The sequence below is a fragment of the Typha angustifolia genome, chromosome 11, assembly GCF_048772165.1.
Source record: "Typha angustifolia cultivar Huaian chromosome 11, ASM4877216v1, whole genome shotgun sequence".
Taxonomy (NCBI): domain Eukaryota; kingdom Viridiplantae; phylum Streptophyta; class Magnoliopsida; order Poales; family Typhaceae; genus Typha; species Typha angustifolia.
This window is the reverse complement of record NC_133249.1, coordinates 14,377,462-14,651,790: the sequence shown is the minus strand read 5'-3', so window position 1 is coordinate 14,651,790 and position 274,329 is coordinate 14,377,462. Positions and strand designations below refer to the sequence as shown.

General features: G+C 37.7%; 40 protein-coding genes and 2 long non-coding RNA genes across 84 annotated transcripts in view; 21 read left to right on the top strand and 21 right to left on the bottom strand.

Moving 5' to 3' along the window:
- The window catches only part of LOC140770254 (5'-methylthioadenosine/S-adenosylhomocysteine nucleosidase-like), a 7,788-nt gene extending 6,834 nt beyond the window's left edge, over positions 1-954 (bottom strand). The window contains exons 1-2 of the mRNA XM_073111347.1: positions 755-954; positions 589-655 (exon numbers count right to left, since the gene is read on the bottom strand). Of these exons, the coding sequence (XP_072967448.1) occupies positions 589-655; positions 755-851 (164 nt within the window). The 5' untranslated portion in view covers positions 852-954. The remainder of the gene's footprint in view (positions 1-588; positions 656-754) is intronic.
- A 586-nt stretch (positions 955-1,540) lies between these two features.
- LOC140770844 (probable xyloglucan endotransglucosylase/hydrolase protein 30) lies at positions 1,541-3,567 on the bottom strand. The gene is made up of 4 exons (XM_073112147.1): positions 3,156-3,567; positions 2,965-3,065; positions 2,451-2,659; positions 1,541-2,214 (listed from the first exon to the last, which is right to left on the bottom strand). Exons 1-4 carry the CDS (start codon positions 3,328-3,330, stop codon positions 1,686-1,688), a joined length of 1,014 nt encoding a protein of 337 aa, XP_072968248.1. The 5' UTR covers positions 3,331-3,567; the 3' UTR covers positions 1,541-1,685.
- Positions 3,568-7,365: 3,798 nt separating this feature from the next.
- Positions 7,366-11,102, top strand: LOC140770401 (probable transcription factor KAN2). Of its 2 annotated transcripts, none has more exons than XM_073111588.1 (6): positions 7,366-8,214; positions 8,350-8,426; positions 9,148-9,193; positions 9,287-9,446; positions 10,463-10,523; positions 10,690-11,102. In XM_073111588.1, the coding sequence occupies exons 1-6, from the start codon at positions 7,641-7,643 to the stop codon at positions 10,804-10,806; spliced, it is 1,035 nt and encodes a 344-aa protein (XP_072967689.1). In that variant the 5' UTR covers positions 7,366-7,640; the 3' UTR covers positions 10,807-11,102. The 2 variants fall into 2 exon arrangements, with proteins under 2 accessions (XP_072967689.1, XP_072967691.1); XM_073111590.1 differs by having other exon boundaries at positions 7,367-8,214; positions 10,460-10,523; positions 10,690-11,101.
- Positions 11,103-18,341: 7,239 nt separating this feature from the next.
- On the top strand, positions 18,342-22,515 carry LOC140770406 (bark storage protein A-like). Its single transcript, XM_073111596.1, has 6 exons — positions 18,342-18,740; positions 19,755-19,822; positions 20,461-20,616; positions 21,231-21,425; positions 21,746-21,922; positions 22,173-22,515. Exons 1-6 carry the CDS (start codon positions 18,485-18,487, stop codon positions 22,353-22,355), a joined length of 1,035 nt encoding a protein of 344 aa, XP_072967697.1. The 5' UTR covers positions 18,342-18,484; the 3' UTR covers positions 22,356-22,515.
- Positions 22,516-22,966: 451 nt separating this feature from the next.
- LOC140771480 (pentatricopeptide repeat-containing protein At3g51320-like) lies at positions 22,967-26,284 on the bottom strand. Its single transcript, XM_073113057.1, has 2 exons — positions 24,888-26,284; positions 22,967-24,797 (listed from the first exon to the last, which is right to left on the bottom strand). The coding sequence occupies exons 1-2, from the start codon at positions 25,906-25,908 to the stop codon at positions 24,151-24,153; spliced, it is 1,668 nt and encodes a 555-aa protein (XP_072969158.1). The 5' UTR covers positions 25,909-26,284; the 3' UTR covers positions 22,967-24,150.
- An 802-nt stretch (positions 26,285-27,086) lies between these two features.
- Positions 27,087-32,688, top strand: LOC140770815 (cellulose synthase-like protein D2). Of its 2 annotated transcripts, none has more exons than XM_073112098.1 (4): positions 27,087-27,544; positions 27,905-28,852; positions 29,391-30,186; positions 30,690-32,688. In XM_073112098.1, exons 2-4 carry the CDS (start codon positions 27,942-27,944, stop codon positions 32,442-32,444), a joined length of 3,462 nt encoding a protein of 1,153 aa, XP_072968199.1. In that variant the 5' UTR covers positions 27,087-27,544; positions 27,905-27,941; the 3' UTR covers positions 32,445-32,688. The 2 variants fall into 2 exon arrangements, with proteins under 2 accessions (XP_072968199.1, XP_072968200.1); XM_073112099.1 differs by lacking the exon at positions 27,087-27,544 and adding an exon at positions 27,588-27,778.
- A 1,048-nt stretch (positions 32,689-33,736) lies between these two features.
- LOC140770726 (uncharacterized) lies at positions 33,737-34,533 on the bottom strand. The gene is made up of 2 exons (XR_012106048.1): positions 34,356-34,533; positions 33,737-34,270 (listed from the first exon to the last, which is right to left on the bottom strand). It is a non-coding gene; the product is annotated as an uncharacterized lncRNA (long non-coding RNA).
- Positions 34,534-34,723: 190 nt separating this feature from the next.
- LOC140770725 (uncharacterized) lies at positions 34,724-39,215 on the bottom strand. 2 transcript variants are annotated; one of them, XM_073111987.1, is made up of 3 exons: positions 37,318-39,215; positions 35,482-35,545; positions 34,732-34,862 (listed from the first exon to the last, which is right to left on the bottom strand). In XM_073111987.1, exon 1 carries the CDS (start codon positions 39,069-39,071, stop codon positions 37,506-37,508), a length of 1,566 nt encoding a protein of 521 aa, XP_072968088.1. In that variant the 5' UTR covers positions 39,072-39,215; the 3' UTR covers positions 34,732-34,862; positions 35,482-35,545; positions 37,318-37,505. The 2 variants fall into 2 exon arrangements, with proteins under 2 accessions (XP_072968087.1, XP_072968088.1); XM_073111986.1 differs by having other exon boundaries at positions 34,724-34,862; positions 35,482-39,215.
- A 1,714-nt stretch (positions 39,216-40,929) lies between these two features.
- LOC140770227 (dolichyl-diphosphooligosaccharide--protein glycosyltransferase subunit DAD1) lies at positions 40,930-44,287 on the bottom strand. 2 transcript variants are annotated; one of them, XM_073111297.1, is made up of 6 exons: positions 44,242-44,287; positions 43,776-43,880; positions 43,602-43,649; positions 41,486-41,573; positions 41,306-41,349; positions 40,930-41,215 (listed from the first exon to the last, which is right to left on the bottom strand). In XM_073111297.1, the coding sequence occupies exons 2-6, from the start codon at positions 43,854-43,856 to the stop codon at positions 41,132-41,134; spliced, it is 345 nt and encodes a 114-aa protein (XP_072967398.1). In that variant the 5' UTR covers positions 43,857-43,880; positions 44,242-44,287; the 3' UTR covers positions 40,930-41,131. The 2 variants fall into 2 exon arrangements, with proteins under 2 accessions (XP_072967398.1, XP_072967399.1); XM_073111298.1 differs by lacking the exon at positions 44,242-44,287 and adding an exon at positions 44,151-44,173.
- A 512-nt stretch (positions 44,288-44,799) lies between these two features.
- On the bottom strand, positions 44,800-75,590 carry LOC140770045 (putative acyl-activating enzyme 19). Of its 20 annotated transcripts, XM_073111003.1 has the most exons (19): positions 75,284-75,590; positions 73,063-73,539; positions 71,629-71,825; positions 64,288-64,488; positions 60,842-61,558; positions 59,684-60,423; positions 58,787-58,862; positions 58,632-58,718; positions 56,086-56,129; positions 55,604-55,712; positions 53,171-53,230; positions 51,788-51,872; positions 50,167-50,231; positions 49,443-49,502; positions 48,879-48,923; positions 47,995-48,101; positions 47,612-47,919; positions 47,364-47,479; positions 44,800-44,929 (listed from the first exon to the last, which is right to left on the bottom strand). In XM_073111003.1, the coding sequence occupies exons 1-17, from the start codon at positions 75,576-75,578 to the stop codon at positions 47,691-47,693; spliced, it is 3,594 nt and encodes a 1,197-aa protein (XP_072967104.1). In that variant the 5' UTR covers positions 75,579-75,590; the 3' UTR covers positions 44,800-44,929; positions 47,364-47,479; positions 47,612-47,690. The 20 variants fall into 20 exon arrangements, with proteins under 20 accessions (XP_072967104.1, XP_072967108.1, XP_072967103.1 ...); XM_073111007.1 differs by lacking the exon at positions 44,800-44,929 and having other exon boundaries at positions 46,830-47,479; positions 50,167-50,205; positions 53,166-53,230; XM_073111002.1 differs by lacking the exon at positions 44,800-44,929 and having other exon boundaries at positions 46,830-47,479.
- A 237-nt stretch (positions 75,591-75,827) lies between these two features.
- LOC140770712 (uncharacterized) lies at positions 75,828-79,318 on the top strand. 2 transcript variants are annotated; one of them, XR_012106041.1, is made up of 5 exons: positions 75,828-76,077; positions 76,331-76,536; positions 76,827-77,038; positions 77,760-77,805; positions 78,740-79,318. It is a non-coding gene; the product is annotated as an uncharacterized lncRNA (long non-coding RNA). The 2 variants fall into 2 exon arrangements; XR_012106040.1 differs by lacking the exon at positions 77,760-77,805 and having other exon boundaries at positions 78,740-79,316.
- A 712-nt stretch (positions 79,319-80,030) lies between these two features.
- Positions 80,031-83,426, bottom strand: LOC140770246 (6-phosphogluconate dehydrogenase, decarboxylating 1). Of its 2 annotated transcripts, none has more exons than XM_073111330.1 (2): positions 83,268-83,426; positions 80,031-81,905 (listed from the first exon to the last, which is right to left on the bottom strand). In XM_073111330.1, the coding sequence occupies exon 2, from the start codon at positions 81,897-81,899 to the stop codon at positions 80,442-80,444; it is 1,458 nt and encodes a 485-aa protein (XP_072967431.1). In that variant the 5' UTR covers positions 81,900-81,905; positions 83,268-83,426; the 3' UTR covers positions 80,031-80,441. The 2 variants fall into 2 exon arrangements, with proteins under 2 accessions (XP_072967431.1, XP_072967432.1); XM_073111331.1 differs by having other exon boundaries at positions 83,243-83,395.
- Positions 83,427-86,547: 3,121 nt separating this feature from the next.
- On the top strand, positions 86,548-96,651 carry LOC140769698 (extra-large guanine nucleotide-binding protein 3-like). Of its 2 annotated transcripts, XM_073110521.1 has the most exons (10): positions 86,548-86,833; positions 87,166-88,133; positions 88,240-88,377; positions 89,274-89,378; positions 89,487-89,669; positions 91,220-91,391; positions 92,181-92,425; positions 94,880-95,052; positions 95,677-95,874; positions 96,084-96,651. In XM_073110521.1, exons 2-10 carry the CDS (start codon positions 87,198-87,200, stop codon positions 96,475-96,477), a joined length of 2,544 nt encoding a protein of 847 aa, XP_072966622.1. In that variant the 5' UTR covers positions 86,548-86,833; positions 87,166-87,197; the 3' UTR covers positions 96,478-96,651. The 2 variants fall into 2 exon arrangements, with proteins under 2 accessions (XP_072966622.1, XP_072966624.1); XM_073110523.1 differs by having other exon boundaries at positions 86,548-88,133.
- A 758-nt stretch (positions 96,652-97,409) lies between these two features.
- LOC140769697 (pentatricopeptide repeat-containing protein At5g27270) lies at positions 97,410-104,524 on the top strand. Its single transcript, XM_073110520.1, has 8 exons — positions 97,410-98,060; positions 98,603-100,007; positions 100,117-100,428; positions 101,885-101,989; positions 102,080-102,167; positions 102,309-102,430; positions 102,672-102,736; positions 103,272-104,524. Exons 1-8 carry the CDS (start codon positions 97,503-97,505, stop codon positions 103,836-103,838), a joined length of 3,222 nt encoding a protein of 1,073 aa, XP_072966621.1. The 5' UTR covers positions 97,410-97,502; the 3' UTR covers positions 103,839-104,524.
- Positions 104,525-104,774: 250 nt separating this feature from the next.
- Positions 104,775-108,502, bottom strand: LOC140769699 (choline-phosphate cytidylyltransferase 2-like). The gene is made up of 8 exons (XM_073110524.1): positions 108,182-108,502; positions 107,201-107,314; positions 106,905-107,000; positions 106,395-106,437; positions 106,146-106,301; positions 105,948-106,016; positions 105,335-105,445; positions 104,775-105,132 (listed from the first exon to the last, which is right to left on the bottom strand). The coding sequence occupies exons 1-8, from the start codon at positions 108,394-108,396 to the stop codon at positions 105,034-105,036; spliced, it is 903 nt and encodes a 300-aa protein (XP_072966625.1). The 5' UTR covers positions 108,397-108,502; the 3' UTR covers positions 104,775-105,033.
- A 638-nt stretch (positions 108,503-109,140) lies between these two features.
- Positions 109,141-112,895, bottom strand: LOC140770394 (uncharacterized). Of its 2 annotated transcripts, XM_073111581.1 has the most exons (4): positions 112,466-112,895; positions 111,245-111,681; positions 109,799-109,965; positions 109,141-109,663 (listed from the first exon to the last, which is right to left on the bottom strand). In XM_073111581.1, exons 1-4 carry the CDS (start codon positions 112,631-112,633, stop codon positions 109,527-109,529), a joined length of 909 nt encoding a protein of 302 aa, XP_072967682.1. In that variant the 5' UTR covers positions 112,634-112,895; the 3' UTR covers positions 109,141-109,526. The 2 variants fall into 2 exon arrangements, with proteins under 2 accessions (XP_072967682.1, XP_072967681.1); XM_073111580.1 differs by having other exon boundaries at positions 109,164-109,965; positions 112,466-112,894.
- A 980-nt stretch (positions 112,896-113,875) lies between these two features.
- Positions 113,876-117,368, top strand: LOC140770357 (F-box/kelch-repeat protein At2g24250-like). Its single transcript, XM_073111510.1, has 2 exons — positions 113,876-115,016; positions 116,911-117,368. The coding sequence occupies exon 1, from the start codon at positions 113,881-113,883 to the stop codon at positions 115,003-115,005; it is 1,125 nt and encodes a 374-aa protein (XP_072967611.1). The 5' UTR covers positions 113,876-113,880; the 3' UTR covers positions 115,006-115,016; positions 116,911-117,368.
- Positions 117,369-117,507: 139 nt separating this feature from the next.
- LOC140770356 (uncharacterized) lies at positions 117,508-120,100 on the bottom strand. Its single transcript, XM_073111509.1, has 2 exons — positions 119,538-120,100; positions 117,508-118,973 (listed from the first exon to the last, which is right to left on the bottom strand). Exons 1-2 carry the CDS (start codon positions 119,963-119,965, stop codon positions 117,626-117,628), a joined length of 1,776 nt encoding a protein of 591 aa, XP_072967610.1. The 5' UTR covers positions 119,966-120,100; the 3' UTR covers positions 117,508-117,625.
- Positions 120,101-126,791: 6,691 nt separating this feature from the next.
- LOC140769490 (uncharacterized) lies at positions 126,792-131,306 on the top strand. Of its 4 annotated transcripts, none has more exons than XM_073110187.1 (8): positions 126,798-127,032; positions 127,331-127,492; positions 127,707-127,797; positions 128,497-128,612; positions 129,535-129,594; positions 129,707-129,772; positions 130,617-130,821; positions 130,898-131,306. In XM_073110187.1, exons 3-7 carry the CDS (start codon positions 127,713-127,715, stop codon positions 130,809-130,811), a joined length of 522 nt encoding a protein of 173 aa, XP_072966288.1. In that variant the 5' UTR covers positions 126,798-127,032; positions 127,331-127,492; positions 127,707-127,712; the 3' UTR covers positions 130,812-130,821; positions 130,898-131,306. The 4 variants fall into 4 exon arrangements, with proteins under 4 accessions (XP_072966291.1, XP_072966288.1, XP_072966287.1 ...); XM_073110189.1 differs by lacking the exon at positions 127,331-127,492 and adding an exon at positions 128,017-128,120 and having other exon boundaries at positions 126,996-127,032; XM_073110186.1 differs by lacking the exon at positions 127,331-127,492.
- A 6,414-nt stretch (positions 131,307-137,720) lies between these two features.
- On the top strand, positions 137,721-146,400 carry LOC140771364 (protein TOPLESS-RELATED PROTEIN 2-like). Its single transcript, XM_073112873.1, has 25 exons — positions 137,721-138,585; positions 138,666-138,845; positions 138,929-139,042; positions 139,132-139,290; positions 139,711-139,897; positions 139,982-140,105; positions 140,194-140,303; positions 140,416-140,554; positions 140,635-140,744; positions 140,876-140,945; positions 141,099-141,172; positions 141,240-141,335; positions 141,417-141,512; positions 141,817-141,944; positions 142,148-142,382; positions 142,463-142,630; positions 143,211-143,318; positions 143,401-143,550; positions 143,694-143,804; positions 143,896-144,075; positions 144,210-144,338; positions 144,722-144,817; positions 145,058-145,243; positions 145,497-145,669; positions 145,908-146,400. The coding sequence occupies exons 1-25, from the start codon at positions 138,506-138,508 to the stop codon at positions 146,122-146,124; spliced, it is 3,420 nt and encodes a 1,139-aa protein (XP_072968974.1). The 5' UTR covers positions 137,721-138,505; the 3' UTR covers positions 146,125-146,400.
- A 134-nt stretch (positions 146,401-146,534) lies between these two features.
- On the top strand, positions 146,535-148,462 carry LOC140771365 (pentatricopeptide repeat-containing protein At1g08070, chloroplastic-like). Of its 2 annotated transcripts, XM_073112875.1 has the most exons (2): positions 146,771-147,007; positions 147,109-148,462. In XM_073112875.1, exons 1-2 carry the CDS (start codon positions 146,918-146,920, stop codon positions 148,459-148,461), a joined length of 1,443 nt encoding a protein of 480 aa, XP_072968976.1. In that variant the 5' UTR covers positions 146,771-146,917; the 3' UTR covers position 148,462. The 2 variants fall into 2 exon arrangements, with proteins under 2 accessions (XP_072968975.1, XP_072968976.1); XM_073112874.1 differs by having other exon boundaries at positions 146,535-148,462.
- Positions 148,463-148,994: 532 nt separating this feature from the next.
- LOC140771368 (uncharacterized) lies at positions 148,995-150,145 on the bottom strand. Its single transcript, XM_073112880.1, has 2 exons — positions 149,677-150,145; positions 148,995-149,387 (listed from the first exon to the last, which is right to left on the bottom strand). Exons 1-2 carry the CDS (start codon positions 149,769-149,771, stop codon positions 148,997-148,999), a joined length of 486 nt encoding a protein of 161 aa, XP_072968981.1. The 5' UTR covers positions 149,772-150,145; the 3' UTR covers positions 148,995-148,996.
- On the top strand, positions 149,255-153,946 carry LOC140771366 (uncharacterized). 4 transcript variants are annotated; one of them, XM_073112876.1, is made up of 4 exons: positions 149,255-149,393; positions 150,968-151,198; positions 152,080-152,384; positions 152,478-153,946. In XM_073112876.1, the coding sequence occupies exons 2-4, from the start codon at positions 150,979-150,981 to the stop codon at positions 153,648-153,650; spliced, it is 1,698 nt and encodes a 565-aa protein (XP_072968977.1). In that variant the 5' UTR covers positions 149,255-149,393; positions 150,968-150,978; the 3' UTR covers positions 153,651-153,946. The 4 variants fall into 4 exon arrangements, with proteins under 4 accessions (XP_072968977.1, XP_072968978.1, XP_072968980.1 ...); XM_073112877.1 differs by lacking the exon at positions 149,255-149,393 and adding an exon at positions 150,454-150,519; XM_073112879.1 differs by lacking the exon at positions 149,255-149,393 and adding an exon at positions 150,487-150,499.
- Positions 153,947-155,179: 1,233 nt separating this feature from the next.
- Positions 155,180-160,826, bottom strand: LOC140770644 (putative disease resistance protein RGA1). Its single transcript, XM_073111897.1, has 3 exons — positions 156,531-160,826; positions 155,965-156,305; positions 155,180-155,685 (listed from the first exon to the last, which is right to left on the bottom strand). Exons 1-2 carry the CDS (start codon positions 160,269-160,271, stop codon positions 156,267-156,269), a joined length of 3,780 nt encoding a protein of 1,259 aa, XP_072967998.1. The 5' UTR covers positions 160,272-160,826; the 3' UTR covers positions 155,180-155,685; positions 155,965-156,266.
- A 230-nt stretch (positions 160,827-161,056) lies between these two features.
- On the bottom strand, positions 161,057-163,367 carry LOC140771013 (uncharacterized). Of its 4 annotated transcripts, none has more exons than XM_073112360.1 (4): positions 163,230-163,367; positions 161,997-162,096; positions 161,766-161,907; positions 161,057-161,108 (listed from the first exon to the last, which is right to left on the bottom strand). In XM_073112360.1, the coding sequence occupies exons 2-4, from the start codon at positions 162,088-162,090 to the stop codon at positions 161,072-161,074; spliced, it is 273 nt and encodes a 90-aa protein (XP_072968461.1). In that variant the 5' UTR covers positions 162,091-162,096; positions 163,230-163,367; the 3' UTR covers positions 161,057-161,071. The 4 variants fall into 4 exon arrangements, with proteins under 4 accessions (XP_072968461.1, XP_072968462.1, XP_072968464.1 ...); XM_073112361.1 differs by lacking the exon at positions 161,057-161,108 and adding an exon at positions 161,122-161,152 and having other exon boundaries at positions 163,230-163,366; XM_073112363.1 differs by lacking the exon at positions 161,057-161,108 and adding an exon at positions 161,501-161,653 and having other exon boundaries at positions 163,230-163,364.
- Positions 163,368-163,698: 331 nt separating this feature from the next.
- On the top strand, positions 163,699-166,081 carry LOC140771012 (uncharacterized). The gene is made up of 4 exons (XM_073112359.1): positions 163,699-163,744; positions 163,838-164,048; positions 164,329-164,648; positions 164,737-166,081. The coding sequence occupies exons 2-4, from the start codon at positions 163,838-163,840 to the stop codon at positions 165,910-165,912; spliced, it is 1,707 nt and encodes a 568-aa protein (XP_072968460.1). The 5' UTR covers positions 163,699-163,744; the 3' UTR covers positions 165,913-166,081.
- A 1,142-nt stretch (positions 166,082-167,223) lies between these two features.
- On the top strand, positions 167,224-184,965 carry LOC140770279 (DNA (cytosine-5)-methyltransferase CMT2-like). Of its 3 annotated transcripts, XR_012106011.1 has the most exons (22): positions 167,227-167,830; positions 168,795-168,826; positions 168,932-169,034; positions 169,623-169,730; positions 170,169-170,288; positions 170,431-170,521; positions 171,254-171,468; positions 171,581-171,646; positions 171,724-171,954; positions 175,099-175,157; positions 175,229-175,295; positions 175,420-175,749; positions 175,823-175,891; positions 176,832-176,918; positions 176,999-177,086; positions 179,779-179,897; positions 179,989-180,093; positions 180,907-180,950; positions 181,027-181,096; positions 181,180-181,283; positions 183,278-183,922; positions 184,835-184,965. XR_012106011.1 is itself a non-coding variant. In XM_073111378.1 (21 exons), exons 1-21 carry the CDS (start codon positions 167,441-167,443, stop codon positions 184,866-184,868), a joined length of 2,532 nt encoding a protein of 843 aa, XP_072967479.1. In that variant the 5' UTR covers positions 167,224-167,440; the 3' UTR covers positions 184,869-184,958. The 3 variants fall into 3 exon arrangements, 2 of the variants coding, with proteins under 2 accessions (XP_072967479.1, XP_072967478.1); XM_073111378.1 differs by lacking the exon at positions 183,278-183,922 and having other exon boundaries at positions 167,224-167,830; positions 184,835-184,958; XM_073111377.1 differs by lacking the exon at positions 184,835-184,965 and having other exon boundaries at positions 183,278-184,286.
- A 1,402-nt stretch (positions 184,966-186,367) lies between these two features.
- On the bottom strand, positions 186,368-188,566 carry LOC140770643 (putative disease resistance protein RGA4). The gene has a single exon (XM_073111896.1). It carries the CDS (start codon positions 188,564-188,566, stop codon positions 186,368-186,370), a length of 2,199 nt encoding a protein of 732 aa, XP_072967997.1.
- Positions 188,567-191,091: 2,525 nt separating this feature from the next.
- LOC140771336 (succinate dehydrogenase subunit 4, mitochondrial-like) lies at positions 191,092-193,766 on the top strand. The gene is made up of 3 exons (XM_073112829.1): positions 191,092-191,323; positions 192,847-192,963; positions 193,115-193,766. Exons 1-3 carry the CDS (start codon positions 191,153-191,155, stop codon positions 193,505-193,507), a joined length of 681 nt encoding a protein of 226 aa, XP_072968930.1. The 5' UTR covers positions 191,092-191,152; the 3' UTR covers positions 193,508-193,766.
- A 500-nt stretch (positions 193,767-194,266) lies between these two features.
- Positions 194,267-198,973, bottom strand: LOC140771387 (protein DESIGUAL 2). Its single transcript, XM_073112909.1, has 3 exons — positions 198,741-198,973; positions 197,059-197,261; positions 194,267-194,914 (listed from the first exon to the last, which is right to left on the bottom strand). Exons 1-3 carry the CDS (start codon positions 198,834-198,836, stop codon positions 194,596-194,598), a joined length of 618 nt encoding a protein of 205 aa, XP_072969010.1. The 5' UTR covers positions 198,837-198,973; the 3' UTR covers positions 194,267-194,595.
- Positions 198,974-200,408: 1,435 nt separating this feature from the next.
- On the top strand, positions 200,409-202,665 carry LOC140771473 (uncharacterized). The gene is made up of 6 exons (XM_073113048.1): positions 200,409-200,630; positions 200,718-200,936; positions 201,205-201,371; positions 201,900-201,981; positions 202,134-202,202; positions 202,404-202,665. The coding sequence occupies exons 1-6, from the start codon at positions 200,517-200,519 to the stop codon at positions 202,572-202,574; spliced, it is 822 nt and encodes a 273-aa protein (XP_072969149.1). The 5' UTR covers positions 200,409-200,516; the 3' UTR covers positions 202,575-202,665.
- A 1,681-nt stretch (positions 202,666-204,346) lies between these two features.
- Positions 204,347-207,137, bottom strand: LOC140771239 (large ribosomal subunit protein eL13z). The gene is made up of 5 exons (XM_073112694.1): positions 207,018-207,137; positions 205,943-206,061; positions 205,247-205,380; positions 204,836-204,994; positions 204,347-204,744 (listed from the first exon to the last, which is right to left on the bottom strand). Exons 2-5 carry the CDS (start codon positions 206,046-206,048, stop codon positions 204,523-204,525), a joined length of 621 nt encoding a protein of 206 aa, XP_072968795.1. The 5' UTR covers positions 206,049-206,061; positions 207,018-207,137; the 3' UTR covers positions 204,347-204,522.
- Positions 207,138-208,117: 980 nt separating this feature from the next.
- On the top strand, positions 208,118-213,763 carry LOC140769455 (protein CYCLOPS-like). Its single transcript, XM_073110137.1, has 11 exons — positions 208,118-208,853; positions 209,083-209,126; positions 209,644-209,781; positions 210,333-210,381; positions 210,482-210,534; positions 211,033-211,715; positions 212,156-212,202; positions 212,315-212,360; positions 212,643-212,691; positions 213,092-213,220; positions 213,504-213,763. Exons 1-11 carry the CDS (start codon positions 208,575-208,577, stop codon positions 213,622-213,624), a joined length of 1,638 nt encoding a protein of 545 aa, XP_072966238.1. The 5' UTR covers positions 208,118-208,574; the 3' UTR covers positions 213,625-213,763.
- Positions 213,764-214,640: 877 nt separating this feature from the next.
- On the bottom strand, positions 214,641-217,536 carry LOC140771402 (uncharacterized). Its single transcript, XM_073112928.1, has 4 exons — positions 217,382-217,536; positions 216,207-216,351; positions 215,794-216,111; positions 214,641-215,447 (listed from the first exon to the last, which is right to left on the bottom strand). Exons 2-4 carry the CDS (start codon positions 216,348-216,350, stop codon positions 214,809-214,811), a joined length of 1,101 nt encoding a protein of 366 aa, XP_072969029.1. The 5' UTR covers position 216,351; positions 217,382-217,536; the 3' UTR covers positions 214,641-214,808.
- A 572-nt stretch (positions 217,537-218,108) lies between these two features.
- LOC140771451 (growth-regulating factor 5-like) lies at positions 218,109-222,871 on the bottom strand. The gene is made up of 3 exons (XM_073113016.1): positions 222,428-222,871; positions 221,456-221,825; positions 218,109-219,000 (listed from the first exon to the last, which is right to left on the bottom strand). The coding sequence occupies exons 1-3, from the start codon at positions 222,621-222,623 to the stop codon at positions 218,499-218,501; spliced, it is 1,068 nt and encodes a 355-aa protein (XP_072969117.1). The 5' UTR covers positions 222,624-222,871; the 3' UTR covers positions 218,109-218,498.
- Positions 222,872-227,776: 4,905 nt separating this feature from the next.
- LOC140771112 (tlg2p-like protein a) lies at positions 227,777-234,568 on the bottom strand. Its single transcript, XM_073112513.1, has 8 exons — positions 234,115-234,568; positions 231,862-232,135; positions 231,449-231,538; positions 231,255-231,332; positions 230,432-230,509; positions 230,222-230,287; positions 230,060-230,140; positions 227,777-228,500 (listed from the first exon to the last, which is right to left on the bottom strand). Exons 1-8 carry the CDS (start codon positions 234,309-234,311, stop codon positions 228,393-228,395), a joined length of 972 nt encoding a protein of 323 aa, XP_072968614.1. The 5' UTR covers positions 234,312-234,568; the 3' UTR covers positions 227,777-228,392.
- Positions 234,569-236,441: 1,873 nt separating this feature from the next.
- On the top strand, positions 236,442-249,299 carry LOC140769680 (protein ENHANCED DISEASE RESISTANCE 2-like). 3 transcript variants are annotated; one of them, XM_073110490.1, is made up of 22 exons: positions 236,442-236,954; positions 237,086-237,160; positions 237,476-237,529; positions 239,390-239,455; positions 241,480-241,580; positions 241,762-241,820; positions 241,919-242,035; positions 242,750-242,790; positions 242,880-242,980; positions 243,067-243,162; positions 244,157-244,221; positions 244,309-244,380; positions 244,500-244,655; positions 245,543-245,772; positions 245,891-245,930; positions 246,023-246,177; positions 246,263-246,364; positions 247,220-247,264; positions 248,029-248,169; positions 248,290-248,385; positions 248,650-248,751; positions 249,029-249,299. In XM_073110490.1, the coding sequence occupies exons 1-22, from the start codon at positions 236,817-236,819 to the stop codon at positions 249,140-249,142; spliced, it is 2,166 nt and encodes a 721-aa protein (XP_072966591.1). In that variant the 5' UTR covers positions 236,442-236,816; the 3' UTR covers positions 249,143-249,299. The 3 variants fall into 3 exon arrangements, 2 of the variants coding, with proteins under 2 accessions (XP_072966591.1, XP_072966592.1); XR_012105946.1 differs by lacking the exon at positions 249,029-249,299 and having other exon boundaries at positions 248,252-248,385; positions 248,650-248,702; XM_073110491.1 differs by lacking the exon at positions 239,390-239,455.
- Positions 249,300-249,592: 293 nt separating this feature from the next.
- Positions 249,593-250,723, bottom strand: LOC140770642 (UDP-glycosyltransferase 73C4-like). The gene has a single exon (XM_073111895.1). The coding sequence runs from the start codon at positions 250,721-250,723 to the stop codon at positions 249,593-249,595; it is 1,131 nt and encodes a 376-aa protein (XP_072967996.1).
- Positions 250,724-252,280: 1,557 nt separating this feature from the next.
- On the top strand, positions 252,281-254,642 carry LOC140771400 (multiple organellar RNA editing factor 2, chloroplastic-like). The gene is made up of 4 exons (XM_073112926.1): positions 252,281-252,762; positions 252,913-253,010; positions 253,229-253,294; positions 254,254-254,642. Exons 1-4 carry the CDS (start codon positions 252,344-252,346, stop codon positions 254,394-254,396), a joined length of 726 nt encoding a protein of 241 aa, XP_072969027.1. The 5' UTR covers positions 252,281-252,343; the 3' UTR covers positions 254,397-254,642.
- A 731-nt stretch (positions 254,643-255,373) lies between these two features.
- On the top strand, positions 255,374-264,538 carry LOC140770468 (chaperone protein dnaJ GFA2, mitochondrial). Its single transcript, XM_073111677.1, has 18 exons — positions 255,374-255,666; positions 255,745-255,823; positions 255,981-256,040; positions 256,159-256,250; positions 256,782-256,865; positions 256,965-257,003; positions 258,921-259,037; positions 259,396-259,446; positions 259,541-259,628; positions 259,736-259,800; positions 259,891-259,965; positions 260,619-260,691; positions 262,024-262,115; positions 262,216-262,287; positions 262,833-262,889; positions 262,963-263,011; positions 264,015-264,081; positions 264,176-264,538. Exons 1-18 carry the CDS (start codon positions 255,589-255,591, stop codon positions 264,273-264,275), a joined length of 1,338 nt encoding a protein of 445 aa, XP_072967778.1. The 5' UTR covers positions 255,374-255,588; the 3' UTR covers positions 264,276-264,538.
- Positions 264,539-269,074: 4,536 nt separating this feature from the next.
- LOC140770218 (F-box/kelch-repeat protein SKIP25) lies at positions 269,075-270,492 on the top strand. The gene has a single exon (XM_073111282.1). The coding sequence runs from the start codon at positions 269,155-269,157 to the stop codon at positions 270,325-270,327; it is 1,173 nt and encodes a 390-aa protein (XP_072967383.1). The 5' UTR covers positions 269,075-269,154; the 3' UTR covers positions 270,328-270,492.
- A 3,613-nt stretch (positions 270,493-274,105) lies between these two features.
- Positions 274,106-274,329, top strand: part of LOC140770324 (trihelix transcription factor GT-3b-like) — a 1,407-nt gene continuing 1,183 nt past the window's right edge. The window contains exon 1 of one of the 2 annotated variants that reach the window (XM_073111471.1): positions 274,106-274,329. This exon is cut by the window's right edge and continues 291 nt beyond it. In XM_073111471.1, the coding sequence (XP_072967572.1) occupies positions 274,210-274,329 (120 nt within the window). In that variant the 5' untranslated portion in view covers positions 274,106-274,209. The other variant, XM_073111472.1, reaches the window with a different exon arrangement.

Sequence of the window (274,329 nt, the reverse complement as noted above, 5' to 3'; positions counted from 1 at the left end):
AAGATAAAAAATATGAAAACAATACATCATGGTCAAAAAATTCAATTTGGTACTATAGCGTCAGTGACACTTTGTGCCAGATCTTTATGTTGTGGCTCAGGATATACTTAATAGAGATTTGAAGCTCTAAGGAATTTTCCAAGCAACCACTACTAGACGGAATCTCGCAATATGAGAGAGCCATGATTGATGAAATGATATGTATGTCTACATGCAAGATAAAATACATTAACTCAGCCCCAAAGTTACTCGATTTTATCATCTTGGTTCTCATTCCTTCCCACTTAGATAGCATCTGGTTGCAACTTGCAAGAATGTATTTCTGCATGTACGATTTCATAGGAAACAGAGAACTAAAGGGGAGAATAGACTTAGAAAGGGGAGGGACACTATTATCGAACTGGGAGGAAAAGTGGATTAAGAGAATGAAGGATATTGCAAATTTGAACCAATCTTGAGACACTCACAGGGATTCATCACGCATATGAAGCATCTTAGATTCTTATAAATCCAATCGCATCAGGCATATCAAGAACCACAATTCTTGGTAAAGAGAACCCGCAAAGAAAGAAATCTTGATACACTCACAAACATGCGTCGGTGTCTTCCTCCAGCTGGAACTTGTTCACCAGGGGAAGCGCCTCCGTCTGCATCGCTGCAAACCAAAGCACCAGGGCTAAGTAATGGTGCACGCATCTCCGATCGAGAAAAAAAAAAAAGATTTACGGAAGATTAGGGTTTTAGCGCGTAATACCTATGACAATGAGGACGGTGGAGATAGGTTTTAGCGCGATCACCTCGTCGACGGCCGCCATCGCCTCCTCGTCGGAGATCTCCTCGGGAGGCGACATAGCCGTCGTCGAGCCCTAATCTCTCTCTCTCTAACCTCCTCTCGCTCTCTCTCTCTCTCTCTCTCTCTCTCTCTCTCTCTCTCTCTCCCTCTAGCTTTCCGCTCCCTTCGAAGAAATGCGGCAATGGCTTATAAAGAGATGACGAATCTTCGGACGTGACAGAGGACTAGTCCGGTACCGATCGTATGTGGTGACGAACGCAAGACTTTCTTGCATCGGCACACTTGGCAGCTCTTAACTGGCTTGATAATTTACCGTAGGTTTTTACAGTTCAAAATCTGGTCAGTTTTACATTTCACACCCTATGCATTATATCGATTTACACACCCTATCTTTTAACAACTTTAATTCCGCTCGATATTTTAGATGCATATCTAATAGCATGCTGACATGCTCTCGGATTGATATGGTTGAGTAGAATTTTTGGACCAAATATACCAAATTATAAAAGTAATAAAAATATAGGGCTTAAATTAATGTGCTGACTCATATCTAATGACTCATGCCGACTAATTTGGACACATCAGCTGTCACTAAATTGTCACTATATTTGGGCCCCAAGTAGGTAGGATGTTTCTACGGAGCCGCCGCCCATAGTACGGGGTGTAAATTGAAAAAAAATCCCTTATATATAGCTAGCATGTGTTACAATTACTGAATTACATAGGGGTGAAAAGAACATTAATCATATCTATCCACTCATATATAACTTGAGATATATAAATATATATATATATAACAACTTCTCATAACAACGATACAAAGTTACATGCAGGAACACAAACATACACTTCTCACGTAAGTCCATATATATAATTTAATTAATTCCACTCCTCACATGTCCGCCTGCTTATCCGACTTCAACCTCATCGGATCCCTAGCCCGGTCCTTTGCGCGGTGGCGGCGGTGGCGGCCACCGAACCTCAGATGCCCAGTCTCCTTGAACCGCCTCTTTTCCGACTCGATAATGTCGCACTCCGGCAGCCCGGATGGGTACCGGAGCTCGTCGTAGCAAGCTGAGTAGCTCATGTACCGCTCCCGGAACCGGTTCATTGCTTGCCGCTTCTCCGGGGTCATGACGGCTAAGCCAGTGGCGGCCAGCTCGGCGTAGGAGGAGGTGCAGTTGGCGGCGGCGGAGGGGATCATCTGGATCGGGTCGACGCGGCAGCCGAGGAGGGCGAGGTCGGCGAACTCGGAGGCGAAGGGGCCGTACTTGTAGTTAACCTTGTACCGGCCACCGGCGGTGGCCCAGGTGGAGGCGTCCCAGATGGTGGCGTAGAGAGACATCGGCTTGGATGGGTAGTCGCCGCCCATGCCGTCGCACCGGCGAACCTCCCGGATCGGAGTGTCATCAATGTAGAAGCTGAATTTGAGATGTAGAGCGACATAGGATTAGCGTTTTACCCACCCACTTTTGTCCTTAAAAAAATATTATGGCCATTAACGATAAGATATACTACTCATATACCGATAGGTATATAGATTACATGGGATGTTGACGATAATAAGTATAAAATTACCAATATAAAGAAGAATATTAAGCATGCATGAATGCATGCATGCAAAAATAATTATTAAGGTTAAGATATACATACGTACATGATATTATGAGCAGTCCAGAGGATGGAGTAGCGGTGAAAGCCGGCGGTGGGATCGAAAGGGAGGAAGTATCGCTCCTCGCGGCCGCGGCTGGTGCTGCCGTTGCCGTAGATGTTCGTCTGCACCCTCCACTCCTTCCCCCGGATGTTCCCTAAGAACTCAAAGTCGAGCTCGTCGTGTGTCTTTGCAAACACATCGTTGTTCGACGTCTGAATGAATGCAAAAAAAGAAAAAGAAAAATTTATATAATTTTATATCTATTAATCAATATATTAATCCCTTAAAATATACTATTTAAGTAGGGGATTAATGAACTTTTCGATCCAATTAATCTCGTAGAATTGGCCCCAAATTCATTGCGCAATTCACGACTCCACCAAACTACAGAGATGTAACTACGTGAGGAGGCTTCGCCGCAATTTGCGGAGTAATACAAACAAACCACCGTACGTAAATTTATAGAGTTAAAGATCTAAAAATAAATAAATAAATGTTTGGATTGAGATTAACTCACGTAGAAGGCCACAACGATGCCTGCAGTGTAATCAGATGGCAGCTTGATCGATGCACTGAAGAAGCCATGGTTGTACATATCCGAAGATATAAACCCAGACCCTAATTATTTTTTAAAATAAGTTTTTGTCCAAAGATTAGTTTCTTAAATATATATACTTTAAAGAGAAAACATTAATGATATGAATTTACCGGTGGATTGATCGAGGATGAGACGGACGTTACGATCGTCAGCCGAGTGGACGATGTTAGCGTGGCCGAAGAGCGGCTCGTAGGCATCTTTGAAGGAGAGAGTCGTCACGTTGACGGCCGTCGCATATGATATGATACTGATGATTCCGACGATGGTTAGAATCCGATGAGCCATTTCTGGCCACCTTTTCTTCTTGTTTGTTTCTTTTTCACCCTCTCCTTTCTTTTTCTTCTTCTTCTTCTTCTTCTTCTTCTTTTATTTTTTCTAGTGGAAGGGAAAGGAGAGGGGAAAGGGAAGAGATGTTCTCGTTTTCTTTTTGGGTTTATAACGGTGAAAGGGAGGAATGGGAGGTGAGGAGAGGAAGGTGAGAGGAGGTGATGACTCATGGCCATGCATCTTAATCAACATGGTCAAAGGGAGATGTATAAAAATAGCATGCGTGGAATTGAGACATAATGGATTTGTTTCCATATATACTTAGCCATCAACAAATTGTGAACTGGAAATGGACGAAAAATAATAATTTTAGGTTCTTATTCGGAGAAGAGAAAAATAGATATGTAAAAAAAAATTATTGATTTAATTGGGCATCCGATATTCCCGGTGTCAAAAAATGTTTTGATATATATTACAAATCAAATAAGTAGATACTCCTACAAATGAGATTATGAGATTAACTCCAATTTTAAATAATTATTGTAGAGAAATTATTTAGTGATTTAGTGACTTAGCTCAATATCTCGGCTTGGTTGAGAGCTCAACAATGTGATTTGCTTGAAGAAGCAGTTGGACAATACGATGACTTGAAGTAGGCCTCGGTGGCGTTCAGTTCGAAGTAATAATTCAGATACGCACACTTATACTAGCTGAAGCTTAGTGAACCCTAATTGACTTTATATCTAGAGAGAGTTGGATTGTTATTTAGCCCATATCTAACTCGAAAAAGAAAAATTGCAACCCAAAATGCAGGAATTTCTTACAGAAAGAGTGCTTGGCAGCCTATAATTGGTTGCTAAAGTAGTGCTTAACAATGAGAAGGCCCAATTATGAGGCCATTGGGCCAAAACTAAATGGGCATCTCTCTGGAGTGAACTACATGGCCCATGAGAAAAGGCCCGCTAATTCTCTATACGCACGAATCTCAATGCAACTGCTTATGATCGATTGCATTAAATCTTGTCAACTGTATTTAGATGACTAAATCAAAAAATTTAATAACAGACCAACAATATATATCACACATGTTATTATATAATCACTTAAACTGATAATTTCTTTTGGTAGTCAATTTCTTGGTAATAATATCCAAGGTTGCAAAGAGTGCATGATTAGATGTTCTATGTTTCAAGAGGGTACACTTAATGAGGGACCAAGATTCATAGCATTCCTTGGGTAAATTAACAAAATCATGGTCAAACCAAAGCAAACCCTAACTCCTCTACTTCTTCTCATCTTCCTTTTTTAATGTTTTTTTAATAAAAAAAAGAAGTAAAGTATTGCCAATGCATTAGATCAAGATTCCTTCTTGGGTCTCACCAAAGACATGGTCTAGGGAAGCATAGCACATTGAATGGCTTCCACTCCATCTAAGGCTAGTCAAATGCCACCACTCTTGTTAAACTCTGCTATACAAGCACCATACCAAATTATTAAACCCTAATTCTCCCCTCCCAATGAAAGGTTGACATTAATTGATCCCTTATTTTATTCCCCCTCCCACTCTCCCTCTTTCATGGCATGAATCTTGAGCCTATTATTTTATGTGTGTAAAAGACAAAGACATACACTTTGTCTGATCTCTTCTTGATGTCTTGAGGGCATTGCCATTAAACTATTCTAGCAAAGGAAGAGCACAAAAACACACACAAAGTCTAGACTTCCAATGTTGTGCCATTAATTCTATGGAAGACTAGAGTGTATTTTATATATATATATATATGTGTGTAGATCTATTGCCTTTCTTGCTAGCAATTAATATTTAGTGTGGTTTTCTCCATAGGGATCCACTTGCAGACCTCATGGATGTGTCATTGGTGGAATCAAGAGCCTTTGCAATTTGAAATATTAGAGATGGAAAATATTTGTAACTTTTTTTTCTTTTTTTTAATAAAACCCTAGAGAGAGAAATAGGTGTGGTGGAGATAAGGTAGGTTATAGTCTTATAGAGAATGGAGAATTAAACTTATTCCTTCCAAGCTACCCTATTTGACTATGGGTTTAATAAGGTGACTTTATGACCTCATGGAACAAGGGCCATTCATATATAGCATGTACTCAGCCAAACATCTTTTGGATGACATTTAAAGCTCTGTGTCTTCCTTTCTACATGCAAAATACTCTCACTTATTATCCCTCAAATTTATTAAAATTGAGATTCGACATAAACTGATTTCATCAATTGCCTGTTTTAGTGTTACGATTCTTTCCTATTAAATTTCGAACATAATCAAAATCTTCGAATCTAATGGCACCTCTATCCATTCGCTTACGACAAAGAACTTAATTCAAGTGACAAAAAAAAACCTCTTATTTTTCATATTGTCATTCAATGTTCTAGAAACTATGATGTCATAATAATTAGGATCCCTAAATTAAAGCTGAAATGAAGAAATAAATCAAACCGGCAATACATCATTTAAGAACAAGTAAAGAAGGAATACCTCAGCTCCCACTTCTCTCTCTCTCTCTCTCTATGTTGCTTTTCTTCTCTTTCCATTCTCATGTCTTTTCTCCTCCTCTTTTCTTGTAGTACAAGGCTTTAGTACCTTTCTCTATCTACCAATTCAATTAGGAGACTAAAAACTTATAAGGCCAGGATTCCCCCTTGGATTAGGGCTCCTCAAGAGGAGGTCCCACACATTAAATGAATCAACAGTTGCCTTGTTCATTGAGAAAATTGTACATGTAGAGATGGTAGGACAATTTTGATGTCATTCATTGCTCTTACATCATCCGGATAATACTAGAAGAAATAGAGACATTTTATTTAATTAATTTTAGGTTTTTCTTTAAAGTTAATTAAACTTTCTAAAGACCTTTTCTGATTATTTGTTCTATTATTGTACTATCTCATTCAATTCTTGCCTTCCAAATTAACTAATATGCAACAAGATCTTAGACCTTACATATATTATATTGTTGATGCTAACTATTTAAATGACACATGTGAAATGTGAAGTTTTACACTCCATTTAAGACTAACTTTAAGAACTCTTTTTCCCATTTGATGAACTAAATTTGGGCTCACTGCTTAGAAAAGTCAAGCTTCTAAATTATATGAGATGTTATCTTCATTAATGTAGGATGTCATGATTTACCTATAAAGAAAGCTCTATTATACTTATCTCTGTATGAGCTCAGCATGGCCTTGCATATTCTGTAGTTTGAAATACTACTAGTCTATAAACTATCTTGAGATTGAAACTTACTAATTTGGATGATATGTATGATTAAGTAAATGGTAATTAGAATATGGTGAAAAGAGTGAAATTTGTCCCCTTTTTTTTCTTCTTTTTTATCCTCTGGAAATTGAGAAAGAGTAACTATAAGCATAGTAAGTGAAAGGAACTGGACCTAATTAAATGATTCCATGGTTGTGGTTTAATAGGATTTAGACAATTAGTTGACCTAAAATCACAGGTTGTTAAATAATAAGCCAGTATATATACCTTTAACTTGTAATACTAAAAAATAGTGAATAAAAGTAGGCTGAAGAAATTTAAATTTAAGACGTCTAGGGAAAAGGACCATTATCATGTTAGAGAACTCAGAAACTTAATTATTAGGTAACAGACACATAAAATATATTTAAAAAATCAAAGCCAAGTGCAATTAAGAGTTCCTAACTAACACATATATGGTACCTTTAATAATGGATCATATTGCAATACTAAAAAAATATATAGTGGAAAAGAAAAGCAGACTATTGGAATTTAAATTTATGACCTTTAGAGAAACAGAATCAGATAACTCAAAACTTAAATTACTAGGTAATAAATTAATAATATATATATATATATATAATACATTTTTTAAACAAAAACCAAAGTTGAGTGCAATTAAGAGTTCCTAACTAATATAGATACCACCAACCAAAAGATTACTCTCTCTCTCTCTCTCTCTTTCTCTCTCTCTGGCCACATTGTACTCACAAAAACCAAGGGACAACCTTTTCACTCCATACAATAGTTGTTGTTGTTGTTGTTGTTGTTGTTGTTTACCATCTCTATAATTTGCCCTCCATGTTACTACTAAATACAACTCCTTTGATCCAAGGCATCTCATACATTACCCTCCCCTTGTTCCAAACTCAAGAGTCAGATTACATCTCACCTACCTCAAGAGAGCCCCCCCTCCTCACTCCTTTTACACCAAGCCAAAACTGCACTCATCTCCTCCACAGCAAAGGGACTACCAAGATCTAGAGAGCAAGCAAGGGAGAGGAAGAAGAGATTCAAAAGCAAAAAAAACAAAAGGAAAAAAATATGGAACTTTTTCCAGCACAACCAGATCTATCCCTGCAAATTAGACCCCCAAGCACTTCTCCCACATCAACTTGGAGGAAGCCAGATGAGAACATAGACTTGGGCTTTTGGAGGAGAGAGTTAGACTCCTCTTCCATGGCAAAGATTAGCAAAGACACCTCTTTTGAGCTCTCCTTAGCAAACCCAAGTGCCACAGACTGCAATCTCCATCTCCATCCTTACCACCACCACCACCACCTCCACTTTCACCACCACCCCTCTCCATTACTACCTCAAGGATACAAGAAAGACCTTGGCTTGCTGAGGCCAATTAAGGGAGTTCCTGTATACCAACATCCACCTTCTAGTCCTTTACTCCCACCTCATCATCATCATCATCATCATCGCCAGCAGCAGCAGCAACAAGTACTATTCCACTCTCCTTCCAAGTTCTCACCTTTGGAAGGCTTGTCGAGATCAAAGTTCATGTCGAGGTACCCCGCGAAGCGGAGCGCGAGAGCGCCACGGATGCGGTGGACGACGACGCTTCACGCGCGGTTCGTTCATGCGGTGGAGCTCTTGGGAGGTCATGAGAGTATGATCTTCCTTCTCAAACTTTCCATCTTAATTTTATGAACACATCTTTTCTTTTTTCTTTTTTTTTAATTCATTTGGTTTAGGGGCAATTGAGATGGTTGGAGTGATCTCACCTTAATTTATGCACTTCTAGGGGCCACTCCAAAATCAGTTCTTGAGCTCATGGATGTTAAAGACCTCACCTTGGCTCATGTGAAATCACACTTGCAGGTGAAGCACCTCCTAATTTAACTCCTTAACTACCTCAAATGTTGGCAACATTTTAGATCTCCTTTTCATTTGCTCATCTTTGCATTAGTTATAATTTACTAGTTTTCTTTTCTGATTCTTATTCTTCTGGAGTTCACAACTTTGGAATGTGGAATCTCTTCTCAAAGTACTAGAATCTATTGTTTGTATTGGTATTGTCCTAGATATTGAAGAAAAGCATTAGCTGGATTTAGATCAGAGAACTTGTTCTTTTCTTGCACTGTTTCTTTCACCACCTTCCAGCTTACTCTCTCTCTCTCTCTCTCTCTTTCTCTCTATGTGGGTTGGCAAGTATGGTAACAGCTTTTACACGAAGCAGAAAGAAATATACCAAAAGAAAAGGTAAAGATGAACACTGTGTCAGCAGACACCATTCTGACTAGCTACTTGCAATCAACTTTAAGGAAAAATTAAAAAAAAAAATCACAGAACAAGTACTGAAATACTAAGTGTGATGCTTGCCTAATTAAACATGAACTGTTTAATGAACTTACAAATGCATGTCTTATTAAAACGCTAAACATCCTACACTTCTACGGGACAAATGGACTAGATAAATGCATTATCTAGTATCAAAACTTAGTAGAAACTACTTATTTTGTCCAAATTTCTCTTGCTTTTAATGTGTTAATTCTACAGAATCTCGTGCTGAACTGATCATTAATTGCGTGTTTGGTTACAGATGTATCGGACCGTCAAAAGTACCGACAAGCCTACAGTTTCTTCAGGTATGACTGATCAAAATCATTGATCTGATCTCATTATCTTCTATTGAAGTTATCCTCTAACTTAATTGATGAGTTCTTGTACTTATTTGCTAGGGCAATCAGATGGAATCGAGAGCGCGTCGACGATTGAAGTTTCTGACGACAATCTGATCGACATTAATAACTTCCGCAGATCAGAATCATCAACTCAACATGGAAGGTTATCTACACAGCAAGGGAGCAATCACAGTGGCTTATGGAGCAACTCCTCAAGGTGTTAGAACTATTGTAGTAGTGAAATATGAGTAGTTACAGTGTCATAATCTTTCTGCAGTACAAGACCTATTCAACTAAATAGAACTCTGTTAGGTATATAGTGTTCTCTGAACTAATGTCTGCAGTTGGAGTATATATCAATGCAGTTATCAATCAAATCTGGATATAAGAGCTTGCAAGAAAATGCCTATTAAATTTCAACCAATCTAGGGATATAATGAATATCTACTTATTGATTCCTTAGGCCTGATAGTGAATAAGAGGGACAGACAAAAATAAGCTGATAAAGCCATATTAAAGACCCTCACCTACTATCATTATTTTTCTTATATTTAGCAGCACCTTGTATATATGCATTATTGAAGCTTTTGCTTTCTTAAGTAAAGCACGGAATAGGTATTAATTAAAGGGTTAATAGATTAAACTTCAGAAGGTAAATGATGATAGGTGCTTGTTTAGTGAGTTAGATCATTTGGGCCATAGAGTACATTAGATAGATCTCACAAGGTGTGTGTGCCATTCCCTAGGTCAATAACCCTGTCATATTCATGGACACTTTAAATGTACAAAGAAAAGCCTCTGTCTCCCACCTTCCCCTCTTACCATAGATATCAAGGGGCAGGGATCATAGCTTTGTTCCATTTGTCTAGGGTCAGGTGAACATTTGAATCTCCATCATGGTGCAATGATCTTTTTCAGTAGTTTAAAGCCTCTGCCAAAAGTCTCTCGTTCTCTCTCTCTCTCTCTCTCTCTCTCTCTCTCTCTCTCTCTCTCTCTCTCTCTCTCTCTCTCTCTCTCTCTTCATTCAAAAGATAAAAGATAGAGGCCCATTTGCCAAAAGGACACCCTTATATGAAAAAGCTTATGATAAGTTGATATACTTCATTAAAAATGAGATTAATCATATATATATATATATATATATATAATGAGCTACTAATAAAATATTGTCTTCTCATTTTAGTGCATGAAGTACTTATCTGAGGTAGATTGTCTCTGATGGTTATGCAGCAGGGAAAGCTGGTGTTATGGATTACCATGTGATTCCAACATTGAGAACAAGCAAAGTTTCAAGGTTACTACTTCACTTCCTCTCTCTCTCTCTCTCTCTCTCTCTCTCTCTCTCTCTCTCTCTCTCTCTCTCTCTCTCTCTCTCTCTCTCTCTCTCTCTCTCTCTCTCTCTCTCTCTCACAAGTACTGCATTATCCATAAAACTATCAAATATGCCTTTCTCTTGGCAGGCATTGCAATTGAAAAGCTTGGAGAATTCTGATATGAGCTCAACATGCCTATCTGAGACATCGAAGCCGAGCAAGCCGAACCTCGAGTTTACACTGGGAAGGCCACATCTGATCTAAACCAATCACTTATCAATCGATGATTAGATCGATGATCACGACAATCAAATTTGCTCTAAAGGTTAGTAAAAAGGGAGAAAAGAGAGAGACAAGGTAATACTTGAAAGGCAAAAGGCAAGGAAAAGTGAGTGAGGATGTGTTTGAATGTGTATGAGAGCATATCTTTCAATCTAGAGAGAAAGAGAGAGAGAAAGAGAGAGAGAGACTAAGTTTATGCTCTTGTTCAGAAATCAGAGTGCAAAAGAATGGAACGAGGGAGTTTAACTTTTACTGCCACAAAGCACCAAAGGCCAGTTGCATTTATTCTCATGCATGCATGTGCATGAGAGTTGCTTTAAAGCTTCTTTCAAAAAATAAAAAGAGCCTATATGTCTAATATCATAGGATAAAAGAATTATTTAGCTATCCTAACGTTATCTAATTATCCTGGACAATAAATCTCTATATATGATCATATATACATCAAATTTTCTGTACACATATATAAACACACACACACACATATATATATATATATATATATAGGTCTCTTTCTTTATCACGTTGGCCTGCTGCGAGAGTTTTAGAATGCAATATCTTATAAAATCGAGATCTTTAAATATCTCCTTCATTTTAAAGAACAACTTTCCTGAGAGAAGAATAAAGAATAAAGAATAAAATAAAGCAAAATAAACTGAAAACAGAGTATGAAATAGAAAATACTAGTAGAAATTAAGTAGAAACTGGCATTTCTTGGATTCGTGTGCAATTCTTTATTTCATTTCGTTGAAGGTATTACACTGCATGGCTTAAAAAGGGATAAAGGAACTTTATCTCCTTTATTGCTATTTCCTCCCTCCATTTATCCCGAGTTATCCGATTTTAAGGTATCAGCTAGGGATGAGTTATTCTCGAGTAGTCTTTTTGCCAAAAACTACACATCTTTTTTCAAATAAAAAAGGTTTTTTTTTAAAAATTAAAGATTAACCATTGTGGTTACAAAAGGTTTTTTAATTAGATACATGCATTTTATCCTACTATTATTCTTACTGTCAGTCAAGTCAAGAGCATTTAAATGATTCTTATTTCAGAATTAGACCAACCTTAATATATCCAGAAGTACAACCAAGCACACCTTCATTGTTTTCACCACCTAAAAATAAAAGCTAAAAAGAAAGCCTAAAATATTTCCTAGACAATCTCCTTTTAAGACAGATGAGTGATAAAAGAGCACTTTTTTTTTTCAGAAGCTTTGGCATACCAACTGTTGTTAGCTTTAAAGTTTGCAGCAGCAAAATGAGAACAAACCTCTTTCCCTTTTCTTCTTTTTTTTTTCCCCTTTATTTTTATTTTTATTTTTTTACTCCTTTCTCCTTTCTCCTTTCTCCCTTTCCAGACTGACATCAAAGAGTGTGTAAGAAACTTTTCCTCACCTCATCTCTCCTTCCGATATCCCTAAGCTATTACACATGCATGAATGATTAGCCCATGATGATATATAGATAGATTGATGTCTGTGTCAATGTTTTAAGGTCCCAAATGCTAGGTAGGCTCTTCTCTTCTCAACAAGAAACATAGAGAGGACAAGGCTACTACAGGTAACAGTAGTAGTCCTCTCTCTCTCTCTCTCTCTCTCTCTTTCTCTATCTCTTTCTCTCTTCCCCCTCTTTCTCTCTTTCTCTCTTTCTCTCTTGGTCTTAGGTGTGTGTCAGAAGAGTGTGATGGGGGCCAAAGTGAGGTGACACCTCTCTTTATTAACACCTTGGTTTCATTTCACTGCTCCGGATAGCTCTTTGCCTCTTCCCCATGAGCTCCCTAGAGAGCAGTGCTCATTTATTTTGGTTACCTTTTAAACATCCATCTCTCTCATGGGCCATGGCCCCCCACCCCTCTCTCCCTTTTGAGCTAGCCTTGAGCAATCTTCTTAGGTTCTCTTCGGTCAATGGATTGACTTGGATTAACTACTTTATTAAGGTCCAAGGTTAACAATATGGGATGCCTAATAGTACAAGAACTTTCCTAGAATGTTAACAGTGATTAGTCTTTGGATAAATATGCTGCAGGAAAGGAGCATAAAAGCATTAAGCATGAAAGCCATCATCATTTTATTCTAAGAAAATGGCTTGTAGTTAATAGGATAAATATACTTTTTTTCTTTCATATTATACAATAACTGTATCTAGCTATTAAATACTTTAGATTTTAATATGTAGTTATAAAATATATAACCAAGTTCAAAAACTTTAACCTTCCAGGTGAGTATATACTCTTTACAAAAATAATAGTTATCTGCAATACTTCCATAAAAGCGTTGCTATACTTATAATGATGACACATTATAGTTGTATTGAATCCAAAATATGACTTATATATACGTGGCGCCTTATGATTGGCTGTTTGTGTATTACTTTCTCACGGGTTCCGAGGGGAAAGGAGCACGAATTACGAGGAGACGAGGAAATGATTTGGCACTCCATTAGTCTATGATTGGTCGCCTCTTGAGCTGACTGGGCTAGCTGCTGTTGCCTCTGACCGGGCAGTCCGGTCAGGTCGGGCTTTCCCCGTACCACCACCCACTCCGACTGCCCGGAGACAAGATAAACTTACAAAGCTCCCTGCCAAAAGCCACGGTCGGCCAAAGCAAAAAGAAAAAGGGAAATTCCACTTTTATTTCTTATGCTTATTTTGCTTTCTTAGATTAGATTAGATTAGATTATATTATATTATATTATTTTTTTAAAAAAAATATCTAAACTAAAAGCCCAAAAAAGAAATTTATCAAAATTTATACTGTATCGTATGATATATTCATAATTTGACCCCTATATTTTGTTGGCGGTAATAATCTAAAATTTGATTCAAAATAAGTAGATAAATTAAAAAAAAAATTAATAGACTATAGAATGTAAAATTTTATATAGTCTAAAGTTTAGACACTTTCTTTTAAGACTAATTCGTACTATATCGATTGCTTCTGGAATAATAGGCGTCGATCTCTTAAGATACAGTGATAATCAAATGCAGACAGAAGACTGAGAAAAAATATGATTGGAATAAACTAATTTCGTGATTAACCAATAATTTTAGACTTGACTTACGCACGCAAATCGAAGAGACAAGCTTATCAACAGTTTGTAAGTATTAAAATCCAAATCTTGTCAGGGAAACTCTTAATATGTCAAATAAATTTCAAGATTTGTCAGCTTTAGAAGACATCTATCACAAGAAACACTTTCAAGACTTTACAATAGAACAAGGACTAAAATATGGAATGGGTAGAAAACTTACCATGGCAAGATTATCCCTTAAATAATCCAAGATTAATTTACTTACAAAATATGTACCTATTTTGGAGTCTAACCAAGAGATATACCCTACTAATATTTTTTTCACATAACCAATATGGTACTAAACTCATTTATCTTTATTTTTCATTGTCATAATAGCTACTTTAAAACTAATTTTTATTCATTTCTCTTCATAAATTTAAATAAGTGAATATATGATATGAAAATACTCTTTAAATTCTACCATTAATTCATCGCTAATGATGTGTAAATTATACATAATTTTGGGCTCAAAGATTCATGTTCAAATTCATGATAGTTTCCAACGTATTGTAACTTTAATTCCTCAAAACATAGACTTATAAGTCTACAATTAACCTGCAAATAAATTCACTAGTCACTTACTGCTACAAAGTAGAGCTGAGTAGAAGACTATGTATGTCTTCAGAACTATCATCAGTTAGTCAGTGTTCATTTTGGCGGTTAACGTTCATTACCAACCAAGTCCAAAACCAAGATAAAATATGGGACAAGTGGAAGTTTTCTTTCACAGTTTCACGTTGTTCGCGTTTGGGTTGGAGATTCTGAACAAGAAGTAATGTAATTAATTAACTTGGAGAACATTTAAACACGTGATCCACAAAGCCAGTCTCACCTACTCGGCAACTCCTAAATCACGCCCTAATTTGATCTTTAAATTCAAATCAATCCCAAAAATATTTCCATTCTTCTCCTGCAATCGAAGCTCTAACGATGGCATGGGCGGCAATTGGGTGCATTCTTGCTCTCTATAATAATAAATACAATAGGAAATATTTAATAATTTTCATGAATGCCTATAGCAATAATCAAGATTTTTGCTTTTAATTCTGTTATAATATGAATACAATAGCTTATATGATTCTGCCCAACCACCAAATAGATTTACCATAATATTTTGTTTTTCTCTACACGCCTTTTAGTATGAAATCTGATAATGATAAGTATGGATAATATTTTGTTGGAGACTAACTATTTTTATACTTATATTATTTCTCGCAAAATTTGTAAGTTCATGAACTACAAATTTGATATCTAATTAATGATGGTCTACATTTAGTGAAGAGTTGAGATAAGTATGAGAGGTAATGTATTTTATTATTTCGCACATCCTATGGCTATTGCAAATATATGCTCGTACTCTCTATTGATAAATATTATCTTATTGACTCTTCACATATAAAATGATAGGACTATAATATTTAACCTCATATGTATGGTGTGAGGTAATTGCATGTTTTTAAATGGTTAATTATAGCTACACTATTTGAAGTATACCTGGTTTTCACGGGAATCCCCTAAACTTTAGAAAAATTTTAATGTCACCGTTCTATCAGTGTACCGTTATTGGGTCAGTCAGCTTACGTGGCTATCATCTCAGGATATATCAACTATAAAATAACTTAAATACCCTTGTTGGAGAGAAGAGAACTTAATGTTATTTTAGTTTAACAATAACGGACGAATATTCCCTCATCTTCATTCTTCTCTCCCTATCCTCTCCCTTCCCTCATCTTCATTCTTCCCTCCCTCCTATCCTCTCCTCCTTTATTCCCTTCACCACCACCACCTCCTCCACCACTGATGACCTCCCTCCTCTGTAGTACTCCATCGCCACCACCTTTATCGTGTATGCATGATGCAGCGTGCCCTCACTACATAGCCGGCAGCATAAATACACCATCACATGCACCAGCTTGAAGTTTGTCGGGCTCGGCTAGATCGGATCATGACCCAAGTGGGGTCAAAGTAGCGGTGCCTGTGCACCAGCTTGAAGTTCATCTGGCTTGGCTTTGCTGGATTGCGACCCCTTCCCGATGATGCTTTTGCCCACGGCAAGGCTTGTCGCCCTAGCAAGTGTTGCAGGATTCCACTATGATAGAATCCCTAAGGAGGGAGTAACACGAGGGTCACGCCGTGTAAGATAAGGAGGCGCCAAGGAACTCATTGCCGTGCCACATTGGATGGGAGGCAGCGGCGAGCTCACTACCGCGTCGGCTCGCCGTCCAACGGGTCACCCCCACTGAATTTAGGAAAATTGACTCAAACGATTCGGGGTTGTAGCATTTGATCGCGTCCGTTCTCGTGTCCTCGGTGAAGCGGCTCATGTTGCTGGACCTTTGGTTGATATGAAGGTTCTTCCCACTCCTCCCACGATTCCTCCTCTGGGTATGGGGCGCCCTTGCGGTTCGTCGCGTTGTTGCCATGGTGCCTCCAGGATGGGTCCTCACCAAACCCTATCTGGTGGTAAGAGATGATTCTTTTTTCTTCGATAATGCTCATGAGGTGGAGGTATATGATCTGGTTGGCTAGCAATCAATGGTGGAGCCACAGAAACCGTAGCCTCGGCTGGATCTTCCTTGTTGTTTCTAGGTGGGATGCCGTCTTGATTAACTTCCTCACAATTGTTATGCTCAGGGGTACATCTTGGAGAATTTTGGTTTATGTCAGCAAGGGTTACCTTGAACTCCAACATCATTTGTGCCATGAGCGTCAGAGTTTGCGCGAGATCGGGAGGGCTTCCTGTCCGTCTTCGTGAGCTCTATGGGGATGGCGATCTTGACGGAGCCATGTGGTCCGTCTCCATGCCTTGGTCGCTCTGTTGCTTAGCTGCGTTCAATCTTATGGTAGCCATGACGGTCCAAGGAACGTTGGCTATGATATCAGTTGTTATAAACCGACTTGATTTGATCCGTAATGGTTATGGACTAGATTGAAGACGTGATTTTTGAAGTAAGTTGCGGATAATCTAACTGTTGGATCTTCCTGAATTTTGGTTACGTTGTCTCCCTTGAAAAGAGTTTTCCAATGAATCTAAGATCGCAGGGTTTAAATGGCTAGATCTTGATATATCGACCGACTATTGGCCAAAGATCGGAGAAACCCTAGCTTGATAGTCCTTCAATAGCTAGATAGGTGTTAGCTTAATTTCTTAGTGTGAAAGGGGAGAAGTTGTCATAGAAGAGAGGGATTAAAAGATAAAGGAAGCTGACCAAAGACCGGGCAATGGAAGGAGGTCAGAGAAGGCGTTAATGGCTAGAGCAAGAGAGAAGGAGATAAAAACACAACACCGTTTCAATTATTAGATAAACTCCAATTATGATTTCCTCCACATATTTATAGAGGCTCACCCTATGAACCCATCAACTAAGTTAAAAACTCTAATAAACCAATAATTTTCGTCATGATGCGTTCAAATACGTCTGATTGCGTTCGAATGCGGAATTACAATTCTCTATCGTTGCGAACGTGTGCAGACGTTCAATCGATCGCGTTCGAACGCACAAATCACGTTCTCTGTTTTTATAAACACGAGTAGGCATTTTCATGTCCCGTTCAAACGCGGTCCTTGCATTCGAATGCCCCCTGCACAAAATCTTTTTATTTCTTCAAACAAAAATCAACTAAATAAATAGGCTCATCGTAATAAACTCAATGTCACGAGAAGAGCCAATATGGACTGAATCATATCATTATTCGAGTACCTAGTAAAACCAAAATAATATTGGTACTCTTAAACAAATGCAGACAGAAGACAGAAAAAATGTATTATTGGGATGAACCAATTCTGTGATTAACTAATAATTTTGGACTTGCTCACGCACACAAATCGAACCGAGCTAAGCCAAGGGTGTGTATGAGCTTATTTGCATAGACTAGTTTACTTATAAAATATGTACCTATTTTGGAGCCTAACCACGAGAAGTTTGGCACTTATATACGGATATACCCTACTAATATTTTTCACATAGTCAACATAGTACTAAACTCATTTCTCTTTATTTTTCATTGGCATAATAGCTACTTTAAAATCAATTTTCATTCACTTCATTTTATAGATTTAAATAAGTGAATATATAATATAAAAACACTCTTTAAATTTTACCATTAATTCATCGCTAATGATGTGTGAATTACACATAATTTTGGGCTCAAAGATTCATGCTCAAATTCATGATAGTTTCCAAAGTATTATAACTTTAATTCCTCAAAACATATACTTATAAGTCTACAATTAACCTGCAACTAAATTCACTAGTCACTTACTGCTACAAAGTAGAGCTGAGTAGAATACTATGTATGTCTTCAGTTTGTCGGTCAATGTTCATTACCAACCAAGTCCAAAACCAGGATAAAATACGGGACAAGTGGAAGATTTCTTTCACAGTTTCACGTTGTTCGCGTTTGGGTTGGAGATTCTGAACAAGAAGTAATGTAATTAATTAACTTGGAGAACATTTAAACACGTGATCCACAAAGCCAGGCCAGTCTCACCTATTCGGCCACTCCCAAATTACACCCTAATTTGATCTTTAAATTCAAATCAATCCCAGAAATATTTCCATTCTTCTCCTGTAATCGAAGCTCTAACAATGGCCATGGAATCCAAACCTTCCATCGGACGGCTGTGGTGTCTCCTCTTCTTCTTCTTCTTCTTCTTCTTCTTCTCCTTCTTTCGTTGTTCCTCCAGTCTCCCGTCGGCACACCCGCTTCGCTCCGTGGTCGACCAGATCAACGAGCGTGGGCCGTTCGTCGGCCTCGTGATGGCCTACTCCGCCGAAGCCGACGCCGTCGAATCATCCGGTTGGTTCGTCCCCGCGAATGCCCAACCCTACGTAGACCTCTACGGTACGTCCACAAAGATCTCGTTGCCTCGTGATTCGGTGACTCCGAAGCGAAAGTGTAGAAAATACCAACTATGCCCCTGGGCTTGGGACCGTAACTTAATTGGATCTTTTCATTTTCATTTTACTCGCACTCTTTATATATATATTTTTTGGAATTTTACTGAGCACACTTTATATTTTACCTATTTTATGATTTATATTATGTCTTTGAGGATTTTATAATTTGATCTTTTATTTTCTCTTATAATTCTCATTTAACACCCTGATGTTATCTTGACTAACTAATGCCGACCAATTATTAAAATATCCTTACCATTCTAACTTATTTTCTATATTCATCCACTATCTTTCCCACTTAACTCTTCCACCGTCACCGTCACCACCACCGGTTTCCTCATCTTTTCTCTCCCTCTCTTCCTCCTTCTCCTACTCCTTTTTTTCTTCTTCTTTGGGAAGAGAAAAATAAGATAAATAAGATAGAGGTAATTTAGATATTTATAAATTATTTTGTATATTATAACGAAATATTCTTTTTCTATTACCGTCTAAGTTAATCTAGGTGTTAAATAAGAATTATAGGAAAACATAAGAGGTCAGGTTCCAATATCCTCAAAGATGGGAGTGTGACTTACAAAATAAATAAAATGAACGGTGTGATTTATAAACATTCCTATTTCTTTTCAAAACATTTACCAAAAAGCACTATATTATATGGTATTTATTGTTCAAGCCAGTATTTTGCTTTTAATTTCTCAAAAACACCTTGATTAATGGGCAGAGTTATCGTACAAATAGATGTAAAATGGGCTTTAATTGCCTTAAGATATTTATTTAAGATTAAGATATAAATTAAAAAGAACCATATTTTTGAGTAAAATGAGGGGTATTTTCAATATTCATTTTTATTTCAAAAATAATATAATTATTTCCATTATACCATGCGCAAAATGAAAAAAAAAATCTCCAAGATGTGTGTTTTTATCATGATTAAGTTCTACTTTTTTCATTTCTTTAGGGCGTCGATTTCATATTGGAACCATTCGAGGAGTTCACGTCGTCTACGTGATGTCCGGGCAAAGAAGGGTATACTACTTATTCATAGTTCTTTCCACTATAAATTTTCAAATAATATATTCTTACATCATCAAAATCTAAGTTTCTCTTACAGTATGTTTAGTATTGGAAAGTGAAATTCAATAAACTAATTAACTTCAAGAAAGTGACTTTATCATCTTAAAGAAAAAGAAGTGAAAATGAAGAAATGAAGCTACTTCTAATAGGTAAGGAAGTCATTTATCTAATTTATTTTCTGTAAAAAAATATTAAAGTAGATAAGTTTTCGGAAGTGATTATTTACCTCTTTCACTTTCGGACAACCAAACACCCGTTTACTCATTTATGGTACATTAATTGTTTTCATTTTTAAGAAGTATGCCAAATCTATTTTGTTAGATATGCCATAGCTTGTGAAACACATATGTTATTAATATCTACTGTTAGTAATTTGTATGATGAATTATTACCCAATTGAGTCAGTGAAGTTATATAATGCTTGTCTTTCAGTATCAGTATCACCTACATCTAAGAGAGGAAAATCTAGAGGTAAACAATTTTGTTTGCATGATTACATATATGTAGCCCGGTTTCTTTTTGTCGTCGTCGAATTAAAATCCTCATATCTAAAGGATTAAGTAAGTTTATCATAGTTTCTTCTGTGCCAGTTGAATGCAGGAATTACAGTTCAGATCCTCCTAGATGTTTTCAGTGTCAGAGGAATAGTTCACTTTGGAACAGCAGGAAGTGCTAATGATTCAATTTCCTTTGGTGATGTTAGTGTCCCTAAGTTCGCCGCCTTCACAGGGTCTTGGACATGGAAGGTAATTGGTTTCTGATTAACTATTGCTGAAAGGGTTTTTTTTTTCAGACATCTGGTTCTATGAATAGTTGCATTTTTGTAAGATCTGCATACTAGTAGATGTTGTTTTGCAAATGGACATCAAACATATTTTTCTACTGATAAAAAGAATTTAGCCTGGATTGGTACTAATAAAAGATAGGATTAACTTATTTACCTCAGTCATAAATGTACTAAATCTCCATGCTCACAAATGATTTTAATTATCTGCACAGATGTTACTGAATCTTCAATTCAGCTTATCAAAAAGGGATCTGTGAAAAGCCATCCAAGAATTTTTAAAACCCCTAGCATCATGAAGAAGAAGAATTCCATAGTTGAGTTGCTTTTTTTTTTCTGAGCATTGAAAAATTGTAGTCTAGACAATGTAAAGCTTAAAAATTTTAAAACCTTGAACTATCAACAGCAAACAAACATGATTAGGAGATGAAATATCGACGAACATCATTATGTAGGAGTTGTTATAGCAAATCTCTGAAATGGATATATATATATATATTCAAAATTTTGGATTTTTTATTTTTTCTATGAATGGTGTGTTAATATTTATATCTTTGTTCTGTTCTCATAATGCAGAAGTTTAACTCACTAAAGGGATCATCAAATCAAGAGATAAGTTTCAGTGAGTACAATGTACCAGCAGAGGGTAAGAACTTGCTATCGACAGTCGAGTTCAAGCCTGAGGAGCTATACTCTGTTGGCCAGCCAATGAAGGAGGTGTTCTGGCTACCAGTAAACTCAAGATGGTTCCAAATTGCTGAAAAACTTGAGGTCTGAGAATTCAAATCAACTACCTTTTCTTTTCTTCTCATATTTCTTATTCAACGGAAAAAAGTTCAGCTGCTACATATCGTCCCTGATGAAAAAAGTCTGATTATTTTCTAGCTGCAGCAAGTTACTTGGTGGTTCCACTTGATCTCATTATGGACAATAATAGTTGGCCATCTTTATTCATATGTGCATGCCAGAGCGAACTAGACTTTGGCTCTGCTGATCTTTTGAACTATTACTCAAGTGTAATATGAGTTACTTCAATCAGAGATGAATATAAATGTAACTCTTACTTGACTACATAGATTATATGATTGTAGGTGGAACTTGAAAGATGTGCTAACAAAACTTATTGCCTGCCGAACACCCCCAAAGTAGTGTTTGGCCTTAAAGCTTCAACAGCAGATGTGTTTCTGGACAATGCTGCATATAGGAAGTTCCTCTTCAAAAAATTCGGCGTATCAACTGTGGATGAGGAGAGCGCAGCTGTGATCATGGTAAATCAAATTCTTGAACCTTAGATTCAGAAAATGTTTCAACTGCTTTAAGCAAAAGAAATTTGAACATAATATGACAGCAAAATGCTTTCTGGAGTCAGTTTTCGATATCAGTCATGTATTCACATGCGATATGCAGTGACTGGTTGAATTAAAGATGGCCTATATTCTTAGGCTTTAACTAAAATTTTCATTCTCTGATTAAATTGGCTCTCTTCCTGATTCAGTAATTCTGTTGTTGGTCGAACAGACGGCGATATCTCCTGCTGTACCTGTGATTGTATTCCGTGGGGTATCCGATCTGGCAGGAGGAGAGGCACACTGGTCATCTACAAGTCTGAGTGACTTAGCTTCCCTTAATGCACTCAAAGTGGCAGTGAAATTTATAGAAGTGTTGGGAAGGAAAGAACATCTACTTCTGGGTAAAGATTAATGATCAGAAGCAGAAATGAGTGTTCTATATCTCTGAGATATTACTTGTTGTCCTACGTTATTAATCTTGCTATTTTACTGTTGGATAAGTTATCTCCTCTTATTCATATCCATCGTTCAAACTGAAACTTTATTCAGAGCTAATGAGGAGAAAGATTCTACTGCCTCTCTCTGCAACTCCATTTACTCACTCACTTAATTATTTAGTGATTGGACTCGCTCATTGCCATTCTGTGGTCTGTCTTTATCCAAAAAGAAGCTGTGAAGTACCATCTTGCATGCTGATTGATAATGGGATAGTCATGGTGAATTTACAAACCTCAGATTAGCAATCTTCTTTATAGTCTCCTAGTACCATATCCTTTCTATCGTTGACATCTGATATAATTTCCATTCACCGAATGCTTCATCTCAATGATCCCATTGACCAAAAGCAGTTAGTCTCCCAATGCCAATTCAAGGAAAGAACACTGATTCTCCTTGCTAAAAAGTTTTCCTATTAACAGCCAATCTAGTTTAGTCATATAGACAAGAATGAAATTAGAGAATGTGGTAATCACAACAAAGTGTTTATCACTCATGAATCAGAGAGTGAACCTGGAAATGAACATGTAGCAGGAAAATTTCATCTCATTAGTTTCAGTTGCCAACCAAGAATCTGGTGGCAAAAACATTTCAGTTAACAAGTACAATGCATGTTATCCTGCTTTAGTCTGAACAAATATAAAACTTGATGATTTACACCATTCATCTCTAAGAAATGTTACTTATATATCAAATTATTGTTCATTTTTTTGGCTAAGTCCACCAAAAGAGGGGCCTCCTAGTTTAGCAGTTCCTCCGAGCCGCCACAGAGGAAAAACATTAGCATTTCAAGGTGTTCTTCAAGTCTTCGTTCTGACAAAAGTTCCATTTTCTTGAAGTATCATGAATGCGACCAAGAAGCCAGCAAAGAAACCTATAACAGGGGAATTGCATCTTGTTAACCTCAGCTGGCAACCTAGAATCATATGGCAACACATTTCATCTAATAAGGACAATGAACTGTCTCCAGCTTTACTCCAGACAAAATTTTTTTTGATGATTTACACCATCTCTAAGAACCGCCATTTTAAATTGATCATACTCATGTTTAGCAGTTCCTCAAAGCAGATTATTCCTTCACCTGGACGAGAACCTTGCCACCATAAGCAGATTGCCTTCATTCTGAAAAAAAAGCTTCTCTTGTTTCTTCACTAAATCTCCAGAAACATTTCATATTAACTTACTGGCAACTTAGTAAAATGTGCAAGACGCTGCTTGACTAGAAGCTGAAAATTTTGAAATATATATACAATATACAAAACTTGTTTCTGAAATTTTTTGGATTATTATATTCCACTCTATGCCATGTAGGCATATGCATCAACCATAACAAATAAACAAATCCGCATCTGAATTCTTTGATAGGGTAGCATTGGTAACTCCGCAAAAACCCCATTGCTACCTGCTGGGAAGATGTACGACCAAAATAATCCTAAACAAGCATACCGAACTACTGTAAGGCACATATCTTCTGATTCTCCTTGCCATTTGCCAACCTCAACATCATGAGCAAGTTTACTAATGTCATGTAAATCTCCTAGGATTCTGGTTGCAAACAAACTGCAAAGTTAAATATGTGCACAATCTTTACTGAAACTTACAAGTTCAACTCGCCCTTATTTTCCTTCATCATCTGCCACTTGGCAAAATCCCCAATGCTTCCTTCTGGGAATATGTCAGACCAAAACAATCCTCAATAATCATGCTGCAAACTACTGCAAGTCACTTCCCTTCTGAGTCTCCTTACTGTTTGCTAAACTTAACCTCAGGGCCAAGTCTTCCAATATCCTGTTAATCTCTTGTGATCCCGGTTTGGAACGGTCTCCAACTTTAAAGTTGTGAACAATCTCATTCAAATGTACAAGTCTATGACCAGGCCTAAATCTTTCACATTTTTCCTTCATCATAAACTTCACCTTCTGAGCATCATCCCATTTACCAGCTGCGACATACACACTGCACAACAAAGCATAGTAAGAACCATTATTAGGTTCCAACTCAATTAGTCTCTTTGCCATCCGTTCACCCAGTTCCAACTCTCCTCGGAACCGGCATAATCCAAGCAAGCCACCCACTGCCAATGATTCTGTGTCCTCAGGCATGCTCCTTAACACTTCTTCCGCCTCTTGTAGAAGTCCGAGACCTCCATAAAGGTTAGCCATGCACCAATAATGAGCAAACATCGGCTTGAGCTTATACAAGCTAGTCATTTGGTCAAAATATCTCCTCCCCGCAGCTAAGAGACCTGCACGGGCACAAGCGCAGAGGACCCCAACGAAAGTTACTTCATCAGGTATGATCCTTGACTGTGGTTCTATCTGCGTGTTAGCTTCTTGTCCTCCATCATCATACCCATCACCTGACAGAAAACCAAAGAGCAAGTGTTAAATTAATATCAATACAACGTTGAACAAATAAAAAGGAAAGAGAAGGGAAGTCTCAAACTCACATCTTCCCACCATTTCTTGGAACAAGCAGAGCCCCTCCTTTGGATCACCATAAACACACTGCCCTACAATCATCGCGTTCCAACAAACCAAATTCTTATATCGAATCCCACCAAAAACCTTCGTCGCAACGTCCACCCTCCGGCATTTCCCATACATATCCACCAACGCCGTCCAAAACACCAAATTGTCCTCTGCAAAGTTCCTCAAGAAGAACCCATGCACCTCCCTCCCCGAATTCATCCTCCCCAACCTCGCACAGGCCGTGACTGCACTCACCATTGTCGTTGCGCTTCCCTTCAACCTTCCCTGCCCCACCATCTCCCTAACCATCTCCAACGCCTGCTCCGGGCTCCCTTTCTTGACACACCCGCTGATCATGACGTTCCAAGAAACCACATTTCTCCTAGGCATTCGGTCGAACATTTGGAAGGCGGTGTCCAAGTCGTCGGAGAGAACGTACGCGTCGACGATGGAATTCCAGGAGACGACGTCCCGGTAAGGCATTTCGTCGAACAGGTACTGGGCGGACCCGAGGCGGCCGAAGCGGGCATAGAAGTGGAGGAGGGCGTTGCGGACGTGGAGGGCGGCATCGAGGCCGCGGCAGAGGGCCTGGGCGTGACATTGCTGGCCGGAGAGGAGTGTAGCGGAGGAGCGGAGGAGAGGGGGGAAGGAGAAGCGATTGGGGAAGAAGGAAGGGGAGGAGGAGAGGAGGGAGGAGAAGAAGAGGAGGGAAAGGTGGGGAGCGAGATGGGAGAGGTGATGGAGGAGGCAGTTGAGAGAAAAGAGAGGGAGCGAGGAAGAGAATGGGAGGTGGCGGAAGAGGAGGAGGGTGTGAGAGAGAGGTGAGTAGGCGGCGGAGGAGCGGAGAAGGAGGGCGGAGGATACGGGTGAGGAAAGGAGGAGGCCAGAGGAGAGGAGGTGGGCGTGGGCTTGGAGGACGCCGGGGAAGGAGCGGACGCGGTAACGGAGGAGGCGGAGGAGAGATGGAGACGGTGGTGGGGAATCGTTGGGGACGGTCATGGGCAACCAAAACTAGGTGGGGTTTTGGGTTTTTAGGTGTATAGAAGTTGGTCTGCACTGGGCCACACTTAGGTTCTCATCCGGCCCAAAGGCCAGGCCCCTACTTAACTATGGCTAGGCATTAGTTTATCTTGATAGAGCTCTTTGTGAAGCCAATAATAATCTATCTAAGTAGAAGGTTGAAAATATTTAAATCCTTCATTAATAAAAAATATATAGAACAAAACTGGAGACACAAACTATGTTACATATGCTATTTCTTTATCCCGGGAAGCTTCGGACGGTGACCAACCGAGTATGGTGTGAGATCTAAACCCAATCTTTGACTAAATAGAACCTATGACTATACTCCATCACCGTTGCGTTCTTAAGCAAGAAACCTCCAACTGCTACGTTTCCAAGAATATATTGATATCATAATTTCAGGTGTAAATTAACAAGCATTCCTCGCAATCTTGTATTAAAATAGGAGGCAAAAAAGGGTACAGGCTATCATGGGAATGATTCGAAATAACGCGGCGATGCATGTGCGGCGCGTGCTCCACCGCGGACGCTGGGCCCCACGCGAAGTATCGTCACCGGCTTCCTCACCGTCGGGTCGGTGCTTATTATTATTATTATCCTCCTCCTCTAATCGTAGCAATTACGACCATCCATGTAATAAAACAACACGAACGTGTCGTTTGGTTCGTATAAATTACATCTCTATATTTTATCATATTTTAATTCGATATGCAAACTCAAATTATTTCACGTTATTTAAATAAAATTGATCAAACTCAAATTATTACATAAACTTATTTAAAGTAATTATTATATGTTTTACAATCAAATAATAATATACCTAATTTATATTTAAACAGTGTGTATTAAAATTATCCTTCAAAAATCTTTATGTAAACCTAAGTTATTTTTGTGTGTTTGATAAAGGCAAGAATGTGGTCCCCGCCAAATTAGCCGTTGCAGGTACCTTTCCTTCAATTACGCGTCCCCATTTGTTCGAAATAGCTACAGCCTATTAGATTTCACCAAACGTTAAGATTGTAGTAAATTCCTACAACTTATTTCTGTACGAAATCCTCATGTAGGCAGTCCCCGGAGACTGTGTGCTGTTCGGATATATACAGCCGATCCCTAGCACGCTTCTCCATCATCTCCGCCTCCTTTCGCGCTATTATGCACGAAAATGAAAAAAAACGAAGAGGAAAAAAAAAAAAGAACTCCATTTCCATTTTAAGCTCCTTCCATCTTCGATCCTTCCTGAGTTCCTTCTTATCTCACTCCTGCTCTCAGGAAACCCTAAGTGTAATCCTAGGAAAAAGAAGGAAAAGAAAAATTCTCCTCGCTGGGTATTGGAGCTCAGCTTTTTCTCTTCCCCTTGTCAAAAAGCCAACTTTATTTGAGACACTCCCATGTACTCGGTTTTCTCCAATAAAGAAATGCCTCCATGTTGCTTATAGTAGTACTGTTGGACTGTTCCCCAACTCTACCGTTCTCAACTTCCCTTTACCATACCCAGAAGTCTTTTCCGCATCTATGATCCAGTTGTAGTCTTAGAACGCGCATTTGATCGAGAGCTGGATCTTTGTAGCTGTCTCTTGCGCTTCCAACTCATTGGAGAGTCGGTATTGGGATGGTAAGAATCCATTATTTAAAACCATTTCCTCTTCTGGGTCTCTTCGATTGAAGTATTCCGAGTTGAAGTAGCTTGATTTCTTGGCGATCTATTGTTCTTAAGCAACATCGCTTGCTTCCTTTGAGATAATGTTTTAGAAGTTCGCATTTTTAAGCTACCTTTAAGCTCTTTTTGTTGTTTGTAATCCACCCACTTCGCATATCTCAAATTCTCGTGTTTTGCTGTGATATTGAGGTGATCCACTACCCATATTAGTTTAATATTTTAGCACTTCTCCTCTTCTGGGCGATCCGTTGCCATCCTTTTTTTCCTTTCTCCCTTTGTTTGTTGTTTGAGGTGTTCTACTCTTGGGTATTGTAGATCCAGTGAGGTAGAAGAAGGTGGAGTAGCTAGTGTCATGGCTTCCAACAGCTTTCTCAGGAACAGCCGATCAGCTCGCATTTCTTCGTCGGGGGCTGACCCACTTCAGGTTGGTGGGAGGCCACCGGCGGGCCCTCCGGCTCCCACAGTGAAGTTCGCCCGCCGGACCCAGTCCGGCCGGTATGTTCGCTACTCCCAGGATGACCTCGATAGTGAGTTAGGGAGTGGCGAGTTATCGCAAGAGTTTCTTGATTACCATGTGCAGATCCCCGCCACACCAGATAACCAGCCGATGGAGATGGGCGTGGATCCATCCATCACAGCCAAGGTCGAGGAGCAGTATGTATCGAATTCCCTCTTCACAGGCGGCTTCAACAGCGTCACTCGTGCTCATTTGATGGATAAGGTGATAGATTCAGAGGCGAGTCATCCCCAGATGGCTGGTGCCAAGGGGTCATCTTGTGCAATCCAAGGGTGCGACTCCAAGGTCATGACCGACGAGCGTGGGATTGATATCCTCCCCTGCGAGTGTGACTTCAAGATCTGCGCAGAATGCTTCAATGATGCTGTTCAGGCTGGTGGCGGTGTCTGCCCAGGTTGCAAGGAGCCGTATAAAGCTACAGAATTGGAGGAGGTGATGAATAATGCTGGCTCTGGGCGACCACTGCCTTTACCTCCTCCACCACCTGGGGTGTCTAGGATGGAAAGGAGGCTTTCTCTGATGAGGTCACAGAAGATGACCCGGAGTCAGACTGGTGATTGGGATCATAACCGGTGGCTATTCGAGACAAAGGGAACTTATGGCTATGGGAATGCCATCTGGCCTAAAGAGAACGGAGGAGATGGTGGCAATGGAGGAAATGGGCAACCTACGGAACTGTCAAGCAAGCCATGGAGGCCACTTACCCGCAAGCTGAAGATCCCTGCTGCTGTTCTGAGCCCATATAGGTAAGACCATAAGACAGCTCATTGTGCTGCTATAGATAAATAAATTCAGTTAAAGATCTTGTGAAGGCTTCTCTGGCACTCCATTTACTCTACAAGTTCATGTGTTTGTGGGCCGACATACATTTGTTTCTAGGCACAGAGGATTAATTTCTTTCCTAGATCCTGGTACTTTGATAGGGCCCAATGGATTGATATCCTAATCTGACCTGTCCATACAAATTTGATACTCATCATTAGATCTTCGTTTGCCAGTTACCATTATGAGATCCTTTATTGTTGTTGCGCATTAGTAAAACCTGGCAGGTTATTCCACTTACCCTTGGAGAACCTGTTCAAACTTACAGGTGTGAACCTTTTTTCTATTTTTGGTGTCGATATAGTGGATTATAGTTTCTTTCAAAAATAATGCAATGTGTACATATTTGCTGATTTGTTATCTTCTATATGCATTGTTGTTTACTTTCTTAGAGACTCTTGTCTCCCTGCACACAACCTTTCTCTCTTTCTTTATTATAATTTCATTATTTTTGTTTTGTAGGCTACTTATACTTATTCGCATGGTTGCCCTTAGTCTATTTCTTGCGTGGAGAGTGAAACACAAAAATGAGGATGCAATATGGCTATGGGGAATGTCTGTTGTCTGTGAATTGTGGTTTACTTTCTCTTGGCTCCTGGACCAGCTCCCAAAACTGTGCCCTGTCAACCGAGCCACTGATCTTTCAGTCCTCAAAGAGAAGTTTGAAAACAACCCTACTGGAAAATCTGATCTTCCAGGCATTGATGTGTTTGTTTCCACTGCTGATCCAGAAAAAGAACCGCCATTGGTCACAGCAAACACTATCCTTTCCATCCTTGCAGTTGATTACCCTGTTGAGAAACTTGCTTCTTATGTTTCAGATGATGGGGGTGCTCTTCTAACCTTTGAAGCAATGGCCGAAGCTGCCAGTTTTGCTAATTTATGGGTGCCCTTCTGCCGTAAGCATAATATTGAGCCTAGAAATCCAGAGAGCTATTTCAATTTGAAGAAGGATCCTTATAAGAACAAGGTTCGGTCAGATTTTGTCAAGGACCGGAGACGGGTGAAGAGAGAGTATGATGAATTCAAGGTTCGAATCAATGGGTTGCCCGATTCAATCCGTCGACGATCTGATGCATACCATGCTCGTGAAGAGATCAAGGCTATGAAGCGGCAGCGAGAAACTGCTGGTGATGATCCAGTGGAAAGTGTGAAAATTCCAAAAGCAACTTGGATGGCTGATGGTACCCATTGGCCGGGCACTTGGATCAGTCCTTCCTCTGAACATTCTCGAGGTGACCATGCTGGAATCATTCAGGTATATCTTGCATATATTCTGTTTAATATTTTCCAAAGTAGATTCTTTTGAATTTGGTAGAGGTGTGTTTTTACATTGCGGTACTCTCCATTATTATATTATTATTGTTATCATTATCGTTATTATTATTAATTATTATTATTATTATTATTATTATTATTATTATTGTTATTATTATAATAGTGATAATGACTAGACTTTCTAATTTTAAGGAACCGTTGTTTAGCTGGGATTAGCCTTCTAATTTCTGCAAATGCTTGTGAAAAATGATACCAGATTGTTATGGACATGAAAACAAGGAGCTTGATTCCTGTGAATTTTGAGTCAGATATTTGAACCCTTTTCCCCTAAGTGCTACAAAAATGTTCCATTTTGTAATATAGAGCCTAAATTGCATCATTATTCCTAATACTATAATGACACAAATTATAACACCTATCTCAAATATATGATGCTAGAAAAGAAAAACACTTGCATGATCTCTTTCATCTGCTTTGTTGTAGGTAATGTTGAAACCTCCCAGTGATGAACCCTTGTATGGCAACAACGATGAAGACGGACCACTTGACTTCACAGATGTTGACATCCGTTTGCCAATGTTGGTTTACGTGTCACGAGAGAAGCGCCCGAGCTATGACCACAACAAGAAGGCTGGTGCCATGAATGCCCTTGTTCGTGCCTCTGCCATCATGTCAAACGGCCCCTTCATCCTCAACCTTGACTGTGACCATTATGTCTACAATTCACAGGCTTTCCGTGAGGGCATATGCTTCATGATGGACCGTGGTGGTGACCGCATCTGCTATGTGCAGTTTCCTCAGCGGTTTGAGGGTATCGATCCATCTGACCGCTATGCCAACCACAATACGGTTTTCTTTGATGGTAACATGCGAGCCCTAGATGGTATCCAGGGGCCTGTTTATGTGGGTACTGGTTGCCTCTTCCGTCGGGTTGCTCTCTACGGCTTCGATCCTCCCCGTTCTAAAGATCACCAGACTGGATGTTGCAGCTGCTGCTTTCCCCAAAGGCGCAAAAAAACTTCAGCCGTTGCTTCTGAGGAGACTCGGGCTCTTCGAATGGGAGACTCTGATGAAGAGGAGATGAACCTCTCAACATTCCCAAAAAAGTTTGGCAATTCAAGCATTCTCGTTGACTCAATTCCAGTTGCTGAGTACCAAGGTCGACCTCTTGCTGATCACCCTGCAGTTAAGAATGGACGTGCGCCTGGTGCCCTCACCATCCCTCGTGACCTTCTTGATGCATCAACAGTTGCTGAGGCCATCAGTGTTATATCGTGCTGGTACGAAGACAAGACAGAATGGGGTCAGCGTGTTGGGTGGATTTATGGGTCTGTAACTGAGGATGTTGTCACAGGTTACAGAATGCACAACAGGGGATGGAAGTCTGTTTACTGTGTTACAAAGCGTGATGCCTTCCGTGGAACAGCACCCATCAACCTCACAGATCGACTTCACCAGGTACTCCGTTGGGCAACAGGCTCAGTAGAAATCTTCTTCTCCCGTAATAATGCCCTCCTTGCAAGCCCAAAGCTTAAGTTCTTACAGAGGATTGCATATCTTAATGTTGGAATTTACCCATTTACCTCTATCTTCCTAATTGTCTACTGCTTCCTCCCAGCACTCTCTCTCTTCTCTGGGCAATTTATTGTGCAGACCCTCAATGTGACCTTTCTCACATACCTCCTCATTATCACCTTGACACTCTCCATGCTGGCAGTGCTTGAGGTCAAATGGTCAGGGATTAATTTGGAAGAATGGTGGCGAAATGAGCAGTTTTGGCTAATTGGGGGAACTAGTGCCCATCTAGCCGCCGTGCTTCAGGGATTGCTGAAGGTGATTGCTGGGATTGAGATCTCATTCACCCTCACTTCAAAATCGGCAGGTGATGATGTAGACGATGAGTTTGCTGATCTTTACATTGTCAAGTGGACTTCGCTGATGATCCCACCTATCACCATCATGATGGTGAATCTGATAGCCATCGCTGTCGGCATCAGCCGAACCATATACAGTGTGCTGCCACAGTGGAGCAAGCTGTTGGGTGGCGTTTTCTTCAGCTTCTGGGTCTTGGCTCATCTTTATCCATTTGCAAAGGGGCTGATGGGGAGAAGAGGAAGAACACCAACGATCGTCTTCGTGTGGTCTGGGCTTATTGCCATCACCATTTCACTGCTTTGGGTTGCAATTAACCCCCCGTCCGCAAATTCCCAGATTGGTGGTTCCTTCACATTCCCTTGAATCACTCTAGTTTTGGTTGATTCATAGGAATAGTTTGGTAAATGGGTGTCGGTTGAAGACAATGCTTTTTAGTTACTGAAAGCAACCGATTTGAGGTGAAGAGTTTTAATATAGTGGGAGTACATTTGATCATGCTCTGTTTAAATGTACCAGTTACTTGTAGATGGATGATCCAACTCGTTTGGTTTTGTAATTTAAGAACGCTATCAAAGTGGATTCGTTGTTCTTTTGTTCATTTGTTAAATATTGAAGCTATTGCCGTCACCTGCACATCTATTGCAGCCTTGCAGGGTTTAATTGCAGCCTCTTTTTTCCTTTTTTATTCTCTCCCAGTTAGAAGAGCCCTCCAGCTATATGTATGTATACATATATCTTAATTAATTATACAAGTCATATCCTACTACTCATTTTATACTTAGGTTAAATTCTGAATTGCCTCTCTTTAACTTTTCTTTCCGTTACTTAATTGTTAGTTTTTCCTTCTGTTTAGGGCTTGGCATTAGATGCATCGTAATGCAAGAATATAGTGACTGGCACCGTTTAAAGTTGTGGCTATGTTGACACCTTACATAATGCCAGGTATCAAAACTTTTCTCCTTCAACCTGTTATCTGACAGTAAGTCAACTGATATCAACTTCCCTAGGTAATGCTTGGGCATTCCAACCAGAGGGAGATGTAGCATTGCTGCAATTCCCCTATTCTGAGGTCTTTGTGTGATAATATCAGATCAAAAAATAAAGGCAAAAAAACAGAGAAAAAAAAGGATCACGTATCTGGACGCTATAGCCTTTTAATTATTACCTGCATTTGTACAAAGGTTTCAGCACAAGCAAGTTCCACTTTTATAGTGTGTTAAATGTTATTATTCTCCATGATCAAAAGGTGAACAAAAGATTTGGATATGCCAGCCATGAGCAAAATTTTGGATTAGCCACAGCTTTGCCATGCTGTTGAATGGATGCAAGATTGTGGGTCATCCTTTGCATCATGCTTTTAAGGTGATCAGTGGATTTAAATTCCTATATGGTACACACTCTTACAGCTCATGTTGGCAAGTCATCATTGCCGGTTAAAGTTAGGATCTTTCACCTTTCTCTGGTTGGTCGTCCTCAATAGGATCAATTCTGGAGATCTTTTGGCTAGAGAAGGGGTTTCAAAGCCCTTCTAATGCCCTCCTCATGTGGCACCAATGGTAGTCTCTTCCCTCTATTCTGGGCTCGTCTCTGCAAGAGGACTGACTCAACCATAACCAAATTTACAACTGGCATAATGTAAATGTGGAAATTCATGGTAACAAGGCACTGAATTGCAGAATATTTATTTCAACCAAACTTTATCTTAGCCGAAGAAACTTGGGACTCGTAAATTGAGTCGCAGATGTCAAAAGATGACACATTTCCGAACAAAAGAAGCAAAAGAAATAAAGATGTTAAAAAGAAGAATACGGTATTCTAATTTTCCTCTTAGATTACGAAAAAAATGCAATGTTACATCTGTAGATGACAATAAAAAGAACCAACTCCAGCTGTTAATAGAAAAACTCTTGAACCACCTTGTGTTGGTGAACTCTTTCGGTCAATCTGTGAGATTTCACGGAGGTGGCCAGGAAAAATCATGAAAGAAATGGCCAACTTCCAGTTGCAGTTCTACCAGCTCTTTTAGGTACCACAAAAATTGCAACTTAGTGAGGATTTGATTACCCCAAGACAAATTGGCAACCATTAAGAAAAAAAAAAGAAGAAATCAAGATTCATAAGTTCCTTCCTAAAGCTGCAAGTAGAAATGGAAGACTCACCTGGGGGACCTTGCAAACTGGAGTAAAAACCTGCGTGAACAAATGAGCCAGTTAGACTATGTGCATGATATTAGAAATATTAGAATATTGTCAGGAATTTTAAGCATATCATTACCAAGTTCAGCTCAACTACAAACTCTGGTGAGATTAAGTTCGACAGTGCTTAAGGCGTGAAGAAAGTAGTTGAGACAGCATAGACGTGTGCAACTCCATTCTGCAAGTTGCATTCAATCAGGTGGATGCATATAAGCATGACTCAAGATTGAGGTCAAGCACACCATAAGAAGCTCCATGGCTTCTTACGAATCTTGCCTGATTGCAGTCTTCCTAATGGCTCTCAGCATATCAGCATCAGCTATCCCCGAGGCTCCATCAAGTAGCAGTGACATTGTCATGGCAATGCAGGAGATGCAGCAGGCGAACTATTTCACTTTTGTAATGCTGATCAATATGGTGGACGAGAAGATTCCACCAAACACCACTTTCCTGATGCCCAGTGATAGGATGCTGTCAAGAACCTCCATCCCTGAGAACCAAGTGATGGAGTTCTTACTGAGGCATTCAATCCCTTCACCTTTGCTCTTTGACGATATTAAACATCTTCCAAATGGAACGCTTCTTCCTGCATATCAGTCAAACTATATGATCAGAATAACTAACAAAGACAGGAAAAGATTTTTCTGCAATAATGTCCATCTAGTAAGCCCAGATATCTGCACTGCAGGAGACTCATTCAGGTGCCATGGAATACATGGAGTTCTAAGGAGAGTAATGCCCGCAAGAGCTACCCAGCCCACCTGCTCTCATCCAGCACCACCTACAGCATTGCAGCCATTGCCCGCTCCGATTCAACCTCCACCTTCTTCACACCTCCCAGGCATGGCTCCTGCCATAAGTCCACCACCAGGACCATCTGAAGACAGTCCTCAACTGTCATCTTCTACTATTCTCCAATTCAGAGGATTATATGCCACAATAGTATCTTTCCTGATCTTCTCGGTAACAAAATTCTGAATTTAGTACCAGGCTTCTTATTAGAGAGTTTTTTGAAAGAAAACTCTTAGGAATATCTGCCTTATATCCTTTCTGTGACCTTTTCTATGTATGATTATCTTCCACCATATTTATTACATGCATGACATCTTGATTCCATCATTTAAAAAAAAAATTCAGTTTAAGCCACACAACCTCCATTAACATGATGATGACAATCCAAGTCTCGACTACCTTTAGTGGCATACCTCATATCTGTTTCGGACTCATTTATTTCAATAATCCATGTCAAATAATTCTCCACCAGCCTTCCTATAAAAGATTGAAAGAGTATATTATTCTGCAGGGTTAACGTGACAAACTTTATGGAGTAAATCCAGAACTAAATAAACTTTCAAGGGACTCATGTCCACTATAGCTTTACAGATAAAGGGAAAAGGTCTAAATCACGGTTGGACAAGAAAGCTTTGAAAACTATACCTGAGATGAGAAGTGCAGCATTCGCTAGAATAACTCCACGGGCAAGAAAATGTTGTTCAAGGGCAGCAGAGGTAGCTGCCTATTAAATTCATTCTTTTCCCTAGTATTCTCAAACCCCCCCAACCAAATAAGAGTATATAGAATATAATTAAATAAAGGAAGTAACAACTTTTGATATAGTCAACAAAAAATGGAAGTGGAGGGAGTTCTTCAAGCCAGTGGGTTACAAGAATTATATGCTATACTAAGTTAAATAATACATACATTTCTGCAGTAGTAACAATTGGCCTCTCTTCAAGTAGATACGGCACCGAGTGCTACTGAGATACAAGTAGGTAAGGTGAGTCATTGGAGATATCACAACAGAGAAGGTGTGCAGTGGCCAGTGGATCATAACCCTACACTGACTATTTTATCTTGCTATTACGATAATTGTATATTATCTAAAAATAGTTGCATAATCACAAGAAACTATATCATTTAGTCTAAGAACCACTCCTGCGCATAATTGGTGCACATAATCTGGAAGATCTGCATGCAATTAATTCTTACATACCAGTCATTAGCACATCAATCATTGCAAGTACAGCATGATGGGGTGATAATTTTTATGGTCATTGATGAAATCTCTATGTTGTCCTTCCTGGTTCCTCACTTGAGGTCCAGAACATAAATTCCCATGTCACATTTTGCTGAGAAGAGAGGCATCCTTCCAGTTAATCTTTGTTTCTTCACTTATAAAGCCTCAGCTGATTAAAGTTTTTTCATTTAATCAATTAATGCCATGACCTAACACATAATATGCACTTGGAAGCAAAGCTCTGTATAATGCTAATAACATTAGTAACAATTATTTTACATTGATGAGCTTTCTATTCCTTACATGTTGGCAAAGTTTCCAAATTTGAAGTGCTTGTAGACATAGTATGTCCCAAAGGGCATGAAAACACTACTAAATTGCATCTGAAATACTCTCTTTTAGTTTGAGGAAAAACGGAGGGAAAAGAAAATAAAAGCTCTTCAGATGACAAGGTTGACATCTAAGTTTTGATTGTTAACTAATGTAAGCATTCTTCTCTCACAGCTTTCAAATATGAGGTTTGACTTTCATTGTAGGCCTATATTAGAATATTCTGTCAGTACATCAATTGGCCAAAAGATTAGCCAGAAAAAAAAAATTTATTTGACAATTTTCGACACTTTTCCAAGTTTTAGCTTTAAAATTAATTAAACTTGGTGACTGAAAAGGCTATGGATTATGAATAAGGAGTATGAACTGTCAGACTGACGACACCAAATGTCAGCAATTTTGTGTAGAAAGAAACTGAGTTTAGTAAAACCCTTAGTTGATAAATAGTTATCTCGGCAATCAAGCAGGAAATGAATCTGCATTCACCTTAGTTAACCATAACACTGGACTTAAGCAAATTGACTAAAAAAATCACATCTTTTTATAGCCATACTAGCCTAAATCAGCAATGTAGGAAAGATGTCTCTCTATGAGGAGCAAGAGCCCTAAAATACTGAGGACTGAGCGATAATGAGGAACTAAATAGCACTCATATTCTACAAAAGAATCTAGATCGATACAGGAATAAGCTTACCAATTTAAAGGTCAAAAACCATGCATATGTCCCAAAGATCTGCTAATCTGCTATAGTTTGCTAGCAAATACAGCAAGTCAGCAATACAAAACCTTATCATCAGCTCAGATAGAGCCTGAAAATCTCGCCTGCTACAAACAACACTTTCTCCTTTCCCTCTCAAGAACCAAAGAAGAGTAAAGAAGCCACTATCTATCCCATGCAATAGAAAGCAGTGCTGGAGGAAGTGAAGCTGGATCAAGCTCCCAGGACTCTCTTGGCAGATTCATTGCCTCTGTTTCAGAAAGCTTCCTTGCAGGAATCTGATGTGAGAAGAGCCTAACATCATCTTTCTCAAGCCACCTAATAGCATGGCAACCGATTGCCTGCCTCTTAAATATAGTCTTGTACCCTTCCACCTTCTCAAGATACCCCATGCTCAATCCGTGCATCTCACTGTAACTCGTGAGGAATACAACAATGTCATAATGCCTCCCCTCCTCTTCTCCCCCTACACTTTGCTCCCCGTATAATGCCCAAACCGACCCCTTCTTCGGGTAGATCCTGTACAGATCCCTTGCCGCCCTCTCGCACTCAACCAAATGAGAGAACATATTCACCGAATCAACATCAACCTTTCTTCCGACCTTGAACCGCCCACATGAAATGTGCAATCCCGAATTCTCTAACAGCAGCAAAGACTCATCCCCCTGGTTCTGAATATCCAACCAGCTCATCCTCACCCTAAAGGGACTCGAAGAAAACACCTCTTCGATCAAACCATAATGCCGGGGCATTCCGTCATCATCATCATAAATCGCCCACACCTGCCCTTTCTTAAAGCTCTTCTCCGTCCGATCCTTGTCAAAGTCGTAGAAATCTGAGTCCTCCACCGCCATTAGTCCCAAGTCATCATCAACTTCTTTCTCCTCCTCCTTCACACGAAGCAAAACCTTATCTTTACCCTTCTCCTTCTCCTTCTCCTTCTCCTTCCCCTTATCCTTCACTTTGATAAGCTCCAACTGCATCTGAGCCAGAGTCTTCTCCGGCCGACTCGGCCGGGCTTTCTTGGTAAACCGCGAGATCCTCGGCCGAGAACTAGACCGCAACCTAGTAGTAACCCTAACCCTAGCGCTAGCCCTGTCGCTATCCAATTTGTCATCGTCACCAGGAGGGGTGGGAACCTCCACGGCGAGGAAGCTCTTGGAGCAACTAGGGCAGACGAGGCGGTAGCCGACGTACCTGCGGTCGAACTCGTGGAGGAGGCGGCACGTGGCACAGGCGGTCCAGAAGGTGGGGCTGGAGTTGCGGCGGAGGCGGAGGTCGAGGTCGCGCTTGAGGGAGCGGTCGGACAGGAAGCGGAAGGAGTCGGCGACACGCTTGAAGGCCTCCTCGGCGGCAACGGAGGAGGAGGACTTGTCGGGGTGGAGGGCAAGGGCAAGGGACTTGTACTGGCGACGGATGGAGGAGAAGGGAGAGAAGGGAGGGAGGCGGAGGACGGCGTAGTGGTCGGAGGGGGAGGCGCGGAGGATCTTGAGGGCGGTAACCATCTGGGAGGCCCCGGCAACGGAGGGGTACAAGCGCGCCGCGCGCTTCGCATGCTTGAGAGCGGAGACGAGGGAGGACGACCGTAGCTTGGATTCTGCGAGGGAGAGGAGGCGGAGCGCCTCCGACTCCGAAGAAGAGGGGGAGGGCGGTGGCACTTCCTCCTTCGGCGGTGGAGCCACCGTGGCAGGTGACTCCAGCAGCGGCGGAGGAGCGGACTCGTCGGCCATGGCGGTGGTGGTGGGGACTGGGGTGCGGGCAGAGAGAGATGACGGTAAGTGTGAGCGCTGAGGGTTAGAAGCGTAGAAATTGGAGAGGGTTAAGTCAAGCGTAACGAGCCTAACATAACGGGTTGAATATGTTGACGAATAGGTGGTAATAGTAACGAATTTGATTCAATCCAAAATCTTTTGCTAACTTCTAGTCCTTTTATATCAAAGGACCAACGGCTTTTGGCATAAAGTACACACAGCTGCTCACCTGCTGTAATAATAGGAGCATAGTTAGACTCGGAAAAGAGCTGTCCCTGTTAACCTAAAACCATCCCGGAGGAGACTGGTTCCCAACGACAGAATTGGGGAGTGGGGGAGGAATTAGGATTCGTGCTTCCAGCATAACAGGGGTCTCAAAATATTCGCAAGTTAATTTTTTTTTAAAGGAGCGAGTCCAAACCTTTTCAAGTTCTTCATATTGATTATTATTATATAGGACGACGTTCTTATATTTGAATATTACCTCAAAATGTTGATATCATATATAATAGAGTTAACAAACTGGTTTGGCTTTTGCCCTTCTCTTAAAAAGGTTGACAAATAGGGTAGAGTCAGTTTCGAATCATACATTAGAGACTTCATGTTACTGAGTGCTGATCAACACCTTCTAAATTGGCATTACTTTAATAATAACTATCGATTTATAAGACTCACATCTGCATGCAATATGTAAGAGAATAGAACTATCAATTAGTCTGCCGAACTATGAATCCGACCTCTCCCACTTCTACTCGGCCAACCTATTGCTATCCTCTTAGTTGACAAGGTCCTAATTCCGAGGACTTTCTTAACATAGTCATAATGGTTAATATCTATACACTCATCTACTCTTACGACATAAATTTAGGAAAAAGAAAATATTACAACCTATTTGAATATTGAATCTGCTCCTTATTGGAGCAATTTGTATTAACATGAGAGCATCTATATAATTTAGGAAAAAAATTATTTTTGCTGCCTCTATTTTGTCTTATTTTTATTTCGACCGCTCATTTTTTTTTTAAATTAACCCCTATTTTTTATATTTGTTATCTACTAAACCTCCTACTATTAAGTTTTATGGTAGAGATTAACTAGACTTCAAGCTAAATTGACCTACGGTGCTCAAATTACTATTATATCCTTAAATTTTTATATCTTTAGTAAACTCGACCTATTCACTAATGTAAAAGAAAAATCTCTCAAAGCCTTCTTCGCTTTCTTTCCTGATCCACCCAATCTCCTTAAACCCTCATATTCTAAGAAAATAATTATGAAACGTTATATCATCTTAACATAAATAAAACTAAAATTAATATTTTCTAGAGAGTTCAAACATATTATTAAAAAGTTTAAGCACTTAAACATGAGTTTGCAATTGATATTTTTATTTATAACAACCTACAACACCATAAATAAAATAGAAACTAAGAAGAAAATAATTTTAGTAGAATACTAATATGAAACCCAAGATGAATTCTTGATCTCTAAAGAAAAAGAATATTTAAAAGAGAAATTTTATTTTTACAATGTGAGAAATGGATCTTTTTCCTTGCCCTAAAGAGATAAAATAGTAGATATGGCCCACTGTATGGGTGAAAAATTAAGGAAATAGATAAACTAAAAATAATATTCCATCATGTTCCGTTGGGTTAAAAGCTAAAAGGCAGAGGTTTGACTTATATAGGCAAAAAAAAAAGTCGAAATAAAAGTTTTCCTATAATTTAAATATATTGATGTATGCCATGCAAACTAAAGTCTATTATTTACAAATTAAACAAAAGCCTCCAGAAAAATCACAAACTGTTATGAATGAATTAAGAACCTGCAATTCGAATTACTGCAGAACATTTTGTAGTTCCATTTAATAGATAAAAGTCAACAGTGAAATCACAAATGAACATGGCAAGTTCCTCTCTGGGTACTCAAAAATATCAGCAAGTAATCTTAATTAGACTAATGGCACTTCATGAGAGTTGCTCTTCATCCGTATAGCTCATACAAAAGTATGGCCGGGAACTCATACTGCAAGGTTATATCTATCCAAGGAAATTCATGATCACCAGATGGAGCACCAAGTTGCAGAGAACAAAATCTGCAAAGGCACGTTCCGGTGGTAGATCCTTCAAAAAAAAAGCATAGCATCAATGATCAACCTGCATAGATATTTTGACATGAGAAGACAGATGGTTTGTCTTAAAAGTTATACATACCTTGAATTCCTTGTTTTCTTTGTTGACTTGAATGCGGAGACAAACTACAGAAAAAAGACTAGAGTCATCCAGTAATCCAAGAACAATAACAAGAACTACAAACTACAGAAAAAAGACTAGTCATCCAGTAATCCAAGAACAATAACAAGAACTTCAACAAGGATGAGAAGAAATTCCTACCTGCAAGTACTGCTGTCCCTATGCAAGAGAGTACACCTGAAAGGAAAGAGTTGAAAGGAAACGATCCAACTATTCCCATGTAGACCACCTGTTGCACCAAAAAGGAAAAAAAAAATCTATGAAAATACTGAAAATATTTGTCATAAAGAACTTGCAGTTGATATTACTTTTTTAATCAAATAACTCATGACTTGGTATGAAGCATAATGCTTATAAGATGGAGATTCTCAGAATCTACTTTGCACAATGAGATCCATTGCAGATCAACTGTATGGTCCTTAATTTCTGAACTCTTGAATAACCAAATTAGCACGGTAGCACTTACCACATGGAAGTTGCCAGATTAACATGGCCCTGAGTTTCAACTTCAAATACAAAATCCTATAACTCGTCCATGAGAAAACAAAGGGAAGCACAATGAAAGTTCTAGAAACAATTCATCTTACAAAACCCCCTGCCTGTAATTGCCTACATGAGTCTCACAGAAGATTCTGAATAATTCTCAACTGCTTTATGCAAGCAAATTGCAATTTAAGCGACAGACAAGAAATCAGGTTCAAGTTTTACCAGTTTTAGACCCAACTTACTGGTTGAATCATCATGCACCACTTCAGGAGAATATAGGGAAATTAATTACTACAGAGGATGGAATGAAGCTCATAATTGTGTAAACCAACGTAATTCAAATTTGTGTCAAGATTTGACAAGAAAGGGGCAAGAGAAAAATGAGTAAGCAGCTCAGATAATATGGTTCCATAAACCAGCTTGGGAGAGAGAGGTTAGGCGGAAGGCTACTAGAAGTTGTTTGGCAGATGAGAAAGAACATTGAGTTCAGGTAGAGGAAAGGAAGAGAACACATATTTACATGCAAATATTTTTGAGCTTGCATGAAGATTAAAGTAGAATATAGGGCATGGTATTCATGAGAGGAGAACAACTACTAGAAAATAAAAACTTGAGTGATAAATGAGACTCAATCACTACATACTCAATATGGTACAGAAACATAGGATTGCATTGCCAATGGCATTGAAGTGTATTGGTTGGTGGTCCACACGGCTTGTATGACTGGCACAGTGTGAGTCAATGTGAAATTGATCTAGCTGATGGCAATATTCAGCCAACAGCAATGAAGGCCCATGAGATCTTTGGATACTGAAATAATCCATTGAAGCATAGTACTACTCTATTTCACCGCCCACTGCCCTCTTACTAGACTTTCTTCCTTCCTCCTCCAAACTCCAAACCTCTCTCTTGATTTGGAAGATAATCCTAGCTATCTAGAATAACAAGGGATTTGGATTTGCTAATCTGGATATATTTGGGTTGGATCCAATCCAACCCTTTGTAAAATGATGACTGAGATAAACCTGTTCCATTGTCAAGTAGATCATGTTCTGCCCTGGACCATATTCCAACCCTTTGTAAAATGATGACTGAGATAAACCTGTTCCATTGTAAAGCAGGTCATGTTCTGCCTTGGACCATATTGCCAGAATCAAGATGTGACAGTGAAGACTAGGTTCAAACATGATCTCTCTCTCTCTCTCTCTCTCTCTCTTTCATTTCCTCCCCTTTTAGTCAAGACAGAAGTGCTACACTCAAAATTGGGGACCTATTGGCAATTTCCTTTAGTGTGAGTTTCAGCAAATTTAGTGAGACTTAACAGATTTAGTGAGCCTCATCTGCAGTTTATTAAATAGTCTAAAACTGCAAATTTGAATGGTCTTGCTAAAAGATATATCTTGGACGATGTTCCCATTAAATTTGCAAATGAATATATAGGTAGAGCGGTAGACCCTCTATAAAACTCTCAACTGCAAAGTCAGACGGTCTTGCTAAAATATATTTCTTGGATCATCATAGTAAATGCATATATTGGTAGATCCTCTATAAACACTCAAATTGGAAAGGAGAAAAAAAAAAGGGAAGAAGACAATTTCTCTATTTCCCAGGTACCTACCATATTGCACTACCATTTTACACATATCCAACAAAAGGGTCAAGATTCATTGATCATCAAAACATATATGCTTGAGACAATCAATTAGTTAGACACAAATTACATAAATTTCAAGAGGTAAAAAGAAAGATAAGAAAGGCCATCCATAGATACCTGAATCACAGCTGTAGCAACTGCGAAAACCACATAAAGATCTATAATCTGCAGTTACGTTTACAAGCAAAGAAAGAAAACACTCATCAGATTCCCGATCTACTAATTAACCCCACAAAAAAGAAAGCAAAGCATATTAAACATATTCACAAATGGAGACCAACAAAATTATACCTTGAGATTGGTTGGCGTGGCAGCATAAGCCTTACGCAGAGATTGAATAAGGAGCTGAGCGTCGTTCGTAGTTTTCGCCATCCTCAAATTATTCCTTTCCACTTCCTAACAAAACAAATCGAATAAAAAGGTTAAAAGAAAAAGTCAAATTTTATGCGAAAAAGGGAGATCGGATAGAAATCACAGCAAGAGGTGGATCAAGATGGCGACTTGGCTTCAGGAAATTTCGATTTTGAAGAAATCGTGATCTGGGTTGGGGGTAAAATGCAATGAAGAGAAGAGATCGGGTGAGGAAGTCGCGCAGAGGAACAGATGGGTCAAGACAATGGTCACCAATGTCAAGAAGAAGACTACAAAAGGGAGAAGAGGAAGTGCCTTAATGGGTAGGAGAGATCCAGCTAAAACCCTAGAAAATATTTGAGAGAGAGAGAGAGAGAGAGAGAGAGAGAGAGGGAGGGAGACGAACCAGGAGAAGAGAATGCGGCTTCTCTGCAGTGGAGAGCCTACCAAAGTTGGGGGTTATTTTTCCTCCGTTTCGGATCCGGATCTCGGTCAACATCGAGATTCGGAACAGCGAAACAGTGAGAGCCGTCGGATTACTATTTGGATTTCTAAAACAATAACTTGGGGAACATACAATTAGGACAAAATTAATTCAGTGTGTTTCATGGAACTTCCATTAGTATAACTAAACCTCCTTTTTAGTTCTACTATTTGTAATAATAATAATAATAATATAAAGGCAAATTATAAATTAATAAATTAAAATTACAAAGAGGTTAACTAACGCAGATAAAAGTTTGGAGAGGCACTTTTAGAATTTGATAAAATGAGTAGTAGTAGTAGGGTATAACTTGCAAACTATATAGAGTAGTAACATGTATAGAGTATTACATTAAACCTGCTTTAATTTAATTAGGGCTTTTGGGTCTCCAAACTTATTCAAGATGATCAAAAAGTACACTTGACAATGTAAAGATCGGCAAACTTAAGATATCCAACGACCAAGACGTACCATTTTCGTTGGGCGGATCTTAGATAGGAGCCGAGGATTTTGTTCGAGTTTTATGCGTATAAATGACTTCTGCCTATGATCCCCTACGAGAAATTTGCACGCACTTAACTTGAACCGAAAGCTCACTTCTTAGATAATACTTCACAAAAAATTGAAGAAATTTTGCAGTTAGAATATTGTATTCACGCAGTATTATGCGAACCGAAGATTCAATAACTACAGGGTGTTAAATGAAAACTTTATCAAAATTGAAGAAATTTGCATTTAGAACCCCGTATTTATGCACTATTGTTCAAAGAAAAAATACACTTATCCATAGGGTGTTAAATGAAAACTTCACCACATCTAATGACGTTTACATTTAGTACCCTGTATTATGTAATATTATGTAACTGAAAATTCACGTAAATATAGGGCGCTAAATGAAAACTTCACCAATTTTAAAGATCTTTACAATTAATACCACATATTTCTGTAATATTATTTAATAAAAAATTCACATAAATATAGGGCGTTAAATGAAAAATATACCGACATTAACGATTTCCCATATTTATACACTGGTTCAAAAAGAAAATTCTATAGGGTTTAAATGAAAACTTCACCAAATCGATTGCTATTTAATCTAAAACCCTGTATTCTGAAATATTACTGAAAATTTACATAATATGTGGTGTTAAATGAAAACTTCACTGATTTCAAAGAATTTACATTTAGCACCCTTTATTTCTTCGATATCATTCAAAACAAAATTACAATAATCCATAGGGTGTTAAATAAAACTTTTACCAAATCTAAAGACATTTCATTTACTACCCTGTAATACAATTTTATCTGATAATTCACATAAATATGGGGGGTTAAATGAAAACATTACTAGATCTAAATATATTTATATTTAGGACTCTGTATTTCTGCAATATTATTTAAACTGAAAATTCACGAACTATAGGGTGTTGACTAAATTTAAACAAATTTGCATTTCGATCCCTATACTTCTGCAATATTGTTTGAACTAAAATTAAAATAAATACAGGGTGTTAGATGAAATATACCAAAAAAAAACGAATTTACACTTGGAACGCTATATTTATGTAATATTATTCAAAGCAAAAACACACTTATCCATAGGGTGATAAATAAAAACTGTACTAAAACTAAACAAATTTGCATTTCGCCCCCTACTCTGCAATATTGTTTGAACTGAAATTAAAATAAATACAGGATGTTAAATGAAAAATGTACCAATTATAAACGGATTTACACTTGGCACCCTGTATTTATGTAATATTATTCAAAGCAAAAATACACTTATCTATGGTGTAAAAGAAAAGCACCCTATACTTCTGCAATATTGTTTGAACTGAAATTAAAAATAAATACAGGATCTTTAATGAAAATCTAACAAAAATAAACGAATTTAGAACTGGAACCGTGTATTTACGTAAAATTATTCATAGCGAAAATACACTTATACATAGGGTGTTAAATAAAAACTGTACTAAAATTAAACAAATTTGCATTTCGTACCCTATACTTCTGCAATATCGTTTGAACTAAAATTAAAACAAATGCAGGGTCCTGAAAGAAAAATCCACCGAAAATAAACGAATTTACACTTAGGATCCTATATTTATGTACTATCGTTCATATCAAAAATACACTATCCATAGGGTGTTAATAAAAACTTCACCAAATCTAAAAACAGTTGTATCTAGCACATTCACCAAATTCACACAAATATAGGGTATTAAATGAACTTTACCAAATCCAAATAAACTTACATTTAGCACCTTGTATTCTGCAATATTATTTGAATAAAAAAAAATCAAATGAATATAGGGTATTAAATGAACGCCTTTACCAAATCCAAATAAACTTACATTTAGCACCCTGTATTCTGCAATATTATTTGAATAAAAAAATCACATAAATATAGGGTATTAAATGAACAGCTTCACCAAATCCAAATAAATTTACATTTAGTACCCTGTATTTCTGCAATATCATTTGATTAAAAATTCACATACTATAGGGTGTTAAATGAAACATTAACTAAAAATAAAGAAATTTGTATTTAGCACCCGATACACTTATCCATACGAAAACATCACCGAATCTATAGACATTTACATCTAGCACCCTACATTCTGTAATATTATTTTAACCGAATATTCACAAAAATATAGGGTGAGTACTTTACCAAACTAAAGACATTTACATTTAGTACCCTGTATTTCTGCAATGTTACTTGATAACAAAAATTCACATATGGTGTTAAACAAAAACTTCACTAAAACAGGACATTATTTTCGCCTTTAGGTTTGGTTTCCCTTGCGAGGATCTCGCTCAAAAGAAGTAATTTGAAGCGAAAAGTATATCTGGCTAACATACTGCTATATCATATGGACCTCAGATATTTGATACTGAAACCCACACACTTACATTCTCGACTAAGATGCAATTTGCATAAACTATGCTGTAACCAGATTCACCTAATATGATTCAGCAAGAGATGTAGTAAAGTGGAGTTCCAATCTGTTAAACTTTGTCAGAGTTCCTACTATGCTTACCCGGGATCTATTTTATTATCCATATCAGGCCCACCGGTACTCAGCTCATTTGGAGAGGAACCACAAAGATAGCATGATGTTGCAGCACAATCAAGATGCAGTGTACATAATCGTCTCTGCAGACAACAAAGATGCAACAACCAATCATCACTAGGGGTGAAAAAACCTCCCCTGGCAGATAAGCGGGAGATGTAGTAAAGTTGAGTTTCCAATCTGTTGAACTCTGTCAGAGTTCCTAGTATACTTACTCGGGATCTACTTTATTATCCTTATCCGGCCCAATGATGCTCAGCTCATTTGGAGACGAACCGCGAATATAGCATAATGTTATAGCAGAACCAAGATGCAGTGTACATAATCATCTCTGCAGCCAACAAAGATGCGACCACCAATCATCACCGGGGATGAAAAAACTTCCCCTGGGAGATCCATGATGGCAAACCGTTGCACCATCAGGTTCTCTGGGAAGTCTGTTTGATTATTTTTCTCTTGCTTTGCATCAGCTTTTATCCTAATCACATGGATTCTTCCAGAACTGGTGCAAATGCTAGCAAACCTAAAGAGACAGACCCCTGAATATTGTCTACAGAAGGAAAAAAATATATGAACATGCCTTAACAAAATTTACTACCTCTCACATGATTGTGATGTTGCTGATATTAACTGAATTTGCTCATCAACAAAAGCAGAGGCAGTGATTGGGTCTCCAACCTGGTATTCCCAAAGTAGAGCTCCTTTCTTGCAAAAGACCACATAACCAATCAGATTGTTACCCATCAAAATATCAGTTAGGTCATTAGGTGTGTTAGAAAATTTTAATCTACATATTAGAGACAAGTGTTCTTCCATTCCTTGTTTTGAAGTTCAAGCTGAATTATAGAAGTGTCTCTTCCAGTTAAAAGTTAAAACAGAAGTTCTCTATGCTTATCATATCTAATGTTTATCATAGTTGAGACAAAAATGATACCATGAAAGGAGACCAAGTGTCTCACTGTTCAAGGAAAACACAAATCCTATCAGCCTGACTGACAGCATTTCATTTCAGTGTACAGTTGACTAAAATAACTTACAAGCAGACAATGGCATACAGAAAATACAACCGACTCATAGCATAAAATTTCAGGAAAATACAAAAATTCAAAGTATTTCATAAATAACAGCTATAAAATACAGGGAGCGCTACCCATTAATAATAGGAAAGAGGTGAAAAAAATATATTAAAAACAATCTCCAGAATGACTCGAGGTGGAAGTAGGATCAAGCAACCGTTGCAAAAGGCATCAGGTGGAAAATAATTCTGATCCAGGACTCTGTAGTTTCAAATATTGTTAAAGGAAGAGCAAATGAACAGCAGATTATAGAAGAGTCTGGGTTTTCCTATAGCAAAGTTTTCCAGCACCAATAAAAAAACAATGTAAAGTTCCAATGCTACTACATTGCTAATGATCACAACCCTTCTGAAAAAAAAAATATTAATGAACAATCTCCACTAAACAGATTATGGTCCGAACTTACCATATCAAAAGAAAACACGCTTCCATTTCGGGAACATATCAGTACCTGCATATGAATTACGACAAAAAAGGACTTCAGAAGATGCAAATGATGCTCAAACTGAGTAGTGACAAAGTCATGTACCATCCTCTTGGATTACAGCATACATGCGTAACAATGTCTAATACATGAATTGCCTTTTATGAGATTGTTGGCGTCAGATACAGAACCTTACTAGTAGAGTAAGCAAGCTTTAATTGCACTGCTGGAGCTCATGGGAGCTTAACTTGATAGAAAAGCATCAATCATTGTTCATGACTTCACATCAAATAATCAGCCATAAGAAACAAGAGTACAGCCGGAGTACAAGAACAGAAATTAGTGCAGTTGAAGGTGGAGGACAAAAATTTACTCTGTTTAGGACTATGAACCACCTTTCCTTTTCTAGTTATAAGTATCATAAAAGGGAAAAGCCTAACTGAGCTACAAGGCTCTGTGTTACAATTATTAAATTAATGCAGTTGCAGACAAAGTCCACTTACTTGGGTGTTCATTCTAGCAAGTACCTATTGGAAAGAATAATACCTGATTAGGTAGAACAGAAGATACACAACCTCCAGCAAATATTGGACCGTCAACAGTTGCCTGGTAAAAATAGGCATACACAGGTGAACAAATTATATTATATTAAAAATAATTATAACTGGAACTTCCTATACTAGGTACAGTTAACAACCAGATAAAAGCATATTATACGTATTTATTTGATGAATAGCAAGATGCAGAATTGAAACTTTCCCCTTGAAGAAAAATATGTAAGGGCAATTTTCACATTCTAAGCCGAAAAAAAAAAGAAAAAAAAAAAGATCTCAGCATCGATCACCCCAGAATGAGACCAGATAGGAATAAATATCAAACAGTATACTACCTAAATTGTCTAGAAAGCATATAATCATGATTGTACAGCTATCAGTTATAACCTATAATATTGCACCAAATCACATCCTCATCCACCAAGCCTTTTCCAAATTACACTGGGCTGAGTAGAGCAGAACTCAAAAAGGAATGCTCACAGACAGACAGTTGTTATGCTTCAGTAAGCCTTCTAAATTTAACTGGTGTATCGACCAATCATATCTTTTTGGATGGCTTAGATGGAGATTACACATGAGAAATAGGGGGGACATTAAAACATTACTAGCTAGAAATTTAAATTCGAGAAGATTAGCCAGCCACTAGTGTGAAATCTAATGCAAAGGTCATATATTTACTGGATGAAATCATAGAACATGCACAAATATAGGTGTACCTTCCAGATAACAGCACCTTTTGAATTCAACATGATCACCTGACCATTCACCAAGCAACAAATAACTGCAAAGATAGTCTGATAAGACTAGGTTGCAAAATCTCTTTAAATGCAAGCTGTGTATAATAAATATGAGATGTTCGTCTTTTAAGATATGAATAATCAACAAATATTGGAGAAACTATATTCAATTTATCATGACTTGAAATCTGTTCCACCGGGGCAGATAGAGCAAGCCTCTATTGTAACATGAGGTGAAACCTTCAGTACACCAAAAGTCTACATGTATGTACATGAAAACTTACAAATCACAAATACCCCTTTAACCCATAATATATGTCTATATTGCAACTGCCCCCGAAACGCTTATTTACATTATGCCCCTTTAAGATTTTCGTGTCATTGGCACTACGTGTGCGACAATTTGTCAACATGAGAAATGCTCATCTGTGACACCTAGCATAGCCACCATATTGGCGAAGAGTGAGGGAGAGGTGGGATGAAATAGCGAAAAGACGAGAGAGGAGGGAGTGGTGCCTAATGGAAGAGGGGGGAAGAGACTATGTCAGTTGTGTCCCACGACATGTAGGATTATGCTATAACACAGAAAAGAGTTGTGAGTAAAAAGCAGGGTCGTCTCAGATTTTGCCTGACCTAACTCTATACAAAATGCATAAATTTAGTCTTGGTCGTGTCCTGCCAAGCAGAACCGAATGAATAATACAAAGGTCAATATTCAGATAAGAATAGTTCAGGAGATGTGAACAATGTAATGGGGTATTTTCAAATACAAGAATATCATCATGTTTGCTAAATCTAAATTGTCCAATATAGAGATGTAGTGCCTTGATTTGCAGATCTAACTTCAGGTGGCGGATCCTTCTATTCAAACTTATCTTTTAGCATCTCAAGACACTAGTCTAAACCCATCCAGCAAATCAAGGTACCACATTTAGAAATTGGAGCTATTCGATCTAGCAGGCATGATAAAATTATAGGTTTCTTTGCAAATACCCTCATATTATATATCTAAATTGCGGATAACCCTATTTTAAAGTTAATTCGTATTTGCATTCTTCCTCATGCTTCCTCCTATATTTGAAAAGTAAATGCAAAATGCGGGAGGTAATCTGCAAATACACATATATATAGTGTGTATTCGCCTTAAAAAAATCATAATAATAGAAAACATAAATAACATTATATAAATATAAATATGTGCGCATGAATATGAAGTGGCATGCGATATGATGCGGAAAGGAACTCCTCTCATATGTCAGCATGCTTGGGTTCGAAACATCAACATAATACAAGTAAATCTATGGCATATACTGACCCATGCTTATTTCAAGGACAGTCTACGTGAATGTATGTTCATATTCATATATTACATAATATAGATGTTGACTTATGCATGTGTCTGTCACACCTATGGGCACAGCAATCTACAAACACATTTATATTGGTTTAACGTATTTGACGTTTGTGATCACAATTGTGCACAACAATCTACATCCACGTTTGCTTTGGTTCAATATATTTACTTCTTAGCCAGCTATATATGAACATGCACTCATAATTTCATATGCAATGCAAGTGATTTGGCTAGAGGAGCAATTACTGTTTCTGCTCTGAGAATCCATGGCAAGAGAACCAAAAATCGGTGCTCCTGCCTCGTACAGCCAGATAACACTGAATGGTGAAACCTGCTAAATTTAGTAGAAGTTATAAAAATTTTCCAACAAGCAAATTACACTATGCCCAGACAAAGTTCTACCATGGAAAAATAATGAAATTTAATTTCTACCATGTTGTAACTCTTCATTAATATTTAATATAGGAAAAAAACCAGTGCTTAAATAACAGAAGTGAATTCATATGTCATCAATGGCACTTGGGACCTGACCTATTTTCAGAGAGAATTCTTGCAAGAGATCATGACCTTGGGACTGAAGATTAGCATTACTCTCAGATCTCAATAGACATATAAGTATTTGAGCATTAATCCCAAGTTGGAACCCTGCTAGGACTATCTATTAATTAAAATATAAAAACCTACACCTATTTAAATCAAATTCACCTTGTTGGCCTATTAATATGTCTCAATATGTCGTTTTCTAATAGCTTAAACTCTAAGAGTAATTGGTAAGTCAACACTAAATAAATTAAAACACACTTTATCATCCTCAAAAATCTGAAGATATGCAGTACTCTTGATCTCAACAGACACATAAGGTCATTTCTCCTTTCCCAAAGTCACTTCTCTTTGGTTAAAAACTTAAAATAATTTTGGACTTAAACTATCTACCCAATTTCTTATGACTACAAAACATGTGCATAAAAATAGTTGTATAAAGTATAACAACAATGCATATGTATAGTGATTAGAGAGACATATAAATAAAAATGATATAATAGATAATTAAATGCATAGATACAAAGATAGATCCCTTTGTATTGGCCTGAAGGCAAATAGAAGTAAATCATGATTTTGTCTACACAAGAAAAAAAAAAGGAAAAGAAAATGACAATAAAACTATATCTTTCTTAAAACTCATATTCCATTTACTCGCAATCTTCCATAGAGACAAAAATTGACAATTCTTACAAACAGAAACTTTTCACTTTTCAGTGATGCAATTGCTTATGCTAGGTTGTTCAATAGATGTTACATGTTTATTTAATTAGGCTTAGGTAAATAGGTTTGAAAATTGAAACAACATCTTATCATCCTATGGTATTTGCTATGAGCCTAATACCTCTCGACAATTTTTTGGTCAAGGAAATTTAAAGGACAATTCACCAATAAGTTTCACTGGATATGAAAGATGGAAGAAAAGAATCATGGCAAAATTGTCAAGCCTCTATACAATACAAACTGCAGGAAGGACAGTGATATTAGATCCTACTAAGAAGTGGATTTTCATATGACTAACAAAATACAAATATATACGAGTGAAGCTTTAGATTTCAAATTTCATAGAAGGTACAGTTCTCACATCACCTCTAGAGATATGGCAGTCACACAGCCGCTTGTGGATGCCACATAGAGCCTGTCCTGCAACTACAGGAAAAATTGTAATTATATACAAGAATATAAATCATGTATAAAAAGACCAGAAATATATTCCAATTTTTGACTTCTCAGAACCTCATAAGCTAATTTATGTTACAGGGTTCTCTAAATTACAGTAACAACTCCCATTATGCAACAGAAGGTACCAAAATATTATTTTGATTATTGCTTTACTACACCAAATCACAATGGCGATGAGGATAATGACAACTAGATGACTTCCGTATATTGCAAAGGCTTCTTAATGATTGTCCATGCATCTCCTTGTTCCATTCAAGGATTGTTGTGCCGGCACAATATCGGTATGTGGCACAAGGGGGCCGCATGGCACCAGCAAAAGAGGCAAGATAACAAAGACAGTCCATAAATACATTAGATTACTTACTGTGCCGCCCTCGCCAACAATTGCCCGCCCTCGCCCTCTGCTAATTTAAATTAGATCCGCAAAACAATCCTGTTAATTTGTTGAGCCGTTACCATTTCCCATCGTCTTCTCTGGCCTTCACCTCCGCTTAGGGCACCAATGGGAAGAGAAAGGAAGGCGACAATGACGGCAATCGTCGGCGAGGGCAGCATGGTACTCGATAGTCTCCCTCTCCCTTTCTCATCTTTTTCTCTCCCTCTCTTGCATAGAGTTGGCAGTGGAGCCTCTACCCTTGTAGCACAGACGTTAAGTGTCATGGCACGTGTTGTGCCATAGGCAGGGCTCTCCTATTGTTCGTCGGTGTAGTATGATATTCTTAGCTAAACTACATCTTCCATTATCCCAAATGTCAATTTTTGTTCTCAACTAGAATAATCACACAACTTCGGTCTCATGGATCTTACTATCCACTATCCTCAGTAGGCTATTGTCGTCATTTAGTGAAAATTATATCTCGGTTTCAAGTTTCACTTTTGGTAGTTTAGCTTTTTCTTTAGCTTTTCATGGTAAATGCTAATTATATCAATGACAACTTAAATCACCAAGTTTACTTGCTTGAGCAAACTAACCAGGATGATATGATATTATGATTCTAAAGATGAATAGTTCTTTAAGGCTTTAACCATAATAGTATAGGGCTGCACTCCATGATATTGGTCTCACTTCATAGAAACAAAAACATCATAGAGCAATAAGAGTAACATGTGTCCATCTTTGGATATGTAGCTTGCCCGTCCAGTATAGCTCAATCAAGGTCAAATTTATGTACTAAAATATGGCTCACTAAAATGCATAGCATATTTTCTCAGAATACAGTCTCACACACTGCATATTCATATAGGAAGGTCAAATGATGCCATTCCAATATACAGGCTAGTAACATGAATCATATTTTTATTTTGAGACCAATAAAATACTCAGTGAAATAGTCATCGCCCGTTGTATCCTTTCCAAACTTTCTCTCACAACCATTAATGTCATTGCTTACAATGGATATCAAGCATGACTAGATAAATAATTTGCAACAGAATTGTGGCTGACAAGATCTTGTTGTTCCAAGTAGGTAAGTCATATGCTAGAGGAAAGAGAAAAGACAAGGAAAATCAGAGAAAATGAAATATTAAGCAACTCAACTCAAGTTTGATGGCGGTTATCATTGTAGACTTTAATAATAAAGATGATCATTATGAATATCTCTGGCAAGCTTACTGAAAGTAGGGTGAGAAAAGTTGACCCCGACTAGATAATTTGGCATGGTAACCTAGCTTTTAAATGGGTTTGGGTTTAGCCTAGTCGGGTTTGAATCATAAACGGGTCAACCCGTCTAACCCGATTATTAAACAAGTCGTGTTTATTACCTTAACCCATTTATGACCCAAGCCGCCAACCCGTTTATGACCCGCCAATCCGTTTAGAACAAAATAACTCATCTATGACCTGCCTAACTCGTTTATGACCCAATTAAACCGTTTATAGCATGTAAAAACTCATTTATAACTCAAAAAAACCCATTTATAACCCAAATAAATTATAAAAAATTAAATATATTTTGCCATCGGATGACCCGTTTATAACCCGCGTAACCCATCTAATAAATAATTTCTGTTCATGTTTAGAAATTCTGACCCATCTAATAATGGGTCATATTAGTGTTTAGAAATTCTAACTCATTTCATAAACGAGTCATGTTTGTGTTTGTATTATCATGACCCGACTCAACCTAGACTCGATTATTCCAACCTGATTGCACCCCTAGTTAGAAGTAAGGAATAATTGAATGAAGTAAACAGTGAGCACCAAAAGCCAATTTTAAAACTCAAAATAAGAGCAGGTTCAATAAAGAGCTAATGTAGATCTAATGAGCTAATTAAAATATACAAACCAAGTAAAGCATGATCATAATGAAAGAAAGCTTCTAGGGTCTCCACAAAATATACCATATCAATATAAGGTGAACCATAAATGCTTCCACCACATGAGACTCTGTAAATACAGCAATGATCTTTGTAATTGAAGGCATATAAATGATGATCATGGGATCCGCACCTGTTCATTGTTAAACATGTTAATTATATCATTAATACAACAATTTCAAATAAGATCTTAATTTTCCAACCCAAAAAAAAAATACAAAATGCAAAGCCCATTAGGACGTTAACTTTCATCAAGAACAGTAAAAAACTTGGCCAAGATTGAAAATATATAATATTACCAAGGTCATGTGAAAAGGAATAAAAGCTAAATTATTCAAAATTCAGATCTTGCGTTATTTTTTCATTATTTTCATTATTATGAAGCTGAGGTAAAAGAAAGAGATGGATGGTGCACATAAAAGACCACCCTATTCTATATAATATATACCTACGCTATAAAGCAGAAACATTTTGCTTATTTTTCAGCTGGACAAACCAGACATTACCATATTAAATTCCTTTGCTTGTCCACAACTGGCTGCATTTTAACCTGCAAAAGATCCGAAGATTACTTCAGAATCATAAGTAATAGAAAGAAATCTCTGGCCAAATATTTATGCATGCGAAGAAGAAAATCAAGAGGCCGCATCATAAACATAGAATGCTCAAAAGAAAATATGGTAAACCGAAAAGAAGAATCCAGGGTTTTGCTCATGTATAGATTCCATTTAGCGCATATCTCATATTTTCACTTTTGACCATGGAAATTAATAAAAGTTAATACACTATTGTGCTGAAACCTTTGTAAATGCAAGTATAGCGATAAACATGCAGATGCATGATCTATATTTCCATCTGATATTATCAATAATAAAAACAAGCTAAATAGGCCCTTTATAAACGTGTCAGAAAATTACAAGAACAAGTCTAATTATTGATCACCATGTTACACCTAATATAATCTTAAATCTAGAAGCATTCAAGTGCTCATAATTTTGGACAAATATCTTAAGCATTAAAGAAAAGATCATTCAGAGGAACTGAATATATATGTTCTATCATACGTTGTTGATTATCTAATGTGGGCATCATCTTCAATTTGACCAAAATAAAATTGCTTAAGTCTATTTTTGGTCTAATTGTTGATTTTTAATTTAAATAATCAATTGAATTAGTCAATTGATAGATATGGTAGCCTATATACGGGGGGATGTCCGTATTGAGTTACTTAATCAATTAGGATCCTATTAGGAAATGAATTCCTATTAGAATCTCAATTGATAGTTATAGCAAGCTTATATGTGGGGGATGTCCACATTGATTTATTACCTAAATTGGGTTAATTAATTTAGGTAAGATGATCAATTAGAGTCCTATTAAGAAATAAGTTTCTATTAGAATTAGCTAGAATCAAAGTTGTTAACTTATTTAAGGGTTATTGCATGAGAAAGAAAGACAAGTTGGAATAAGAATTATTTGAAATCTCTCATTTTCTCTCCTACGGTCTTCTTCTCTCTCTCTCTTTCTTTCTCTCCTTTTCTCCTACTTCCTCTCTAAACCTCTCTTCTTTTTTAATCTCTACTTTTTTCGTTGCTTACTGCTGCTGTCCAGAAGATTCCAGTAGTGAAAGAAAATCTTTGGATGCCCGGACGTGAAAAGGAGGACTCGGTTTCAAAATAAAAGCATTACTATTCCATTTATTGGTAAACCTAAACTCTAAAGTTTTTCCTTACACCATATTTTAGGCATTTCTACTATCAACGTACCTATTTGAGAGTTGAGGAAGCTACTGCCTTATTTGAGTGGTTTTCTCTCCTTCCATCTAGTAGTGATCCTTTTAATCAATTAACTTTTTATCAGTTATTGCTTACTATATTTTACTTTAATTATTTGTTTGGATCGATTGTTCTCCAAAACATTGCATTCATACTAGATTTGCATCATTATCATTGGCAGTGTGGGTTCACTTTCAATTGACAGTAGTATGGAGTTTCATTTTGAAGGCCCTTGACTCAATATCTGCTCTCTAACTCAAGAGACTAGAATATAAAAGGAATCAAGTTAAAATGATTCTTGAGATGCCAGATGCCTACCTGGTTAAAAGAGTGGTCCAATACAAACTTATGTATATTCCATACTAAAGTTATTTCCTATAAATAATTATTTTTATGGAAATTTATACTCTGGTTCATAGATTGTCATGCCAACCTGCACAAGGCGTGCCAGTGAAGTGCCTACACGTGGCACCGGGGGTGCCGATGGTACCCTCCCTTTCATCTCCTAGCATCAATTTCCAATAGTGTAGAAGTTATTTGAAGGTGGAGGAGGATGGAGGAAGCTATTTGGGGCAACAGACAAGGGCATCAGAGAGCCATCAGATATAGAATCATGTGTGGCGGAGGAGAGGAGTTTTGGCAGCTAGGAACGCTGAGGAAGAAGAACAAATGAGGTGGATAGGTTTTTTTTTAGTTAGGCATTTGGACCCATTCATAGCGGATCTTTAACTTAAGTTAGATTCAGACCCATTTATAGTGAATTTTTTACTTAAATTGGTCCACGGAATATAAGGAATGTTTTGGAGGCATGCCCTTCTCTTCCCCATAAGAAGATTACCGACGGAGAGGGTTTCTCTTCTTGCAGTGCCCGTGTTATGATGGTTTGACAACAACAATTTGGAAATCCAATAAGCATGCCTCTTCCCTTTCCCTCCCTCCATCTCTCTATATGCCTCTCTACCCAGAGCTTTGATACTTCCTCAGCATTGAAACTATATGTCAGCACGGTGCATAGATATGGGGGGTGCAGCAATACATGTCGTGCTGACCGGCAGTCAGCACATGTCAATGGCAAGGAAATCCTTGCCTGGTCTGTTTTATTATGTAAATAAACCCAAAAAGGTAAAAGCATATTGGGTTAACTGTCAACTGAAAAGGTGTTAAGCAAGAGTTTCAATAAACGACAAACTAGTCCAGCACAATTTCCAGTGAACTTAAAATATCCTTGCACCTCATCAGGCCACATAAACAGTAAACATGGAATGCAACAATAATACCTCTCCACCTGTTTGGAATGTCCAACAGACATTTCCAGTCCTGGAATTGAGGAAGTAAATTTTCCCTCTGTAGCATCCAACCACAACCTAGAGAAGATAATGAGTTGATATTAGTGCAATGCTTGGCATAGCTTCAAGAAGAACAGCTTTGATACCTGATGAAAATCACCAGTTAAAGCAGCTGAGCACTCTATACGACCTTCCAATTTGATCTCCCATCTTACTGTACCACTACATAAATCATACACAAATGAAAGATACTTGCCATTGTACATTGGTCAGTTATGTAATGATACTACATAAGGTAAAAATCAAGAAAGGGTGTCTTGTGTGAATGTGATCCAAGGAAAAGAAATAAAGTGATACCATACTCAAGCTCAATATTTAACAAATCTTTGTATAACCACAATGTTGAAAGATCCATTAGCTTGAGGATATTATTGGATGCATAAAGAGAGAGAACAACAAAGGATGAGCAAAATTGCCAAATTAATGAGTTTAAAGATTTTGATAGAATCAAGGTATCTTGAGATTCTGTTTCAAATGGAAATGAATGTCAAAATGAGGCCATCCAAGCAGATGTAAAACTGAATGTAAAGATAATATTGAAGAGGAAGATTGTTTTAAGGACTCAAGATGTAAACAAGAATTACGGGAAAAAAACAAAAAGAGGATTAAGGGAGAAAATGAAAACTTAAAAGAGGAACAGAGAACAGACAATTATCTAGGCTATGGTCCATTCCTTTTCCAAGACACATTCAATTATGATAAATTACTTGATCCATTTAGTGCAGGGCATAAGAAGAATACATCAATGCCCACTAAATTTGTCATGGAATGGATCCTATTACAATCAGTTGTACACATTACCAGACATCACTACAAGAAAGATAGATAGACCAGAGATAGGAGTAAATATCCACAACTTTGCCTTAAACCTTCATTTAGATTTAGAAAAATAGCTCAGTAAGGCTCCAGAGTTAAACTATGAAAAGCTACCAAGCAAGCATCACTCATGTTACACATATCAACATATACTAAATCCCACTCACCTGGCAGCATCGATGCACAGAAATATGCATGAATGAGATCCAATGAATAGGTTCATCTTGCCATCGATTAGTGCAACCAAAGGTGAAGCATCTACACATGATTTGAGCAAAACTTTCCAAAGCTCTTGCAAGAACCCTTTATGTCCTGGAATTCCTATTGGCAAGTTTACCATATCTGCAAGATTCTGCTTGCTTTCACACCTATACATGAATCGATTGCAGCGACTGACTGAAAACATTTCAGTCAAATCAAAGTTTAGGACCCACTGACCATTATTGCTCAAAATCCTACTATCTGAAGCTGGAGGCAAGCAAGAGTCCACTTCCAAAGATATATCAGAAGGAGAACCAACAGTTTTCTCTAAGCTACTAGTTCCTTTAGTTGCTTTATCTTCCATGGAGAAATCATCAACCCTCTCTTCAGTGTCTACCTGTAATGAACCACCAAGTAAACTAGTACCCTGTAGATTTGTTTCTACTGTCTTAAAGGAGCTCAAGATACTGTTAGGTACGTCCAGTACTTTCCCATAGTCAGGAACATGGATGAAGGGATTCTTATGTGGCATATTTCTGTCAAGTAAAGCATCTAGAAGCTTATATGGAGTGGGATAGATATAAAGCAGTCTCATGTCAATCCCTAATTTATGTGCAGCATGGGCAGCAGTAATTGAGTTACCACCCATGATGAAGAAATCATCATCCTCTGAAAATTCTTCAACCAGTAATGCATCACTAAATGCCTGTATAAAGAAGTAACTTCTCATAAGAAAAAAAAAAGTAGCAAATTCTCCAAAATGTTTAATGGCATGTAGATCAGTAGATGTGCCACAGATATATAGATAAATAAATTCTGACAAATATATAGATAAATGAATTACATATATGGCAGAGTGATAGAAGTCATAGAACAGTTTACTGAGTGGCAGCAAAATTTGAATACTCAAAGAATGAAGGAAACCTTACTAATGACAAGAATTGCAGTTTTGAGTTTGCAAAATATAAGATAAAGAAGGATGAGATTAGAAAAGAACGAGTGATAGTTGAATAAATATAATTTGTAAAGCAAGAACTTAGCATTTTATAATGACCAATCTGTTGTTATTGCGGAAGCAAGAATTCTCTAATGGATACTATTTACAAGATAATAAATAACAAAACCTTTTTGATTATTTGCAAATGCACATCAGCCAGATTGTTCTCTGGATCACTCAGCAGCCTCTTCCGTGTATACTTGGGGCCTGATAACTTGGCATGATCTAATTTTCCAGAAGAAGATACAGGGAATGAATCAACACAGAAATAATAGCTAGGAACCATAACTGGTGGAAGTCTCGTAATCAGCCAAATTCTAACAGATAATATTATATCTTCAATCGGATTTCCTTGCGTAAATTGCTTAATCTCTTTCCCAAGTTCCACATTAGTTTTCCTCACAAAGTATGCCTCGAGATGGGAGGGTGTCCCATCATTTACATGAAAAATTACAGCAGCATCACTGATTTCAGGATGTTCCCTTAGGGTTTCTTCAACCTCCTCCATTGCAACACGTTGGCCATTGATTTTAATGATGCGGTCCTTCCTCCCAAGGAAAACAAGTTCGCCACTTTGCAAACTCCTGGCAAAGTCACCAGTTTTGAAGCATAATGGAGTACCAGTGCCTTCTGCAGGATAATCATCTCCAGGATCAGCTAAGTATCCTGCAAATAAACAGGCTCCACCAACATATATTTCACCTTCATAAGGTCTATCAGGTTCAGCAACAAGAAGAACATCGCAATTAGAAATAGGAACTCCAATAGGCACACTAGTTAGTGCCTCAGCTTCTAAAATCCTAGGTAAACATTTGCAATCAAAATATGTGCAGTCACCGGAAACCTGAAAATAATGGGCGATTATTAAGGAAAAATAAAATAAAAACAATGATACCTGATCATCCATAATATGTTTGCAGTGTGCCAGTTTACTTGTAGCAATATCTAGCATGATTTACAAGAAAAGAACCAACAAAAGATACAATCACTATTAAGTATTTACTGGGTAGAATTGATCAACTTATACAGGAGGGGGAATTAAACAGATGCACAACATGCATTGTACTATCTTTTTAAATCTTAAGCAGGAGCATTCTACATTACTTTTAGACTATTATCGGAATGTTTTCATGTGGCTCATTGACTTTGTAGAGAGAAGGTATTGTTTTCATTTGGCTCGTTGATGTATAGTGCCTCAAAGTCAGAGATGAAGACCAAACCTTGTATCAGAGGGTAACTTCTCTCCTTCTCATAGTTCCTCATATCTAGAGTAATTATTTGAAGGGTTGCCACTTGCTAGTGGGATGCATAAGACTATATTTTGTAAACTGTAAAGTCAATAATACAACCCACTAAATGGTCTACAATTTTCATGGCAATCCACTCTCATATTTTTGCCTAGAATGAGACTTTCACATTCAAATTTTAGAGGGTTAACAGCTAATAAAATGAACCTCTTTAGCAACCCACTTTCAAATAAAAAAGCTTGAAGTTAGAGAAGGAGAAAGAGAGGAGAAATAGAGGAGATTTTGAAGGAATTTAAGATTTCTTCTTCAGATCCCATAGAAAGGTAAATTTTTCTTTCATTATCTTAAGTATTACTTTTATTTTACATTTTAAAAACTAATTTGAGGTGTACAAATGGTAAATATAGTAGCTTTGTTGTTAGATCCATCATTTGTGGAAAAAAAAATTCTACATAGGTCTAGCCCCAAATTTTTTAAAAAAAAATCAAAATTAATATATCAACTAACGATGGCCGTGCCACAGGCACGACCCGTGCCGACCGCCGGCCGGCACGGCACGACACGGCACATGCTGCGGCACTTGCCAACCATGCCATAAAAAAAGGAGAGAAAAATGTATCACCTTGGCCATCGTCGTCGTCGCTCACCCGAGCTCGCCTCGGGTGCCCTAGCCGAGGGAGGGGAAGAAAGTGAGAGAGAGAGAGAGGGGTTTATCGGTTAAAACGTAAGTTGCGGATCCGATCTCTTTCTTCCCTTCCCTCGACTAGGGCACCCGACGCAAGCTCGGGTGAGCGGCGACGGCGTTAGCCAGCTGCGAGCAACAACGGCGTTGGCGAGCGGTAACGGTGACGGCCAAGGCCAGTGGCAACGGTGACGGCCAAGGCCAGTGGCAACGGCAACGACGAGCTCGACAACGAGGTCGATAGCAAAGCTATTAGGAGGGGTGCCGTGCAACACCCCTCGTGCCACGTGCCGGTACGCCGCCGGCACGGCAGGCCATCCATGATATCAACTTCATCCAAATTTTACTGAGCGGTAGCAAAATTCTTTAGGAACATATTGATTAACTCCTTTGATTTAAATCCAAATTTTACAATATAGGTTTATATATATATATATATATATATATATATATGTTCAAATTAAAAATATGTATAAGACCCTAAAAAGTATATTAGAAATGTGCAAGTATGCCACACTAGCAAAACCTTGTGCCGTGCCGACGGGGTACCGGCACGGCAATCCTTTATTTTATTCATTATAGGATGGTATAAAGTTATGGCAAGGACACTTTTACCCTGCCTGAAAAAACAACTTTACATCAGTGGAACCAATGAAGTGCACCTGTGACTGTGAACATATCTTGTCAGGCAGAAAAAGGTGGCTTACCAAATCTAGAAGGTAAGCCGATATTAACCGTATAGCAGTAACTAATGACTACTGCAATCATACAGAATTTACATCGATAAACATAAGCTCTAACATCAATTCCACAGTTCTAATGCCTGCTGAACAAGATCATCATTTTACTCATATTTCTCATGTGAGTTCAACATGTCATCAGATACCAGTTTCAAAAATCCTCTCTCATCAGCTTTCATATTTTAACACAAACATCAAATGGAGCATGCAAATGGCATCATTTGGTGTGACGGTAAGACATACACCTCCTTGCAACTAGGATGTCAAGTTTCAGGCCACGGAAATAGACCCTCAAGTAATGATGGTAAGGTTGCCTACAGCTTACCCTTTATAGACTTGCTAATAATGTCAGCAACTATTAAGCTTCATTAAGGCAATGTGATTGCTTTTTAAGAAAATATAAAAAATACAAAGGCCTAGTGGGCGATCGTTTCTTCTTATTTCTCTAAAGCTCTCACGAGTTCCTCTTTAGAATCCCTCTTTTTTTCTTTCTTCCCTTCCAGAATCCATCCCTTTAATCTGCTGACTATGTCTGCAGATTTCTGCTTCTTTAGTAAAGAGTTCAGTCGTTTACCAAATAAAAAGAATTACTTTAGGCTGCTACATCAGATTAGGGTCAATTGATGTCTTTGCTAGTTTATAATTAACATATTCCTATTATCATCACTCCTTGTTCATATGTATTCATAATCAGGCAAGTAATTGGACATTATGCCATTTATTTACAATTTGCAATCATAACATTAGGCATAAATATCTATGTAAAACATAGGCCAATTGAGCATATCACATACAAAACAGCAAGACCAGAAAAGTAATGCTCTTATGGAACTGCAAGATTCTCATAATAAGACATGAGTATAACATCAGACAAAATTTAACCTGCAAAAAGATTAGTTCTAACCTCTGTACTTCCATACAAGTTCAGCATGGTAGTTTCTGGCAGAATTTTATAGAGACGTCTCCATAAAGATATAGATAGAATCTCCCCACTAAGAATTATAAGTTTTATACAGTTATAACTTCGAGAAAAGGATCTCTCCAACAAAGGAAGAAGTGCCTTTATCAATGATGGGACAGTAGTCAGCCTTGAAATACCGTATGCCTGGAAAAAGGATGAAATTTAATTATGCCATGGGTCACAGCAAACAAGAAAATGATGTGTACAATTGTTTAAACTAAGACGCCACACCAGTGTCATATTAAGAATGATGATTGCACCAAATATCACAAGCTAACTGCTGCAACAAGGAATATGGGGGCCCCTGAGTTGGCAGCATCTCAGTTGCATTAGTATCAAAATCTTGGAACATCTTGCAGTCGAAGATTATGTAAATTTTCTTGAAAATGTTTCTCTTTTCCTATATGAAACTCAAATTGGATGGAAGACTTTCAAAAATATCGTTACAGGAATTAAGAGGAAGGTAAGGAGATTAATTTAGACAGTAGATGAACACGTCTTTCTTGGTGGAGGTTTGCTGAAAGGTCTGGGCGCTCTGCTAGGTCAAGGTCAAGGTTGTCTTCCTCCTGATTCATGGGTGAGGCTTCAGGTTCCCCAATCTGACTCTGCCAAAACTTCCATATCCGAGCAATGACTATGCTTCTATGACAAAGATGGGGAAGCTTGATGAGGTTTAGGGTGCTATTCCAGCTTGTTCTTGCCCTGGAACATGGCTCAAGTAGTGAAGGGGAATAGCCAAGCCAACATTAAGCACAAGCTTGGCTCTGAGAAGGCCTAGAAAAATCCCTCAAAGATATCCTGGACATGATTGTGGTTGACGATGAAGAGTGGGTTGAGGTTGATCCTGATGTGTTGCAAAATAGCTGGGAGGAATGAAGGTTTGGCTTATATAGCAAGTTCTTAGGAAGACATGTTCCTATTGAGGAGCTGCAAGTAGTTTTGCTTAAATATGATCAGTATTGGGGTCATTTCTGGTCTCCGATATGCAGGCAGGCTTTTACCTATTCCGGCTATCCTTGGAGGACAACATGGTCAGAGCCCTAATTGAGGAGACACCAAGCATAAAGGGGCAGGTTCTAAATCTCATAACTTGGAAGCCAAATTTTCAGGGCCTCAGAGGAGATCATCAAGTCTGCACCTGTTTGGCTAAGGATCGTCAACTTCCTACCCAAATATTGGATATTTGAGGTTCTAGCCAAGATAGGAGCTAGATCAAGTAAGACTCTGAGCATTGATGATACTACAATCTTTAGAGCAAGGAGTAGGTATGCTAGAATTTGTATGAATTTTGATCTGTCAAAACCATTGAAACAAGTCATTCCGGTGGGAATCAGCGACAAGAAACACAAGGCCAAGCTTATGTATGAAGACTCGCCCGATTTCTTCTTCACTTGTAGGCAGAATCGGTCATAATGTCACCTACTGTCCTGACCCACCAAAATGCAAGGCACTAGAGGAGCCGATATGCAGGACGGTGTTGGCAACGATCATTCCTAGTGTTCTAATATGTCTAATAAGTCGCAGAATAAAGTAAAGAAGAGCTTTGAAGAGGACCTGTTGTATGGTTCTTGGTTGCAGGTGGTCAGTGAACCCCGACCAGGTAGGCCGAGATATGGTCCCTCCGCCAAACATGGTGGTGGTATGGCAGGTCGAGGCCAAAGTGCTAGACCCACCACGGTTGTTAGCGAGCCAAACAAGTACCTCGGCCTTTCAAAACATGTCAAGCCGATGACGAACCAGCGTGAGCCCAAATAAGATAATGTCACAATTGATCGGACCATAAGGGTCATCGGGATCTGGGTGGGACCAAACCAAGTGCTGCGTTCGATAGGTCTGTCCAACAATCCAGGGTAAATCATATATCGTGGAAGGAAAAGTGGATGATTCCTTGGGGGTTAAAGGACAAATCAAGCCATTGGCCAATATAGCTACAGGTTGATCTTGTCCAATCGAAAGGCCCTAGACCCCTACAATGACTAGTACTACTAGCCTTACCTCTGCTAAGGATAGGAGCCATGAGGCACTTCCTAATGCTCTATTAGACTAATTGCGTGACAAAAGGGAATAAAATCTAGTTGTCGACCGACCCTTTCAACTCGAGCCTCAAGAAGAAAAAAAATGATATATATCGACTTTATCAGCTATATCAGTCGTATCGGACGCCTATATCAAATATTTCTCTCTTCACTATTGTTCTGTAGTAATACAAAAAAAGGAGTTTAAGAGTGGGTGGAAATAGAGAAATGAGAAGAAAAATAACATTCACCCGAGTTCATCAAAATGAGAAGAAAAACAACACTCACCCAAGTCTACCATACATAGTCTCTTGTCCTATGCTATCGTTGCTCGGTGGTTCCACTTATGACCATTGACAAAGTTGATAAGGCTGCTATAGCTTTCTTTCGAGTAAAAGGGTGAGAAGTCAAAAGGGTTACACCTTATCAAATGGAATGTGTGTTGGACGCCTATCAAGAATAGAAACTTGAGGGTTGGAAACTTGAGAAATGGTAAGAGTTAGTCTCGTTGTCCCTAGAGCCATGAGTCTTCTTCAGAATGATGGTAAACTATGATCTAAGTTGATGATTTCTGAGAATGGTGAGTACAACTTGTGACGGACCATCAAGTCCCCTGCTAAAAAGTCCTGCATTTTCAAGCATCTTGTCTATTTCATGACTCGTGTTCGTTCTGGGTTAATCAAATCGATTGGGGATGGCTCGGGCACTAAAGTTGTCTTGGACCCTTGGATTTTTGTACCCTCTTTGCTGCCATGCCTACTTTCATGAGGGTTAGTAAAGCGTTGGATAGAAAGAGTGTCAATTAGTTCATCTATAATCAGCAATGGAGGCCGAATAGAATCATGAAGTGTTTTTGGCCCAATCATGCCGGAGGTTATTTCATCCATACATTTACCTAGATTTGTGATGCCTAATTCTAAGTCTTGGACCCCCTCGCCTACAGGGTGCATGAACTTCTATAGCGCAGTATCTTGCTAATACTGAGTCTAGTAATGGACTATGGAGGTTGCTCCCAAAATTTAAAAGTTAAAAGTTATTATTGAGACAAACTGTCGTGAAATCGATTGCCTACAAAATCCAGATTGCACAATCTTGCCTCGGCCATGGACAAAGTTTGCCCTATTTGTAAAGAAGAGGATGAAACAGTTGGTCATCTTCTCTTTTCATGCCAAAAGGCAAATGAGTTCTGGTCAGCTAAAATAACATGCAAGTTACAGGTTCACATTGAGGAGTAGATGGCGTAAGGACAATTGGATAAATGAAGGACCAGCTAATGACAAAGAGGTCGCAAAGTTGACAAAGTGCAGTATTGGGCAAGGGATGTGAAAAATGTGGAAGGCAAGGAATGAGAAGGTTTTTCGACATAAATATCCTACTACAAGGCAGCTAGTATTCAAGAGAATCACCTTGGCCATTGAGGAATCCCAAAGCCGTCTATGGAGCAATCAAGACACCAAGGACAGTACACGGACAAACCCAACTGGGAGGAATACTATCAAAATCAACTCTGATGGATCATTTCAGCAATATTCAAACACTGCCGGAGCGATTGTCCCTACAAATGGCGGAGGAACTGTGGCTTTCACTAGTGCTATCAACATTTTAGCAAAAAGTCCTCTCCAAGCCAAAGAGGTGACGGTCTGAAGGGCCCCACTACTACAGCTAAGAAGAGTCTGAAGGACATCATCCTTCAAATAGATTCAAAAATCCAGCTCAAGGTCTTGTGTCAGCAACTTGCCAATACCTTGGCAAATCAAATACATTGCATCTGACATTTTACCTTTTGTATCCTAATTGATTAGCTGGCCTAGGAAGGGAGCAGGATTTTCGACTCATTGGATTGGTACATTACCCCTTGAGCGTCATAATTTGGTGTATAGGGAGCATTGTATCTGACATTTTAACTCTTGTATCCTTTTTTGATTCCTGCTTCCCTAACTGATTAGCCAGCCTAGGAAGGGAGCAGGGTTTTTGACTCATTGGGTTGGTTCATTACCCCTTGAGCTTCATAATTTGGTATATAGGGATACACCAGGTATCTCCTTAGGTACCCGATGTTCTTGCACCCTCTAAGGTAATATCTTGTCACTTTATCACACATAAAAAAGAATATCATCTAATATTGCTTCTTTTATTCTTTTCAGGGACACGCAGATGATGACCTTGACAATCTCTAACAACATAAATAACTAAATAAGTATTCTTTCCTTCAACAAGAGAAACAATTTTCTTAGCCGCACAACAAAAGTAAACAAAGTATAATACTGAAGTGTCAATTTGCCCCCATTTCCAAGTTTCAGGAGAATGGATTTGAGTCATACTACGCAAGTAGGATGGACTCTCCACTAAGCAAGTAAAAGTTGTTCAGGGGGCATATTTTCAGTAAATCAGGAATAACCTTTTGAAGATACTAGCAAGTCAGCAGATCATTTGAAAATAAACGCAACATGGAAGTTTCCCAAAAACTTTTGCAACCTCCTCTAGTGACATGTCCTTAAAATTCGGAAAAATTTTAGATCTCATCAATCTTGCCGAGTCCCATGACAATCTCCAAAACCTCCCCAACACGAGCTAAAAAATTGTTACCACTCCTCAACTTGATAGTCAACACATAAGTCATTAGGGAGATATTAAAATTGAGGTTTAGGAGAACTAAGGAAAAGTAACTAAAGAACTGGTAGACATGATCATAGGCTTGACCCGCCCAAATCCGGCCCGAACCTGTCCGATTTTAACCGGGCTAAGCCTGGCCAGAGCCCGATTTAGGCCCGATCCAATCCGAGCCCAAGATGGTAGTGAGCAGCATGGGCTAAGTCTTTGCCTATCCGGCCCGAATATCCGATTCACTACTCTCATTTATGGCCCAACCCATAATGCATGTATATTTCTATAACTTCTTTAATCCCACATTGGATATTTAGTAAACTATATATCAATATATAAGTATGTTCCCATGAAAAATAACCAAAATATCTTCATATAAGCCCATTAAACTCGGCCTAATAAAATATAATATTTTTTATATTTAACTCATTATGTTAGACCCATTATACCAAATCCAAGCCCAATATCTAATGGGCTAGTAGACAGTAACAGGGTAGAATATTCTAGCCCAGCCCGAACCGAACCTGGCTCGAGTAATTGGTGGGTCAGGCTGTAAACAAATATTTAAACCCGGTTGGCCCGAAAGGTCCGGCCAGAAACCCGACCCGGCCCGCCCGATGATCACGTCTAAGAACTGGTTATTTGCTTTGTATCGGGTTGCACCCACTAGCTAAGACATGTTCTCACAACAGGCTTCTCAATCAAGATATATTTCTCCACTTGTTAGCTCGAGCTTCATCTGGCATTACTTCCTGTTCAGATTATGTTTCTCATTTTTATCTCAAAAATGTAACTTGGAGCAAAAATCATATCTGAATAACTGGTTCATCCTTTAGTTCAATAACTTAACTCTATTTTAAGTTCATTTGACTCTTCTCTATTAGAGAATCTTTTCCGAGAGAGAAAAAGCAACCTCTACATCAAAAAATACACCGCCTTCATTTTTTTAAGTCTTTTCGCATCCAAAGGAACACATAAGTTGCCCTCTAGTTGAATGAGCCAAAATTGCAAATAATGTGGTAGAGAGGTCTACCAAGTACCAACATGTTTCACTATATATTTGATAGAAATTCTCTCATATTTTCCCAATTTGAGCATGGGCAATAATCCAATAACAGATAACTTTTACAAGACTAGTGCCAGGTCATGAATTATGTCCTTTTCTCATGAAGCCTTTCAAATTGGAGTTGAGATCCACTGACCCTATGTAGAAAAAGATAGAGATTCTCCCATTATTGAATGAATGAAGTAATTTCACTCATGGTTTCAAATTTCGGCCAATCCCGAGTGGGATCAGCGAAAATGGATTCATGGACTGGTTTCGACCGATACCCGATCCGTATCGGGTCAAGATCGGCTGTACCGGCCAATCCCGCCCAATATGGACTCTCCCTCTCTCTTCTCTCACTCCATCTCTCTTCTCTCTCTATTTTTTTCTTTTCATTTCTATTCTCACCAGTACCCCATCTCTCTCATTTCTCTCTACTCTCTCCCTCTAGCATCTCCCTCTCTTTCTTTTCTCCAATCTCTTTCTCTGTCTCTTTCTCCTTCAATCGCTGTTACTGTAGCAGACAATCTACTACAATAATAGAGAGTGAGATAGAGAGTGGAGAGTGAGAAAAAGAGAGGAAGAAAGAGGTTGAGAGGAAGTAACAAAGCAACAAGAGAGGGAGGACAAGATTGAGAGGGAAAGAGAAGGGAGAGAAGAAATAAAAAAAATTAGAGAAAAAAAATTACCTTACTACAATAAGAGAGGGAGGAAGAGAGAAAAAGAGGGAGAGACAAGAAATAAAAAAAAATTGTCTTGTGGCAATAAGAGAGAGAGAAAGTAGAGAAAAGAAAGGAAAAAAAATTAGAAAAAAATAAATTTGCCTTGACAATAATAGAGTAAAGAAGGAAAAAAGAGAGAAGAGGAAAGAAAAGGGAGAGTCAACTCGATATTCATCAAAGTTTTGAATAAGTTAATATAATTTTTAGTTTTTAGACTTTATATGTAAATAATTATTAATTTCTTATCATTTTTCTTAATTTATAGAAGTTTTTCCAGATTTTTAAGTAATATTTAGAAATTCTATAATTAAAAAATAGTCCAATCAAATATGGGCGGCCGATACGTATCATTTTTCTGAATAGCAATCCCGATCCTGATACCAAGTTTTGGAACCTTCATTTTACTTGCCCATCTCATTTTTCTTCCTATCATAACCTATTTATGGGCTTTCTACATCAATTAAGCTTCCCTTTGTAGCAATTATCAGAAGCGGAATAGAGCTAAGAACTTCCTTCAAGAAAAGATGAGAAGGGTGGAAGTCTCCCAAATGGGAATGAAGGTCTTGAAATTTCTCCGTTACCAGAAAGTGATGGAACACAACAACGCTATGTTATAGTCTGGTCATATGTTGATGAGTTGAATAATCCATAGCACCAACAAAAACTAATTCACATGATATTAATTGTGCATATCTGTTCCTTTTTCTCAAGGGATAGTCACACAGATAAGTTAATTTTGTCAGAGAAGAACAAGATGCATGTTTACTGAAGAGCAATTATTTTATAAAGATAAGCCCAACAGAAAAGGAAAATATTATTAGAATTATCTGAATTCACTTAAGTAATTATTTCGACAGCCAACAGCTATCATAGTACCTTCATGTTTGTGGTTTACCTCAATAAAATTGACCAGATATGTCGGATTAGTCTTTAACTTGTCAAAAGGAGGAATGACAAGCATGGTGCAAGTCAAAATGGCACAAAGGAATTCCTGAATATGATCAACAAAGCTGATAGATGTTTTGAACAATAAAATATCCTCCATACATAGTGGAATAAGTTCTTGCAACCAGGAGAAGCGATTTAGAAGACCTAAAAGAGTCCAGGAAGAAATAAATGCAAGAAGTAAGAGTCAGGACAAATTGCTTTTTCTTTGAAAAAATAAGCAATATTTATAAAACTCTAGTAAAGCCATATCTGGAAAATGAATTGTAAGAATAATTGTTTTACCAAAAATTTAGATGATCCAACAACATATTTGCATGATGATATGTATCTGCACAAACAGATATGTGGCTGTACATACATATACAATGCATGTACATATGTAGACATCTAGAATTAGCATGGACGCATGAATAGATAAAAAAAATTAGAAAATATGTACCAGGTAGAAGAATATCTTACTACTGCATGAAATTATCGGAGACGTATTGTAATGGTCCAAAGTTTACTCAGTTGGTTACATTATCTCAAATCAATCGATGTACATTAAAAGGATAAATATGGATCTCTAGCAAGCAAAAGTCAAGATTTGAGAATTAGTCAGGATTGATCAGTCAAACAGCTCAACAAAAAAGATTGGTTCTCTGTTTTCACTTTACCACTTTCAGTACCTTTTGATGACTTTGTAATTGCCTTCATTTTCACAGCCCTACAAGAAATTGAAGAAGTAGGGATGCATAAAGCCTATGAAATTATTAGTGTATGTATTAGCAAAGTGAATCAGATTTCTGATTACAGTGAATTTAATGTTATATAATAATCTATTAACTGTACATCAACTTGTGTTTCAAAGAGAATGTATGCCAAGTAGGAAGAGTATATCGAGAAAATAGGAAAATGATAATTCAGACCAAAATCTTTAAGAATGATAAAAAAAAAAAGAAGCTTGCTTTAATAAAGAAAAATCTTTATTAAATGCTAATTGACCCACAATCAACTGCTGATACATTTCTCCATAAAAGATCCTAGCTACTTCACAAATATCTTGTAATAGATCTTCTCATATATTGTGATTGTTTACAGGACTATAAAACAATTAAAAGAATCAAAGCTACAACTATCAAGGAAAATTATGTAAGAAATGTGATGGAAATTCCTTGTACGAAGGAGTATGAATGGAAAGGAGAACAATTGGACAAAGGGTAAGCAAATATAAACGGCACTCTTGCTTCAGAGAGATATGAGAGAACATCCAAAGAAATTCGAAAGTTGGCAAAATAAAGGAGAGGGTAAGCACAAGTATAATCAATTCATAGACAGAAAGCATATTAAATTCAAAACATCAAATAACACATATGTATGGTTCATGCAGAACGTATCGCACCTGATTCTGTGCCACAGACACCCTTCGGTTTTCCAGTGGAACCAGAAGTATACATCACGTAGCAAAATTTCTGTGGCTTCCTACTTTTCTCACATGGCCAGACTAGATCAGACTGATCAAGCTGCCGCTCAACAAGTGCTCTCCTATTTAAATAGAAAACAGAGAGAGTACTCATGCCTGCAAACTGATGAACTGCATAGAAGCCTTGACTTCCTTCTGAAAGAGAAATCTGACTGATGATAATGAGAGAAGCTTTTGAAGAAGAAACAGCTGATAGTTTTCTTTCCTGTGACCATAATGGATCTAATGGCAAGAATGCCTCCCCACATCTAAGAACTGAGAGAACCGCAACAATATATTCAACTGAAGGGGGAGCATACACTCCCACTATTTGAGGCACTCGATCTGTCCCAGTGCTTGAAATTTCCTTTTTAGCATCTGAGCCAAAGCATGATGCACTATACATACTGGAATGACCTGTAGTTTCAACTACAAGATTAAGCATTCTTCTCTTCTTTTTGATAAATAAAATGACTAGACTAATCATTCAGCAGTGATGAAGCAAAACAATTCAGACTACTATATTTCTAAAGTTTCTCTTAACTGTCCAACCCATGGTTTCATTTTAGCAGTTCCACACTTCCATCGCAAGCTCGAAATCATGGAGTTTTTTTGAATCAAAAGCCTCAAGAACTAGTTCAACAATAAGTGCGTAAAGTGTAAACTGTTCTTTAACAAACCATAAAAGATTTGGCTTTTTGCAATTGTGCCACATAAATTCCATGCCAGTAACCATGGCATTGAATCAGATTACTTGAGGGTGAAATCTTATCGGTATTATCCAATATCCATTTACTGTAGTTCAGATCTTGACATTTTCTTTTTTCAGAAATTCTTGACTGAGTCTACTGTCAAGGTAAGACATATGGTTCAGTTTGACATAACAGCTCCAACTTGAGAGGTATTAACCAACAAATATTCCGTTCTTTCTTTTACTGCCATGCTTGTTTTTCTCTTCATTCCAATAATTAGACCAATTCTACTCTATTTTACTATTAAGTCCGGTCGGAAAAAGTTGGCTTCAACCTTCATGTAAATAAAGTAAGATTCATATCTATTAGATTCCAATTAATCATGATGCTTTACATATTCTTTGAAAAATGGAAGGCTCAATCTAGAAATAGTAATAAGCATGGCTTAAACTAAAATAAATTAATAATGCAGATTGAGAAATGAAAATTTTCCTTGTTTAGAAACAAGTTCTAGAAAGTTGATATTAACTCTTTGGAAATTTTCAGAAGTACCCTTACATGTACTACTTTTCTAGTATTTTTCAGAAAGTTCTTATTGTGTCCCAACATCTGATTCGCTCCCTCTGAAACCGATTGGGTGATTTACTATATTCCTACTTGTCATTGTCTGAACTGTGAAATGTAAGAAAAATCCTCTGTTATCCTTTTATGCATTTGGACAAATTTTGATTTGATCCATGTAAATTTTTCTCCTCAACTAGTTCTACCTTGAACTAAATAGAAGGCACACTTCTAGCAGCATGGCAATTAATTTTTCATGTAATCTGAACCTAAACTCAGGAAAGAACTTGTAATGATAAAAATCCATAACCACATGGTTTCAACTATGAAATATGTTTGAAGTTGGCATTGCATTGCATAAGATTTAATGGCTATATGGGAATAAGGCAAGTTTAGTTTTGAACTTCATATTGAAAATATACTAAGAATAACAAATAACTGCCTTATCTATAGAACCCAAGATTGGGAGAAGATCACATTTAATAGCCACAGCGAGCAATAGTTTTTTAACTCAACCTTCAAGATAAGCAGTGTATAAAGCTTGAAGGCTACACAGAGCGCATAATGGTAAAGTCTGAGGAATTTTCCATGTTCTTTCCTTGGCAGAAAAAGGACGGAGATATTCTTTCTCATAAAAAGAAGACCATAGAGCCTATTTTGCCAAAGAAATTACCAAGAACCATAATTGTTCTCGCGTCTCGAATTGATAGAATCTAACTTGCAAGAACAGAGAAGAAAACAGACAAGAAACCACGAAGGAATCAGAGAAACCAAGAATCAAGACTTCTCACCACAAATCGTCCTCAGCTCGAGTAGGCCCAAAGAGACTCGAAGGGAGAATAATCTAAATCGGACGAGCATGCAAGAGAAGAGACAAGAAACCACGAAGGAAGAATAGAAACCCTAACCTTGTTTCCGGACAAGATCGGGATCATCGCCTCCATCAAGAACCCTTCTGATACGGCGGCTGAGAGATTCCACGGCCGAGAGGATCTCACCGCAGGTGAAGACATCGTCGCCGGGGTATAACGGCGGCCAGGCCGATCCTTTGGCGGAAGAAACTTCCTCGGCATTCCTCTCGATGCCTCCGGATGGGTGAATAACGGCGATTCGCCTAGGGTTCCGTGATGCCGACCGGTAGAACTCGTGGGAGATGCAGCAGAGCTTCTTCTTCTCCTCTTCTTTACCACCTCCAACAGACATCCCTCTCCAGATACAACGGCCCTCCAACCTTCGAATCGGCTCTCCTCTATTTATATGCAACAAATGAGTCGGGTCCGGGTTGGATAAAAGCCATGGACCCAAACCCGGAATCCCATTGGAGTCATACTCACACTGGAATAATAATAATATAATATATTCTCAAAATAATAATAATTATTATTATTATTATATATATATATATATATATAATAACTCCGACTTGGAATCGGATATTTCTCGAGGCCAACAACAAGAAGGTGTCCTTCCCTCCTAATCGCCCAAAAATCTAACCAACTGCACAGGAGAAAATTTACCGTTGAGGTTCTTCTTCCCAAGAACTGGCCCCAAAAGGTGAGATTTTTAACTCCCAGAATCAAACCCTAGATTCAAAACTATGGTGAAGATTTCCAATACAGAAGGATTGAGTTTAAACCGGCCGGCTGCAAAGGTGTTACGGATTCGTATGGAAGGAAAGTTCCGAGGGACCGATAAAATTATGGTAAGGCATTTCGTCTAATACGAAACTATGTTTTTATTCACTCTTTTTTCTATTATACGTAGACTTTTGGTGGGACTCTCTGATTTGTTTTTATTAAAAACATGCTGTTGGGGATCACATTGAAAAATTGTAGAAGATTTCTATCTTATAGATAGGCAGTAGTTTGGATTTATCTTCTTCTCCTTTTAAGTTCAAATGATCAAATTCTCATTCAGTGAATGATTTTTTTATTCTTGCTGTTCTTTCTATGCAGAGATTTGTACCCAGGAAGAAAGAGTCATTGAGGAGAAGCAGGGTGTCAGAAAGCAATTCTTAACTCAGAAGCAACGGTGCCAATTTTGCTTTGAGAGCCCATATAGGACAAATTTTCTTGTTGTTTCTGTAGGAAACTTCACATATCTACCGCTACCTCAGAGGCAACCTCTTGTGGACGGACACTGCATTATTATACCTTTGCAGGTTAGACTACTAACGATGATTTTTTACACTTTAAAGAGTGTTCAGCACCTTTCACTTTTAGGTCTATATTTGTCAACTGTTATTTAGAAGTTTTTCTCTTAAAACATCATATTGATTGGTCTCCTTTATATGTTTTCTACAATCAAAACTCTCTACTTTATTTCTATAGTTACTGTTCCTTCTAAGAATAGTCTGCTAAGATTATTTTATTTTCAACATATATTCTTTTGTTGTTATCCTTTTCATTGTAGAAGGATGATTTGACTAATGTCATTTTTCTATCAATACAGCACGAGGCTGCAACCAGAACGGTCAACCAACACATTTGGGTTGCAATACGAAACTTTTAAGAAGTGTCTATTGAAGATGTTCGCTAATCAAGGGAAGAGCATTGTTTTTTTGGAAACAGTTATTGACATGGCAAAGCAACGCAGAATTGCTTGATTGAGTGCATCTCTGTGCCATATCAACTTGCAGAACAGTTACCCATGTACTCAAAAAGGTTAGCCACTTCAGACATCTTTATGAATTTATGACTCAGAATTCTGCAACTTTTACAATTAAGCTACTTACATACCATTTCATTTTCAGATATACTTTCAGTATACTCACTGATCTTGTTACATAATTGGCTTGTTATTGGTTCTGCCATTCTTAATTTCTTTCGGCATATCCTTCTTATTATTTCTAAGTAGTCTTTGCGTACTGCAATCTGCATCCCTAGAATTTGTCCAATTTCTCATCTTTAAGTTCATTGTGATATTCTGACTTAATGAGAGTAGATCTTAGATAGTACACTCTCTTTGCTGAAAGAGTAGCAGTAGAACTATGGTGGTTATTTCTTTTTTTTATTTCTTTTTCAATTCCCTTTGGGTTTTGCATAATGACTGATTAAAAGAAGAGAGTTGGTATCATTCAGGTTCTCCTATGAAAATAAGAACGCAATGTAGTTTTTGTTCTTTTATCATTGACTTAGTTTTCTTTTGTAAAAGAGATAGTATCAAAGTGTATCACCAGTTCTTATAGGAGATTGAGAATTGTCTTCTACATAAAGATAAATATCAATTAAATTTATATATTTGCTTGTTACTATATTTTCTTCTACTTCCTTTTTGCCCTAGAGAACATTCTCTCATTCTATATTATCATATGTGTAGGATATCAAATTGTTCTCATTCTGCTTTGGCTTATTTGTGTATTAATTTGGATATATACATGTGTAGGGATTTTGGAGAGGCTTGAGATGAATATGCTATATCTGTGACATTGGTAGGTCTTTGCATCTTCCAACTGACCTTTTAGGTTCCCTGGCACAAGTGGTTTATGCCTGGATTTGTCTTTGCATGGAAGGTTGTAATTAAGTTGACTGCATGTAGCAAAATTTGTCCAATCTTTGCATGGGGCTTCCTCTCTCTTGCAGTGATTAGCAAAGTCCATCTTTTGTTGTCATCTTCTAGCAATTTTACAGTAGTTGTATATTGTATTGGTTGTAGCCTTTTAAGTTTGTTCAGAAGGGCATTTAGGGTCCTTCACTCTTGTTGATACATAAAATGAATATATTTCTTGTTTACATTGATCGAAGTTCTTCTTGCTTTGTGCTACTTAATAGTTATTTTTGGAAATAATATCCTGATTCACTTCAAATAATTACCATGTTATGTTGGTATTCTCTTTTTCTTTCTTGACCTGCCAGGCCATTTTAAGTTGTTTCATGGTTTGAAGCTCGATTCTAGCCTATAACTATAAGTATGATGTTTCTCTTCTTTTTTTCTTGTCAAGTTGCCTCTCCTGATAGGTCATTTAATTTTTAAGTTGTCTCATCTTTGAATATTGATCTAGTCCTTGGTTCAAAGTAAATTATTATGTGTGTAAGTTTTCTTTAATGGTTAAGAAGAATGAGTGCCTGTTTTAATTACTTGGTCAGCATTTGCACCATGCTCGCATTCAATTCCAATTTGTTAGATTGTTTTTAATCATATAATGTTCTATATTTATCCCTTTAGATTGATCTTTTGGATCTCCAAATTTACTACCTAGGGATCCTTTACTTTCTTTTATGTGTTCTCTAACTTGTCATTTTTCAATCTTTATATCCTGGTACGTGAGCAGAACTCTGAATGTGTACACTTGAAGAGAAAATTGACTTGCAAAATGCATTGTTTTATAAGTTATAATTGTTCCTTTTTTTTTACCTGTCCTTCAGGCAATTGATGAAGCCAGAGAAGAATGAGGTTAGCATGACATGAAGAAGCTGATCCCAACAAGTGGTAATCTGCAACAAGTTATACCTGAAAACTTAGCGTACTTCCATGTCAAATTCAGTCCAGACACGAGATTCGTCCATGTGATCGATGATGGTAGCAAGTTCAACAACAGTTTTGGGTTAAATGTCATCAGAGGATGCTTTGCCTGACAGAGGAGGACATGTGCCGTCGCTGTAGGCATGCGCCAGTGGAGAAGCAAAAACAAGCATTCATGACATTCCTCCAGGAATGGGAGCCGTTTGATTGGACAAGAGAGCTTGATCAGTTGTAAATATGTGAATATGTGGTGGGATGAGCAATTCTTCCTTTTTTTTGTGGAATAACCTGATCAGCAATCTGTTCCGTAATGTTAATTCTGTTCTTAAATTAATGAGTTGATGTCATGAACTTTTCATCCATGGTGGTTGTGAACTATTATCCCTGTACTTTCAGCATCCCTGGCACTTCAATTGTATTTTGAAAGATGGAATACAGTAGAATACAAAGCATTCTTTGATTTCTTCCCTCTTTTCTCTTCTCATTCCATTCCTTTAAAAGATTTAGTGTGCTATCTATCTCCCCATCATTTTATGCTGTCAGAACTCAAAAGACCTATTCATTTGTCTCAACATGAATGAGTTGATTTCCTTGATTCTTGTCAATTTTTTTTCCTATGGATGGCTAATGAAAAGCAGGAGACTAGAAAGTGTGGGAAAAAAATATACACCCCTTCCTATCCTAAATTAATGCAGTCATAAACCTATTTGTCAGCAGCCAAAGCTAATTCTTAGACTTAATTTAAGGGATATAATATTTTTCAGAACAAAGATTACCATTGCTGCCATTGACAGAGCAGCTACACTTATTCTCGAGTTAAATGACAACATACTCTTTTCTATAGTCTTCTAAAAAAACCCCTATATACCCTCTAGAATCCTCCACTCCAACAAGCATATTAAACATAAGATTCAACTTCAACGATTTAAGAGAAGGGCAATGCACACTTTCCTCATCAAACTAATCCATGCTAGTCTTCAAGCATCTAGCTGGATGACTTGTATTGACCTTGCTCTACGTACAGATAACAGAACTCCTAATCACCGGTAAGCTATAGTGTGTATTATAATATAAGATGCAGAGATCAACATACTGCATGATAACCTACTTTAACAAAAATAACTTTTGAAAACACTGACAGTACAATGGTGTACATGGCCTTGGGAAAAAATAACAAATTGCTAAGAAGTGATAGAAGCAAAAGGACTTATTTTATGGATTTCAGAAAATTATGCAGTACTTACAATTTTGGAAAACGGTAACGAATAGAAGCATCATCTTGAATATGGCAAGATTCAAGTCACCAGAAACAGATAAGATATAGCAAGCTGAAGCAACAGACTATGCTTCTTATTTTTACATATAGTGCAAAAGGAATTACTGAAACAACTACAATGAACTTCCCAAGTTCATCATCCAGGTTAGGGAGTCGAATTGGAAAGGATCTACCAGGATACAGAAACCAAAACACAAGAAGCTTCAGAAGCAATGCCGTAAGAGAGGTGATTCAAACAGGTGGTTCTCATGGGCTATGAAGTTAAGAACCTTTAAGACAATCTCAAATTTTGAGTTCTAAATATCAGGTTACACTCATTAAGTCGAATCTCAGTTCTTTGACTGCTGGGCAATCTTAAACCATTCTGTGTGGAATGATCCTGGTACATCAGTCCTCTCATAGGTATGAGCTCCAAAATAATCTCTCTGAGCTTGGACCAGATTAGCAGGCAGCCTTTCTCGCCTGTAGCTGTCAAAATAAGCCAAGCTTGCTGACATACCTGGGGTGCTAATACCATAATTAATAGCAAGACAAACAATTCTCCGCCAAGCAGCTTGCCGATCTAACATCTCCTGAGCAAATTCAGGGTCCACAAGGAGGTTTGCCAGATTTGGGTTTCGGTCATATGCCTTCTTGATGCGATCCAAGAAGATGGCTCGGATGATGCACCCACCCTTCCATATCCTTGCAAGCTCACCCAGGTTGAGACCCCATCCTTTCTCTATGCTCTTGGCTCTTATAATATTCATTCCTTGTGCATAGCTGCAAATCTTTGAAGCATAAAGAGCTTGTCTCACATCATCAATCAACTTCGCTTTGTCAACGGGCTCACTGCTCAATATATCAGTGAAACCACCTGATTGGAAAACTCTAGCAGCTGCAACTCTTTCCTCCTTTAATCCGCTGAGAAACCTTGAATCCAAAGATGCTTCAATAGTAGGAGCAGCTACTGATAAGTCAGCTGCTTGTTGAACAGTCCATTTACCAGTTCCTTTCATCCCAGTCTTGTCCAAGACCTTGTCTACCAAATGTCCTTCCCCCTTGTCATCCTTAATTCCAAAAATGTCAGCTGTGATCTCAATCAAGAAACTAAGAAGCTCACCCTTGTTCCACTCAGCAAAAACTTGTTGCAATTCATCATTAGAAAGCTTCCCGACTGATCTCAATACATCATAAGCTTCAGCAATCAGCTGCATATCACCGTATTCAATTCCATTGTGAACCATCTTTACAAAATTTCCTGACCCCCCGGTACCAATATAAGTAACACAGGGACCACTGTCAGGAACTTGAGCAGCCACTTTGAGAAGAATGTCTTCAATGTACTTGTAGGCCTCAATGGACCCTCCAGGCATCAAAGATGGTCCATGACGTGCACCCTCTTCTCCTCCAGAAACACCCATTCCAAGATATAGAAGGCCAAGCTCAGCCATTGCCTTCTCTCTTCTCTCTGTGTTTTCGTACCATTCATTGCCCCCATCTATAATGCAGTCACCCTTCTCCATGTGAGCAGAGAGGGTTGCTATTGTTTGGTCCACAGGTGCTCCGGCCTTTACAAGCATGATGACGACTCGTGGCTTCTGGATTGAATTTATAAAGGATGCAGGATCATGGAATCCATAGAGGGGTAGGTTTCCTTCCAGCTTGGCACGTTCTACAGTCTCATCGACCTTTGAAGTAGTCCGATTGTAGACAGAGATGGGGAAGCCCTTTTCTGCTATGTTGAGGGCAAGATTCTGGCCCATGACAGCAAGGCCGGCAAGTCCAATTCTTGTTAGAGTCGCCATCTGTATCTGGCAAAGATGTTCCACAAGTATCAAAAAATGTCACTGATTTTGCACAATAGTAGGTCTAATATTTGAAGAAGCAAAGACAAATAATATCCTCTCATAAGTACGTATTGGAACAATCCGAAATGCATGTTACCTGATGATGTAATATCCTATGCAAACAGTTTCTACAATTTAGTGCAGTGCATCTTTCATGATCAGTGGTAATGCCAAAGACCTTATTTCTACACAACTTTGTGCAACAACTACAGTTGAACACCACAAAAGCAAGCCAATTATATTTCAAGATTGCTTTCAGAAATTATCTAAAGAAGCGAAAACAGTAGCATGATAGAAATTCTCCCATGAATACGGACAGGAGTAAGATGTAGGTCCTACTTTTACAAAGAATGTCTAAGCTTTTTTTTCTGAATGGCGCATTAATCCGGGTAGGTATTTTAACCTAAAAGGAGAATTTAAATGATAGATACCATCTGTACTAGGCAATTTTCTACTGCGATTTTGTTTCGCAAATATTAGAATGTGATCCACAAATAAGACCACACTATAACAAGAGTTAACCCCTGTGGCTCATATAGTGGAAACAAGAATCATGAAGGCAAAGAGTTCTTTTTATCAGTCTTATAACACCAAAATTAAAAACGGAAATCTTTCAGTACCCCAACTGACTGGATTAGCGTAACATTTTATTCAAAATTATCCAACAAGAGATGACATATGTGGATATCAATTGAGAGAGAAAAAATAATAGCAATAAATCAAAGTCAAACAACATGATACAGAAAATTTACAAAAGATCCATCATTTGTGATCTGACTCAACTTTCCCTTTTCATGACCTATGATCCATAGACTCCATCAGAGGAAAGATAGACCAAAAAAAAAAGTATATATATCTGACCTAAGAAATTGGACCAAGAGTTGCATCAACAGCATGTTTGATGGTATACAAAAGATGATCCACCGACACAAATTCCAACTTTCTTACAAAAGATGGTATAATGGATCTAAACAAATTTTTGCTCCTGATGGAGTTCTGTTTGCCATCTAACCGAAGCCCCTCGAAAAAAAAAACATACCAAGAGATATCATTCACGGTAAAATAAAATAAAATAAAATAATCCAATTCAGTAACTACCCATCACAGCATCACAAACTTCCCATCCTAGCAAAAATCGCTCATTTACTTACAAAACACTATGTAATCCATAGGCAAAACCCGATCAATAAAAATCATCATATTTCACGATCTAAAGAAGAAGACTCAGAGAATCACTAATCCAAAGGCAAACAGGTAAAGAAAAGAAAATTAAATAAAATGAGCTTTAATCAACAAAATACCCAATTCAAAGAGAGGAGGTCCGACCTGATCTTCCGCAATCTCTCTCGCGAATGCTGGGATTAGGTTAGATTCTAATTGATGACAAATCAACAACCTTTATAGGTGAGAGTCCACCAAGAGCAGGTGGAAATTTTATATTACCACGTCCAAATTTTCACAAATCCATCCCCTTGTGCTTAGCTTTCGATTAAAGAAGACTGTTTTTTTTTTGTTATTATTAATAGGGCGATTGAGAGATACTCAGACTCTACCAAACTTTTAGTCAATATAGTAAATTGCATAGTCTAAGTTTTAAGTTATATGCTCCTAAAACAATTGCTCCTAACCAAACGCCGTCGAAACTTGCTCTAAACCGTCGCGCTGTCGAGTTACTCTTATAAGTCAACCACACTACCAAGTCGTCAACCAAGTAAAGACGTTAAGTCAAGCAACAAAACTATCAAACCACCAAACAATTTCTCTATAGTATTGTTTGAATAATTTCTTCACAGTATTATTTAGGGTTCAAGTTTAGATTTGGTTTTTTTTTTTTTGAATGAAAGTTTAGAGTTGGTTTTTTTTTTATCATTCATAAGCTCGAACGCTAGATACGAGCCGCGGATAAAAGGCCAACCCTCTCTAGATACAGAGGTACTAGGCTCTATCGAGCTTTTAACTGTCTAGTCTAAGCTTCAAGCCATATGCGTCGCTAAACAATTGTTTCGAACCAAACACCGTCAGACCTACTCCAAACCATTGTGTTGTCAAGCTGTTCTTCCAAATTAATCGTACTACCGAGCCATCAACTGAATCGAGCCAAATCACTAAACCACCAACCACCAAATAATTTTTCCACAATTAAAACTCATGAACTCCTAAGTCATGATACCTACCAACTCTATTTCGGTAAATTTAGGGTAGGTTTGTAAGATAGAAATAATTTTGGTAGGTGGAAATCATGCAAAGGATCTAACGTTGGGTTGGTGGAGCCATCGTGGTCCAATTTTAGCTTTCTTTTATTTATTTATTTATTTATTTTTGGGTGAGTGCTAATGATTAAGCCCGTGAATAGATATTCTCGGTTCGGCCCAATTTAGATTCAATTGTTAATTTTTCAACGAAACTTAAAGTGACTAAAGACAAAGGGGGGATAATAGTTGCACCCAAAAAAAACGTATGATTTTTTTCAATACTAATATAAGGCTCTTGTCATTTGTGTGCCTTATTATAAAAATATCAGTACATTTGGTGCTTTCGGCATTATCCTGGCTCAAAATACTATCATTTTCTATCTGAGCCACGAGTAATTAGAGGGAGTGGCTCAAATAGTGGGTAGTCCCAAAGAAAGTTGCTTCAGTTCAATATGATAGCATATCGAGAATTCTACGACGTTAGTGAGTGAATGTTTTGGTTTACGTAAGTATGAATTTGTATACGAATTAAGCTTGTTTATTATTGGGATTATTTTGGAGGTGATATCTAAGTAGCAAAGGTGGATCAGAGCAATCATAAGTAAGATAATAATGATGGTCGTTTTTTATTGTTCTTAGGCTCATCCCCCCCCCCTAATAAATAAATGTAGATATATTTTTATTACATCTATATTATTAGAAATTTGATCAAAATTATTTTAGATGTCCATATACATATAAGATGAAAATAAATTATTATTGCACTTTAATATCTCTTATTTATTTTATCACAAAATAGTTTTTGACAGTAGTAAAAGCTTAATAGTGTTATAATTAAAGGATTTAAAAAAATTATACCTTATATTTTATTTATTTTATGATTCACATTCTTTCTTTTCTCATAGAATTCTCAATTAACACTCTAGATTAACTTGGACAGTACTAACAAAAAAATATTTTATTATAATATATAAATTATTCATGTCTTTAGATGGAAAGATAAGAAATAATGGTGGCAGCGATACCAACAACAACAACGACAAAAGAGAATGGTAGAGATATTTTAGTAAGACATTAGTTAAAAAATACGTCATTATATTAAATGAGAATTATAGAAGAAAAAAAAAAGAGTTAAGAGTTATAAAATCTTTAAAATTAGAGTGTAAATATAAAATGGGTAAAAGTCAGGATGCTTTATAAAAAAAATCCCAATAGTTAGACCAGTTTTGTTGGGATTTGAATCGAAGTAACACTGGTTAGTTCGATACAACTTCTCGTTCAATACTTAATTCATAGTAACCGTTATACTGTAGGTAATATCATTACATTTGACTATCTGGTGCAATAGGAGAATACAAACGACGGTGTTCTGCTGGGTGGTCCATCCCTTCTTGTTCTCGGAGACATACAAAATTATCTCTTTGTGAAGTCGAGTCGGCCATGGAAAAATCAAAACCCAACCAATCTCATCCCGAGTGTGGAATTGATCTTTCTTTCTGAGGGGAGGTGGATCCTGTTCAAATTGTGCCATTCACGCGTTAAATGGTTGACCAGAAAGCAATCTCATGTTGTAATAGAAAGCCTTACCCGGTCGTGACTTCAAAATTCTGGTCCTCAACCACTTCTAAGAAATTTAACGGCCTTTGAACGTCGACTTGAAACTGTTCGCCATGAACTCGGACTGACGTTAGCAAAAGCCGTCGGGTTTGACTTCAAGATCTTTGCTTAATTGTGTCGGGTTTTGACCGAAGTAGCCCCTCCCAGATTTCCTTGTTGTTAGCGCGTTTAACACTTTAAAATTTAAATACGAAATTAATTTTACCACGCCGACAAAATCGTTGATTGGACGAGAGACTTTCAAATATAAATTTTAAAATTGTTGTCCCTATACTTAATTTGATAGTGTCTTGTAGTAGGTCTAGGAGAAATTAGAATTACTTAATGAGATATAGCTATTCTGTAATAGTTATGCATGATAAGAACATCAATAAATAACTCAATAATAAAGAAATATTAAAAAGATTTCCTCTGTGCACAAACTAAGTTCCTGATTAGAGGCAACGGTTTCTTATTATTATTTTTTAAAAAATAATTACTGATATTTTTAAATTAAGTTAACTCCTCGCAAAAATTGGTCAGACTAATGCAAGATGTAGAACTTCAACCGTTGAAGTTAGCGATTAGCTCGTTGTATTAATATTTAATTTGCAACTAAACAAATAAATAAACTATTTTGACTAAGAAAATACAAATCTGGAGTAGACTTATACAATTTAAGAAGAGGTTGTTTTTCTTTTTTTGCAATAAGGTATATATATATTGGTAATTATTTGCAACAAACTTAGAAAGAAGAAGAAGGGGGAGGGGGAGGGGGGGAAGGAATCCTTCCAGAAACTGATTCATAGTAGTTTGTGGAAAACTTTTACAAGAAAAAAGAGTTTCTGGCTCTGGGACCCGCTTCTGTTCTTCGATTTGCTGTTCTATTTCAAACAGCAAAACTCCTTTTACCACTCGAACAGTCGCAGTCGCAGCCGCAGTCGCAGTAGCAGTGGAGGAACCATTCCAATTTATCCTTCTCCCGTTCTTGTTGTATCCAACAAATCCGCTTTCGGATCGGGAAATTTCAGTGCCACGTAGCTCTGATTATCGCCCGAAAAGTTGATACCTTGGCCGCCGCCTCCGTCCTGCCTCGGCTAAGAGGTACCCTTCCTCCTCTTCGGTCACCTGAGTTTTCGATTTCAAGCACTAAATTTCACACGGGTAGCGAAAAGATTTGATTCTGATTCAGTTTCGCCGTCGTAGGCTGTTCCTAACTTCTCTTGAACTGGTTTTAGAGTCAAATTTCAACCGAGAAAAGTTCCACCTTTCCTTGTTTTACCAAAAAGTTGGGACTTTCCATCTCCTTTACATGTACTTCCTCTTCGCTTTTAGTCCGAGATGCCAAATTGTTCTTTGAAGCTGAAAAAGATTTAATCTTGTGGTGGTGTATGATACTGATATTAAGTCGTTTGCTTTTATTTGTGAGAGAGAAGTGTGTGAGAGCTCATACACAGTGCATACTGAAATGGCCCAAACACTAGATGGGAATAATTGGCAGGAGATGCTGAGAAAGATGCTCCCCCCTGGGACTCCCATCCCGGAGGCGCCGCCCAATCTGGACTTCTCCATTGCTATCGAGTACGATGGCCCACCGGTGTCCTACGAGCTCCCGCTGGTTGAGCCAGTGGATTTGAACTACCCCACAATCCCAACAGCAGAGCCAGTATCTGAATCTTATAGATTGGCTTCAGTCCCTGTGGCACCCACGGTTGATCCAATACCTTTGCCCGTCTCTCGAATCACCCATGTTGCTGCACCTTTGTCTCGAAACCCAGAGGCTTCAGCGGATTGCTCAGAGTACTCAGTTGGCTCCCACTCAGGGTCTTCTAGCTCAACTCATTGTTCTCCAAGACCACTGCATAAGCAACAAGTTAATGAGGCAAAGAGGGTACCGGTCGTTACTTTTGGTCTAGGGCCATATGATAAAAGTGAAAGTAGGGAACTTGAGGAGATGTCTTCTCCTCACTATGTTGGTGTGTCCAGGAAGGAGAAGAGATGGGTGTGCTATAGGTGCCGGAAGAGGAAATGGGAAAGCAAGGAGTCATGTTTGGTTTGTGGTGCTAGGTACTGCAGTTATTGTGTGCTCAGGGCGATGGGTTCAATGCCAGAAGGTCGCAAGTGTGTTAGTTGCATAGGCCAGCCGATTGACGAGTCAAAACGATCGAAACTAGGGAAGAGTTCAAGGACACTATCACGGTTGCTCTGCCCCTTGGAAGTCAGGCAAATGTTGAAAGCTGAGAAGGAATGCCCTGCTAACCAGCTTAGGCCTGAACAAATTACTGTAAATGGTTGCCCACTGAGGCCGCAGGAGATGGTGGAATTGCTCAGTTGTCCATTACCTCCACAGAATTTAAAGCCTGGGCGGTATTGGTATGACAAGGAATCTGGTCTATGGGGAAAGGCAAGTGCTTCAGCAACCTAATATATTTGCTTGCTCTAAGGCAATTGTAGCTTGCTGGTGTAAAAAGTACATGCCTTGCTGATAATATTTTGTTTTCCTTTGATAGGAAGGGAAAAGAGCATATTGTCTTGTTAGTTCAAACTTAAATTTCACTGGAAGGCTTCAGCCCGACGCTAGTAATGGGAACACCCAAGTGTATTGTAATGGGAGGGAAGTTACGAAAACTGAACTGAGGATGCTAAAGGTATTTATTCCCTTTTACTTGCTTTTTGTGAGTGTATATTTTTAATTTTATGTCCTTTTGAAATATAAGACACATGCATGTAATATCACAATGCCACATGGAAAAGACTCAAATACCTATGCGAATAACCTAAAGCAGTGAACAGAAGAGGTTATTACAATGTCAATCCAATAGGCAAGTGACTTCCCTTTGTTTTGCCTATGGTACTGTTTTGATTCCCATATTGATTCCACTAGCAAGATTCAAGGATGTTCTCTGGATTGTAAATGTAAATTCTGAATATAGGGGTTTAATGACATATTTAAATATATGATAAATTATAGTTTATCCCCTGTGGTTTGACCCTATTTCAACCTACCCCCATGAATTTTAAACTTAACAACTTCACTCTCGTGTGGTTTAGACCAATTTGTAACCTTTATTGAAAATGGGAAAAGCCTTAATTATCCTCATAGAAATGCAGTATGATTCGATGAGAGTAGGGGTACTTTGGTCATTTAAAAATTTGCTTGTACAGAAAACATTGGTGCCAATGATAGTAGGGATAATTTGATCTTTTTTATTGTTAGTTTAAAAAGAAAATATGACAATTGCACTTTGGTCTGAACTACAAGGGAATTAAGTCCGTAAGTTTTTAAGTGTAAGGGCGTAATTTAAAATCAAGTCAAACACAAAGGGATAGGATGTAATTTGCTTTTAATTATATTTATCAAAGAAACCTTTTATTAAGATATTGCCACCTTTATATATAAATTACTAACCAAATAGTCCAAAAAAATGCTCTTTCTCTAATTTACTCACTACATTTGTTGCATATGATTGGCTTTCTCTGGATATTCAAGTACTAGAATCTTTGAAGACTCTTATATGTTCTAACACAATACTCCTGCATGCAGATTGCACATGTCCAGTGTCCACGTGGTACACACTTTTGGGTCTATGATGATGGTCATTTTGAGGAAGAAGGCCAAAATAATATAAAAGGAAGCATGCGGGACTCAGTACGTGTTTTGTTCAAAGACTCCAAAAATACTCTTTCTTTCTGAAACCTATCATTGCTCTTATTCTTTTCTCTATCCTTTGCTTGATTTGTTTGATTTATTTGACAGCTATTTGTACGCCTATTTTGCATCTTATATACAATCCCATTGCCTCATCGAAGTGCACACAGACCTAGGGATGAAACTCCACATTCAGCTAGAACTGTCCCCAACTACTTCGATCAAAAGAGGATCCAAAAGCTTTTACTACTTGGACCACAGGGATCTGGGACGAGCACAATATTTAAGCAGGTGAATAATGTTGGATTCTTTTTGAACTTCTTTCTGAAGGATAATGAAAAAAAATTCTGCTGTAAGTAAAAGATCTTTTACTAAACAATTGAATAGTGGGAAGCCGTGATTGGAGCTTTATCCAGATATGCATTAAAAGCAGTTTCTTTGGTTTCTTTTTGGTACAACAGCACTTGCTCTGGGCAATATTAATCCTTTTGGAATTAAATATTAGCTCCGTATTATGTGGTTCTCAAGGGTCCTCTTACTCATATAACCTTCCCTTTTAATTATTTATACTTAAGTAAATTCTTAAAAGATTTGACCCGGAGATTCCTTTTGCATAGGAGTCCTAAACATGATTATTACTTAGCATGATTTCAATTATGGAAGGGTAACCGATCCATGTGAGGCACTAGAAAATTTTAAATTCATTCTACATGTATATACTACCACTACCACATCTTAACCAGTTTTCTGAGAGAACTATAATCTAGTCTTCCTTTCTTTCTTTATGTAGTCATTCTCTCTGGCACTGTTTGGTTGTCCTGTTTGTAATTAGAGCATGAATATTAAATTCAAATACTGTATTCTGATGAGACTAAGATGGACCTCAAATAGTTCAGGTTTTCCAAATGTCTAACTATAACGAGCTTTTATATGACTGACAAGTAAACTAAATAGCACATGCTATTGCAAGTTCAATGTCATTTCAACACCTGATGATTGAATAATAAGTTCAAAGAATACCAATTTGAAGAGAGTTGCTATATATCCAAAGATCATGAGTTCTGAGGGCCTTCTATTATTAATAATATTTAGCCAACCTACTATTAACGAACTATCATGTAAGCAATGCTGGTCCTTGTCATTATTAGAAGCACCATATTGGGGGTGAGGATAGTCACAGTTTCGATTACAGGACATGCAATTTCAGTTATCTGTGTATCGCATTTTGTTTCACCTTCTCAGTAGTATGGATGGTCGTGCCGACAGGCACTTACCATGCCGATGGCGTACCAACACATGGCACGAGGGGTGCCGCATGGCACCCCTCATAATAGCTTCACCGCTCACCATTAATTTTGTCGTCGAGTTACCCGTCGCCGATCGCCTTCGCCCGCAACTCTCTCTCTCTCTCTCTCTCTCTCTATATATATATATATATATATATATATATATTTTTTTTTTCTTCCTTCTCCCTCGGGCTAGGGCACCCGAGCGAGCTCGGGCGATGGCGACGACGGAGGCGAAGGTGAGTATCTCTTATTCTCTTACGGTACGGTCGGCAAGTGCCACGACTCGTGCCTGTAGCACTACCATCGTTGCTCAGTAATACTCATTTGTGAACAATTCTTTGCTCATTACTGAAATGCTAGGTTTCTAGAAGGCAGACCACAAAATAATTGCATCATTCGCATATGATGGAGTCATTACTGCTGTGTTAGACGGAGTATTTTGCATCACTTACCACTCATTTTCTTTGTTACTCTTTCTGTTGGCAAATATATGTATACACATTAATTGTTCATACTTCATATAAGATGCAATATTGCAATGTCTTGAAGCAGGTCAAGTTTTTATATGGGAATAAGTTCACTCAAGAAGAACGAGATGATATTAAAATGATGATACAAAGCAACATGTTCAAATATCTCGGCATTTTGCTTGAGGGTCGCGAGCGCTTTGAGGAAGAGGCTTTGGCTAAGTCTAACAACATTTCACTTGATCGACACGCAGAAGGTAGCATTTGCAATCAATAGCTTCTTTCCTGTTTTAAAATGATCTATTATTGTGTTTTTATATGAAAAATGTTTCATATCTTTTCTTTTTAGGACTTCGAAAGGCTCTTTATCGGTTACTTCATAGAGAGCCTGTTTCTGCAGAATTAAGCCATTTTAGCTTGTAGTAAATTCTGTTTAGAAAGTCAGGAAAGTGCCCAAAGAGTAAAACATAAAGACTCACTCTCATAATCTGTCACCCTAACCAAAGTGTCACTGGGTAGCCTCTGACTGCACACATGTGTCTCATCGATGATCTAAGCCTGGTGTTCACACCAGTAACACTAGTTAAATTCTATATGTAGTATCTTGATTTGGAAATTTGAGATCCAATCTGGATGAATACAGCCCATCCATCATGAAGTAATGATTAATTAATTCACACAATCCTACTAGTTTTATTTAATATACCATACAGATGGCCCTGAAATTGTACTGAAGCTTTTCTAGTGTGTAAGATCTTTATCTGTCCATTCAGTGGAAGGTGGGAATTGTGTATATTTCCTTTTCTTTCATATATTGTTTCTATTATCCTCATCTTGCTACTCTATGTTAAGCCCCTCGCATCTTAATCTACAACAACAACAATAAAAAACCTGGCTATTTGCTTGTTAATCTATGTCATCATTTATTTATTTTATTTCCTAGATTGTTTTTTTTCTAATATGAAGAAAGAAAGTTTTTTGACTTCTTTATTTTCAAAGACACATAAGCCTGGATGCAACACTTGATTTTGTACCTTCTTGTCCAGATGAATGCAAAGCTAATGGGTCAAGTTCATGTGTATACACGATAAATGCAAGGCTGAAAAAGTTTTCTGACTGGCTTTTGGACATCATAGCAATGGGAGATTTAGATGCATTCTTCCCTGCTGCAACACGTGAATATGCTCCTTTTGCTGATGAGATGTGGAAAGATCCTGCCATACAGGAAACTTATAAGAGAAAAGACGAGCTACACTTTCTTCCCGATGTCGCTGGATACTTTTTGAACAGGGTAATATTTCAGAACCTTTATCATCATTCTTCTCTAAACTGATGGCATGGAAAAATTGGAACATTTGGCTAAACGTATTCCATAATTTCTATGTATTTCTTCTTATAAACTGCTAGATTGGTGAATTTCACTGTTAATTAGAGGATGGTGAATAGTATAGACTGCGAAGGAATTGAATAGTCTGAGAGCATAACTATGACTGCCAAGTGAAATCTTCTAGCTGGTGCTCAATGATCTTATATTCTTCCGCATCCTTTGCAATTCTTGGCTTCCTCTTATCTTTCTGATGAAAGATCAATTGCTGGTATTCCTCCTGTTTTGGATTCTAAAAGTAAACAAGATTTGCTTTTTCTCCCTTTTTGTTCTCTTTATGGGGCTAGTAAGGTCCATCAAGTACCAATTTAATCTTATGCATACAAACATACTAGCTAATTGAACAAGGTTGCAAGTTGCTTGAAATGTCTATCCTAAGACTCAACTGCACAATGATCATTGGTTTAATTCCAAGTGTTTTTAGATTCTACTTGATATGTCTCTGAAGGTCTATTAAAAGAAGGATTGTAGTCATTGTAGTAATCACTACATATGTTACACTAGTCAAAAGCTGGCTTGCCTTTTCTGTTCCTTTCTCCAAGAGTCCTATTAGATGATACCTCTTAGGGTAATGGTAAAGTTTGCCTCCTTGCACCAAATGATCACAGGTTCAATCCATGTAAAAAACCTGTGTCATAGTGGGTTTATGTTGTACATCTTGCCCTTCCAATCCGACTATAGAGGGAACCTTATGTGCTGCAATTTCCTTTCCAGAGTCCTGTTAGTGTTGTCTAAATGGCGATTCAGTTGCTTGTATAAACATAAAATTTGCAGTCTGCTTGACTCGTAATTGATGTACTTCATTTCCAGGCACTGCAGCTACCAATATTCCTTTTTATTGGTCCCTCTCACTTTTCTTTTCAAAGTTTGCTTCCTATCTTCTATCCTTTATATCCTTGTCCTTTCATCTTTCCTACTTCAAAGTTGAAACACAACAGGTCATGATCAAAGTATAAAATCAACCCAGGCTAAAATGATTATGTTAATTCTAGTGTGTGGAACATGACTATTCATTTCTTCTTATCTCCTCACAGCAATCTTTCTCTAAACCAGCTAACTGGTCTAGTCGAGGATTGTTGGCATGACATCTTGGAAGCAATCTTCTCTAGATCCTTGATGCTGTTTGTTATGCATGACCAATCTCGATTACTTGGCTATCAACTTTAATATTTTTTTGGCATTCAATCATCCTCTAGAATTCTTCAACATCCAAGCTTTTTCCCAATAATATGGGGTCAGGTAGATGAGACTCAAAGATAGATGATTTTTGGGCCTTCATACTCTAGTCATAAGATACATAAATGTAACTTTACCTATTTGCATTTTGGCAATGTGTATGTCGTCTGGTACTAGCAGAGGGTGATATTAAATAATTAAATGCCCTTCCACTGTGAAAAGCAGACAACTGTTATTTTGTAGGGAAATAAACATCAGGTATAGAAACTTCTTTTTCACCTTTATGCTGATTTCATTGGACAGTGAAAACAAGATGCACGTTTGTTCCTTTAAGCATTTATCCTCATTCCTAAAGCTGCCGACATCTGTATGTGTTGATGAGTTATGCCGGGAATCCATTGTAAGTTATTGATAATTGTCAACTTGTGATTGACTTCATCTGCTTTCAAGGAAGCTACTAGTTTAGCTAAGAAGAGAGTGTTGGTGATTTATGACTGGAATCCATTGTAAATTACTGATAGTCATTGTTGTGGTTAATTTTGTCTGCTTCCAAGGAAGCTTCCAGCTTAGGTAAGAAGAGGATGCCTCACAGATAAGGGAGACTAAACAGATGATGCTGTTGGATATTATGAATATTGCCTCATGAGAGAGAGATGATCATAATTCTATGTCATTTCTTTCTTTATCTGCCTCAATCAGTTGCCTGATGAATATGTTGAACATTTGTAGTGTTGGAAAAGATGTAGTGTTAAAAATATAAAAATAAAAAGGAAAACTACTTAGATCCGTCCAGGGCTGGGGCAGTAGTGCTGATCCAGGAATGCAGGAAATATTTAGTTTCCAAGCCAAATTGTTTTATGTGCAATTTCTAACTGACATATGACTTTGTCGCTTGCCTTTTGGCATGAACTGAAGGTTCCAGTCAATGGACTGGAATGCCGTCTGGGTTGGTAATTTCCCATGAAACAAAGTTCCTTATGAGGTTTTAGAAAAGATAAAGAGGACCTGAAAGAGTTTCAAATAATTATGTGCCGAATACTTAAATTACAATGGATTATGTTTATTTCATACTAGAGTTTATGCAGTAACACATAATTAACTATTGATCTTGCAAAATGCTGTTTTGAAAGTTTGATTAAATCTGCAGACCCATTAGCATTTCTGAGTGAGTATATGTTCTTGCAGGCAATTGAGGTATCAAGCAGTGAGTATGAACCTTCTGAGAAAGATATATTATATGCAGAAGGAGTAACCCAAGGGAATGGATTGGCCTTCATTGATTTCACGCTAGATGATCGCAGCCCTATGTCAGAACCATACAATGACAATCCTGATGCTCTTTCCCAGTCACTTACGAAGTAATTTCCTTCAACTCCTTCATGAACTGTAGTCAGTATTGGAATTAGCTATCTCATAAAAGGGTCAATTGGCAAAGATTATTTCTTTTGTTCTGTATAAATTATAGTGTTCTTTCATCTGCCAATCTACCACTACATTTTGTCCTGTTAATCATAAGACCTGTACAAGGACATTTGCATTATTAAGTTGTGCAGCTGAATGCAAATTATAGCTTCACTTGCCTCACACGACATTATAAGAAATGCTATTAAGAAGCATTTCGTATTTTATTCTCTCTAAATATCAATTGCAATATCTCAAGAACAACACAGCTGATATGAAAAGAATTCTATGTAGACACTCTAAGGATCAATCCTGGGAAAATGTCAAGCATGCTGATCATTTCTTTTTGTATCTTGTAAGCAAACAATATCCCTACTAGTAGGTTAAGATTTTGCATATTTTGTTAATAACTAACCATTTCTCCATGATTTAACATGTCTACATCTGGACTATATCTTCAATAATAGAAAAATTACCTATTTCAATTTTTATAGCATTTATTCTCAAACAATATATTGTATTCCAACTTAATCTTTCTCTCTAACACACTCTCATATTTGGACTGTCCTCTTCTCCATCAGATACCAGTTGATCAGAGCAACTGCCAAGGGAATTGCTGAGGGTTGCAAGTGGGTAGAAATGTTTGAAGATGTTCGCACTGTAATCTTCTGCGTGGCTCTCAGTGACTATGATCAACTGGGAGCCCCTGTTAGTGGCAATAACAGACCCCTACAGAATAAGATGATGCAAAGCAAGGAGCTCTTCGAGGCAACGATCAGGTACTACTCATAATTCGAGTTTCAGAATTTTTTTTTTCCAGGTTCTGAATTCTAGTTTGTGCACTTTGTCTATTACACGAATTACTATGTCCATGAAATTACTTAGCTTCTCAAAATCTCAATATGATCAAGGAAAACATGGGCCTAATGACTACTAACTTCTGGATTTAAAGTAGATAAAACTTCATCGCTACCTATTTTTGTACTAGGCAATCATGCTTCTATGATACCCAATTCGTGCTTGTGCTCAATAAGTATGACCTCTTCGAGGAAAAGATAAGCCACACTCCTCTCTCAGCCTGTGAGTGGTTTGAAGACTTCTCCCCGATTAGGACTAACCACAACAGCCAGTCAATGGCTCATCAAGCATATTTTTACATAGCGATGAAATTTAAAGACCTCTATTCCTCCCTCACCAACCGGAAGCTGTTCGTGTGGCAAGCGCGGGCCCGTGATCGGCCGACAGTTTACGAAGCCTTCAAGTTCATAAGGGAGGTGCTCAGGTGGGATGAGGAGAAGGATGAGAACTATCCTGAGGACTCCTTCTATAGCACTACTGAGTTGAGCTCGTCGCCGTTCATCAGGCAAGAATCATCACACTAAAGTTCTTGCTCTAACAGGGATCAGAAATGATTGTATATAATGGAATAATGCAGCTTATTAGGCGTCTTATGTATCATTTAAATCAAATTATTTGGAGGTGCAGTTTACATTTGTCTGTCTTGTAAAATAATAACATATTTAATCTTTTCTGAATCAAAATTACCTCCTCGTCCACCTCTTTTCCAACCCCTTATATTATAAATGTGGTCGGTCATACTTCCGTTTTAAATGTTGTTTTAAGTGTAAAATTAAGGGACTGATTTCCAAATACAAAACAATAGATAAGGTTTAAATATGTTTTACTATTTTATATTTATACTTAGAATTATTTTACTCCTCCGGATTTTAAAAAATTTAGAAGTCTCTATATTTATAACTAAAATGAGATTGTTTAAAAAACACGATAAGTGTATTTTAATTATTTTAGCAATGCTCAGTTAAGTTTAATAAAAAAATTAATGGTTTTAAAAGTAGTTTGAAACTTTTTAAAGTATAGAGGAATAAAATAATTTTTAGTATAAGTGTATAGTAGCAAAACATATTTAACCCATAACTAAAATTTTAGATTCCTGAACTATTATCATTTCTGTATATTCTCTGTTATTTATTTGTTATTTATTTATTATGACATATTAATTTTTGTTAATTATGAACAACCTTTGAAATGCTTCTTCGGTTAGTTATTTATTAGGTTTTCTTATTAAGAATGACATGTGATGTCATCCTCTATTTTATCTTAGAAGAAAGAAAGAGAACCAACCAAAGGAGTGAATTACTAAAAAAAAAAATAAAAAAATTTCATAATTTAGGAGTCAAATGCCAAAAAAATGGTAATAATAATAATAATAATAATAATAATAATGTAAAATAGGCCAACTGTCAGGGGTTTTAATGTAACAGGGTTCGTTTTGCAGATAACCGTGTTTCCTATCTCGTGCTTCGCAAGTGACTGATGATATCCTCGACTTTTAAATATCTCGGCTCTCCCACTTCTTCTCTCAGACCTCGAGGAATCGAATTTTACGATGAACTCCCTGCAATCTTCATTCCTCCCTCCCTTCTCATCTCCATCTCCAAATCCCTTCTTTCCCTCTCCGAAACCCTACCCCTATCGCCTTGCCCACCGCCGCTTCCTTCCCCGCTCCTCTCTCTCCTCCGACCCCTGGTCACTCAGCGACGGCCACGGCCACGGGCGACAGAAGCCCTACAGGAAACACCCTCGGAGGAAGCCCCTCTCCGACGACGACGCCCGCCGGGTCATCAACGCCAAGGCGGCGTACCTCCGCCGCCTACGCCACAACCAGGGGAGCGGCGCCCAGACGCCGCGATGGATCCGGCGAACGCCGGAGCAAATGGTAGCCTATATAGAGGACGACCGCGACGGACACCTCTACGGGAGACACGTGGTCGCCGCGATCCGAGCGGTGCGGGCGCTCGCGTCGAGGCCCGACGGGTCGTACGAGATGAGGGAGGTGATGGGGTCGTTCGTGGCGAAGCTTAGCTTCCGGGAGATGTGTGTCGTGCTCAAGGAGCAGAAAGGGTGGAGGCAGGTCAGGGATTTCTTCGCCTGGATGAAACTTCAGGTCAGCAAGCCAAAAAAGAAAAGAAAATGATCTCACCTTTTCTTCCTCTTTTCTCTCTCTTCTTGCATTTTATAGCTTTATTAGAGTCTGCTACCTCATTGAATTTATTTTAGAAATCCCTTATTTGCTTGTTAGCATGTATACGGCTCTAAATTTAGTATTTAAGCGTACACCTCTCAAACCTCTAGCTTTCTTTCTTTTATGGGAAATAAACTGTAAGCAATAGATGGGTCAAATCCACTCTGAAATTGGGGCATGCTTAAAACGATGTTGTGGGAACATACTTTACCTATAAAACTAGACGAATTAAGGAAGCAGTTTCAGAAGGATGCGGCTGACACTCCAGACTTTTACTAATAAATTGATCTGCCTTCTTGGATTAGAATAGATTCAAAGGAAAATAATGGTTTACTTCTTAGAACATGATCTTGTATGTCAATTGAAAATTCTGTACTTCTGTTGCTTAATAATGATTGATTTGATTTTTATATATTGAATTTAACCTAGAGTTGCTGACTATCATCAGTTGGTTACTCATGCAGCTGTGTTATAAACCTAGTGTTATAGTATACACTATTGTTCTTAGAATATATGGTCAAGTTGGAAAGATCAAACTTGCTGAGCAGATCTTTCTGGAGATGCTTGAAGCAGGCTGTGAGCCAGATGAAGTTGCTTGTGGAACCATGCTGTGTGCATATGCTAGGTGGGGACGGCATAAAGACATGTTGTTATTTTATTCTGCTGTGCGTAGGCGAGATGTCTTACCCTCTATTGCAGTTTTTAATTTCATGATTTCATCTTTGCAAAAGCAGAAGCTGCACGGAAAAGTTATCCAGTTGTGGAAGCAGATGTTAGATGCTGAAGTAGAGCCAAACCGTTTTACTTTTACAATTATTATCAGCTCATATGCTAAAGAAGATCTAGTGGAGGATGCTCTGAATACATTTGAAAGAATGAAGAAATCTGGATTTATTCCTGAGGAGGTGACATACAGTCTTTTGATAAGTTTAACTGCCAAACATGGCAGAGGAGAAGATGCATTAAGACTTTATGGAGAGATGAAACCTCAGGGTATCATTCCAAGTAACTACACCTGTGCATCTCTTCTGACACTATACTATAAAAATGCAGATTACTCGAAAGCTCTCTCACTCTTTGCCGAGATGGAGAAAAATAAAATCGTTCCCGATGAAGTCATCTATGGAATACTTGTTAGGATATATGGCAAACTTGGCCTGTATGACGAAGCACAAAAAATTTTTCGTGACATTGAAAATTTAGGTCTTCTTAGTGATGAGAAAACATATGTAGTAATGGCCCAAGTTCATCTTAATTCTGGAAATCATGAAAAAGCATTAGAAGTTTTAGAGGTCATGAGGTCCCGAAATGTTGCATTGTCAAATTTTGCTTATAGTGCATTGCTGCGGTGTTATGTTTTTAAGGAAGATGTAGCTTCTGCAGAAGTTACTTTTCAAACTCTATATAAGAGTTGCATTCCTGATGTGATTTGTTGTAATGACTTGCTCACCTTGTACATAAGAGTGGGTCTTCTGGAAAAGGCTAAAGCATTGATTTCGCAGATGAGGAAGGATGAGCTCCAGTTTGATGAGAGCCTTTATAAAACTGTAATGGAAGTATACTGCAGAGAGGGAATGATTGATGATGCTGAAATTTTACTTGAAGAGATGGAAAATGATGGGCTCACCATTGATAAAACCACTCGGACATCACTGATGGCACTGTATGGGAAAGCTGGAGTGCTTACGAAAGCAGAGAACATGTTCAAGACATTAGAAAAACCAGACACTACAGCACTTAGTGTACTATTGTGCCTATATATGGAAAGTGGCAATACTTCTAAATCAAAAGATATATTGAAATCCATGGCAGAGACTGCTGGTGGTGTACCTGCATCTTGCCGGTTGATCAGCAAATTTGCTAGGGAAGGCAAGCATCTTATGGAGCTTATACTGATATGAACTCTCATTGTGTTTTTACGGACACCACATTCTTTCTTCCATATGCTTCTTTCTGATTAGATTGACGCTTTCCGCAGGAAGTATATTGGAGGCTCAGTTCTTATTTGAACAATTAATTGAGTTAGGTTTCAGACCTGATGACTCTTCCGTTGCTTCTTTAATTACTCAGTATGGAAAGTGCCTTCAATTAGAACAAGCCCTAGAAGTGTTCAAGTTAGTGTCAAACTTTTCGGCGACAAAAGGAGCTGTTTATGATGCCATGGTCTATGCCTTTTGCAAATGTGGCAAAATTGATGAAGCAAATCAATTATATAGAGAATCAATTTCCCAAGGCCACATCCAGGATGCTGTCACGCTTAGCATACTTGTTAATGCTTTAACTAAGCACGGTAAGCATTTACACCATTGTCCTGACTGGCTGACTGCTGCCTTCCAAACCTTCTGTCAATTCAGATTATTGTATTTATTGTGGATGAAATGATTATATTTCAATTGTTGATTGATACATGGAGACAGCTATATGTCTAAAAAAAGCTGGTTGAGTGAGCTGAGCTGAGCACTGCTCGGGTTGAACTGAAGGCAAAGCAAGCTAGAACTCAGCTCATCTCGAGCAAGAGTCAAGCAAGAGTTAATCAGTCTGCCTGACTCGCCATAATATCAAGCTGTTTTGAGCTCGGCTTCTTTGGCTCATCAAAGGAATGATAATAGGTTAACTCATGCTCATCTATCCTCAAGCTTGGCTTGGTTTTTCAAGCTAATAAATCCTAGAAGGCTAGATAAGTGTTAGATGATAAACAAAGCAGAAGTAGGATTTGGACAGCAGTCATGTGGTGAGAGAGGAGCCAGAGACCTGGTCTGGACTAAAAAGAAGGGTATTCATGATGTAATTGAATAAAATCTCAACTGACAACTACTGTACTATCATGGTTAGGTGGTCACTGAGTTGTCACTGTCCTAATAATTCCAACAAACCTGGATCATTTCTTTATCAGAGAAGGTTGTAGATATTTTTTCTGCCATTGTAGATATATTTTCCATACCTTTCATTTCTTGACACTAGTGCAGTGTCTAATGAAATTTGATATTGCAAAATGTAACCTCTTAAGGCTCTAACTGTATTTAAGCTATGTGTGACTTTTTATCATTATGGATACTATCCAATTGAGGCCATCTGACGAAGTTTTGTTGCTTATGAGTTTTTAGTCAAATAGTGAATTTTGTGAAGCATCTGTTGTACCTTGAGGAATGGACATAATATGTACACGATGCTGATATTACATGAAGAATTGCCTTACCAGTCTTGGTTGGTCATTCATTATGATTTATGAGGCCTAAGCTCTGTATGTGGTACAGATTATAAGAGGTATTTCAAAGCATATTGCTTTGTGAAAATAAGATATCACTGGTTTTACGATTTCAATCTTAATTCCGTTCACTTGCAGAATCATTTATCCCCTTTTTTGAGCCTCTGGTAAGGTTATTGAACTTTCTAACTGAATACTGAAGTTGGCTATGTACCCAACATATAAAGGAAATTTTTTTAGGGATTTAGTTAGATGACACTGATTATGCAGAATGGAAGTCAGTTTATTGAGTTTTATAGTTCTTGATGTGACATATGGAAGAAAGTATTAGGGTTGGTTTGAAAAAGAAAATTTTGTTTTCTACTTTTATACCTACCATACAGAATTACTATGTTCTCGTGTCAAATGATACTTAAAGCCTATTTGTACTCTCTTTTTACGTGGAAATTTCTATGGAGTTTTACCTTCAGACTTTGTAAATTTTCATTGGATATGACCAAATCATCCTGTAATGCTTATTTTCTTTTCTGGAGCCTTTTAGGGAAATATTGGGAGGCAGAAAACATTATCAATGACAGTTTTCTTCATGAGGTGGAGCTTGATACTGTTGCATACAATACTTATATCAAGTCAATGTTAGATGCAGGTTCACAGACTAGTCTTTCATTAGCCAAGAAAATTATTGTTATTATTTTGGTGCATTTGCTCTCTATTAGAACTAACGATTTCTATGCAGGTAAACTATACTCTGCTATCAGCATATATGATAGCATGATCACTTCTGGTGTTCTTCCATCTCTTAGGACATACAACACTATGATTAGGTAAAATTCTTGTATAGTTTATCTCTTTTTCAATGTCAGGAATTGAAAAAAAAAAATAGCTATTTTTTTGCTCTTCTAGTTTCACTTTGTATTGTTTAACTGTATGATTTGGTAACATATTCTTCAATTTCCTTAATGCAGTGTTTATGGCCAAGGAGGTAAATTGGATAAGGCTATTGAGATGTTTAGTATTGCACAAGTTTTAGGTTTATCAATTGATGAGAAAACCTACACGAATATGCTCACCTATTATGGAAAGGCTGGTGAGCTTCTCATGCCTCCACTTCTAGTTGGCCGAGTAGTTTTTCATAGATAAATTTGATGCTTGGTACTTGAGACATTTTTCATGTGAAATTCGACATTTAACTTTTACCATCAGATAGCTGTGCCGCTGTGGCAGTTACAGAAAAAAAAAATCAACTGTAAATAACTAAATATGTTAAAGGGATGTTGTTTAAGTCAGTATTGCAACTTACCCTTATGTCCACCGACCTAACCCTGCAGGCAGGTGTCAGGAGGCATCTCTGTTATTCAGTAAAATGAAGGAAGATGGAATAAGACCTGGAAAGGTATGAATTTATTAGTGCTTATCTCAGGAATAGGCGTTTGGATTTGATCCTATTTAGTTTGATGGTTGCATTATTTATTCCATAAATATCTTTTATGTAAGCAAATATCAGCAACATCTTGCTCTTTCAATATCTCTTCCCCTCAATGTGATATGCACATTTTTTAGTCTAGTGTGCATCCATCTGGAAAGCATATATTTTACATTAGATTAAAGTAGCTGTATTTTTTAGATACTATTAACCTGATTATATCTGCTGATGGCCATATGACTATTACATGTCAGTCTACAGCATGCTTCTTTTAGTTTGACATGCACGTTATTGTAGAGTTGTTATGCAACATTAAGCCTAAGCACAGTATCTCTGTCTCTCTCATTTAATGTGTATAATGACTTAAGTACTTGACAACAACACAGACACATGCATGTATGATCTTGCTTAGCTTCATGCATCAGTTAGTTTTCATTTCTTAAGCAGTTAAGCTTGTGCCTTTGTTGTCAAGGGATCTCTGACTCTTAGACATATAAACATGCAGATTAGTTACAATGCCATGATCAATGCTTATGCCACTTCAGGCCAATTTCACGAAGCAGAGAATATTTTTCTAGAAATGCAGAACAATGGCTATCTTCCAGATTCCCTTACATATCTTGCACTAATTAGAGCCTACACTGAGAGTCAAGAGTATTCCAAAGCTAAGGAAACTATTCATAGGATGCTGGAGGAGGGAATTCGTCCTTCGTGTTCTCATTTCAACCATCTCATGTTTTCTTTTATAAAGGAAGGGTTCATTATGGATGCACAAAATGTCTATAATGAAATGAAGGACATGGGAGTCACACCTGATTTAGCATGTTGTCGAAGTTTGATGAGGGCATACTTGGACTATGGTCTAATAGATGAAGGGCTTTCTTTCTTTCAGACCATTAGTGAGTTTGTAAAACCTGATAGTTTCATCTTGAGTGCTGTTGTTCATCTTTATGAGTCCGTTGGAAAAGAATCTGAAGCCGGGGATATTCTGGATGCAATAAATCTACACGGTCTCCTATTCCTGAGAAATTTAAGAGTTGGGTCAAAGTTTGAAACATCAGAAGCAGACTAGAGACAGTATCAGACACGGGAGGAATATGTCATGTAAACCTATTCAGTGGGTTGAAGCACTAAAGAATTACAGAAGCCCTTTACTGGTGGACTGATCCTGCAGGAATTGATTCATATTTTGCTCACATTTTATGGATCCTATATATGCTTTAAGGAGCTACAGTGTGGCAGATATGGAAAGTTTTACCGTTAGTGATTTCGCCATATTCGATTATTCTTTGAAGATTCTCCTGGGATGTGGCTATTCATAGCATATGGATACTAATAGCCGATGTAGGGTTCCTTGCTGGAACTACGGTCTGCCACAAGGTGCCAAGGTCAGCAACTTGTTGCTGCACATAACTTTCGACAGAGATCCGCCCGACACCTTATCTATCCAGATCATGCATCAACTCTGTTTAGTCATGCAGCTAAAAAGATCTTTCTGCATTATTGGCTGATTATAGACCTCATATTGGACCTCTAGCCATTCTAGCACATGGTAAAGTAATGAGATGCTTCTTGCTGGGAGGATCGTGACATTTTCCGGTTAATATTGAAGAGAGAACAGCATCAATCACATAAAGTATTCTCAAACTATTACTTTCATGAATGTTGATAACATGAAATCCGGTTGTTGCAAAGTTGCATCTATCTTGTATAGAAACTCTGTACATTTGAAAATGATATCTGAACATTGTAAAACCAGTTCTGTCTCTGGTGTATTACGGTTTTAGTTGCAACTATCTATCTTGTATAGATACTCTGTACATTTAAAAAATGCAATCTCCATGGTGTATATTTAAACATCGTGAAACTTGCTGTCTAAAAAAGAAAAAGTTGAGAACAAGATCGCTATTATAATGTGGCAGATTAGCCATACCATAACCATAAAAATAGCACAAATTATAGAAGTGTACAATGGTGAAACACATCAAAAAAGAGAGATGGAATATAATTACATTGAATTTGTCTTTCAACATTATTTCCATATATTCCACTCAACAAAGTATTCATCTGTCCTACCGCTTTAGCAGTAGGCAGTGCACTTACAGACGTAGAATAGGACTCGCAGCAACAGCAGCAGTACCAAGTTGATATATTTGCTCTTATTGGGATAGTATAACAACAAAAATAACTAGATGGGTAAAAGGACGTGCCATGAAATAACAATATCTCAGTTACTGTCCCTTTCCATATGGCTAGAGATTAATTACTCAAGAAAAACTCGAGGCTACTGGCTCTTCCAGAAGGATGCTTGATTTACTTTGTTGTCTCTTCAAACCCTCCTGAATGCGATCTTTGATGGCAGTTTCCTGCAAACAAAAACATCAAGGCAATCTAAGATATTTAAGCATGGGAAACAAATATAGATGTTTCTGTAAAGATATTGTTAATACTGCAGTTTGGATTCAAATAAGCACATCAAAGCCACTAACATAGTATTGTTTCATTTTTTAAATGGCGAAGTCTTCAATAAGAGAAAGTGACAAGAGCGAACTAATTTCATTGTCTTACCATTATGTGGCATCTTTCCTCAAATTTTTCAAGAAAACCCACGACCCAGCGATCTGCATTTTCCATCCACTCAATGGGATGCATCCCAGTTGTCTTGGCCACCATATGTAACTGCATGATAAGTTCCGTTTTGATCATCGCTAACACCTCAGGGTTCAATAATCAATACAGACCAGAGAGAAAATAAGATCGTTCTCCATGATTGGTCCTGACTTCTACACAGCTAGAGACTACAAATTACCTTTATTTAAAGAAAAAAATAAATGTAATCTTTCAAGGAATAGACTGCAAAATCTTGGAATCCTAAGTTAACCTGCCCTACCGAAGAAGTTTGCAAGCAAGAAACATGCAAAAATATGGAATTCTAGGTTTAGCCATTTACCACATTGTCCAGTTTGCCCACGTGTGACAGAACAGGAACAAACAGGACAAATCGATAAGATTTTTTTTTTTTTTTTTTTTGCATAATTGTCATGTTGGCGACAGCAGTTTAATGCTTGTGGCTCAACATTTCATTACCCAAAACACACAAGTTGGCAGATGATATGCATACTCTTGACAATATGGCAGCAAATCTTGCATTTAGCACAACAAAGGAAAGCTTTTTACCCACCTTCTCCTGATGTTCCTTCACCTTTTCTCGCAACTTTGATATTCTCATGTTCACTCTCAACTGCTTTTCCTGACAACCATGATCACAGTAAAGTTTTCAGCAAATTCAACTTGAACAATAAAAGAAAAGAGAAACATATTTGAAAATGTGGAACAAACAATTGCTAAAATTTACTGCTGTAAACATGTATATTCTTGCCTTCACATAGCTCACACCAAGGTCCTTTCTTGTATATCCACGGGTTAAATTCCGCATAACAAACTCATTGTAGTCTTTCAAAATCATCATGATAATGTCCGATGTAGAAATGCCATCTGTACGCTTTGTTTCTTTAAACTTCCCAATGGCCTTGACCTACATTGAAGATATTTCTCATCAACCAAATTACAGAAAATAATCATAGATCAAGAAAAGTTCATTGTCATATTGTAGGAAGGAGAATCTGACAAATTCGTAGACATCATTCCCCGCTCCACTCGCATCGGCATATCTACAGATTACAAACAACTATTGTAAAAGGAATTATAACTTGGAAAATGAGATAGGGTAAAATTCTTCAGGAAATTTTAGCTTCCATCATTGTCAACATTCAGCTGTAGGAGCTACTAGCACCAGAAAATGATAATGCTAAAAAAAATTAAATAGATTTACGTATTCTACCAAGCTGCAGCAATTTCACTGTCCTCCTCTATACTAAATGACTTACTGCTAGCAGCTGGCCACTTTATTGTAGTAGAAAGTATAGCACGCCAAAAACTTTTTTCAAAGCAGTTTTAAGTTCAAAAGTACAGAATCCCAAATTTGATAAGAAATTAGATTCAACATAATTGTATTTTTATGCAAGACATTGGCCAATGACTAGAAAAGTAATTAAGAAGACACAAGTTTCATAGACATTAGGAACATATGAACTATTGAAGAAACTCAGAAAGGACAAATTTATTAAGTGAATCTTACGGGAGGGAGTCATGAGCCACATAGTCTATGTTGTGCTTGTCAATGAACTCTTGATTGATGACCCATGGAGCATCGGGTATAACCTCATCTACCCACCTACGAAACATAATGTAAGTATGTAACAGATTTAGCAGAAAAATAAGGACAAGCAGTGGCCCGCTTCTAATGCAAAAGGTATGTTCCATAATATTCCATGCTAACTATGAAATTAACTGCCAGAAATGCAACACCAAGTGATATAACTACCGCTCCCTTGAGAAGGATTTAGTTGAGAAACGTGAAGTCTGATTACATACTTGCAATGGCGAAGTGACTCATAACGCTCAGCTTCAGTCATGACTGTTTTTCCTTTGTATCTATGGGTAGTTTCATCATTGCAGCACCCGACTAGTAAATAGGTGTTAGGAAATCTGAGAAAAAAGCAGATCCATCATTCAAGATTTGTGCAACAGTAACAATTGACAGAGACAACAGAAGAAAAGGTGAAGCAAATTTAACTCATAGGTGACATGAAATCTTCAGCAAATTCTTATATATGTATCCACCATATGTTACTAACATGACAAAAGGAACAGAGATTTAACAAATTGATAGTCAACTCTACAAAATATGTCATGAGTAAGGAAGCAATGTGCATCTCAAAAGAATTAATTTTCTTTTCTGCAAAACAGAAATAGTGACTTTGCAAAAAGAGGGCATCCCTTGAAGTAATCTCTACAAGTTTGAGAGACAACAGTTTGCATTATATTAATGTTGCTACTAGAATGAGTTATTACAAGGCAAACCGGTTCAGTTTCAGTAACAACCAACACAGACACTGTACCCTGTTAATTTCGCACCATCATTGACAAGGGTCACAGCTACTGGAACAAAAGTTACCCAGAAATGTTCATCAAAATCTATATTACTAGAACCAGACAAGAGACATAACAAATGAGAAGTGTGCAAAATAGAAACTGTGAATCAATCAAATTTCCAAATGAAAGCAAGTACTACACATAGAAACTGATCGAATTCTACACGGTAAAGATTCACGAAATATAACCAATAATAAGTACGAAAATTCTTAACTTTAAACTTAATAGTCCAATCGAACAACACCTTAGATCTTACTAACGAGGAACCATCAAATTTCCAAATCAAACACCCAACGGAGAGCTGAAAGCAAGAAGTGCACATAAAAGTTCATCCCAATATACACCGCAGGTGATGATCTCACCCACAAAACCCCATCAAGTTTCTAAACCAAATCACCCAAAGAAGAGTCGAAATCTCACGATTTCTTCGCCTGCTCGAGTGCTCGGGCATGGCCAAAGTGAAATAGATCGTAGATCCCGTCGGCGTAGACTCGAACAGGCACCTCATTGGATTCCACCGGAGCCGGAGATGAGAGGGGCTCGTACCACGTGGCGGGGCCCTCCGTGTCGGACTCCTCCGGCGGCGCGATCTCGCCGTCGCTAGAATCCCGCCGGAGAGGAGGGATCCGCGTCATCAGATCTCCACCGTCCGATCCGGTCGGATCAAGGGAAGGGCGGAGAGATTTTGGAGGGAAGGATGAGAGAGCGAGATTTTTCGAGAGAGGGATGACCGTTGATAAGAGCAAAGATTGTTCTTTTTATTTGTTAAAATGAAATTATTCTTTTTATTAATTTTGTTATTTTATTTTTTGCGAATAATCTAGAGGATGGTAACCGACACGATTAACGCGAAAAAGATCGAACCCAAAGCTAAAAAATAAATAAATAAATTTAATTTATTTCTTCTCACTTGAAAGGTTTTTTCTTCTCACTTGAAAGGTTAATATTTTAAAGAAAAATAGAGATAAAAGTTGAGAATGAAATGATACGTTAATATTTTCTATTAATACCATTAAAGGGTGAAGATATTAAGTAATTGAGAGAGCAAGGTATATATATATATATATAATATCAATGTGAAAAGACTTCCAGTCAATGCACGTCTACTTACTACTTTTTTATAAAATATGTTAGAAAGATGAGGAACAAACTTGCAACTAGAAAAGTTGAAGAAATTGTTTTCCTTTCTAGAGTGAGAGAGCATATAATCTTTCTATGCTTCTGAACTAGAAAACATAGCACTGCTTGTCTTTGCCAATCATACATCACTGCATCAGATTCTAAATGAAAAGCAAAGCGAAAGAGCCATTTATTCCTGGACTTGTGAATCACACTTGGTTATTCATTCATCATAGTCGCAATCCAGTGATACACCTAAAATGACTAGGCAATGAAGGATTAATCTGCCGACATAATCCTTCTCTTTTCGATCAAAGGATCGGTTATCATAGGAAGACTGAACCGCTAGATATAGAATCTGTAACCAGAAAACAAACACAAATCTGTGTCCTGAACTCTCCAATCTAATGATTTCGCAAGAGTCTACACATAAACTTTGTAAAAATGATATAACATCATGTATAAGAAAAGGACCCGACATTCGCTATTCACATCATTACAGAAAAGGAGAGAAAGAAGATACTTTTGCCGTGAGAGCTAACAACACAAACTCAAGAAAGAAAAAAAATTAACAATCAGATTAGTGCTGATTGGAGTTCTACGATAGAACTTAATATATGTGCTTAAGGCCCTTATGAAGATGTAGTTAACCTGCAAAGACGCGTCTTATTGTTGCACGCTGTTCTGATGTTAACCTTGATGGGAAAACAATATCAAATATGATCCTTAGGTTCCCCTTCTTCACTGGTTCCTTAACGATCGGCATCCCTTCCTTTGCAATCACTAGTTCATAACCAGGGGTCACTACATCAGTCACCTTGATCACTAGATCGCGTTCGTCAAGAGTCTTGAGGTTTATTGTGGTTCCTGCAAGCGCATCGACGAGAGGAATTTTCTGATAGATCAAGAGGTCATTACCTTCCCTTGTGTAAACATTGTGGGGCTTCTCATCAATGACAAAGACAAGATCTGCTGGAAGTTGGCCTGCCTGCTCATTACCCTTGTCTGGAAATGTTATCTTGGTACCCTTTTTCCACCCTGGTTTGACGTCAATTGTTAAGACTTCTGACTCTGACACCAGCCGTCTATGGTGCATTTAGGAGAAAAAAAAATAATTAGATTTCTGAGATTTTTTATTTAGGAAAATGTACCAGAAGCTTCTCATCATACAGAGACAATAAAAGAAACAGAAGTATTACTACTAATCACAACAATGATGAAAGACAACAATATTGATAAGAAAATTAGGCATTGCAAATGATATATAACTAAATAAAATTTCCATGCTTAATTAAATTACTTCCCACCTAAAAGAACTAAGAAGACTTGCATCTTCCTTTCTCATGTCACATATACTAAAATTGCTCGCTGATGATGAATATTACATTTATAAGCTTTTGAAATCTTCTCTAGCAACTTCAATCGGTACTATTAGATAAAGGTCCTTGATCATCTTATGGAAGTGAAACCAAGGATAGCCATGACACGGGCACAACACGACACATGCCGCAAAAGAGGGAGAGAAAAAAAAGAAGGGAGACTACTCACCTTCACTCTTCAACCTCCTCGTCATCGTTCGCCGCCAACCTCGTTGTTGCCCATCCACACCTCAAGTTTTTATTCGACTCACACCTTACCTGCCCGAGTACTTCTTCCTCCTCGAGCTAGGATATCGGCATCGGATGCGAGCACCGCCTTTATCGATGAGCTCTAGCAAGCGAACAACAGGCAAATGACGAGGTCGGCGGCAATGGAAAACTCAACGACGAGGTCAATGAGTAGCGAATCACTACTAAGAGTGGTGCCGTGCAATACCCCTCGTGCCACATGCCAGTATGCCGTCGGCACGGCCATCATTCAGTGAAACATTAGAAGTCATGGCTATTTCACTTAATTGTTTAAACACAATACTTTCAACTTACATAATACAAAAGGAACAAATAAATATACCTCCATAAGATCCTAGTAGTGAAAACCCTAACATAATCAAAAGTAAAATCTTCAATAGTTAATAAAAAGATGCTTGGACTGTCAGCCAAAGACAATGATACCTTGCAATCTAAGTTGTAAAAAACCAAAGTAGTTGAATACATTCCAAATCTACTATGATCAAATAAGAAAAGAGAAAAGAGAAGTTGGAGACAGTTATATCCATATAACTCAAAAGCTGATGACATGAACAATCTCAATAGTAGAAAAGAATAATGAAAGGCAAAAGAGCATATGCCATCCTCTTGTCCATCTATCCTACAAAATGCTACTAAGCTACATAATCACTCTGTTCCTCTAGCAGGATTTTTTTGGAAAATAAGATAACTTGAGGAAGTCATGAACATTATTAGATATCTGGAGAAAAGAACATACCCATTAGGTTTCAGAACGTTTCTAGAGATCTTCATCTTCCTTGTTGACCCAGAGTAAAGCTCCTCAAGAGTGCAGGGCAGCTTAGTTTCCACAGCCGGTGATTTTCTTGCCTGACTTGCACTAGTGCCAACACCGTCAGTGTACGACCTGAATGTGTTATCAGTCCCACCAAATCCACCAAATGTCCCAGCTCCTTCTGTTTGATATCTCATGGACTTAGCACGTCCCATATTCTCAAAACCAAAAGGTTTGCTACTGCCCCCGAAGAACTCAGCAAAGACATCCTCTGCATTCCGAGGATTGAATCGGGCATTACTTGATCTGTTTGAGCCATTAGCAGATGAAGCTCTACTTTGAGAACCAGGAGAGGGCATATCCTTCAGGCCCTCTTCTCCATACTGATCATAAGTTGCCCGCTTCTGTGGATCACTTAAAACCTGAGCCAAAGGTCCAAGATATAGGAAATTTTTTAGAGGATGATTCACTGTCAAATTACTATCTGCACTCCAATATAGGTATGAAAAATTGGTTCGGCATCCCAGTGTAGTACATATAGGAAGTTCATAATATGTTTCTGGTCCAGAATCTCCAGATAACAATGAAAGGAAAGTAATGCACAAAGAACTATAAGATAATATTTGTATAAGAGAAGATTGAGGTTGAATGGAGAATTTCACAAGACAGAAATTTGGAAGAATCATCAGATTCTCTTCCTTTTGCACTTAGACATTACTGGCCCAATTGTAGCTTCTAATCAAACATATTACTCCATGACATATTACCACAAAGCATTTTCTACCAAATTTGTTTGAATCTCAACAAGGTATCACCTTTATCCAACTATCACATACCATGGAATCACAAATTCGAGAGAACAAATCCTCTTCTCTACAAGACATCTCTTTTCACAGACAGATGGAGTTCAACAAGATCCAAAGCAGTCATATGAAACAAATTTTAGCTTGACAAACTCTCACATAGTTTCCTCTATTCAAAAGCAACTCAAATAATAAATTCTCATTGCACAAGTGTTTATTGGTCCAAAGTAGACCAAAATGAAGAGAAACCAAATTGATCAGCATGTTAAATCTTGCATACAAACCCAAATGGACCACCATTCATTACCAACTTCAGGAAAATCGATTTTATTTTTTATGCATGGAAAAGAGACAGAAAGGAGATCAAAAGGAGAAGAGAGGAGAAAAGGATCCATTGGCTCACCTCGTAGGCCTCGGAGATCTTCTTGAATTTGGCCTCGGCCTCGTTCTTTTTGTCGCCGAGGTTCTTGTCCGGGTGATACTTCATCGCCAGCCTCCGGTACGACTTCTTGAGATCCTCATCGCTCGCATTCCGGCCCACCTTTAGAATGTTGTAGTAATCCACTCCCATGGCGATCCAAACATCGAACAGCCGCACCCACGAGAGGAATCTATGCTCTTCCTAGCTACGAATCCTCCCAAGATCCCACCTTTCGCCCATCACTGGATCGATGCAGTCGAATTCTTGAACAAAAAACGGAATAAAACCATATCAAATTGAAGCATTAATCGCCGGGAAAATGGAGAAATTTTATGGGAAAAAAAAGCAGTGACGAATTGATTGGATAGAAGGGCTCGGAGAAAAAGAAAAAGGCGAGAAGAGTAACAAGAAATGGTTATGGTGTTCTAAAAATTAATGCGAGAAAGATTAAAACACGTACTTTTTTAATTAGTGATATTAATTAAAAAATTAGTTGAGGCAGCCACGAACTAAGGAGGTGCTTAAAATTCGTGACATGCACGGTGCACATCACATTATCATATGAGAAGATAACATTTTTATATAACCAAAATAAAAGTTGGAAAATAAATTATAATAGGAGGAGTCTCTTGTCAGTTGTCATGTATGTAGAATATATAATGGGGATAATTTAGTTGTTTATGAATTCCCTAAGTGATGAGAGATTACTCAATTCTAAAGTTATAATAATAATAATAGTCAACATGTTCAAGTACACTGCCCAGTTTCTAAATGTACCCTTAGTGACTAGGATTTTAAATATGAAGAAATTTTTATTTTTTGTGACACTTTGACACATTAAATTATATGTAACATCTTAAATGTTCATCCATTAGGGAAAAGATTACATAATTGTCACATTTTAAATTCTTTGAGAAGTAATTTTTTTTTATTATAAAAAATTAAAAGAAGAAATTCAGGGTGAAATAATTTTAATATTCTTTCTAACACCGTCGTTGATGTTCCGAACAAAAAGTCAATCCTTTTTTAAAATACAAAGACGTTTAAATTTTACTAAGTTTATAGCCTAATATACAAAGTTATATAATTTACGGCTCTATATTTTAAGTCATTGAAGTTAAGATAAGCCGCTAACAATTAAATAATTTATTTATAATAAATTTACTTAGAGTTGGACTTTAACTTATCACTTCCTGAATTACAAGGGAATAAGTTGATATGTAAACAAAAAAAAAAGAATTAAAAAATATATTATTTTATTTATTTTGAAAAACTCGGCCCATTAGTTGTTCCGGCCCATTCGGCCTTGGATTCGGGAAAGCAGATGGTAAGCCCGTTCTTGTCCCAGTACTTATGTCCACACCCTGTTCGATAATATTCTTCTAACACCGCTTAGCATGGCAACCGCCAGAAAGAAGCCTCTCTCCTCCTCCTCCTCCTGGGGGGATTGGGCGGATCTCCCTGACAACCTCCTCCACTCCATCGTTAGCCATCTCGTCTCCTTCCCCGATCTCGTCTCCTTCGCCTCGGTCTGCCGCTCATGGCGCGGCCTCTTCCTCTCCACCCCCACCTCTATCCTCCGCCCTCCTCTCCTCCTCTCCTCTCGCCGGAGAATATACCCCCGCCGGCGCGATGACACCCCGTCGAGATGCCCCATCCTCGACCCGGCCTTCCCCTCCACCACCTACTTCTCCTCTGTCTCCGCTCGAACCCTCTCCCGCCTCCCCTTCATTGGCTACTCCTATGGCCACGCCATCTTTTACCTCCCCTCAATCCGCTGCATTCTCTTCGCTGACGCCATAACCGGCGACGAGGTCCGCACACCTCGCTTCCCCGGTCATTCCATACCCCGCACCTACTACGCTCTCCTCACCGCTCCCTTGTCGTCGCCCAGCTCAGATCTCATACTTCTTAGCTTCGGTCTCGAGCTCTTCCAGTGGCGAAAAGGCGGCGAACGATGGATCAGACACGATCTAGGGTTTAATCTCCCGGAGGTTAATCACGCCGTAGTGTTCAAAGGTCGGGTCTTTACGCTGGATTCCTCTGAGAGGCTTTTCATCATACAGTTGGCACCGGTTGCTCTTGTAAGGCAAATGGAGGTGAAGTGGATAGGGGAACAAGTCTCTCCTTTTAGCTTCAAACAGTGGCTAGTTGAATGCGGGGGTGAGCTGCTCTTGGTCCGGATCGTGCCCACGGAGGCGATAATGTGTATGAGCGTCGAAGTGTTTCGATTGGATTTGTCAGATGAACAAATGAAATGGGTGAAGGTGGAGAATTTGGGAGACTGGGCTCTGTTTCTTGTTGCCAATAAGAGGTGCCCTGGCTTTGCTTGCAAGAATCCAGGCAGATGGGGAGGGAGGGGGAATTGTATCTATTATGCAAGAAGTGGGGATGATACTTGGAATGTGGTTGAATTAGGATCTTCGGAGATCGACACCACTGTCCCAGATTCGCCTACATTGAATGCTGATCCTTTGAAGTGGCCGTCGCCTGTCTGGATATATCCAGCTATGTTCTCTTGATTCTGATCACTGTGAGTTCCTACACTTTTGTGCATGATTTTAGATATTGTTAGAAAGTTACAGAGTTTTATTGCTTTGCACCATTAGAGTTAGTTGTTTATGAACTACTTTTCTCATGTGAACAATTCTTCTTTCTGCTACTTCTACAAGCATATGGGACTTAAATGATATGTAGGCTTCTTTTCTTTTGGAGATATTATTGCTCTTTATTAATTAGTTCAGTAGAATAAGCGTTTCTCTTATTCCAATAGCTGCTTGGAATTAGGATAAATGTCAATGTGGTTACCTACTTCACTTTCATATGATTGTAAAATGAAGCATTCAATATGCTAATTGCAAATGATAGGGCAGAGTATTGTTTAAATGGATAGTTGATCAATCTCAGTTTCGATACGAAAAGCTGCTAGTTTTCTACGTGATTTTGAATTAGAAAAATTAGATATTACCCACATATTTGGGGACTTGGTACTTGAGGTTTTTACGGAATTTTAGTCAAATATGTATGTGAGAAAATCTAGAGAAAACTAAAGCTTTTCTTTGGATAGATAATTAGTCTTTATCAAATGATAGTTAAGAACTCGGTGCCAACTTATTGCTTAGATATTCAGGTGGTAAACCAATCATATGCAACACTATCCCAGTTGGCAATACATACAATATTGAACCCTCGTGTGATCTTGATTGAATTGACTTGGGAAATCTTTTGGAGTGATTCATTAAGAATACTTATAAATATCGGACTGATGAGAATCCTGCAAGCATTGAGAGAAATCTCCTATTTGTGCTCATTTCTGGGTTCATCTAGCTTAGAGTGGCCTATAGATGGACTTGAACTATGGATCATTGTGAAAGTGTGCAAGTGGGTGAAGTAATGGTTCTTCTAGCAAGGTTTAAGAACTATCTATACATTGGACAAAGAACCATGCTGGATCTTTAGCAATTCCCAGTTGGTCGTAAAAGCAGTGAATGATTGTGGAACAGTTACCAATTGGACTATCCTCACTATCATCCAAGAATACAATAGGTGGATGTTTTTTCTCTCTTTTATTAGGATTTGCTATCTCACAATTTAGCCACTCTCGCTGATCAAATGATTTATCGTGGGTACTAAATAGTCTAGTCTCTTTGGTAGTGTGTTCTCACAATATCATTAATCGAGAAAATTATAATAAGATATGTTTAAATAGTGTAATTAATTGTTATTTTGAATAACAACGGCCATCATTCTCATTGTAGCGAGATGTTTTGGATAACAATCATGACATTAAATGTAAGTTCTGGGATCAAGACTGAGTCTATTTTCAATCCTTGTCCACTTCCTGCATAGAATTGGGAACTTAAGAGAGGTGGCTATACTTGAGGGTTCCTTTAAGTATCACCTTCTCAAGCTCTAGGGAAAGCCAACTTAATTTTTCTATGTTAGAAGACTAGATCGAGTATCCCATGAGCTACAGATGGCTTGATTGACAAACCGCTCTTAAACCATATAATCTAGACAATGTATGTGGGAAATTTGCATCAATGGTTTTAGTAATAATAAGATCGGGTTCTTAGAAACTGAGTACTTTTCTACATTAAATGCTTGTTTTTTTATAAGATAGTATAGAAGAGATGTTGACAAGCTCAATCTTACTAAAAAAATTAAGGCTTTTTTATGTAAATTAAAGTAGCCCAATGTATGCAAAGCACAAGTATACGATTCCATGGCACTCTTAGAGCTAAAAGGATGTCAAGAATGAATGAATGTTTACATCCCACAGTACCAAGCTCAACTAGGGGTAAAAGAATATTTAGTCCCCTTCTTTTTATATTTACTATCTACTAAATCGATTAGATATGCATAACTGTATGCAAAACTTTATCCATTAAATACTGAAGTAAAGAAAACTTTTTCAAACCTTCTAGGTTTCCCTCGCTAAGCTCCAATCGGACTTGAATCATATCAATGTGTTCTCCTTCCAAACATTGATCAGTAATTTTGGTATCTTAAAAACCAAAAGGTATTCATTAAGAAATATCATTTTATCATGTTTTGTTGGGTTAAAATTAACCTGATGACTTTTTCAAAGACTTCCTATTTAGATGAAGAAAAGGATTGATGGAAATGAAAATAACGGAAAAGAGGAAACTACTAAGAAAAAGGTTCCAAAAAGGAAAGGAGAAGAATTAATAAACCATCAACTTTGTCTTAACAAAAACCAAGGAAAAATCTTCAGTTTCCTCCTCCAATTCTTTTTCTTGAGCTAGCTTATCAAGAACGGCTATAAATTGCTAACCAATTCACAAAGTAATTAGGATGGTATACAATTTAGAATAGGTATTACACAATTAAGTCATACTCTAATGGGGCTGCAATTCACAATTATCCTTCCACTTAGACATTAGTAATTAAATTGATTACAAAATAATTACTCAAAAAGTTATAACTCAAATCGAAGTAGAAGCACTGCGCATCCAATCCACAACATACAAATTCATAAAATAATCACTGGACGAGGGGATGGTCAAAAGAAAACAGACAAGTCAGTTACAATTATCTCAAACAAAGAATTAACTACAAACAATGTCAAACTAGCAACTAGTGTTCCAAAAGAAGAAAAATTCAATAACACCACCCATATTACACTCTTACCCTTCCACCATATCCATCCCTCTCCTCCCCTGAGCTTGAAGCCACTTCAATGGCATTCATCCCTTCCCCTACCTTGTCCACTCCACAAGCCGCGCTCGACCTCCTCTCATCTTCCAACCCTTCCACATGCCCTGCTGCAACTACTCCTCCCACATTGCTCACATTGCCAAAGATTAGCACCAGAAGCCCCACAAAACTAGCCAAGAACGCCACCGCAAATGCCGGCCCGACGTGCCCCGGAGACGCTGATCCGATTGCGAATCCAATGCAGCCGCCGATTGCCCTAGCTGTCGCGAACCACACTGCAAACGCCCCCTCCTTTCCGGCCGGAGTGCAATCCAGAAGCAAGACCCTCCCAAACGCGTGCAGCAATCCGGCGGCCGTGCTCTGGACTAGACCCATGAGGATGACATGTAACTCATTCCATTTCCTTCCTTTGTAGTAGAACCCAGCACCGGAGGCGAATGCTGACAGGAGGAATCCAAGCAACTGCATACTGACCGCGTCCGCGCGGATGAGCATCTGGAAAGGATACAGCAGAGGAAGCGACATCGCCGGAAACATGAAGTAGAAAATCCATAATGTTAGAAGAATGACCGGCTTGATGCAATCGCCGCCTACTACGTATAGTACAGCGCCGGTGAAGATGCACGTGGAGGAGAACGATGACAAGAAGACGGCGGCGAGGCCGCCGACGGCGTGCGGGTAGTTGAACACCGCGAGGGCGTATGCCAACTTAGAAGCGAAATCTGACGATGTCGATGACGAGGATGATGGTGATGAGCACGCTGGTCTAGTAGAAACGAGGCCATGGCATATGCCGACGAACCACGCGAGGCCACTAAAGATGGAAACCACCCATAAGCTCGTGAGCTGGTCGGAGCGGCGGAGCATGTGGTAGACAAAGGCGGCTATGATGGCGGCTCCGACACTACCTATGGCGGTGGAGTACAACGAGAGGCGGCTCGAGACGGCTCGACGGCGGAGGAGGCGTTGCCTTCCGCCGACCCCGGCGGTGAGGCCGCGGACCATGAGGCCCAAGTACCGGGTGTGGGCGGCTTCGGCGACGACGATGGAGGAAATGACGGCTGCGATGTAGAAAGGGAAGAGCCACACGGTCTTGAAGAAGCCGGTAAGGAGGCAGGAGAAGGAGCCGACGGTGGTGGCGGCGATGAGGATGAGCGATTGGTGCTGGCCGCGGTCGAGGTGGTGACCGAGCTGGGTGAGGAGGGGGGAGGCGACGAAGATCCCAACGGCCCATGAGATCGCCGTCCAGTTGAGGGCGGAGAGTTTTGAACTACCGATAACAATGGAGTGATGCACTAACTTCTGGTACCTGCCAAAAAACAAAAACAACAAACAATTTTTTTTGAAAAAATAAATCTCAGTTAGTTTTAAATTATCCACTAATTAGACATTAAAAGTTAATCATTTATCATTTGAGATGAGACTAATAGTAATCTTATTAATTACCAGTTCTATGCCTCAAGAGAGAGAGAGAGAGAGAAGAAGCAGAAGAAGAAGACGACAAAACAATGGCAGGCAGGCAGGCATGCGTTGAAGTCTTCATTGGTTCCATAAAAAAGAGAGCAGAGAGATGCTTTCATTTATTGCCTCTCCTCAAAAGAAGAGACGACAAGATGCTTTCATTTCAACGTCTCTATCAGAAGAGAGAGAGAGAGATGCTCCTCCCTTTCAAAATTTCGAAACGAGATTTATTGTTTACTTTTTTACTCCAAACCTACTACTGTGTGTTTGTTTCATTTTACACCCTCCGTTTTTTCTATATTTTTTAATTGAAGTATCAAAAAACAGCTTAAAACTGAAATAAACACATAGCACAGGGTGTGAAATGAAAAAAAAAAAAAAAGACCTGGAAGAGAAATGAGAGAGTACTCACAGCGCCATCTCCTTCCGAGAGCAAGCGACGCCCTTGATGGTGTACGGCGGCGAGTCGGGGGACGGCGCGATCTGCGAGATAATGAGCGGGAAGAGCACGGGGACGAGCACGGCGAGGACAAAGTAGGAGCAGAGACCGTAGATGTACCACCCAACGAGCTCGATCCTGGTCGGCGGCTCCTCCGGCATGGTGACGTAGTCCCCATACGCCCCGCGAACGGCCGCGGTCTGCACCTGGACGCGCGCGGCGCGCATGGCGTCCGGCGTGTCCATCTCCTTGTAGGCGTCCTGGTCCTTGTAGTGCTCGTTGGCCTTCTCCAACGCCTCGCGGATGTTGCTTGGGTTGTTGGTCTCCGCCATGGCTGCTTCCTGGTCGAGTGCGAGGTGAGCTCCGAGGCGAGTGGAGGAGGTTTTAGTTGAAGGGAGCATCAGGTGGGAAGTAGCATAGCTTGGGTGAGAAGAGCTTTGGGGTTTGGTTTGGTGGCTTTGCAAAAGGTAGCTAGGAGGGTTTAAAGGTGAAGAGAGAGAAAGAGAGAGAGAGAGTGTGTATGTATGTGTGGAGTGAGAAGTACTGCAAAGATGGCCCCTTATATGCATAGATTGTTGCGCTGGACATTGGATTCTACTTGTCTTAATTAGGGTGGTTGTTTCAAAAAATAATAATAAGATTTCAAAATTGAACCTTTAAATCAAGTTGAATTTTCTTTGTTATTAAAATAAAATAACCAAATGATAAAAGGAGGTACAACTTCGAAATTCAAATCTAGGTTTGAATCTTCTAAATAGTCATCCTGAATTTAGATTAGAATAGATAGCAGGTGACTCCTCTACTCTAATTTTAAATAGTTATTATCAATACTAGTTTAAAGTGATTACTCGGTAGCGTCTAGCTCGGCCACAAAACAGCTTAATATTTAAATTAGATTTAATATTTAAATTAGACTGTTTAGAATATCAGCTAAATTTATTTAAATATACATCTCGTTAGACTTAGTACGTGGGCTAAAAATTATTTGAGCCTTAAGATATTAACGAGTTATGTCTCATTGGGCTTTGTACTTTGAAAATATATTTTACTAACCAATTCTAGTAAAATTGATAGATATATTTCTTATGACTAAAGAGGTCATGAGATTAACTCTAACTTCAAATAATTATTATGAAGAAAATTATTTGGTGATTGATGGTTGAGAGTAGCTTGACTCAATTGATGGTTCGACGTTGTGGTTAGCCTGGAGGAGCAACTTGGCAGCACAATGACTTTGAGCAATGTTTCAACAGCGTTTAGTTCGGAGCAATAGTTCGACGACGTATATAGCTTAATATATTAGTTAAATTTGAATAGGGCCTTAATATTTATGTATCTAAAGAGGATTAGCTATTTATCCAACTTATATCTAATCTTCGACCTCTTAAATAATAAAAAAGAAAATCTATCTTAATTTTTGTGTCACCTTAAACTCAACGAAGGGCTCAAATATTTTTTTCCCCAAACACCAAATAAAATCTTATTAACCGAAATAAATCCAATTTGAATTTGCAAAAATGCTTGAGAGAAAACAAATCCCTTTGTTTTTCTAGAATCCTTTTTCCTTTACAGGGCAGAATATGATTCCATTTTAGCAAAGATGGAACAAAAAAGGTCTTGCAATTATGAGATAACATGAGCAGATACACTTTATTGTCCGCATGGTACCTTTTGACTTAAATTTTGCTGGGCTGTGATTATTATTGGCACAGGATCCCTCTTTCTTTTGTTATTTATGCAAAAGGAGACAAGTCTTGCAGATTGGTCCCCATAACAGCCTGGAAAGGGTAGAGGTAAAGTTACTCATCAGCCCACATAACTTGCTGTAAAAAATTCATTTTTACGACCTCTTAATGCAAACTGCACCGTTACAGTAAAAAGAAAATTACATTTTACCCCATTATGATTATGTCTAAATTTATTTTCACTTTTTATAATATTATTTGTATTAAGTTTAAAAGTTGTAGATATATTTTTTTTTATCATCAAATGCATCTGTATCACAGAATAATTGTTCTAAACTAAAAGCAAACTTTAAACTGTCACGTTATCGAGCTGCTCCTCTAAGCCAATCACATCACCGAACCATTAACCTAGTTGAACCACTGAGCCAAATCATCAAACTAATAAATAATTTTCTCTACAAATAATTAGTTAGGTTTATGGTCTATCGCGTGACCATCGAAAAAGATACCTACCAACTCTACCGATTGGTTTTCAAATAATAAAAATATAGATACGTTGAATATTTCTATTATCTACAATCTAATTATCTATAATTTTATCTCCAATAAGGATCTTAAAATTAGACGTATAAATTAGTCAAATATAATAGAAAAATGTAAAGGGATTAAAGTGATAGAAATATATTTAAAAAGATAAGCATTGGAGTTGGGTGATGGAATGGGAGCACTTCACTGAGAGCTTCACAGTGAAGCAGAGCTCACTTCTTTTGATGCAAAATTTAAAAAAAAAAAAGAAAAGGAAAAAAGATAAGATGGATAACTTTTGGGATAAGGTGGTGGTGAATGCAAAACTCGGTTATGCCCCACTTTGAATCCCATCCCATGTTTGCCTTTTGCTAGATAAAGCTGGATAATCTTAATTTAGGAGGGTGAGAAGCACTAGTATATTTATTCTGAGTGCTTTTCTTTGCTCATGATGCAGAGTTTAGGGCTCCAATATGAGAGGGTTTAAGCCATACTTTTCTTTCGGCTAACGCCGCTCGTAGTAGATCCACCATCATAGGATTCTTCTTCTCTCTTCTCACTTTGGATTCAAAAGTTGCTATTTAAATCTTGCTTCTTCTTTTCTGTTTTCTAGAAGATGAATCGAGTCAAATATACGTTTCCTAGCAGCTTAGTAACTTTTCAGGAAGATGGTGACCTCACAGCTTCATCTTTTGCATACTTATATTTGATTAAATTCCTTTTTCTTTTTCTTTTGTTTAAACCATCCAAAGTTTAAAATCTAAATCCATTTGGTTAATTTTGTTGGGATGTGTTGTTGCTGCTGCTAATAGTATTCATGTGAGTGAGATGGTAATAATATCGCATCTACTACAAGTCAAGCATATAGAGACAATAAACGAGATAAGATATTTTCATGTACGAAGTACGAACCCAAGTCCCCAAAGATTAGCTTCTCGGGAGATGCATAATATCTAAACATTTATAATATAAATAAAATTTTGTATCAAAATATATATATTAATATAATATTTTGCAAGAAAAGGACGGAGTTCGAGTTTATCGCCTAGAGAGAGAGAGAGAGAGAGAGAGAGAGAGAGAGGCCACTTGGCAATACTATAGCAGACGAATTTTTGGGAACGGCCCAAGAAAGCATCGAAAACTCTAGCTTATTCTAGGCTTATAGCTGTATCCAGCTCTCTCTCAATTTCTTTTTTTAATTAAAAAATAATAAATAAATCAATAAAAAATCTATCTTCTTTTACCGACACTCTTTTAATTTATTTTTTTTACTATATATATATATATATATCAGAAGTATTTTTTTTACCTAGAGATTTTTTATTGGTTTATGTAAATATTTTTCTTTAGATAATAAAAAAGTTTAATAAATATATACTGAAAATAGGTTTAAAAAATCTAAATAAAATTATTTATAAAGATTGATTACAACACTACTCCTCCTCAACTATTTAATACATATAATACTTGTCTTTTAATAAAATTATAGTTTACACTTTATATTTTTACTATTTTCAAATTGAATCCTATAATTTAACGAATATTTATAAAAAATATCCTACTGTTAGATCAGTTAGTTAAACTTAACTAAACCTCTATATTAAGTTAACTATACTAAAAAAATTATGAAAATAATCTCAACCGAGTTATATTAATGGCATTTTAATTATTTTAAAAATAAAATATCTCTACTTAGCAGAGTATTCTCACGGTGCTAATCTAGAGTATTTTCTGTATATATTTACTAAATTACAGAGCTTAATTTATAAATAGTAAAAAAATATATGACGTAAACTATAGTTACGTTAAAAAAACATATTTCTTTATTTTTAATATTTTCTTAATAATCTTTTGAGAGTATTAAATTAATGTCACGTGATTTTTTTAATTAAAATAATCTAATAAATAACTAATGGAAGATAATTTTAATAGTTTTATATAATTTAAAAGGGTCAATGCATCGTTAAAAAAGAAAATAAAAGTTTCTTAAAAGTCAAACATTTATTACATAATAGATTTAATAATTAGATATATTTGATGATATTCTCATACAAAAACTAGTGTTTTTAAAAGATATACTTAAAAATATTAACTTAACACGCTAATAAGAGATATTTAGAAGGATGTACATGTGAAAAACTCTAAGAAAATTAGTATAATAATAAGGCTGCTAATTAATTTTTCCCCTTAGTTAATGCATCCATGTGAAACTCATATCATTGAAGTGATATCATAGTTAATCTAAAATACTCTATGTTAGTGTCAACGGTGATAAAAAAATAATTAATTTCAAATTCAAATCATAAATTCTCTTAAGCATACATACAATTATACATCAAATATTACCAAATTACAATTGGGAATTTGAAATTAGAATGGTATACAATTAGCTGACAATTATTACAGAGGGATCACAGCAGCAGTCATCAATAAGGCAGCAGCAACAAATAGCAGCAAGGCTGTAGAAATTGAATAAAAGTTATCAAAAATAGATGCAATTTGAGGTATTAAGCAAGATAAGCTCTCTTATTGATATATTAATTAAACAAAAGTTTTAAATACCAGAGAAGCATTAAGAAACATACATGTTCTCTATGCTTCACTATTATACTGTTCTTATCCTATCTTAAATATTATTAAATAAGTTTATTTTGTTAACATAACAAATAAATATTTTACTCAGACACCGAGATGTTATGGATGCTAAAGATGTAATAGTTTTTTCAAAAATTGAATTAATTTTCTTCTATTTTTAATTTTTTATGAATTGATAAAAATACTCCTTTTTTACTTAAATAAGTATTTATTTATCTTCAAAGAATATTCACATGTTTCTTTTTCTTTTTTAACTTTTAGATTGTGTGAACTATATATTAAGTTTTATTAAACTTATTTTTTTATAAAATTTAATAATAAGATGACATCTATGAACAAGTCGAATATGGGTTTAAAGAATATGATTAAAAACTCATCTATTTCGCCTAATAAACATGATGGTGCATTTTTGTCGTGGACACGCGCCTCCATTAATTTTGACAAAAATATTGGTTTCATTTTAATTGTAAGTATATGAAATTAGTTTAAGAATTTTTAAAGTATAAATGAGTAAAATTTTTTTTTTACGTAAGTACATAAAGGTAAAATATATTTAATTATATTATCAAATTTATATTTAAAATTGGTATAAATGCATGGAGTTAAAATGTATTTATTTGTCCTAACTAAGTTTAGAAAAATATAAAAGGTACTTTCAATAATATACATGTATATATACTTACATAATATTTTATACTGCTACGGAAAGTATTTTAAAAAAAAATTGTAATTCCATATGTGTGTGGTATTATTAGGACTCGTATATGAGAAACATTGTCATAAATACGATATATTATTAGTGTATTATTCAGTAAATTAAGCTTTTAAATTAAGTGATTATTTAGCAATAAAGAACTTACCATCCCGTAATGAAGCCGCGGCCGCCGCCCGATGATTGTGGTGGAGGAGCATACTGAGGTGGTGGCATTACTGGAGGCCCTTGATAATAACCTACATAAATAAATAAATAATAAATCTCATAATGTGTAATGTTTCTCTATTTGATCTCAGGAAGAGCATATTATGATACTATGATATTTTTTTCCATAAGCATTTAGATCAAAATTAAGAATTTTTATTAATAATTCAAGAGCCAACTCTAGTTGGAGCACATTTAATATAATCTTTTTTTAACAATTCTATGCAAATTTTTTTTTTATTGGCTAGACTAGACTCGATAAGTTAGATCTAATTTAATGAGAAAAGATTTCGCATGGCTTCCTTTAATACTTTTATGCTCTCGCGGTGACTACTTCGATAATCAATTTAGGTCGTGACTTCTCGGCCAACCGAAGGGGCCTTATGTTCTCTTTGTTCCTCCGTAAGCCGAAGAAATCCTCTTCTTTATCGTCTAATAGAAAATTTAGAAAGAACTCAATAATACAATCTTCAATTGTCTTTCCACAAAAATAAAAATTATTCCCCTCTCTTGTTCTAATTAATTTTAAACCTTTTTCTCCCTTTGTAATCTCTAAATTACTTTCTTTATATATTCCTGCCTTTTTAATCCCTCATCATCACTGGGTGTCAAGCCCATTATTTATCAAAAGATAAATAATAATAATTGCATGCAAAAGATAATAACAAAACCACATGAAAAGAAACAAACAGAAATAAAAACAAAAGAAAGGACCTTCCATGACATAAGAATTATAACAAAGAAAAGAATTTAAAAAACTTTATTGATCATACCCAAGTGAAAGGAAATTTATTTATTACCTTGGGCAGGCGGGTACTTTGGATCATACATCTTTCTCAACGGGGGAAAAAAAAAATCAACCTAAGAATTTTTTTAAACTTTTTAATTGCAATTATACTAAACTTTTCAATTTCTTTGCCTTCTTTATAATGGAGAAACTGTGTAGGTTGGTGAGTTGGTTAATCCACTTTTAGTTCTTATGTTTTTGGATGGAGTGGCTGAGAGCATTTTGCTAATTATTTTTCCAAAATTGAGATGGTGGCTTAAGAGGACAATCTGTAATTAATTAAGTTATTTAATCCCATCTAGAGGGATGATGACAATTAAGATTATTATTCATTTGAGTAGATCCAAACCATTCTAAGTGGGACAGGATTAAAGGTTAGATCAAATTTGTCAAAGTTTAATCAATTACAATTTGCATCATGTTTTACAAATAACATGCATGTATGAGTAGTTGCCACCTCTGGGATAGAAGACATGGCTCACACCAAGACTCAAAATGCTAGCCATTATTATCAGAGAAAATATTTAGAAGATAATTACTTCATTGAAAACAGTTAATCTGGTCAACGACATTCATCAAGGACGTGGAACAATTCTTTGAGATGTTAACATTTTTTGTTAAGTCACTAACTAACTGTGGCATCGACTTAACGGTAGAGAAGAGAGGTTTAGATAAAACAACGGCGTTAGAGAAGAGAGGTTTAGATAGCAACGACCGAGAATGAGAACTTGACAAGGAAGTTTCTTCTTCTTTCCCACCTAAGAATACGAGAAGAAGTCTTCTTCCAGACCCTCTACATCCATCCTTCCGAGAAATATCACGAGCTATAAACTGCGTCGCGGAAGAGAAGAGGAGGGGGAGAGAGAGAGAGAGAGAGAGAGAGAGAGAGAGAAAGCAGTCATGGGTCAAGCTTTTCGTAAGCTCTTTGACAGCTTCTTTGGCATCGCGGAGATGAGGGTATGCCCATTTCTTCCTCTTTCAATCTCTTGTATTCTTTGATGAAACTATGATTCCTCACATGGGTCTGTCTTAGAACTTCTTAATCTTATTCGGATTGCTGTTTTTTATTTATACTTTCTCGGTTCTGTATCAGTTTTTAGTTTGTGATTGGAGTGCAGATGAGATGTTTGTTGTTATTGACATTTTGTTAAAAGATAGTTAGAAACGCCATCTTGTTTGCTTTGCCTCTTTTGATGTAGTTACTTAGATATGCATCACATAAAAAGATGCTCAGATGTGTACTATTACCATGTAGTGGGCAATTATGCAAAATAAATCAAAGGGCGGTATTATGAAGTAAGAGCTTGGCGAACCTATATGGTAAAATAACAGAATCATCAGCAAATGAGGGCATTTACCCCCTCAAGATTGCTTTAAATGAGGCGCTTTGAGCCTAAGGAGAGAAGAAAGAAGAAAGGTAGAAACTTATCTGCTTCGCTACAAAAGAAAGAGAGTTATTGTTGATTCTTGCTTATACTCTGAAACTTAGTGCAATTAAATCAGTAACCAATTGACCTGCAAAAACTTAGAAACTTTGGGTAGCTCGGTTTTCAGCTTTAATCTACCTCTTTCTATTGATAGACTTGTAGCACCTATTGCATTAATCATTATTTCAAGTTCACTTGATATAGGTTGTGATGCTCGGTCTGGATGCAGCTGGTAAAACAACTATCTTGTATAAATTGCATATTGGAGAAGTTCAATCTACCATCCCAACAATTGGTAAGCACCATACACAACCAAACAACCTTCTTTTCAATTTTCTATCTTTAACTTGATAATATGTAAGGTGCCATCTTAGTTGGTATAAGCTCTAACAATCTTTATCTAGAGATCACAGAATCCCATACATATGAATTAATTGCTTCACTGCAACACAATGTCAGAATTATCCTTATATTTGAATTTGAGAGGCTGTATGCTCACCAGGCTGTACTGCAGGGCTTTAAATATATATCCGCAACCTGTAATTTCTATGCTGGACATCTTTAGACCCCCTGCTGCTTCATCTACCTCAAGATATCCTTGCCCATCATGGAAACTAGGTGCCATTATATTTAATTCCTTTACTTAGTTATGAGAAAATTTTGAGAATTGATGCAAGAATGCAGAATAGATTAAATATAGAACTAGACTCTTGTTTTACCATTTAGTTGCATCAGCTGATCTATTTAAAATTTGGCCTTGCTATTTCTAGTTTCCTGGAAATTTAGATTGTAGGTATCTTGTGAGGTCAGTAATTTGTGTTACATTTTTTTAAGTTTTTAAGTGTTACTTTCTTTAACTTGCATCATATATTTCTTCTACCATATTAAATATCATGATTCACTGAAGTAATCTGTAGTTTCTTAAAAGTGCTCTTTAGAGTTGAGACCTCTAACTCTCTAAGTGTTGTGATTATTCTTTCACCATGCTCTGCAGGTTTTAATGTGGAGAAAGTTCAATATAAGAATGTAATGTTCACGGTATGGGATGTTGGTGGCCAAGAGAAACTAAGACCATTGTGGAGGCATTACTTTAGCAATACAGATGCCTTGGTAACGATTGCTATGTATATTACATCTGTTAGTTTTAATGTCCTTGTTTCTTGCATTCTATTATTACTGCTGAATGACCATTCAATTCCTTTTAGAATTCTGATGGCTTACAGCTGCCACTGCATTCAATTTTATGAAGAAGTCATATCTGAAATTGGACTCCTTTTTTAAAGCAAACTCAAGTTTCCCAGCTTATACATGTAGTATTCTGCTCGGCGGTACATAATTAGTAGTGATTTTATGTTATAGTTTGATTACCTTGTAGGTGTTTCTGCTACTATCAATCTTTCAACTAAACTTCTGGCTCATAATAACTAAAGCATGAGATTGCTTCATGAGTTCAATCAACATACTAGTTCATAGTCACCATAACTTCTTGATAATATATAGAAGGAGACCATCTATCTCTTAATTAGTCTTGTTATTTTGTCCTCCAAAAATCATCTGAGAAGATTAATATAAAGATCTGACACCAGCTTTAATGACTGTTCTGATCTGAATTTAGTGACTGTTCTTTATTCTTAGAGATTCTTATGTTTTTCATAAGGAGTACAACCACACAGAACTTGCTTTCACAATTTTCTTCAGTATTGATCTGCCAGCACCATATTTCATATAAGTAGGCTTGGGCCTCATCAGGGTCTTATTCTATCTTGACCCAGATCAATCCACAATTGGTTTGGGACTATGATTTAGATGAGCCCATCTAGGGATTGTTAGAGAGGGGATGCCATATAGGATAAAGCTATCATCCTTGGGATTACACGTTGTTGCTTGTTATCATCACGGCAATCCAAGTTCTATTGCATGACGAACTCAGGGACTGCTTTGTTGTATATTCTTGGAATCCCAAATCTTTGCTTTATATCTAATGTAAGATATGGAAGAAAACATATAAGATATCTGTCTGCTCTTGTTTCAGATTTATGTAGTCGATTCATTAGACAGAGAAAGGATTGGGAAAGCCAAGCAAGAATTTGAGGTTAAGTTTATATACTGATTCTTACTAAGTAATTACTGGATGTCTAGTTTTACTTTTGATGATTATGAAATTTCCTTCTTGTTGAGTTAATTGCTTTTTATTCTTCTTTCAGGCAATTATCAAGAATCCTTTCATGCTCAGAAGTATCATCTTGGTGTTTGCAAACAAGCAAGACATGGTAAGTTAAACTGCATTTTTAAAGTCAAGAGCATAGTGCCTTTAAGTCCATGACAGTCATGTGATTTCAGTATGCATCATAAAGCATGTGCTTTTACTGTAATTCAGGTGGTTCGCATTTCTTCGCTTCTCTTCTCTTCTCTAAACTTTTGAAGGCCCTTTTACATGCACAGAATGGCCATTCATTAGTAAAGCCAAGTAATCAAATGGACTTACTTTGCTTTGTATTCCATGCTTTGAATGAAGAATTCATGGTAATGAAATCCCACATTTTAGTGCATGATACATAATCCTACAGATTTCTGTTTGAAATGATCTCATCTCCACTCATATGAATGAAGAGCATACTGAAAAATGATGCATCTCATAATATAATTACACAGTTGTTTTGACTTCTTAATTCTAACTATTCTTTCTTTGATAAGTCAATCCTTCATGGATGGATAATTTTACTTATCATACCCAATTAGCATCAAAATATGAAGTCAGTACATGGAGAATTCAGACATTCAGTTACTATGCATTTCAGTAATGGTTTTATTCAGTTCCACCTATGAAGATATATACAGTTCTGCATTCATGATGTGGAAGGGTTGATTTCAAATGGTCATGATTCTATCAAGCCTTAGGAGTAAAGATCCTTGATGGACTGGATCAACTCTATAATTCATGAAAGGAATTGTCAACCTTTTCAGTTACCGAGTTCATACCTTGACAAGACCAACAGAAAAGAAAACTAACTCATCACATGATAGCTACTTATACTCTTCTACTGTCAAGTAGAGGTGTCAGCTGTAGTAAATTATTTTCTAAAATTGAACCATAATCATTTTCCTTGCATCCAGAAAGGCGCAATGAGCACCGCAGAGGTTTCTGAAGGGCTAGGCCTGCATGAGCTGAAGAATCGAATATGGCATGTCCAGGGAGCATGTGCTCTCAGTGGCGATGGACTTTATGAGGGATTGGACTGGCTCACAACCACTTTGAAGCAGATTCAAGCCCCAGGAGTCACCACTTTTCTTGGAAGTCCCTCGTTCTGATCAGAAAAAGGTTTAATATGTTCCTAATGTTTGCATCTCTGTTATGCCAAATATTCCAGCCTTCCTAAATCTTCTTAACTATTCAGGTGGACCTCTTTGGGTGTTTGGATTACTCAATCAGATGAGAGCTGGGATTTATAGTTTTCTGTCAAATGACACAATGTGGTGATGATATACTTGCAGCCACGATGAATCAGACAAGTATGCTTCCCCTGCCTGGCACAATGATTAAATTGGACAAAAAAATTTCTCTAGTCTTATAAAATAACAATCTTGAATGGTCCCATATTTAATGAACATATAGGGATTATTCCGAAATGTGTGTTTCCCTTTCTTTCACTAGAAGTTGTATATATAGTAATGCATTTCCTCATATGTTCATCAATCATATGATATTATTCGCATCGAGCTGCTTGAAAACACTGCAATCTGCAGATCTGATAGGAAGTTTGTAAAAATGATATACAGTTGATTATTAGTTCTATTTTTTTGTTCTATTCGTTTGGTTGTTTTCCAGATGATTTCAGTGGATAATGAGAATTTATCAAAAAAAGATTATTATAGTGCAGTTCCTATGTCCTGATAGCTCAAGTTGAGGGATGGAACAGAACTGAAACATTGGAATTAAGTTTCTCTAGTGTCTATTGGCTTCATCTTTTTTCTCTTTTTTTACCCTGACACTAGTGTTTTCTCGTCTGTTAAATGATAACTATTGTCATTTTTATGTTGAATAGTACAGCATTGTGTGAAACAATTTCAATTGCCCAAACTACTCTTGATTAGAGTTAAATTGCTCTATCCATAAATCAAGTAAGAAAATTCATTCATTTCAAAAGAAATCTTATGACACTTGCCGCAGAGATTCCCTGACAACCTCCAGCACCAAGTTACAGTTGAAAAATTCATGAACCTAGTTTATGGTCCCAGTACTCAATCAAAAGCTCCAGTTAACTGAAGCTGATGGGTTTCAATTTAAGACAGGGAGGTGACTTATTTTGGCAAGTAAAGTTCTTTTTTTTTTACCCCTTTTTTCCCCCCCCTTCTATACTCCATGGCTGTGTCTCTTTTCAAGTAGGTTTGGATTGTTACGTTGTTCTTGTTTGGTGCTTCATCTCAATCATTGTAGTTAAAAAAGAAAATTTTAATTTTGTAGCTAGATGTGACAATTGATGTATGATCCCCCTTTGGCTGGGCCATATGACATCTTTCCATCTCTTATAGGTATAGATAGCCATTTGAAAGACACAGAGAAGTGGAGAAGAGGAAAGTGTGGAGATGATGGGAGGGCCAGGTTTTAGGGAAGTGGCATCAATATGTGTGCCCAAAAGTTCAGAAAAGCCTGTCATCTTCCAGTGATTAGGAAACTGGCACCTGATGTTTGCTATGGGCATCTTATATTAGTAGTAACTAAGCATAAGACCCACAAAAGAGAGGAGGGTTTAGCTTTGGCTATGGCTTTATTTGGGTGTACCCAAAAATGTTGACAAAACTTTTTTTTTCTTTTTATAGTGGCACATAGAAAATTTCAATTATCAATAATATCTTGGGTTTGAGGTAATATCAAATTCAATCATTTCTGTAGAAATTTGAGCTATAAACAGATCAAATCAATCGCCCACGGATCAAGTTTTGGAAGAATTACATTTTATTTTATGTGGTTAGGCCTAAAATTTAATTTTTTTTTAAAATTTTTAATGAGTATCATCAAATTCGACATGCAGATTAGTCAAATATGATGGAAAAATAACGATTTCGGTTTGAATATATTCATAAAGAAGTAAAATGATACTATAAATGAGTAAAATAAATTTAAACCTAATCAAAACGGGGTAAAATGTAGTTTTCTCTTAGACAACACCTACACAAGATTGAACTCGGGATCTTCTGATTAAATAAAAAAAATTATTTCAGAAGCAGAGTGCCTCGTGAGGGTCTTTTTGGTTGGAGGATTGATCTAATTGTCTAACCTAATTATCGAAAAGGACTAGCCTTGCCGGCCAACTCCGATGACTGTTGGATAACGTGCCCCTTAAACTATTAAAAGAAAAGGAGAAGTTGAATTGTCAAAAGATCGAAGTGGGTCTAATTGAGTTTAGGGTTTTGGGGGGGGGTCTTTATCTGGTACCAGATTCAAGAAGGTTTCCATTTTAAGAGGGGAACTGTTCTTTGACTAAGATAATAGAAAAGGTCTCTTTAGCTCACTTAACATCAACACGGCAAAGTACCAAACTACCCCTATCCCTCCTTTAAATGGAAAACCCCCCAAAAAGACCATATCGGAAAGCAGAGCCTGAGACATTACCCAGGTGTGCTCCAGAATGTTCTCCATGTCAAACGATAGGGGTACACAAGTAATTTCCCCCCCTTGATGCAGACACCAAAATTAAAGATGGGATCTTTTAATTTCACACACACACATTTTATACGGGGTTGGTTTCAATTTACACGCAATCACTTGCAACTATTTGAATTTAAATCAAAATTAAACACAAAGTGCAAAGTAAAATAACAGAGAATAAGTTTAATACATTTTACCACTCCTGTTACAAGTTTGCTCTCTAAGTATAAATAATCCCACTTCTATTAAATCAATATAAAATTAAGAGAGAAATCAAATCATTCCGAGGGCATTTTAGAATACTGGGAGGATAATTTAGTTAAAATAAATTAAACCCCTGTTAAATCCGGTGGTAGAATGTTGGTTCCCTATAGCAGTTGTACTGCTATTGAGGGAAAGTCCAAAGATGCGATGCCAGGCAGTGGCACTGGCATCGCTCTTTTTATAGTAAACAGCGAACTAAAGGGAGAAAGGCTGTGGATCAGCAGAAGCACAGCAAATGGGAGTGCGGACAAAACTACGGTCGCCATCCCCCTCCTCAATATCCCACGTACACATGATGATGAATATTTTTCCCTCCTTTTTCTTTTTGTATTTAAATTAAATTTAAAAAAAAAAGGAGGAGAAGAAGAAGAAGATCACGAGTTCTCTCCTCGTTTATCTTCTCGTCTTCGTACACGAGATAACGTACGATATTTTTCCCGACAATCTCTGCTTACGTAAGTCTCACTCCTGTCTTTGTCTCCCTCCACCTTTTTTTTTCCCTTTTTTTTTAAATAAGAAATATTCTCTGTCATCCGACACGTGGAATGCACATTGTTTTTTTTTTAATTATTTATTTAATTTATTTTTTTGGTTTTGTTTCTTCTTTGTTTGGGCGATTGATTAGATCTCTGTGGGCGATGGAAAGTACAACCAAGTTTTTGATCAATTGATAGTTATAGCCGTCTCGCTTCGGCTTAAACTATTTCTTTTAATTAATTTTCAGCTTATGACGTCATTAGACTTTGTCTTTTATCAAATTTATCAAATACCACATAGAGATAAAAATAATTTTTAATAAATAATTTGATCCGTAACGATTTTGGACTCAATAAAGTATCATAACTTCTAAGGAGATCTGCGAATTTTAGATATATTATTGTCCTTGAAAAGAGCTTTCCAACGAATCCAATATCACAGGATTTGAACGGTTAGATCTCAAGATAATAAGTCGAATGAGATTTATCCGGTATTACTTTAGAAAGTTTATCTAATGCTCTACAACTTTATCTTTTATAAAGAGATAAAAATAATTTTTTTTATAAATAATTATAATAGAGATTATAAATTTAAATCCACACTAAACTTATCAAGATGATCTTAGTATGTAATTTGCTAATATAAAAATATTGATGAGAAGAGAGTGGATGGAAAAGAACTTATATATCTGGATAGTTTAGAGCTTAACCTATTTGTCCAATAAATTGAAAAGGTGACCTAATTATTCTTAGACAAGTACTTTATAAAATTGATGCTAAAATCTATGATGAGAGATTCCTTTCTTTAATTGCACACAACTGTTATGGTAATGGTAACCTTTATGTTAACCTATTAAAGCACAATTCCTTTACTAATGGTGATAATAATTATGTATACCAATATAATGCTTGATAGATTAATCATCCGCTTGTCATTTACTTAACTTTTTTTATTTCCTGTTCACCAACCTAATTTTCTTTTTAATTTTCCACTTGATAATATATATATGTTGTAGAACTTGAACATAGAACAATAGATCTAACATGGGTTGCCTTTAATGTTGCTTAATTTATAAGACTAATTAACATTACTTTGATCTATCAAAGACCCTAAAATAAATTTATTCCAACCTAGCTTCTTGGTTGAGTTTCATATCAAGCGAAGTGATCATCTCTCCGTCGCTTTGAGTTAGGAATTCATACTGAATTGGTTCGGTAATTAAATATCTTTTTATTTTTTTAATATTTATTTAAATTTAATTTTAAAAAAATAAAAATAATTAATGAAGGCGTGGGAGTTTTAGAGGGAGAAAGAGAAGAAAGTTAAACACAAAGCTCATAGACTTATTGGTCCGCTGACAATTAGTTGGAATTTAGATTAGATGGATGTGATGTTTAACGAATTAATATGAGGCGAATTATGGAAGAATTTGAGTGATAGGAAACAACTTTGAATTATTCTTGCGATGAGAAGGATGTGACCGTTGGGTTTTTGTCGCAATCGTAGTCGGTACAATTAGATGCCCACTTTATGCAGTGGTCACGAGTTCAAGCTATTTATATATATATCGTCAATAATAGGAGGTAATAAGTAAGAGAGCATTAAATTCATTCATAGACTCTCTTTTTTTCTTCTTCTTCTTTTTTGGAAGTATTTCTGTGGAGACCAGTCACAGTAACGTGAAGTGTGGGAATGGTTTTTGAGATTAGATTTTTAACACGCGGAATTAGTGTTCGAGTTCGGTTACGTCTCATAAGATAAAAGGTTTGGGATTAGATAGGTCTAGTAGTATGAGTCTCCAGGTTACACTCTGGATTGGAAAACTTGAAATTGATGGTTGAGCTTAGTATATATGGTAAGATGAAGTAAAGGCTAAGTAGAGAGCAGTAGGAGGGAGAATAGAAGAAGGTAAAGACATTTAGTTTGATTTAGAGTAATATATATATATATATATATTAATTAGAATTTGGATAGATTTGAAGTGTTTTTATATGATTTTATCTAAGACTCTTAAATGATAAAATAAAATTAAAAAAAAAGGGAAAAGCTAGCCTGCCCACGAGAAGAGAAGTTGACATATATATCCAGGTAACATCTCGCCCAACCACATTCTTCCCTTTTATATCGTTTCGCCAGAATCTATCGCGATATACTCGTCTTACATCCCGTGATAGTACCGTCCTCATTCTCGGTCCACGTGATACTTTGCTCTTTTCTCCCAACCTAACTTTTTTTTTTAAATAAAAAAATAATTATAAGAGACAGGACGAGTCAGGGGCAGTTGCGTCATTCTGTTCAAAGCTCCATGCCCGTACGGACCGCTGATTTGATTCGCCTGCTAGTACTTTTACCTCCCTCTCCTCTACTACCCCCTCGCTTTCTCCTTAAAGACTATCATGTCCCTTTTCTTTAACCCCGATGAGTTCCTCCTTCGTCGTACCATCATCATTTATGCACCGCTTAAATCATCCGATCCGGCTCTCGGGACGGACGTGGGACCAATAGCACACGTGGCACGCCCTTACATCTAATACCCATCGCTATCTCCCACTGCGAGTGATTTTGCCCTCGCTATCTTTACCACCTTGTATCTAAACGCCCACAGACTATATAATATTCCAAAGAAGTGCGATGAAGATTACTATTTCGAATTGCTATATTAGTTTCTTTATCTAGAGCGGTTGTGAGTTGGATTGCCTCCGGTCTTCGCTGCGGTCTACCCTGCAGCAGATCGGCTCCTAATCACACGGTTGTTCTTCAAAATCACCCCGATTGAGTTCCCACCGGAAGGAAAAGCGACGGAATCCCCTCCTCCCTCCCTATTCACCAAAGAGGAAAGGATGGATCCGTAATTATGGGAAGATTTGAAGCACTGTATTGGAATTTTGGAAGGTCAAAAATATCAGGGACAGGACCGGAAAGTGGGAAAATTTTGGAAGGGGGAGAGGCGGGCAATGGGAATCGCTTTCCACGCCACGCACGTGCAGACAACAGCATCACGTGACAACCGTCAATCATGGAGAACGTGTCGACATTTGAGTTGTGGGCGCGCAGCAGTTGCGTGTTCGTGGCTCTGAGTAACGCCGTACGCTTTTATTCCGAGACCAATTTAAATTGGGAAATGGGAGGTGCACCTATCCAATACGCAGATCGTCTTATGGAGTTCGATAAGTGCGTCCACTTATCATCTCTTTAGACGCAACAGCTACTGCGCATTACGAGAAAGCAGACAGACTGAGTTATGGGCCACTAGGGGCTGAATTGACCCAAAAAGAAAATGGTTGCTACATGCACGCTCATATTAGCAAAGTGTACCGCTGTTCCGCATTAATCCTTCTGGCAAAAGCAGCGTACTCCGTAAAAGATAGGGTGCCTTTATCATTTGGGCAGTTCGATAATTTGGCTCTAAAATGGGTAAAACGAAGTAAGTATGTACGAGGATGGATGACGTGGTGCGAGGGATACTGGTAGATGGAGAATTACCGAAATGGCCTCGAAAGTTTTAAGACTCCGAGGACCGCAGATATGCCTTTCAGTCTCTTTACCCTTAAAGTGAAGTGACGTTTCTACCCCTACGAGCTTCCTCGAAACCGACACCAAGCGAGCTTTCCCGTTTTGTCCCCCGGGAGACGTGACGAGCGGTTTGGCCATTTTGACGAGAATGCCCATAGTTTGGCCGTACGCGTAAGACAAACGTGACGTGAGTGGCAACACTGTAAATCTAACGAAAAAGTGGGGGCAAGTGATAGTTCACTTCTGCGACCACACCGTCAGGGTTTGGTGACTATAAAAGGTAGTAGGCGAGAAGAAAGAGTGGATCGAAGCGTGAGTTGAAGAGGCTATATAAAGGAGTTAGAACCAAACGGTAGCAGAGGAGAGAGAGAGAGAGAGAGAGAGAGAGAGAATAGAAGTGCAGAAAGGTCTTCTCGAAACCCTAGGGTTCACGAGGAAGGAGACGCAAGCCGACCGTGGGCTTGATTCGTTTTCCGGCTACCGATTTCTCCCTTTCGGTTGACCGCTTGAGATCTCGAGCTCTAGATCGGGGTCTCTCTCGGGTGTATTTGGTAAAGGAAAGCTTTGTTTGGTTTGGTTATGATGAAGATCACTGGGACGAGCTTTTTCTCTGCTTTAACGGCGGGTTGGTAGGGATTTCTCCCCTTATCTTGCGCTATTTGTGTGGATTTTGGTGCGGAGGTGCAGTTCGGGGATTTTCTAGGGTTTCTCGTGAGGCCGTGGTTGTTGTACCCTGTCTAAGTTGTGGTAACTTCAGGTTTTTCTCGGATTGAGCTGGGATAATTAAATTCTTTATGTGCTCTTCTGGTTTTGAGGGAAAAATCACAGATTTCTAAGTGCAGTGGAGATGTTCTCTCTGTTTTAAGGCGTTGGGCTCAAATTGTACAAAGTATCTTTGTAAGTGTAGGTAGTGGAACAAAGGATTTTTCTGAAAGATCTTGGTTGAGTGGATAAAGTTTTGGAAAGTAGTGAAATTTCTTTGGTAGAAGGTAAAGGAGAGAGCTTTCCGTGGTTTGGAAGTTCTCCTGCCTTCCTTTTTTTTTGTCTTTCCCCATTTAGATATTAGATCTTTGCACTGGAGCGTTTAGGCATTTCCGGAAGTATGTCGTCGTTGAGTAGGGAACTGGTTTTCCTAATTCTGCAATTCTTGGATGAGGAGAAATTCAAGGATACTGTCCATAAGTAAGTTCCCCTCTATGCTTGTACCATGTTAATTAAAACATTCAAGTTGGTTCTTAGACTGCTGTTGGCTTGGAATTTAGGCTGGAGCAGGAGTCGGGCTTTTACTTCAATATGAAGTATTTTGAGGATCAAGTCCAAGCAGGTGAATGGGACGAAGTTGAGCGTTACCTTGGTGGGTTCACAAAGGTCGAAGATAATCGGTACTCCATGAAAATTTTCTTTGAGATAAGAAAGCAGAAGTATCTTGAAGCACTTGATAGGTGGGAAATCAGTTTCCAATTAGAATTATTCGATTTGTCTCTTTTGCAGTTTTCTTGTGTTTTTGAATCAATGTGTATTTCAGGCATGACCGGGCAAAAGCTGTTGAGATACTTGTGAAGGATCTCAAGGTGTTTGCTTCTTTCAATGAAGAACTCTTCAAGGAGATAACTCAGTTGCTTACCCTGGAGAATTTTAGGTATCTGGGCTGTATTATTTTGACCTATTAAAGATCCTTGTTTTGATAGTTTGGATGGGTGTCTTATTCCTGTATCCTTATCTGTGCAGGCAGAATGAACAACTCTCAAAATATGGGGACACAAAGTCGGCCCGAAATATAATGCTCATGGAACTTAAGAAGCTAATTGAAGCTAATCCTTTGTTTCGTGACAAGCTAACTTTTCCTCCCTTTAAAGCTTCAAGACTGCGTACATTGATCAACCAGAGGTATAGTATCTTTATGATTTACTATTCCTTTTTTTTTTTTTTTTCCTTGGTGATTTTAGATGCTAATGATTAGGGGATAAATGGGCATGCTCTGTCCTTTTTATATGAAATTTGGATAAATTCCATAACGTATCTACTATCACACTTTATTGGTACACTGATAGGCTGGTAGCTATACTAATTGTGGAACAAACAATGCACATGGTTTCATCTCTTTGCTTCAGAGACTTTTATCAGGTCTATATTGGTGACTTATGCAGATTCTTAATGGCAGTATTGATTGTAAATGAATTTTATTTCATTTTAATAGGAATATTTTTAGTAGCTGTAATAACATTTTATACGACATATTCTGTTGCTTCATTTAGTTCTTGTTGATAGCACTTCAATATTTTAATTGAAAGCTGCATTTTTTTTAAGTCTTAACTGGCAGCATCAGCTTTGCAAGAATCCACGACCCAATCCTGATATCAAGACGCTTTTTACTGATCATTCGTGTGCTGCTCCTGGCCCTGCTAATGGAGCGCGTGCTCCTCCTCCCGCCAATGGTCCTCTTGTAGGGCCTATCCCTAAATCTGGGGGATTTCCTCCAATCGGTGCCCATAGTGTAAGTTTTTCACATAACTCCGACACTTGTAACTGTTTTATCATTCACCATTGTAAGTTGATGTGATAATGTGTCCTGATGCAGCCATTCCAACCAGTTGTTTCTCCATCTCCAAGTGCTATAGGCTGGATGACAAATGCTAATCCATCCTTACCGCATGCTGCCGTGGCACAAGGACCGGCAGGTCTGGTGCAGCCTCCGAGCACAGGTGAAACTTTTTTAAAATCTTTCCTGAAAAAGTGGGAGAAGAATTTTCATACTCTATTCTTCTTAACTAACTGTGGATATTTCTACAGCTGCATTTTTGAAGCACCCAAGAACTCCTACCAGTGCTCCAGGCATTGATTATCAAAGTGCAGATTCTGAGCTCCTGATGAAGAGAATGCGTGTTGGACAGTTGGATGAGGTGTGAAAAAGGATACACACCCAAATATTGCAATATTCTCCTTTCTTGTTCTGACCTTATCTTACGACATTTTCAGATAATAACTCTAGATTAAAAAAAAATGTGATTTCAGGTGCCTTTCTCTGGTGCATCTCATCCCTCAAATATTTACTCTCAAGATGATCTTCCGAAAACAGTGGTCCGCACCCTCAATCAAGGGTCTAATGTCATGAGCTTGGATTTCCATCCGGTGCAGCAAACAATTCTTCTAGGTAGCTCTTAACTTTAATCAGAATCCCTATATTACTGTAGATGTTATTTGCATTTATATGACGTTGGTTTTGCACTCTAGTGGGAACAAATGTTGGAGATATTGGAATATGGGAAGTTGGTTCCCGGGAGAGAATTGCACACAAACCGTTCAAAGTCTGGGATATTGGATCTTGTTCGTTGCCCTTACAGGTAAATACTACAAGATGCACATTAATCTTAAGTGCTCATGACTAGTGATATTCATGCTCTGCGATCTTTCTTATCTTTAAACTTATGAATACGTACACTTTGCTTTCTGTTATCTAATCTAATGTTTGCAGGCTTCATTAATGAAAGATGCAACAATATCTGTCAATCGATGTTTGTGGAGTCCTGATGGATCTATTTTAGGTATAACTACAATAATCGTGCTACTATATTTGATGATGTCTTGTTGATGTATGTTTTATTTCCCCTGTTGGCGACTTTCACAAGTATTATGTATTGTTTGACTTTTGCTCTTTGCAGAATTACCTGATTGTTATCTTTTTGCTGTCTTGATAGGTGTTGCATTCTCAAAGCATATTGTCCAGACGTATGCTTTTATACCAAATGGAGAATTGAGACACCAATTAGAGGTATTACAAGATACTTATATTTTCTGAGAAGCTACATGTAGGTCTCTGACTTGTCATTTTTGTTTAGATTGATGCTCATGTAGGTGGTGTCAATGATATAGCCTTCTCCCATCCCAACAAGAGTTTGTCCGTCATTACGTGCGGTGATGACAAGACAATTAAGGTCAGTATGAAGATGATGTCTTGAATTTAAGAAAGGGAACGTCCGGAAAAAAATGACTCATGTTTATTATGAGAATGACAGGTGTGGGATGCTACAACAGGCCAGAAGCAGTACATGTTTGAAGGCCATGAAGCTCCAGTATATTCTGTTTGCCCTCACTCTAAAGAGTCTATCCAGGTTCCTTTCTTTCCTCCTGATGTTCTGATTTATTTTTTTGTTGTGATCATTTTCATTTCTTGCATATTGAATGAGATTATGTTCATCTCTTTATTCTGGTCTCATCATTTGCCATCAATGTCAAGCATTAACTCTTGGAATTATTGGAAAAACCTAGAAGTCTTGTGTTTCTAGTATGGGAGTGTGAATTGTGTTGTTTTATTGTATTTCAGTTCCTAAGATTGTCAAATTATTTAGGGACTTCAAAATAGTTACCTTTTGTTTCTGAAATTTCTCTAATTATTGCTCTATAATATATCTGCAGTTTATCTTCTCTACTGCTATTGATGGGAAAATTAAAGCATGGCTTTATGATTGTTTGGGATCCAGAGTTGACTATGATGCTCCTGGGCACTGGTGCACTACAATGGCCTATAGTGCAGATGGAACAAGGTTAATGTTGCCTCTTTCATAGTAACATAACTGTTAATCAATTTAGAGAAATTTATGGATTAAAAGTGAAACTTTCATCATGAGGTTGTACCTTTTTTTTTTTATCCCAATAGCATTTGCTTCCTCTTCACTTCTTTTACAGTTTCAGTGGATGTCCTCCAATTCTACTGCACCAGATAATTCATAATTTCATCTGTTTGCAGGCTTTTTTCATGTGGCACTAGTAAAGATGGCGATTCACACTTAGTTGAGTGGAATGAGGCTGAAGGATCTGTTAAAAGGACTTACTCTGGCTTTAGAAAGCGCTCATTAGGTGTTGTCCAATTTGACACAACCAGGAACCATTTCTTAGCTGCTGGAGATGAATTTATGATTAAGTTTTGGGATATGGATAATACAAACATACTTACAACTGCGGATGGTGACGGTGGATTACCTGTTAGTAGCAAACTTTATTATGTTTTCATCTTTGCCAGCTGAATTCATCTTAAATTACTCTTCTTGATTCCGCATTGTAGGCAAGTCCTCGCCTAAGATTTAACAGAGAGGGTTCATTACTTGCGGTTACAACAAACGATAACGGGATCAAAATACTAGCAAATACTGATGGGCAGCGTTTAGTAAGGATGCTGGAAAGCAGATCGTTCGAGGGGTCTCGCGGCCCTTCACAACAGGTTAACACCAAGGTGAGTTCAAAATGTATATAATTTTAAGACATAGACTCTCCAATGACATTTTACTGATCCCAATAATATTTTACTGCTCTATGTTGTACTTAAAAAATTTGGGCTGAATTTGCAACTTTCATATAGCATTCATCCTCTTTTAGTCAGGTTGGTGATTCTACTTAATTAATGATGGGTTGATCTTGCACACAGTCTGCACCTTGTGCATTATGAAGGTCTCTGTTGACATGAGAAACGCCCTTCTTTTTTCCTTCTTTGCCTTTGTCAAACAAATTCATACATAAAATTGTTGAGATGCATTTAAATTGCCAGGCTCCTTGATGCCTGACTCACAGCTGATGCACAACTCGTAGTGGTTCACTAAACTAATCCTTTCATGATTCCATGTAAGGAATTTCCTATATGAGTGCAAGGTTATATCCTAATTTTATGTTCATAGATTTTATTGAGTGATATTTCTTGTAGAAGTTTTTAGGCACTAGTTACTAAACTTTAGTTTCATTATCTCTACGATGTTTTTTCTCTTATCTTAAATATAATATGTTCAACTTTAAATTTGTATGTTTCCTGATTTATGCAGCCACCTATTGTTAATGCATTGGGTGCTGCTTCAAATGCTTCTAGCCCTCTACCAGTCACTTCTGAGAGGCCTGATCGGATTTTGCCAGCAGTGTCAATGAGTAGCCTGGTGAGTTGGAAGCGGCCTGTCTCTTTGGCTACTTTGTTTTAACTAGACATTGTAATTTATCAAAGAAAAATGAAAATTGCAGACTGCTATGGAGAGTAGCAGGACAGCGGATGTTAAACCGAGGATATTGGATGATTCTGACAAGATCAAAACATGGAAGTTGGCTGACATTGTTGATGCCGGTCATCTCAAAGCCTTGCGTTTGCCAGAATCCGTGACAACAGCAAACAAGGTATAGTGTCTATATCAGCATTTGGGTTTTTCTCCCCCCAAATAAATAATTAATCTTTCAGAAAATTTTGGCTTCATGCTAGCTCATAGAGTACCTTGTTCTCTCTTGAACTGATTCAGCATCCTTATAATTGTCTTTCTTAGGTTGTTCGGTTACTGTATACAAACTCTGGGTTTGCTGTATTGTCCCTAGGCTCCAATGCTATCCATAAACTGTGGAAATGGCAGCGTACTGAACGTAATCCATCTGGCAAGGTTAGCATTTCTAATTGTACTGTAAATAGAAGTTCTCATTGTTTTTCTTCTTTTCCTGTTTCCTGATGGCCTATTTCATCTGTTTTTTCAGTCAACCGCTTCTATTGTTCCTCAGCTGTGGCAACCATCAAATGGAATTCTCATGACCAATGACACTAGTGATGGCAACCCAGAAGAAGCAACTGCATGTATTGCTCTGTCAAAGAATGATTCTTATGTTATGTCCGCATCTGGCGGGAAGGTTTCTTTGTTCAATATGATGACATTCAAGGTATGCATTTTTCCATTATGCTGTTGAGAATGCTATTATAAGTTATGTTAATTAATACCAACACCATATACACACTTTTAATCAGATTGTGCTTCTTTCTGTGTTTCGAATCTAATTGATGCAACATCTAATAGGTTATGACAACTTTCATGTCACCCCCACCAGCTGCTACCTTTCTTGCTTTCCACCCTCAAGACAACAATATTATAGCTATAGGGATGGAGGATTCAACAATTCAAATATACAATGTCCGGGTTGACGAGGTGAGCTTGTTGTTTATATTTCACAGAAAGAAAACCATCCCATGAGTATCCTTTGGAAATCAAGTTAGGCTTTTGTTTAGTTCGATAAACTTTATGACATTAGTTATTGGAGGATAATCTTCTTAGCTGAAATAACTCTAAGCATCCCTTATTGTCTCTCCTTTCCCTCCAACTGTGACAAATTAATATCCAGAATATGTTGCTGTATATCTCAGGGTTATGTCATTACTCAGTTTGAGGGAATAATTTTGATCTTTCAAATCATAGAATAATAAGTTGGAAATAACTGCTGATGCTATTGGCTCTCATTATGTGGATCATATTACTTCATATATATTTACCTTTATTGTCTATTGAGATGTACATTGATTGTCCGCTTGCAGGTTAAAAGCAAGCTGAAAGGTCACCAGAAAAAGATTACTGGTCTTGCTTTCTCGCAGACTTTAAATGTTCTAGTATCTTCAGGTGCTGATGCTCAGGTATGTAGATTAAGAAGATCTATTGTTCATTTTTCTTTCTAAATTTCTATAGACAGAGAATTCACATGTACTGTTAGTTCTTATTTTATTTACTGTTTGGACTTTTACATCAAGGATGAATAGTTTTCTATGTTCCTACCACTTCAGTCAGCTGGGCTATACGCTTTTACCATCCATCTTCTCCATTAAAGAATGCATTTCTGGTTGATTTCTGCTCATCTAATGGGACTAAAACTGCAGTTGTGTGTATGGAGTATTGACGGATGGGAAAAGAAGAAGTCACGGTTCATCCAAGCACCTGCTGGTCGTACAGCTCCATTAGCAGGGGAAACAAGAGTTCAATTTCATAATGATCAAGCTCATCTCTTGGTTGTTCACGAAAGCCAACTAGCCATCTATGATAGTAAACTTGAATGCCTGCGATCGGTTAGTCCTTCCTCTTAAAGCATTTGCATTTGAATGTTTCTCTTTGGGATTTGCCTGTTCACTTTTACTGAATTCTTCCTATATGGTTACATAGTTTTAAATGTTTTTTGTGGTTTTCTTTCACTTTAGTTGGATGGCCAAGTCTTTCCTGTTAATCCTTCAAAGACACTCTTTTGTTGGGAGTTATTGCCAATTTCTTTTGTCTCATCTTAATGTGCACTATATGATCCTGCTAACATTTTCTGCGGTGCAGTGGTCCCCTAGAGATGCTCTTCCTGCACCAATATCAAGTGCCATCTACTCGTGTGATGGTATGCTAGTGTATGCTGGATTCTGTGATGGTGCTGTCGGAGTTTTTGAAGCAGAAAGCCTGAGGCTTCGGTGCAGAATTGCACTTTCTGCCTATATATCCCCTGCTATCTCCAGGTATCAGGAATATGATGGTCATGCATTTTTAGCAGCATCTTTTTTGTCATAAAAGTTATACTTGTTCTCTCTTATTTAGAGTGAATAGAAGAGGTTTATTTCACAAAAAGCTCATGATCACTATCTTCAATACATTCTCTTATCGACTCGTGTACCTTATAATTTTTTTACTTTAATTTAGCTTATTGTTCTTATGGAATCTGATGAAACCTCTTGTTCATTCCCTTGTTTATACCAGTGGTGGAACAGTTTGTCCTACGGTAGTGGCGGCGCACCCATCAGAGCCCAACCAGATAGCATTGGGGATGAGCGATGGTGCGGTTTATGTCGTGGAGCCATCAGACGTGGAAACAAAATGGGGGTCAGCGCCTCCTCAGGACAACGGAACTCACCCACCTATCCCATCGAATCCAGCTTTAAGTAACAATCAGGCATCAGATACTCCTGCTAGGTGACAGAATTTAGAAGAACCCAAGTTAGTTAGCTGAAGGGCGTATCTCTCCAGGTGTTGCACAGGTGATTCCCCCCTTCTTTTTTTATTAACCCTCATCCCCCCTCCTACTTCACCGGAAGCAGCAGCAGCAGCATCTGGATGAGGGCTGCCATGTTTTTAACCCTCTGTAAATCTTTCGATCAATAGCTTCAGTGCCCAGATATTTTTACTCTGCGAGCAGCCAAATTGTAATGTAAAATATATACAATATATTAGACATGGTGGTGTATTGTGTGTCCGTCATCGGGTTTGCAGTTACGGTTGGTACACGTCCCATTAGTTGGATTTACTTTCAATGCAATGTAGTGATGATGCATAGTTGGATCTTTTCTGCTTCGCACTTGCTGATGCTCTTTCTTGTTCAATCCTACAATAAGAAGCTGCACTGATAGCCGAACAGTGGGGTGAATTTGATCATTTAAGTTTCCAATCAATAGTATCTCCTAGTGAGTAGTAGTACGATCAAGGCCAGATTTTTGGACTTCCTGACCCAAGTTCTATTCTTAGCCCAGCTACTTATGTATATATAAATAAAACAAGAAAAGGATTATTAAGAGCCATGGCATCATCTCCGTTAGTGTTGCTCTCTTCTCCTCACATTGGCCTCAACCAACAACTCCACCTTCTCCGTAAGCTCGAGTCATGTCAGTCCATGAAAGAGCTCAAGCAATTCCAAGCCATCGTCCTCAAATCCAAATGTCTTCAAACCCATCTCATCATTTCCAAAATCCTAACCTTTTGCGCTCTCTCCCCTTATGGAGACATATCCCACGCTCGCTCTCTCCTCGCTCGCATCGAGAACCCAACCGTGTCCGTGTATAATTCCATTCTACGCGGCATCGCGGGTAGGGAAGAAGACCCAGTTGCCAATTCCTTATCGCTGCTTGAAGAAATGCTCCAAAGAGGAATTTTTCCTGATAATTATACTTTTCCTTTGCTTATCAAGGTTTTGGCTGACTCCCGAGCGTTAGCCGAAGGAGAAGCGGTTCATGCCCATGTTATAAAGATGGGGTTTCAGTTCGATGTTTATGTCAGGAACAACTTTATGAGATTGTATGCGGTGTGTGGAGAAGTGGGTTCTGCGCAGAACTTGTTTGATTGTTTTCCTGACAGAGATCTGGTCTCTTGGACGACATTGATTTCTGGGTATTCGAAGATGGGATTGTTGAAAGAAGCAGTGAGCGTGTTTTTAAGGCTGATGGATGAGAATTTGGATGTTGATAAGGTGACCGCTGTTGCGGTGCTCTCAGCTTGCGCCAAAATTGGAGACTTGGAACTGGGCAAGAAATTGCATGGGTATATCAATGCCAAGAAGGTGGACTTAGATGTGTTTGCTTGGAATGCGTTGGTGGACATGTATGCGAAGTGCGGAGATGTCACCTCGGCCTACAAGTACTTCAAGAAGATGCCTGAAAGGAATGTTGTTTCTTGGAACTCCATGATTTCTGGGTTCGTGCATGTTGGTGAATTCGGAAAGGCTCTGTCGATGTTCAGGAAGATGCAAAATACGGGGATTAAACCGGACATTGCCACTCTCATCGGTGTGCTTAATTCGTGCGCTAATCTTGGAGCCCTTGATGCAGGTCGGTGGATTCATGTATATACGATCAGAAGTGGTTTCAAGGCAGATGGCTCTCTAGGGAATGCATTGATTGACATGTATGCGAAATGTGGGATAATTGATCAGGCCATGGAAGTGTTTGGTATGATGAGCTGCAGAGATGTGTACACTTACACCTCTTTGATAGTAGGGTCTGCCATGCATGGCCAAGGGGATAAGGCTTTGGATATCTTCTCTGAGATGTTGAGGATGGGTATAAAGCCAAATGAAGTCACATTTACTGGAGTACTATCAGCTTGTAGCCATGCCGGTCTCGTCGACATTGGCCTTCGTCATTTTGGGGAGATGTCAACGTTGTATGGTATAAAACCAACGATCGAGCACTACGGTTGTGTGGTAGACATGTTTGGCAGAGCAGGACTTCTAGAGAAGGCACAAGAATTTATCAGGGCAATGCCTATTGAGCCTGATGCCTTCATATGGGGATCACTTCTTGGGGCTTGCAAGATCCATGGTGAAGTTCCACTAGGAGAAAAGGCAATGGAACACCTCTTAGACTTTGGTCCTGATGAGGACGGGAGTTATGTACTCATGTCAAACATATACACCTCTGCCAATCGTCGCAATGATTCAACCCGAGTCAGAAAGGCGATGAGGAAGAATAGAGTAAAGAAGACACCAGGGTGCAGCCTCATTGAAATAGATGGAATTGTTCATGAGTTTCGAGTAAGAAAATAAGATTGAGAATCTTCCAACTTGCTGACAATTGCCATATGATGGATGACTAAGGGATGGGCCTGTGATTACTGATGCATTGTTCTTCAGCAAATGAAAGGTCTGCTGGTGCGGATATTCAAGATCTTCTATACTGAAGGAATTGTTTCAGTTCATAGCAGGCAGACTAGACGACCAAACACCAGAAGTATATATATTCAAGTTCTGTACATATATTAATCTTACTCAAAAGAGGTCACTCTTATCCTTAAGTCCGATCATTGATGGTCATAATCCAGTCATCATATTGGTCTTAGGGCTTGAAGTGCGGTGCAATGGAAGAACAAGAGTCCAAAAAAAAAAAAGAACAAAGAAAATCCTAAGTTTGATTTCACTTCATGCTTGATAGTATCCAAAAGGAAGTCTTGACATAACGAGTCTACTGCATACCTGATACACATCTTGCATACTCACCACGCTAGTATTACTACATGCTTGATAAGAGCAACAAGATCTACGAGGAAGATAATTATATAGTTGATCCTATCAACCTTCCGTTTCAATTTCTACAGGGGGGAGGAGGTCTCTCAAACTCCTCCACTTCAAGCTCCCTGACCCACACAGTCTGCTCCAGCACCGACGACGAGCCGCCGTCCCCTGTAGTGTGCGGTGGGATGGGGAGGCTGCCATGCACGTCAATGTCACCCTCCTCAGCCGGAACAAAGACTCCGGTCTCGGGGTCGGGGACCCAGAAGCTCTCCGACTCACCTTCGATCATTTCATCCGGCAGGACGGTCGCAACCGCCTCCTCTTGATACTCCTCCACGTTCTTGCTGTTCTGTGCTACGTGTGCACGGTCAGGCTTAGCTTTGCTCACACCGGCCGGCGGCGCAGCCGCAGCATCCTTCTGGTCGTCAAAATTCTTTTGGAGCGGATGATAATGCGCCCCCCTACCGGTGAGTTACAAAACTCATGTTTTAGATCATTACTGGACAAAAAGTGATCAACAATATCTACATCGTTCTATAACAATAGGCACACAAACTAATAGCAATTCATATTTATACTTCTAAAAGTGAATCACTAGCAGTATTTGATAGACAAAGCCGTTCATAGTACACAGTTATATTGCATGTCAGATTAGGCAAGACAAACTTAATAGAGGTCAAAAGGAGTTGCACTGAAAAATAGCATGAGACTAAGAAGAAGAACGTATAGTACATACTACACTAGAATTACCTGAAAGCGAGAAGATGGGAACGGTAGCTTATTGCAATTAGCTTCCGGAAACTATTACTAGCGAGCTCTCGCCCTCTTGGACAAGCAGAGGCCATGAAGCAAACTTTCTAAGCTTGTTTATTTTGATCCCAAACTTTAGTAGAGGAAATGATGTTAGTTGAAGATTGCAAGGAGAGTGAGACCGCCTAATATGCATCTATCCACCGACTAATGGAAATAATAGAAAATTGACTTGGGATTTGGGTTCCCAAATCTGGGCGAAGAGGTGGCTTCTTTTGGGCTCATGTCAGTCGTCTGTTGGAAGAAAGTCATTGGCCGTGGCCCCACCACTGCTAAAAGTGGATTCGATGAACATCGCAAGTTCCAAAGGAAAAGGTAAAGGGCAAAGGAATGGCAGAGCTCCGGAGAGGCAAAGTCTAGTCAAATCACCAACTAAACTCGGAGCTCCAGAGATTTGATTTGATTTGATTAACCCAGATCTTATTTGATCCTTTTGAAACTATGCACGAATTCTTTGTATAAGATTAACGCAAAATACTTGAATAGGATAAGATAAGTTCTAATCCCCACCTTTATCCGGACTCCTCAACGTGCTGCTGGACTCATTATCCGATTAAAAATTTAATTATATTTATATATTTATTCTTATTATATATATATATATTTTAATTTTATTATTCTTTTAATATTTATAGATACTAAAATAGATCGGTCAATTAGACTAAATCTAACTAGATTTAGGTTTTGACTTTCTTCTTCGTAATCTTTGGATGCTCGGAAGTGGAAGAGGGGTTCAAACAAAAACAGTACCACTTCTTTGGTGGTAAACTAAACCCTAAAAAAGTATTTTCTTTCAACCTAATTTCAGATTTTGCTACTACTTCTTAGGCCGTGTGTTTCTCTCCTTCCATCTGATTTGTAATTCCTTGTCAGATATCGCTAACAATATTCTAGTTTATAGCAAAGAATTCAGGAGACATTTTCGTTCTTATTTTACTTTAATTATTTCCTTTTCCCTTTCCCTTTTCTCTGCTCATATTTACCACTTGTCTTGTTGTATTTGCACACCATAAATTGTTACAATTTCCATGTACGAATGTTTTGTTTTGTAGTAAAAAAGATTTTGTGGATGAATGTCGTGTCTTTTTCTTCAAGCTGTTGATCGGATAAATATAGATGAGAAAGCCGTATAGAGGCATTCAAATTCTTTGTTTCAAGTTTCAAACTACTATCTCTCTCTTCTTCTTCCTCTTCTTTCATCTTCATCTTCGTTCTTTTAATGTATACGCAGTAGCAGCATAGATGGAGGGCCAAAACCCTACACTTAATGGTGACGGCGATGGCTTAGATGCAGCGAAGACCGACGTCGGCCTCCCAAGGTTTCCGCCTGGCTTTCGGTTCAATCCACGAGACAATGAGCTCGTCAGGCATTACCTCATGAGAAAGATCGCCGGCCAACCGCTTCCGTATAACGTTATCAACGACGTTACTTTCCTGGATTACGACCCGCAGACGTTGTGTGGTCAGTATACAAGTTTGATCTCCTTATGCAAGCATGCAAATTTATTGTTCTTCTTATTATTAGTTATGTGTTTGATAATTATAAACTAGGGTCTTGATATTATTCTTTCAAAAAAAAAATATTGTTAATGTTGTTGGTATTCTTGTTCACTTTTATTTTTAGCCTTTATATGTTATTTTATGGTTTAGATTGATCTCCATAACTCACCGACAACACGAGACAATAAGAATATGTCATTGGAGTTGAATTTTGAGTTACAGAGATGATAAATATATAAGATTGAAGGTGAAGCAAGATTCAACTCAGTTTTTCTCTAGTTAGCCCTGAGTTACAAGAAGGGGAAATTCTTATGAATTAAGGTTGTTAAGTATATCTAAGAAGTGGTGAAATCCATCTTATTATTAGAGGTAATACTCACCTCAATCAAGAGTTCTGTTGCAATATAAGAATGAAGTTGAAATTTATTTTGTCATTCTTTTTGGAGATCTGAACGAACAATCGTAAACATCTTGAAGAAAAAAAGGAAAGACAGAATTCCATAGAAGTAGAGCCTGTCATTCTGATCTACCCATTACGCACATCTTGATTTACCTTAAGGTGTAAACGATGAATCAAGGATTGAAATGTACAGATCAGTTCTTTGAAATAAAACATTGGATTTACCCCCCTTTTACCTACCTACACATGACACTCTGATAACATATTAGTATGCTTTGGAAAATATCAATGTCCTGCATATAGGCATACAGCAAAGCTACTAATTAGGCTGTTTTTGAATTGTTAAAGTTTGTTACTTATTAGAAAAAGAAAAGAAGTGCTCCATAGATTGGTCTCTCCTTGGATTGGTTATTCTTGATAAATTTAGGTTGCTTCATTGGCAGAAAAATTCAAAGGCTATGGTGAAAAGAAATGGTACTTCTTCACTGCAAGGGATAGGAAGTATGGCTTTGGATATCGCCCTGAGCGCATGACACCTTATGGGTACTGGAAAGCATCCGGAGTAGAGAAAATGATCCAATTCAACAAAGCAACAATTGGCAGGAGAAGAAGTTTAGTTTTCTACAGTATGATTTCTAACAAAAAGACTGATTGGGTTATGCATGAGTACTTAGTCTATGACGGCCACAAGAAGCCCCCTTTTCTTTGCAAATCTACTAAACGAAAGGCCCCTAAACCTCCCAAACAGGTCTGAGAACTACTACTAGCTATCATTTTTAATAGCAACAAGTTCGTCCTTGTTCTTTAGCTTATTAATATGTTAGTTTTTCCGATTGTGTAGTTGAATAAATGGGTGCTATGCACAATTCGAAAGATGCAAGCACCAAAACCTAAGAAGGATATGAAGGCTCCTAAGAAGGGTACTAAGGCTAAGGCTCCTAAGAAGGATAATCAGGCTGACGATAAATTAAATGTCAACACAGCTATCATTCAAGATCAGCCGTCCGCTGACTGGTCTGGGCCATCGAGTTCTCAGCCTCTGATTCTTGATTGTGGCAGCATGAGCATGAAGAAGAAGCTACCGAAAGTACCCAAGGAGAGAAAAAGAAAGAATTGTTCTCAAAAACAAGCCACAGGAGAGAAAGATGTAAGTGGCGTTACCCCACAGAATTATGATCATCAATCTCAAGGTAATCTTATGAGCGTGAACAACTTCGATGAACTGCATAGTATTCAAAAGAACAATCTTGAGAAGATGGTAGGAGATTTGAGGCATCTCAGTTATCATGATCTACAAATGCTTTACCAACAATTGACTAACAGAGGACACAGAATGGACAAATTTACACCAATCTCAGGGAATACGATGAGCATGCATACCGTTTCAGGGAATACGATGAGCATGCATACCGTTTCAGGGAATACGATGAGCATGCATACCATTGGTCAGCAGCATACTCTTTATGAAACCTTGAAGGATAGAAGGGAAGTTGCACGCTATCCTACTCCGATCATAGGGAATATGGGTACACAAAACCTCGACGAGCAGCATATTACGCATGAGATTGCTAATACAGAGCAAAGTTTTCGACTACATCCATATATTCCTGGAAGTGGAGTAACTACTTATACGGCATATAATTATCCTCAACCTGACCAAAGTTGTCTGCTGGACAACAACCAATTCGGAGGAAATACTATGATCACGCAAAACTATGACCGACCGGATATTCAGCAGGACAACAGCATTTTGTTATCAGGATTAACTACATTTGTCCATGATGATTTCAATTATGGATGCCTTCCATACAGTGAAAATGGGACAAGTAACACCTTATTGAACTCAGCCTCATATACTCCTGATAGTGGGTTGCTCAGTGAAGGTGACATTTTACTCAGAGCAGAGAACGATCAGGATAAAGGAAATGGAGTTGATTCATTTATGGCTTATTTAGATGAACCCTCTTTTGATCAACATCTGCTGGAGGATTTTTTTTTCACAATCGAAAGATAATTCTATCCAAGATGTTTCTATAAATAGATATCAGATAGAAACTCTCAGACCACCTTGCAAAATGGTGTTGCTGCTCAAGGCAATATTAATACAGTATGTAGATATCAAAGTCATAGATGTTTATTTTTCTCAGAACCACACACTTGGTTCAAATAGTGTCATTAGGGAATTTGTTGGACTTGAAAAACATAGTGTAAATACTAAATACTTCTTTTGAGTTGATATCAGAGTTCTAACATTTGTGCTGCAAATGTTAGATCCCAAATGCATATAATATGTGCATATATTGTCTTTTGCATATTGAGTAAATTTTTAGTTTCCAGTTGTCGAAAAAAGTGATGCTACCGAGATTTTTCTTTCTCCCATTCTACTGAAATTGTTTCTAGTTGAGTAAAATTTTCTCTGTCATGCTACCAAAATTATTTCTCTAATGCCGCTAATGGTGGGCTAGCACTTGCCGAGGAGGGTTGCGAGCTCTCTCCTGTGCTGAAATCTGTGCCTTTGCTAACTCCTAAGAAGGAAAGATAGATCATTACATGAAGGAGGCAACACATTGCATTCGATCATACCCAAGTTGAGATGTGATCGTCTTTGCTACTCTGAACGATTTTAAGTGAAAGCATGGCTATAAAGTTGGTAAGAAATAATGTTACTGAAACATATATTGCGTAACATGTTTCTCGTTATTTCTTTTTTTTTTTCTTTTTTTCTTTTTTTGGTTTCTAAAGACATGATTGATAACAAATATAATGAAGTCGAACTTAGATTTTGAAATCATAGGGGTCATTTGGCCTTATATTCAGAAAACCAGTATCTCCATATATAAAGAATAACACAATCACAAGCACTAATTTTAATATATAAATCTCTTGAAATATTTTTTTTTCACCGGCTAGAACAGGCTCACATGCAATATCTTAACAATCACCTTAATTAAGTGGATGTCAAAATATATTCTCTCAGGTTTTAATGGAAAAAACAGAGGAAAGAAAAGAGAATTTGTTTACATTAGTTTCTTATTTTAACACTATAGATGCTGTATTTTAAAACAGAGGAAGCCATATGATGACTCCATCAATTTATCACACTTTTTTTTAGTCTTTATGGTTAATCAACTAGCTTGAAAATTTATGTGCAAAACCACCGCCTTCAAATGGATTGGATGTATAGAAACACTAACAGAGAAATGAAGGCAAGAACCATGTGAAAGAAGAACCAAATTTGAAACGAATCAATAATAATACAGCAACATTCCCTCTTATGCTTTTCCTTGATAGCACTTCTGAAGCAATAATCACTCCTCTCACATCTATGATCTATCAGAAGATCACATAAGTGTTTGGAAAGGAGTTGTCTTTCTGAGCGCTATCACAAGCATTATCCACAACAATGAGACCGGGTAAAAAAAAATAGTGAAATAGGTACAAATCAATCCACCCAGAACAAGCTTTAAGCAAGAGCACCAGAAACCAACTACCAAAAAGATCAAAACAAAACAATGGCCATAGTTTCCAAATTATAAGATTAAGAAGACATAAGACATCCAAACCAAACTTTCTTAAATCAAGAGAACTCCCTTGTATATGAGGATAAGAAAGTCTATTTTGCTTGAATCCTAACACAGAAGAACACTCAAAGATGGAAACTATTATTGTGTTTGTGGAGTCTTCTTCTTCTTTCTACTACTCTTCGATTTGTTCATTCTTCTTATCAGTTGTCTTCACTTAGCCACATATGACTATATGAGCAAACCATGTTACTTAGAATATAGGCTCATGTCAACATAGTGAACCCGACAGCAAGTATACTAAGGATGCAAGAAAGTTTGAGCATGAACACACGCTAATAGCAAGGACTTGACTTCACAGCAATTAACACCCACTGGCGTGTACTTGAATTCAGAATGATCTCCGGTTAGCAAGCTCGCGTAGAAAATTTCCGGCAGGGGCTCGTACTTAGAAGAAAGGATCTAAACTTCTTCTTTAGAAGAATCATCCTCTAGCTCCAATATGTCAGAAAAATCTTCGTATAGCTCCTATTCAACATCAGAAGTTGATGGTCATTAATTATGTTCTTTATCATGAAATCAGAGCTATTGGATAAACTTTAAAAAAGGATTGAATTCTAAGTAGCAACTAATATTCACTCAATTTCTTCTTTTCAGAACTTAAGAGAATCAGAGAAGCAAACCATTTGACATAGATCTATAGATGAAGAAAAGACAAGGAAGAAATGAACATAAAAGGACGAGCAGAAAAACCAACGTAATATCGAAAGAAATAAAATGTTTAAGGAACTGAAGAAGGAATCATACCCCCGTGCTCGGCTTCCGTAATCTGCTGGAGTAATAGTCACTAATTCCTTCTTACTGTACTTGTGAAAGTGCTGAATCTTGGGCCAGTATGGAGCTGAATCTTTTAGACACCTCTCCTCCAACTCTGGAGGTCAGTTCCCGAATCCTCCGATAGGTAAATGCGCCTTTGAGCATGATTCATGGAATGCCCTTTACTAGCAAAGACTTGACTTCAGAGCAATTAACACCCATTAAAGAGAAGAATCTACCGTTCCTCAGTAGAAGAACCTTCATCTAGCTCCGATCCGTAGAAGAAGCATCCTCTAGCTCCTATTTTTTTTCCTTTTTTGAATTTCCAGCTCCTATTCAACATCAGATTGATGGTCACTAATTGTGTTCTTTATCATGAAATCAGAGTTATTGAATAAAACATTCAAAAAAGATTGAATCCTAAGTAGCAACTAATGTTCACTCAATTTCTTCTTTCCAAAACATGGGAGAATTAGAGAAGCACACTTGGATGCAGAAAAATAATTATAATATTCGAGAGGAATAAAATGTCAAGGGAATGAAGAAGAACTCTTTACCCGTTCTCGGCTTCGGTATTCTGCTAGAGTAGTAGTTGCCAATTCCTCCTTGCTGTACTTGCCTATTATTATATCAGGAATGTGCTGAATCTTAGGCCAATCTGAACCAGAATCTTTTAGGCACCTCTCCTTCAACTCTGGAGGACAGTTTCCTATCCACATTCTTTTCAGGGATGATGGAAGTTCTGGCAGAGACCTGAGGTTCTTGCACCATGTTATATCTAGAAGTTCGAGAGAAGAGAGGCTTTTCAGGTCTACAAGCGGGAACTGTCGAGAGGATACATTTATCATATGCAGCTTTTGTAGAGAGCTTCGGTTCTTCAACACCCATTCTTCTAGTACTGAGGATTGGGCTTCACCGCAATGGCTTATATACACTTCTCGGGTGGATATGCTTCTCAAAGGCACAGTGCATAGCAGCAAGAGATCGTCGATGTCAAGCTTGTCCAAAATTAAGGAAGAGGAGGAGGAAGTAGGTGCTTCAACTGGCCCCTGAGCAACTTCGACAGCGGATTTTGTCGGTCTTCTAACTTCGAACACCAATGTTGATGGTGATGATGAAGCAGCGGCAACTAACTTGGGGCATTTGTAGACCACCAGAGACTTGAGGGATGAGAAGGAATGTAAACCCCCCAATGATTCTAGCTCTGAGCAAACCTCAATCGACAACTTTCTTAGAGCTTTCCATTTCCCGAGAACTTCTGCCGGCGGAAGGGATGTGATGCTTGCGCAGCCCCGTAATACCATCGCACAGAGAAAGTTGAGGTCTTCCGGAGCACTGGGGAACGGATCCAGGACATCGCAGCCCTGAATAGAGAGCCATTGCAGCGACGGAGGGAGGAACCTTCCTGATGTTGAGCCCCTCAGCAGCTTGGGACAATCCTTTATCTCGAGTTGCTTGAGAGAGGTGAATTTCGCGAATCCTCCGATGGGTAAATGTGTCAGCTCTCCGCACTTAGAGATGAACAAATTCTCAAGAGATATTGATGATGATATGCTTAGGCTGCTGTTCTTCTCTCCCTGCCACAGTTCTGGTAGAGCAGCCCAACTGACATCACTTATTTCCACATATTTTAAGCCACAAGGTAGATTGGGAAATACTCGCATCTTTGGACATTCCGAAATACGTAGGCTTTGCAAGCATGAAAGCCATGGGGTTGTCCCGGCTCCTCCTCCACAAAACTCTTCCAGTGCCGGCATGTCACGAATATGTAGCACTTGTAATGATGGGAAAACGCCAACTTTAGTTCCCCTATCGGGTGGACTGCCGACTTGCTTTACCGAATCCATCTCGAATAGTAGTAGAGACTCAAGGTAGGGTAGCTGCCCAAGAGATGGCAGGTCTACCCATCCTTTGCATTTGGAAAGGCTAATAAATTTTAACTTCCATAGAGCGAGATTTTCTGTTGTCATCCAATGTGGACTCCTGCAGCCCGTATAATTTTTTATTGTCAGGTTCTTGAGATTGGGATGCGGTTGAAGGGCGTCAAGTACCTGTTCATCAACCGTAGGACTTCCACTGCTGCGGTGTCTATCTGACCAGCGTAGCGTCAATATTTGGAGATGCTCCTTGTCATTCAACTTGGCTTCAGAGACCATTTGACCACCCTCTTTTGCTTTTTGGAGATCATTAATGCTTAGTTCACGAAGCTCTCTCAAGTTTTTTAACTCAAAAAGATTATTTCCATTCTCCTCAACGTTGAACTCCTCCAAAATCTGAAGTGAGGACAGTCTCCCTATACCAGCACCAGAATTGGGTTTACCTAGGCGTCTAAGGTTGATAAGGTTGTGGATGGAATCTGCTAGGCCTAATTCATTAGAAGGATCAATATATTTGTTACAGTACAAGAATTGGAGGTGGTAAAGCTTATTCACTGATTCAGGAACTCGATAAATACGATATTCATTACTTAAGTAGCGGAGGAGTTTTAGGTTGCTAATACAGGCATCACTAATTTCAACAGTAGACGATGCCAATATCCGTAGGCTTATCATGCCTTTGATCATCTCAGGAACATCACGATTGCCAGGATTAGGTCGTTTTAGGAGGAGAAGGGTGCGCAAATGTTTGAGTTTGGTGATCTCGGGTATGGGTAGTAGAGCAAAAGTATTGATGGACAAGTGACGAACACTTGTAGGTATAGGCATTGGCTCAGAGTTTTCTTCAATTCTAAAACATTCACCACGGGAAACAAATACTGCAAGTTCATGAAGTAGATCATGCATGACATAAAATAGGCCCGAGAGTGTACAATCAAAAAGGGATCTCCTAACAAGATCATTTAAGTACTCATATCCTACATCCTCTGGTCGTCTATTTCCATTTATAGGTTCCTGAAGCAGACCTAGAGCCATCCACATGTAGACAAGTTTCTCCTTTTCAAAGTAATGATCTTGGGGAAATATACTACAAAATCTAAAGCAAGGCTTTAAATGTGAGGGCAAATATTGATAACTTAATCTCAGAGCTGGCATGATGTCATTCTCCCCTTGTTTTAGTTCCCATATTTCACTATGCAGGATATTTTCCCAATGTTTATCGTCTAGATTGGTGCTCAATATCCCTCCCACAGTCTTTGCAGCTAAAGGGGACCTTTTTAGCTTTCCTGCAATTTTCCTACCAATGTCTTGCAGTTTATTGTGCTGCTTGGCATCCTCATCACGAAATGCACAATCCTTGAAGAACTCCCAATAATCTTCTTCACACAAACCCTTTAAGAATATAGATTTCATGGCACCCGTCATCATCTTTGCAACCTTTTCCATTCGAGTTGTTAATAAGATCATGCTTCCTCGCTCTACTAAACTGAAAGGTGCTAGCAATTTATCCCAACTTTCTCTGTCATCATCATTCCATACGTCATCCAGCATAAGAAGAATTTTTTTTGATTCCAAAAATTTTAAAAGCTCTCGTTGAAGACGATTAAAATTATCAGTGGGGTGATTAGAACCAAACACCTCTTCATAAATCTTCTTTGTAAGTGAGAGCACATCAAAGGTATTAGAGACACAGACCCACATCTTCTTGTCAAAGTGGTTATCGATTTTCTTATCATTGTATACACATTGGGCAAGAGTAGTCTTTCCAATCCCTCCAACCCCAACTATAGGTAGAATAGAGAAATTTTTCTTTGATGTAGGATTGAAATTTAGCAATTTGTTTATAACCTCATTTTTCTCGTTATCTCGCCCATACATTCGAGTTTCAACAGTTAAAAGTGAACTTGTCTGACGGCTACTCGTTACAACAGGCCGCTGCTTTAAGGTTTTCACCAATTCGACGAAAACCCCTACCTCAGCTGCAGCATCATCTAATCTCTTAACTATGTTTTTTAACCTTTCTAAAGTGGGATCCTGATGCACGCCACGCTTAAACATAACTTTTGCTCGTTTGAACTGAGAGGTAGCAAGACTCACCGTGCTTTGTTCGTCGCCATGGATTTCTTCTTCCAGTCGGTAGTAGTCCATCTCATCCATGAAGTCCTCTGCCTCATCAACCGCATCTCTAAACTGCCACAACCATTTCTCCAGTGCTAAGTTATCACCCTTGATTTGGCATCTATCGATCGCCTCCAGCAAAGCTTGGATCATGGGAAGTTCCTCCTCCAGTCTTTTCAGATCCACGTCAAAGCCAAGCTGCCACTCAGACTGGTCCTTCTTAACATAGGATATGATGGAACTGACCACGTTACTAACGATGCTCGACCCGATCCATCCACCGGCGACCGATAAAAACGACATTGTGGAAGCCGCCTCTCCTCCTTCCTCACAACTCAAGAGTAGAACAAAGAGAATTTGCTAGCTCTGCTTATATCCATCTCTAAGATTGGCAAATAGAAGAACACCATACACCACCAAGTTGGCAAGTGGGCAACAACTTCGAATCCGATTAAAGATTCCACTCCGACGCGCGACGGACATTAATTAGCTCCGGCGACGTAATCCTCGGACAAGGTGGCATTAAGTAAGTCTCTATAAACTCTTAAAAGCAACCAGTTCGGAAAGTGGATATTATACAGCAAATTCTAAAATCCTACTTCTTACGCCAGCAAATTATCAAATTAACGTATTGTTGAGTCACTAGCTTTATAATATTGCACGTCAGATAAACCACCTACATAAAGTAAATTTAGCTTGCATGTTTAATCTCCACGTCAGATCGTTGACTAACAAACATCAACTTGGATTAGTCTGTGCAATTGGGCACACATCTATAAAACGTATTGATCGTTGGCCAATAGTTGTAGCTGCAAGTTGGCGTTTTTCTGCAAATGATAGTACGTGGACTGTCAAACCACTGCTGCAAGTTGGAAATAAGAGAGATGAGTCTGGGGGTTTCTTAGATGGCCCCTTGAAAGTTCTCTAAATATTACTGAATATTAGCATTTTGTGTGGACCCGAGATTTAAAAATAAAAATAAAAACTACAATAGACGAATGGCTTTTATAAGGTAAACATTTGTTTCAGATCACTTAATCACCTTGCTTCAAATAAAGAATTTCTTGCAGTCCAGGAACATCCAGTTGCCAATTGCAGACGTTTTACTGCTCTATATTGTATGAAAATTTTGGGCTGAATCTGCAACTTTCACATAATATTCACCCTCTTAACCTCTGCATATTCTGATTGAAATAGATACAACTGTTCGTGAGTTATGAGCAAGAAAATGAGATTGACAATCTTCCAACATGCTGAAATTAAATTGCTATATGATGGATGACTAAGGGAAGGACTTGTGATTACTGAGGCATTGTTCTTCAGCAAATTAATGGCCTGCTGGTGTGCATATCCAAGATATTTGGATTCAGTACTGTTCCATCTCATCTTGATGATCTAGTTGCTCTCACTGTTCAATTATTTTGTTATTTAACCTAAAGGTAAATTAGTCCTAAAATTAAAGTCACACTTTTAAAAGAATAAATCCTCAATCCAACACATCAATCAGAAAATGCATAGAGAGGGCAAGCAAAGAACAGAAGCAGCATGTTTTTCGTTAACTATTGATCAAGAACTCTGTTAAGCTACACTGAATCTTATTACAACATGAAGCGGCATTAAAGGAAAAAAAAGGAAGGGATATCTTCAGATAGCAGAGTTCTGGACTCTGGAGGATCTCATCTCACCTGACCAGGAGGTTAAGAGAAATCCGTTTACCAACTAAACTCGGATGCAATAGATTAGGGTAGGGTAGCATGGAATAGCATATCAAAGCTGCATCACAAACTATCTCCTTACTGTTCAGAAGATTTGACGATGAAATTCTGGCGGCTGATGGGATTCATTACAACTGGGGGACCAGCGGTGCGAGGCCAGGCCTGGAATTTCTTGTCGGTGGCTTCCCACCATTCCTTGTCTGAGACAGTTTTTGGGGTGGTGCCTGGTTTCAAGAAATACAAAGTCTAAGCATGACTTGTGGAAAATGAAATACTGCCTCATGATGAATATAATAATAGCTCAATGACTGACCTCCAAATAGTTTTCTGTCAGCAATTAAATTGTCAACTGCATAAGCAATAACGAAGGATGCAACCACAGAGCCGATGAGAAACTTGGCTCCCATGTTCAACTGCATACCATGAAGAAAGCATCAACAGATCAGGCAAACTTCAAGATTAACTATCTTGCCATGAGGTACAAATAAGAAATAAATGAGAACATATAAGTCTCAGAGAGGTCGGCAATTTGATTAAAGTGAGATGCTATAGTAGTCAAGTTTCAAAGATCTCTCCAACTCAAAAGTCATCTAGAAGCAATTTTACCAGAACCCTTCTGTTCTACCAGATAAATCACTTATCTTTAAGGATATTCAATAACTTCAAAGATTCTTGGGAGGATAGTTATATTGATCAGATACAACTCTACAATGAATACCACATTGTTGACAACTGTGGGCCTCTTTTTAGTTTGTACTATTTAATTTGCTAAGGAATTGAAACAATTCAACAACATATGAGCTTACAGCTTAAAACTGAGTTGCTTTCCTGACAAAAATGTACATTGACAACACAATCATAATTTTTTCTTTATTTCATCCTAATGCCCTTCATATATGATATATAAATATAATAAAAAGAACATCAAGTTGCAGAACTTATGCTTGTAACCATTTTAAAAGATCTATCAGAACAAATTCAATTCTACCTGCACATTGACAAAGACAAATCTAAGTCTTTTAAGCAAAATACAAGAAGCTAGCAGTATTGCAACACTGAATTCTACAAGCTGAAAAAAAAGATCCTCTTTTCGGCAGTACAATTACATGAAACTAACAAATATGATGCTCATGCCTCCATGCAACACTAATCAATCAGAAGGCGCACCTTCCAATTTGTATCAACCATGACAAAGAGCTCTGAAATAAAAAAGGGATCTTTGTCCTTTCTCCAAATGAAATTCATGTAGGGTACTAAACATTGGGTGTATTGTATATATTCAAGTCTTAAATTTGTGAAGGAACACGCAAAATCTCGCTGATTTCTCGAATAAAATACTACTACTTATTATTCTACTATTACATCACATTCACAGATTAAAAATTAAGAAGCCACAAATGATGCTCTTCCTAAATTCTATGCCTCAACTTGTAACACCCAACAATAAAAAAATAAATAAATAACGGCGAAATCCCAGACATTTCATAGAAAAGAGGCGAGAAATTAAGTGGACGGATTAAGAAAGAAGAACGGATTGTAGCTTTACCCTTTCTCGATTTCGCCGAAGCTTCTCTCTTCTGGGAAGAAGATTCGAGACGGAATTGGGCTAATAAGGAGAGTGAAGGCATCTCAGTGATGTACACGCGTACGGTGCAGATGAATCGAAGTGTTGATGAACAATTTGGCCAGAACTCGGGACGTATTCACCGACTTTGTTGTCGTATTCCGATTCCAGATAAAACCGATCCGGGTTATCTCGAATAAATCGGAGGTATCCACTAATAAACCCAGACTTTTTATCTGACCTCTTATCCTAGATGTAAAAGATCGACACAGAAAACCTGAACCGGATAAGATAAGTTCCAAACGATCGACGGCCGAGAATAAATCTCCGATATAAATATATATAGGGGAATAAAGGGAGAAGATATATATATATATATATATGTTTATCTTCTTCAAGTTCTGGATTGGATAAATATAAATATAGCCTTGTACGTGAGAAAAGAGGATAGTATAGTGGATAAAAGGGGACGCGTATTCTACTATTCTCACGTTAAGGTAGTAGATCTCGAAAACTCTATCCCTCATCTTTGTCTCTCTTTCTCCTCCTCTTTGTCACCTTCTTCTTTTAATGCACACTCAATAGCTTAGATGGAAGGCCAAAACCCTATATTTAATGGCGTCGGCGATGCACAGCAGAACGACGTCGGCCTCCCGAGGTTTCCACCTGGTTTTCGATTCAATCCGCGAGACGACGAGCTTGTGATACATTACCTCAGAAATAAGATCGCCGGAAAACCGCTACTGTATAACGTATTCAATGACATTAGCATCCTACAATACCATCCAGAGAAGCTACACGGTACATATACTAGATTAATCTCCGTATGCAAGCATGCAAGTTTATTTAATTATATGTTTCATATATTTGATACTAAATCAAGGGTGATTTTTTATTTATTGTTGTTGTTGGTATTCTTATTCACTTACTGGTCGCCTTTACACGCTATTATATGGCTTAAATTTGATTTCTTCTATAGTCAAACAATAGAAAAACAGAAAAGAAAAGCTTTTGAACTGTTAAAAGAGTTCTGTTACTTATTAGAAAAAGGAAAGAAGTGCTCCATTGCATTTACTTGCAGAACAATTCAAAGCCTATGGTGAAAAGAAATGGTACTTCTTCACCGCAAGGGATAGGAAGTATGACTTCGGACTTCGCCCGGAGCGGACGACACCTTACGGGTTCTGGAAGGCAACCGGCCGAGAGAAAATGATCAAATTCAACAAAGCGATAGTTGGCAGGAGAAGAGGTCTAGTTTTCTACAATGCGGCGGATCAGGAAAAGACTAATTGGGTCATGCGCGAGTACTTGATCTATGACGGCTCCAAGGAGTCTCCTCCTCCTCCTCCTCTTCCTCCTCGCAAATCTACTAAAAGAAAGGGCCCTAAACCTCCCAAACAGGTATGAGATAGTTATATATCACTTTTGATAGCAACAGCTTCTTCCTTTTATTTATCTAATCAATATAGAAGTTTTTCTAATCATGTAGTTGAATAAATGGGTGCTATGCACTATTCATAAGAAGAAAGGACAAAAGCCGAAGGAGGAGGATACCAAGGCTAACGAAGCTATCGTTCCTGGGCCGTCGAGTTCTCAGCCTGACATCAAGAAGAAGAAGAAGGTGATGACGAAGAAGCAACCAAAAGAACCTAAGGTGAAAATGAGAAAGAATTGTGGTCAGAAAAAAGCTACAGAAGGGCAAGATGTCTGCGGCGTTACCCCCATTGCTGCAATGTCCGCTTCTGAGACGTTCAATCACTCTCAACCTGCCCAAACTTTCCCGCAGAGTTATGATCATCAATCTCAAGGTAATTTTATGAGCATGAACAACTTTGATCGACTGCATGAGTTTCAGAACATCCTTGAGACGAGCCTACGAGATTTCAGCCGTCCCAGTTATCATGATCTGCAATTACCGGTTAACAGTGTGTCCGATATAGACAACCTTATACCTATCTCAGGAAGTATGATGAGCACGCATAGCGTTGATCAGCTATGTACTCTTCATGAGGCATTAGAGGATAGAAGGGAAGCTGCATGGTATCCTACTCCGATCATAGGAGATATGAGCATGCAAACCCTCAGTGAGCAGCGTACTATGCGTGAGATCACTAATGCAGAGCAAAGTTCTGGACTACATCCGTATATTGCTGGAAGTGGAGTAACTACTTATACGGCATATAATTATCCTCAATCTGGCCAGAGTTTTGGACTGGACAACAACAATCAATCCGGAGGAAATACTATGATCACGCAAAACTATGATCAACAGGGCATTCTTCAGAAGAACTCTGGTGAAGATCTTAGAATAGATACTCAGCAGCACGACAGCAATTTGTTATCGAAGTCAACTACTTTTGTTCATAATGATTTCAATTATGGATGGCTTCCAAACAGTGAAAATGGGACAAATAATACCTATTTCAACTCATCTACATATGGTTTTAGTCAGTTGCTTGATGAAGGTGACATTTTCTTCAAAAATGGAGGTGATCCTTTTATCCCACCTTTTGATCAACATTTGCTGGATGAACATTTGTTTTCACAACTTGAAATTGATGTTATCCAAGAAATGTATATACATAATGATCAGAAACAAAGTCACATAACCACCTTGCAAAATGGTGCTGCTCCTCAAGGAAATACCATATGTCAAAAGTCATAGATGTCTATATCTCTCAGAACCACACATTTGGTTCAAACAGTATCATTAGGGAATTTGTTGGTCTTGAAAACATAGTGAAAATACAGACATATGTTGTCTATTGCATATTGAGTCAAGTTTTAGTTTCTAGTTTGTCAAAAATAGTTTGATGCTACCAATATTATTTCTGTCTGTAATGCTATGAAACTGATCGAATAATATCAAATATGACTGTTACAGTTTCATTAGTCAATGGATCCTAGGAACATTAATTACTCAATAGCTCCCTACCAATACCAATTCCATTCTTTTTTTTTATATTCTCTTTTCTTGTCATAGAGAGAAAGATGGTAGTGTACTGGCAGTGCAGGTCAAGTTGAAACTTCTTGCTGGGTAGCAGTGGTGATGCACACTTTCATATCCATTTTTCTCTCTTCTGCTTCTACTTTGCTTAAGCTACCATTGCGGCAATGGGACAATCTTCAAATTTTGAGTATAGACAAATGATCCCATGACAAGAAATTGCAGGGAAATATTGGTTCTAAACCAACTGCAAAGAGTTGTCTGAAGTGACAGCATGTGGATATATTTTGGTGAAGATCAACACTTCACCAGTGTTACTGTATTTATGAGCAATTGGGAGTTGTGATCATTAATTCTCTCATAAGATCATGTTATTCTGATTTCCTATCTGAAAATTATTCAATGAAAGGATCATAATGATGCCACAGGAGCTTGTTCATTTCTGGATCTTATTAGGAATACCAATCTTAAAAGTTCTTCATAGTGTCATTGTTAATGCTAAGGTCATAGATGGCAAGATGATAAATGTTAATAGGAAAAATAGTGTAAGACATAAAAAGATGATAATTTTTAATTAAGTCATATAATGATATGATTATAACTCTTCAACCTATATTTATATTTGTAAGCCTAATTTGAATATTGATATATATATATATATATATATATTTGGGCATTTAATTAAATTTATTTTTTGACTCATATCTAACAAATATTAATTATTTTCACGTTTTATTATTTTTTATTATATATATTGATGACATTTATAACAACGAAATAATTCATTAAGCTATTCTTTAAATAAATAAAAAATAAAAAAAAATAAACTCACCAAGCTATTAAAGAAGCATATTTTAATCCTGTTTATATTATTATAACCAGAAATCCCGAAATCTCTTGGTAATAAATGGATCTTCCTTCCAGTTAAAAAATCTCCGAACTGCCTTTAAATCGGAACAGCCACGATTCTCCCCCAGTTCCGAGCAAGCAACGGCTCCTTTCTATTTTTAGGAAATCAACGATTGCTTTGTCGTTATTTCCGTTACACGGCCGCCAATCGTAGCTCTTTATTTTCCTCTTTTTTTCGCTTTAAATTTTTCAGTTTTACCATTTAACCCCCCCAGTAATATAATCTCCCGCCCAGGCGTCCCGTCGTAGATCTGTTTCTTTCATTTATGTCCACAACCCAAATCCCTCTCTGCGCCTTCCACCCTAATCTAGGGTTTTTAGGGTTTCAATCCCCTCGATGTCGTCGGAAACCCTCGGGCCGCTCGAATCTGCCTCGGATTCCTCGACTGCCGGCAATGACGGCGCCAATGACGGCGTTTTGGCACCTCGATCGGCCAACAGCGGCGCCTTGAGGCGATCTCCGAGGATTGAGAGTGCTTGCTCAATTAGTCGGAGCAGCAATGCCCGTGGCAAGGCTAATGCCGCTAATGGTGGGTTGGGGCGCTCGCGGAGGAGTGTTGCCAGCTCCCCTGAGCCGAAACCTGTACCTCTGCCGACTCCTAAGAAGGCAAAATTGAGCTCGAAAAAGGTTTCACAAAATTTGGAGAAGAAGGAGTGCTTCTTCGTCGGGGCTCCGGTGCCGGAGGAGGAAGCAAGGCGAATGTGGCCTAATCATTACGTGGAGAAGGTAACCGCATTGCGTTCCATCATAGCCAAGTTGCGATATAAGATCTAGACTCATGGTTCTTGATCCATTGACCATTGATCAAGGGGCGACGTGAGAGCAGTAGATTCTGCTAAATAATTCATCCAATATTTAATCTTTTGCCAATTTATTACCCTCTTTTTTGTTGATTTAGCAATTATGATGGGCCTAACTTCCAGAAGTAATGCACTGTACTGAAGATTTTCCAGTTTCTTTGCCTACACGCATTTCTTTCCTTCTCTACTTTGGTTCTATTGCTAGTGTTTTTCATTCTATTGTTGTCACGATCTATTTTCTGTTATCCACTTATATGGCAATTGCGGTCTCATTGTTAAAAGAATTCTACCTTTTCCCTTTACGATTGAATTTACGTTTTCCTCCTTGCTGATAGAAAAAATTATTTTTCAGTAATTCACCATTATAGTTTTCTCTCCGGTGCCTCTCTTCTTTATGCAGGTTTGGGCTTTTGTTTATTTATTTGTTCATTTTTCACGTATAAAAACTTGCTGAAAGCCTTTCCTCTCTTCGTAGCAAAAATAAAACCGGGAAAAGGAGAAAAAGATGAAAGAGGATTTGATATCCTTGAATGCATATGTTATAAATGTTTTTGAATGCATTCATTGTGTTCTTAAAGTCTAAATCTTGACAATCATGGTTTTCTGGACCCTCTTCCCTATCATATAAAAATTGCTGAATTCCTTAGTGCCTTTCTCCTCTGTTAACCAGTGAAGTGTCTCCTTCTGTCTTTCTGTATTTAAGTTACAACTCATTCTGGACTGAAATTTATAACTATACAATTACTCACATGTTTACAATGATATTAAAGTGAACATTTTTGACTTTGCACCTGCAAAGCTAATCTATACTTAAAGAACTGCAGCTTTTACCATCATCATGGTGAAGTTCCTGTAAATTAACTTTTGGTAGGGATGTCTTTGTTTTGAAGGCTAAAAGGAGAAATGGCCGAAGAACTGACAAGTAAGTGACAATCCATTCACGTATACTTTTGCATTGACAGATTGGCCTTCTCTTAGCCAGACTTACTAATGTCATTTTTTTCAATCATGATATCATATGTTGTAGTGTTGATGATGAGGATGAAATCGTCTTAGATGTCAAGTGCCATTACCTGCAAGCTAGCATATGTGGGTGTATTTTAAACATTGAGGACTGTGCATATGTGAAAGTGAGTAAGGGATGCAGTATTTTGCATTGCTTCATAGAAGCTCGTTCTTTTCTATTCTGTTTTTGTTAGTTGTGTACTAAATTCTGTAATTTAAGGAGATTGGAATATGTACCCAAATTACACCTGGAATAAGATATTGTTGCAAAAAAGGACAAGTTCATAACATAGTTCTAGAATTTACCTTTTGCAAAGCTAATTACGTTTCCATGGCTCTTACTTCTATCTTATAGCTAGTCCTCTATTTGGCATATGTGTACCTAAAGTCTCAAACTGGAAGCAAATAAAGGGACCACTCGTGCTATTTTACCTTCATATTTTGTTGATTTCATGGTATTATGGTACTCTCTAATAGTTACGAACACTTCATCGTCTTTTCAGTCTAGATATTCTAAGGCTTTACTATTGTCCTCTATATTTTATATTTTCCATTTAATTGCACAATTGACACGTGTCTGTATAGGGACTATAAGAGTTCAATACCAAAGGAAACACTCTTTGAGGGCTATTTTCTTTGTCGTTAAATGTGCAATAGTATCTAATTTGAGTGTTGCTGTAATTATAGAAATGACACACTTTGATTTTTGACAGGGTCCAAAGGGAAAGCCAAATTACATAGGCAGGATCTTGGAATTTTTTGAAACAATAGGAGGAGAAAATTACTTCACAGTGCAGTGGTTTTTCAGGGCTGAAGATACAGTGAGCTTTGATACTTTTTTATAATTGGTTCTAGAAATCCAATATGCTCTATTTAGTGTAACATGCTTTCCGATGACGCTGCAGATGTTGTTGCAATGAGTCAAACGTAATCTAAAGAGGCTAAACTATCTGGTACTGCAACCAGGATGAAAATCAAGAAATAACCTAAAATATTGGGACAAGTTTTAGGGATGAATACCATATCAGCCTCAAATTCTGTATTCAAATATATTTCTATAATCTAGTAATCATTGAGTATGCTATTTAGGATCCAAACTTGATGATGTCATTGGAATTGGATTGAGTTGGTGGATCAGCTGGTCCCTTCACCACCCGTAACTAACAAATTGCATGGCATGCTTTATAATTCTACAGCAAATATATCAAAAAGAGTTACTTTTAATGCCATATCACATTTTTAACTTGTATTTTTCTCAGGTCATGAAAGAGCAAGCAGCATTCCATGACAAAAAGAGGCTTTTTTCCTCAGATTTGAAAAATGATAACTTGTTAGATTGCATTGTTTCAAAAGTCAGGGTTGTACGAGTTCCACCCAGCGTATGCACTCTCTTCATTTCATTTCCAGCTATAATTACATCAGAAACAACTATACCATTGGTTCTTTTTGTTAGTAATTCATGATTGGAATTTCACAAGGTCATAAATAATCAGTTCCTTTTGTTTTCTTTTCTCATTGCAGGTAGAAATGAAGTCTAATTCAATTTCTTCATGCTATTTCTATTATGACATGAAATACTCTGTTGAGTACACTTCATTCTCTACAGAAATCTGTAAGTCGTCTAAGATGGATCAAATTCTGTCTGACAATACTAATATCTTTTACAAGACTTGGGCATGTGCTCTTATTCACTCAATCTTCACAACAGCTATATCTAAATCATGAAACTAATCTGTAACATCACCTATATTATTATTATGTTTTCATTCTAATTGTTCTAAAGTTTGAATCTTCTGGGAAACAGTACTTTGACTTCCATTCCAATTTTTTCTTATAGATATTAAATTGTTGTTCTGCATGTTCATATTTAGTAATGTAAATGGAACATAAAAAGTGCTATCTGGACTTCATCTGTATGCTGCATTTCTGGTATTGAAGCATGTTTTGAGCTGCAAGATGTGTATGTTTTCGAGTGAATGTTCTTTTATAATCCTATTTTAGTTTTCATTCCTTAGATGATAAAGTAGAAAATGGAGATATCCAATTTGCTAATTTCCTGTGAAGAGGAAATTAATATTATCTATATTGTTTGTCATAGTACTATGGCACTTGCTTTATAATGACTCTTCATGTCACCAGCAACTTTGAGGATGCCATTTTCACAAAATTCATGCCATCTTTTGTTTCTTGCCTTCTCTCTAAGAGATATTTTGTACAAAGTGCAGTTTTTGTTCATCAACTCTTAGTTTTCTCATCATTTCTGATTTGTTCCTTATCCTTCTGGTTCGAGTCATCTAAGTAACGGTGCTCTGAAGTTTGATGTGCTTCTGTATTTCACTTTCAGATGATTCAAGAGAAAAGAATGATGTGTCCTTATCTAGTTGCTCTAGTATAGAGACTATCAGCATTGCGAAGGAAAAGCTATTCCTAGATAAAAAGCATAAGAATCAGGAGTCAGAAAATATGGAGCTAGCACTATTGGACCTCTATTGCGGTTGCGGCGGGATGTCAACTGGGCTTGCTCTTGGAACTCACTTTGCTGGTCTGAATCTTGTTACGGTATGTATATTCCACTTAGTGCTGTCTGCTGTTTCCTGATGTGCTTTATTTATTACATAGAAACTGTAGTAGGTAGTCTTCATTTAAATGTTTTACACTCTGTTTTCCATAGAGATGGGCTGTTGATTCTGATGGTGTTGCATGCCAAAGCTTGAAATCAAATCATCCAGAGACTCAGGTATGCTGCTTGGTTGTAGTCTTAAATTGATTGTATGCAGTGTTTAAAAATCATGCATTGACATGTTATTTTAATAGGTCAGGAATGAAACTGCAGATGATTTTCTTGACTTACTAAGGGAATGGGAGAAACTATGCAGACGTTATATTGGTCTTGATAAAGCAAAGTCTCTCGATTCTAATGGAGGAGATTCTGGAAAGGATGTTCAAGATTGTTCTCTCCCTTCTGGAGAATATGAAGTATCAAGGCTAGTTGATATCTGCTATGGTGATCCTGCTAATGTTGGAAAGCGTGGTTTGAAATTTAAGGTACGTGGTCTTAAATATCCTGTAATAGTAGCATGTCCATTTGTATTTATTCTCTACAAACTTTAGATCAATGAACTTATTTAATTGACTTCTTTTCAAAAATATTTAAGGACAAACATCATGGGTTTTCTACCCTATTATATCTTGCTTGCTTTGAGCCTTTTAGTGGTGGACCTTAGGTTGTTTGGCTATTATCTGCTCTTTTCTCTGCCTATAATCGTTCCAAATCTTTTAAAGATAACAATTTTCAGTTGACATAGCCTTGGGTTCTTTGGCGGAGCCAGGATTTTTATTTGAAGGTGGGCAAACAAATCATTATATCTGTTTGTTGCAGAAGGTTCTCAGTAGTAGTGATGGCTAAAATTTGAATGCTAGCTATATAAATTAAATGATAAAAAAAATATAACAGAAATTTCATTTATGACCTAGATTTTGCTAAAACTTATAGTTCTTGTCACCTGATTTTATTTCTAAATAATCATGAAAATACATAATAAATTTGTTCACACTTTGTTAAAGGTATAGGTCATTGGATTCCAAGAATTCTAATGAAATATGATTTATCAATCATTCTTTCCATAAATTCTCCAGATCTATGGAAAATTATTTTACTCTTGCTACAACCCAATAGGTCCAATCATTCTCCCCATGTGCTATCTACTATTGGGCATAACCGTGGGGATTAGGAAATAAGTCCCATTGTTTAAGGTTAAGAGGTTGATGAATGAGGTGGTTAAGAAAAAAATGGTTAGCCGGGGTTCGGATTAGTAATGGACTAATGCAGAATGCAAATGAGCTTCATTGAAAATAAAGCTACCAAAAGAAGCTAGTAGAAATTATAAATTGTAATGCCAAGACTTTTCTCATAAGATTAGAAATTTTCTGCTCTTACTATAAATCTATGTTCTATCTATGGTTTTAATTTGATATGTGTTAATAGAAAACAAGAGATCAGATATTGGGGTTTACACATGCAACATGTTTATGCATTGATGAATCTTAAAGGAAAATGAAATATATATTGGATGATAAAATTAAAGAATTAGCTTTTATAAGTATAAAATGATGTAAATATATACCTGTTTATCATTCATAGTGAAATTTTTTATGTCATTTAATGAAAGAGGCTTATATGAGCTCAAGTCAAATTTGTTCATATTTGGTATGTATATGTTAGGGCAAGCTCAAGCTCAACTTGTTCTAGTTTCGAGCTGGCTTGAGCTTGACTCATTCTAGTGCCGAGCAGATTCGAGATCGACATGCTCAAGTATTGAGTTGGCTTGAGCTCGGCTTGATTGGTTTGGTTTGGATTAAAAACTATATGGTTATTAATACCAACCAAAGACTCAACTTCTTATAAAGGGCCTTGAGGAGATATGCAAAACATAGAATTATCTTAAAGGATGGATTCCGATGTGGGACTAATAGGAATAGGGTGTAGCACACTTTTAGGGAAAATCTATTTATTTAAAGTGCCAGTTATCTCAAATAAATAAATATCTATGATCCACTTTTGACTTTTATTTAGTTACGAGATAGCTCATTGTGCTGAAATGGATTATACCAAATTTCCCATTTTATGCTATTTCTTATGTTCTTTGAAATATTTTTCATGATTTTTGATGTTTTTTTTGTTTTTCTATTATTAAAATAAGATCGGAACCTCTAAAACCATGGTAAAAATGGCTTAAATTAGCCGAAGCTCCAAAATTATGATTTTTCATATCAGGGACCAAAATCGAACTCCAAATTTTACTTCTGAGTTTTTTAATTTTCCATGTATAAGGTCATTAGAAAAGTTGTAGTATGAATTATGGAAGTGATGATGACTCTCTTGCCTCGCTAGCTGGCTCATTATCATTTTGGAAAGAGTATATATATATCTATGCGATCATCCTTCATCGAAACATTTTGGAACGTGCTTTTGCACAAGACATGGCAGTCCTGCCACGACTGCATGGCCCCACTTCTACTTATGGTACCACCTCTATGCATGTCCAAGCTCAAAATGCACCCTCTAAGCAATTGAGCACCAAAGCGTCGATCTTCCTCAAAAGTCCGACACGCCGCATCCTCCATGGCCAACTCGTCAGTCTGACACTGACGGATCATGCTATTTTATGAGTCTCCCATACTCAGGCACATCTCTGATCAATCGATCATCGCTCTGATACCACATAGTCTCAGAGGAATGCGGTCCCAATGAATCCATAAGAAGTGATCCAATTTTTTTCATCGGGTCCGGCGCTGCTGTTCCGACCAAGAAAGCGATTGAGAAAGCCAACAATTCTTTCCGGATCTTTATTCTGAATATCTTAGATCGAAGATAACAAGCCTTATCACTAGAATGAACAACTCACTCCCGACCAGAGCAGAAGAATATATCGTGTTTTTTATCATAGGTTGAAAAGGGACGGGACAAGGATATACCCTAAGAAAGCCTTCTCGATAGACTCTTCTTGTTATGTGTAGTTTAAGATTTTGTGACTTTGCCAAATGAACTATATCTATAGTGATAGAAAACTACAATACCCCTACTTAAGGAAGAAAACTTCTGACTGCTAAATGACAAAGAAATCACTTACCTAATGATGCTTATTGATTTTCCTTTCTCTCCTTCTATCTTCTTTTTCAGCATGATGATGCTGGGCAAATTGTTACTTGATATAAATATATAATAATCTTGTAGCCATAATATACTTCCTTTCTCAATTTCTTCTTTATCAGGTTATCAGGTATCTGTTTATGATAATTTTATATAGTAATTGTACACTTCTAGTATACAAATCCAACTTTATCTGAAGTAAACTGAGAAAAGCTGCATGCCTTCCTCCAATCATATGTGTTCCAGAAAACCTTTCTTTGTTAATCCTAGACAAAGTCTAATAAAAATATATTGTGCATTATTATCTCGGTGTGAAATTATTAGCTTAGAAGACTTCACTTGTCATCTAAGAATCACATGAAAGCTTGTCTCTTTGATGATTGCACTCATATGGTTCTCTGTTTGTAAATCTTCAATGGTTGCCCTCATAATGTTCTCTGTTTGTAACTTTTAGTAATATCTTTCTCTAGTTGAGTGGAATTTATTGCTCCTTTCTTTATTTCATATCAATTTATTATGATGTCAACTGCCATGTATAGGTACGTTGGAAGGGTTATAGTCATAATGAAGATACTTGGGAGCCAATTGAAGGACTAAGGTATGCAAGTTCATGCCATTGAAAATTTCACAAAGCCATGAACCAATCTCTGATATCGACATTTTTTTCAGCAACTGTGAAGAGGCAATACATAACTTTGTAATTGAAGGGCTTAAATCTAAGATATTGCCACTTCCTGTAAGTGTTATTTTTATTCTTCTGTGCTTTCCTTTTGGTTTATCTATCTATTATTTTTATTAAATGTGAATCTTATTTTGCTTTGTTGAGCTTTTAATGTCTCTAACTGAGTTAATTATTTCAGGGTGATGTGGATGTTATATGTGGGGGCCCTCCATGTCAAGGTATTAGTGGTTATAATCGGTATAGAAACTTTGATGCACCACTAGATGATGAACGGAATCGACAAATAGTTGTCTTCATGAACATTGTGCAATTTTTGAAGCCCAAATATGTTTTGATGGAAAATGTTGTTGACATATTGAAATTTGCTAAGGCTACACTTGCAAGATATGCTTTAAGCCGTTTAGTGTATATGAATTATCAAGCAAGGTTAGGTATCATGGCTGCTGGTTGTTATGGCCTTCCGCAGTTCCGTTTGCGTGTTTTCTTGTGGGGCTGTCATCCTAATCAGGCAAGTAATCATTGTTTACTACTTGAATATTTGCTTTATCGTTGCTAACCTTGTATTCTGTTTAACGCTGTAGAAACTACCACAGTTTCCACTTCCTACACATGAAGTGATTTTGAAGTATGGTTCTCCCTTGGAGTTTGAGGTACCATAAATGCAATTGTTTTTAATCTATTGATTTTTAAATAGAAATAGAAATTAAAAAATTAAGTCTGCTTGCTATTGCATGATAACTATTGCATAGTGCAACAAGATTTTGATTCTGGCTAACATATATTTGCATGTTTTTTTCTGCTATCTATCTTGAGGTGAAATTATAGGTAGAAGTTTTTCTCTTATTTTTCTAATTGTGTAGACATACTCACTTGACTTTTTTCAGTATGTTGATTACAGCTGTCTGTCAGCATTAGTTCTCCTTTGCATGTTCGCTCTTTAGCTTTTATCTGGTTGAACCTTGCAAGCTGTTCCATCATCCTCATCTTGGAAATTTAGCATTATGCCGTTTGAGTAATTTGAAGTTTGACAATGGAGAAATAACAAAAAAGCATTTAGGAAGTAGAGGAGATTTTGTTTATATTCTACAAGTTAATAATACTCTTGTGAGAGTTAATATTTGCTCGAGCCTTGGGCCTCATGGGAGCAAGTAGAAGAATTTCCTTATTATTTGTAAAAGGGATGCCATGTTATAGTGGTACAGTTCTGCTTACAATTATATTAATTTCTTTCTTTTAAACCTTGTATATATAATCTGAACACAAAATAAAGGATATATCATAGAGCATAGACCTACTGGTACCTAGTTCCATCACAGTTTTTTTTAGATCATCGTGGTAAATTAATTGCTTGAACAAGTTGAGTTGAAAGATTTTATCTTAGTACAGAAGGATATCCTTTCCTTTTATGTTTCAAGTATTGGTCAAGAAACTCTCTATATATCTAGCTATAACTGAAGGAATCTTAATAATTGAGACTATTTGTCTTTTTGTAAGCGGTGAAATGACTTTGTTGTTCTACCATGTCTTGTTTTGGTCTGGAAAAATAACTTCCTTTTTGTACTAATTTCAATGTTTTGACCTTTCTATTAGCGTAATTTGGTCGGGTATGACAAGGGTGTACCTCGGCAGTTAGAAAAGGCACTTATTCTTGAAGATGTTCTTTCTGATCTTCCAGCGGTAAGCAAGTTCATTTAAGTTTTCTGGGTTCTTGCAATCTCAGCCTGTTACGCCATACAAAAGTTTGATCTTATCTATAGGTGACAAACAAGGAAGTTAGTGACCAAATGCCATATGGAAAGAGTCCTTACACTGAGTTCCAGCGATACATTCGGTCAACTAAGAACGGTTTGTTATTTATCCTTTCAAAAGACCCATTGCCTGGTGACTTGTTATATTCTGAAGTCTGAGCTTAACTACACAATCTACTTTTATGCACATAGATTTCTAATTCTGTTTCAGAATCAATTGCTCAGTTGTGATTTTCATTCCTATTATAGTGACATGATTGTACCAGTCAACTATTTGCAATGTTTAGTTATGTACCATTTGGTCATGCTATGTCACAATGAAAAATGGTCCATCTCTTTTTATAACAGTGAGGCTTGCCCCTTGCATCCAAGAGATAATAGGTTCAACTGTTAAAAGGCTTGGAAAATATTTCCTTAGAAATAGGGTATGCTTGCGTACATCTCTCCAAGCCTTGTGTAGGTGAGTGTTCGTGTGCCCATGCACTGGTACATTCTATCATAGATGACATGTTTAGGGGTCATTTGGTACCGTCAATGGTTAATGCAACTGCATTGCCTAATAAATGTATTGACTGATTCTCTCTGATTGTATCTGATGACGATTATCTGTTGAAAGGATATATTTTGTATTATTAAATTATGATAAATGAGGTGGTTGATGCCATATTTTGATTTTATAAATATTAAATAACAACTAACATATATAATATATAAAGATATACTTATGTTACAATCAATTTTACCATCTTAATATGATTTATTATCTAAAGACATTTCATTCAGAAGATGACTTTGTGTTGCCCATAATTCTGAGGAATGTCTGAAGGTAAGCATTTGGCAAGGCTTATCTTCAGAAGTTGTGTGTTCTTGTCTAGTAGATTAAAATCTTGTCAACTGATCTGCAATTTTTATAGGAAGACTTCTACTGTACTCAGTCCCATTTAACTGCATCTCTTCTTTATGCTAGCAAGCAAGCATATTATGAACAGGTAAACGTTGTTCTGACATACCACAGAAACTCAGTAGATTTTCATGATTACCTGTACTATTGAGTTGCTATATGTTCATCTTAGTTTGCAATACATTTGTAAGTCACATATTAATGTTTCATAATTAATAAGGTTTAAGTTGGGAACTGTTATCTACTTTATGAGAACCATTAACTATTCTTTCCTTGCAGAATAAAGTAGTAATAAACCTCTTGATTCTATAAGAAATATATACAGAAGAAGAAAAAGATTAATCAATTGTAAGAAGGATCCAAACTCTGCATTGGACTGTGGCTGTTTGGGATTGTCAAGGGTTTAATATGTTTTAGCTTTTTTAGTTTGCAGATGACATTTTAGGTTACTTTACATTGTTCTTAAAAAGTGACATTATAGCTTTTTCTTTATTTCCTGACAGACTTGAACTGTGTGTTCCTATCTGGTGTCCTTCATTGCAGCCTTATATCTGCTTGTCTGACTTGATAAACGCAAATTACTGCAAATGTAGTGTATTATGCTTTGCATTTTGCCATGTTCAGGAAAGAAACATAATTGGGTACTGTGAAAAAGTGGAACTGTCAAGTCACAAATGTCATGTTTAAAGAATATTTGGAGAAAGAATGATTGACGTGGCATAACTCCATTGAAATTAATTCTCATGGGGTTTATATTCAGATTGCTATCTTGATCTCTTCACGATCTCTTCATATATCATACTGCTCGAAAATATATACCATTAGTTTCTAAAATGCCTGATGGAAATTATTTAATTCTAACATTCTTAATTTTTGCTGATCTTTATAAATAGGGAGAGACTCCAAAGGATTTTCTCATCTAATAGGCATTATCTCTTTTTGTTTCTGATTTTTTAATATCTAATGGTTATTTTTTTTATTTGTTAGCAAACTTTCAAGGTATAGGTAAAACCACACAAATTGTTGATCTAGTAAATGAAGCTCAAGTAGTCCTTTTGAACTGTCTTATACTTTTCCTTGACCCTTTTTTCTTTATCATGATTACTGCCCGTAGGTTTTAAGGCCTTGTTTACTTTGAGTTTAGGGAGCTCTCTTGAACTAGTTCATAAATCTTTAATCTGGTTCAGTAACCAGATATATTTTTATTTTTTTTTATATTTAACCAAGTTTACTCTTTAAAAAATTAAAACTAAGAAATGAGACCAATTAACCAAGCTCGGAGCTTAGCATCACACCAAACAAGACCTAATGGACAAGAGTTCAACCCACCCCATAGACGCATGTTCCAAGCACCATTTAAATCTCCATAAGGAGCCAAAACTAGGGATTGAACCCTTGACCTTGTGCACGAGCGCCCCACTTCCAGCATTGGGTTGTGCAAGGAGTGTCATGTCAGCTAAGGCATGTTCAACAGCATTTGCCGACTGTGCCACAAGAATAGGGGCTCCACAATTGATCCCATTCAAGAGAGGAAAATTTAAAAAAATGGAGAGATTGATAGGGAGGGTACTTAATCGACACCCTCACTTCTTATCGATCACTGTAGTGCGTAAGGCATGGTCCTGTGGAAAAGATGAGCCAAATGTATAGATCGTAAAATGCCACAAAGGGGATCTAACATAGGAAAAGATCCACTTTGGGTCGATTAGTCGATAATTTTAATGAACTTTTCTTTGTATGTCATGTTTTGGCTCTGCTATCAACTTAATGGCCTGCATGATTAAGACATACATCTGTCTGTTCGAACAATTGTAACATGTCACATGTTTTGTGCATCATTCTCCCTTTTATCTTCAGATATTCCTGATTCATTTTCATCTGTGTTCAGAGATTCTTGGCTTAAAATTGCATGATGCAAAAGATTCCAAACATATGTTGTATGATCATCGGCCTTTACCTCTAAGCGAGGATGACTACCTACGAGTTTGTCAAATTCCTAAACGAAAGGTTGCTTTTAATTATCTTCTGTCCAACTTTTAACGAAATATTAGTGCAATATAATCCATTCTTCACTATGCTTAATTCTTCACTTCTCCAGGGAGCTAATTTTAGAGATCTGCCAGGGGTCATAGTTGGACCTGACAATACTGTTAAGCTAGATCCAACAGTAGAACGAACGCTGTTACCATCTGGGAGGCCACTGGTAAAGTATTTATTTCAAAACTTGGAGTTTCTTCTTACACATGATAGCATATATGCCCTAGCAAGTACCCCTTGCTTGCGCAGTCCTACAATTATCATCATCATGTGCTATTGTGCTTCACAGTTTATAGATTAAAATGGCTGATAGTTTCTTATGTTTATTTTTTCCTCTTTACTTTCTTTGTCTTATGGATGTTTGAGAACTCAATGCTTCTTCCTCAAACTCAGATTTGGTTCCATTTGTATTACATGGTTTTGGACTTGCTGCTCCGCTCCCTCAAACTCTCTACCTGCTGCATTTTATTTACATGAGATTCAACTTTTACTTTCTAATTTGGAAATGAATCAGAGATTCTACCTTTTAAAAGATGGATATTGTGTCGTTGGAGAGTTTTATAAGAAAATTTTTTGGTATCAAATTATCAATATAGAATGCTATCCTTCTGAGTTGATCGCCTTCTTTGTTTCTTTGCTCAATTGGTAATAAACAACACTTTATTCATCTGAAAAGGAAAACCTACTCTTATAAAAATTAAAAAAGAAAGAAAGAAAGGGAAACCTACTATCTTTGTTTTTCCAGCTTTTGTGCCTTCTAGTTCTCTTAGAGGTAATTGTTTCAGCTATGACCCATTTCCAGACTGTTGTGTGATGCATAATTGTTTAACATATTTACCTTCTACATTGACATGGAAACAGCTTCTGTTTGTTTTTGCATCATGTGCCGGTATGCATATGATTGTAGAACAATTAAATGTCCAGGTAGTTGCTTCAATTGCTCTATCATGATTTTGTTGTTGTTTTTTTTCTCTCTCAGATTCCAGATTATGCCATGACCTTTGAGGAAGGGAAGTCATTGAGGTACTGCTCTTGCATAACAGTGTTTGTGGTCCTACATGTAGGCTTTAATATGAGATTTTTTGTTTACATCTTCTAGACCTTTTGCTCGACTATGGTGGGATGAGGTGGTGGCAACAGTGCTGACTTTTCCTAATTCTCACAGTCAGGTTAGGTTCTTTTACTGCAATATTTATCTTTTCATTTTGACAATTTGCATGATCTGAACTTCTGATTCTCAAAATCTCTCTAGGCCATAATACATCCTGAGCAAGATCGAATCCTCACTATTCGAGAAAGTGCTAGATTGCAAGGTTTCCCTGACTATTACAGATTCTGTGGTACAGTTAAAGACAGGTAGGCCTGGGTTTCATGTTTTTTAATTTCTATATATATCTTCTTATGACCCTTTAATTATCATCTTATTTTCATTACTAATTTGAATTACATCAGAAACACATCACATATATGGTTTGTCCAAACGTAGCCCGAACAAATTAATTCATTTAAAGCCCGCAACAGTGTAGGCAGACTAGAATGCTCCTTCTATCGATTTTTTGTTTGATTATTATTGAGAAATTTGAAGTCTGAATTCTGAATTATGTACTTTTCCTGCACTACTTTTGGTGCTTGGGTTGAGCTTTATGGAGATTTAATTACTCAGCACTGGACTAAGTTCTTTAGAAAGGATATATTGGATCTCTGGATTGACATGCCTCGAACCATGTAATGATGTGTTAAGTATATATATGTGTCAAGAATGGGTCAAGCATTTTCTGCCTTACATCACTTGCAAATTGGACATAATATTACAAAAACAATCTGCCCAAGGTTAAGATTCAGAAATAAAGTGGGGCTTATAATATTAAGTGCTACCTTGAGCTGACTGTGATGCAGTGTTGCATCTAGTGTTTTGTGCATATGTTACTCGGAGAAGAGCATTCATGATCATAACAGTTGTCATCTTCTACTATGCATTGTTGGACTTGCTCTTTGGTTGCATGTCTATAGATTTTTATCCAAAGGGTTGATGGGTTCTTTCTCATGAGTTAGCTTTTTGATTGTGCTCTCATGTAGCTGTATTTTCTTGTGTGTGTAAAGAAATCTCGTAGCATGCAAATTAACAACTTTATGTACTCCGGTACTCGTACAACTAACACTTACATTTAATGACATGCTAAGTAGCTAACCCTTCTCAGGTTCTGACATTTTAAGTTAAGTAGAAAATCCCAAGAACCCAGACCAAATTTTCTGTGTTGAAATTAGGTTTAAGGCATCCGCTTGATCACATGTATTATTTGTTGGTCTTCTTTCTGTCCCCACTCCATTTGTTTGAAGCTTCAACTCTCTCAGTATGAATTACTAATTTATATAATCTAAAGAACAATGTAGATCAATATGGTATTATTGCAGACGACAACCCATGTATTACTGATGAATACGAGGAACTGACAAAAATATGCACCCTTGTGTGGTGCTCTCCTACCATTAACTTAGGCACACTTTGCACTTATCTCACGAGATGGAAAATGCAAAGCTTGTTTAAGTTAATGCTAGATAACTTAAATTATATAACTTATCTCACTAATATATATATATATATATATATAACATTTATGTGTAAGTTAATGTTAAATGAAGTCTACTTTATCTAAGGTCAGCTGTCCCTCCTACTCTATTTCTTTCACTAGAGGGACACTTACCTCCAGTCAGTTGTTTCATCACCGAAAGCATGTAGTTAGCTACTTTAAGATGAAAGCAAGTGAATGGAAACAATGCTGTGTGCTTTATCAGCTGGAAATCCTTGTTTAATTTATCTGAGTGGATGCTATTCAAAGGACAAATGCACGTGTTTGTTTCTTTCTGGTTTTTTCTCTAAGAGTAACTTGGTCCCTTTCTTCTCCACTCTTGGGGACCCTTTGGGAGTTTTTACTTAAGAGAGTTGGTTCTCTGCTTCTGACATCATGGATTCACTCTAGACCTTCATACCTTCTTAGACTAATTAGCTATATTTGTTAGCTCTGAAAGAAGATTGTCAGTTCAGTTTTGTTTTCTCTAATGAATCAGAGATATTCTTTATGAAACTACTTTTTAGATCTTTGATTTGCTTCTTGATTTTTGAAATCATTTGATCTATCGTGGCTTGTATTAAGGGGGTTGAGATGATTCTAGCAGATGAAATTGTCAGCTTTTACCGCTTCCTAATTTTGTGTTTTTGATCTTTGTACTGTTCTAACTTTTGAAATACCGACAATCTAACTATTTAATGGCACATTATGAACTCTCATTTAGATTTCACTTTTAATGTTTGATGTCTTTTTAAAATCAGAGGTAATGTGCTGAACTTGCAGATATCGGCAAATTGGAAATGCTGTGGCTATACCAGTCGGTCGAGCACTAGGTTATGCTCTGGCATTGGCATGGCTGAGGAAAAGTGGAGAAGAACCCCTCATGTTCCTCCCGCCCAAGTTCTCATTCTCTAGTAGAACCCAGGATTCCTCTGATTAATCTTCTTAAGTCAAAAAAATAGAACTAACATCTCTTAACTATCTCATTTTTATGCGATAGATCTAACTCCCCAACCATATTTATGTTGTGCCATCATTCTAACTCTGTTGATCACCTGTTATTCTGCCTCATTCATCCATTTTTCTCCATAAGCAATGTCAGCAAAATTATCTGAGGAAACTACAAAAAGATAAAGAATTTCTGACTGCATCAGTTCCTTCTTCAACTCCATTGTCAAAGTATGCAACTACAAATCATTCCCAAGATCCGGGTACTTCCTGCCCCACTTATCTCCTTCAACCTGTATCATAAATCAATGCAATCCCTTGCCTGCACCAGCCAAAAGCTCTTGGAGCATCTACAAAAAGAAAATAATCAGGAGCTTCTGAAATTCTAAACCTGTCTTGGTTTTGCCCTGCTGTGCACTATACTATATAACCTGGGAGCAAGAGAAAGATGTGATGAACTGCAATGTCTTTTAAGAAGGGGTTTGTATCCTTCTATTTTTCTCCTTCAATAAAACATAAGTATGGGGCAAATGATTAGGGTCATAAGGAAAATTGTGAGGAAATATTTGTATATTTATTCTTGCGGTAGTGAACTGCACTACTTGGCTACAAAGTGACTAATTCTTGAGATGTCTTCCATTCAACTGTTTACAGTATGCTCCACAATTCTGATATTTATGAAATTTTATCAATCTGATATGCTTTTATATGTTTGTTCTGCTCCCTGCCATGGAATCTTATGATAACAATAAAGGCTCATATGAGTGCGATGCCTACTGTAGGGTACGAAGTAAGCAGCATTACTTCTTCATGAGTAAACCTGGGGCAAAGCTTTTCCTTTTTTATTTGTAGTAACACTATATAGATTTAAAATAAGGTGATGGCTTATGTTTCAAGTTTGAAATATGGTTGGGCATCCAAATGAATGACCTCATTGTTCCTCATTGTTTGGATACTTAACTCAAACTAGAAATGCTTTGGAGATGGTGCATAAGCCTTAAATAATGATAAGAGGTTTATACACAATAAGAGTATCACATCTCCTCATCTAATCTAAGATAGAAAAGCATTCATAACTTAAAGACGTGTTAATGCGCACTTAAGCATCCTACTCATAGAGAGAGTGGTGTTTTGTTATTCATAAACAAGAGAAGGTTATATCTATCTATATATATAAAGTGTAACACAAAGATCAAAATTTTGTTTATAGATTCTATGAAACATTATTTTCAATGACTGAAATGAGCTCACTAAGTGCATCTCAAAAACACATTTTGATGCTGAATCTTAGAACACATCAAACCAAAACTCATACCAGCTGTGGTCTTCTGTGCTCTGCCGGAGTAGTAGCTGCTAATTGCTCCTTACTATACTTTCCTATTTTTACCTCAGGAATGCGTTGAATCTTTGGCCAATCTGGACCTGAATCTCGTAGGCATCTCTCCTCCAACTCCGAGGAACAGTCATCTAAGCACACTACTTCTAGGGACGATGGGAGTTCCGGCAGTGACTGGAGATTGTTGCACTCTTTTATATCTAGAAATTCGAGAAAAGAGAGGCTTTGCAGGTTCACAACCGGGAACTGCCGAGAGGATACATTCGATATACTCAGCTTCTGGAGCGAGGTTCGGTTCTTCAATACCCATTCTTCTAGCGCTGAGGATCGGGCTTCGTCACAAAATTGAATTTTAACATCTCTGGCAGATATGCTTCTCAAAGGCAGAGTGCGAAGCATTAAGGGATCATCAATGTCAAACTTGTCCAATATCAAGCAAGGGGAAGAGGAAGAGGAGGTGGGATCTTCCACGACCAATGCTGATGGTGACGATGAAGCGGCTGCAACTAACTTGGGGCATTCTACGACCTTCAGAGATTTGAGGGATGAGAGGGCTTGTAAACCCCCCAGTGATTCTAACTCTGAGCATTTCTCAAGCGACAGCTCGTTTAGAGCTGTCCATCTTCCGAGCACTTCCGCGGACGGAAGGGATTCGATCGCGCAGCGGTGCAATGCCACTCTATGGAGAAAGGGGAGGTCTTCCGAAGCACTGGGTAACGGATCCAGGGCATCGCAATTGTAAACAGAGAGGAGTTGCAGCGACGGAGGGAGGAGGAACCGCTCTGATGCCGAGCCCCTCCGCAGCTCCGGACAACCTTCTATCGTCAGTTCCTTGAGAGAGGTGAATTCCTCGAATCCTCCGACGGGTAAATGCGTCAGCTTTGCACAGTCAAAGATGGACAACTCCTCGAGAGATTTGCAAGGTCTCGAGTGCACCAACAAACCCTCAGCTAGGGAGACGAGGCGTCCACAGTCGAAGATTGTTAGATTGGAAAGAGACAATGATGCTGACGACATGCTTAGGCTGTTGATGTTCTCTCCCTGCCACAGCTCTGGTAGAGCAGCCCACTCGAGAGATGCTAAATGCAAAAAATTCAAGCCACAAGGCAGATTAGGACACAGTCTCAGCTTGGGACATCCCTGAATCGATAGATTTCTCAAACACGGAAGCCATTGGGTTGTCCCCGCCGCCGTTCCACAAAGCTCTTCCAGTGCCATCATGTTACAAATACGTAGGACTTGCAATGATGGAAAAAGACCAACGTGTTCAGTTCCCCTGTCGATCCGCTTTACCGAATCCATGGAAATTAGATGTAGGGACTTAAGGTAGGGTAGCTGCCCAAGGGGTGACACGTCTTCCCATCCTTTGCATCCGGAAAGACAAAGATATACCAACTCCGAGGGAGACATAGGAGTCATCCAATGCGGGCTTCTCCGGCCCATATAATATTTTATTGTCAACTCCTTGAGATTGGGATGTGGTTGAAGGGCGTCAAGTACCTGCTCATCAACCTCGCCCTCGGGGCTTCCATTGCTGCGGTGTTTACCTGACCAGTGTAGCTTCAATATTTGGAGGTGCTTTTTGTCATTCAACTTGGCTTCAGAGACCACTTGACTACCCTCTTTTGCTTGAGATCATTAATGCTTAGTTCACGAAGCTCTCTCAAGTTTTTCAACTCAAAAAGATTATTTCCATTCTCATTAACGTTGAACTCCAAATTCTGAAGTAAGGACAGTCTCCCTATACCTGCAGAAAATTTGCCTCCCCGAGATTCAGGTGTACTTAGATGCCTTAGGTTGATAAGGTTGTTGATGCAATATGATGGGTATAGCGTAGGGAAATGATCAGGATTACCAATTTTGTAGTACAAGAATTGGAGGTGGTAAAGCTTATTCACAGATTCAGGAACGGGGCGAATAATACCATCATTACTTAAGTAGCGAAGGTGTTTTAGGCTACTAATACATTCATCAGTGATTTCAACAGTAGATGATTCCAATATCCGCAGGCTTGTCAGGGCTTTGAGCATCTTAGGAACATCACAATCTGGTCGTTTTAGGAGGAGAAGGGTGCGCAAATGTTTGAGTTTGGTGATCTCAGGCATATGCGGTAGAGCAAAAGAAGTAGTGATGGATAAGTGGCGAACACTTGTAGGTATAGGTATGGGCTCAGATCTCTCTTCAATTCTAAGACATTCACCACGGGAAACAAATACCGCAAGCTCATGGAGTAGATCGTGCATGACATAGAAGCAGCCACGGGAATCAAAAAATGATCTTCTTACAAGATCTTTCAAGTACTCATCTCCTATATCCTCTGGTCGTCTATTTCCATTTATAGGTTCCTGAAGCAGACCTAGAGCCATCCACATGTAGACAAGTTCCTCCTTTCGAAACTCATAATCTTGAGGAAATATACTGCAAAATGTAAAGCAGGGCTTCAGGTGTGAAGGCGAATACTGATAACTTAATCTCAGAGCTGGCATGATGCCATTCTCCCCTTGTTTTAGTTCCCATATTTCACTATGCAAGATATTATTCCAATAATTATCGTCTAAATTGGTGCTCAGTATCCCTCCCACAGTCTTTGCAGCTAAAGGGGATCCATGTAGCTTTTGTGCAATTCTCCTTCCAATATCTTTCAACCTCTTGTGGCATTCAGGGTCCTCATCAAGAAACGCACACTCTTTAAAAAATTCCCAGTAATATCCTTCATCCAAACCATTTAGGTAGAGAGGTTCCAGTTTGCCCATCATCATCCCACCAATGCCTGTTATTCGAGTTGTTAACAAGATCATACTTCCCCTCTCTCCTGATCTGAGGGGAGCTAGTAGTTTCTCCAAACCAATTTTATAAACATCATCCCATACATCATCTAACACAAGCAGAAACATCTCTGATTCCAATTTCTCTGAAATCTTCTGTTGAAGACTATCTAAATTATCCAAATTAGTTTTTTCCCCTAATGTGGACTGATAAATCTTCTGGGTAAGCAAGATGAGATCAGGATTGTTGGAGACACACACCCACATCCTCTTGCTAAAATGCTTGTCTATTCTCTTATCATGGAATACAAATTGAGCAAGAGTGGTCTTCCCAATCCCTCCAATCCCAACTATAGGTAGAATGGAGTAATTCTTCTTTGATGCAGGATTGAAATTTAGCAGCTTGTTTATAACCATCTCTTTCTCCTTATCTCGCCCAAACACTCGAGTCTCGACAGTTAAACGGGAACCAGTCTCACGGGTGCTCGTTGCAACAGGCGGCTGCGCTGAGGTTTTCACCATTTCTAAGAAAACCCCAACCTCAGCTGCGATCTCATCTAATCTGTTAACTATTTCCTTTAACCTCTTTAAAGTGGGATCCCGATGCACGCCGCCACGCTTAAACATAGTCTTGGCACTCTTAATCTTAATTTTTAATCGTTTGAAGCGAGAGGCAGCAGGACTCACCGTGCTTTTCTCGCCATGGATTTCTTCTTCTTCTTCTTCTTCTTCTTCCAGTCGGTGGAATTCCATCGCATCCATGAAGTCGTCTGCCTCATCAACCGCATCTCGAAACTGCCACAGCCATTTCTCCAGTGCTCGCTTCTCTTCCTTGATTTGACCTCTATCGACCGCATCCAGCAAAGCTTGGATCTTGGGAAGCGTCTTCTCCAGCCTACTCAGCTCCTCCTCAAGGCCAAGCTGCTTCTTTAGATCTTGAACGTAGGATACAAGGGAACTGACCACGTTACTAATGATGCTTGAAGCGAACCATCCACCGATTGCCAATCCCTCCGCCGCCATCAGTGAAGCCCTCCTCTCCGTCCTCCTTACGACTGAAAGAGTTGAACAAAGAGGAATCGCTAGCTCTGCTTCTGTCTATCTCAAGGATTAGAAGAGAGCATACACCGCAAGGCAATTGCAAATTGCAGGATACCAACTCCGATTAAAAAACTACTCCGACGATCAGCGACGATGGCAACATATTGTGATCTTCGAACGATTTCATATTTTACATAGCGTTAATCGCAAGTCACTGCCGGCATATAAGAGTATTATAAAAAGAGGGAATAATTTTACTTATGGTCAGTGGACTTATTATTTTAAGAATAAGGTCAAGAATAAATATATTTATTTTTTGTTATTTTTAAAGTATTTATTTTAAAAATAATTATTCTTTTATTCACTTGTATTTAAAATAAAAATATAATAATTACTTTTAATATAATCTAATTATTTTTTTTAGTAGACATATAGGGTGGTTATGCAATCGAATGGCAATTTGCTCAAGTTCGGCTCAAAAATAAATTTATTAAACTCAGAACACTAGCGTAGTTAAAAAACAAGCATACCCCTAACCTACTTGATTTTAATAGGGCTAACCTAGCTCGAGTTTGAAATTATAATGGGCAACATGGACTAAGTCTTTACCCACCTAACCTGACCTAGAAGCCTAGTTAACTATGCCAGCTCTCGGCCTAAGCCATTGTCCTGCCATTCCTATAATTTTTAATTTCACATTAGATATTTATTTTGTTAGATACTACTATAAAATAAACTAAAATACTTTATAGGAGGCCAATTATGATATATAATATTTTTTATAACCTAGTTCGTTACGTCCGACCCGAGTCTGATATCTCATGTAGTAGTGAGCAATTTGGCCCAAAAAGTCCAAACTTGAATTTGGCCTGACTGAGCCAATGATCACCTCTGCCTAGGGGTGGCAATCAGGTCAGGTTAATTGGGTCTTAGTCGAGTCAAATTGGGGTCGGGTCAAAATAGTACAAACATGAACATGATCTGTTTATTAAACATGTCAAATTTATTAACACGAACACAACCATTATTAAATGGGTAACACGACACAACCCGTTTAATTGATGGGTTGTATTCTTTATAAAACAAATCAACCTATCTACACGACTCGATTAATCCGTTTACACTGACATGATTCACCCGTTTACAAGATTAAATGATTAATACAATATTTTCTAACCAAACTAACAAAAAGAATATATCACATACACAAATCTAGCAAAATTATTATTTAGATATTTAGTAACACTCGGCTTCCAATGGTGGAGGTGTCGTCGGAGTTGGCAAAGCGATAGTGGAGGTGGAGGTATTAGCGACGGTGAGGCTCTGAGAATGGACTTCCCGATGACGAAGTCCTAGCTCTGGCTCCTATAGGGGTGAGGTGAGAATGCCTCGAGGCTACTCCATTAGGTACTCAATGCCGGAGAAGTTGTAGTACACATGAGGTTGCTTTCTTTGACGAGCACATGGTCGTTGCGAAGCAGCACCGTTGGAGTGGCAAACCCAGGAAGTTGCCACTGCGCTTTGCATGCCAAAGCGCGCTCTTGTGCTATTTTCAATACGATAGACGATCGACGTGAGGGACAAAATCTTACCGAGCTCCCACCTAACTGTCCCCGCTGCCACGCCCTTGATGATTAGCACTTCCTTGCCATTGGGGAGTAAGATCGTATTGCCCATCACGCTTTGGTGCCGGCGTTACCTCCAATGTCCCTGAGATTTCTAGATCTACTGAGGTTTATGCTGAGGTCACGGAAGACAAGGCGGGGAGGGTGAGTATGTCGCTCGAGAGGAGGTTGCTCCTCTAGTGTCCCCCTAGATCTCTAGATCTGCAGGTGATAAGTGGCTGAAAAGGCGATTCATGCTAAAGTGGGGAAGGACTCGATCAGTATTGCTAGAGAGTCGATTGGAGGAGAGTGAGAGGTAGTAGAGGGAGGAGGGAAGGGCGGGGACGTGACCGGAGAATTGGTCGTCGATTGTAACCTATAGGAGAGGACGAGGGTGGAGATAATGATTTGGGTGAGGAAAGAGAATGAATTTGTGAAAGAACCAAAGAGACGACCGGGTGAGAAGTGAGACTGAGGTAAGGTAGGATATGACCCGACTCGACTCGTATACTTAAAGAGGTCACTGGTATGATCTCAAACATGAGTTGATTATTAATCAGGTTAGACAGGTTGACTCATGTATGATCCAAACTCAATTAGACTAAACTCAAATCTAATTAAGAGCCAAATCATCATATCTAATTATTAAATCTGCTCACTATTTGCCACCCGCTCCCTACCCTAGCCCGAGTGTAGTTGAGTAACGCGAGTTCAAGTCTGGTAACCACCCCCGATCGAAGGTAAGCCAAATCCGTGGGCGAAGTCGCTTCAAATGGGAAAATTAAATGCACCCACTCTAAAATGCACTCAATTTCGTACCGAGCCTCCATTAGCATGGGCCCCACTTTATGTTGTTTTCGCCTCTCTCTTCTATAGTTCCATTCCTCTTTCCCTAAACTCTCCTGTCTCTGTCTCTCTCTCTCTCTCTCTCTCTCTCTCTCTCTCTCTCTCTCTCTGGGCGACGATGGCGATGGCATCCGGTCTCTTGAGGAGCCGACCCAAAACCCTAACCCTAGCCCGCTTTCTCCTCCCATCCTTCTCCTCCTCTACCTTCTCTTCCGCCTCGATCGATCCCATCCCTCGATCTGCACCCCTGCTCGATCCAGCTCGGCGATTCCTGTACGGCTCCCGGAAGGTGCGGTTTCTCTTATTTTGCGCTAGTTTTCTAGACGATCTTCGCGTTTTCATTTAGTTTTTCAGAGTTAGATGAGAAGGTGATCGTGGATAATTAATTTGCACTCTTCCATAATCTGGGATTCTTGGTATCTCTTCTGCTCAATTCGCGAAGTGTACAGTTTGTGAAGATGATCTATGAAGGACAAAGCAATGGAGATTTGGACTTTATTCATGCTTTCTTCCAGTAATGATTAGTTTGTTTACCCTTGTGGAGATATTTTTTTTTTCATAATATGGGATTCTAAATCAATCATACGCGAGACGAAGGAAGGGGTATAGTGTAAGATTAGATAGAAGTTCTCAGAACTCACATTTTTATTGATGCAGTAAGTTAAGTTAAATGTGAAACTAAAGTAGGTTGGAGTTTTAACCCTTTTAGCTAACATTAAATTAAAATAGGCTTGAAACTACCTGGGGAACAGTGTTCAGATTTGAGAATGTTGGCTTTGTTCTTTGCATATAAAGTCGTCGTGTAGTAAATTTATGTAAAGATTAACTCTCTTTAAATGTTTTACACAGTTCAATGAGTAATATTGCAAATATATCAATGAGTGGTTCACTCCATGATTTGTGCATGCAAAGTTTCAGTATAAAATAGATTGCTGTTTATATGTTTTTGCTTGTGGGCAAATTATTGTTGGTTTGGATTTGCATTGTCTTTTATGATATTGCTGGTGCCGATCAATATCCGGGGAATCTGAGGTAAATTATGGGTTAAATGATTGAATTTCAAAGTATATAGCCATTTCTTACGCACAATGTTTCACATACATTTAACCTCATTTTCTTGTTCTTTCAAATATCTGGCAATCAAGGATTTGGCTGTATGGTGGAATGGTTTTTTGGTTGTATGAATAGTAGATTATCTATCTTAGGTAATCTCCTGTACAGATTTTGGTTTCATAATAAAACTGAGCCAATAAGCTTTTTGTCAGGAATAAAAAGGCTAAACAGTAAACACCAGGATGGTAATTTACTTTAATCTCGGATGCACATTTTATTGAATCTTATCCTTTTGTCTTTGTGTTCTCTAGTTAATTCCTTTATGACTGCTTGGTAAAAGGATTTTCATGACTCCTGATGTAACATATTATTAACTGGTAATTGTTATATACGGATTTCTCAGTTTACAAGGTTCATAAATTTGGAGCTGAAACATATAACGTTAGATAACTGCATTAAATGGGATGTTAGTAGGTAGGTAATATTAACAAAATAATTCTAAGAGGTATATTATTGGAAAAGAAGGAAACATAGGTAAACCGTGATCTAGATACAGTTTAATAACTAAGATACTTCTTTCTCCTCCATTACTTTTCATAGTAATGTAACTGCAGCACCAAATTTCATGAGTAAAAATATACATCACTTTTCATGTTAAATATCTCGTTGAAGGCAGATACAGCTCATTATGAAAAAAAAAAACTCTTCTATTGCTTCTCTTCTGCACTGAAGGTTTCATTTTGCTCATTCCTTTGGCAGATATTGGAGTATGGACAGACATCCCAACTTTACTCATTTAGATTCCTGTCTACTGCTGGACAAGTTTTACCTGGTCATTCTGGTGTGAATGCACAAAGTGGAAACATAGCCTTAAAGGTAAGCTGTTAACCTCAAAAGAATGTATATTGGTGAACTACCATCTCCATGATTTTGTAGATTGACATGTTATGCTCTTTCCTAGTTTTGCTTTTTTGGTCACATCACTATTGACCTTGTCCAAGGGATTTCTGGTGAACTTCTGTGACAGGACACGAAGAAGGCAATTGTTACAGAAGAATCTACTTGTGCAAGTGGGAAGGAAGAAGGTTGTGCTAAAGTCCTTGCTTTCAGTCCATTGGAAGGGACCGTTGTCAAAGAACGAAAGAGCGGACTGGGGCTTGAAAGCCTGAAGATAAAGAGAATGGAGCTTTCGCAAAGAATCACATATCCTCTCGTGCCGGCTTTGCTTCTCATATCAAAGACAAATTTCTTGACATCGGTGCTTGTCTTCTCAGTATACTGGCAAATATATGGGTTCTTCAAAGAGATTATCCTTGATTATGTCCATCACGAAGTAACTCGGAAATGGGTGTTCGTGTACTTTTCATTGCTTCTCTTAATCCTGGCGAAGGACACCATTGTCTACTTCAATTTGGTATAAGAAATTCCATGAGTACCAAAACCAGGCTAGTTCCTCCATTTGTATACTGAATAATGAAGGGGATATCTTGCTTGTGTTGCCCCTTTTTTTAACTCATGACTTTATTTTCATGTTTTCCTTTTCCTTCTTCTGAATGATAGGAACAATGGGTCAATGTCATTCAAGTACTTAGGAATTGCTGATGGAATGAATGTTTTGTATTTCATGAACAAAGAGAGTAGTGGTCTTTGCAATAAATTATGGTGATCGTTTTCTTTTCTTTTCTAGCTTTAGTCATCAAGATATTATGAACTGCTGGGCTGTGCGATAGATGTATCAAACTGTTTTGCTTCCTTGAAATGTTTTATGTGATTGTCTTACGCAATTCGTTTAATAGACAATTCTACTCTAGACATGTTGATGGAGTAAACCAAACGCCTGAAATTTATTTAGGATCATAAATCAATTAGCAGATATATGTAACATTAGTTTACCAGATATGGCCGTAGTTCTATCAATGGCCTTATACTTTCCAAATGGTTCATACATCTCATCTGAAGTTAATAAGTAATGCCAGGTAATCATCAGAAACTTTCCTAATAATGCAAAAATATAATGAAGTTGTCGATCAATGACATACACACGCTGAAAGGAGAAAGGTTGAAGAATGCATCAAACTTGGTTTGCCATTTCAAGTCATTCCAATAAATACACATTCTCACATTAAAAGACAATGCATACACAAATACTTGAAACATTTGATAAAAATAACTCGGAATAGATAAACCATCATAAAATCTCTTGCCCAACCATTAACAAAGCATAAGGGATGTGATCCTATACATATAGGGCGGTTTCATGACCCAGTGCAAGACTTCAAACATCACAAACATCAATTCTATCCTGAGATATTGCACTACAGAAGTACTCCAAAAATAACCCAATGAAGAAAGTTGCCAGTGGATAATAGTAGTCAACCATGATATTATTAACAAAAGACAAGCTCTATCTAGCTAGTTGTAAATTTCAAGATGTACGCCTCTGTATCGATGATTCAAATATTGCATGAGCAGAATGACCCAGTTGAGGTTCACAAAGACAGCAAGTCGTCATGGGAACTGCTGCCTGTTGTATGTATCCTCGTGCACAAAAACTGGCTGGCTGCTTTGGGGTGGGATTTGGGGCTGTCCCATGGCGATGCCCTGATTTTGCTGGGGACCCCATGGCTGTGTGTTTTTTGCTGATGACAAAGCCACATAGTAGACAATCCCAAGCGCCACACTAGCAAGAGATAGTACTGCTCCACCAGAGAAAACCCCGGGCTTGACAACATAGCAGAAGTTCCCGAAATACATACTTTCTTCGCCTCTTTGGTCATTCAATGCAGCGCCCGTCAGCAACAGAAGGAATGCAATTATAAAAGTGACCCTATATGAGACATAGTTACTTGTTATAATGATCACTGGAACAAATTGAATTCAGAAGCCACTCAAATCATCAAATAGCTGCATCAGGGAAGAAAGAACTTGGAAAGAAACCTTAAAAGGAGAATAACTACTTGCATCTTCTTGCTAATTAACAACCAGATGAAGAAAAACTTATATAATAGAATAAGGGTTAGGGTAAACTTATACAATAAAATTATAGGTTGCCATATAATACGACTAATCCTGATTGTCAGAGGCTTCCAGAGGCATATCCTTAATGTGGCCAGTTACCAAATAATTAAATTTGCCTACATTTCTATGGCCACATTTGCTTCAAGACTTAATCGCAAAACGGAATGCTAAGCTATGCATTGCTGGAAGAATCTGAAAATACATTGTGAGAGGTCCTTTCAAGTATTAACATCACAAACAACTGTCTTGACCCATTGCTGCTATCCGATCACCAATCAGCCAAATATTAACAAAACTGTTGGAACTTAAGAATTTAAATTAGTAGTGCTCTATACTACCATGGAAGGACAAAAACATAGTCTATACTACCATTGAAAATAAATTAGTAGTGCTCTATTTAACTTAAATTAGTTAAATAGTTAAATTAGTAACACACAAAGTCAAAACAGTGTATACAGTCTTAACATATCTCAGCGTTCTTAAATAGATCCCCTATCCTACTTTTTTAGACAATTATTTCAGCTTCAACTTAATTACTTCTACGAAGTCTCCAGCGCATGTCCTCGCATATGTTGTCCCTATGATCTATGATGCTAGAGAATTTTATATTCTGCTCTGCACTTTGATAAGGAATGCCCTCCTAATGATTAGGTCATAGGATTCCTACTTACAGTGAGTTCCTACCAATTTATCACAACAGCCCTAGTCTCCATTCCCAACATTAGGGTCATTTGAAGTGCAATAATAATGAAGAATTACTGAGATATAAATTCTTGTTAGTAAGTGCACATATTACAAAAATTGACTTTGGTAGTCCTTGTGTTTACATGCTTTAGTCCAAGATATAGAGATACTATTCAATCATTTAGTGCAAAACTACAAGAGTAATGAGAAATTAAAGATCGAAAAGGAAAGTTGAGAGACATTACTATTTACCTCGTGATTGAGAGAAGAACAATAATTAGTTAATTACAACACCTAGATTTTTAATATCAAGTTAATGAACCCACATGTATTGGAGAGAATATGTCCAAAAAGGTAACATAGATTGTGTTATGAAATAAGTTTGAATCACCAAGGGGTATTCTAGCTGCTCTTTCCATTCTAGAAATCAGGAGACGAAAGTCCGAGTTTGTAATGGGAAAATAGTGAACTATTCCGTTGGAGTTGTCCAAAATTTGAGATACCTCCGAAATATGCCAAGGAAAAAATAGGTGCAGAAGGATGGACAAAAAAAAGATGGCCTTGCAGTTGCATTAAGGAAGCAAATATCATGTGAGAAGTGACAAAATTTAAATATTAAAAATATAAATTTTACAAATCACACTTTACATTTTACCTACTTTATGATCCACACACTATCTTTGAAGATTTTGTAACCAACTTATCATTTTTTCTTGTAATTCTCATTTAACATCTTAAAATTAACTTGGACAGTATCAACAAAATAATATTTCATCATAATATACATAATAGTTTATAAATACCTAAATGTCTTCATCCTTTTTATCTCTTCCATCTTCCTCCCTTTAATAATCATCTAATAATCAGCTAGGAACTAATTAGATGATTATTAAAGGAAGATAGAGAAGAAGGACTAAAAGCTCCATCTTCTCCGGCAAACCTTCAGTTGAAGCAAGGATAGATAGAGGAGGAGGAGGACAAAGAAGAGGAAGAGTAAGAAGATGAGATAAGGTGGTACCGATAACGACGGTGAGAGGAGGCAGTTGAGAAGATTGAAGGAAGATGGTGTATGATATTTTAGTAATTTGGTCGACATCAGTTAGTCAAAATAACATCCGTGTTAAAAACGGGATGTGGATGAAGGAGATCAACCCAACTGTTCAATTGGTGTAGAATGTGATTTGTAAAATTCCCTATTTAAATTCTTAAAAACGGAATGTGATTTGTAAAATTCCCTATTTAAATTAACCTTCTATAAAAACAACTTACCAAGAAATGATGAAGGAGATCAACCCGACTGTCCAATTGGTGTCCGAGGGATGTGGATGCTTCTTGCAACATATGCACCCAGCAACAGTATTTATGATTGCCTGTGCCATCATAAGTGCCACAGCTGATGTTAGTCCTAGGACTAAGGCTGGACTCTTTGGGTATATACATTGACCTGGTGTTGTTGTTTGCACATCAGAAACCTGCACAAATTCATAGAACAATATAGTATTTGGAATTGGCAAAAAAAAAACAAATTTAAGGCTTTAGAGAGGTTATTTTGTCAAATTTGTAAAGCCTCAGTACAACTATATACTATATAGCAATAGTAGCCAAGCCTTTAGTCCCAACTATAAGCTACAAGCTATAAGTCTCCTTTTCCTCCATTCAGCTCAGTACTCTAATAACTTTCTAGTGCATAGTAGCACTGACCGCCAGTACATGAAAAACAACCTCCTGCCAAGGACTAACAATCACAACTCATCACAGACAAAGTGATAAAAGGATCCTAAGTTTTGGGCAGAGAAAGAAATGATCCATCCATTGCATCTGTAGTGTAGGTTTGTATGAAAAAGGTCAATATACATGATTCCAACTCAAGATCTAGCAGCAGTCAATCCTGAAGCTGCTGATCAACCGCTACACTATGCTAAAAAAAAAGTTGATTTCTTGTTACCCAAATAAAATGGCATTAGACTCCCAGTCGTTAGTGTGGAATATGGGAACCTGTAGAAACTAATCTATGTTGAAGATGCCACAAGGGAGCAAGAGGGAAATGACCAAAAAGCAAATCTTACACAGAAGCAGCAACAAAAGCAATTGGCCTCAGATTTTGCAGAGGGAAAAGAAATCATTCAGCTTCATGAGATTTATAACGCTGTGTTATAATTAAGTAAAGAGCTGCAATTATAGCTGCACTGGCCCATCCCAACCAGCGTCAGCATGGACTGGTACGCAGAAGTAAGACAGCATTTGGGACGTCTCAATTTGGGTTTCTTACAGAACACAATCCTCAGTGTGGACAGATCTTAGGCCCAATATTTCATAACCTTAGCATGTATATCTAATTGATGTAGCACAGATTCAACTGGATCGTGAAGTTTTAGGGAGTATAGAATTGATAAAAGTGAAGACAAATATAATATTCAGACTAATTTTCAAATAAAATGTCTGAAATGGAGGAAACTTTGATACCAAGAAGTTCAGAAACGAGCTTTACCTACAAAAATAAAACTTTCTGCTCCCAGACTGAAACCCCTTTGAATAATAAGCAAAAATAGTATAAAAAATTCTAAGAAAATTAAAAGTTTAACAAAACATTAATCTAATAAGAGATTCTTAACTGCTCCAAAGCATCAAAGCGCATACCTATGAACTCATTTACAACCAAAACTAGGAACAAAACAGTCATTGGCTCATAGCATCATCCCAGATAGTCCTACCAAAAGTTTCCATATACCAAGAGAAATAAAAAGATAGGAGATTTCCCTAACCAATCACCTAGAAATCATAAACCCTTTACCCACAAGAGATTCTATATCGATCAACCAGAAATCACCCAAGTTTCCACTGAGCAAGCCACAGATGTCCCTTCAGACGAAGACCCATTTGCCCAAATACCAGAAACCCATCTCTCGCTATCTAAGAAGATTCAGAGGTTCCAAGACAGCGAAAGCTCTCACCTTTACCCTTGTGCCCTCCGCAGCGAAACCCAGCGCAGCCGAGAGGAGCCCAAGAAACCCCACAACGATGCACACCACCACCACCTTCTTCTCCATCTCTCCTCCCTCCTCCTCCTCTCTCTCTCTCTCTCTCTTATATATCCCTATATTTTGCCACAGTTTGGTTCTAGTTGTGGGAAAAGGACCTCTGAGGCAGCCTCAGTGGTTGTGGTTTGAGTCAGGAGAAAGGAAGAATGCTTGCCATCTCTCGCTACTCCACCAAATATATGATAAAATAGAAAGAGTTATTGAAAAAGATTCCTTTATTCGCCCCCAATAGTAACGAATCTTTTTACTAAACTTGTTCGCACAAACAGAGCACATCCCAATCTTTGTTATCCAGCATTTTATTTTATTTTTTTATATGCTGAAAATAATATATTAAATAGTTAAATATCTTATTATTTAAAATATTAAACTATTTAAAAAATAAATAAATTTAATTGAAGCTTAATGGGATACTTTTCTAATTAGTCTTCTAAGCATTTCTATTTAAAATAGAGATAAGTTTTATATTAAGTTGACAGTGTGGTTGATCTAGTAAACAAAATTTAAGAGACAGCTAGTTTGGTCAAAAATTCTCCACCTCACTGAAACTATTTCACTTAAATATTTTTTAAATAGATTGTATAATGTTATCCCAATTAGCTCCACGTTTAACTTGTTTTCTTTTAAATAAATTCCATAAACTCATCCATAATATCATTAAACCAACTATTACTATCCTCTTGGCCTAAATAAAATGTGCTTCATGATATAAAACCCCATAATGTAAGTTTCTATCAGGTGGTCAGCAAGTAGTCAAAGTGTAGTTTACTATGTAGTCTATGTTCGACAAGATCACATTTACTTGCACAATTTCCGAGGCTTGGTTTGTAGCCCATTGAGAGAGCTGTTTGACCGCTGTGTCAAAAGTCAAATCGAAAACTAAGATGAAGGAAAATTATGCAATTATTTATTACCTAGTTTGGCGACTTACCACTTCAAAAAGAATGCATCGATGTATAATAAAGTTGCCTTATAATATCATACTAAAAGATGTATTGTCTTGTTCTAAAAAGTATTGTGGCTTGTGGGAGTGGGAGGCCAACAACTTCCCACTGTTTTATTATTATTTTTTTTTTTTGTGTATATTAGTTTAAAACTTTTTATTTACTTATACGCTGTTTTAAGTTGATATTTACATAAAAATTATTTAAAATAATCACTTTTTAAAATAAGTCCCAGTAATTTAAATACATAAGGATAATTTTATCCCTTATAAGTCTAAATTATTTAAATTTAAATTGTTAGTTAAACTCCAAGAGGAGTATCCAAACAAAGTTGTAAAATATAAAGAGGGAATTATAACAGTTAATTTATTTACATATGTTTCAATTAAAATAATTAAACCCATATATGATTTAGACTAACAGTTAATTTTTTTCTTGTCATTGTTTGAGACATATTAATGGAACTAAGACTTAGATTTTTTGTGCAATTTAACTCGAGTTCACTTGATTCTTTGATAGTGTGAGGGTTGGGTGAGCCCAACTCCCTTGCCTGTCTCTTAACAACTAAGGCAGTGGTCAGAGTCATTCCACACCATCCTTGAGCTAAAAATTAGAATCTATCTTCTTCCAAGCTCATTCCAGCCACAAACTCCATTTTCTGCTCCAAAACTCCCACCTTTTTCTCCTCCTCTTTATCTCCACCAGCGAATGCCATGCGCCAACGCCACCACCCACATCAACCACCATGGCATCCTCCTCAGCCTCCGCTCTCACTGCTGCCGCTGCTTGCTCTTCCTCCATCTCCTCCAAGCACTCTTCCGCTCCTTCTCACAATCCCCTCTGCTTCCCCTCTTCCAAGGTGAGTTACTTTTCTTAAACACTAAAGGGACGCCTCTGAGCTGCGGGCGTGACTCATCTTTCTTTTTTTTTTGCATCTTTGGTGCAGAAAACTGCGATTCTTGGAGTTTCGCTGTCGGAGAGGAGATGGGCTTCTTGGGTAGCGGAGGTTAGGAAGAATAAGGGGAGGAGTGGGGCTCTTCGAGGGAGGAGAGGGCTGGAGGTCAGCGCGAGGACCGCCGGGGCGTCGAAGAACATCGAGGTTGAAGTCGACAAGCCCCTTGGCTTGACATTGGGGCAGAAACCTGGGGGTGGAGTCGTCATTACTGTGAGCTATTATTGATCATCTCCTCTTCTTCGTCTATCTCTTTCTTTCCTAATTAGCCAAAACTTTAGAATAGTCGGGTGGAGAAATTTTGATACCTCCAAGAAGTGGATTTGAATTAAGGAATGGAGGTATGGACGCAACGTTCAATGACAAATTGATCTGATAGACTAGAAAAACTTTGAAAGATTGAGAAATTTTGAGAGGTATTATTGTCTTGCATTGTTAATCTGTTGAATTTGGCTGAGGATTTAACTTCAACATTTGATAGGCGGTGGATGGTGGGGGAAATGCAGCAAGATCAGGTTTAAAAGTTGGGGACCAAGTCTTGTACACAAGTAGCTTCTTTGGTGATGAACTCTGGCCTGCAGATAAGCTGGGATTTACCAAAACTGCGATTCAAGCAAAACCTGACTCTGTTTATTTTGTAGTAAGCAGGTAGTCAGTCACTTCTTTTGGATTGATAAACTGGAGAAGTCTACAAATTTTAGTATGAAGCAGATGACAACTATAAATTATGGTCCTCTTAAATTTCTTTTCAAGAACATGGGTTATTATTTTGCTTGACTTATGCTATGAAACAGATAATAGGATCAAATTGCTTTACAAAGTGTATCCACATGCAACTCCAATTTAGTGCTGCTTTTCTGTACCATAATAGAGTACATTTAGCACCAATCTGTCTTCTTGGCTCTTGTTTTGGATTTTTAACAATCTCAAAGAATAGAATTCACATTATGGTTGAAATTTCCTCATGCCTGCCACTTTTCAAATCGGTAAAGATAACTAGTTTTTTCAACTTTTGACATTCTGCTGCTCACTCTTGGTGTCTTCCTCATACAAAGAAGATAACTTGGTCGTATCTTAGCTTAATCTTCAATAGTGGTCAAGACATATCAAGTTGCTACTTCTAGGCCGACGAGGATACTATTCTTTTTCCTCTGACCAGGATTTTTTTTCCAACAGGGGCGTAGAGGTAGATGTAAAGCGGTTACCAAAAAGGCCAGCTCCACCTAGATTTGGCCGCTCCTTGACAGAAACACAAAAGGCAAGATTCATGACATTTCTAGTGTTGAGTACTATAAAAAATGCTCTCTTATCCTTTTACCAATCATTCAAATCTTAATTCAGTTTACTTTTTTGATATGTTCCTTGTGGTGCTTTCTTTTTAGCTAAAATGCTTTGCCAACTTGTTTGCAGGCCAGAGCAACTCACATATGTCTTGACTGTGGTTTCATTTACACTTTACAGAAGCCTTTTGATGAGCAGGCAAGATAACTAACTAGCTCTTTATCTCTATGAATGCTCTAATCTTAGTAATCAATGTACATGGTGAATTAATTTCTCTTGTGAGGTATTAGCTCGGGGCATCTTAAGATTTCAACAAACATGTCAGCTATTTTGCTTATATATAATGGTTTTACACTTTTACTAATCTTTCTGCTAACGGGATCTGGTAAATTTTTGCAGCCTGACGGCTATGGTTGCCCACAATGTAATGCACCGAAAAAGCGATTTGCACGATATGACGTGAACACTGGGAAGCCCATCGGTGGTGGGTTGCCTCCTATCGGGGTGATTGTTGGTCTAGTAGCTGGTATTGCAGCAGTTGGAGCACTGCTCGTATATGGCCTTCAATAGTCTCTTTATCTCATTTATTGAAATTTCCTGTAAAGTATGGTTGTTGATCTACTTATCATCTCAATGATATATGAAAGTTTTGCTGTCTAAATGCCTCAGTATTAAGAGCTTCTGTGAGTAGATCTCCTTGTGTTGTCTCTTTAGTGTTTGAAATGCAGAAGGTATTGCTTAAAACAAATTAAACTTGACTAATAACAGTGTTGGATAAATGAGTATCATATACTATGTACTGAGTGCTCATAGAGTATGTGCATAGCACTTGGACTTCAGTCCCCTTCTGAGTCAGGCTTAAGTCATTGGCATGTCAAATTAAGCAGAATTCAAATCCTTTTGAGACAAACTATACATACAAGGATCTCAAAGGTCAGAGGAAATTTCTAGAGAAAGAATAATCTAAGTGAAAGTGGTTAGACCCTCGTCCAGGATCAGTTTAACTACCAAATAAAATGATCAGATCTCGACAATCTACCAACTTCAGCTGATCGAAGTCTCTTTGTCAGTCCTAATTCCAACACAGATGACAGACACATTGGGTAGTTAAAGTTAGTTGCACCAAGACAAACAAGAGACAGATATCAAAGATGCAACTTAACCCCACCCTTGGAAGAAAACTACGCTCTCTTCTTCTACCTCTCCCACAAAGATGGCTAGTTCTGGCCCATCTCCTGTGATCCCCCTCCTACTGGTAGCAACTCTGGGATGTGTCATCTATTGGGAAATCTTATTGACTTGGTACGAGTACTTACTCGTACTCCAAGAATTACTGCAGGAGTCGGCAGCCTTCGTCGTCTTTGCCGCAGCCATTGTGCTGATCTTAGTAGCAAATTTTATCACGAATGAATTGATAGTTATTCCTCTTGGTTTCCTTCTTGTGCTCTTCTTGTTTTGGAATCTGGTAGCTGCTACTCTGGTGCTGCTTCTGGTGGTCCACTTCCTAGGCATTTACTACTACAGCCCGGAGAAGTCTGCGCCGAGTTGGGAGACGGCGCAGAGTACTGGGGGTGAGAGCAGTGGATTCGGGCTGGGCTGCTATATACTTGCACTGCTCTGCATTGTACTCTGCGCCATGTTCACCGAAGGAGAAGGGTGTGTGTGGATCTCTTTGGTGGTAGTGCTTGCATGTGTTCTCTTCTTCAACATATTTTGAGCTTTATTACATAAGATGGCAGTGTTTGAATTATGCTACGAAAAGTTAGAGGTTATGAAAGGTTGGATTAATTACCTACCTTTTTTAGTTGAGCATCATTAGTACTGTGATTCGCTACCATCAAAGTTTTTCAGACATGGGGGAATTTTGTATAGTTCAATCCTTCTTGTAAACCACTCAAAAACAGCCATTTATTATGTTAAATAATTTGTTATAATTAGACTATTTTATGTTTACCAACTTATACTTTTTTATCTGAAAGCAAACCCAATTGAAATACTAAGGTAATTTTCATGTTAGGTCCTTATTTTTCATTTAGTTAGTTACCATCTTTTGGGCCATTATTTTCATCACATCAATAGTTTTCATGGCTACATAAACCAGATTAAAAAAAAAAACAATTCTTGCCCTGCAAAGATAATTGCATTTAAAACCAAAAGTCCAATGAAAGTCAGTATACAATAAGCAGTTGATAATTAGGAAAGGGTTAGTTTTGACTGGTAAAATTAAAGACAGACTTAATGCATTTCTTAAGAGTAACTTCGACTCCTATTACCTCAATAACCAATCTAGCATTCTACATGAATAGCTATCAGTTGCATTTCAATCTCAATGCTGCAGCATATGGTAGAAAACTAACTCCAGAATTTTCTTGAACAATATCCAAGACAGCAAAATCCAAACAGATCACACAGAAAACAGGAACAATGTAGCGGGCTACAAAAAGTAAAAACGTCAACTGATATCTATTTCAGAAACTGAAGTAAACTTTCAAAGCTACTCCTTGAGGCTACTGATTGATCACTTCTTCTCGTCCTTTTCTGCCTCTGCAGCCTTCTTCTGCCTGGCACCAACCTGGCGCTTGTTCATGCGCTCAACACGAAGTTTTCCATATGCCTTAAAAGATTTCATCTCATCTGTAATCTTCACAACCTCAACTGAAGTCTTCTCACGAACAATGGGCAAGTACTCGCCCTGGATCTGTGTGGCAGTTGCAAGTTCCTCCGGAGCAGAATCACCAGCCTGAGAAAGCAATTTATAAGAGGGCTTGCTAAAGAAAAGAAGACTATTATAGATCACTGTCTGAAGAAGAAAGTATAGTCAGTAAGCTTGCCTTGAATTTGCGGGCGCGTCTTGGGAAGATTACAAGTTTGGCTTTGTATGTCTTCAACCTCTGAACATTAGCCTGGAGGCCCTCAAGGGAACGGTTCTTTCGGCGGTGATCCACTGCAATGCCAATTGTCGGTGCAACCTTCTTAGATATGCCTGCTGCCTGAAATTGTACCACAACAAAAATCAGTGGGTAAAACAAATACTATTATCAAAGAAAAACAAACAAAAAACAATGTGCAGATGAGTCTTAATGGACACTTTTATCCTACATTCCTACTACAAGTCTATCTTAACAATTTCCAAATAAGTTAAAGAAAGATGCTACTAACTGATAAGAATGTAATAGATAATCACAATAATAAAACAACTCTCAATATGTAGTGAAAAAGATGAACCATGCAATGCAATTTACCTTCAGTTCCTCAAGAGTGAAACCCCTGCCTGCTCTGGATTTCATATTGTATTTGAGAGTTTGACATTGAACAACAGGGCGAAGGGGCCCAGCAGTTGGACGTGGGAAAATCTTCACAGCCTTTTTCTGTCGAGCTGGAAGACCAAGGCAAAAGCACAAACATAAGAGGAGAGATTTATAAAAAATAAACAATTACACTTCAGTGAGAGAACAGAGTAGTAGCAATATGAGAGTAAAATGCTATAGGAGCCTAGGAGGGACCAGAAAAAAATTTCATATTACTCAACAACTTTGAACCATAGATTGCTCAATATTCCAAAGGTGTAGATGTTATTATAGTGCAAAAATATGAGCATGAGGTTGACATCAATGTTATCAGGAAAGAACTTGGGTTTGCAGATGCCTAAAGGTTAAATGGAAATTTGAGATGGTTCGCAAGTGAAAAATACTTGTGTACATGCAGAAGGCTATAACATTCATTGGAACCTCCAACTGAATGTCAATTAGGAGAATTACAATCACAAACAAATCATCTGCTTTAATATTTGAAGAGTTACAGACATTCCAACCAAAGAGTAGAATTTTGGCATTCACGTTTTTTTTTGTTACATAAAATGTCACAACCTGGAACATTGATGTCATCAAACATGACATTATATATTATATTACATAGACAGATTAAAAAGGGCATCCTACCAATGCGTCTTCTGGTTTTGCGTGCTGGCTGGTTAAACCAAGTCCTCACGTAATTCTGCCAATGCTTCTTAAAGTGCCCATTTGGCACAACATTGTTATGCTTCATTATTGCTTAACACCTGAACCAAAACAGATAAATAGCAAGACAAAATATGTGAGACTTCCAAAGATGTCAACAAACATAAAAACAAAAGAAGTACATCAAGAGCTTCAAAATCTGGATTATACTGAGTACATGCGTCATGCAGAAGCAGCATATCTGTGGTTGGCATAGACATATTTAACTATGTGAAAAGCATCAAGAAACACAACTAGGTTGTAAAACCATTTTCAATTCATTCCATGAAGGTAGGTTTTGAAGGGTGGGTTGGCTTGACCCAATAAATTAGCAATCAATGCAATCAACAAATAGCAACCAACAAACATCAAGTGTACTAAACATTTCTCCACGAAACACCAATAAATTGTATAATGATGGTGGCATCACAAAACATTCCTAGTATGAAAATTTACAACAGGTGTTTAATTGTTAAGAAATGCTAATATCCTAAAGACCAGATCCTTGATCTCCCATGCAGGATAACAAGATTTTAAAGTCACTTCTTGAAAATGAAATCCTTTATCTGTTTGATCGTGCCTTCCAACCTCCATACCTAATGATGATATTCAGTACATATGATAACTTATCGCCATCGGTATTATTCTCCAAAGACAAAACAGGGAAAATGAATCACTTTTACCAAATCTCTGAGATGACAGAATTCATTTTGCAATAAAATGATACAGTTCATTTAGTTCCGCTGGAAAACAACTAATCTTAATAGCACCAAACAATTATTCGCACCGTATACAATGAAACCGAAATTTACTTCGGCAACAACAAGCCATCAAACAAATTTGTCGGCTAAAATAAATAATAGTGCTCCCAGCTACTACATAACAACTACAACTACGTAAAGGAAAAGAGACGCGAATTTGTTCAGGAATCGGACTAAAACAACTTGAAGGACAGAGGAGGAGAAACCTGATGATTCAAAAACCATAGCTTGGAAGAGGCGAAAAAGAAATCGTTTACCTGAATTCGAGCTCCGCCGCAGAGACGCTCAAACTCTCTAGGGTTTAGAAGGAACCATTTTGGTTGTGGAGATAGATAAGAAGAGAGCGGAGGCGAACAGAACCCTATATTCGACGGTCGCGATCTTACGATCGGTGGGCCTTCGAGAGTAATATGGCGCTTCAGATATTATAATGGGCCGGCCCGGCCCAACTAACTTTATACTTGTACATGGGAAATCTTAAAAAGTATTAAAAATTATTACATTAGTCTCTCTGTCTTCAAGTTTATAGGATTAATCCTTATAATTTAATTCTAGGGCTAATTCTTGAGAGTAAACTCTCTTTCTATTAAACTATATTTGTATTTTTTATTGATCAATTTTAAAAGCTTTAGAGATAGTTTGAATTCTTATTTAAAAAAATAAGAAAAAAAATTAAGGGTAAATTAGTTATGTGATGCTTTTCCTCCTCAGCATAGATGCAAGAGATATTAGTTATTGAGAGTCAAATTATTATAAAATATAAATAAAATGGTCTATTTGAAAATAAGTAAAAATTTATTTACATATAATTAATCCTAAATTTTACAAAATATATCTATGTGCATATAGCCTGTTAGAATAATGCTTGGATATAGCAGTTGGCTCTGTAAGGTTACTGTCATACATATATATATATATATATATATATGTTTGTAAGCCTGCATAAAGTGCCAGATTGTTTATATGATCATGTCCTTAAATAAATTTACATTCCCTTGGTCAAAGGCCGAGTTCACGGGAAGAATAAACGAGGATTTTTTTTATTTTTTATTTGAAGAAAAGAATAAACTACCACAAAAAAAAAAAAACCTTCATGATAATTAAATATCTTCATCTATTAATCATGGCCTAAGATAATTAGGCAGGCCTTCCATAGTTCCACTAGATATCACTGCTACCTGAATGTTGGATCTATAAAATATTTAGAATTAGAGAGTATGTTTGCACTTCGATATCAGATTAATTTTCTATACCAGCCTAAATTTAATTAGGGTGAAAAAAGTAAATTGGTGCATACTATTTTATAAAATTAGTGACCCTACTTCAAACGTCATACTTCGTTTCTTTTAGATTCTCCTCTAATCTTTTAGGAATGAGACAAAGCCTATCCGTGGAATCTTGGTCTAAACCTATGCTAAGATACCTTTAATTTGTTCATAGTTTACTCTCGTTGAGTTTAATAATCCGGTTGGGTTGTTCACATTGTTGACGGATGACTAGTTCAGCAGAAAATATTAGTCTGCACTCCACCAGATTTTTTGGTTATGTTTCACTGTCTTGTATATTTGCAATCTTCTATTCAGGTCTTCTTGCTGCTGCATCTGAGGCAAATCTTGGGTGTTTTCTTATTTGGGGTTGTTGGTTTACTGATAGAAGTTTTGTTATTTATACTCTTCATGGAATTCGAGAGATTAATTCTGTGGAGCTTGTAAGCATCTTTGTGAATAGGGATTCATTTGGGTTGTTTGGATAGTCCAATTTGTTATTGTTATGGTATTGATGAGGGCTTGTAGAAGAGTGGGTGATAGGAGAGTATGATTGATGATTTCAGTGAGAAGAGGTCAGTGATTAGCTCTTCACAAGATCAGATGTCACAGAGTGGTGACACAGGAAAGGGATTCATGGAGATAGAGGGAAGGGGACTCTCAGACCTGCTAAGGAATTCTACTGAGGGGATTCTTTTGAATTCGGTGATCGATAACCCGGTCTTGTTCTCGACACCGAGTTTGGATATGTTGGGCTTCAAGAATTTCTCGCAGCCGTTCCGGGAAGACAGCGAGAATTTGTTTAATAGCTGGCTTATGAATGCTGAGGCAAGAACTTATAGAACTTCTTGCTTTTATGTTTAGTTATTGTACTTATTTGTATGTAAATTTTGCCGCTGAACATTGGGAACTCTTGTTTGGTGCAATCAATTGCTTTAATGTTCAACAAATGAATGCAATTCAGAGTTTCTAGATAAATACTTGATGATTATTCCCTGTTGACGTATCGGATATTTAGTTTATTCTTCTGAAGCTTGCCAATTTTCACATCTTACAGATTCCAGGATTCAATACTATTCATACTCGGCAAGCATCTCGGAGGTAATTTAGTAGCATATATAACATATCCATATCTTTCACCTGCATACGGATTTATTCCAGATAATGATAGTTCATTTCAATTTCTTGATTAGTTAAGAGACTTATCATGGATAGTAGTTTGAGAAGGATATTACTGACCTTTTCTAAACAGCAAAAAGAAAAGAAGTGTATATAATGGAAAAAAGGAAGAAATAGCTACTTCTTTCTATGCACTAAACAATTACTGCTAATACCACATTACCACACAAATGCTTATACATCATGGAAAAAAGAAAAAGCAACCGGTTTTAGTGAGCCCTAAGGAATGGAGCTCACTATTGAAACTGAAAATGAAGGACATAAGCCTATAATTAGGACAATTTAAGATTATATGGAAATGGCCTGTCTATTTGAGTATATAACAAAATCACTGCAAAAGTTGTTTTGAATTTTCCTTGGATGCAAAAGCTATATACATGATCATATTCTTCTAATATTATCATATTACTTTCAACAGTAGCTTCTCTTCAATTTTCAGGTTGTCGAAAGAACTTCCAGCTCCTTCAGGCCAGCAAAATGGGTCTGCTCAGAAGAAAAATAATGATGACAACTTGCATGAGCAAAATTTTGGCACTTCTGATGATTATTTAATTGACCTTGACCAGCATTCTCTCAGGTACCTTTCGCAAGTGTTGGCTTTGAAGTACCAACAATAACTTTAGGTAGTCTTAGTAGAGCAAACTTGTGCAAGTCTTGCAATATTTTTATTCCAATTAGACGAGTGATGGTCAGGCCTACTTAAGTTGTACAGGACATATAGAAAGCCACTATAATAATCTGCTATATGACTTTAGATTTCACCAATGGGTGAAAACTGTAAAGCATATACTGATGATAGTTCCAGAAAAGTCTCTTCAAGCGAACACTACTTTCAGAACTAGAGATAATCTGAATCTAAGAGCTTCGATGCTTCAAGATATGGGTTTGATTGAAAAATGTAATACTCTATTTGATATGCTGTTATCAAGATGTTAGACATGAATATGTTCTGAATTTGGAAATATTTCTGGCATCCTTAATTCAACACAGATTACATATATGATAAGAAACATTCATTATTTATACTTCAGATGAGGAGGCTTCTTTCCAAACATTCAGACTTATATTAAGGTTGTTGAGTTTCAATAGCCTAAGTGTGCTAACTGATTGGTTATCTCACGTGATCAGGAGTGCTGCAGAAAAAGGACTGCAAGCTAGTGAGTTATTTTTAGCAAAGGTCAAAATTATTCTCTGCCATTTGGACACTAACGCTATCATAACTTTATAAAAGACAACCTCTTTTACTGTAACATATTTTTCTTTTTCACTTTTTGCAGACATGGTTTCACAGTTCTCAACCAATGACTAGGAGTCGATCATCTGAACTAAGGTAGGGCTCTTATCCTGAAACTATGATTTTGGAATTTAAAAATTTACTGTGCAACCTGAAAAGATCTGATTTTATGTTTATGATGAAGTAGACAAGTTTCTGTTGGTCTACTGTACTTTACTATTAGATACATGTCATTTCTATTCTACTAGGAAAATTACATAGATTGGATCCAAGGAGAAAGAATTTGATACTTATTTTCATTGTTGATCACCTTTTCTCCTGATGAGATCCCTTCTACAAAGCTTTCTTCGACTGTTATTAATAGACAAGCAAGACATATGCTTTGGTGTAAAATTGTCATATCGACAAGGAATCCTTATGTATAATCAGCATTGTCATCTTCAACACAAGCTTCCGATTGGTTGTTATTTTCAATAACTTATTTTGGCTTTAGGCAAATGGTTGAACTGCTGAAGGACCTGATTCTACTCTAATATATATCAGTCATTTCCTATATATATATTCTTCTAAGAAAAACTGAGAAACTATACGCAGGAGGAGGTATGCTGCAATGCAAGGTATTCAGATCCCAGCACCTGCAGAAAATCCGAATAACAACCAAGAACAAGTAACCAATGGAATGAATCAAGAATTTCCAAGCACCAGTAACCCGTGTGACAACTCAATGGATGACATGTGCAATCAAATGCAAGCATTCATATCTCCTTCCAATTCATCAACGTCTCCTTTTGACACTCCAATAGCAACTGTAGATAAAGTTTCTTCTGTGGTGACCATGCTTAAGGGCACACTGGAACAAAAAAAACTTGGTAGCCGTGCTGACAAGGAAGCCTCTCAAAGCAGTTCTTTCGGCTTTTATACTGCTAAACAAATTCAACCCAATATGAGTTCTGATCAAGATCCTGACTGTAGCACTCTCGGAGCATCGGATACCTTCCAGTTAATGTCTTTTGTCCAGGTGCAAAACTCCATGAGCTTGCCAAAAGTTGAAAGGTCTGTGGAACAATACACAGAAAGCGTTGTTACTCAACCAAATCATATACTCACGGGCATTATACAACCTTCACAAAGTGGATCATGTACTGCTGCACCAGCACTTTCAGCTAGTTTTGAAGTATGTGGCGACCCTGCTGAGTCCGGACAAGCTATATCTATTTGCGAAAGTGCCAAGAAATATGCTGGCAATGGAACTTCAGACTATGGGTCAAAAACCAGAGGTTCGTTTCTCTGTCACCAGATTATATAATCTAATGAATCCGCTGATTGTTTGACATTGAGATTAAATCAATTTTCAAGTGAACATAAGAAGCACTAGGCAGTCAGCAGCATATTGTTACGTGTACAGAACAATGCATGTTGGGGTTCCCGATGAATGGTTCTTACTGTACTTCTTTGTAGATGCCAGTTTCCATATCACTGATACGTTATCTTCTTGCCATGATTTCCTTTATTTCAGTTTATCCTCCTGGATGTCCTTTGTTAGTTTCTAATTTATGATGGATCATAGGATGTAATGTTGTGACTCATTTTTCTAAGCTTCCTCAATTTTATTCAATTGAAATTTTTGTGCACTTCTCAACTAGAGGATGGTTCTACTTTAGGCCTAATATAAGAAACACCATTGACTTACTTTTCCTTTATTCTTTTCATGAATCAGAATACGGGGAAAAGGTATCTAAAGACAGTCTAACATATGACAGGAAGGTGAGCCTTAATTTGAAGTTGATTTGTGAAAATACTAATGTGGATATTATCAAGAACATTGTGGTCTCTAGCAGTTCTTGTCAATCACTACTAACAACTCCTATCCTGACAGAAAGGAAATCTTGCTCGGGTGGGATCTATTTCATCAGGATGTTCAGGTAATTCTACCAAAGTACATGCTCTTGATTTGCTACTCTGTGAACAGAAACTTATGATATTCTTTCCCTAAGTAGCATATAATATAGTACATAGTTATCTACATACAAATTCAAATTAATCAGTCTCTGTTTTAGAATTAATTCCATCTAGTTTTTGGTTCCAGGTCTGTTTTGCTGAAATGGTTGAGATAATTTTTGGTTCACTTTTACGTTCTTTACTAATGTCTTACTTAACTTTGTACTATTTCATATTGCAAGTTCTAATTAGTGAAAGTTTCGCAGTGGATATAGGGGATCCAACAAAAAAACGCAGGGTCGAACGCTCACGCAAGTACGTGCTATCTTTACCTTGGAACCCTATATGTCTGTAACTTTATTCTAATTCTATTAGCCATAATATATGCTGTTAGATTTGGTTGATTCTGAAATAAAAGCTTGTTATTCTAGTTGTGATATAGCTGTTCTTACGGCGCTAATTATTTTACTATTTAAAGTTTGCTTTCTTGTACATCTTTTTTGTTTGTTTGCTTGTGCATGGTAAAAAAGATAACAGAGCAAAAGTTCCACGACTTTACTGTCAATCTAAAGGAAACTGACTCAGTCAAGAGGGAATGCAGTCTTCAATTGTTTGTCCATTGCTTCAAGAATGGATAATGAATATTAGCAAATGGACAAACTAGTGAAGATCTTGAATTTAAAGTTAATTTTGATTGCTTTTATTTTTGATACAGAATGGCAGAAGCAAAAGAAAGAAACTTGACACCGTCATTACCATCTGACATGCAAGCAGTTCTCAAACGCTGCGAAAATCTTGAGAAGGAAGTGCGCTCGCTCAAGCTTACCTTGTCTTTTATGAATAGGTAAGTTCATTTGTACTACTATGCATTATATGTTCATCAATCTGCCACATTGTGAAGTCGTATAGGTGTTCTTGACATTAGATGGAAAGAAAGGAGACTTCAAAAAACTAAATTGACTGCTCTCATGAAGGATGTTACAAATACTTGCATTATGAATAGTGTAGGCCAAATTTCTTTGCATTAGTTTAGTGGTTGAAAGTTATTTATGCATCTAGAAATCTTTAGGGTCATAATTCATATCTTTTGAGAATTAGATTATATGCTTACTCATATGCTATTTCAGGAAAGATTCAGAGCAGACCAAACAAATAGAAGAGCTTCAAGAGCAAAACGAAGAGTTGACTGACGAAAAGGAACGCCTGTTAGAAGAGATTGAGAGGATTATGTCTGAAACAGGCAGCTGATGATCTACTTCACTGATTCCTTATAATAATATTGCTTGCAGACTGATAAAAAATACGACGCGCAATATATTTCTTATAAAAAGGATGATTTCTCAATATTCAAACTAGATTATCATTGAGATGGATAGTTTAGACAGTATGTTTGAACTTTATAATGCTTTGAATGATGATGACGCAACTCAATTACCAGCAGAACAAGATTGATCAATAACCCAGAGTTGGGCACTTAAAGTTGACATTTATTGATAAAATTCCAGATGATCCTGGAACACTAGTTCAACACATACATGCTACTATTATATTATCCAACTTGCTTATGCATAGAATGACTGTTAGGTTGGAATATGTACGCAGCTTGTATTCAAAGGCCTTTCAGAAAAATGCGTGTCAACTTTCAAATCAACCAAAAGTCTCATTCTTTGCTTGGCATCTTCCTGTTGTTTTCTGGATAGAGAAGTGATCCAATAATTGCACAATTTTACTCACAAATTACTTGCAGGACAAACGGACAATCTAATGCTCCTATCTGTATTGCTTGATTAACAACTTAGGCGAGGCAACTTATACAAGTGTAGATGAAACAAATTCCAAATTCCAAGGACATGAAACAAGACAAAAGAAGAAACAAGTTTTCTTCTCTGTGGCAGGTAACCTGACGAGGGTTTGTTCAACAAAACCACCCAAGGGACTCAAAAGGTCATACCTGCCACACCAGCATAAATTGATACCCTGGTAAAGTATAGCTGTTATTTTCTTTCTTTTTTTTATTAATAAAACCCAGTCTCCCCAATGAAGCAAGCAATAGAGGACCATCGAAGGCACACTTCATGCCATTTCAACATCTCCATCAATTTCACAATTAATTCAAGAACAAACACAACCGACCTACTACAATAGTGCAGCCAAGACAGCAAGACAGCATCTTTTGACTTGGCCCCATCTCATAAAAAACACAAGCTTCCAATTATACCAGAAAAGAAGGAATTAACAACACCGATTCTAGTCAAAGCATAATAGATCAATAATACCAATTGATTGATTTTTATTTAACTTCTCACCTCCCCAAACAGTGGAACAAAGTGTTTTGAGAAGGACTAGTCACACATACATTGAGAACAAGCAAGCGGTCCTCTTCCACAACATGGATAGTAATACTTATAAGACAGTCTAAATAGTGAATACTATCAGAAACACACACTTGCACTGGGTGCAGAAACAGAGGAAGGGTTTGCACCTGCTCCCTTAAGAAGAAGTGGATCCCAGACTTTTCCCTCAACCTCGCCACAATGTCCATCCTTATTTGGATAGAAAGCTGCCTTTGTTGTAGGACCAACAGATTCCTTAGATGCAGCTGCAGCCTTCAAGCGGAACCGCTCAGCTCTTGATCCAATTGTCTGACCTAAGATTGAGGCTGCTATGGTGAACGCCATCGCAGTCTTTGGCATCAACACAGACTTCCTCAGCATGGCAATGAGTGGAACAGCAGCATGGACAGCTGCAAACCACTGCGGGGAGAATTTCTCGGTGTGCTCCCTCCATACTCCAAGGGGAACATTAGCTGCCATTCCAAGCAAGGCTATGGCTAGCATTTTTGAAGGCAGAGGCTGGGGACGGAGAGTCTTAACTAGAGCTGTCCGGGCTAGGGCTGCCCGTGCAGCAACTATAGCTGGTGGGCACTTCAGTTTCATCCCAGGTGGTGGTTGTAGGGCCTTTGCGACAAGGGGTAGGACACCGCTCACTGCTCTGTAGGACTTAGCAATGGGGCACTGCCCAGTTTCCAACCAATCGTTGCTCGATGCCTCATGTGATGAATTACCTCCTTTCTGCATCCCGGGAAAAAAAGAAACAAAATGAATATATAAGAGATCAATTGATGAAAAAATTGCTTCATCCTTCAACTGCCTTTCTAATCCTTGATAATAAATTAATAATCAGAACAACTAAAAATATCCAGAAATTGTTCTCCTGGTCCTCCAGGGTATGCATTTCCATGAAACTTAAAAAGGGTTGAACAAAATAAACCTTTAGCTGAGAAGAAATATATTCTAATATACTGATGACAAGAATAGGACGTATTAGCTGCTCTATTAGAACTAATTAATAGACATGGTTATCAAGAACCTTCTAATCTGTGAATGATTAAGGAAAATGTTTGATCAGAGGACTAACCTGTGAAGAATGGTCTTGCTTGGAGGATTTCTTCTTCTGATTCTTCCACTTATCGGAGAAAAAATTAAAGCCAAATGGTCCTCCAAACCCAAAAGCTGAGAGACTAATAGTTGCTGCTTTAGCTGCTAAAGGGTTAAATTGTGGTGCTGGTGCTGGCTCACATACCACATTCTCATCACGCATATATGACACCACATTCTCATCACGCATATATGATTTTCCTGAGAGCGGAACAACACCATCTCGTCCATGGAAAAGCCTGAATGCTGTGTCAAAATTAGGACCATCTTCAAATATTGGACCCTTTGCTCCTTTAACCTAAAACATAGTACCAAATATTACAACAAAAGTAACTATCAACTCCTTTATATTAGAGTTCCCTTGGAATATAGAGGATGATCTTAGATTCTTACAGCTGCAGGAAAAGCTGAAGAGAAAGCAAAGCTCGTAGGTTCATTGATGTTTCTCAAGAATGGGCATCTCTGAATATCAGGATGGCTCAATGATTTCTCAGTTGCTGGTGATTCACAGGAAAACCCGCTGAAGAAAAGATCCATCCTGGAAGAAACCCGATGAGTCAAACAAACATAAATAAAGATTGCAAACTGCAAACAGATAATCAAATAGTAAATAAGAACTTCTCACACAAGTTTCACCATAACTAATTATTTTCAATGGTCAGTCAGATAACAAAAATTCTAACAAAAGTCTGTCGTAAGATTGCAAGTTTAACAACAATAAGGGGAAAATGGGAACTTAGATAAACAGACAATGTGTCTCCCAAGAAATAACTTAACTAAGTTGCAGTGTCATAAATCACCAAGCACGATACAAGGAAATTTGTGAGAACTGAGAAGTATAATCAGATGTCACGGCAACTGACTCACAGGTTCTGAGAAATCTTTATAGTATTAGGAATCGAATAGGAAACACATTCCAGCATCAACAGAAGATAATCTAAGTACCTAAACCACCGAGACACTATTTAGCAACTAACATCAATTAAAGTAAAGCAGGTATATAATATTTCTTGAGACAGGAGCGATGAGACAATGAACGGAGAGTTGGAGATCGTCTAATCTGAAAACTAAAAAGGATAACAGAAGATCAGATAAAGTAAATGCGACATAGATAGAATATCCCAAAGGAAATCTAAGTAGAACAAACTTGTGTAACTAATAAAATTTCTTCAAGGCTTCAGATTTCTTCTCTTGTGCATGTACGAGAGAAAGGTGTTAGATTTCTTTCTTCCTTTCCCAAATTTGATATCAAAAAGTCCTCCAACAATTATGCAACAATTGAGCAAACCATGGAGATAGAAAGACACCAATGTCTTATCAAGTTCTAAAAGTCAACTATAGATCTCAAGAAACCCTAGAACAACCCAACATATCAACCACTACCAACGAGATCTCAAAATCCAATCAATAAGAAAAGAAAACCATCATAAATTCAAAACAACTCCAGAAACGGCAATGATATTAATCACGATTCACAATTCAAGGAAGTGGATCTCATCAGAAAGGACGAAAATAGAACGATCTAATCGAAATTAACGGGTAGAAATTAAAGGAAGCCATCAGAATACCTCGAGAAGCGAGAAAACTGCACAGAATTTGCTCCTTTCTTGCTTGTTTCCTGTTCTTCTCGCAGCGGCGAAGGCAGAGAGAGCTGAGACGAATCGTGTGGTAAACACGCACGGGGGGACGTCTCTCGTTTCCCTTCTCCTCTCTTTTCCTTTATTTAGTCCTCGCTGGTCGCTCCCCGAAGGGGATACCGGTTGTACCGGTCAGTGTTCCGGTTTAGCCAGTTACTCGGTTTCCGTGCAAGCCTGTCTAACCACGTCTTTTGGAGAGAAATTAACCCTGACCGTTCGATGAGATGTATAAAGGTTTTCTTGGTTTCTTTTTTTTTTTTTTTTTTTTTTTTTTTGCAAACTAACCCACTTCCATTTACTTATTTACAGATGGGCCCATTTTTTGGGTCTTCCTAACTCATAATAAAGGTTCTGGGTCCGATTTCATTAAGTATTCTATCAGTGGTATGATCGGTCTATTTAGTGGATTGTGATCAATATTTTGGAATCCTAAAGCACAATCAATGGTTAAAAAGATGCTAATAAATAGTTCATAAGATTCTATAGTTCACAAGAGCAGATGAGAGTATAACATTTGGCTGAAGTCCAGATAGTTATTCGCCACTTCAAACAAACACAACGAGCTTGCAGATGTTTTTATCTCCACATCTAACAAAAGCTTATTTTTTGAACTTCTTCCATCCTGTGACTGTATGACATCATTAGGAAACTGGAGCTGTTTCAACATGAACATACTAGTAGATTTTTCACAGGTCCTCGTAAAGATGCTAGATATCAGAGATAGTCCCTGAACCATGATACATTTGGCAATAGATATTGAAATCATTCAAGCCCACCATTTTGAGCAGCTTAGCAGCTCTGAAACCACTGGATGATCTCTTCACTAAACAAGCCTGCAGGCAGGCTTTTTCCTTATTTCTCCAAACATCTGGACTGAAAACTTGTTCCATGCAGTCTTAAGGAAGTCTTAGTACAACAAAATGAAAGTAGCATACAGAAGTAGTTCAGTCAAACACCCTTCATCAAAACAAACTGGGGACTTTCTCTGAACAACAAGCACTCTAGCCGCATCTGAACAAGTGTGGAGATCCAGTTCGGCGATCTTGCGTCAATCAAGCAAAGGACAGGTTAGGGGGGATGTGGGGGCATTGGGAGACCTGGAAGATGTGGTGAGGTCGGATGAGGCCATCGGAATGGAAATTGACAGCTGGGTGGTGGAGAACGATGTCCGGTTTGATCTGTCCTCTTCTATATCTGACCATGAATCTCTCGCTTGAGGCCACTCGTCGAAGAAAGGTCGAAGAGCTTGGTTTTTGTTCTTTACAGGCTCCAAAGAACCATATTCACTCCCGAAAAAGGAATGTTGCTGCTGCTCTCCTGATAGCGAGCTGATAGTTACTTGCCCAAGATCTTGCATTGGCTGGAGGTGAGGGTAGGCACTCTGTAAAGTAGGTTCACTGGCTTTAGACGATTGAAATGAGGATACACATGAAGGCATCAAGCGCCAGGAGCTGTCCACTGGAGAGTCCAGGCCAAAGGTCCTTGCACTTCCAGAAGCTTCAGACAAGAAACTGTGCTCATCCACTGCAGCTTTAACCCCATGTAGATACCTGCATGATCAAGACAATACAGTACATAGATGGAAAAAATCAATTAGATAAAGAAAAATGCTAATTAAAATTAATACACAATATTCTTAGAAAACTAGGATCAAATGCTTTACTTTGTTGTTTTAAGAGAGTATATATGTTTAAATAGTTAATAAGACAAGAACAACAACCAAAACCTTTGATTACAATCTACTTGGGGTTAGCGTATGGATCATTCTCCTGATCTCCTCCGTTCATCTCTATTTAGTATTTTAGTTTAACAATTTGTGTCAAATCAAGCACTTTCAGCTTCTTCTTACTAATTCTCCTGTTAGTTTTGGTCCCCCTGCCGGAACATTCTTTTTGAATGAAATCACTATTTTGTACTGGTGCATTTGTGCTGTCCTTGGACATGTTCAAACCATCTTAATCTATTCTCACAATATTTATACTCTAAATGTACTACCTTAAATTCTATTTGATATTTCATGATGTTTTAATAAATTAATTCCTTAATCTTACCTGTTTTAGTAACACAATCGTCAATTCTTAACATCACTCATCCATTCTTAACATCCTCATCTCAGGGACACAAACTTTTTAATTGTCGCTATCCAGTTCCCCATCAACAAAGCATTGATTGTTGTCTAGTTGTCTTCTAAAATTCACGAGGTATATGACGAAAGGTATTATAAAACAAAAAAGTCGAGTGATATCAGAGAACACAAGCTTCTAACTATTAAAAACAGCATTAATGCTAGATAAACCAGATGAAAAGAAGTGTGAAGAGAACAACACCGCTTGGACATAGAATTAAAAATACTTTGTCAGCAGACAAAGCAAGCTTAGAGTAACAATGATATCTATTATAGATACAAGCAAATAATTGGGTAAAAGTGATGCTATACCTCTCACGAAACCGAAGAGAAAGGAAACTGACATGTTACTGCATTTAAACAAAATAAGAAGTAGGCCACCAGTACTTGAGTCAGTTGGCTGGTTGAGAACAACCTTAATAGTCCAAGGCCCAGAAAGCACAGCTGATTTAAACTAAATGGAAGAATATATGAATGAAAAGAGATGTTGTAAGACAATAGTGATTGATGGTGATATGAAGCTTAATGATCAAGTAAAGTATGAAAGAAAGCTTAATTCAAACAGAACCTAGAACCCTCGATTTATGACCATTAAACAATTAGAATGATAACTTGGCATTTGGAAATGCAATCAAGAATATTGTTTTTTAACCGTTTGGCTAGCCAAAAGTAGAAACAGCACAAACTATGAGGAAGGCAGAAACACAAAAAGAAGGACAAGATTCATTCGTACAGGGCATCCACAAATTAGTCTTACTTAAAACTAATAGCGTGATAAAATCATAAAATACTACAAAGAGAATGGGAAAAAAAATCATCATATTTTGTGGAAAAGAATCGCTTTCATATCAAGAAAACAAAGGAGATCATCCAGTGCTTTTGTAAGGAAGAAATTTCAACCTCATGTGGAGTGGAACATGTCAAAAGGCAAACTCACAAATAAACCATAACATTTAACACTACCTGCATCAATTGGAATTTTTTTTAAAAAAAAAAAATCTCTTCAAACACAGCATAAGAACATAAGAAAGAGTACTGAAAAATTTCTATGATTCATGATCCTACTCTTTGCAGGTAACTCTATATAGGTAGGCACAAAGTTCAATCTACTAGCATAGTAAGATATGAGTTTGTTCAATAAACTTTAGTATAATATGATCTAGTCAAGACCAAAAGGGTTGCCTTAATTTCCAGTTGTTATAATATGCAAAGAAGGGCACGTATGATGTATTACTGATCGAAGATACCCAAAAGATGATATCATTTCCTAGATTCTGAAGATGATATTTTCAGGTGTGTGATAGAGTTAATGAATTATCATTCATCCTAACCAACAGTTGGATAAAGATGGAGTTACATCCTAGCATGCAGAGGCACATAACTATGATAGTTATGTACAAATATGAGCTGATCTGAGTTGTACTATTAAGATTGTATCAGAAGACCACAATGTTGAAAACCCAAATAACAACCAAGAGAAGGTTCAGCCCACAGAAAACACAATCATTATTTTGATGAATTGCAAGTATATGCAGTCTAGAAGATTCTCGTAAAAAGGGGAAAAAATCAACCAATAATTATTAGCCTTAAGATTCTCATATCTAGAAAAAGTATATTGTGGTCCAATATGGCCTACCGCTTACGCAATGGCAAATAATCATGCAACAGTTATCAATTGCTTTCATAGTCAAAACCTAAAAAGGGCAATCACAATGCAACTCTAGGAATGACTGATAATGAGAATTTATATATGATCACGTCTGTCAAGCACAATAACATCCATGTTGCACAATCACATCCCAACCAAGATAAATATTCATACTTATAAGGGCAAACTCCTTAGTGTATACTAAATAAGCTAACAAGAAAGAAGAAAATACTTGTTTCCGTAGGAGCTAGTGTTGATCTGAAGCTGAGAGGAGCTGGCCCTGCCTAGGGACAGACCCTGAGGGTTATTACCAGCTGCAATGGATGGCAGGGAGATGGTCTGGAAGCTGCCGTTGCCGCTCCCACTTGTGCTGCTCCCGGAGGGAGTGAGAGATGTCACAGTCGACGAGGACGACTGCGACTGGGAGAGGGCTTGCGATTCCACAGGCTTTCTTGAACGGTTTCGACCACGATGCATGTGGCGCTCACAATACTTCGAGTCAGGGTATGCTTCCTTGGAGCACCGCCATTTCTTCCCGTCGGTCCGACGGCACCGTCCTGGTTCTGGATCCAGCTTTTTCCCATAGTAGGTATAGTAGCCCACTAACAAAAACTACTCATATTAGCATCCAAGGGAGCAAACAAAAACCGAACTTCTAATGTAATTTCTTCTGAATCAAGCCAAAAAAATTAATAACGAGTGACGATCGGTAGAGAAGATCATAAAATCAGGCCTTTCCAGCTCTGAGTGAACCGGAGAAGCCAGAAAAAAAAGGTTTCTATCAAGATCTCTGAAAAGCTGAACAAATAACAGAAGAAATCTCCAAGAAACCAAATTTACTACAGTAAAAGAAACATAAAAGAATCTCATCGTTTGAAGCACTTGCCTAGAGTCAGATGAAGCCTCGAAGGCCTCAAGCAAATCCACAAGAACAGCGACAACTCGACCGAAACGACGAAAGAAATAGCACACAAGACCAAAAAAATCACTTTCTCCACCTTATCACATCACACAAATCTGAGGAAAACCCCATAATAAAAAAAGGACCTTAAAAGGAAAATTTTATCATAGCAACCTACAGATAAAAGCGAAAAACAAACTTTTATCACCAACAAAACTAGATTTTACCACCAATAGAGTAAAATAAATCCCAATCCATAGTAACCCAACAATAAAAGAACAGAAAAGGGACGAAATCTCTTACGGGCGGGGTGGTGATAGTATCGAGCAGGAACAGCCTCAAAACTCCTCCTGATCGGGACAAGGAGATCCGGCGGAATGGGGACTCCGGCGATGAGGTACTTAAAGATCAGCGCTTGGTGCTCCAACTCCACCCACTGCGCCGCCGTGAAAGGCGACCGGAAACCTCCCCCCGCCCCCGCCGCCATCGAGCTGTTCATCCCCTCCCTCTTCTAAAAGAAGAGAGAACCCAAATAGAAAAGGAGGAGAAACGAGGTATAAGAAGGAAACGAGGACGAGGACGAGGACGAGGAGGATGATGAGAGGTCAGGCATGGCGCAATGCCGTCGCGTCCTCCGCCGGCGAGCGAGAGGCGTAGGGTTTCCCCATTTTTTGCGGCGGCGAGGAGAGATACACAGATGGAGAGAGAGAGATAAAGAGAGACAGAGACAGAGAGACAGAGAGGGAAGTCGGTGGAGGTAGGAAGTGATGCTTATATAGGAGAAAAAGAAAGAGAAAGTACTTTATGGTAATTTAATGGTAAAGGAGGGGGTTGAGAGAATCGATGCTGCTGCTATTAATGGAGAAGTGTGGGTAATTAACCAAATACTATAAATTCGAAGGGGGAAAGTGTTAAAAAAAGGAGCGGCCTTTTGCAATAGTGTGTGTTCGCCAAGGGAGACAACGTATCAGCTTGGGCGTGGGAAAGAAAAGGCTGGGTGTTATATGCTTTCCCAATATAGCTGACAGTTGCTGCATTTCCACGTAGCTTTGTTTTCCCTATCTCTCCTCTAATCTTATCACAACCATGTAATAAATTCGTTTTGCATATAATTTCTAAGATTAGAAAAAAAAAAAAAAGGGATTTATTCTTCTTTTATTCTATCCCCCACTATTTAGACCCATTAAATTATCATTTAAATCTCTTTTTTTTTATACGTAGACCTAGTAAATTATTGAAAAAAATAAGCTAAAAAGACTAAACCACTCTTTCAGATAGAAAGTATTTTGAAAATTTTATCTCTTATTTTCTCTAAAAATTTGAGATAAAATATAAAGAAAAGAGATGTTTTAGGGGTCTATTTACTCTAATATTCTATTAGACATAATTACTATTTAATTGATGCTTATTTTGTTATAACAGAATGCATATAATTTATATAATAAAAAGCCAGTTGCATAGTACTCGGTTTGCATAGTTCTCTCAATGCTTGAATTTCTGGGGCTTTTGCAAAGGGGATGAGGTAATGATTGGCTGCACAAAAATAATGAGAGACAATTATAAAAAATATAAATAAAATTAAATATACTACCCCAAATTTAAAAAAAAATTAAAAAAAAATTAAAAAAAAAACTCTTGTTAGTTTTCTAACAGTGAATTAAGGCTGCCAAGGATCTACTTACAGTCTCATGCACTAAGCTGGCTTTTAGTAATTGGCAATCTTCTGCATGCAGTAAGTGGTATACTTTTTATCACTTTTATGAGGTCCCACATGCATGCATGCCCTTTAAACTTAGGACTCTTTCTTTAACTCCACTGTTGTTGGAATCTTCTTACTTAGTAGTATTGCTACTTAGATTGTAAATTTTATGATCTGTTATCATACTTTGTTTTGGTTCATTAGAGTTCCCTACACACCAGTGGATATTTGTCCATGAGAAGAGTAAGGGAGTGTGATCTGGTACCTAAAATATAAAATTAGGTTATTTTAACTATCGCTTAGTATCGCGTTGCGTTTCTGAAAAATAAAAGTGTTAATTTGCCCTCTGAATTATAAAATAATGCAAAAATGTTGTTCGAAATATAATATATATTTAGTAACTTATACTTTTTAATCAATCGGTTATCTAACATGATATAAATTGCAATCGGATGCAATCGAATGCATATTTATCATCAATCATTGATCCATGTGGTGTATTAAATATTGCACCAAAGAGGGTAGTAATTTTTTTTAATTCTTCAAAGAAAATACAAAGTAAAATTATGATTTACGTAGTAAAAATATAAGAAATATTTACGTGAAGGATTGTTCATTTTCATGTAGACTTGCTTATTTATTTTACGCGATGTATTAATCCTACAAGCTATAAATAAATTGATTTTATGAGATATATATATATATATATATATATATATATATATATATATATATATATATATATATATATGATTAATTATATAAAGCTAATTCGAGCCTAAGTTTGAGTTTGAGTTGAGCTCTAAGATAAGAATGAGCAGTAGACCAGTAGTCCCAAAAAAATTTAAATAAATATTTTATAAATCATACTCTATATTCTATTTATTTTGTGATTCACACTTTATATTTGATGATTTTTGTAAAATGACCATTCATTTTTCTCTATAATTCTCATTTAACACTTTAACATTATTTTGACTAACCGATATTGATCAAATTACTCAAATACTCTTATCACTATTTTTCTTCTATTTGTCCATCATTCAAAGAAGACATGAGTAATTTAGGTATTTATAAATTATTATATATATATTATAATATAATATTTCTTTACTAGTACCGTTAAATGAGCATTATAAGGAAAAAAGTAAGAGAAGATTAATCATAAAATAAATAAAATATATAAATATAATTGTAAAATTCTAAAAAAAAAGAGAGGGAAATAGAGAGAGAGAGAGAGAGAGAGTTGGACGGTGGATTGGGGGATGACAAGTAGTGCACGTGACGCGTACGATGTGGACCGGGGTTAAAGCCCGTCCTTTGTCCTCCGGTTCAGGTGGTATGGTGGGTGGATTCGGACCGGGACCATCTCTTGTCCCTGTCGGTAGTTGAGATGGTAGCCCACTTCCTCCTTTGTGGTCCTAACTACTCTCTCAATCTCAACGATGGTTAAATTCTAATTTTTACTCTCTCTTTCTCTCTCTTTTTTCAACCAAATATATCATAATATAAAATAAAACACTATCGGATAAGGTTTCACAATAGGTGGTAAGATTTTTTAGCTACCTCCTCATCCCCTGCTTCTGGCTGGCAAATATTGCTTAGGATTATGAGCCATGGATGTACTTGGAAAGGGAGAATCTTTGGTGTCTTTTGGAATGCCAGTAGCATTGATTTAATTTAAATTATAGGTCTATGTATTACTAAGTAATAGTTTAGCCAGTTAAAATTACTTAACAAATCTTTGTGAAGATTACTATTAGTTGTATCACTACTCGCTATTAAGCGAAGCAATTAGGTCGGGTTAGCCGGATTCGAGTCGGGTTGGCTCGTGATATTGTAAATATAAACACAATCTATTTATTAAAATTAGTTAGAATTTCTAAACACGAGTATGACCTATTTATTACACTGTTATATTAGTAGCGGGTGGCGCAAGTAATTAAAATTTATACAAAATATGGAGGTTTTTTTTTTTGGAGTTGTAATATATTTTTTTCTCTTATCATAAATGAGTTAACTAGGTTATAAATGATTTAATTGAGTTATAAATGTGTTATAGTGTCATAAATAGATTTACTAGTTCCGCCGTAACTCATAAATATATTAAATGAGTCGAAGTAATAAATACGAACACGATCTATTTAATAATTGGGTTGGGCAAGTTAACTCATTTATAACCCGAGTCAAACTAAACAAAATCCAAACCCGTTTAGAAGTCGGATTATCGAATCCAAAGATATCACCTTCATCCAAATTATTTTGGGGTTTCAACTTATATATCAGAAAAAAAAATTATTATTTTGGCTAAACTATATATATAAAAAAAGAAATAAATTTTTTGTAAAAAGAAAAAAAAGGAAAGCAAAGAGTAAGGGTTTAAAATAAATATAGGTCGAATGAACTCGGAGTGGACCTCTGCTTAGATCCGGTCCGTATCGCTGTTCAGCCAATGTGTCGGGATTTGAGACCAAACTTTAAATTGCTTGAGAAATAAGTTGACCCTCGATGAACCCGTATCTGGGACCATCCCTCCTCTGAATTCTTCAAGCTGATTGCCTCCTACCATGGCTGCAGTAACTTCCTGACATCGCACCCACCTGGCGACCGCCCATTGGTTGGGTCGAAATTCTTGGGTTGCTGACGACCTTTGCTGTTTAAGAATTTCAGACCAAAATCGGTAGGTATCTTCTCTACGACCTAACATGTTAGAGAATTGATTCTAACTCAAGTAATTATTATTAAATAAAAATTATTTTGTCGGTAACTTTACTCCACGACTCGACAACAACTTAGAGCGATATTCTAGCAATATTTAGTTCAGAGTAATAGCTCAGCAATGTATACGATTTAAAGTCTAGAATATGCGATTTAATATGTTGACTAAAACTCATTAAAATCTAAGTGTCTTTGTATCCGAAAATAATTTATCTTTTATCTAATATGATATAGCGATGGATACCTCCCTTACGACTAAAAGGATCATAGGGTTGATTTAAACTATAAGTAATTATTATGAAAAGAATTGTTTGGTGGTTTAGTAGCTTAGATCAATAACTCGGCTTAATTAATGGCTCCATTATATGGCAGCTTAGACAAGTAGCTCGACAGCGCGATAATTTATTTTAAAAATATCAAAAAGTAAAGGCAAAATTATAAGTCTCCAATATAGTAGTAATCGAGTCTTACCATAACTTTAGATTCACTAAAAAAAATTAAGGTTGATATTTAATAAAAAAATTTATTGAATTAATATATGTACATAATTGAGTTTGTTGTAGCCCATTTCTTAGCTAATATCTTCATCTAGCTTATATAGCCTACATACACATAATAGATTAAAAAAAAAAACCAAATTATAAGGTCAGCACTGTATCCTACCCTATGCTATAATTTGAGCTCATTGTGATTAGTTTTTTTTGAGAGGGTTGACAGTAATTATCCAACTTATATATCCAGAACAATAACACATTTGTCTAGTATATGATTAGCACATAGGTACATAAAGCAATAGTCTGTCGATTAAAGAGATAAAAGGCCAGAGTATGGAATTATGAGAAGTTTTGACTCGCGCGGTTCGGAGGACCTGAAAGAGTTTCAGGTCAATGGGACAAAAAAATTCCTTTTTTCTTCTTCATCCAATCAAAATTCTATTTATAAGACATATTATTACTTACTTTTATATTGTTCTCAGAAACAATCCTGATGTTCTTGATTCTTCACATATATGCCTTTGTAATTGACCATTTATTTAAATAAATCACCCTAAAATAGAGCCGTGGCTCTCCCCTTTAGTGACTTCTTACTACTTTAGAAATTCTTCTTCAAAGATAATAAAATATTTCTTACTAAAGGTAACTCTCTTATCGATATATTGCTATGCAAAACACTGTCTCAGAAAGTGATTAACTAGCACTTACACAGTTACTGGATAGCAACTACACTTTGAGAACTATAGTAAAATAGTAAATTTCGATTACCAGGATTGGCCAAAATGTCCTCAAAAGAAACCACCATCATTCAATGATGGCCAAGTAAAAGAATTATATTCCTAGTCTCGGTTAAAGCTTTGCAAACATTACATCCGGCCTTTGAGAAGTGTGTCACGAAAATATTTACTGTAAGAAAGACAAATAACAGGATCAATTGTCGCAGTAAAGAATGGGGACCTCGAGTACCTCACGTGGTCTAACAACAATCCCGACGCAAAGGGAGTTTCCAAGAAAAATAACTCTCTATGAAACCTCTTCAAAACTTTGAACAGTCTTTAACAATAGGAACCAATTCAAAAATCTTCCTCTCATCTATCCATCAAGTGAAGCATGCATCCATATGTTGTTGTTGTTGTTGTCGTGGTGGTGGTGGTGCACTATCCAACCATCCTGGTCTAGCAATACAGGAATCTTCCAGCTTGAAAGCATCAGCAATCCATAGATGAGTTATAAGTTCAGGTCTCCTGATATCAATCAAGCATATTCATCTGGACAAACACTAGGTAATGTTTCATGGGAAAGCGTGATGGTGGAGATCACTTGGAAACGCATCTCGATGGATGTGAATCTGATTGAATCAGAAAATGAGTTCCTTCAGGATTAGAAGAACTATCATGATGAAACACATTATGACAAGGACTGTGGCACACATCACCATCCCCCCTTTCTTCTGTGTTCTTTCAGCCTGCATATAAGAGAATGCTAACATGTAAAAATGAAAAGAAAAAAAGAAGAAGCAAAAGCTCATATTGCTTACGTACTGGTGCTGGTGTTCATTTTGTGCGTTATGGAAAGGATAAAATGGCGGGAAGCAGAGAAAATACATGCAGATTTCATCAGCACTATAACTACAACAACATCTCATAGTTTCCAAATTATAGACGTAATTTATAAATCTCCATAAACAAACAGTATGGGCATGTTGATGTCAGCTGTCTACAGAGATAAATAGATCAATAACTAGTTCCATTGGGCACCTGAACAGAGAGGTTACAGTATAGGATATCAAAATGAATTCTCTTTCCGAAGCTACTATTAGTCCTTCTATACCTAACACCACAAGTGCTTGTAATAACCAGTTCACTGATATTGGAAATATTATTTAGTCAGCCGGTTGCCACAGACTTGGCCTTTTGTTGGCAAAGCACCATATGGCGCTCTATCTTCTTCACAAGATAGAGCTAGGGCAGCAGGAATTCTCCAAGTCACTGTCTTATAGTACTCAGCTCTTAATCTCACACAATTGTATACAAGGCTCGTACACAGCAAAATGGAATGTTTTTACATGTAAAGGGATCAGCCCTTAATATAGAGGCAAAAAGGACATAAATACGAGTGTTCACTGAGTAGTGGAGGCTCAAGATAAGAAGGATGGCCTGATGTTCTATAGGTTGTCCCCTTAGTTATGTGCACACTGTTCTCTTTGCAGCTTGCACAAAGTCAGCTTTCATTAGTTCATCCCAGCAGTAGGGACACTTCCTAATATCACATAAGGCTGCAAGGGGTTGATTAGCTCTCCTAAAGTCAATAAAGGTTGTTGCAAGTTGGTCTGTCCAACAGCAGTGCAGCACTAGTCCTAGTCAGATCGGGGCACAAACTTGAGTATCTCTTGCTCAACAAAGATTGCAATTCATTCTGCTTGTAAGTCAAGGGTCCCACAAAGGAGGTGAATTATTGAAAGTCAGAAAAAACTGCTCTCCCTCCTCTAATCCTTTGTTGTTGTCTTGCCTGCTCTATAACACCTCATCCTTCAATCTGCAATGTTCAGCGTAGAGAACATGGTGTCCCTCCAAATTACTGTGGTGCTCTTCAAAGACGAATTAGTCACAACCTAATTTAGGCCCTTGGACACTTGGGCTAAGGTAAAAATTTTGATGGGCTGTGACATGATGCTTTAAAAGGGCAAGAAATATTAAACTATGCTCTATAGGATTCTGAGAACCGTCCTGGAAACAAAGCCGATACAATCTTACCATCCAGTAACAGTTAACTGGACAGTTTAAGAACTCAAGTCAAACTTTAAACATATAGGAAGATTCAAGAACCCTAGTTAAAAGTAAGCATCTTAAATGCCATTGGCTACAGCAACAGTAGATATATCAGTAAGCTTGGCAAATTCCCAAACTCCTGGGCTGATAAAAAACCAACTATGGGCCTTAAAAAGGTAGATTTCAATTACCCTTGGCAAAAGACCCCACAAAGAACAAGCAAGAGAGGAAGATTAGAGAGATTAGAGATTGGCACCTTCTGCAACTGTTTAAAGCCTTCTTCGACTGAAGCTGCAACATTCTGTACATTATAGTCTATCCGGTCAATGATGGTCCCCTATGAATAAAAGGTGCATCAGAGTTAGACCATTTGCCATCATTGTTGACTCTTAGTTTTTCTAATTGCAATATACAATACCTGATCTATTACAAGAACAGAGAGATCCTTCATGATCTGAGCAAGCTCTTTAACTGATTCTACAACCTTCATGCAATATTGAAGTCAGAAATTTGCTGAAGAGAGAGGTATATCATATATGTCTGGTTATATACAGCTTTTTCATGGAGCAGCTAACAATAAGCTACAAGCTCATGACTTTGGAAGATTTATCAGATGAAAGACTGTTACCTGTGTAATTTCTCTCTCCCTCTCTCTTGTGAATGCTTCACTTTTTTTCAGCTTTGACATCTGAAGATCAGAAAAACCCTGCAATCCAAGTATAAAGACCTCCACTGAATTTTATTAATCAGGACTAAACAGTAGTAATGTACCAAATTTCTAGGATTCCACTTCATGCAACCATATAAACAACAGAAATGTCTGCAAAGAAAGCTCAACTTGCCAAACAAACCATATTCTGCACTTTCAGAATCTACTAGAATAAGCTAACAAATTGAAGGTTAGCCAAGAGAGAAGGTTATCAACTATCTATGAAGGACTCTTCAGATAACATTCAGATCCAGAGACTCTTGCAGGAAGTGAACAGAGAAAACCATCCAGTGGTTTTGCAATAACTTAGTCAAAACTTGATGGCATATAAATGGAGTTAAAAGTACAAGATGACTATTACTAATTCGGAAATGCTGATAGTTGAGGTGGTTGAAGAAAACCAGCAAAATTCTTGAAAAATGGAGCATTATTTGGTTGGACCGGTCCAAATTCAAAACTAAATCAAGAGGACACAACTAAGCAACTTCTGAATGGTTCAACTGATGAGTGATAACACCACAATGACAAAGATATCCAGAGAAGCAGGTTCCAAGTCTATGGAAATCTAATTGGCTCCAAATCTATTAGAAATCCAAATTCAATAGACTAGATTTATGCTGGATCAAGACAGAGATTCACACTAAATGTATACATATATTTTCCTTTTATTCGAATAATAGAAATATATGCTCGCAAAATTATATTATATGCTAATTAGTATGTGAACATTTGAGCAACATACCACATCAAGAAAGTCATCCTCTTCTGATGTGGATCTGGTTCCATTTAAATTCATCTCCAAATCAACACCATCTTGACCCTAAAAAGGCATCAAATAGTAGTATAATATTATAATACCTCTGAAAAAGCTGATGGCATTTTCAAAAACCAGTTGAAAAGAGAATATGAAATATTAAAAAAAAATGAAAGTTCAACCTCTTTTTGCTGTTGAAGCCGCTTTAGATAAGAAGATTGTTTTTTTCTGAACTCCATTGAAAGGCTTTGAAGGTCAGTTGCAAGTGATCTCTGCAGGAAAACAATAAAAAATCACAACAATTTATACTGCAAAAGTGCGAAGGTGCAGAATCAGTAAAAGATAAGTCAAATGAATTTTGCAATGATGGTTCTAATGATTCACTTCAAGTTGTACTGCAGTACTCTTGTTGCCTAGCCAAGTGAAGCCACAAAGCAAAATCTTCAGTAGAGTAGCACATTGTATCAAATACACAGCTTATTTAACATTTTAAAAAATGGTTCTAGCTTTCTGATCATTTGGCCTCATAGCAGAGTCAAGTAAATCAACAAGATATGCATAGTCAGCATAATTGTCAAGATGAGTATCATCATACCTGGACATTTTTCCGAACATTTGAATCTTCAGATGGATCAGTAGATGAAAGCTTTTGTAATCTCTTTTCCGATCTCTTCAGTAAATCGGTAATCTCGTGAGTAAGAACCTCGATTGCATGTTGGTCGTCCATACCATCTGCAAAAGAAGGCATTAATGCTTTTGCATGTGCCTTGGCTAATTCTCCCATTTTTGTCCTAGCTCGTTGCATATTTGCGCCTATTTCTTCTGAAACATCCACCCAAGCTGGAGGCAAACCAACCGTAACTGCACCTCTATTTGCAACAGAGAATACTAGGTGTTACACTTTGAATTGCAGCATACTATCAGACAAGCAGTGGAGGCAATAGAACGTATAAAAAGACGTCCTCTTTTACTTCATTATTTTAAGGAAATAAAGATGAATAATCTACCTCATATGCATAATGAAGATAAGGAGGAAGCACCCTAACTGCCATCCATTATTTAACGATGATAAGCAAATACTTTACTAAGAAAAATCTCTTGAAGGATGACAACAATCCACAGAATATGGAAAGATAAGTCAGCTTAGAAGATTTGTAGGTTATCACTGTGATCAGATAGCCCATATAGACAGAAAAAAAAAACTGCTGTAATTTCATTTTTGCTTTAGTTTTGAACACATGCTCTTCCATGCCACTGATCTTTAATTAAAAATATGAAACAGGAAGACATAGATGATAATAAATGTTCCCTAAAAGGCATATCCGTGATCAAGGATTGTAGAGTCGTGCCAAGCCCGTATCATCCGATATGGGTACAGGATCAGAAGACACTCATTATGTGCTGCACGAAACCTATTAAATTAAGTCAAAATGACTCAAATTGATATATCTAACTTAATTTTGCTAATCTATCATTTATAAGAGTCATTCTATAGCAATCTAGCATTTTGGTGCAAAATGTAGCAATCAAAGGGGAAATTTGATTTCTCTCAGAATTTGCCCCAAATTTCAAGAAACCTGAAATTAATATGTTAAATTCATTCAAATTGGGTGAAAATAGGTGTAGTAACATGTTAGATTAACTCTAAATGAGCTAATTTGAATCCAAATTTTATAACTTTAGACTAAAAGTTTAGAATAATTAGAAATTATTTGAAAATATTGATTTTCCTAGAATTATTCAACTATTGTCAATTAATGAATGTCTTCAATCATAAAATGTGTTTAATCATATATGACATATCTATTTGATTATTGCTATATCTTTAACAAAATATATCATTTATGATACTTTCTGGGGAATGTAGATATTAGAATATAAAATATGTCTAAGAAACATATTAGAGGCGTGCCAATGGCAAACTAGATACGGGGTGTATAACTGCCATGGAAATTCTTATCTGTGATACAATAGGGAGGAAACATATTTAGGATTTTGCATTTTGACCATTTATGCCTTAAAGAGATGTAGCATGCCTGACATCAAAAGTCATTTAGTTTCTTCATTGTCTAAGTTCTTTACCTTCCAAGGGGGAACAATACTTTATGCCCATTCTCCCTCGTTATGAGACTAAACGCGACCAGAAGGGCAGAGGATTCTATCCACCAACTAGCCAATTGGTTCCATGGGACAGGCTAGACCCTCTAATTTTGAAGTTTTGCATTCGGCAAGATTTTTTAGCAACTAGTTGAGTTTACCTTTAAAGATCCTTCAAAAAAGCAAGAAGGAATTCCTATAAGAAACTGGACTCAAATATTCACAATCTAGAGAAGTAAATCTCATTGACCAATTTCTGAAATTTAGAGTTCTAAACCTTTAGTATACATGTATAAATATGTCCCTTAATGGGAAGTAGCAAGCTCAAGTTATGTTATAGTCCATATGCACATTGGATAAGCAAGTGAAGGATAAAATTTTAAATACAAAGCCAATTCAGACGGAGTGTACACCCACATTAAGCGCCATTTCTTGAAATTAAATATTCAGAAGAAGCGTCACTTCTTACTAATTCTGACCTAAGCGAATCTCCAACCTTATTATATGTCAATTCCCTAAATGCGTTAAAATTAAGGGAAATTGGTCGCTGTATGGGGCTGCAGAGATCTCATCAAATTTAACCAAAATTGAGCAACAATTTTCCACATACAACATCTCTTAGTCTAGATCCACTACGCAGTCGTCATGTAAGAACACCAGGTCTATGATTTCTAACATAGATAGATCGGATCGGATCGGATAAACTTAGAGATCACAGAGAGAGAGAAAAGAGAAGGAGAAGCGCGCAGACCTGGAACCGCCGGGGTCTTCCGTGCTCAGAGGAGCGTACGGCCGATCCGATCGCAGCAGCGAAGCGTTCACGAGCTCTATCACGGGCCCACCTCCTCCTCCCGAAGAAGACGAAGCGCCAGAAGGTGACGGGACCCGAACGCTACGAAGGGCATCTCGATACTTCCTATATAGAGGCGTTCGATTTCTCGTCGCCATGGCGAGGAGAGGAGAGATGAAACCCTAGACGGAGTGCTGGAATTCAGTCGAGGAAGAAAACCAATGCGGCGGCGGAGGAGGAGGAGGGAGGAATGGAGAACGAGATAGATATCGGCGATCTAAGTGCGGTTAGCGCGAAGTCGTCGACGAGCTCAGGGCTAAGAATTTGGCGATCTCGGGTAGTTAGGAAGGAAGAAGGAACATCGGGTACTTGGTAGAGAAGGAAGGTGCTAAAATGCGCCGCCCCTTTCTGACTGTTGGAAGTTATTCACTTATTTGGGCTGTGGTCGATCGGATCTCGTATGGTAAAAGCGGATCGGATCTTGCTCAAACTTATATCCGTATCCATCATTTCTGGAGCATCTCTCTCAAACACTTTAACATTTTATTGCTATCAAATTGCATTCAATACCTCAACGAAGATTGATCTTCTATTTCATTGTTAGTTCGACCACAAAGCCTAAGACTAAAAGTTCTAAAAAAAAATAAGCTAATTTATAAACCAATATTCCCCATGTGGTGAACTGATTAAATTTAGACCATATTACTTTCTAAATGGCCAACCAATTTTCTTTGGCCTCTACTTCTTTCTTCGAGGAAGATGAAGATATGATTAAAAATAAGGTTATTTTTATCTCTATCCAGACTATTACAAATAAACATTATTTTTATTCAACCCTTATCCCATTTTTCCCAATTAAACAGCAAAAAAAAGGGATAAAAAAATTATTTATTTTGGTTTATCTAAGGATAAATCTTTATTTTATCCAAATTCTAGTTTCTCCTCATCCTATTGCCAAACGACGCCTTAAAAAACTACAGGAAAACTGTAATAAATCTCACGAGCTTTAGCAAACCAGTGAGAAACTCTACTTATGGAGATCTCCAGATGCCCATTCAAAAAAGCTAAGCATCTTAATAGAATAAAGAAGTGCATCATTTAGTAGATGAAAAAAAGATAGAGATACCCTTAATTAAGAGCGATATGTGCACAACATAATAAGGGTGTTTCATCTTTTAATAATTAAGTGAATTTAAATTTAATTGTTTGTTAACTTTCATACGATTTTTTTGGAGGTATCTCTATAAAAATCTAAGTGTTTTAAGATATATATATATATATATATATATATATATTATATATATATATATATATATATATATATATATATTTCCTTTCTTGTATTTAAAAGCATGATTCACGACCGCATGTTAATTTCTGTAGCTTCTGTAGAATTGGCATAAGATTCAAAGGGAATATCCCAAATTATACTTATGCCAATCTTAATCTTATCTAAGATTGCCTTCTACCACTAATAGATTTGGTGTCATAAAGACTTACTTTAATACGACTTTGAGGTCCACACGGTTTGTACATCTCAAACTCCCTGATAACGAGAAAAGTTTAGCATTTTATTTTTAATTGTACAACTCATCTATATATATATATATAACACCATATATTTTATCTAATTTATTATTTACATCTCATTTGACATACCGTGTTAACTAATAAAAAATATTTAACTATAATATATATAATTATTTTCAATATCTAAATTCTCTTTATCTTCTTTCAGAGAGAAGGTTAGAGAGAGAGAGGATGACGGTGATGATATTTTAGTAATTTGATCGATGTACGTTAATCAAAATAATATCAAAATATTAAATAAAAATTATAAAAAATAGGTTGAATTATAAAATACTTAAAATATAGCAAAATAAGCCACTAAATTTTCGTGTATATATCATTTAAAAATTTTGTATATTGATTTTTGAGGGTATAACTGTTAAAAATATTTATTTTTGCATACTAATCATTAAATGATCTATGTGATAGGATCGGACGGCAGATGAAGCATCCGCATAAACAAAATCTCTGCGTATGTCCGTATAGAATAATCGTCGGTCCTTTCAAACGGCTCCCATCTAAGTTGTCGTTGGACGCCTCTCCTTCCCGCCACACCAAACACCTCTTCACCGGTATTTATAAAAAAAAATGATAAAAATAAAATAAAAATGGGGAAAAAAAGTTCGCGCCACGTCAACCGCGAGCGCCAAGGCTCCACCACATACACACTAAACAATGAGTCAATTTAAATTATAAATATTATTCTGTAGAATGTAAATCAACGTCCTTCTCTCCTGGGCTTCTCGGCGTCTCTCTCAATTAAAATTTCAGGGCTTCTCTTCCTCTATTCGATCGAGTTGTTGCGCGATTTTTTCACGCCTTGTCGGCGATTTCGCCGGAATTGATCAAGATCTCGACGAGGAAACGAAGAAGCATTGCCGTATTTCCAGAAGATACGCGCCGATCTCGGTAGGTTGATCTTAATGATCTTGCGGAAGAAAACCCTAGGGTTTACGGGATTTGGTAGGATTGGTTCTTGTTCTTGATCGGCTTCCGAGGGTTAGGATTTGGTTATGGTTATGGTTATGGTTTTGTTCGAGGATTTGAGATAGGGGAGACGGAATCTATTAAAGGATTTGGATAGGAGCGGAGAGATGTCGAAGGTGGTGTCGGAGGGATGGCTGGTTCGGCTTGGGCGGAGGAAGATAGGGCGGTCGTTTATCCATATGCGATACTTTGTGCTGGAAGCCAGGGTACTCGCTTATTACAAGAAGAAACCCACGGATAATATGGTATGCGTTGATGAATACCTGTTCTTATCGATCTATATCCTGTTTACCAAAAATAAAAAGTTGATATTTCTTGTGCATTTTAATCGCTATTTCATTTTTTTAATTTCCTTTTGAAATATGGGGATGTATAGTTGCCGCTCAAGACTCTTGTTATAGATGGAAATTGCAGGGTCGAGGATAGGGGTCTTAAAACACATCATGGGCGTGTAAGCTCTTTGCCTTCTCTAGCTAAAACAATTTCTTTTTTTTGCTGTGTTCCTATACCTAAAAGCCTTCTGTATCTATTTCTTGTCCTGTTTGAGCATGCTTGGGACGACGTGGATTCTTGCACAAGTTTCTATATATGCTCCCTAGTATTGTCTATTCTACTGTTTAAGTTGTCGATATGCTAATTCCTTCACTTGAGTATGTTAGGCTTTCTTTTTCCGTTTTCTTACTAGATATAGATTGAAAATTCTCTTCATTTTCCTGATGGGAATAGTGCTTTCCGTCTTTTCATTCTTTCATGTCTACCTGTGCAGATGATTTATGTCTTATGTGTTTACAACAAAAAAGAGAAGCATCACCAAATCACGGTATGCAGTCAAATCTACACTTTTGGTTCTATTACTTCTTAACTTTTACTCTCATATGTGTACGTTGGGCATCTGCCTGAAAAATTTGGGTACCTAATTTTTGGAGTAAGGTAGCTTGATATCATAATTATGTTGCCTGGGCTGGTATTACTTTTACACGATTGGTAACTTTATCCTTTTGTTCTCAATTGCATTATATAGATGTCTATTGTCTAATTATATCTAAGAATTATTTTTCTGGTGTTGTCTAGTCAAACACAACTGGAATGACTTAATCTTCTGAGATAATTGGAGCTGTTTGTAGTACCTGACATTAGACAACAGTTCTTCTCTAATCACTTTCTTTCTCATTGATACCAAGTGGTGCTTATAGCAAATGAAATAAAGGAAATATCAAGTCTTTGATTTGAAGTGAACTTCTGAAGACACTGGAATTTTAAAGTAGGCTAATCTGATATCTTTACTATGCTAAGTTACACAAGATTCAACAAATATAAGAATGAGAGAAAAGTTTGATGGAACAGATGGATAATAAATGCTGGCGTTTGTGGTTCTTTTGAATGTCAAGAAGCTTAAAATGTTAGGCATATTTAATTATGTTAATCAGTGTTTCAACTGTCTCTTTCTCATAGCTCTTAACTAAGCAGATAAGAAGAAGAAAGGAGCACTGTCTTGTATATGGCGTCAATTACCTATAAGAACATGTATCACCGTTTTCCTTTGTTTAAATTATTTCCATGTTAAGAGGAACATTTGATCACTTCATGAGCTAGAAACTACAACCATCGGGGTAGATGAGCCTGCTCACTAAAGTAAGCCTTTAGATTCCTGACGAGCCCTCCCTTGCTGATTTTGTGGCGATGAGAATTTTGGCACCATTTTCTGCTAATTGCCAATCAGTCATCATAATTTGTCAATTCTTCTAGAGTTCTAGGATTTGCCAACTTGAGCTGTGTTCCTGCCTGCTGCTGGTGTTGATTTTTGGAGAGAGGCTTTGAAAAGATGTTGATTTCTCATCAGTCAGCTTACTGGTGTTGTGGACAACTTGTTATTCTTAATAGTGAATACTGGATGGTCATGCTGAATCAGCAGTGCATTTTGATAACTGCCAAAGTGTCAGTTAATCAGTGGTGCATCTTTGTGCTGGCGAGACCATCCTTGTACCTTTATTTGTAGCAATCAACTGATTATAATACAACATTTGGAGATATTGATGGAGATTAGATGAAACTTAAGTATAAGATGCAATACTACAATTTGTCTACAATGGACTAAGAGATTAAAAGGGCATCTGTAGGTGACATTTGTTTAACCTTTTTGAAATGAGATCCTTTACAATGCATATTGTCAAGCAGAACCAACATCTAGTGTGCTAAGTTGCTAACGTTAGGTAGGGATAAGAGTGTGTCTCTTCTAATAATGAGAGAATAGAAATGGCCCTACATGGTTTGTGTTTGTTTGAAGTAATCTTATTTGCTCTATCTAATGTGCAGCTCTGTGAGGGCTTGTGCTTGATGGCCACCAGTATAATATTGTTTTCACAGGATTTTGGTATAACTTATATGTGGGCACATTACTATTCTGTTTGACATCTTATGAGATTTAGCACCAGCGTAAGTTGTTTAGGCTTGATCTTGGATACTCCAGGTTCCAAATTACCAATCACATGCTTATATTAATGTATGCTACTTCTTGCCCTGCTGAATGTAAAACAGGCTTGATATACTTTTTATAATGTTCTAAAACGATCCTTCATTTTCATTTATGTTCACTCTTGGGTTCTTGATGGATTTAGATTGCAGTTTCTTATCTTTTAACTTTTCCATAATTGCGTGCTCTTTGGTTCCATTCTTGAACCAGATGGGAGCTTACCACATACAAGAGGCTTTGAATTGGAAAGAGAAAATTGAGCATGTCATTGATCAGGTGCAATGACTTTGTCAAACTGCATAATTTTGTCAAGGAAGCAGCATAAAACATCATATATACTGAACATAATTTATATTTATTAATTAATTATAATATTAGTTAACTCAAAAGTACCAACATATTCTTTGAATTGTGATTTTCTTTCATATGCTGTATTAGTCTGGAATGTTTCTCTTGCAACCAACTTAAATCTTAATAATGGACATCGGCATCTCAATCATCAGATTATGAATTGATAAAGGAGTTTCAAAGTTCGGTTATGTCAAGTCGTCATTATATCATGTTTCAGTATCTTTTTATTGTGGTATGCTACTATACTAGATCTCAGAAATTATCCCATTCTGCTGCAGAATAGTGTCCTGAGCAAAAAGAAAAAATCGGATCGATACTGATTATTATGTACAATTTTTCAGAGCTTGAACAGATGTATTCTTTCTAATATTTTAGTCGATTAGGTATTTCAAGTTTATTATGGTGATTGTAAATAAAATTTGGTTGTGAAACTTGTGGATACTACATACTAGCAGCTAGATTTGTTAGTAAGATTATATTGTTGAATATTATTTTCAGTATTTTGCACATAATTAGGAGCCTCTAGAGCTTCATCTCCATATGAAATGTGAGCTTATTGATCAAAGCTTTATTTATTTTCTAGACTAATATTCTCTTTAATGGTAAAGCTTATTCATTGCATGGCCACAGAGCATGTCAAGTTGGCAATGCCACCTTGATAGCACTATCATGTTAATATGTTATCACACTGGAACTTGTCATCTTATAAGTTTGAAGAGATGAAGGTAAGAAGAAAATAAAATAGGTGGGGAAGATGAAGTTTGTTACAAACAACAGCGAACTTTTTTTCACAAAGTTTCTCTTAAGCAATTTTACCTGGTCTTTACCTAGGAATAGTTGTGTATTTGCTATGTATTATGTGGATGAATTCCTTGGAGGTACTTTTTTAAGATGTGAAGCATCCAGTGATAGCTAGATGAGATATTTTGATAGTTAGACGAGATATTTACATTAGTCAGACCGGAAGATCTTAGATTGAGTTCTAGCAAATGTCACATAGTCTAGATCTAGACTTGTCATCTTTCCATGGTATTATGAAAATTATGCTTATCTGACCTTTCTCACTATCTAAGCCTTAAGTCCTAATTGATTCCAGCTTGAGTTCTGGTATTTAAATAAGTCACTTCTAGGGACAATTCTTCGCATATCTTTTGAGTTGCATAGTAGTTGTATTATATTCTTAGAAAGTTATCATACCTTATTCTCAGAAAGTTATTGTAATGATGGCTGTGCCGACTAGCACGCCTCGTGTCGGTGGCATACTGACACATGGCACGAGAGGTGCCACACGGCACCTCTCCTGCCGTCGATCTAGACATCACCGCTCTTCACCAACCTCACTGTCCCTGCACTTCGCCGATCTCGCTGTCACTGCTCTTTGTTGATCTTACCTTGCCATCGTCCGAGTTGGAGGTGTTGCTCCTATCGGAGCCCTAGCTCGAGGAGGAAGAAGGGCAGATGGGTCGGATCGTCGGGATTGGATAAAAACTCAAGTTGCGGATCGCGACACCTGCAACTTGGACGACGGCAAGATTAGCGAAGAGCGGCGACAGCGAGATTGGCGGAGAGTGTCGACGGTGAGCGGCAAAAGGTGAAGGTGAGTGGTCTCCCTCATCTTTTTCTCTCACTCTCTTGCGGCACATGTCGTTTAGTCAATTTTAGAATCTCTAGCACCAGCTTTTGCTGAAGTTTTCTTTACCTCGAAACTCCCAAACCAACCAATTTCATGTTTCACTAATTGTATCGATAAGGACAATAAAGTATCACACCATAGGTGTACTTTACATGCATGGCCCTCTTGATGTTACTTTCTACTTTCTAGAACCATTATGTGTTGATTTATTTTCTGTTTGAATAACCTACAATTTGTAAATGATTTTTAACAATATCTTTATCTTTTGAAATAAAAATAATATGATACATCTATAACTAATATAAATCTGGTGCAGCAACAAGACAAGCTGACAGCTAAAAGTCGCAAGGCCTTTGCTTCATACGACTTTGACAAGGATAATTTAGGGAACATTTCATTCTCTGATCAAGAAAGTCCGTAAGTGGCAGACGTAATCTCCTTAGTGCTGGAATATTCCTTTCTTCTGGATTCTGGACTATTATGCAATATTAGATGTTTCATCCTTTTCTTTTGGATGTATACAATTTTGTCCTGAGTTATTTCCAGATTTTGGCATGTGACTTTCTATATTTCTAACTTAACATTCTTTCACCTGTAGTCTGGAAGAGGAAGAAGAGAACAAACCAACCTTGCAGCGAAGAACAACAATAGGAAATGGTCTATACTCCATACTTTAGAATGACTGTTGGTGTAAAATGCTTTTGAGTTGCTTTAGAGCATTTTACAGAACTTGATTGGAGCATTTATATTGTTAGGTCCTCCTGAATCTGTACCTGACTGGACAAAGGAGCATGACTTTGGGCTGTTAAATGGGAGTAATGCCTCTCAAATTTACTCAAGAAAACATTGGCGCCTAGTTAGATGCCAGAATGGCAAGTATCTTCTGTCCTCTTCAAATTATTCTACTCTCCTTGTCAATGCCATACAGAAGTTATAAAAGATCAATTAGAAAGCAATATTTGAGAAGGTTTTCCTTCTAAGAGATTTTTCTTGTTATACATAATTTATATTTGTATAAGGGATTTTGTTTCACCTGGATCTTTAGTTCATTTGTGCCTTAAAAAGGGAAAAACAGCTGTGTTTCCCCATCTTTGCTGCTGTTATTCCAAGTTCTGCAGCTATTTGTGTTGTTACCCAATATGAAAACTTGAAAAGCAGCATCCCTTGTTTTGCTATTCTGCAGTGGTGGTCCTTATGAAATAACTGTTCTCTCTTCCATAATTTGTGCTTCAAGGCTAAATACATTCCATATTAAAGCTTATCATTTTCCTGCTCCACTTGGACCCTTTACATGTCTAGAATTATTTTGGAGGTTGATTTGGGTTGCATGAGCCTAAACTGTGACTACTAAGGTAGTCTACTGACCTGCCTTTCGCGGAAACCTTTCTTTTCCTAAGATAGACTACTAAAGGTAGGCTATTCACCATCTAGCCAGGAGATTTGATGTTAGATTTACAGTTTGGTCATGAAAGATGATTGAATCTTCTTTATAGCTTTTTGCACTGGGAAAATTATGATTGGATGAACCCTTTGATGAGAGAAGGCACTTATGATATACTTCTGATTCTTTCTCTGTCATTTAACAGGACTTCGCATTTTTGAAGAACTTCTCGAAATTGATTACCTAGTATGTCACTCAAACCTGTCAAATGATAATGCCAGAATAATTGATATGTTGAGAATGACATTGTACCATATGTGGTATGCTATATGTAGCCAAGAAGTTGTACCAGGGCTATGAAGGCTGTTGGTGTGGTGGATGCCACATGTGAAGCTATCTTTGGCCTTGTAATGAGCATGGATGGAACACGTTTTGAGTAAGTACCTTTCCGTTTCTGCTTTACCTAAGATTCTTGTTAATTAATATTTTCCTTCTCATGTGCCTTTATCTCCTAATTTGTAGGTGGGATTGCAGTTTCCATTATGGAAGCTTAGTTGAGGAGGTTGATGGACACACTGCAATACTCTATCATAGACTTCAGCTTGACTGGTTTCCAATGTAATGCTTTATTAAACAAGTTTATTGCATCATTCTGCTGTTATCTTTACATCGATTTCATGTTCTGTATCAGTTGCATGCTTCTGTCAGGCGTCATGAGGTGATAAGGGAGATCCTAGTAGAGTATGGAATTATTGGGTGAAAACATGGGTCACATGAGAGTGTTGCACTACTGAAGCATAGATGTCATTGTATGGGAGATAGATGAAAAAATAGGCAAGGATGTGTTGCATGTATACAGTTATTTTAGGTTGAGAGCCTCGTAAAGTAGTATTTGGTGTGGCTATGGAAGTTTTTCAAGATTGCCTTGTTGACTTCTAATTATTGTTCAACTGTGGAGCAATAGGTGAACCTCAGGACCCCAAGAGGACCCAAAAATGCAGATTAGAGCAATCTTATAGAAACATAATGGGCCATTTGGCATCATGCATCTTAAGAAGCTGCACCTGTAGTGTTAAATGAGAAACCATAATAAGTAAAATAATTTTGGATCTCACCCTTTTTATTTTCATCAAAGGGTAATAATATTCGCTTTGACATTCACTTAAATTAAGTGGATGTTAGGATGCAGTTTTTTCAAATACATGAAACCAAAGCCTGCAATATGGTTTAGGAAAATTAAGGTTGATTACAGAAAAGCTGTAGATGTACTTACGAGTACGGTTTCTTTATGGGTCAGAAAAGTCCATAAGACCGAGTTAGGTTTTACAGTTTGAGTGGTCTCAAGGTTGGTGAATTGGGTTCAATGATAGTACATTGAGTAGCTAAGCCAACTATTTGTTGGAAGGAAAAATAATTGGCTGTGGAAATGCTGTCTTCATAATTGATTTATGGTAATATATCTATCAGTCAATATATTTTGATATATTCAATATATTTTGATATATTACACCTTGAATTAATACACATTTTTTGATAAAGAACGTTCTTGGTTCCCTATGTGTAAGCATTTTCACCCGGATGTTATCAAAACGTTATTTATGTGCTTCTTCAGGGTTGTGTGGCCTCGTGATCTCTGCTATGTGCGCTATTGGCGACGTAATGATGATGGAAGCTATGGTGAGGTTTCCTCTTGTCTCTCTCTCTCTCTACATGACTACATTGCCACATTATCTGCCTCATAGTTGCAGCGGCTCCATTGTGCAGTTGTGCTGTTTCGATCTAGAAAGCATGCAAACTGCGGTCCGCAGCCAGGATTTGTGAGAGCTCACATAGAGAGTAATTTGTCCTTTTACTTTTGAGTTAGTCTTGGGCCTCTTGGCATTCTTATTTGTAATTGGGTCACTTCAAAGTACTGAGACTATTTGTGTTCCACATTAAATTTTCTATTTGTTCAGGTGGAGGGTTCAAGATCTCTCCTCTCAAGTCTCGCAATGGGAGATCACGTTCTCAAGTCCAACATCTAATGCAAATTGATCTGAAGGGATGGGGCATGAACTATGTTCCATCATTTCAACAACACTGTTTACTTCATATGTTAAATAGTGTTGCAGGTAATGTTTCTTTGACTTTGTCTCTACAAGTACATCTAATTGTAGTTATCTGGAGATTTATACGATTGTGTGCAAGTATGTAGATGTACATCTCTGAAAAACTGTATTGTGACTTGTTGATTTGTTCTGTTGAGTATCAGATTTTAATTGTTTGGAAACTTAAGCTTCGGTTGTTGCATGCTAGTTAGTGGTCTTTCCATTTGAGAAACGTATGATCAAGTCAATATGTCCTAGAATGATTCATTTCAAACCCATCCATGGAGATCCAAAGTGAACAGATGATTTTATTAGTGCTTTGTGAATTAAAAGGACTGAGTTTGAAATCATTTGTAATTAGAAAACATTTGCAATTGATCTTCCTAGCACCACATTGGTTTCAGAATACCTTCTAATTTAAAATTTGCAAGTCTCCCCCTTGTTTCTAAATTTGATCTTAAGAGAGTTCATATTCAGAAATTTGATTTAACTTCACATCAAATGTTCAAATATTAATGGGTGAACAAATTTCAAGATTCGCTTTTCTTTGCGGCTTGGTTAAAGACAAAGGCTCCAGGTCTATATGACCATACTTCTTGACTTGGTTTTCTTGTTACTCTTTATTCTACTTGTTAATTTGGTGATTTGATGGCTAGATTTCTAGGTTCTGGTAGCCAGTGCAGAATATGTAATTACTGAAAGTTGGATCCCGATATGCTGTTCACTGGAAAGAAAGAAAATAATATTGAGAAAAGCAATTAAATCTTTATGCATAAACTGTTGCTTTTTTAGATTGATTCTACTTGCTGCACATATGGCTAATCTGTTTGAGGAAACTGTCTCATTTATTCTTTAATAGGTTTAGTCATCTTCTTTGAGAAGTAGGAGTTTGACATGTCTACCAATGGCAGGGTTGCGCGAATTTTTTTCTCAAACAGATGAAAGTTACAAAATTCCGAGGATTCCTGTCATGCTTAGTATGACACCAGATGCTACACTGAAGAAGGATCGTAAATTGCAGGAAGTGGACATGCAAATGATATCAATGGATCAAGGAAATGTTGAGAGCAGGCATTCTGTTATGTTAGACGAAGATTCTGATGATGATGAGGACTATCAAGTTCCTGAAGCAGATCAAGAGGTTAGTTGATTAGTCTATTCTTTATACAAGCTCTTCTTGCAGATTTTTTTTTTTTTTACTTTCTATTTGCATGCAGAGCTGTATGTTTTACTAAACATCAATGTTTAACAACCCACAGGCATACACCATGAATTCTGATAATGATGCTAAACTAACAGGTTTGTTTATATGCCAATTTTCCTGCATATATGTTTGTATCTACTGGTCATTGCTTAAACTAATTAAGTTTTACTGCTTTGTCCTCTTTCAGACAAGGAGCCTTCCAATCAAATCAAAATTGATTTGTCCTGCTTTTCTGGTAATCTATGCCGGGAAGATAATGATAAAGGTCGTAATTGCTGGACAATCCCTGATGGAAAAAGCTTTAAAGTTCGTAGCAAGAACTTTCCATATGACAAATCCAAGGTTCCCTAGTGCTTTTCTGTGATATACCATATTTCTTGCTTTTGGAACTTACAGAATGAAGCCATCTCTAACGCTCAAGTAACAGATACCTGCAGGGAATCTTCTCATGGAACTTGCAGCCGTTGATTGGTTGAAGAACAGTAAGCGTATGGACCATGTTGTGAGGAGACAAGGCTGCGCAGCTCAAGTAATATATTGAATGACAAGTTTTTGATGATGAAATTGTTTATCTGTTCTTTCCTTTTGATTGTCTTAAAATTTTTTCTTTTAGTATTCATTCTTTACTTCTAATGTAGTTGAAACTCTACAAATACATTAGTTGGTCAAGTCTTGAGAAACTCAAATGACGAAGGATATATGTTCATTAGAATGCTATAGTTTGGAAAAGACCCTGTAACTCTGTAAGTTGTCTTCGTACTCTTCAAGCGGGGTGACAGTGAAATCTGCTTTGCTGATAATACAGGAAATATCATGTCCTACATTAGCATCACATTCTGAAATTTAATCTCTGCATGACTAAGTATATTTTGTGATTTTTCTATCCAAATTCAACCTAAATTTTGATCGATATCTAATTATTGGTCATTAGCAGTTAGCTCTTTGTATATTGATTTTTGATAGGTGGGGAATGTTTTTAGACTGTCAGAATTTGATTGGGAAACAGTAAGATGTAAATGATAATATGCTCACCTATGATATTCTAGGGGTGCTCCTTGTGTGGCCGTAGGAAATTCTCCATTAACAATAGCTGCTAACTTACCTGTTGTGGAACTCCTGGGACATCCTTACTGTGCCCTACGGCAAAATGTTTAACGTGCCTGCATAATATATTGCTAAGATGTGATTTTATTAAGATGGAATAGCTTTGTGGGTAACAATCTGGATGCTGTTTATGTATACTGTCATCTGCTGTTTGATATGTTGTGCATATTGGATGTGACATTTCTATCTCTGATATATTATATACTCTTGAATGTTGCATGTAACTTAAGGCTCTTAATATATATAGACTGATGTCAAGGAACTTACTCTGCCAATGTAGGTCGCTTCTGAGAAAGGACTATTCTCCTTGGTCATAAATTTACAAGTAAGTATATGTTTTTTGCAAACTTTCCCACTGACAAAGGGCAATAAGTTCCTTTTGTTTTATTTGCACAACTTGGTTGTGATTCTGCATTTATACTGCTCTTACAATGAGTAACTATTGGCAAAGTAGCAATAAATTGCATGATATTAAGAGCTGAACAGTTGAATCCTTCAAGACTATATAACATAGTTGCAAACTAAATTTTGCTCTTTTTTTTAAAAAAAAAACCCTTAAGGAATGGATGAATAGTTGGGACTGAAGGCTTGGTTGTTGTCATGGTGATGCCATTGTGATGTTAAGACTTCCCTCCTGTGTCAAATTGGTCATGGGTTCTATCCATATGCACTATTTCTCACTTGGATACATACCCTCCTTAGACCCCCCCATTGGTAGGGGCCGTGTGCATATGGGACACTCCTTTTCAAAACTGATGCACATGTATGACATATTATATACTGTCTGTTGAAGTTGAGGCACATTGGACATAAATAGTGTGGCATATCTGTGAAAACATTTTTATTGACCATGTTGATAGGAAGCCAATGTTTCAATAGCGAACTGTCTTATAGACATTTTTCATGTGTAGCTTGATTGACTTCATGTTGCGACACAAGTAGGATCAAGTTTTCTGTTGGTGCTTCTTGCAATCTGGATAAGCTCCAAATACTTTGTACACTAGGAAGCAGCCGTATATATGATTCCCTCCCTGTTTTTATCTGTAACAATGCAGACCTGTCAGTGAAATTAGCTTGCTATTGTTGCAGATTCCAGGGTCAACTCATTATAGTATGGTCTTCTATTTTGTCACGAGACACCTCATACCAGGATCACTATTACAGCGTTTTGTGGATGGTGATGATGAGTTTCGCAACAGCAGATTCAAGCTTATCCCATCTGTTCCTAAGGTCTCCATATTTCCTCTCTAATTTGTGCCCATACAATATAAACATATAATGACTCATATACTAATACTGGCGGTTCTGCAAGGTTTGCTCTTTTTCCCAACTTTTTTTTTAAACTTGCAGGGGTCATGGATTGTGCGTCAGAGTGTTGGGAGCACCCCTTGCTTGCTAGGGAAAGCAGTTGATTGTACCTATATTCGTGGACCAAACTATCTAGAAGTAAGAAAAATCTACATTGACATACTACAGAATTCACATCAAGTTCTCTTGATTATTGGTATAGAGAAGTGAAAAAAGTGTTATTGCTTATTTGCAGTTGCAAAGATAAGAAACTGCAAGGTTACATACTACAGAATCTAGGATTAAGTTCTCTGATTCTCTCAGAGATTAACATTAGGAAGGAGGATAAGAAAATTGAAAGAGATACTCTTCGATTAAATCAGATAGGGGATATCTAAAATGTTGACACTTTCTCTTTTGCAGGTAGATGTTGATATTGGTTCTTCAGCAGTGGCTAATGGAGTTTTGGGGCTTGTATGTGGTGTAATTACAACACTGGTAGTCGATATGGCTTTTCTTGTGCAGGTAGGACTGTTCTCACTCTTTTGGCACATAAAGGCTCTATGTCCAAAGATATGAAACACAAGGGCTCATTATTGTAGAAACTGTAAACTCAAATCGTCGATGAGTGGCGGTGGAGTCTGGATGTTAAAGAATGAACTTTTTGTACGGCGGGCATGTGGTTACACATGGACTGAATTTTTAGTTTCCAATGCTTCCTCTGCATATGAACTTTTTTGTCTGGATGAAAATTTAGGTGGTGATATTCTTAACATTTACCTGATTTCTTTTCCAATCGCAGGCTAACACCTCTGATGAGCTCCCGGAGCAGCTCATCGGCGCTGTTCGGTTTTCGCATATCGAGCTCTCTTCTGCAATTGTTCCTATTCTTGATGATAATTCCTCCACAGAATGAATTGGTTTGTCTATTTTTTCCTATTAACTTTAGCATATGATTCTTTTTTCGACGGCCAAAGTGTACATGATTATTTTGCTCAAAACTTTGGCAGTTTGTAGTAGGTCATAAATTCTCGATCATGCGTTATTCGATTATTTCAGCCTGTTGGTCAATATTCTGCAAGTAATTTTCTTGTTTTTTTTTTTCTTTCTCTTGTATTCTCTAAACTCGAATTTCTCGTTTAACATGTTATAATATTCATCTATCATCCATTCTTTTTCGCCTGTATTACGAGTGCCAGTTTAGGTGATACGTGGTGTGTTTTCGATTTGAGAATAGATGAACGTAAAATACTTTTCTGCAATATAAATTACACGAAGGTGGTAATATGCAAAGAAGGAAAATAAAAAAGAAAATACTTTTTATTTACATGGTCGTATCATCGGATACATGCAACCACGCAGTGCATTACTCTACTTTCTTCCTTCTCGCGTCGATGAAATCGACGAACGCGTCGACCGACGCCGAGGAGCTCGCCGGGAATCGTCCGCCGAAGACGTCTCGTGCCACCGCCGCCGCCTGCTTCCTCGCTTCCTCGTCCTGCATCAGCTGTTCGATCCCCCTCGCCACGTCATTCCTCGTCACCCCTCCCCTCGCCGATCCGATCGCCCGGCCAGCCCGGAGCTGCCGCGTCACCAGCCTCGCGTTGTGGACCTGGTCCCCGTGGATCGGCCACGTCAGCATCGGCACCCCGCACCTGAGCGATTCCACCGCCGAGTTCCACCCGCAGTGGGTCAGGAAACCGCCGGTGGAATAGTGGCTCAGTATGAGCAGCTGCGGGGCCCAACCTCTTATGACCAGACCCCTCTCCCCAGCTCTCGTCGCCAACTCGTCTATGAAGGCCGACTCGGACTCGCACTCGGAGCCCGATCTGGTCAGGTGAACCGGGAACCCGGCCGAGTCGTGCCGCAACGCGGAGGGCTGCACCGCCCAGATGAAGGGGCGACTCGAATCGGCTAGCGCAGCCGCCAGCTCGGCCAGCTCGGCGTCGCTCGGGCTCACCAACGAGCCGAAGGAGACGTAGAGGACAGAGCGGGCCGGCTTCGCGTCGAGCCAAGCGAGAACGGCGCGCTCGTCGTGGGTGGACTCGCGCCTGGCCCGCGCCGCGTCGTCGAGTCGTGCCGGGAGGAGCGGCCCCACCCCCCAAACTGGTTTCTTCGCCTCCTTGGCGATGTACTCCAGAAACGGACGCTCGAGATCTTCACACGTGTTGAAGAGCAGGGCGATTGCGCCGTCTGTCTCCCCGATCCCCCTCTGTGGTGGCATTGGTGCGCCCGACCCGGAAGGTGGGATTCTTTGGGCTGGCCCGAATGGTGTTGGCATAGGTGGGCCGAGATGGGATAGAATCGTTACATCGGCTGCAGTCGGATACATCTCGGGGGGTAAACCGGGGATGTTGACGGAGCCGCTTAGGCCGAGATCCGCCGCCGAGTGGGACGACGTGGCGTGATCGAGAGCCGTCGAGCAGGCGCTAGCCGTGAAGAAGCTGACGGCGGGGACGTCGAGGTGACGGCAGGTAGTGAGGAGGTGGCTCATCATGACGTCCAGGATGACGCAGAGCAAGGGAGGGGAGGAGGGATCACGGCCGTTGATTCGGTCGGATAGGAAGGTGCGGAAGTGGGAGTCGTCATGGTTGGGTGGAGGTGGAGGTGGAGGGATAGAGGAATGGGGGAATGGGATTGGTGGGCAAATAGGAAGAGGAGGAGGAGGAGGAGCAATGGAGTCGTCATGGTTGGGTGGAGGCGAAGGTGGAGGAATAGAGGAATGAGGAAATGGGATTGATGGGGGATTATGAGGAGGAGGATGAGGAGGAGGAGCAGAGTCGTGGATGATTTGGATAAGGGGATGGAGGAGGGAAGCGGAGGGGGAGGGGGAGGAGGAGGAGGAGGAGGAGGAGGAGGGGAGGAGGAGGGTAACGTGATAATTTCGGGAGGCGAGGCGGTTGGAGAGGTCGGTGGCGGGGAAGATGTGGCCAGGACTATGGAATGGAACGACGATGATTTCTCCGGTCGCCATTTACGAGTGGCAGAAGAGTTGGGTGGTTGGGAGAATAAGAGGGAGGGTTACTGTGTTTATATAGTGTTATGGGAGAAGATTTTTTTAATCTTTTTGGAAGCAGACTTCAGAGGCAAGGAAGTGAGGGTTGAATGTTTGGAGGAGGAGAGTTCCAGCATTCTTCCTTTTTGACTGGCTGTTGAGTTCTCCTCCGTACCTCGTTGTGGTCGGTTTGGTCGGCGAGATGAATTCACTCATCATGGAGGGAACTTTCTCTTCATTCTTTATTTTTTTATAATCGGATTTTTTCTTTATGAGTCATAAATAAGTTAATTTTCTTGTGGGGTCCATCGATGACCAAATCTGATTATATATATATATATATATATATATATATATATAATACTCAAGCAATTTTAAAGCCTTTTAGCGTGTGTTGTGCTATCTTTACTCCTAAAAATAAAGCAATTACTCTCTATTGTTTTAAAGGAGCAAAACTTTTTCTAGTCCTTTATTCTTTTTATAATGTTGTGCGTAGTATCACTACTAATTATGACCTTCCTCTCATGTGTTACACTCCTCCCTTTACTAATACGACAACTATCACTACTCTTTCTATGTACATCCTCCATCCAATATAGTTTTGACCTGCTCAAATCCTACTATCCTCTTGTACAGTTTTTTTAAAATACAGGGGTGCTGTTATAATATAATTATATTTAATTTTTTGATTTATAATAATGGATAGTAGTGTGCATCGCATAATTTATATGTAAATACACTATATTATAATAAAATATATATTGACTATAAAAATAATATGTACTTAATTTTAAATACTAAATTAAAAAATTAAATATAATTAAATAACAAAATTCCCGAATGCAGCTAAACTCAATCGCTCATCAACTAAAAGGCTTCGGGCTTTTGGGGGCCCAGTTTAACTTTGGGCCAGGCTTAATGACCCATAGCTTCCACAAGGCAACATTCTACCTTAGGTGACAGAATCGGACGGTCCCGATGATCCTAATCCGACGATCATGCGCAAGCCCTCCGATAAACCCAATGGGATTTCACATATATCACCCCCTAAACCCTCTCGACCACGCCGCAATCTATCGCTTCGGATTAGGTCTTGTTCCACCTCCTCTCCGCCGTTCTCCGATGGCGATGGCCGCCATGGCGCGATCCCTCCTCTCCTCCTCCTCCTCCTCTCGCTGCCCCCTCACCACTCTCCTCTCCAAGCGTCTCTTATTTTCCCCCTCTTATTCCTCCTTCGCCGGCCTCCGTCTCCGCCCCTCTTCCACTTCCTTCTCTCGGCGCGCCCTAGGATTCGCGTCTATTCGTCTGGTTCCGGTCCGATGCCTGGCCCGCCGAGCCGGCGGCGACTCGTACTCGCCTCTCAAGTCCGGCGGCGGTGGTTCGGGATTCAGTGACCGGCCGCCGACGGAGATGGCGCCGTTGTTCCCTGGATGCGACTACGAGCACTGGCTCATCGTCATGGACAAGCCCGGAGGAGAGGGGGCCAACAAGCAGCAGATGATCGATTGCTACATCCAAACCCTAGCCAAGGTCGTTGGAAGGTAAGGACTTCGTTTTGGATTTTCTTCCTCTATCCTATTTTGAGAAGAAAAAGAAATGTTTTGCTCAATTAATTAAATTTCTTCTTATCTGTAATCTTTTTGAACTTAATGTTGCATTTTACGTTACCTTTACCTATTGAAATAAAACAGTGAAGAGGAAGCAAAGAAGAAGATATATAATGTATCCTGCGAACGCTACTTTGGATTTGGGTGTGAGATTGATGAAGAGACGTCTAACAAACTTGAAGGTTTGTTTTAGTTTACCCGAAGGATATCATGCTTCATCATTATTGAGGAAAAAAAAAATACTTTCTTTACTTCGACTCTCTGGTCATAAGCTAGAATTGCTTCTTTCTTTTGGTGTGAGAGACTACTTGTTGATTAAGTGTCGAAACTTGTCCCTTTGTTACTTCATTTATTACTTTCATACTCTTCATTTTCATTTTGCTGTGCTTTTGCATTGCAGGCCTTCCTGGTGTGCTTTTTGTTCTTCCGGATTCTTATGTTGATGCTGAAAACAAGGATTATGGAGGTAAAGTTTTAGTTAAAAGCTTGTTAATTTGTTTTGATACTTAATATTCTTTAATATAGTTGTTGTTCTCTGAACTCTACAAGCCTTACAGAGCTCATAGATCTCTTAAATTTGTTCTTTAGGCTTGTTTGTATAAGGCGCGCTCCACTGCTCTGACTAAGTAGTGCCTTACTTTTTTATAAACTGAATAATGTGCTTAGTTTTAATGGAAGGTTGGTATTCTTGTGGTGTCTCTTATCTTGTTTTATTAAATTCTAGTCCATCTTGGCAAAGCAGGATAGCCTTGTTGTGCAATGTCCTGTTTTGAATGCTAATGGACTGATAGCAACAATCTATTTTTTCGGTTCTGCACTTCATTTAAATGAAATTGCAGATCAGTGAAGATGAGACATGAACGATTTTCCCTACCTCTTACATCTCCCATGTAGTTAATGTTTCTCATCAGTCTAAAGTTGCATGTTAAGTGTGCTGCTGGTTTCTTATTAAATATCAAATTCAATTTTCTTGAGATGGATGTCTCAGAGGTAAAATGTTCAGGGCATTTTGATCACATCTTTGTATCAGTAGAAACATGTTGTATTGTAGTTCTTGAACCAGTTTGCCTTGAAATTTCTTGATGGCTGAAATTGTGATAGAGTTTAGAAACTTCTCATTTTCTTCCTATACTTATCGATACACATACTTTTTATCTTTGATCATATTTGTTCAGTTCTAATGTTCGAGCCAACTTTGTTGAGATTGTGTGCACTAATGTGCTTACAATTTTATGAATGAATTATACTATTATTCCCTTAGTCATATATATGATTGCATATCATATTATTGCTGATCTATCCTTATTTTACTAGACTTGCCTTAGAACGACTCAGATATTAGCCTATGGCAAATGCCATAAATAACAGTTAATTCCTACTCTCGATTGAATTCTTACTGATTGTACATTACTTTGGAATCTGCAGCTGAATTGTTTGTAAATGGGGAGATTGTTCAAAGATCTCCAGAGCGGCAGAGGAGGGTTGAGCCTGTGCCGCAGAGGGCTCAAGATAGGCCCAGATACAATGACAGAACCCGTTATGTCAGGCGCAGGGAGAACCAGCGGTAAGAAGTCTAGAAGCATCTGAAATGTGGAGTTGTCTTCAGTCTCCTAGAAGGAAATTGTCATTATGCATAGATGTAATAGCAATAGGTAAGACAATTAAGCCACTCCACATCCCCCTGTCAATGTGAGCAGCTAAGCTATCCTTATCTCAGTCTGGGTTGGCTATGTGTATGTTTCTGGACTTTTGGAAGATGTACTTTGTTCAATGTGTGTACTTACTACTATTAAATCTGAAACCTATTGACCTCATCTTCATGCATTTGTTTCTTCTTTCTTTTCCTTTTTCTTTTTGAAAGTGATGGAAGTGCATGCAACAATTAATTTGTAATGGCCTACTTTTGACTGATGAAACTAATTGCCGAATATTACTACTTGATGTAATACAATTTGTAGGTAATCCTGCTGATAATTTTTAATATAATTAGTAGGTAATCAAACTGATAATATTTAAGGTGGTAGAGAAATTCTTAAACAGTGTGTGGTCTTGAGATGTAAAAAGTACTCAGATGTTAATCACTTCTATCAGTCTAATGCCAGTGCTGCGACAATTTGCCCATTCTAAATTCATAATGTAACCAATGTGGCAATGCACACAATACTTTTTCTCATTATTTGTATTATAGGATAATTACACTAAATTCTTCTTAGTGTTAATGAAAATATCTAAGTGTCCTTTCCTCTAAATTATTAGTAAATTAGTTTATTGAGGCCTAAAATTATACTTCAGTATCTTGTTAAAATAATAATTTAATGGAAAACTAGGCAAATGTGTTAATATATGCACCGGATAAACAAAAGAAGTATTATATATACATATATAGAGTACATTGCATGTATTGCAGTATGGAAGAAATCATGGCCTATAAGTGTACAAGGCCATTTGAGTTGGCCCCATTAAAAATCCATAGGCCCATATTGCCGAACAGAGATCTCCAGAACTTTCTTGCTTCAAAGCCTCCAAGAACTCGGGTTTCGTGCAGTTCGCTCGTATTGCCCTAATTACCCTCGCTTTTATAATCTCTCTCCTCTCTCGTTCATTCCTTCCTTCAGCTCCTCTCTCCCTCTCTCTTCCAAAGCACTGCTCTCCAGTCTCGCCTCCCCTTCTCCCTTTGTCTTCTTTAACCCCTCTCGAATCCTTAATGAGAGAATTATAGAAGACGAGTAGAAGGCCGAGCACTTCCCGAGCTCTCTGACGATGCGTTCCTCCGGCGCCCGGATTGCCGTTTTGTTCGCCAAGAGGGCCCTCCGCTCGAATCAATCGCCAATCCACTCCGTGAGTAGACCTCGCCTCTTTTCCGTTCCCTCCGATTGGACTTCTGTTGTCTGAGATCCTTCCCTGCTTCTTTTGTAGTTGGGTGATTCGTCTCGCGTGTTTGCGTCTGGGATTTGTAGCTCGTCTCGCGGTTCTCTTGGTTGGAATTGCGGAGAAGGTGCGTTTTGGGTTTGGGTTGGGGTTATTTTATTAAGTTGGACTGGAATTATTGGGAATTTGACTTCTTGAAACGGTTTGTTTCTCTTTCGACCAATTTTTTTTTTTGGGGGTAAAGCTTGGAGCTTTCGTAAGATTAATGTTTGATAGCTGTGCAGTAAAATGGAGCAATGGGATTTCAAGGGGCGGGATTTTATGGCCAAGCAGGTTCTTTCATGGTACGCGAGTGCTTATTTGATGTTCAGAAGCGTCGTTTGCAAAAGGACTCCTTTTTCTTCTCCTCTTATTGATATGGCTTGACGGATTTGTTTCTGTTACCACTTTTAATACGTTCAGGAACTAGGGTTGTGGCTGCTAGAGATTACTATGATGTACTCGGAGTGAGCAAGAATGCAAGTCCCGCTGAGATCAAGAAAGCTTATTACGAGGTATGATTCTTGAGATTCTGATGACCGCTGTTTTCTTTTGAAGATACTAATTCTAGCAACTCATCATTCGAGTATCGATCCTTGAGCTTCTGTCAGGTTTACCTGTTCTGTCCTATGAATTCATGGCTCAAGGAGTTATGAATTGATACACCGTAGCATTTTGATTACCTATCTTGGTTCCATTGAGAAGAATGTTATCCAATGTTAAATAGGAACTGCTGTTATGATTTTAGTTTGTGATACAAGAACTGATTAATTCAGTTTTAGTGCTGACGTTGCATGTTCCTGCCCCAAGTTGGTTGTTGAGGTTGTTAGGATGGTTCGTATATTACCCACTTGTGCGACACATTCCCCTTATCTTTTCTCCTTTAATTGTTTTATTGATTCTATTAATGTTGAGCTCCTTAGGCATTTTTATCGGTGTCTCTTATGCATAAGAAGTGATATGATTGTTCTCTTGTTAATAGATTTGGATTGCCCCCCCGCCCCCCTTTTTTTTTTTCATACCTTACTCCTGAATGCATTTTACAGCTTGCAAAGAAGCTTCATCCTGATACAAACAAAGATGATGCTAATGCTGAAAGGAAGTTCCAAGAAGTTCAGCGTGCTTATGAGGTAAATCTTTGATGATGCAACGAAGTATGCATTAATCAAGATAGATACCTATTCTGTTTAGGCATTAAGGGAACCATGACATGAGTTTTCTCTTTACAGACTTTAAAGGATGAGCAAAAACGTTCTCTTTATGACCAGGTACATATATGCACCCATAGTCTTTGGTGTTCTGTATTTTCTTTCATCCAGTAATATGCACAATTGGTACTTCTGGGATTTCTAATATGTGTAGGAATAGTGATATTCTAGCATGAAGCAGCATTCATTTGAGATGAAACCAGATCATGAGCCATTCTATCTGTAAAAGTTCTAGCTAGATGAAATTTGTTGCATCCATAGGTATAGGGTAGATGTGTTGAGGGGAGGTTACCCCACCCCGAGCCCCTCCTTATATGTTGATATCTTGCATGGCTCACTTTATAAAAGCAAACTGATTGTTCTGAGATGAGTCTGCAATTTCAGGTCATCTGTACCTACATAAGTGTGAATACATGTGTGTACTAACAAAAGTGAGAATTCTGAATTTCAGAGTAGTCATTTTGTCTAGTCCAATCTAATTGTCAAATTCTTAGTTGATATATGTTACAGATTTGGAAAATCTCATAAGTGCACATCCCAGTTTTGGATGACCACAGGAGGTCTAAGCACTCTTTCCTTGTCAATTTTCTAACTAGGCGACCGCTTTGGTGTATTTGATTTGCACATCTTTCTTAATTCAAAAGAAAGAGGGAAAAGACACATCTTCCGCTTCCAACCATTTTGTTTAGTTCTTTAATGAAGTCATAGACTCAATCATTCTTATCTCATGCAACAGATATGTAGTTACTAGTACTGTTTCTATCACTGAGGAAAGCAAAATTTTATTCTAGGAGGCTGGTATTTCAGTGCCTCAGCATTTTCTTGGATAGTTCTCTTTCTCTAGCCGTTAACATTTTCAATTTTTTATTATGACTCATCTCGTCTTTGAGTTGACAATGATGTTGTATTCCTGAGACAGATTGTGGGTGTAAGTGAGTGTAACCATGCTCCTACTTTTGGTGAGTGGTTGGGTTGTGCCATGCATATCTTTTGGATTACTACGCAAATGGCTTTCTAGCATTACATGAATTTGAATTGTGGTTCATAAGTAAGAATCCATTCTTGTGGCACTCCCGTGTGTAATGATCAAGAATATTTTTAGAGTTCATCAATGGTCTTAAATTCTAGTATGCGCATAAAGATTCACTCACATATGCATATCTAGTACCATAGATCAAGTTGCATTTCCTTAATCATGATGGAGGTCATGAGTTCGATTTTCCCTATAGACATTTGGTTTGATTTAGTAGATTTTTTTATTGGAGTGCTATATCGTATGGTTTGGGCTTATTATAGCTCGTTTCTTAAGAGAGTTTGTTAAGTTATCCAATCTATATATTAGGAAGGGCTAACCCTTTTTGTCTAGCCACATCCTACGAGTTAATGATTAATTAAAAAAACAAAAAACATGAGTGCATTTCCTTTATTTGCTAGATATCTGGTAAAATATTGTCTTATGATAAAGTACCTTATAGGTATCATAAGGAAGCTAGACATGAAGGCCAGGTAACTAGCTAATTTAGTATAGAAATAAAGGTTGTGTGTGGATGTTTACTTTTACCCTATTTTAGCAGTGGATTTTTTCCGAAACTTGTACTATACTTGTCACCTCTCTATTTGGGTGAGTAATTCTGGTCCCTGTCTGCCCATTGTAATAGGCACCTTATGTAGTTCAGCAATATAAATGAGATATCTTCTACTTTTTTGGCGCTTACTGTGCAATAACACAAGTGCATCCTAGTTGCCTGTCATACTGACTTTTAATGAAGAGGAGATTTGAGTCAGTTTGAAAAGATAGTATAAGATAGATCAGTATTATTAATTTACAATGGTAACAACCTTCAGCTATTTTTGAACTCTGAAATTTTACTTGGGTTTTGCATGGTGCCTCCTTTAGTTTACTACAGTTTATGTATTGCTGTTGTGCCCAATATCCTTTCTTCTGTGTTGTTTACTTGCATATTGGCATTGAGACAGGTGGGTGCTGATCAATATGAAAAGGCTGCTTCAGGAGGTGGGCCTGGTGGGCCATTTGAAGGTGGATTTGGAAATCCTTTCGAGGAATTTTTTACTGGTGGCGGCGGAATGAATGATGTATGCAGTTTCTTTAACTGTTCTAGTTCCTCTGTATAGTCTTCTGCAGATAGTCATATTTTAGTTCTGTGTCAATTAAATTGTTTACATGTCTCTGATACTTACTGATCTCACTACTCTTATACCTCTATAGTGTTATTTCATTAGATTTCAATCTGAAATATGGTGCATAATCCTAGTACTGGCAATACAAAAGATCTTGGTTACTTCCACTAGTATAAATGACCTACTGAATATTGGAATTTTTCTTAATGAGTTTAGGTGAACAGATTATGTTGGGTATCGATATTGCATCTGCAATTTCTACATCTGTTTCATTGATATATTTCTGACTTTAATCATCTGTCTGTGTTATCAGTTCTTCAAAAACATTTTCAGAGATAGAGAATTTGGCGGACAAGATGTCAAGGTTCTCTCTACCCCCCACCCTCACACGTGCACACAACCCCTTATCTGGTGCCCAGTGCAATTTTAGTAATCTTCCTATCATTGTTCCTTTATAGGTTTCACTTGAAATATCATTTATGGATGCAGTCCAAGGTTGCAGCAAAACAGTGAATTTTCAAACTTCTGTAATCTGTGATACCTGTGGTATGATATATGTTCCTCTAGAGGAAAAGTGCTACTTAGTAGTAGAGATTTTGGTTGATTATTTCCTCTGGCTGTGCATTTACTTACTTGGAATTTTATCTTTGCAGATGGGACTGGTGTCCCTCCTGGAACAAGACCTGAAACTTGTAGGGTTTGTAGGGGTGCAGGAACGGTTAGAATTTGCTTAATCCTATTGGGTCTTTTCATTCTTATGACTTATTCCATTCCATTAATTGTCTATTATTCTATTGCACACTGGCAGATTTTCATGCAAACTGGCCCCTTTAGGATGCAGAGTACGTGTTCGCAATGCGGTGGATCTGGGAAAACAGTGAAGGTGAGTTTTCTGTTCGTTCTTAGGATGCAAGCATTGACAATTTTTGCATGCTTTTTACCATTCTGTTATTAGGTCTGCAAAGTCTTATACTCACACCTTTTCGCTTGGTATTTCCAGATATCATGGATTATATGAACATTTCTATTGCAGATGGATTGAGAAAAAATTGACCATCCTTTTTGACCCCAAAATATACCATTTGCTATAAGAAGCCACTCAACACCCGCTTAGGCTCAGTCCAGAGGCTAACTCTCTAGATGGATCCTTTTAAGATCAACTACCCTTCGGGTCCTCTAGATGGCATATTCATAGAACTTTGTGTTTTAACCTTTTCCTTCTAATGTTCGAGGAAAAATCAGCTATAAAAACAAAAGATCAGTAGCAGTTCTGAGTTCCATCACAAACATGCATATAATTGTTGAATCTTGGAGCTATTGAATTCCCCTAATCTGGATTGGGGGAACTATTAACTATTGTACTATAATTACCTAGAATTTTATTCCCTCTTATTAAAATAGCTTGTTGCTGTGAGATTAAACTGGAGGTAGTTTCCTTCTTTTTTCCTGAAAACTTTTCTCATATCTTATTTATGGCCTATTCTTTTTACTTTCCTGTTTAGTATGCCACTCTGCTGATCCCTATTCTGCTGGTAGGAATTTTGCAAGTCATGTAGAGGACGAAAAGTTGTCGCTGGTAATAAAACAATCAAGCTGGATGTGATGCCTGGTATGTATTGAAGGATATAAACTAACCATTATGTGACTGAATTCCATTGCAGTATTCAGTTTGCTTCTTCTCTTATGGAAGATACAATTTCTTATCATCTCTATTACTTATCCATGGAGCTGTCTGGTTATCCTGCACTCCTTTTGGACTAATGTGTTAGTTTTTCCAGGGGAAAAACATTTTTATAACTTGTTATTATGATTAGCTGTCATATCTGGATCTCAGAAACTTCTAAAAAATAATAAATCAAGATGCTTTTTTGTCCCTTCCGGGAAGGTTGATATATCTATGCGAACAACGTTATATCATATGCTGTGTTGGTTCTGCTGCCCCCTTATGACCTTTTGCAAGTGCTCTTCCAAACACATTGGACTTAACTTTATGAAGTAGTTATTCTGGTCCGAGGCCTCTTTTTCTTCACTGCCCTGCAGGAGATGAGAAGTATGAACATAATAATCAAAAGGAAGAATGAATGAGTAGCAGAAGAATCTCAGAAGCACCAAATGAATAACTAAAGTTATGCTATTCTATGCTGTTTTACCAACTTGGTTATTAAGGTGTAGCTATGACTCATCGTGAGAAACATAGTGATAGGAACGATGGAAATGCAGTACTGTCAATGTGCTTGTTCGTGCTTTCTATTATTAAGATAAACAACAACAGAGGAGGGAAAAGAAGCAGTGATTAATGCATTTCAAGATTATCTTGGCTGTATAAGTTTATCTTGCCAAACTTATGGTTTCGCCACTATTTGACCAATATATGGCATGAGGAGCCAAGATTACGGGCATGGTATTAAAAGCTGGTCTTTCGTGTTTTTTTTTTTTTTTTGGTCATCCATAAGTTTATTTTGTGCTCTATTGGGCATGGTCACTGGCCAAAGAACAGTACGATATGGGCACACTGTTTGTAAAAATGAGTTATATAGACTTACAACATTCTTCAGAGTTTCCTTCAGTTGCTTCTTAGTTTAGTGTTGATGGTGGGTTCTTATTGAAATATTCTTATAAATGTCGATCCTCTTAACTGTTAATATATTTAATTCTTTTGTTACCATGTGACATGGTCTTTCACTATAAATTTGTCTAATAAAACAACTTTGCCATGTCAATATGCTAATATGCCATCATTAGCTAGGTGGCTCTTTTTAATCTACTACTTGTATGATTTTTTTGCAAGTATATAACAATCTTTTCCACGTCTATAAAGTTCATCACAATAAGCATTAACAAGTTAACCAAATTAAGAGTGATGTTCTGATTGTCCTTAATCTTTAGGTTTTAACTTTATGGTGTTTTTGAAGACCAACATGACTTTATTCCATATATGCAGGTATGGATGATAATGATACTATAAAAATTCCTAGATCTGGTGGAGCAGATCCTGATGGCAATCAACCTGGTGATCTTTATGTTACTCTTAAGGTGAGATAATGGTGAATTTCTTTGTAGTTGGGAATCTAACCAGATGAAAATGGGGCAAAACTCAGCACTACCTGAACTATTACTGGATTACTTACTTTAGGTTCGGGAGGACCCTGTTTTTCGAAGAGAGAAAGCTGATATTCATGTTGATGCTGTGTTAAGTGTCACCCAGGTAATTAGAGCTCCACTCTTGATAGTTAGTCAACAGATTCACTTAATGTATACTTTTTCTTTATTTTTGTGAAAACAATGCATTTATCTGCTATACCCTGTATGTTGTTCGTCTGTTAGCTTTGGATGCCTTCTTGTGCAGTGGTAGTGATTGTGTCAGTCTTAAGTCGATACTGATATTAAATTGTTGTGGTTTTCCTTCTCTTTTAGACTCTTATTTGGAAACTAAAGGGCTTCTCCTTACCTAGTAAGAGCTTTGACTGGGATGGATCATAACCTTTTTTGTGTAATAAAACTGTTTGTATTAAATTTCAAAATAAACCACACAGATCTCTTCTGTAGAAACAAAACCACAAGGACCAACTCCATGAAATTGCTACTCACAGTAATCTCTTTATAGAAATGAAGCCGCAAACAAATTCTGATGGAACACAAACCATAGCAGTACTTTTTCCCCTTCACATGGTCTACAAGAACAGTTAGAGCTTGTATATCTGAATCTTTTACTATCTTCAATCAGATGTGAATTGACTGTTAAATTCGCAGGCTATCTTAGGAGGAACTGTTCAAGTTCCGACGCTTACAGGAGATGTTGTTCTTAAGGTATGGTGGAAACTGGAAACCTGTCGTGTTCTTTATTTTAATGGCGCATGTTAATATATGTTGTTGCTTGCAGGTTAAACCTGGTACTCAACCTGGTCAGAAGGTTGTTTTGAGGGGGAAAGGTAATCTTCCAGTAGCTGTTTTTAATTTTACATTTCCATCCTTTGTATAATGACCAATTATGTGATAACCCCTGAAGAATAAAAGCATTCCTGAACTATTATAGAAGTACCAACATGCACTGTTTTTGTTAGTCTGCCATGAGAGATTTTGGCAGCCCCTGTTGTCGGGGTAACTAAAAACAACCATTACCTTACACCACCAAGGTGCATGTTGTTAGTTTTGAATACTTCAGTGGCAAATTTTATGCTTTTATTTTTCAGGATGTAATGTGGTATTGTGTCATAGAGAATGGAGTGAAAGTTGCATCTTTTTACTTTTTCCTGTGTCTATATTTTAGTCAAGTACTCCAGAAAAATCTGGGCAGATAGGTTTTATTTGTTCTCTTGTATATCCTTTGTGTCATTTCTCTTACGATAGAAGTAGGGGCAACATATATGGCTACAAGTAAAATTTATGACCTTGATCATGGCTATATCTTAGACCTCCTCCTCTCAATAATTCAGGCCATTTGGCTTCTTCCTCCACAGAAATTACTCCTACTTTGACCACAAAAATTCCTCAACACTAAGATTTAGAACCAAAGAGCACAAAGAAAGAGACAACCTTGTTTTCCCATGCTTCCCTCTGGCCTTCTTAGTTTTAAGTTAAAATTATTAGCAGTAACTAAAGTTATTAGAGGATTTGATGTCTGAAAGATGATGCTTTGATATGTCATGGTTTCTTTTCTCCTTTAAAGTACCTACTTGACATGCCATGATATCTAGATGTTAGTTATTGTTTTATTTGGTGTTTAAACCTTATGGGCTGAATTGTCGAATAAACTAACTCTTAAATGGCGTCCCTCTGTTTGAATAGGAATCACCTTTGAATTTGCTTTGAGTTTTATTATTAGATCTCTTTCGAATCATGCGATAAGTGAGTCCAAGCTTATTTGATCCTTGAGATATATTATTAATTGTAGTAAGCGAGGGAAGCTCATTAGATACCTTTGGATCATTGCAGGAGTAAAGACGAAGAACTCTTCATTCTTTGGAGACCAGTATGTCCATTTTAATGTCAATATCCCAGTGTAAGTGCCCTTCCATTTTTCTGGGATCCTAATGCCTCACTGCTATGTAGATTTTTTGGGTTCTGATCTGCCACTTGTGATCATTGTTGAGCAGAAATTTGACACAGCGGCAGCGTATGCTAATTGAGGAATTTGCCAAAGAGGAGCAAGGAGAATTTGAGAAGAGCGATACGGCTGCAGGTGCTTCCGGTTAATTAATGCTAGGCAGCAGCTTGCTAAAGCTTGAAGTAGGATAGCTGGTATAGAATTGTTTATTGGAGTGATATAGGACTTCTTTTGGTCAAGTTTTGTACGAGATGAATTTTCACAATCTAATAATAGGATATAATGGCACTAAAATTTAATACTTGTCGGGAGATTAATCACTCGTTATGAATGTCAGGAAGTATTTTTGATTTGGAATCAGAATTTTGTACATACACATATTCATCATATTGAATTCAACGTTGTTGTTATATGTTAGGCTTTTTTGGCGTATATAAAGTTTCTTATTTGCATGCAACTTTTTAAAACTCTATATGTAAGTTTATATATTCTTAAAACTTTTGGTAAGATATATAAATATGTAAATAAGAATAAAATTATTTTTATGTTCAATAAAATTTTAATGGTTAACTATGTTTGAAGAATATACAAGTAAAAATAAGAGTTCTTATAGAGTATTGATATAAATATTAAATATTTTAGAGTATATTTGTCAGGCATACACGTAAAAATGACTGATGCTGATAGAGTTTTGGTTCCTTGTGAAAAATTGTTAGCTATGCGTTAGAATTTATTTATTTTTATCCATCTTATTAAATTTATTATTCATATTTAAATCTATATATATATATATATATATATATATATATATATTTATATTTAGATATGTTTGAATATAATTCTACCATTATTATCCAATATGTGGTAGTAACGAGGATAAATAAAATATATTCGTATTTTTCCATTTGAGCAAAAGCTCGACCACTCATATCAACCATTAGTGTTTAAAATGAATGGGACTCCACTCCAGAATGGGATATAATAAGTAGCATAACCGCGTGACCATTTCCTTGGGTTTAGGGTGGTCCAAGACTCCAAGCAGTGGGCATCACCACTTTTAAAGCAGAGAGCAAAAGCCCGTGATAGGACGTCACGCCCTCTTCCTTTTGGCATTCATTGCGAAAAGCCGGCTTTCGGCTTTCTCTGACCGAGCTCGCGGCGAGGACCACAAACCCCTCCTCCCTCGTGGGCCCCGCGGAGCAATCTGTGCCGTCAAATATTTCAACGCCTCAAAATTCGCGCTCATCCTTCCATTAAATTAAACTGCATTTTCTTCATTCTTCGCTAAAACTACCCGCGAAGCAAACCGGGCTAGGCACTATGTTCGCCAGCGTGCTTGTGGATGTCTCGAGCCGAGCTATAAAAGTGCAGCCTGTTACTACTCATCTGCCCATTAGAGCGACGGCTGGAGCCCCTCTCGTTCCACTATTTAGTGCGATGTCTTCTTGACCCATCCGCCAGCCCTAGCACCATGCAGTTCGTCGTGATCGCTGTCCCTAGTAGCTCCTTCGACAAGATTCACACCATATCCTCATCGCGTTCATCGCTGCCTTTAAAGTTGTGTACGCCCCATACCTGTGGATAGAGTCGCCAGTAGTGACGACGACATTGCCACCACTCGCTCGCCGTCATTCTACCTTCCGGCAATAGAAGAAGGCCCCCCTACTATTGACTGTGAAAGTGGAGTCTCATTCCTCAAGATTTGTGTTGGTGATCGAGAAGTAGCTGGGGTCGAGAACCTCAACGTAGGCTAGGAGGATTTAACCATATCAAAGAAGGCTTGAATTTCGGTCAGGTTGGACACATCAGCTTTGACTGGCATGACGTGAGTTTGGAAGGAGTTAAATAGTATAGACTAGGCAAATTCCCGTTGGGTGCCAACTAGAAGGCACGCTTTTGGGTCAAGCTTATTAACGAGCTTTCGGGTCAGGCCGGTGGGTGACGTTCTAAGCTAAGCCGAGCAGGCAAAGGACTAGCCCGTGCCACCCATTAATAATTGACTTGGGTTGAGCCGACCCTAAATCGGGTCCAAGCCGCACTTAGTCCGATCGCAACCGGGAAGGATTTAAGAATAAAGTCATTTTATATAAAAAAAAAAAACTATTATCTAGTGATCAAATGGTACCACATAACTAGAGCCCTCAGAATCTTGCCAAATTTTTTATTGGTTAAATATATTTACCTATATTATTAATGTTAACCGACTACCACTACAATACAATACAGTAATTAGGAGCATACCCACCTATAATAAAAAGTTATAAGTTTAAGCACTTCCGAGCGCAAAACATTTTTTGCGAAGAAAATTAAAATAGATCGTGTCTGTACACTCGTTTCTTAATACGGCGCTATCTCTGGCCTATGATTATAGACTACAAACTCTATCAAAAATAAATAAATAAATAAATAAATATACAAATTGATATCCCTATCTCCCCCCCCCCCCCCCCCCCCCCCAACATAGTTGGTGGTGTCGTGATATCCCGTGAAAGCCACGTAAGGTGGGCCAGGCCGTGTCGAAGGGGCAATTCACATCATTAAAGGCCGAATGTGCTACTTTTCGCATAACACGTGTTGCCTCCTCATTGAGGAAATGTTCCTATCCGTGGTCGCCACCTCAACCACTTGTACCATACACGGATTCTTGTCGAGGAAATTAAAATATTAAGAATTAAAACTTATTATAGTAACAAATATGCCCTTCATTTAAGATAATGGCTATTTAGTTCGCACAAGAAAAAAAGAATATATATTTTTTATACTTTTTGAAACTAGTAGTTTTTCGATCCGCAAGGTCCTAAGCTGAGATAGTATTCCGTACTGACCAACACTACTAACAGAATTGATAGGTAACTTTCTCTACGGCTAAATAGATTGTAGGATCGACTCTAATTTTAAATAATTATTGTTGAAAAAAGTATTCGATGGTTTGGTATTTTAGCTTGACGTCTCAGCGGTGTGGTTGGTTTGGAGTAGTAGCAACTCGACAGCACGATAACTTATAGCAATATCTTGCAACGCTTAGTTCGGAGCTATAGTTTAGTGAGTGCAAATGAATTAAAGCTTGTACCATACGATTTAGTATATTAGCTAAAGCTTAGTGATAACTAAGTGTCTCTGTATTTAAAAAGGATTAACATGTTGTCTCGCCTATATATTACTTTCGAGATCTTAAGTGATCAGAAGAAAAAAGATAGAATTTCATTAAAACTATTGCACTTTTGACCGATAGGCTAATCATAGGCAAATAGGCTAAGCTGATATGAGAATTCAGTGTGGACTGACTCTATGCAAGCCAATCTAGCTGAGCCGTCGTGTGCATTTGACAACTTTAATCACGCTAACTTAAATTCTACGACCTTCTTATATTTTCTTTCGAGTTCGATCGAAGCTGTTGGATGCATACAATCGATGTGTTGTTTCATATTTAACAAACGCTCAGACCGACCAGATGGACGAGCGCTTCTTGATACATAGGGTAATTAAATACATGACCTCTCTTATAGGCTGATATAGTTGGATCACTGGATTGCAATAATGACTTTTGAGTCAGATCGTGTTACTATATTTTCTAACTCTTTTACAACACATTTAGATAACAAGTGTACAAGACCAATAAAGCTTGCTCTATACTCTTTAAATCTACAGCTATCCCACCTTTGCGTGAATCAACCTAATCTAGCAGATAAACTATCCATAAAGTCCTATAACAGGAAAAATTAAATATATTATGGCCCATTCAACTATTATTTTGTGTCACTTTTACCCTCTCAAAAAAAATTGAATATATACGCTAAATAAATTATCAAATTATATCATTAAGCTACATAGAAAATATATTTTAATTTTTTTTTGATGAAATATTAATTAAAAAAATTTAGTGATACATTTAAATAATTTTAAAAGTGTATTTGTTTTCTTTTTTTTCACTGATACATAATTTTTTTTGTTAAAATAAAATAAAGTGATTAATAGCTGAGGGCAAGCAAAAAGTCCACCTGTCCCTTTGCCTTGCCACGTGAAAGAAAGAAGACTCCACCCTTAACTTTTAATTGAAAAGGAAGAGTAATTAAAAAAGATCATCACCATATAATTAGGGGTAGATTAGCTTCCCCCTAATGTTTCTCTAGAAGCTTCGCCCAATTATCCAACTAATTCAAACCTTAATTAGTCCTAAGAGTAACTAATCCCAGTCAATTTATGCTCATGCTTAACTAAAAATTAATTTCGAGCATCAAATTTCAAGCCTACTTTTTAAGTCAAGCTAAATTTAAGCCTAATTTGAATTCAACCCTCAAATGAGTCCAATTCAAGTGTTATTAAAATTGGTCAAGCTTAGATTAAATAAATCTTGATTAAAGCTCAAAATAAGGAAGAGATATAAGTCATTAGATCTTAATAATATAATAATTTGGCTGGGATATCTTATCATCTCATTCGCTTATTGTACTTCAATAGAATATTATAATCACATTCTTTAGATGTAATATAGTAGATAGAGGAAGCCCACCCTGCTTATGTTTTGGAAAGGCATTTTAGGGTCAAATTGCAGGAGGTAAGACAAATGATATAAAGAGCTAAATTGTCGGTTAGCGATGAAGGAATTCTTTTAATTAATTAAAAGGAAGCTCCTCATAATTAATTAATTTAATTATTTAATTAAATCAAAGTAAATGAGGACCATAGTATACGAAAATAATTGTTGTGGTCCTTTTTTATATATATATATATATATATATATATAATTAATTTAAGAAAAAAAATTATACATGTATTTTTGAACTATTGTTTATTTATTAATTAATTTATTAATTATGACGCATTGACTTCCTAACTAGGAAAAGAGATCAACTACTCCACTTTTTGCAATATTTCTAAAATTTCTTCCAGCTGTCTGCCGGCCGTCCATCAATATAACCTCGACAAGCACAAGGAGGAGGAAACCTTACCCTTCCCCCTTCCCCCTTCCCCCTTCCCCCTTCCCCCTTTCCAAAATTAGCATTCTCCCACATAAACTCCTCCATCGCCATGGCCGCCGCCAAACGCGCGAAACTCTCTCATCGCCACAATAAGCAGCAACAAAGCGGAGGAGGAGGAGGAGGAGGAGGAGGAGGAGGAATTCATTACCAGCCTTTATTTCCGGGTCTTCCCGACCACTTAGCCCAGATCTGCCTCTCGTCCCTCCCACCTTCTCTCCTCTTCTCCGTCTGCCGTTCATGGCGCCGCCTCCTCTACTCGCCTACCTTCCCTCCCTTCCTCTCCCTGTACGCCATCCTCTACGACTCCGTTAGCAATACCAACCCGTTCATCACCTTCTCTTCCTTCGACCCGCTCTCCAATTCATGGTCTCCCCTCCCTCCTCCTCCTCCTCTCCATCCTCCCCTCCTCCTCCACCACCCATCCTTCATATCCCGCCGCCTCCCCGTCCAGTCGCTCGCCGCCTCCGCCCACCTCCTCATCATCGCCGCCTCTACTTCTTCCCTCCTCCCGGCTCTCTCCTCCCCGCTCCTCTTCCACCCCTCGCCCCCTCGATGGTTCAGCGGCCCAGCCCTCCCCCTATCCCCACGCCGCTGGTGCGCGGCCAGCAACATCGCCGGAGGTGGCGTCTTCGTCGCTAGCGGCGTTGGCGCCTCCTACGACCCAGTTGTCGCCCGCTCCGCCGCGCGCTGGGATTTACGAGGCGGCGGGTCTGCAGGCGCATGGGAGCCGCTCGCGCCGATGCGCGACGGCCGGTTCAGCCGCGACGCCGTCGGTGCCGTCAGCTCGAACGGGAAGGTCTGCTTGGTCAACCTATGCGGACGCGGGCCGAAGGAGGGGGCGGTGTATAACGTCAGCTCCGACCAGTGGGAGGACATGCCGGCCGGACTGCTAGCCGGATGGACTGGCCCAGCCGCCTCCTCCAGCTGCGAGGGGGCAGACGACACCATCTACGTGGTGGACGAGGCGACCGGGGCCCTCAGTGCCTACGACTGGGAAAGCGACATGTGGAAGACGGTGGTCGTGTCCAACCGGCTCAGGGGTGCCGTCCACTTGGCTATCGGAGGCGGGAGGGCGTGCGCCGTCGTGGGAGGTGGGGATTCCGTCGCGGTAGTCGACGTGGCGTCGCCGGATATGGGGAGGATCTGGGTGGTGGACCCGCCGAGCGGAAAGAATGTCCTCGCCGTCCACCTTCTCCCTCGGATGAGCCGCCCCGAGTCCTGACCGACCGTCCGTTCGTTCGTTCGTTCGTTTATTTTCCCTTTATTTTTCTCTCTCCCTCTTTTTTGTATTTAATTCTTTTATGCGGTTTACGTTAGCCATCGTTACACGGGGTATCCACGTGCTATGCACGAGCAAGGAATAAAGAGGAAAGTTGTCTTTTTATCATCCTTTCTTTTCTTTTCTTTTAATTTCATTTATCACCTTCCTTCTCAATAAAATAAGGAAGACTTTTTTAAAAAAATATATAAATAATCTACGTACATAGTGATCTTATCTAAACGACTACTCCTATCCCCTGGGACGTGGCATGTTTATATTCCTAAGTTCTCGTTTAAAGAAAGAGACTCATCGCTGTGCAAAGATACTCTGCTCTTCTTTATTACAGAACTGCCGACTCTATAAGCTTATACGTCTTATGTTCTGCCGACTCTAATACATTTTAGAACCTGATGATAGAGATCATAGAGGATAATTCCGGAGAACAAACACTTGGTACCTTTTAATTGCTATCTTACTGGAAGACTAGATTAATCAACTAAAATAGTTTGTTTTTTTTAATAAAAAGGAATTCTAAGTTGCTTTAGATCTGATTTTGGAACACATCAGTGGGGAAATATAATGCATATGATGGAGCTTCTGACCAAACTATGTTCCCTAAGTGAAACACTGATGAAAATAGATCTACACTTATACTGAAATAATGATTTACACTTATTTTTCACGGTTTTATTAATATTCATCTCTCTCTGGCGACTAGTTAACCAACTTTTTCATACAAAGACAAAGTCATTTATTGAACTTTTTCGTATATGGTTGGGTATATTGATTATGTATACTATCCTATGAGTTGTTGTTTGTTGACTCGTAGGAGGCCGATTCTAGAATAAGATTGTGACTAGGAACCACACTAACCTATCCCAAAAAAAAATAGGCCACATTTAATTAGTGGACATATTTACAAGATGATTTGTTCACGGCTGATGATAATCGTGTATATGAAAAAAGTATTAGGTGATTTTTGACTCAATCTCCTACTTTTCAATTTGAATCGTAAGAGAAGTCATATAAAAGATAAAATAATAAAATCGAAAACATACTTAGAAATCTTCTCCGAGATTTAAAAAATAGTTTTAAATATCAAGAGTATAATAGGATATCTCTCTTGACACTTCTTAAAATTAGGAAAAAAAAAAAGCTTCTCGACTCTAAGTTGAAAATGGTGGCAATCTAAATCTATGCTTATTATTAACTCACCGACCGCTCTTAATAAAAACCTCATCTATTGTTGGGCTGGCATTTTTAAAGCATTGCGTACTAATTTTAAGCTAGAGGGTTAGAGGGGAACCCTCACCGAGAATCTCTTTGATTACATTTATAGAATGAGTTGCCTTTGTATATAGAATGAAGAGTATTTATTTCGTTCAACAAGATGTTGTTATTGAATCCTTTCTTTCCATTTTCACCTTAGGCAATTGGGTACCATGTAAGCGTATTCTATTTTTTGTTTCTCTTTCGAGAAAGTCAATTAATGTAGCAGAGAAACAAAGGAAATAAGATAATAGCCCTAGAAACTAGCCTCTCGTATGGTCAACACTAGCAGCACCACAAGTAGAAGCAATAAAAAGTTTAAGAGGATAATGCAGACAAAATCGATTCTATGTTCTATGGTACTGTTGACACTACACTATACCTAAAGGAGCAAATCGACAACACAAAGTTGAAAAATGGAGATACTGGTTAGACCAAAGCAACTCCATTAACAGATACAAACTCTCTCGCAAAACAAATACGTAGAAGATCATGTTAAAGCCCAATATTTTCACTAAATTCATACAACCTGGATACGCCGTATATATCTACAGTCTACTAGGAGCTTATTAAAAGTCCTTTATAATAAGTTCAAAATCTATGGCAAGTACTAGTTTCGTTAATAATTTGGGCCTAATTCGGCCCAAAATTTCCTGAATCCAAGAGATGGTCGTGTGTATTTATTTTTAAACTATCCTGACAACCAAGCTGCAACTGATTCAAATCAAATCGCATATCTTGAAAAAGTGCACTAAATATCAACTAAAACATCAACATTGAAGCCATGGACAGACGTACAATAGTTTTCTACTAATAATTCTTCACGAAGGACAACACCTTTTCGGACAGAGACAAGAAGATTATAAGGCTGACTTTGGTTGGTGTGGTTTGATCTCAATTAATAGTTCGATGGCATAGTTAATTTGAAGAAGTATTTGTATTACGAGAGAATTGATTTTTTATCTAGTTCATATCTATTTTTCAGACTCTTGAATAATAATAATAATAAAATAATACGATCACAGCGGATTGAAAATAAATAATTCGATATGCTCAAATAAATTGGTTCTCTGAATATTTCCTTTACAGATTTAATATAAAAAATTATATTAATAAAATAATTGTAAACATAAAATAGATTTAATTTTTATGTTAATTATCTCCAACCTAGAAATCTTCTATGCCTAATATATATATATATATATATATAATCTACACTATATATTCTTAACCAGATATAATGATAGCTAATTAATACTCTAAGAAATTTATCAAAACCATCCAATGTTTTGCTATTCACATCCTACTGTATTAATATTTATCTCTTGCGTCACATTTTTTGGTTTTAGTGCCTCAAAAATACTGTGAGTTAGCGTAGATTTGCTCCGCTAGTGTAAGACATTTTTGGCCCATCTCTTTTATCCCATGCGCATGGAATAATATTACTTTCACGTGATAGAGTGTGAGCGATAGTGAAGGCAAACATAATGAAATAATATTCAAACTTGTATACGTATAACTTTGCAGTGTAAATAGTAAATATATATATATATATAAATAAATGAATTCGTGCTTTTGATAAATATCTTTCAAAGCATCGTTTGCTTGGTTGGTTGGTTGAGGAGGAAAGGAAGTTTGACTTGGATGAGAAATGAGTAGTGACGGGTGACGTTCGGTTCACACGATCGAACGCCCGCGGGCGACACGGGAGTCTTCAGTCGTCGTGGCGGAGTTCCGCAGAAAATGCCCGGAGGAAGGGAAAGGATTCAGGGGGAGGGGAGGGGGGGAGAAGCCTGATAGACACGTCAGGGTCGAGATTGAGATTTGGATTTGGATTTGGATTTCACACGCACTAATTAACAAATCCACTAGACCCCACACCGTCCGCCTCCCCTCGTTCTCGATGACGATCGACGCGGTTTCACAGATCTACCTCGTTTTAATATGCCCAGAATGCCCTTCCGTCTATTTATATACTTTTTTTTTTGTGTTCTCACCTATATTCTTTTATATTTATATTTTTATTTATATATATATATATATGATTAAACTATTTTAACCAACCGATCGATATTATATGTAGCTTATACTGACTAGTATTGTAGGCCAGTAGTTGATTGAGTCTATAATTTGGATATATTATAATATATTTTAGGAAGGTTTTTTTTTTTAATTATTTTGAGAAGATTGACTTAACTATTCAACCTAATAATGCGTGAAAATGTTATGAAGTAATCAATTTGAAGCTCTTAATATTGTTTACTCAAACTGTATTGTCATTTACTCTTTTTTATAGCAACATAGAAACACAAATATATTTATTTATTTATTTATTGAGAGGAAATAATTAAAGAGAGAAATGGGGAAATGGAATGGCAATTTTGTTATTGTAGAAGTAGAATGGCGACGTTTATGTAAGCAAAAGTCCAGCTGGACAGCAAAGTGTATAAAAAGAACGTTATAGACGCCTGTCGGGATGTTCGGTTGTTCACCTTCCTTTCTTCGACGCCAATCCATCGTCGTGGAGGAAGACAGACCATAGAGAAGAATAGGAATTAGGGTTAGGGGTTTTCGATGGATGCGATGCTCGGCAGCGGAGAAGATGGTTACGTCTTTGCCGGGCTGCTCGATGCTTCATCGGTGGAGATGGTGGCGGCGAGCGTAGGATCGCCACATCAGCAGAAACAAAAGAGG

Coding starts and splice junctions, on each gene's coding strand:
- LOC140770227 (XM_073111297.1), bottom strand. CDS start 43,856: ATGGCGAAAACTACGAACGACGCTCAGCTCCTTATTCAATCTCTGCGT. Junction 41,574..43,601: donor TTGCTACAGCTGTGATTCAG/GTATCTATGGAT, acceptor TTGGTGCAACAG/GTGGTCTACATGGGAATAGT. Junction 41,350..41,485: donor AGGGACAGCAGTACTTGCAG/GTAGGAATTTCT, acceptor TTTTTTCTGTAG/TTTGTCTCCGCATTCAAGTC.
- LOC140771239 (XM_073112694.1), bottom strand. CDS start 206,048: ATGAAGCATAACAATGTTGTGCCAAATGGGCACTTTAAGAAGCATTGG. Junction 204,995..205,246: donor TCACTCTTGAGGAACTGAAG/GTAAATTGCATT, acceptor GTACAATTTCAG/GCAGCAGGCATATCTAAGAA. Junction 204,745..204,835: donor GACGCGCCCGCAAATTCAAG/GCAAGCTTACTG, acceptor TTGCTTTCTCAG/GCTGGTGATTCTGCTCCGGA.
- LOC140771368 (XM_073112880.1), bottom strand. CDS start 149,771: ATGGCCTCTGCTTGTCCAAGAGGGCGAGAGCTCGCTAGTAATAGTTTC. Junction 149,388..149,676: donor TCCCATCTTCTCGCTTTCAG/GTAATTCTAGTG, acceptor ACTCACCGGTAG/GGGGGCGCATTATCATCCGC.
- LOC140770642 (XM_073111895.1), bottom strand. CDS start 250,723: ATGATGAGCCACCTCCTCACTACCTGCCGTCACCTCGACGTCCCCGCC.
- LOC140771480 (XM_073113057.1), bottom strand. CDS start 25,908: ATGACCGTCCCCAACGATTCCCCACCACCGTCTCCATCTCTCCTCCGC. Junction 24,798..24,887: donor CCAAGAAATGGTGGGAAGAT/GTGAGTTTGAGA, acceptor GTTTTCTGTCAG/GTGATGGGTATGATGATGGA.
- LOC140770844 (XM_073112147.1), bottom strand. CDS start 3,330: ATGGCTCATCGGATTCTAACCATCGTCGGAATCATCAGTATCATATCA. Junction 3,066..3,155: donor CATCCTCGATCAATCCACCG/GTAAATTCATAT, acceptor AAAAATAATTAG/GGTCTGGGTTTATATCTTCG. Junction 2,215..2,450: donor TGGACTGCTCATAATATCAT/GTACGTATGTAT, acceptor TCTCAAATTCAG/CTTCTACATTGATGACACTC.
- LOC140770394 (XM_073111580.1), bottom strand. CDS start 112,633: ATGGGAGTGGATTACTACAACATTCTAAAGGTGGGCCGGAATGCGAGC. Junction 111,682..112,465: donor AGATCTCCGAGGCCTACGAG/GTGAGCCAATGG, acceptor CCTTTGGCTCAG/GTTTTAAGTGATCCACAGAA. Junction 109,966..111,244: donor AACGTTCTGAAACCTAATGG/GTATGTTCTTTT, acceptor AATGCACCATAG/ACGGCTGGTGTCAGAGTCAG.
- LOC140769455 (XM_073110137.1), top strand. CDS start 208,575: ATGATTGATGATTTCAGTGAGAAGAGGTCAGTGATTAGCTCTTCACAA. Junction 209,127..209,643: donor ACTCGGCAAGCATCTCGGAG/GTAATTTAGTAG, acceptor TTCAATTTTCAG/GTTGTCGAAAGAACTTCCAG. Junction 212,203..212,314: donor GTCTAACATATGACAGGAAG/GTGAGCCTTAAT, acceptor CTATCCTGACAG/AAAGGAAATCTTGCTCGGGT.
- LOC140770725 (XM_073111986.1), bottom strand. CDS start 39,071: ATGGCCGACGAGTCCGCTCCTCCGCCGCTGCTGGAGTCACCTGCCACG.
- LOC140769698 (XM_073110521.1), top strand. CDS start 87,198: ATGGCCCAAACACTAGATGGGAATAATTGGCAGGAGATGCTGAGAAAG. Junction 88,378..89,273: donor CTGAACTGAGGATGCTAAAG/GTATTTATTCCC, acceptor TCCTGCATGCAG/ATTGCACATGTCCAGTGTCC. Junction 91,392..92,180: donor ACTTGATCGACACGCAGAAG/GTAGCATTTGCA, acceptor CTTCTTGTCCAG/ATGAATGCAAAGCTAATGGG.
- LOC140770045 (XM_073111003.1), bottom strand. CDS start 75,578: ATGTCTGTTGGAGGTGGTAAAGAAGAGGAGAAGAAGAAGCTCTGCTGC. Junction 53,231..55,603: donor GTTCACCTTATATTGATATG/GTATATTTTGTG, acceptor TTTTTCCTGTAG/TTGCAGGACAGGCTCTATGT. Junction 47,920..47,994: donor ACATCACAATCATGTGAGAG/GTAGTAAATTTT, acceptor CTGTCTCTTTAG/GTTTGCTAGCATTTGCACCA.
- LOC140771402 (XM_073112928.1), bottom strand. CDS start 216,350: ATGGATCTTTTCTTCAGCGGGTTTTCCTGTGAATCACCAGCAACTGAG. Junction 216,112..216,206: donor CTTCAGCTTTTCCTGCAGCT/GTAAGAATCTAA, acceptor ACTATGTTTTAG/GTTAAAGGAGCAAAGGGTCC. Junction 215,448..215,793: donor AGCAAGACCATTCTTCACAG/GTTAGTCCTCTG, acceptor CCCGGGATGCAG/AAAGGAGGTAATTCATCACA.
- LOC140771013 (XM_073112360.1), bottom strand. CDS start 162,090: ATGGGAGCCAAGTTTCTCATCGGCTCTGTGGTTGCATCCTTCGTTATT. Junction 161,908..161,996: donor TGACAGAAAACTATTTGGAG/GTCAGTCATTGA, acceptor TCTTGAAACCAG/GCACCACCCCAAAAACTGTC. Junction 161,109..161,765: donor ATCGTCAAATCTTCTGAACA/GTAAGGAGATAG, acceptor TGAAAGTTGCAG/ATTCAGCCCAAAATTTTCAT.
- LOC140770644 (XM_073111897.1), bottom strand. CDS start 160,271: ATGTCGTTTTTATCGGTCGCCGGTGGATGGATCGGGTCGAGCATCGTT. Junction 156,306..156,530: donor AATACCGAAGCCGAGAACGG/GTAAAGAGTTCT, acceptor GATGTTGAATAG/GAGCTGGAAATTCAAAAAAG.
- LOC140771112 (XM_073112513.1), bottom strand. CDS start 234,311: ATGGCGACGAGAAATCGAACGCCTCTATATAGGAAGTATCGAGATGCC. Junction 232,136..234,114: donor GAAGACCCCGGCGGTTCCAG/GTCTGCGCGCTT, acceptor TGTTGCAAATAG/AGGTGCAGTTACGGTTGGTT. Junction 231,539..231,861: donor ATGTTCGGAAAAATGTCCAG/GTATGATGATAC, acceptor GTTTTCCTGCAG/AGATCACTTGCAACTGACCT.
- LOC140770406 (XM_073111596.1), top strand. CDS start 18,485: ATGGCCATGGAATCCAAACCTTCCATCGGACGGCTGTGGTGTCTCCTC. Junction 19,823..20,460: donor TGATGTCCGGGCAAAGAAGG/GTATACTACTTA, acceptor CTTCTGTGCCAG/TTGAATGCAGGAATTACAGT. Junction 21,923..22,172: donor AGAGCGCAGCTGTGATCATG/GTAAATCAAATT, acceptor TTGGTCGAACAG/ACGGCGATATCTCCTGCTGT.
- LOC140771366 (XM_073112876.1), top strand. CDS start 150,979: ATGGAGGGCCAAAACCCTACACTTAATGGTGACGGCGATGGCTTAGAT. Junction 151,199..152,079: donor CGACCCGCAGACGTTGTGTG/GTCAGTATACAA, acceptor CTTCATTGGCAG/AAAAATTCAAAGGCTATGGT. Junction 152,385..152,477: donor CCCCTAAACCTCCCAAACAG/GTCTGAGAACTA, acceptor CCGATTGTGTAG/TTGAATAAATGGGTGCTATG.
- LOC140770218 (XM_073111282.1), top strand. CDS start 269,155: ATGGCCGCCGCCAAACGCGCGAAACTCTCTCATCGCCACAATAAGCAG.
- LOC140771451 (XM_073113016.1), bottom strand. CDS start 222,623: ATGAACAGCTCGATGGCGGCGGGGGCGGGGGGAGGTTTCCGGTCGCCT. Junction 221,826..222,427: donor ATACTATCACCACCCCGCCC/GTAAGAGATTTC, acceptor AGTTTTTGTTAG/TGGGCTACTATACCTACTAT. Junction 219,001..221,455: donor ACTAGCTCCTACGGAAACAA/GTATTTTCTTCT, acceptor TTGATCATGCAG/GTATCTACATGGGGTTAAAG.
- LOC140770401 (XM_073111590.1), top strand. CDS start 7,641: ATGGAACTTTTTCCAGCACAACCAGATCTATCCCTGCAAATTAGACCC. Junction 9,194..9,286: donor CAAGCCTACAGTTTCTTCAG/GTATGACTGATC, acceptor CTTATTTGCTAG/GGCAATCAGATGGAATCGAG. Junction 9,447..10,459: donor TTATGGAGCAACTCCTCAAG/GTGTTAGAACTA, acceptor ATGGTTATGCAG/CAGGGAAAGCTGGTGTTATG.
- LOC140771012 (XM_073112359.1), top strand. CDS start 163,838: ATGGAAGGCCAAAACCCTATATTTAATGGCGTCGGCGATGCACAGCAG. Junction 164,049..164,328: donor CCATCCAGAGAAGCTACACG/GTACATATACTA, acceptor ATTTACTTGCAG/AACAATTCAAAGCCTATGGT. Junction 164,649..164,736: donor GCCCTAAACCTCCCAAACAG/GTATGAGATAGT, acceptor CTAATCATGTAG/TTGAATAAATGGGTGCTATG.
- LOC140771364 (XM_073112873.1), top strand. CDS start 138,506: ATGTCGTCGTTGAGTAGGGAACTGGTTTTCCTAATTCTGCAATTCTTG. Junction 139,291..139,710: donor CGTACATTGATCAACCAGAG/GTATAGTATCTT, acceptor ATTTTTTTTAAG/TCTTAACTGGCAGCATCAGC. Junction 140,946..141,098: donor TCCTGATGGATCTATTTTAG/GTATAACTACAA, acceptor CTGTCTTGATAG/GTGTTGCATTCTCAAAGCAT.
- LOC140770815 (XM_073112098.1), top strand. CDS start 27,942: ATGGCTTCCAACAGCTTTCTCAGGAACAGCCGATCAGCTCGCATTTCT. Junction 28,853..29,390: donor GCTGTTCTGAGCCCATATAG/GTAAGACCATAA, acceptor TTTGTTTTGTAG/GCTACTTATACTTATTCGCA. Junction 30,187..30,689: donor ACCATGCTGGAATCATTCAG/GTATATCTTGCA, acceptor GCTTTGTTGTAG/GTAATGTTGAAACCTCCCAG.
- LOC140770279 (XM_073111377.1), top strand. CDS start 167,441: ATGTCGTCGGAAACCCTCGGGCCGCTCGAATCTGCCTCGGATTCCTCG. Junction 168,827..168,931: donor AATGGCCGAAGAACTGACAA/GTAAGTGACAAT, acceptor CATATGTTGTAG/TGTTGATGATGAGGATGAAA. Junction 169,035..169,622: donor AGGACTGTGCATATGTGAAA/GTGAGTAAGGGA, acceptor GATTTTTGACAG/GGTCCAAAGGGAAAGCCAAA.
- LOC140771473 (XM_073113048.1), top strand. CDS start 200,517: ATGGCATCCTCCTCAGCCTCCGCTCTCACTGCTGCCGCTGCTTGCTCT. Junction 200,937..201,204: donor GGGGTGGAGTCGTCATTACT/GTGAGCTATTAT, acceptor AACATTTGATAG/GCGGTGGATGGTGGGGGAAA. Junction 201,982..202,133: donor CCTTGACAGAAACACAAAAG/GCAAGATTCATG, acceptor ACTTGTTTGCAG/GCCAGAGCAACTCACATATG.
- LOC140769490 (XM_073110186.1), top strand. CDS start 126,976: ATGGGTCAAGCTTTTCGTAAGCTCTTTGACAGCTTCTTTGGCATCGCG. Junction 127,033..127,706: donor TTGGCATCGCGGAGATGAGG/GTATGCCCATTT, acceptor CACTTGATATAG/GTTGTGATGCTCGGTCTGGA. Junction 129,773..130,616: donor TTGCAAACAAGCAAGACATG/GTAAGTTAAACT, acceptor CCTTGCATCCAG/AAAGGCGCAATGAGCACCGC.
- LOC140769699 (XM_073110524.1), bottom strand. CDS start 108,396: ATGACGCGGATCCCTCCTCTCCGGCGGGATTCTAGCGACGGCGAGATC. Junction 107,001..107,200: donor GAGTCACTTCGCCATTGCAA/GTATGTAATCAG, acceptor TATGTTTCGTAG/GTGGGTAGATGAGGTTATAC. Junction 106,302..106,394: donor GGAATGATGTCTACGAATTT/GTCAGATTCTCC, acceptor TCTTCAATGTAG/GTCAAGGCCATTGGGAAGTT.
- LOC140770356 (XM_073111509.1), bottom strand. CDS start 119,965: ATGCTCCCTTCAACTAAAACCTCCTCCACTCGCCTCGGAGCTCACCTC. Junction 118,974..119,537: donor TCTCGGAAGGAGATGGCGCT/GTGAGTACTCTC, acceptor GTTTTTTGGCAG/GTACCAGAAGTTAGTGCATC.
- LOC140770246 (XM_073111330.1), bottom strand. CDS start 81,899: ATGGCGACTCTAACAAGAATTGGACTTGCCGGCCTTGCTGTCATGGGC.
- LOC140771387 (XM_073112909.1), bottom strand. CDS start 198,836: ATGGAGAAGAAGGTGGTGGTGGTGTGCATCGTTGTGGGGTTTCTTGGG. Junction 197,262..198,740: donor CGGAGGGCACAAGGGTAAAG/GTGAGAGCTTTC, acceptor GAATTTGTGCAG/GTTTCTGATGTGCAAACAAC. Junction 194,915..197,058: donor ATCTCCTTCATCATTTCTTG/GTAAGTTGTTTT, acceptor TGTCTCATATAG/GGTCACTTTTATAATTGCAT.
- LOC140769697 (XM_073110520.1), top strand. CDS start 97,503: ATGAACTCCCTGCAATCTTCATTCCTCCCTCCCTTCTCATCTCCATCT. Junction 98,061..98,602: donor TCGCCTGGATGAAACTTCAG/GTCAGCAAGCCA, acceptor TTACTCATGCAG/CTGTGTTATAAACCTAGTGT. Junction 102,431..102,671: donor CACCTATTATGGAAAGGCTG/GTGAGCTTCTCA, acceptor CTAACCCTGCAG/GCAGGTGTCAGGAGGCATCT.
- LOC140770643 (XM_073111896.1), bottom strand. CDS start 188,566: ATGGCGGCGGAGGGATTGGCAATCGGTGGATGGTTCGCTTCAAGCATC.
- LOC140771400 (XM_073112926.1), top strand. CDS start 252,344: ATGGCGATGGCCGCCATGGCGCGATCCCTCCTCTCCTCCTCCTCCTCC. Junction 252,763..252,912: donor CTAGCCAAGGTCGTTGGAAG/GTAAGGACTTCG, acceptor GAAATAAAACAG/TGAAGAGGAAGCAAAGAAGA. Junction 253,011..253,228: donor GACGTCTAACAAACTTGAAG/GTTTGTTTTAGT, acceptor TTTGCATTGCAG/GCCTTCCTGGTGTGCTTTTT.
- LOC140770468 (XM_073111677.1), top strand. CDS start 255,589: ATGCGTTCCTCCGGCGCCCGGATTGCCGTTTTGTTCGCCAAGAGGGCC. Junction 259,038..259,395: donor GTGGCGGCGGAATGAATGAT/GTATGCAGTTTC, acceptor CTGTGTTATCAG/TTCTTCAAAAACATTTTCAG. Junction 262,116..262,215: donor ATCTTTATGTTACTCTTAAG/GTGAGATAATGG, acceptor TACTTACTTTAG/GTTCGGGAGGACCCTGTTTT.
- LOC140769680 (XM_073110490.1), top strand. CDS start 236,817: ATGTCGAAGGTGGTGTCGGAGGGATGGCTGGTTCGGCTTGGGCGGAGG. Junction 239,456..241,479: donor TTGAGCATGTCATTGATCAG/GTGCAATGACTT, acceptor AATCTGGTGCAG/CAACAAGACAAGCTGACAGC. Junction 241,581..241,761: donor TTCTCTGATCAAGAAAGTCC/GTAAGTGGCAGA, acceptor TTTCACCTGTAG/TCTGGAAGAGGAAGAAGAGA.
- LOC140770357 (XM_073111510.1), top strand. CDS start 113,881: ATGGCAACCGCCAGAAAGAAGCCTCTCTCCTCCTCCTCCTCCTGGGGG.
- LOC140771365 (XM_073112874.1), top strand. CDS start 146,722: ATGGCATCATCTCCGTTAGTGTTGCTCTCTTCTCCTCACATTGGCCTC.
- LOC140771336 (XM_073112829.1), top strand. CDS start 191,153: ATGGCGATGGCATCCGGTCTCTTGAGGAGCCGACCCAAAACCCTAACC. Junction 191,324..192,846: donor TCCTGTACGGCTCCCGGAAG/GTGCGGTTTCTC, acceptor TTCCTTTGGCAG/ATATTGGAGTATGGACAGAC. Junction 192,964..193,114: donor GTGGAAACATAGCCTTAAAG/GTAAGCTGTTAA, acceptor CTTCTGTGACAG/GACACGAAGAAGGCAATTGT.